Below are 244,155 nucleotides of genomic sequence, written 5' to 3' on the forward strand. Positions count from 1 at the left end.
AAGAGAGAGAGGCAGAGACATAGGCAGAGGGAGAAGCAGGCTCCATGCACCGGAAGCCCGACGTGGGATTCGATCCCGGGTCTCCAGGATCGCGCCCTGGGCCAAAGGCAGGCGCCAAACCGCTGCGCCACCCAGGGATCCCGGCTTTTCTTATTAACAGAGAGTTTCCATGGATCATAAGAAAACTAAGAAAGCTGAACAGCTTCCTGACATAACTTTTGTAACATCCATATTAGCAAACAGAATAAATTATGAAAATTGCATGAATAAATTACAGTAAAAATTCTCACCCAAAATACATACAACAAAAATATTTTTCCTTAATTATCTACATGATCATTTTCCAAAGTCTAGAGGGCATGAGGTCCATAAAACAGAGCTCTAAAAATAGGTTCCACTGTCAAATAAATCTGGGAAATGCTGCATACTAACTTCCCATCTTAGAGATTAACAGCACCATTAGCATAGTTAGAACCTGTTTAAGTTTAACCCACCCCAATTTCTCAAGTTTATCTTAACCATGGAACATTTTTCTTTTTAGATAACTCAAACTGCAAACTAATATTCTGGGGAATATGTGTTCCAAGGAATGTATTTGGGGAAATTCTAACAATTCTCACATGAAATCATTCTCATGGTCTTACTTTGCTAGTGGCTTTTTTTTTTTTTTTTTTTTTTTTTTTACAGAAAAAGTGCCTTTTATTTAAAGATGGGAAAGATCTGGGCATGTTTACTTGTTAGAAACCAAAGGCTATGTGACATTTTGAGAAGGTGAAGATACAGGAGGTGAGCCCTAGGGTAATGGGTTGGAGGGGACCAGACAAATAGGTAAGGTTCTTCAGTCCTCTCAGTAATCGAGAGCAGGAGACAGTACAGAGGTGGAGAGATTTATGGATGGAGGCTTGAACTGATTATAAAGAATTAAGAATTCTTATTCCCAATAAAAAAAAAAAATGTGTTCATTCAACTGTTACCAGGACTAATAGAAGAATATTATCTTCAACAAAGACATTTATCACTTAAAAATAGACTAGAAGGGCAGCCTGGGTGGCTCAGCGGTTTAGCGCCGCCTTCAGCCCAGGGCCCGATCCTGAGGTCCCGGGATGGAGCCTGCTTCTCCCTCTGCCTGTATCTCTGCCTCTCTTTCTGTCTGTGTGCCTCATGAATAAAAAATTAAAAAATTAAATCTTAAAAAAAATAGACTAGAAAAAAATAAAATAGAAAAAAGCATAAATTGCTCATACTAAAGTAGTTGCTTCGTCTGCCTTATTCAGTATTTCAGGTATATATACACACTTATACTGACCTGAATGTAAAATGTATTTCTTAATGTGAGCTATAATTAGAAAGTTTAAGAATGCTACGAGTTCCAAAAATGCTAATGAAAACACTTAGGTCAGGGGCAGCCTGGGTGGCCCAGCGGTTTGGCGCCTGCCTTTGGCCCAGGGCTCGATCCTGGAGACCGGGGATCGAATCCCACATCGGGCTCCCGTTGCATGGAGCTTGCTTCTCCCTCTGCCTGTGTCTCTGCCTGTGTGTGTGTGTGTGTGTCTCTCATGAATAAATAAAATCTTTTTAAAAAAAGATAAAATGGGTTTCAGTATAAAAAAAAAACACTTAGGTCACCAAGTATAAGATTGATTTTCTTTAGGGTTTTTTTTTTTTTTTTTTTTTTTAATGCTAGGCACACACAGAGAGAGAGAGAGAGAGGCAGAGACACAGGCAGAGGGAGAAGCAAGCTCCATGCAACGGGAGCCCGACGTGGGATTCGATCCCCGGTCTCCAGGATCGAGCCCTGGGCCAAAGGCAGGCGCCAAACCGCTGCGCCACCCGGGGATGCCCTTTTGTTTTGTTTTTAGTTTTAAATAAGATAGTGTTCATAAAGCATTTAGTCCTGTGTCTGGCATGTAATAAACTTTCAACATATGAAAGATGTCTATTATTATCAGAAAAACATTATTACAGCCCCAGTAGTTATGAAACCCATAGTCAAAGCTAAAGAAACTAAAAACGCTATGCTGCCACCCAGTGGGCATTATTATACAGAAAGTGATAACCAGGTTTCTTCCGGATACTATGGTATGAAGCAGTATAAAAATTAAAACAGGGATCCCTGGGTGGCGCAGCGGTTTGGCGCCTGCCTTTGGCCCAGGGCGCGATCCTGTAGACCCGGGATCGAATCCCACGTCGGGCTCCCGGTGCATGGAGCCTGCTTCTCCCTCTCCCTCTGCCTCTGCCTGTGTCTCTGCCTCTCTCTCTCTGTGTCTGTCATGAATAAATAAAATCTTAAAAAAAAAAAACAAACCATATGCTCTAGAAAAAAAAATTAAAACACTCAATAATTCTTATGAATTCAAGACCTACTGGGGCGCCTGGGTGGCGCAATCAGTTGAGCATGGGACTCACGATTTCATCTCCGGTCATCATTTCAGGGTCCAGGGATCAAGCCCCCCTTAGGGCTCTGCCTGAGTGAACAGTCAGCTTAAGATTCTCTCTCCCCCTCCGTCCCCGCCCCCACCCCCGCTTGCACTCACGTTCTCTCTCAAGTAGATAGATAATTTAAAACAAAAAGAAAAGGAAAAAGTGGAATTGAAAAACTACTTCAGGGATCCCTGGGTGGCGCAGCGGTTTGGCGCCTGCCTTTGGCCCAGGGCGCGATCCTGTAGACCCGGGATCGAATCCCACGTCGGGCTCCCGGTGCATGGAGCCTGCTTCTCCCTCTGCCTATGTCTGTGCCTCTCTCTCTCTCTCTATCATAAATAAATTAAAAAAAAAAAAATTAAATCACTCGGGCAGCCCCCGGTGGCCCAGCCCTCAGCCCCGAGTGTGATCCTGGAGACCCAGGATCGAGTCCCACATCAGGCTCCCTGCATGGAGCCTGCTTCTCCCTCTGCCTCTGCCTGTGTCTCTGCCTCTCTCTCTCTGTGTCTGTCATGAATAAATAAAATCTTAAAAAAAAAAAAAAAAAAAAACCATATGCTCTAGAAAAAAAAATTAAAACACTCAATAATTCTTATGAATTCAAGACCTACTGGGGCGCCTGGGTGGCGTAATTCTTATGAATTCAAGACCTACTGGGGCGCCTGGGTGGCGCAATCAGTTGAGCATGGGACTCACGATTTCATCTCCGGTCATCATTTCAGGGTCCAGGGATCAAGCCCCTCTTAGGGCTCTGCCTGAGTGAACAGTCAGCTTAAGATTCTCTCTCTCCCCCTCCGTCCCTGCCCCCACCCCCGCTTGCACTCGCGTTCTCTCTCAAGTAGATAGATAATTTAAAAAAAAAAAAAAAAAAAAGTGGAATTGAAAAACTACTTCAAGTCAACCCTGAAACCAGGGTGAGTGATGAACGCAAAAATTGGTTTTCGAAAAGACAATTGTGGAGGACTGTAGAATAAATTCCACCCAAATAATGTTTGCTGATTTTCAGGTTGTAGTATCTCGTAAGGGTTTTTCCTTCGAGGTTCAAAACAAAGAGCCATTGGCATTTATCACAACTAAGGCAAAACAGCAAATAACCAAAAGTAAAGGGATCTCATTAGTCTAAGTGGAAGATGCTTAATGGAACCTTCACGTATCCTTTCTTTTTTCTTTTCTTTCCTTTTTTTTTTTTTTTTTTTTTTTTGAGATTTTATTTATTTATTCATGAGAGATACAGAGAGAGAGGCAGAGACACAGGCAGAGGGAAAAGCAAGGTCCCTGCGGGGAGCCCGATGTGGGACTCAATCCCGGGACCCCGGGGTCACACCCTGAGCCGAAGGCAGATGCTCAACCGCTGAGCCCCCCAGGCGCCCCCCACATATACTTTCTAAATGAGTGTACTGATTGTAAACGTTCCCATAAATGCCTTGAGAGTTGTCACTACTTCCAAAAGCAAAGGTAATTGGAAGATAAAACAATGCCATGAATAATGTAAATCTATAATTCAGCACCAGGGAGACTGGCAAGCCATTTTATTCCCAGGGCAATTCCACTTCAGTTTGCTTGTGCAAGGCGCTTCAGAAAGAACAACATCACTCTGCGGATAAAGGACACCGGAGAAATTTCCCTTGGAGATTTACACACTTCGGCAACTGCTTAGTACTGGCGGAACTTGGCACCACGCTTCAAACTTTCTGCAAAGTGACATCCACCGAAGAAAGTCGAGATTCACTGCTAACGGGTTGAAAACGCTGCAAACCGTGAGCCCCAGGCTTGTCTGAAATTTTTTCACCAACCTTATTTATTCATAACGCAAACATGAGGTTTAAAACCAAATAAACAGGGGATCCCTGGGGGGCCCGGCGGTTTAGCGCAGCCTTTGACCCAGGGTGTGACCTTGGAGACCCCGGATCGAGTCCCACGTCCGGCTCCCTGGATGGGGCCTGCTTCTCCCTCTGCCTGTGTCTCTGCCTCTCTCTCTGCGTCTCTCATGAATAAATAAATATTTTTTAAAAATAAGCAAAACCTAAAGCATACGTATAGGATGCTCCCGCGCGTCTCTATAGGAGCAGACAAGACTCATTACTAACCGGCAGCCTTGACGCCGCTTCAGGAAATGCCATGAGAAGCCCAAGAAGCAAAGACAGCGAGGCCCAGGGGTGAAGGCCTCTCCCCGGTCGGCGTGAGTGTCGAAGATTCCAGACACCGCCGACGCCAAGTCAGGAGACTTCCGGGGAAGTCAACCCCTGGATGGCCGGGCAGAAGAAGGAAAGGTCAGGCGGCCAGAAATACAGGCCAACCCCTTAATCGGACGGCTGGACGGAAAGATCAGAGCGGCCTCCGAAAGCCCACTTGCAAGCTAGACGCCGCGGCAAGTTACCTCAGCGGTGCGCGCGGCGGAGGCTCACTCCCCCAGCTTCCGGTTCACCTGCCCACCCCGCCCACCCCGCCCGGCGGAACTTCCGGTCTCCAGACCGGCTAAACGGGCCCCTGGGGCCAAGTGGCATTGACTGAAAACACAAAACAAAAAAACCACAACGACAGAAAAACTAGCTCCCGGAAAGTTTCTCTGATTGTTCGAGCTTTTTCTCTGTGGGCTCTAAGTAAACTACTTATTGGGGGATCCCTGGGTGGCTCAGCGGTTGAGCCCCTGCCCTTGGCCCAGGGCGTGATCCTGGAGACCCGGGATCGAATCCCACATCAGGCTCCCTGCACGGAGCCTGCTTCTCCCTCTGCCTGTGTCTCTGCCTCTCTGTGTGTCTCTCATGAATAAATAAATAAGATCTTTAAAAAAAAAAAAAACTACTTATTGGTTTATCTATTGTATTGAAAAATATATTTTTTTTCTTTTAAATGATAGTCACAGAGACAGGCAGAGAGAGAAGCAGGCTCCATGCACCGGGAGCCCGACATGGGATTCGATCCCAGGTCTCCAGGATCGCGCCCTGGGCCAAAGGCAGGCGCCAAACCGCTGTGCCACCCGGGGATCCCAAAAAAATAGATTTGTAAAGATGAAGAAAAATCGAACGTTTTACCTGTTAGGAGCAAGAGGAGGCGTGTGGGTGGGGATGGGAAAGACAGGAAGAAGACCTCACTGAACACACTTTTTCTATACTTTCTTATGTTGAATCATATGAAAGCGTTATGGCACAAAAAAATTAAGTGTTGATTTTTTTTTTGAAGTGAAAAAATTAAGAGAAAAACTATAGTTCTGAGCATACTGAGGATCAAAATAAATAAACACACATGCTGATGATTACACCTACACCAGCACCTAATACAGAATGGAATATATTTCAGGCCTCCTGCATAGTTTTTGGTGTGCTATCAAAATCTGAAAGAAATGATCGCTGCCCTCAAAATTTTAACCATATATCCAAGTACATTTCTGTCTGGATTCTTTTTCTTGGCTCCCTTCCTTCCGGTCTTTGCCCAGATGTCACCCTATTAGAATTCCCCTTGAGTACTCTCTAGAAAGAAGTAACACCCATGCAACATACTTGACCCTCGCCTTGCTGTATTCTCTGTAGCACAATCACCATCTAACACAGTATCTGTTTATCTGTTTTCTAGAACATAAGCTCCATGAAAATAGAAACTACTTTTTTTCATTTTTGCATGCAAAATCCTAGCACAAGGTGGCGTAATAAATGCCAATAAATATAACCTTTCAATTTGGCGTATGCTAACTATAACAGCTATACTCTAACAATGACAAATATTTACTATTTACTGTGTCAGACAGTGAGCTAAATGATTTACATATATTATCTCCTTTTAGTATCTACAACAACCCTATTATATTATCATATTGTATACAATATTATTATTATATTTTATTATTATACTTTTTGCACATTAGGCAACAGTGGTGTAGAATTTAACGACCTCTGATCCCCTTCTAATTCTATGCAAATTTTCCAATGACTGGTAAGTATAAAATATAACTTGTTCCTAGAAGAGAAATTGAAAATAATTTTTAGAATTTTTTTGTTATATCTCTTTTACTAAAATATTCATTATAGACATGTCTGGCTCAATGGAAAATATCCTGGTTTCAACTAACGTGCCTATTTTAAAATAAGAATTTCGTTAATCATGTAAAAATAACCTCATCATTATGTTAACAAGAACAATAATACTAAATGTATCTTTTGACCCAGTAATCCCACTTTGGAGATAACATTCCAAGAGAAATAATCAACTAGAGATGGGAGAAGGAAGAATAACAATTTTTACAAAGGTGTTTGTAACTGAGCTATTTATAGTAGTGAAATTTTTGAAATAATTCTGAAATAGCTAGATATTTTTAGAAGCTACATGGTATATCAATACATTCAGATCCTTCATAATCTATAAAAAAAATAGATTTCAATGCACAAAAATGTGAGAAAACTCAAATATAAAAGGCAGAACCCAGCAATAGGTAGCATGATTAAAGCTACAAATCTTTATATCTCTATCTATCTGTGAATTCTGAGAAGGATCAGAGAAGACATTTGTACAACGTAACTCATCATTTAAATTCATGATTTTTTTTTAATTGTTAAAGTACTTAACAAAACTTGATAAATTCTAAAGCCTTATTATTTCAAGTTACAACTATGTAGACTTGTTTTAACCTGTAGTAGAAATTTTCTTTTACACACAGTGATAGAAACGATGAAATGGGATCCCTGGGTGGCTCAGCGGTTTAGCGCTGCCTTCAGCCCAGGGCGTGATCCTAGAGTCTCTGGATGGAGTCCTGCGTCAGGCTCCCTGCATGGAGCCTGCTTCTTCCTCTGCCTGTGTCTCTGCCTCTCTCTCTCTCTCTGTCTCTCTGTCTCTCATGAATAAATAAATAAATAATCTTCAAAAAAAAAAAAAATAAAGGAAAAGAAACAATGAAATGATCACCCTGTGGTTCCTCAAAGAATTTCAAGTCAAAATAAATGAGATATTAATTTACTTCTATTATATTAGCAATTTTTATTGTTACTAAATCATAATACCCATTGGTGAAATATGTGATTAAATTGGTCACTTATATTTTTTGGTGTCTATAAATGTCACAATCTTTTTGGAAAGCAAATGGTCTCTCCTAACAAGAAGAGTTAGGGAAAAAAAAATTTTTTTCTCTCACGCCTAGGAATTTATTTAAGAAAATAACATGGGGAAAAATATGTGTGCAAAGATATTTATTATGACATTATCTATAACAGACTGAAATTGAAAATAACCTAAATATCAAAATAAAAGAATGATTGAGTAAATTACAGTGCACTGAAATAGTATTTCAAAGATTACACAAAATAAGAAAATTATTGTGAAGGAACAGAACCCCTTTTTATTGTGATCATAACATTGTTATTATATAGAATTTTTATTTATCATATGATTATCATGATTTTTTTAAATTGCATTATTATCATATGATTACTTAATGGACTCATAGAACAATGCTACCTACCCCTTAGTATCTGCCAATGATCTAATTCATGGGTTAAGTCAATTATGTGGGGAAAAGGAGAGTCTAAAGACTAAAAGAGAAAAATCCTAAAGGAGGGCTCTACTCTACCCATCTGACCCTACCCCAGGATTCTTTATGAAAGGGCCTATAAAATTTAGAAGAGCCAAGTGAGAACTCCTTTTAAGCTAGACACCCTTCCCAAGTAGAGATTTTCTCTCATATATCTCAAAGATAGAAGCCTTAAGATGTCATTCTGTAATATATGTTGCTGACCTTGCTTTTTCCTCCCTGAACACTAGAATTTTCATTCTGGTAGCCAGATAGTAACTACCTGGTCCAAATATCTTTGTCAAAATACCTAAAAGGTATTTTAATAGAATATATTTTAATATAATATAAAATGGAAACTATGGGCTTTTTTATTTTTTTTTAAAGATTTTATTTATTTATGAGAGACACAGAGAGAGAGAGAGAGAGGCAGAGACACAGGCAGAGGGAGAAGCAGGCTCCATGCAGGGAGCCCAACATGGGACTCGATCCCGGGCCTCCAGGATCATGCCCTGGGCTGAAGGCAGCGCTAAACCGCTGAGCCACCCAGGCTGCCCTATGGGATTTTTTAATGTCTGTGTATACAATGCCCTAAAAGTGATATCCACAGAGGGAAAATAATGGTTGGGTAGATCCTTTAAATTTAAATTTTTTTTAAGTTGTTATATTTTATGGATCCCTGGGTGGCTCAGTCGATTGAGCATCTGACTTGGTTTCAACTCAGGTCATAATCTCAGAGTTGTGGGATCGAGCCCCAGGTTGGGCTCTGCACACAATATGGAATCTGCTTGAGATTCTCTCTCTCTCCCTTTACCCCCCTCCTCTCTGTCTCCCTAAAATAAATAAATAAATAAACAAACAAACAAACAAAATTTTAAGTTGTTATATTTTATAGCAAATTCCATTTAATGAATAGGTTATTTTGTCTTTGAATAAGTTGCTAAAAGAGACATGCTCTCTGAAAGTTAGCAAACATATTAAAAATGTTTAAAATTCCACATACTTCTGCCACTTGCCTGGTATATTCTTGTAGTCCTCCTCCTGGCTCTCCCTACCCACTACCTCACCACACCCTGAAGTTCCCTTGGTGTTTGCACATGCTGCTCCCTCTCCCTTTCAATCACTCTCCCTGCCTAAAAATACCTTATTCCTTAAATCCTAGCTCACAAGTTCCTCTTTGAAATTTCCTCAACTCTCCACTCCCATCTAAGCAGAATTAATCATCCTCTCCTTGGTATAATTACTGTACTCTATATATCTTTATTGTAGTATTTATCACACTGCACTGCAATTATTTGCACTTTCTTTCTCCTGACAGACTGTGAACTCCTCGAGGACAGGGACTCTGATTATATTTACTTATAAATCTCTTACAGGCTAGCACAGTGAATGGCACATACATAGTGGTTAAGAAGAACAAATGGCTTGATACAAATCCTGACTCTGCTGTTTACTGCTCATGACTTTGGGCAAGGCACTTAATCTCTCTGTGCCTCAAAATCCACATCAGTCAAATGGGGATAAGGATAGTACCTATCCCTAAGGTGTAAATGTGATAGATAAGGTGCATAAAGTGCATCATACTGTGTCTCGCAAGTAGTAAGTATTTGACAAGTGTTGACTGTTATCATTATCATTTTTATTATTACTGTTATTATCATGACTACTGTTTCTAAGAACCCAGTAAATATTGATTGAATGAACTAATGAATAAGTGAGCTGTATTTTAGGTGACTATCAGGCATCTAAATCCAAGCCCAGTCAGTGGTAAGATCTTCCTCTTTCTTCTGCACTTTCCTATTTTTGCCTTTTATTTTTAAAAAAAATTTTTTTTGAGAAAGATCGGAGGAGGTGGAAAGGGGTGAGGGGCAGAGAGACAAGGAGAGAGAATCCTAAGCAGTCTCCACACCCAGCACAGAGGCCGTCGCAGAGCTCAATGCAGGGCTCAATCCCATGACCCTGAAATCACAACCTAAACCAAAAATCAAAAGTTGGCTGCTTAACTGACTGAGCCACCCAGGTACCCCCCTGAGGATTTCCTCCTCAGTCAATCTGATATAACTTTAACATATATGAAAAAGTAAAACCTTTCCTCACTACAAAGTCTGTGTTCTTTTTTATAATGTAGAATAATTTTTACACTTGACGTAGATTAAGGCTTCTAATCCGACCCTAACCATAATTGTCAGAGAGTGAATGTATGTCATTTTTACCTAATGCAGCAAAGGGAGTGAGCATATTTACATGTCTCCCAAACTAGGTTCTCTATAATCAGAGTTTTCATATCTTATATTAATAGGCCTGGAGCTACTTAGAACCTGTCATGAATAAGCACAATGACTCCCTTGGAGAATAATAGAAGATAATATCTGCATCAAAGAATAATGTTATATGCACAGAGTAAATGAACAGATTTCTACAGCCTATGGTAGTAAACGTTATAGTGAAAACAAGTGCTTATAACTTGTTACAGCTACAACATTTAACACATTTCATTATAGTTATTTGTTTCCATGGTTGTGGGAAAGGATTGTATCTTATTTGTCTTTGTATCTTGCAACCTGAGCACAGTGCTTGGCCCATGATATACATATAATAAATGTTTGTGGATACATACTAAAATTTAAAGTCAAAGTTGCATATACCTCAAAGAATTTCAAGTAATGGTTGGTAGTGCCACAGATTGTAATAGAAATCTCTCTAAATTTGCTGGATATGATTTTTCACTTTGACAATATGTAAGACTGTAACATATCCATCAATTGTTGAATTTTAGGTGTCAATATCAGGATGATGGATTAATCAACCACAAGATGTATTACATATATTACATATGCTGTGGAAGAAGTTTATTCTGGGCTTCTGATTTGTTTTTATTTAACTTTATTTTATATATGCACTACATAGAAGAAAAATAAGTCATTTATATTCAAAAACTTGCATTTTCTACTTAAACATATTCTCCCCAAGACTTTTTTTTCTAATAAACTAAGTTTTGTTTTTGTTGTTTTTTTTTTAAAGATTTTATTTATGTATTCATAAGACACAGAGAGAGAGAGAGGCAGAGACACAGGCAGAGGGAAAAGCAGGCTCCATCACGGAGCCTGATGTGGGACTCAATCCCAGATCTCCAGGATCACACCCTGGGCCAAAGGCAGCACTAAACCGCTGAGCCACCAGGGCTGCCCTATACTAGGTTTTTCTTCTAACTGCTAATTCAAATTGTAATCAAAAGCAACGAAACAAAGTCAGCAAGTTTATGAAATTTATCCTGTCTGCCCTCCGAACCAGATCCTCTTCCTGACCCCTTTACTTATATCATGCTGTTATCATTGCACCATTCTCCCAGTTAATTAGGATAGAAACTTCAGAATAGGGCAGCCCGAGTGGCTCAGCGGTGTAGCTCCGCCTGCAACCCCGGGGTGTGATCCTGGAGACCCGGGATCGAGTCCCATGTTGGGCTCCCTGCATGGAACCTGCTTCTCCTGAACCTGCCTGTGTCTCTGCCTCTTTCTCTCTGTGTCTTTCATGAATAAATAAGTAAAATGTTAAAGAAGAAGAAGAAGAAGAAGAAGAAGAAGAAGAAGAAGAAGAAGAAGAAGAAGAAGTATTCTAACCTTTCCCTCTTACTCCTCCAAGTTTCAGTACTTACTGATGGATTTTGGGTGAAGTAAGTGAAGGGAAGTAAAATCATGAATCCTGGAGTTTTCACTTGAGCTACTAGATAGATCATGTGGCCATTAAAACTTCATCTCCAATTGAGTTAATTAACAGATATCAGGAAGTTAATCTCAGATAACAGGAAGTCAAGAGGAAGACTTCAAATTCGGGGTTTTAAATTTTTTTGATTGTATTTATTTATTTGAGAGAGAGAGCACAAGCAGGGGAAGGGGCAGAAGGAGAGGGAGACTGAGCAGGGAGCCTGATGTGGGGTTCAATCTCAGGACCCCGAGATCATGACCTGAATCGAAGGGAGACTCTTAACGGACTGAGCCACCCAGGCACCCCAGGACTCTAGATTTGATTTGTTAAGTCTTCTGCTCTACTTTTCAGTGGTTCTCTTTGCTATGCTTACCTCTGGTATTGGCTCCATTCTCACAGTGGTAACAAGATAGCTTTCAGTTCTTATCATCATATCCAGAGGACAACAATATAAGGAGGAAGAAAAGAGACATATATGGTCTAGTAACTTCTTGGAAGGGAGAAAAATCCTGCCAGCAGACATCTCTCATTAGCTCAAACTCACATGTCTTAAACCTATCACTGATGTGAGAAATGAGATCATCATGACTGGCTTAGATCAATTAAGATCTACTTCTAGAATGGGAAACAGGATCGTTTTCCCCTGAGCCACATGCTGAGGAGGGGTATAGAACACCCAACAAAATCAAGACTCTGACAGTAAGATAAAAGGAGGAAAGAGAGTTGAATAGGCAACCAAAAGCATTGGCTACAAAAACCAATGATTGTTTCTGCAAAAATTAAGTTTAAGATATCTGTGAGACATCTAAGTGAAAAATCAAGAAGACATCTGGAAACCTGAGTCAGAAGCTCAGATAAAAATCCCATTTGGTGATATAAATTTTGGAATCAACAGCAAAAAAGTGTTTTAACCTGGGGAATATAGATTGGATCACCCAAAGTATAGAGAAAAGGGTCTTAATTTGGTCATATTTAAAGCATAGGAAAAAAATAAATAAAGCATAGATAATAACATTACCTATCTTTTTGGATGATTATGAGAGTCAACCCAGACAATAAGCATAAAGCACTGGATGCATAGCAAACACCCAGTATCTTTAATCATATGTTAACCAGTATCTCTGATGACACATTTAAACCACAGAAAAACACAATGGAAAGTTATTTTCTATTAGGCAGGACTCCCAAACATCAGTTCATGGATGATTGCCTACTGTACTAACATTTATTATTCTCTCTTTCTCTGGTGTGATTGCTATGTGGAATATCTACCTATTTCAATATTCTGTTTATAAAGAGTGACTAATATCATAAACGCCCAGCCAGTTTTCAAGCACAGTAAAATGTGCTTAATATCAAGACACATCAATCATAATTTAACCTGAATGACTCAAAATGTTACTGCTGTAATAATTACTCTTGTGCCTATCATAGCTTCAGATCATTCCCCTTTTTCTGCAGCTTTATTTGCCATAACAACTTCTGATCCTAGTTTGTCTCCACTGGTAGATTAATACACTAAATCACACGAATATCTTATTGAATATTAATGATCACTTATTAAGTTGGTTCATATAATTCAATCTTTTAGTCAGATCAATTTCATGAGAGAACAGATAAAACTGAATTTTTGCACCTTTAACTTAAGAACTAAACATTGAACTTTGCATGTTGCCTTTATATTACAGCTATCCTGTGTTGCCATGACCCAAATAGTATCCATTAATCGATTCTCCTAGATATTATAATATGACATAATGCTATAGATTTATCCTTATATTTGTAGATTAGCTTCTAGTTATGACTGACTCTCTTTAATTCAAGTACAACCTGAAAGTCCATTATGTGACCATTTAATGGGTAATTCACTAGATATGGTATTTTTGTCAAATTAAAGATCTCATTTCTGCTATCTCTTCATGGTCATAAATTCACTAACTAGAGCTGCTTAAAATTCCAGAAAGGAGCAGAGGATTTGAATCAGTTTCATGTTCACCTTGATAATCAACTAACCCAGAGTGGAGTTACTTTTTGCCTAGGACTTTTGTAAGCCAAGTATTTTCCCAGAAATGGTGTAGAGAGTTTCTCAGCCTTCCACACTTTCTTCCCTCTTCTTTCATGCTGTGGTTAAAATTTTAATCCATAACCTCAAAACAAAGGTTTACTTAAGACCCATCTGTGTTAAATACCTTTGATGTATGAAGTACGGATATTCCTCACTGAGTATTTACATTGAGATAAAAAAGAGACCCCCCCCCACTTTTGCTAAATAATAGTATGGAATGTTTATCTCTGCCCACTCCTTTCTTCCTCCAGAACTAGTTGTAGAATATAGATAAAACATCTACCCATTTTTCCCTGACTCAAACTGTGAGATAAAGGAATGGATGCAGAAACAAACTATCTTAAGAGGATAGGAAAAAAAATTTTTAACCAGGAAAAAGTAGTTCTGGTCTTGCAACCCTGTATATACCAACTCAAACTTAAAGAAACTTTTTTCTGAGAGAAGGCATTTCTATTACCCAACCTGAATAGCAAGCTTCTCTTAATACTCTGTCCCAAATTTAAAATGAAACAATGAAGTGGCTACCCAGATAATTAATTCAATTTTTCCTTCAATTCTCTTCAGTTGCTAATGTAGACATATCTTCAACATCTTACTTTATTCTGTTCATTTAATGCTATTTAAACTTTTATATGATGTTCATAAATAAGTAATACCATTTATATGCCTATAGACTGCTTACAAACTTTTCAAGGACACAGACTTCCTTCATTTCAATCACAGTAATACTTCATGACATTAATAGGAATTCCACACATGTAGGAAAAGGATGAAAGGCTCTTAAAATGAATACTGCTATAAAATATATTAATATGCTTATTGGGCCCCTTTATTCATAGACCTCAATAAGTCAATCAAGTGTATGAAACTGTATCCAAAACACAGATCTGTGTCAAATAACAAAATAAGACACAAGGCCAACTGGAAGTAAGTTTCTGAAGAAAATTCTTCACACAAAATTTATCTAACATAAAAATTTGTGCTCTAGCCAAATGTGGCTTGAAACATCCTTATCAAATCAGGTAGGAACAATTTCACAAGACCTAGCAAGAGAGACTTGGACTAGTCTTGGGGGAAAAATTGTGCTATTTTCCAGTTAATTTCTATGTCTTTACCCCTCTACCTCCCCCACCCCACCACCCCACTTGTGAGTAGCCCTGTAAGTCACTGCAGGCAGTGCTGTAGAGACTCACAGGGAGCTGACCACTATTACAGGCTCTAGGACTGCTCAAGAGTACCATTAAAGAATTTTTTGGCCAGAAAGAAAGAAAATTCTCAATTTCAATTATAATTCTGATGGTAAGGCCAGGAAATTCAATTACTTTTCCCAAAGTCAAATAAGCTAATACTAATTCCAAATCTGTGGGTCATTCTTATGGCCTACTTAGGGCCTAAGATTCATTTTTGGAAAATCTTCTTTTCTTGTTACAAAATAGTAAACTAATTTGACCCAAGATAATAATAATGTTTAATTGCCCTTTGTGAACTTCCCAATATGCATATATTTTATGTTGTGAACATAAAACCAGGTAAAGTTTAAAAATTCAAGTTTATTTCAGTTACTGATCGTAGTTATTTATATCAAGCCAAAACAGCATAAAATAACATTTTAATTCCTATCGGTCTGTGTTAACAAAGAGGTGAAATCAGCAAAGGCATGGAGAAAAAAAGATAGTAGACTTTAAGAAAAGTTTGGGGGGGGGGCACCTGGGTGGCTCAGTGATTAAGCATCTGCCTTTGGCTCAGGTCGTGATCCGGGGGTCCTGGGATCTAGTCCTGCATCAAGCTCCCCACAGAAGGCATGCTTCTCCCTCTGCCTATGTCTCTGCCTCTCTCTCTCTCTGTGTGTGTCTCTCATGAATAAATAAATAAAATTTTTTAAAAAAAGAAAGAAAGAAAAGTTTAGTAGACTTTTTCTAAGCAAGAGATTTCACATATCCCCATTCTCCAGGTTCAGATCACAGAGCTGTCCATACAGGCAGAATGGTGAGGGCCTCTTCAGGATGGTATGAACAGTAGATCCAGAGCAGTGTGAGGAAGAAAGACGGCGCAACACAGACACTGATTCTGTAGATCTGATGTGGGGCTGAGAGCTGGAAAAATTTGAAAAGCTCCTTTCCCTATTTGATTCTGGTACAAACCCTTTGTTTACAATATTATTGATATCCAAATAAAAAATCTCTGGACCTATAAAAACATTATGAAATTCAAAAATAAGAAACCACCTAGAAAAGGGATTCAACTTTTCCCACAAAGGACCATATAATAAATAACTTAGATTTTCCAAGCTATAGTCTGTGGCAACAAGACAGAGTCACATTGTAGCAGGAAAGGAGCCACTGTAGCCTATATATTGCAAAAGCAGCCAGAGATGCTATGTAAATGAAAGAGTGTGGCTATATTACAATAACATTTTATTTACTAAAACAATCCCCTGAGAGCTGTAGTTTGCCCACCCTTGACCTAGAATAATCAGGGAAATGGCTCCCTCTAAAGTAAATTCGCCTCAAAAACCAAAGTTTAGAATATTTTCTATTTCTTATTCCCTAGCAGGTCAAGAATAAATTGTGTTTAAGGTATCAAAATAGGCATTCTGAAAAATGAAACAATTTGAGAATAGAAAAGATTGGATTTAAAACATGATCACCAAATTTAAAATTGCACTGAAAGCTGTACACAACAAAAGTTAGAAGCAGAATTTGAAAAGTAGGAAGCAAACTTAGAAATTTAACCAAAATGGGGACGCCTGGGTGGCTCAGTGGTTGAGCATCTGCCTTGAGGCTCAGGGCGTGATCCTGGGGTCTTGGGATAGAGTCCCACATCAGGCTCTTTGCAGGGAGCCTGCTTCTCCCTCTGCCTGTGTCTCTGTCTCTCTCTGTGTGTCTCTCTTGAATAAATAAGTAAAATCCTTAAAAAAAAAAAAAAAAAAGAAAAGAAAAATGCTCAACAAACTTGGTAGATTCCCCTTACACATTTCTACTTTCTCTGCAGTTCTGGGCAAGGATTCTTATCTCTCCAACCCTTGTCCATACAGCACTAGCTTTGCTTCCCCTCTTCTTCCCTCTTTTACCATTCAAACTTATTTCTTCTGCTTTGACTTTAGTCTCAAAGCCTGTTCTGAGTTAGGTTATTTTTTGAAAAGCTGGTTTCTATTGGGAAAAAAAATTGTTATAAATATCTGTGGAGGGTATAAAAATTTAAATTACTCACAAGTTACACAAAACACTGGGAACACATATGTTAAAAAAGGGGGGGGGGGATTTGTTAAATCATGGTACAACTCATACTTATTGAGCACTCTTTACAGGTATTTCTTTCCTACGTGATTGTGTTCACTTCCATGGTTTTAAATATTGCTTATGTGCTGACAACCTTCCGATTTATACCTCTAGCACAAATCTTTCTTTTGTGCTCTAGATACATATTATCTTACTCCAGACTGATATCTATACTTGATATCTCCACTTGATGTCTCATACACAGCTCAAGTTTACCATGTTTTATTTTGTTTTGTTTTTTAAGATTTTATTTATTTATTTATGCAAGACACAGAGAGAGAGAGAGAGGCAGAAACACAGGCAGAGGGAGAAGTAGGCTCCCTGTGGGAGCCCAATGCAGGACTTGATCCCAGGATCCCAGGACCATGACCTGAGCTGAAGGCAGACACTTAACCAACTGAGCCACCCAGGTGCCCCAACAAGTCTGTTTAGAATTGCCTTCAAAATATAGTCATCAACTCCTCTTCATATTCATTGTTACCCCTACTCCAGAATGAATTTCCGCACAGAGAGCACATGATGTGGCCCAGAGATCTAAGAAAGCTGGATTGTCCAAGAAAACTACAGATGTATCAGGGTGGTAGGTCTATCTGTTTTTAAGAAGATGAGGTGGTGGAGAAGGATACTTTTCTTTCTATGTTTGTAGGATAAGAACTCTTTTTTCCTATTTTTGTAAATTTTCATAAGAAACAATTTTTAAGTAATTATAGGTTTTTCATAATTATGATAAATACATGTTAAATTTTTAATTGTCAAAATAAAGCACAAAGAAGCACTCTAACCTATCATCCCACTACCCAGATGTTACCCCATCAATATTTTCATTGTCCATCCCTTTATTACCTTTTTTTACCCAGATGTATGTTTATAAAATTAAGATCATCTTATACATACTGCTTTGTTTCTTGCCTCTCCTTCCTTGATACAATAAAAATACGTTCAATCTATTATTCCATTTTAATTTTTTAATTTTATCGATTAGTCCAGTAGAAAAATATGTGTTTGGCATTATTTTAAAGGCCATACACACAGATTTTTTTTTTAAGATTGATTGATTGATTGATTGATTGATTGATGATAGACATAGAGAGAGAGAGAGACAGAGACAGAGACAGAGACAGAGACACAGGAGGAGGGAGAAGCAGGCTCCATACCGGGAGCCCAACGGGGGACTCGATCCCGGTACTCCAGGATCGTGCCCTGCCTGGGCCAAAGGCAGGCGCCAAACCGCTGAGCCCCCCAGGGATCCCCCACACAGAATTTTTTTGATTTCACAGTCAAGCTTCAATTAATATGGTAGAAAAAATTTTAATACAAAACTTAAACATCTTTAGTATATAGGACAACTCAATGATTAAAATAAAGTGTCTTGGGCAGGCCGGGTGGCTCAGCGGTTTAGCGCCGCCTTCTGACCAGGGCCTGATCCTGGAGTCCCAGGATTGAGTCCCATGTCGGGCTCCCTGCATGGAGCCTGCTTCTCCCTCTGCCTGTGCCTCTGCCTCTCTCTCTCTCTCTCTCTCTGTCTCTCATGAATAAATAAATTAAATCTTTAAAAAAAAATAAAATAAAGTGTCTTGAATTGAAGTAAGACTAAGAAAATCTATGTTCTCCCAGGCAAGCAATTGAAATCAAGTATGGCTAACTTAAGCAGAAAAGGAATTTGTGGAAGGGGATTGAGCAGCTCACAAAATCAATGAGAAGCCTGGAGGAGACTGGAAAAAGTGGCAGAAGCCAAGGAAGACCAAACAGCAGGAGCCACAACCCAGAGAAAACCAGAGGAGCAGGTTACTTAAGACGCTGAGAAGAGTCACACCACAGGACCCAGCTGACATCAGACACTTAACACCATTGTAGACTCTTGCTGTCTTTGCTATTACAAGTAATTCCTAAATTGTTTCTGCATCTGTGTGTTACTCCCTCAGGATTCAAAACTTTGAGCTGGAGTGCCAAATTCTGGACCCTAAAGTGCCCTTACCCTGGCTGCCCCAAGCTTGGGGAAAGAGAAGGTTATTCCTCTTTGGTTTTAGTAGTAGAAGGCAGGCCCTTGCATCCCACTAAGTTTACACACAATAGGGAACTGCCCCTCAATAGGAAGTGGATGGGGGAGGAATATATATGAGAGAGAGAGAGAATATAATATATGTATATAATATATGAAATATTGTGTGTGTGTGTGTGTATATATATATAGAGAGAGACAGAGAGAGAGAGATCTAGCCTTAAAATTCCTCACCAAAAAATGGCTATATGGTCATGACCTACTCTTTGACTTTTAATATTCTCCTCTAAATTATGAGAGTAATATTGATCCTACTACTTCATTAATATGTTGTAAAGATAAATGATTTAATATCTGCTAACTACCCTGAACACCTTAGGAAAAGAATGCATTATAGATACAAGTGATTTTAATTAGCAAAACTATAATTAGTAGAGTTCATAATATCTGATGTGCTTCAGACTTAGACAACACTCAATAAATGGTAGAAAGTCAAAGATACTGGAAACTGCAGGCATTTTGCTCTAACTACGTTACTATATATAAACTAAGTTAAAACTGCACTAATTTTTAGTTAACTTTTTAAACTTTGTTTATATAAAATACAGTTCTAGGGTTTAGAATTGGAGAGGAGAAGAAAGATGCATAGACTGTTCAGTTGGCTGGATCTGTTACATTAATTTCACAATCTGTGAAGGAGTGGATTGCCCCTTGAATGGTAATGGAAAATTAGTTTCTTTATTTCTTCATTAAGACTGTGGGAGGAAAATTAATACTCTCTTCAGCTTTTCCAAATTAATAGAATATATCTTTATTAAAATGATGAATGTACATGCCCACTTTCTTTTTGGTTGAGAGGCTCTCTAACTCATAGAGACTGAATGTAAAGCACAGCCTTAGAAATCATCTTGTTAAGCAAACGGAAATCCAGTGAGACTAAATTAGTAACCCAAGGTCACACAATTAATTAGGAACAGGGCAAAACTAGAAACTTCGGTCTCTGACTCCTATCCGGTGCGCTTTCAAATTCATCAAGCCCTTTAAAGGAAGAGAAAAGAAAATTCTTTTATTATGCTTTTTCATATTGTTAGTGTGTGTAATGTTTTCAGTTCCCATGCCCTCAAGAGGTAGAAATCTCCTGTGCAAAATAACAAAAGAAAATTTGTACATTTTCCCAATTTTCTTTTTGTGAGGTTCAGGTGGAAAGAAATATAATTACATTTGAAGAGGCCAACCTTTGGCAAAACTCTGAAGTCAAGGCTTTCTTTGATCCCTCCCTTCCTGTCTGATATCTCCTTCCACATTTGATACTCCTACCAGGTTCCCAATTAAGTCTTTCCCCTCCCCTCTGTCCTTCATGAAAACTCCTCTGAGATTTTATTTCACTATTTCATACATAAACAGTGTGTTTGACACACACACATGCACACACACACACACACACACACACATCCGGGTGTACCTACTTCTTATTTTAGGAAATAAAACATACCATTGGTATATCACCACTTCTTGATCCTTCCTGAAATTCATCTTCTCTCTCATGCACAGAAGTTAACCAACCACTCTCCCATCATTTCTTCTTTTTCTATCATTTCTTTGGTTTTCTTTACAGTTTTACTAATACGTGAATGTACCCCCATTTAATATATTGTCTAGTTTGTGCATGCTTTTAAACCTTATGTAAGTTGCATAAACATAAATATATTCCTGTAACTTTCTTTTTTTATTCAACATTTCCTTTGTTGAAAACTGTTTTATGTTACCTTAATGTTCAGCTGACCTTGAACTGTGTTGGTCCTCTTATATGTAGATTTTTTCTTTTTTATTTCTTTTAAAGATTGTATTTGTTTAAGAGAGAGAGCATGTGGGCAGCCCTGGTGGCACAGCAGTGTAGCACCGCCTGCAGCCTAGGGCATGATCCTGGAGACCCTGGATGGAGTCCCACATCAGGCTCTCTGCATGGTGCCTGCTTCTCCCTCTGCCTGTGTCTCTGCCTCTCTCTCTCTGTGTGCGTGTGTGTGTGTGTGTGTGTGTGTGTGTGTGTATCTATGGATAAATAAATAAATAATCTTTTAAAAAAAAAAGAGAGAGAGAGAGAGAGAGCATGTGCACGAGCACAAACAGGGGGTTGGGGTGGTGGGGAGGGCGAAAGGGAGAGGCAGGCTCTCCCGGGACTCCTGGATCATGACCTGAGCAGAAGTCAGGCACTTAACCAACTGAGCTACCCAGGCACCCCTATGTAGATTTTTTTTCGATAAATATAGTACACTACTATAAATGTATTTTCTTTTGTGATTTTCTAACTAACATTTTTCTTTTCTCTAGCTTACTTTATGTATGTAATGCATAGAACATACAAAATATGTATTGTTTATGTATTGGTAGGGTTTCTTCTGGTCAATAATAAAAGCTATTAGTAGTTAAGTTTTTGAAGAGTTGAAAGTTATATGCGGATTTTTGACTGCAGGGGGGATGTAACCCCAAATCTTGTGTTGTTCAAGGGTCAACTGTATTTGTTTTCAGTGCTGTATTGGATGGCATTAGATGAATATACCAAAATGTATTTATCCATTCTTCTGTGAATGATCAACTCAATTTTTTTTTACTATTACAAACAAATTGCCAAGAATATTCTTTGTACCTCTATTTTGTTGCATGGGGATAAAAGTACTTCAATAGTGGAATCACTGAGTGGTAAGGTTATATGCATCTTTAAATTTGAGATATAATGCCAAATTGTCTTCTGGAGTTCTTTTTACGAATTTCACTCTACCAAACGATGATATGAGTTCCCATTGATCTATATCCTTGCTAACACTTGGAAATGTAAGATTTTTTTATATCTTTCAATTATGTGGTAGTTTTATTTTACATTTCTCTGATTAATAATGATATTGAGCATGTTGTCATATATTTATTGGCTATTCCAACCCCCTATGAACCTTTTTTTTTGGTTGTCCTTATCTTATTGATTTGAAAAAAATTATTAAAATACCAATTGTTTATCAATTATCTATTTTGAAAATACCTCTTATGAGTTATCTCTTCAACTTTTTTTCATTATATCTTTTGCTGAAAACATTATTTCATTTATCAATATTCTTCTCTGAGGATGTGTTTTTTATGTCTTCCTTAAGAAATCCTTCATTTCCAGGACACCTGGGTGGCTCAGTGATTCAGCATCTACCTTTGGCTCAGGTAGTGATTCTTGAATTCTAAATAAAATAAAATAAAATAAAATAAAATAAAATAAAATAAAAAGAAATCCTTTCCTTCCTTGATGTGATTGATGATGATATGTTCCTCGATATTCTTCTACATAATTTCTCAATGTTTTAAATTCTGGTTTTTATTTGTAAATCTTCAAACAGCCTAAAATTTATTTTCATGTATCATATGAGAAGTGAATTTTTTCCTCATATGAATAACAAATTGCCCCAATACCACTTATTGAAGAGTCCTTTTTATCCTTATGATTTGCAATGACATATCTATTTGTATATTAAGTCATAAATTTCCCATGTTTCTGTTACTGGCCTCTAGATTCTGTTCCACTGATCTATTAGTTTAATATCACACTATCTGAATCACTATAGCTTTGCAAGTCATGTGATAATCTGGTAGGGGAACTCTCCTTCTACCATATTCTCCCCGAGGTGTGTCTTGGTTATTTTGGGGCCTCTGCTTTTCCAAATTAATTTCTAAAAAAAAAATTTTAAGACTTTATTTATTTATTCATGAGACACACAGAGAGGCAGAGACATAGGCAGGGGGAGAAGCAGGCTTTCTGCAGGGAGTCTGATGTGGGACTGCATCCCAGGACCCCAGGTTAATGACTTGAGCCAAAAGCAGATGCTCAACTACCCAGCCACCCAGGCGCCCCCTCAAATCAATTTTAGAATTATTCTGACAAGTATCCATAAATAATCCTGTTGAAATTCTTATTGTATTGTACTGAATTAGATTTTATTAGGGAGAACTGAATCATTGTAACCTTGAATATATTATTTCTCTTCATTTATTTAGGCCTTCTTTGATGTCTCTCAAAAACATTTAAAAATTTTCCTCATAGGGCAGCCCGGGTGGCTCAGCGGTTTAGTGCCGCCTTCAGCCCAGGGTCTGATCCTGGAGACCTGGGATCAAGTCCCATGTCGGGCTCCTTGCATGGGGCCTGCTTCTCCCTCTGCCTGTGCCTCTTCCACATGCTCTCTTTCTCTCTGTGTCTCTCATGAATAAATAAAATCTTTAAAAGATAAAATAAAATAAAATAAAATTTTCCTCATAAAGTTTATGTACCTCTTTAGTTAGATTTGTTTCTAAATCTACTTCTGTATGGAATACATTATATTTTGCTCTGAAAGTCAACATTCAAAATTAAGTTATGCCAAATGACTTTAACCAGGACCTGCAAATTCAATTGTCTATGGAGCCAGATTTAAAAAAAAAAAAAAAAAAAAAACAATGTGGAAACCAGACCAAAATGTAAGACAGTAGAAAATGATGATCACAAGGCCCCTACTCCACTATGGCCAGTTGTTGCCCAATATTGCCAAACTTTCAAATATTCCAGGCTTCTTGCTAGAAATTTTCTGATCTTTAAAATATTGTGTGGGCTACCAGTTTCAATCATATTCAGATGACTTAAAGATAAGTGAATATCATTTTTCAGCCAACAAGTGAGAGCAGAAAGGAAAGCAAGCCATGATAGTGGCTATAATATAAAAAGACAGACAATAACAAGTGTTAGCAAAAATGTGCAAAATCTGGAATCCATTGCTAGTAAGAATATAAAATGGTTGCCACTTTGAATACACTTTGGTAGTTCCACAAAAAGTTAAACACATAGTATGAATAATACTATTGCATTGTAATTATCAAACTCAATAAGACAATAGATCTTGGTTATTCCTACCTCAAAAAAGAAGTGATAAAAAAAAAGAAGTGATAATTATGTGATGTGGGAGAGGTGCTAACTATTGCTACAGTGGTAATCATATTACAATCCATAAATGTATCAAATCAAAATGTTATACACCTTCAATTTACATAATGTTATACATCAAACACAATTCAATTTTAAAAAAAAGAAAGCTGGAGGAAAAAAGTTAAACAGAGTTACCATATCACTCAGCAAATCCACTTCTAGATATATGCCCTAGAAAAGTGGGAACACAGTCCACACAAAAATTTGTAAACAAATATTTATTGCAACATTATTCCCCAAAGTTAAAAAAGTGGAAACCACCCAAATGCCTAGGATGGAAATATCCATAAAGAGTGTTCAAGAAGTATGAGTTGTACCATAATTTGTTTAACAAATCCCCTTTCTTTTTTTTTAACATATGTGTTCCCAGTGTTTTGTGTAACTTGTGAGTAATTTTTATACCCTCCACAGATATTTATAACAATTTTTTTCCAATAGAAACCAAGTTTTCAAAAAAGAAGCTAACTCAGAACAGGCTTTGAGACCCAAAGTCAAAGCAGAAGAAAAAAGTCTGAACGGTAAAAGAGGGAAGAAGAGGGGAAGCAAAGCTAGTGCTGTATGGATAAGGGTTGGAGAGATGAGAATCCTTGCCCAGCACTGCAGAGAAAGTAGAAATGTGTAAGGGGAATCTACCAAGTTTGCAGAACATTTTTTCAATTAAAAAAAAAAAAAACCTGTCTTCCAACTTGCCTATGTAATCTTTAGTAAATCCAACATTGCTAACTCACTGCAGTGAGTTCTCTATAGTGAATTAAATGCCGAGTCTTGACACAGGTGGGATGGCTTTGAGAGGAGAAACTGTACAGCCAGTATCTGGGCTACATTTGTTTTTTTTGTTTGTTAGTTGTGGGTTTTTTCTTTTAGCTTTTATTTATTTATTCATGAGAGACACAGAAAGAGAGAGAGGCAGAGACACAGGCAAAGGGAGAAGCAGGCTCCTTGCAAAGAGCCTGATGTGGGTCTCGATCCCAGACCCCCGGGATCATGCCCTGAGCCAAAGGCAGACGTTCAACCACTGAGCCACCCAGGAGTCCCTACATTTGTTTTTTAAAATGGCATTGCAATGAACACCTTTAGAACTATATCTTTGCATATACTCAGGATGACTTTTTTAGCACAAATTTCTAGATCCTGTATCAAAAAGAATAGACCACATTTTAAGGCTTATTTTTTAAGGCTTTTTATAGATGTTGCCAAATTGCCCCCCAGAGAAGTTGAACTAATGTATCACCAACATAATTTTAGAATGTTCATTCCCTCTCACCTACATTTTAATCGTTATCAAATTAATCAGAAAAAGTGGTAGATCCTTGTTTTAATATGGCATCATCCTTACCCATTAAATTTTTTAATATGACCCTGAATGGTCTCCTTGTTTCTAATTTTTTTCCATGTCAATTCATTCTGTATGCCACTCCAAATGATTCTTCTTCTTCTTCTTCTTCTTCTTCTTCTTCTTCTTCTTCTTCTTCTTCTTTTTAAGATTTTATTTATTTATTTGAGAGAGAGCAGGAGTAGAGTGAGTGACAGTGGAAGAAGCAGACTCCCTGCTGAGCAGGAAGCCTGATGTGGGGCTCCATCCCAAGACCCTGGAATCATGACGTGAGCTGAAGGCAGACGCTTAACAGACTGAGCCTCCCAGAAGCCCCCAGATTAATTTTCTTATAGGATTCCTATGACACGATTTCCTGTTCAAAAATCTTTTTTTTTCCTGTTCAAAAATCTTCAATGATTCCTGATTATCTACTGAATTAGGCATAAACTCTCCAGTCTGTCATTTAAGACATCCTGCAATATGGCTTCATCACATATTTCCAATCTTGTTTTATCCTCCACTTTCTAAAGGTGTTCATCCCCTCCAATCCAGTTAAAATCATATGGTAGTCATTGTTTTCCAGAACATGACCCATAATTTCTCATCTCCATGTCGTAATAGTCCAGTGATGAACACTCATATCACGAGTGCTTCAAATCTCTCCTCCCCTGCCTTTAGGAGATACTGCTAATTAATCATCATACTCTTTCCCACTGAGGTGGGACACAATGTCTCAGCACAGTGCTATAGACAATCACTACCAGTGACCAGGAATTGGCAGGTGAAATGCAAGTAACCTGCCATCTCTGTAATGGTACTTTCACCTAGTTGGCCCTCACCCCAGTTCTTCTTGAATTGGTTGTCATACATTAAAGTTCATTTCAAATGTTTCCTCTCCTAGAAAACCTTACCTGGTTCCACTCTCACCTCCATTTAATTCTCTAAGCACATTACATGGCTTTTGCATGTCTTCATTTCACCTTGTTTTCTTACTTGTGGGCTGTTTTCTACCCTATTTGAACCATACATGTCTTAAGACAATAAGGAAAGAGTTCCAGCTTCAGGAGCCACACTGTCTTAGTGCAAATCCTGGATCTGTCCCAACCACCTTGAACACTGAAACAAGTTGTTTCATATCTTTAAGTTGCAGTGCCCTCATCTGTAAAATGGACATAATACTTGGACCTGCTGAAGATAGCTATGAGAATTCAACAAGACGGTATAAGTCAAGTGCTTTGTGAAGGGGCACACCATATGAAGCTTTCAGAAATATTATATACTTCTCAAAAATTTAAACATAGAGTTACCATATAACTTAGCAATTCTACTCCTAGATATAAACCCAAAAGAATTGGAAATGTGTTCACACATGAACATGGGTACATGAATGTTCAAAGAGGCATTATTCACCAGTCAAAAAATGGAAACAACCAAATGTCCATCGACTGATGAATAAACAAAATGTGGTATATCTGCATAATGGGATATTACTCAGCCATAAAAAGGAGTGAAGTGCTGATACATGAAAACATAACGCTACATGAAAAGTCAGTCACTAAATATCATACATTGGGCATCCAACCGTTGGTTTCCGCTCAGGTTGTGATCTCAGAGTCATTAGATGGAGCCCTGAGTTGGGCTCTGCACTCAGCATGGAGTCTGCTTGAGATTCTCTCTCCCTCCTCCATTGCCTCTGCCCTGCACCCAGCATGCATGCACTTTCTCTTTCTCTCTCAAATAAATAATTTTTAAAAGACCATATATTGTGTGGTTCCATTTATATTATTTTTTAAGATTTTATTTATTTATTCATGAGAGGCACACAGAGAGAAGCAGAAATATAGGCAGAGGGAGAAGCAGGCTCCCTGTGGGGAGCCCAATGCGGGACTCCATCCCAGGATTCTGGGATCATCCCCTGAGCTAAAGGCAGACGCTCAGTCACTGAGGCACCCAGGTGCCCCTGGTTCAATTTGTATTAAATGTACAGAAGAGGCAAATCTATAAAGACAGAAGTAGATTAGTGGTTGCCAGAGGTGAGGAGAAAGGGAAATAGGGAGTAACTGCTAGTGGGCATAAGGCTGCATAGGAATGATGAAAATGGTCTAGAATTAGTGATGAGGGTTTGTTTGCACAATATTATAAATATACGAAAACCCATTGAATTGTACATTTTTAAATGTTTAAAATGATTCATTTTTGTGTAAATTTTAAAATTTTATTTACTCTGTGAATTTTATCTCATTAAAAAAATGTTATTTGGGGCAGCCCGGGTGGCTCAGTGGTTTAGCACCTGCCTTCGACCCAGGGCCTGATCCTGGAGTCCCAGGATCAAGTCCCACATCAGGCTCTCTGCATGGAGCCTGCTTCTCCCTCTGCCTGTGTCTGCCTCTCTCTCTCTGTGTGTCTCTCATGAGTAAATAAAATCTTTAAAAAAAATGTTATTTATATTACTACTCATCTTTGTATCCTCTACAGTGCCTAAGGAGGAATCATTAAGAAAGTGATTTTCTAAAAGGAAAAGATATTTAATATGGCCCTAAATGCAAAGGTGAAATGATATAAGTAACTTCTATAAATTATAATGATTGCAATTTCAATACAAAACAAACCGTAAGTAAATGGTAATTTATTGCTCTGTGAGAAAATTCAATAGACTAGGTCCAACTAAAACAAAACAGTTCTAACAATCTTGGGACTACACTTGGCTAAAATATAATCTAACAAAAAATATTAATAGGGAACTCAAAAAAGAACTGTAAAAATTTATTGAGTATGGGTTTTTTTTTTAAGTTAATTAAAATGAGGCTATTTTAAACCACTTTCTAAATGTTAAGATCTACCATCCACAATGGGAACTTATGGTCTGGCTTGTCATTTCCCATTATATGTAGATAAACATATACATTTATAACCGTTTCTAGAGTTAATTTGACAACATGTTTAATACAGACATATATTTACGGCTAATAAAAGACCTGGAATGATGACTCCAAGTGCTACATTGGAAATAGAATTAAACACTTTCCCCCCCCTTGTCCTTATCCCCTACATTCTTTTTTTTTTTAAGATTTTATTTATTTATTCATGAAAGACACAGAGAGAGAGGCAGAGACACAGGCAGAGGGAGAAGGGAGTCTCCAGGCAGGGAGCCTAATGTGGGACTCAATTCCAGGACCCCAGGATCACGCCCTGAGCCAAAGACAGATGCTCAACCACTGAGCCACCCAGGTGTCCCTAACCTCCTATATTCTTCTACAATAAACGTAAATATGCTCTTATAATAGTAAATAGTACAAGCATTTCTTAACCGGTTTGCTTTGTTGAAGCCAGCTTAATTTTTTAAACACTTTTATGAATAAACTAGAACTTTAATGAACTTGTGATATATCTAGAAAACAATAAATATAAAATATGGAAACACTGAGGAGATATTAGACCTGCAATTAGAGAATGATTCATGAGACATTATCTTTACAAATCAGAAATGCAAAAGTGCAATAGTTAGGTCGATGAAAATGGATGAGTCAATAATCTCTTGTAATGTTTAAGGACAGAATCTCTACCCTTATTGAAATGAGTTGCTAACTTGCCTTCTAAAACGGTTATTCCACTAGTGAGCAGAGAATGGCCTTCTTACCACACCCTTCTCAGTACTGATGCAACCAGAAAAAAAAAAAAAGTCTCATTTTACTTCCCATCTCTTTGATCGTTAGTGAAACTGAATATTTTCTAAGGTTTATTTACCAGCGGTTCATATTTCTGCTTTGAGATGTTGTCTGTTCATGTGCTGCATGTTTATTAAGTAATTTTTTCCTTGTTAATTTGTTATGACATTTTTTTAAAGATTTTATTTATTTATTCATGAGAGACACAGAGACAGAGACAGAGAGAGACAGAGAGACAGAGAGGCAGAGACACAGGCAGAGGAAGAAGCAGGCTCCATGGAAGGAGGCCGACTTGGGATTTGATCCCAGGTCTCCAGGATCACACCCCAGGCTGAAGGCAGCACCAATTTTAATGGTGTCTTATAACATGTAACAATATTTGATTTTTATGAGGTAAAATATATTAATTTTTTCTTTGTTATTTTTGCTTTGCTTTTATTCTTAGAGTCCTTCTCAACTTTAGAGGTAGATATAATCCACCTACCTGTTCTTCTAATTCTTCTATGGGTCATTTTTTTTTTTTTCATTTAATTCTTAAAGCCATTTGGGGTTTATTTGGGAGTAAGACATAAGAGAGCCAACTAACTCTTAAAAACACATTTTTTTAAAGATTTTATTTATTTCTTCATAAGACACAGAGAGAGAGAGAGAGAGAGACATAGGCAGAGAGTGAAGCAGGCTCCCCGCAGGGAGCCTGATGCAGGACTCAATCCCAGGACCCCAGGATTATGACCTGAGCCAAAGGCAGAGACACTCAACTGCTGAGCCACCCAGATGTCCCAAAACCAAAATTTCTTGTGACATAAGCACTTAAACAGTTCTTCAGAGTTATTTTAAGAAGACTAAATTCAGTGTGCCCAATGGCTCTGTTGGTTAAGCATCTGGTAGATAGATGATCAGGGTCATGGGATTGCTCCCTGTTCAGTGGAGGGTCTGCTTCTCCCTCCATCTGCCTCTTCCTCTGCCTGTGTTCTCTCTCAAATAAATAAAATCTTTTTTTAAAAAAGTAAAAAGGACTAGGTTCTATTGAAACTTATTTTAATAGTGTTCTTTTGGAAAAGGACTCTTTATTAACTAACTTCTATATTATTTGGATGTTTTACAAAGGGTATGTATTTCTTTGCTGTCAAAAAATTGGAAATTTATTTTTTAAAAAAGAAACAAAAAGTATGCTCTTCATTACATGAGAGGCTGATGCCATATGTCAGAGTCAGATCTTGAACTTCACCTTTTTGTGACTAGAAGAACAAAAGATTCATGATTCATAGGGCGTGAATCATAAGTGCTAGGTGATTAAGTGAAATTCTAATACCAGTGGGGTGAAGTGGAAATCCTACTGGGGAGAAACCAGAAATCCTAGTTTCAATGCTCCCCCTGATTCACTTACTAAATTTCTTTAGACAAATTTCTTAAAATTTCTATACTTGTTTGTCAATACATTAAACAAAGATCTTAGTTGTTAGAGAAGATGAGCTTATGAGTTAACATAGCAGAGTACTAAAGGCAACTTGAATAAAAATCTTCACTGACAGTGTTAGCAATTCTAGTCATCCAGGAACTCAGGAAACCTAAAATGTTTCCTTAATTAATAAGCCCTCTCCTAAGGGCTCAGCTGTTATTTCAGTGTTCATAAATTCTCAGAGGCCCATTGAAGGGGATGAATTATCAGAGGTGAATGTTTTGGGAATAACAGACATTTCATGTCTGTTCATTACTGCTGATGAGATTGAAATAATATTGTGTTTTTAAAAACCTACTTTAATTTCTGTTTTCAATTTCTGCTACTTCTCTTTTAACATATTTCAGCCAATTGCATGTATATATTTGTAAACACAAATGCTTATAAATACATGTGTAATCCATAAATTTATGTTTACTAACAATCGCACATATTTTTATATGATAATAGTGATGTGGGTAACCACATGCTTGCTCATAAGCATATCTTCTGGTTTATCTCTAGCACACTGATGAGAAAAAAACTAATAAAATCAGGCAATAAACGAATCTGGTAAGATGTTTAAAAACTAAGTCCACAATTGGTACAGAAGCTCTCTGTCTACTGTTATCTAGGCCCTTAGAAAAAGGAGGATTTATTTATTAATTCATTCAACAAATATGAATTGAGCATCTGTCCTGCACTGTGCTAGGCACTGAGGAAAACTATTAAGTTGAACCACATGAAATCCCTGATAAGCATATTTTTTTCACAGCAATGGTAATTTCATATGGTTCAACCTAAGAAAGTTACAGAGATTCCTAAGAGAGGGGAGAAATAAGAAAGAGTTGAAAACTATGAGAAAAACACATTTTTTCCAAATTAACAACTCAGATGAAATAAGAGAGAATGAAAGGAAACAGATATCACTGGGGAATGGAAAAAGGGAACATATAAACAAAAATAGAAGAAAATGGTAAAAACATACAACAATAAAAACTAATATAAGTTATTTTTTTATTTTTTTACTGAGGTATAATTGACATGCAACATTACGTTAGTGTCAGGGGTACACACAATGATTTAGTATTTGTATACATTGTGAAATAACCACCACAATAAGTCTAGTTAACATCCATCATGATATATAGTTACAAAAAAATTTTTTTCTTCTGATGAGGACTTCTAAGACCTATTCTCTTAGCAACTGTCAAATATGCAATACAGTATTCACTATAGTCACTGTGCTATACTTCACTATACTTCATGATGTAATGAAGATGTTTGTAGTTTTTGACCCCCCTTTTCCCATTCTACCCACCTCTCACCCCTTGCCTCTGCCAACTAACAATCTGTTCTATCTATTAGTTTGAGGAGTTTTGTCCGTTTGAAAAATGAATATATTCTTAATAATTAAATTAATTCATCCAGTGTGTACTGAGCATCCAACACTACATAGCTAATTTCATGAAAGGCACCATATGTGCCTCAAAAAAAAAAAAAAGAAAGAAAGAAAATATGGTTCTCCTTAACAAGGAAAGATAAACCAAAGTGCCCCATGTTTTTAAATCCTAAATTCTGGGGAAAAAAAATTTTATAATATTGAGGTGGTAGGAGAACTATAATGGAAGAAACTGCAGTAGAAATATAAAATTATATATAAATTCAATACAAATCTGATAAAAAGGTAGTAAAGTTGAAAAGAAATAAAACAGGAGTTCAGCAGCAATGTCACCTGATAACACAAAAATGAAAACTATAAATCAAGTTATCAGACTAGAGATAAGTCTAGAAATGGTTTAGTATCTCTTTTGCCACATAGAAAAATATATTAATTTCCCATTTTGTATAATTATGGGTTAACAAATTATAAAATACATAATTTGTGTATACAGCCAAATTCTAACATTTATTAATGTGATTACTTTCCTTTTAAGTAACATAAGTTATATAAAAGCAAATCATCCAAGACTATCTATAACAGGAAAGAATAATTAGAAAATTACTTAAATAGAGGCACATAGCTGGCTCAGTCAGCAGAGCATGCAACTCTTGATCTTAGGGTTATGAGTTCGAGCACCACATTGGGTGTAGAGATTACTTAAAAATAATTTTTTGAAAAAAATTACTTAAAGCCCCCTTTACCCTTCTATTATTAAAGATGTTCAAAGAACCATAGGATTTTAGCATAGGAAGAAATCTTAGAGTTCATTCAGGCTAAAACTTCAGTGTCTCAGAAGAGACAGATTGTTCAGAGAAGCGATTTGTTCAAAGGAATATAGTGAGAGAAGAATTCTTTCATTTACTCAGCAGTCAGAAAAGCCTGCTATGTGTCAGGTGAGGTACAGAGATTAGTGAATTTTGTTCCTGGATCCCAAGGACCTGTCAGAGTGGCAATGGTCAAAGTAGATAAAGGAGAGTCATAAGCTTTACTAAAGCCATTAGTGTACATCAGTAAAAGAAATAATACTTTAATATTCACATTTTGTATGTCAAAACTCAGCTATTGAGAACTCTTATTTGAACATTTCAAGCCAGGGTGGTCTATAAAATAACAGAGGAGGAGACACCTGGGTGGTTCAGTGGTTGAGGGTCTGCCTTGGGTTCAGGTCTTGATCCCGGGGGCCTGGGATCAAGTTCTACATCAGGCTCCCTGGAAGGAGCCTTCCTCTCACCCTGCCTATGTCTCTGCCTCTCTCTCTGTGTCTCTCGTGAATAAATAAATACAATATTAAAAAAATAAAATAAAATAACCAGAGGAGAATCCTTCACCAAAGAAGGATAAATAGGATCCTGGTTTCTAGATTTCCTAACGTGTGTTTTTCATCTCTACCAGCAACATCAACACTGTGTTATTGATCCTTCTTTGAAGCAGAATAAATGAAAAATACTTAAACATCATCAATTGTATAGCTAAAAATGAATGATTTGTTTGAATTCCCTTTTCACACATGTGCACGGAAAGTATGGTTTTGCAATTGATGTCACCTAATGTTGTGTGTTTACTTAGAACATCATGATTATCTGAACATGGGTTTACAAAAGAAGAAGAAAAAAAAAATTGTGTTATCAGTCAGAAAGAAAAATTATGATGATGAACTGAGTCTGACGAGTGACAGAACTATAATTGTAAAAATGCTGAAGTCTGAACAAAGAGTGAGAGTTTTGTGACCAACTGTGACACAAGTCCCTGTCACAGGCCCCTGAGGGCAGCTTGGAAACACACTGATTCAAGTTTGAATGTGCCCTGTTAGGACTTTAAGGATTACAATTTTTTTAAAGCATGACATATAGCTCTTATTACTACCCACAGCATGACGCAGAACCAGATGACCATGAAATTGGATTACCTTTCACACCGTTCTTGATGTGATTTAATTTTGTTATTAATCATTGTTCTTAAATGATAGAGTTATATATGAGCTGTAGTCAAAAGTTCCTGTAGAGGGTTTTAAGTAAATATTTAAAATTAAATCTTTAGTCCCTTTGCCTATTTGTTGAATCCAAACATACCTGCTCTCGGATATAGATAATCAACTTTGAACAGGAGGAGTCTTACATTTTCCACCTACTGATTTTACTGGGATAAATTAAAACAGCAAACAATTGCTGTTGAAATGTCAAGGCTAAAATGTCACAGAAACATCAAGTTTAGTAAAGTTGCATCTCCTGCTCCAAGTAGGCTAATGACACAGTCATCGATGTGTCTTTAAGGATGTGGATGCGACCTTACATTGCAAAGCTTCATGGCTGCAGCCTTCACAATTCCTGTCACAGTCCTTGAGTCAATCCTCATGCCCACACAGTAAAGTGAGTTTCCATTTCATTCTTGAGTTCACACAGGTAAATAGGTAGGTATATGCTCAAACTCAGAGAGATTCATTATCACATTAACCCAAGTCCGTTCATCTCATGGCTCTGTTTTTTTCTTACTTCTTTTGAAATCAAATAATGCTTTACCTACTGCCCTCCATTGCTTGTTAGTAACTCAAAAAAGCACTGGGTAGAGTCAAAAGCCAGGTGACTACTTGGCCAATGACTATTCAAGACCCTTCACTTCTTCATGCTTCAGTATCCCTCTTTGCAAAATGAGAATCATAATATCTGGCCCAATTCCACAGGTGGCCAAAATAAAAGTACTTAAAATTTTTGGAAGAAAAGCATAGGAATACCACGACTTTAAAAAGGAAATGGCACAAAATAAGAAAATGAACACAGCAAGTAAATAACCGAAATCGGCAGTCATGGACAATGTTATTACTTATATATTAATGTTATTACTTATATTCTCTTTTCTTTCTTTGTTATCTAATCTCAAAATCTCTTGCAATTCTATAGTGGCTGAAGTTTGTATGCATACTGCCAAATGCTATAATATTCTTTAGGATCCAATATTACAGGGAAACATGCAGGGATGTAATTCACCACTGAGAAACACTTTCATTTCTGTATGTGACTCCCCTCTCAGACTATAAACTCTGATATTTGATGAAAGCACAAAGCCTCATTTGTTTTGGTCCAAATATCCAGATATGTGGGTGGATGCATTCTACCAAAGAATGTCACCAAAGTTCACATCTGCTTATTCCACAGCATGAGGCATCTGACCATTTGCCTCTCCCAATATAGTGTGAAGCACTTTTCCCACATGAAAATAAACTGCTTCCATCCAAAAAAAAAAAAATGTATTGAGCATGAACAACATAAAAGGCGCTCTGCTGGGTACCATGGAGGATATAAAGATGAATAAATCAGTTCTTGCCTTTATGAGAACTTTACAGACCCACATTCTTAGATATAGATTTAGATTAAATTCTTCTCCAAAACAGACACTGTGGTATTTATCTTTGTATCCTCCGGGCTTAGTGATGTAGTTTGGCTAAATGAATAAGTAGAAGAATGGGTGCTCTAATAAAGATCTTTCCTGTTCTGGGATGTCAAACACAAGAAATCATTTCTTGTCTCTTCTCCTTCTGATTCCAGCTGCTAAAAAACAACAAAAGGATTGAAAGAGAGAAAGATCTATCATGGAAACAAGTTAGAGACAAGGTGGACAAATGGAAATCAAAGAGGAAGAGATTAGGAGAAAGGAAAAGAAAGAACAGTATGTTGAAGGAATCCTTGAAGACAGAAATCTCTGCAGAAAACTTAGGAAGAATTCACTTAATTCCAAATAATTAGAATAAAACAGGCAATAGCCTTTGTGAAGAGGAAAAAGAATCGGGTGGAAGCCGAATTAAAAACTAGAAGGGGGTTGGGAATCCATGGATGGCTCAGCAGTTTAGTGCCTGCCTTCTGCCCAGGGTGTGGTCCTGGAGTCCCGGGATGGAGTCCCACATCCAGCTCCCTGCATGGAGACTGCTTCTCCCTCTGCCTCTGTTTCTGCCTCTCTCTTTGTGTCTCTCATGAATAAATAAATAAAATCTTTAAAATAAAAAAAAATTTTAATTAAAAAAAGAACTAGAAAGGGGAAAAAAATGCTTCCTCTGATTTCCAGCAAGTGTCAAGCCACTTAGGGTCAAAGCACAGAATCTTAAATTATGTTCCAAAGAATTGTTAACAAGTCATTTGGACAAGGAAGGACGTGAATATTACTTGGCATGGATCCTCTGTCCACAGGCTGCCTTCATTACTTGAGGCAACAATTACCAAACTCTTAGGTCTCAGGACCTCTTTACACTCTTTAAGGCTATCCAGGGCCCCAAAGAGCCTTTACTAAGGTGAAGTCTATCTAATGGTATTTATCATATTACATATTAAAACTGGTTTCAAAATATAATCTCCAATCAAGTCAGTAAAGTGTACTTTTTTGTTCCGTGTCCACATAAACTCAAAGTTCAAGATTTCAAGATAATTATTTGAAAATAATAAGGTCATGGTTATTCTGGCAGGAATGATCAAAGGCAGCTAATTACAAAAGTTCTGAGAACATATAAATTTTATTAATCTCTATAAAAATGTACATAGTGAGGGCAGCCCAGATGGCTTAGAGGTTTAGCGCCGCCTTCAGCCCAGAGCCTGTTCCTGGAGACCTGGGATGGAGTCCCACCTCAGGCTCCTGCATGGAGCCTGCTTCTCCCTCTGCCTGTGTCTCTGCCTCTCTCTCTCTCTCTCTCTCTCATGAATAAATAAAATATTTTTTAAAATGCACATAGTGCTATTTAAGCCCGCTACCATAGAGCATACTAGAAAACACAAGAATGCCGGTTCTACTAGCAGAGTGATGACATCATTCACGTCAAATGGGCCTGGAAATTTCCACTGTACAGTCATGAGACGATGAAAGCGAAAAAAAAAAAAAAAAAAGGCAAATCATGACTTATTACCCCACTGGAAATAGTTTTGACCTAGGGGACCCCTTCAGAGGACCTTGGAGACATCCCAAGACCTGGCGGGTCACAGTTTGGGAACCAAATGGAATCGATTGATTCTAAAGTCACCTCCCATTTCTTAGGACTCATGAAGCGTGTGTGTTCTCGGATGACTGTCCCGTCCACATCCCCAAACCGCCCTTTGAGAACCGCCTGACCTAAGGTAACCTCTTAGGTAACCCCTGAGCCCAGTGAAACCCAGAGCGAAAAGCCCGCGGGGTGCGCCGGGGGCCTCCTCCTCGCCCTGACCCCTGAAAATACCCCCCAGCCCCAACTCTCCAGCCACCCGGGGTGGAGAGAGTCCAAACCCTGCCTCCCGCGCCGAGGCGGGGCCAGAACTGGCGGCGGGACCCGCCCGAGGCCGGGGCGCGGGAAGCACCTGCCGCCCGCCGCCCGCCGCCCGCCGCGCGCCGCAGGTAGGCCGGGCCCCGGGGGAGGAGCGCGCCCAGGTGCTCGGCGGGGCCTGCGGGACCCGGGCTGCATCTTCCGCGCGCGCCCTCGGGGGGCCCAGGCGCCGGTCCGCGGACCCCGGGCGCTTCCCCAGCAGCTCCCGGGACCGTCGCCGCGACTCGGGGGGCCCGGCGGCCGCAGGGACAGCCAACGCCGGGGCTGCGGCCGGGAGCTGCTGCAGCATAGGCGCCCGGAGCCGCAGGTGCGGGGCCCGCGGCCGGTGGGGCGGGTTCCTGGGGAGGGGGAGGGCGTCTGCCCCGGCCCCGCCGGATGGGAGGGCGGAGGGGGCCGCCCGCAGGTGCCCGCAGGTGCCCGCTCGGCCGGCGGCGGGGCCCGGGGCGCGGCTCTCGTGCCCCGGCGCTCCCGGGCTCTCCGGGCCGGGCCGGGCGACCGAAACCCGCGAGCCGGGGCGCAGGCGGGCGGTTGTTTGGGGCGCAGCAGGCAGGTCGGTGACTCAGGCCGCTCCGGAACTCAGAGCGCTGAGCCAGGGGCTTTCTTGACCTTTTTTTTTGTTGCTATTTTGTTTTGTTTTAGGTGGTTTGACAGTTACCAGACTATGTTTACCCTGCTGGTTCTGCTCAGCCAACTGCCCCCAGCCAGCTTTGCGTTTCCTCATTGCACAAGAAGTCCCAAGGAGTCCAGGCATGCGGGAGAAGAAGGTGAGCACGCCCGGCTCGGGTTCCCGGGCTCCCCCCCGCCCCCCGCCCCAACCTGGAAACCTGAGCCACCTGCGGCAGAAGTCCAACCAGAAAGTGTAGGCTCTGCAATCGCACGCCCCCCATCCATCGCAGAAGCCTTGAGATACACTTTAGTTGAATTTGTGGTCTTATTTGGCAATGCTGTGGTTATGTTAGGTACAATTTATACAAATCTATTGCTGTGAGTTACTTTTGATGAGCATGTATTTTAAGACCTGGTTTGTGGTTCACTGAATGGAAAACCCATTTCAACTTCTGAAAATCAGTGAGTGCCGTTTTTCTGGATGAGGCTGTGTGGGAATGATAATGATCATAATTACTTGTTTTTCCTGGAAAGATGGACGGGGAGTTCCAGGATCCAGTCTGGACTTGCTAGGAGACACCCCCCCCCCCCCGTTAAGTTACTTAACCCCTTTCTGCTTGAATTTCTTCCCCTATAGAAATGATGGGGGTGGGGAGTAGATTGATCCCTGAGGTCCTTTTGGACAACGAATTTTCTGGTTATTTGGATAAAGTCAGATGGTTATGGAAGATTAGGTTTGGGGCTTGCTAACCTAGAATTTCATACTTTGTGGGTTCCAAGTCATAAACAGACTGGTTCCTGCCTACCTTAAAAAAAAAAAGTCTAACCTAAAAAAAAAGTCTAACCCAGAAAATAGAACCAGAAAAGAAAAAAAAAAAATTGGCTTTGGCTTCAGCATCCCTCTCCTTGCCTAGTCATTGTGCTTCTCTATCCCCACACATTCCTGTCTCTTAATCCTTTTTATCAGATCTACTCTCAGCTCATTCTCACCTGGGAAGGATCTGTTACACTAATACTCCTGGACAACTTATTAATGATTAATACAGCTTGGTGTATTAAACCTTACAGGAGGGTGTGCATATGTGTGTTTTAAAACAGAGATCTTAACCCAAAGGAATAGGTATCTGAACCAAAGGAATCAAACCGTGATAGCAGAATTCTAGGCAGTTGGATAAGCTAGCTAATGAGAATAGGGAGAGATTTTAGAAGGAGATCCTTTGGGGCACCTGGGTGGCTCAGTGGTTGAGCATCTGCCTTTGGTTTGGGTCGTGATCCCCGGGTCCTGGGATTGAGTCCCACATGGGGCTCCCCATGGAGAGCCTGCTTCTGTCTCTGCCTCTGTCTCTGTGTCTCTCATGAATAAATCAATAAAATCTTTAAAAAAAAAAAAAAAGAAGGAGATCCTTCTGGTGACCTCCCAAATTACATCACACGTGTAAGTCCACTTATATATAAGATTGAAAGTCCATACTCAGTGGGACCAGATGCTGATCCCCAGAATGCTGGTGAGTGTATTCGTTCACATAATGTAGACAGAAAAGGCATTCTTTCTCTCTCTCTCTTTTAAATAGTTTATTTATTTATTTATTTATTTATTTATTTATTTATTTGAGAGAGAAAGAGGGAGAAGCAGACTCCTTGCTGAGCAGGGAATCCAATGTGGGGCTGGATCCAAGGCCCCAAGATCATGACCTGAGCTAAGGCAAACACAGCTGACTGAGCCACCCAGGTGCGCCATAAAAGAGATTCTCAAGGACCTCATGGTCCTTGGAAGGAATTCAGGGATCATACTTGAGTGCAGAAGGCTGGAAATATCTATGGGAAATGTAAATGAGGAATCCTATATATTTTAAAAGCTGATTTGTTCGGTTTGTAATCATTTTATTAATACATACTATGTGCAAGGCCCTAATCTAAATACTGGAGGTATAACAATGAAAGACTGTAATCCCTGCCCTGGAGGACCTCTTCATCTGATGAAGGGGTGAAGTGTAAAGAATTAATTTCCGTAAGCTCTGGGACGGAGGTAGAAGTAGAGAGCTCAAGAACAGAGTAGCAGTAACTCTATTTCCAAAGAGTTGTATGGCACAGAAGCCCATAATAAGTGGAGATAAGAAAAGTAACTAGGAAAATAAGGGACCTTCAACTAAATTCTGATAAACCTCAAGGGTAGAGTTCAAGTGACTCAAAAGGAACTTATTTAGAAAATGTGGAGGTCCATCTGGGTGGCTCCGTGGTCTGCCTTTGGCTCAGGTCATGATTCTGGGGTCCTGGGATCCAGTCCTGCATCAGGCTCCCCACAGGGAGCCTGCTTCTCCCTCTGCCTATGTCTCTGCCTCTCTCTGTGTGTCCATCATGAATAAATAAATAAAACCTTAAAAAAAAAAAAAAAGAAACATGGAGGGTCAGGAAAAATTAAGAGAATGGAATATCTGGGTTGGTGGGTTTGAAATAGTGAAATGTACAGCCTCTTAGGATGGCCTAAAATGGGAGAAATAGAAATGGGAGGAGAACCTGAGGCAAATGCTAAAGTACTAAGAACAGTGCATCCTCCAGCAGTGGCCAGGGGAGAAGTTCAGGATGCTCCAGGACAAGGAGGTTTGCCTCTTTGGATAACAAACAAATTACTTAGGATCCCAGGAGCAAAGGACAGTATAGAAATAAAGAGATAATCTAAGATCAAAAGGGAGACAGGCAAAAGTTTAACAAAGCACTGAAGGTCTAACGTCAACCACTGACTGAATCAGAACCTTCACAGTCAGGCAAGTGGCAAACAGCAGCCCCTGGAGGGCACATTTAATTCAGGAGTGAAGACTTTTACTGGCATAATTATTTCAGGAACAGTAAAAATGATGATGATTCTCTCTTTGAGAGTAGTTGAAAGTTGAAAGTAGTTCTATTGGACAGAGTATTTTTATAACTCAAATAACCTATTTGAAGGGAAGACCAACAATGAGAAATTTGGCACTGCTTTCTTAGCCGATAAAATGTAAAGATCTTGCGTGATGGAGACATAGCAAAACAGAAGCAGATTTCTAATTCTCCATTCTGAAATTAGATTTCACATAGTAAGTATAGCTAAGTGAGGCAGGCCATGAGTTACTTCAGCACTAGTTTAGTATTTTAAACCTACAACAAGGGATCCCTGGCTGGCTCAGCAGTTTAGCGACTGCCTTTGGCCTGGGGCACGATCCTGGGACTCCAGGATTGAGTCCCATGTCTGGCTCCTGGCATGGAGCCTGCTTCTTCCTCTTCCTGTATTGTGTCTCTGCCTCTCTCTTTCTCTCTCATAAATAAATAACTAAGAAAAAAAGAAAACCTACAACAGGGCGCCTGGGTGGCTCAGTAGTTAAGCATCTGCTTTTGGATTAGGTCGTGATCCCGGGGTCCTGGGATCAAGTCCCGCATCAGGGAGCCTGCCTCTCCCTCTGCCTGTGTCTCTGCCTCTCTCTCTGTGTGTGTCTCTCATGAATAAATAAATAATCTAAAAACAAATAAAAATAAACCTACAACAAACTAATACCAGACTCTACCTATGAATTGCTCTAACCAGTAGAATTTAGGTCCAAGAGTTTCTTCCCAATGTAGAAAAGTTGAGTTCATTCATTCATTCAGTAAATAGTTTTTTGAGCACCTCGTATGTGTCAGGCACCACATGCCGTCTTTAATGGAACTTTTTCTTCCAGTAAGGGGAACAGAGTGGTGACAAGTGGTAACATGGGTGGAACACCAGATGGTGGCAAGTGTGATGGAGAAAAACCAAGTATAGTAGGGGACAGGGAGTGCCAGAGGTGGGTCGGGGCTGGGGGGATGAGGTTTTAAGGTAACGTTGAACAAAAGAACTAAAGAAGGTGAAAAAGCAAACTGAAAGAAGAAAGTTCTATTCAGGGGAAATGGCAAATACAAAACCGGGAGAGAACCAGGTGCGTTGGAAGCCAGTGTAGCTAGAATACCGTGTTAAGAACAGAGTATAGGGGAGCAAGGTGACCACTTAGAGGGCCATTATGTGAATCCTAATGATAATGGTGACTTGGGAATTTTTTCATTTTGTCTCCATTTGGTGGTAGCATAAAATCTACATGACAAGGGAGAAGAAAGAATAGAAAGATTTTATCACACTGGTTCATTGCACTGTTCTTAAAACAGCTATCACCAGGGATCACATTCTAGCTTCCCCCTTGATTCAAATAGCTCATATATGTTATTTATAACATAGAAATGTATATGCTGGGATAGTGGAGGCTGATAGAAATATAATGTAAACCTCATAAATAGTTTTAAAATTTCCAACAGCCACATTAAAAAAGTAAAAAGAGGAGCACTTGGGTGGTGCAGTTCGTTGAGCATCTGACTCTTGGTTTCAGCTCAGGTCTTGATTTCAGGATCATGGCATCAAGGCCCACATCTGGCTCACCCTCAGCATAGAGTCTGCTTGAGACTATCTCTCCCTCTCTCTCTGTCCTACCCCCTGTGCTCTCTCTCTCTCTCTCAAAATAATTCTTTTAAAAAGGTAAAAAGAATTGGTAAAATTATATATATACTATTTAATATTTAATATTAATAACCATATTTAATCTAACCCATTATATCCAAAATATCATTTCCAAATATAAGCAATACATTGAGATAATCTTTTTATTAAGTCTTTCAAATCAGTGTATATTTTACATTTATAGCACATCTCAATTCAAACTAGCCATAGTTCAAGTGCTCAATAGCCATATGAGCCTAGTGGCTACTGTTTTGAACAAAACAGCTCTATGAGATTCAGACCTGTTTGGAAAGGTGATTGACTAGTGGAAAAAAATATCTTGGACAAGATGTGACTGTTCTCAAGGGGCTAAGTATAAATGGCCAAGCTAAGGTCATTCCCAAATCAGAATTAATCTTCCAGGCCATGCTCTCTCATCAGTCCTGAGCTGTCTTTCAGTTACCTACTTTAGTATATTCTTCCTTTATTTTTTTTTTTTTAACTTTTATTTATTTATGATAGTCACACACACACAGAGAGAGAGAGAGAGAGAGAGAGAGAGAGGCAGAGACACAGGCAGAGGGAGAAGCAGGCTCCATGCACTGGGAGCCCGACGTGGGATTCAATCCCGGGTCTCCAGGATCGCGCCCTGGGCTAAAGGCAGGCGCCAAACCGCTGCGCCACCCAGGGATCCCATATTCTTCCTTTATAGTACAGGTTAGCAGTGTGACATACCAAATTCTTTTAAGCATTTGTTGTAGTTTTCAGAGAGCTTCTGAATTCCAGTCTCGGTAATGTGACCTGGAACAAGATTTCTTAAGCATTCTTTGTGTGCAACTCGAATGAGTTTAAAGTTTGTGGGTTTTGAAAATACTGCCATGGTGGGATATTTTGGTTTTGTGTTAACCTGTGTGTAACTCTATCGTGCTTACCATTTACGTTCCTGGAAAAGATAGAGGGTGTCTTATAAAGCATTGTAGACACCTATGCAGGGGTTGAGTAGAGAAGGAAAGTTATTTCTTTAGGAGGGGCTGAATGTCTCTTAATTAACCTTATAATTACCTTATAATTTTGCAAACTTAGAAGTTTAAAATTTTAGAAATTTTTAGGATAAACTTGCTCTAAAATTTTTAACATAAATGTATTAATTAACAATTTTAAAACATAAGGAGATCTTAGTAATTGTTTATTTTCTAATTTTACAAATGAGGAAATGGCAACACAGAAATGTTAGTGATTTATCACAGATGAACAACTGAGAGCTAAGTCAAATCACAACCAAGGATCTCTGTCTTCTCTTAGTACAATAATCTGTCCATTACACCAGACTGATTTTTCTCAGTCGAGATAATAGAGAGCCAACCCTTTATTATTATTATTTTTTAGATTTTCTTTTTTTATTTGAGGGAGAGAAAGAGCAGAGCATGAGGAGTGCCAGAGGGAGAAGCAGACTACCCGCTGAGCAGGGAGCCCAGTATAGGGCTTGATCCCAGGACCCCAGGCTCATGACCTGAGCCAAAGGCAGACACTTAACTGACTGAGCCACCCAGGTGCCCCAAGAGCCAACGCTTTGAAGTAGAAGAGTCTAGGGAAAAGTGATATTTAAATAATTTTCATTTATGCTAATAATTTTGGACATAACCAGGACAAGTATTTTATGGACTTATGCTAATATTTGTATTTCATATTTAGCAGACATTGCTTTTACTGATGACATTTCTTTTTTTTTTTTTTTTTACTGATGACATTTCTTATCATCAGAATTTAAAATCATACAAGGGCACCTGGGTGGCTCAGTCAGTTAAGCAGCTGCCTTCAGCTCAGGTCCTGATCTCAGGGTCCTGGCTCCCTGCTCAGCAAGGAGTCAGCTTCTCCCTCTGCCCCTCCCTCTTCTTGTGCTCTTTCTCTCTCTCTCAAATAAATAAAATATTTTTAAAAAGAATTTAAAAGCATACAAAAAATTTTGGTATAATTTTATATCAATTTTACATTCACTTTTTCCATAATTAAAACAGAAGTGTTCTCTATTTTATCAGCCTTTGAAACCTGTTTCTTTATTAGTCTTCACAGCAAAAGAAGAAGCAAACCTTTTCATACATAGACACCTGCTATATAATAGATTTGATTTGGAGCTCTTCACGCCCGGTGACCTAGAAAGAGAGTGCGAAGAAGAACTTTGCAATTATGAAGAAGCCAGAGAGATTTTTGTGGATGAAGATAAAACGGTAATTTGGTTGACAATGTCAATTGGCTGGAAATTTATTAAATCATACTTAAGAAAATGGCACTTTCAGTCATCAGAGATTTTATGCTTTAAATAAAATCGAGATTTTATACCTGTTATCCCTTTCTACTTCCTTAAAATGCTTATTAACCTATTTATACTTGGCTTTATATTTAATTAAATGGACTTAGAGTAGTTAGCAGATTATCGACTGTGTTGTGATTTTGTGTGTGTGATGTTAATTGTATTTAAGAACAATCAAGTACTAGAGCGAATTAAATTTTAGGATATTATTTGAGTTAGTCCTCGAGTCAAGCTTCAATCATTCTAGACTCAGTGCAATTTTTCCTACCAGTGACTTTATCTTTTCTGACTACTGTATTTATTCTCAATCTACTATGTGCCAAGTGCTCTGCCAGAGACTGAAGATACAAAATATCTAGTCTCTGCATCCAGTTTATTGTTTGATATATCTGTGTAATTGCAGGGAGAAACTTTTAGAAGTTCTCCTTTGAAATGTAATTGAATCCTGTCTACCAATCTTGAGACAGTACAAAACAAACGAACAGCACAGTTCCTATTATAGTCTAGCATATTCTTAGAGAATGTTAAGTGACCCAACTTCTTTACTTTTGTAAATTAAATTAGCAGAGCTCCTTTTTTCTCTTTCTTAGGTGTTCCACTTTACTCTTTGATCAATAAGAACAGGGAACTCTAGGTATCCTTCAAGTGCAGGTATTAATGGGGTTAGTGTTTTTTTCTCCCCAAATTGTGCCCAGCCTCTCATTCCCTGCTGACAGCTGTCACATTGGCTAGAGAAGGAAAACAAAGTCTAGATTTGTAGTTGTGCCTGTTGAAATCTTATCCTGTTTTTTGCAAACCCTTTATATAATTGTATTGTAGTTCCTTCCCATCTGCTTCATTCTCTCAAGTAACATTGAACTTGAAGAGTCTTAGGGATGTCTTTTCCCCAGATCAATCCCTTTCAATAAAATCTTCTAGCAAACTGAGGGTCCACTTTGCGTAGAAAAATTCAGGCTCCTTTTCAAACTTGGTAATGGGTCTACTGCTTCCGCACCTTTGGTGCTGTCACTGACTCTCTAATGCAAGAGTCTTGTCTGATACCTGAGCAGATACCCTGAGCAGGTGAAGAGAATGGCAGCGTACAGTAGCAGAGAGCTGGAGCTGGCAATAATCCCCTGACCAGTTCCTGAGAAACAGTGATGGGTGGTAATGCTTTAATTAGAGTGAGTCAAGTCCTCCAGCTTGAATAAACTAGTATACTACCTGTGGCACATGCCAAGAATTTACCATCCCAGTCCGGGTCATTGGGATCAAATGATGATAAAACAGTGAAATAGGGATGCCTGGGTGGCTCAATGGTTGAACATCTGCCTTTGGCTCAGGAAGTGATCCCAGAGTCCTGGGATCAAGTCCCGCATTGGGCTCCCCACAGGGAGCCTGCTTCTCCCTCTACCTGTGTCTCTGCCTCTTTGTCTCTCATGGATAAATAAATAAAATCTTTCAAAACAATGAAATAAACCTGAAAAATGTACCTTTCTCTTAGATGGCATTCTGGCAGAAATATTCCATCAAAGGACCAACCACAAAATCAGGTAAGGCAAGAATTGATGAAATTGAATGTTTTTCCTGCCCTCTCTCTCTCTATTATAATACATTTTAGTTTTATTATTTGAGTTTGGCTATTGCTCAACATACATGCCTTGTAAATCCAGGGATGATTTCTCAATTATACACTGGGCTATCTAAGACAGAGGAAGCCACATTCATCTTTATACACTGAAAATCAAGTTTGGTGAGATACTAGGGAAATGAGATAATAGGCTTAAAGGTGTTTTAAACAACTCAGCTAAGTCAAGACTTGCACAGAATAAAAGTAGGACTCCTTTGGTTCCAAGTAGTAAGGTATTTTAATTTTTTTTTACCATTACCAGTAAATGGAATACTTCTGCTACTAAGTAAATGAAGAGTGTTAGAATTAGATACGTTCTATAGAGGGCAGAACCTTTATATTATCTGTATTATCATCTCTAGCTGCTTTTTCAGTCAGATCTTTTTTGCCAGCTCTTCCTTCATTCCCCTCAGATACAGCCCCAGCTAGAGGAGACTTTATCACCTTGCTATGCTAGTGTTGCTTAGTATGTTTATCTGTGTGTTTAATACCAAATGTGCCTAGTTGAACAAAGAATATGTATAGTCTTTTTTTTTTTTTTTTTTTAGTATCTCTACACCCAACATGGGGCTCAAACTCATGATCCTGAGGTCAGAATTGTGTGCCTTTCTGACTAAGCCAACCAGGACCCCAGAATATGTTTAGTCTTGAATGCTATCCATTTAATATGACCTATTTATAGTAAATAAAACCATAACCAGAGCTTTTAGAAAGTGTTATTTACAAATTTTGGCTGCTAGCAGAAAGACTTTGTAAAGAAATCAATATTAGGGGATCCCTGGGTGGCTCACGGTTTGGCGCCTGCCTTTGGCCGGGGGTGCGATCCTGGAGTCCCAGGATCGAGTCCCACGTTGGGCTCCTGGCATGGAGCCTGCTTCTCCCTCCTCCTGTCTCTCTCTCTCTCTCTCTATGTCTATCAAAAAATAAATAAATAGGGATCCCTGGGTGGCGCAGTGGTTTGGTGCCTGCCTTTGGCCCAGGGCGTGATCCTGGAGACCCGGGATTGAATCCCACATCGGGCTCCCGGTGCATGGAGCCTGCTTCTCCCTCTGCCTGTGTCTCTGCCTCTCTCTCTCTCTCTCTGTGACTATCATAAATAAATAAAGAAAAAAAAATAAAATAAATAAATATATTTTTAAAAATCAATATTATTATATTTTTAATAGTATGCTTAGATCAAGTGTTAAATTTATTGAAATCAGAGGCATCGAGGTGGCTCAGTTAGTTGAGCATCTGCCTTTGGCTCAGGTCATGATCCTGGGATCCTGGGATCAATCCCCACGTCAGGTTCCTGCCCAGTGGGGAGTCTCCTTCTCCCTCTGTGCCTCTCCCAGTTCCTGATTCCTTCTCTCTCAAATAAAATAAATAAAATCTTTAAATAAATAAATCTATTTAAATCATAGGCAGTGCTTTTCAGTTGATATAGTTACGTTATTTTGTTGATTTCTCTTAAGATGCCAACAGAGAGAAAATTGATGTCATGGGCCTTCTGACTGGATTAATTGCTGCCGGAGTATTTTTGGTTATTTTTGGATTACTTGGTTACTATCTTTGTATCACCAAGTGTAACAGGCAACAATATCCCAGGTAAGTACCAAGTAAAAATATTTATTTTACTATTGTACATTCTATATTGTTATATTTAAATGGATAAAAATGACTGCCTATTTTTAAAAATAAACATTTTATTTTGAAATAATTTTGGATATACAGGAAGGTACAAAGATCACACAGAGAGTTCCCATCCTTCACCCATTTTTCTCTCCTTGTTAATATCTCATATATCATAGTACATTCGTAAAACAAACCAACTAACACTGGCACGTTACTTTTTTTTTTTTTTTTTTTTTGGTACGTTACTATTAACTAAACCATTAAGATTTCACCAATTTTGCCATTCGTGTCTTTCTTCTGCTCCAGGACCCACTTAAGATACCACATGGCATTTAGTTGTCATTGTCTCTCCAGGCTCTGCTGGTCTGTGACAGTTGTTTGATTGCCCGATTTAACACATAAACAACAAAATGATGCAATTCCTAAAATCCTTCAAAAGAATACAAGAGGATTCACAAGCGTCAGCTTGATTTTTTTAATACTCCTTTCTAAGCAGAGAGTAGATGCCAGTGTCCCTACTTTGTTTCCAGAGGCAGAAAGTCCCATCATTTACTCTGAGTCACAGTCTTAGCAGATCTAGCCATGTAGCTACCCAAATAGAAACAATGTAACTGGCTTTTAAATTCAACTATTTTGGGATCCCTGGGTGGCTCAGTGGTTTAGCGCCTGCCTTTGGCCCAGGGCATGATCCTGGAGTCCTGGGATCAAGTCCCACATCGGGCTTCAGGCACGGGGCCTGCTTCTCCCTCTGCCTGTGTCTCTGCCTCTCTCTGTGTGTCTCTCATTAATAAATCAATAAAATCTTAAATATATATATTTAATAAATAAATAAATAAATAAATAAATAAATAATAATTGTGTTCAAGGTCTGTGATAGCACAGCCATTATTCAGTGTCCTCCTGCATGGTATTTTCTTCTCTCTTCTCTTCATTTTTCTGCCTCTCTCTCTCTCTCTGTGTCTTTCATGAATGAATGAATAAATAAATAAAATCTTAAAAAAAGACAGTTTTAAAAAAATGAAATAAATTCAACCATTTTTATTGGTACTTTAAATTAAATAAAATGAATGAAATAAAAATGGTTGCCACTTAAAGATAATAGCACATTAATAAAGCTTGATTAAGATTCATAAAAGCCATATTATTTGGACAATAGAACCTCAACATCCTCATTAAAACAAAAAGTTATTCTCTATTATCTCTATTATCTTCTCAGTAAGTGCAGATGAGTAAGTGTAAAAGTAACCTTATTCAAAAAAAGTGCCAGGTGCTAAACAGTATTCGAAATTGATGCTTACATATCTCTATTCACACTTTCAAATCAATCATGAGAAAAGCTCATGATGGTGACCAAGTGACAAAAGGATTATGGAAATAGTGGTGATGATTGCACAACATTGTGAATAGAATTAATACCACTGAGTCATATACTTAAAAATAGTTAAAATGGCAAATTTTATGTTATATGTATTTTACCACTACAGAATTTTTCTTTATTGTAAGTTGAGAGTTTAGGGCAACAGATGTGGAATTAGGATTCATCTATTGGAGGATAAAACTAAATCCATGGGTACCATGAAGCCATGAGAGTAGGCAAGTTCTCTGAGGGTGATGTAAGGACAGATGGAAAAGGACAGAGTATTAACAGCAAGGTGCAGAAAGAAGACATGCCAGAAAGAGGGCAGAGGACAGGGGCAACATAAATTGTAATTCTATACCCAAGCTAGAATTCCTGAACAGCTTCCTGAGGCATTAACATGACCTGTGGGCATAGACAAAGGAGTTTGTCAGAGACCTCTGTAAATCCTGCAAAAATCTGAGAAATGGTGGGGATCCCTGTGTGGCTCAGCAGTTTGGCGCCTGCCTTCGGTCCAGGCATGATCCTGGAGTCCCCGGATCGAGTCCCACATCGGGCTCCCTGCATGGAGCCTGCTTCTGTCTCTGCCCCTCTCTCTCTCTCTGTGTCTATCACGAATAAATAAATAAAGTCTTTTTAAAAGAAAAATCTGAGAAATGAGAGAAAGTAAGGAAGAACTTGCTTAATTTTTCATAAGCCACCATCTTTTAAGCTGAGACACTTTTATTAACTTCCCTTATTGAAAAAAATAAAAAATAAAAAATAAAAACAACTTCCCTTATTGAACAGATAGGAAATGAGCAAGGTCTTTCTATTTTTCTAGGACTTTTTTTTTCTAGGACTTTTGACTAAAATTTTATTCAGTGTGGCTTTCTCTACAAGTAGGGAAAGAAGTCCTGGAAACTCCCAGACTAATGAAATTCTAGGCAAAATTTGTCTTTGGAGACTCTTCTTGCCTTTTATCTTTCTTTTCCTCCCCATTTATAATGTCTTCCCAAAAAAGTTCATGTATACTCTCATGTTTAAGAATTGTACTCAAGTGACACCTGGTTGGCTCAGTGGTTGAGCATCTGCCTTTGGCTCAGGTCATGATCCTGGGGTCCTAGGATCGAGTCCTGCATCAGGCTCCCTGCAGGGAGCCTGCTTCTCCCTCTGCCTGTGTCTCTGCCTCTCTCTGTGTGTCTCTCATTAATAAATCAATAAAATCTTAAATATATATATTTAATAAATAAATAAATAAATAATAATTGTGCTCAAGGTCTGTGATAGCACAGCCATTATTCAGGGTCCTCCTGCATGGTATTTTCTTCTCTCTTCTCTTCATTTTTCTGCATTTTTCTACTTTTCTGCACCACTACATCTCCTTACCTTAGGCCTTTTTTGTCTGAAAACTTCTAGCTTCTTTCCTGCTAAAGGTTAGAAGCAGAATTCAAAGGTACAGGGAGCAAAATAGTTTTATTACATATATTTTCTGTGTATGTTACTGTAAAATTTTAAAACTCTGGATTTCTCTTATTTTATTCTAAGATTTTATTTATTTATTTTGGAGAGAGAAGAGAGCAGGGGGAGGGGTAGAAGGAGAGGGAGAGAGAGAATCCTAAGCAGACTCCAGGCTGAGTGCAGAGCCTACCTGTGGGGTTGATCTCACAACCTCAATATCATGACCTGAGCTGAAGCCTACAGTGGGCTGCTTAACCTCCTGAGCCACCCAGGCATCCATGAATATCTCTTATTTTAAAAGCAAGATTAGTGATACTTACTTAATGTCAGTACAGTATAATACTGTACAGATCACAGATCATTTTTACATCCATCATCTAACTTTGATCCTCAGAGCAACCCTTTGATTTTAGAGAACATTGAACACTAGGTTTATAAGACATTCTCTTATTTTGGGATTAACTTTTAAACAAATACTAGAGTACTTTTCATCTATTATCCCAAGAAATTCTTCTAGCAGAGTTATTTGTCCACTTTCTACATTTTGCACGTCTGAAAATGGGGGAAGGGTGAGGAAATATTTGAGAAAGAAAAGAGTAAAAAATAAGATCATTTTCTGTCTCATTCCTCTGTCAAAACAAGCCAAGAAATGGGAAACAAGATCTTTTCATTTCTTGGTTCCTATATTTTATGGAAGAAAATAGGCATAGTATGATGTTAGTTTATTTGAGTTGTTTTTGGTGCCTACTTTCTGATATCAATCATTTAAGATGTATGTAAGAAATCACCATGTAGATTATTTAATAACTTTAATGCAATTATAATATTGTTTCTGATCTGAAATTTGGAAGTCAACACGGAAAAGTTTATTTGTTCAAATAAAACATCTGTCTCTCCTGTTCTCTATAAACAAACAAACAGAACTTTTCATCATAAACTAATGAACGTGGCAAGTGATTAGCCTACCAGAAACCCACTCCAGATTTCTGACAGAGGAGGAATTGTGTTGAGTCCTCTAAGTAAACTTGTGATGGATGCTCTCCATCACCCCTCAGCTATTGAAGGGCTGACTGTCCAGTTCCTAGATTTACACAGATCTTCACTTCTCTCTGCAGTCATCCTCTTTCCTTTCCTCCAGTTTCATATCTCATGATTGCCTCCAAGGAAAAGGTGTACTAAGGTGCAAAGTGACTGCCTTAGTTTGGAAAAGTTTACAGTATTTTGAGTCTGCCTGTCTCTTGTCGGGAAGAATATTGTAAATATTGACGAGAAGTTGGAGATTACTTATGAATTTTAATTACCTTATTAGCCATAGTTCTAGGAGCTTAACTTATGCATAAGTGCTTCATAGACAGCCAACTTTAGAGTCCAAACAGATCAATTTACTAATGTTTAAATTATAATTCATAATTCAATAATGAGAAGGGAAAACACAGGCTCAAAACACCAGACCCAATGTTGCATTTCAATTTTCATTGGCTAATATAGCTGACAGAGTTTTGTGAAAATGGTGGAACTTGAACTAGGCCATATATTTTTTTAATTATTGGCCTTAGGTCAATGGAGTGGGGAAAAGCCAATAATCTGAGAAAGCAAACAACAGCAGTGAAAGCACAGAGGCAGGACACAGAATTCCTTGCACATATAGAGAAGTGTAGGGAGGCTACCTTGCAAGACCAGAGAGCTGTGAAAAATAAGGAGAGGCCAGAATAAGGGAGGCTTTTAAAAGGAGTTATGGGAGTTGACTTAGTGGAAAGTAGGCTGCAGGTTAGACTTTTGCAGAGACGAGGGACATGATAGAGGTGCTATTTAGGAGAGAAGGCCCAGGCAGCAGGACTGCAGGGGAAACAGAGATGAGAGACACACCTCAATATCATGACCTGAGCTGAAGCCTACAGCTTCGTGATTATCTCTGTGACATCAGTCTCCTTGGCTTGGAGTAACGCTACCTTTTGACAAGAAAGGATTTGGTTTCACACCATATTTTGAGAAAGTTCTCATTCAGAAGTGGGAGAAAAAGGGAATTAGCATGTTCTGAGTATTTGTCATAGTGTTCCAGACACTGCTTAGGTACTTGACATACAAAATCTTTCTGCTACACACAAAACAACTCTTTTGAGGTAGCTATTATTGACGTCATTTTACTGTAAAGGAAACAAATAACTTGCCTTTGGCCACACAGCTATGGAACAAGAAGATCCAGTTTCATATCCATGTCTGACCCCCAAGCTCTTGACCTTTCCACCATACTAAGACTTTTTCAGAGTCTATGGGTAAAATAAAAATGTTGTTATATTAATAAACTGGGTTCAACTTTTATCAAAAGTCAGCTGGGTTTTTTTTTTAATATTGCCATTTTAGCCTTAAAATGCTGCCTTTCTAGACCTAAATGCTGTGTCTCCATTTAGTTCTTCAGCTACCTATGTAAGAAGGCACACTCCCTCCATCATTTTCAGAAGACCTGAGGAGGCTGCCTTGAATCCATCACCACTTTCAGTGGAGGACACGGGATTACCTTCCTATGAACAGGCAATGGCACTCACCAGAAAACACAATGTTTCCCCACCACCACCATACCCTGGGCCAGCAAAAGAGTTTAGGGTGTTTAAAAAGTCTATGTCACTCCCATCTCACTAGGCCCGCCATGGTGGTATGGGAGATTCATGTTATTTGAATGGTTCATTTTTCCATGAACCACAGAGACATGTCATTTCAGCCCTTAATGACAAACTGCAAGGAGTGAAGAAAGAATAAACACCACAGCAGTTCTGTTGGTATCTTGGACCTGAACTTGATCATTATCAGCTTGATAAGAAACTTTACCCTTGCAGTAAAGAAGAGAGCACTTTTTTGTTTATTTTAATGGTGCAGAAAATCTGTGTTACAGATGCCATAGATAGAACTGGTGCACTATCTTTTGTACAAATAAAGGTTGCAGATTTCTCGTGTTGGATATAAAAAAAGAATTTCTGATCATCAGATTATCCAAAGTGAGGATAGTGGACCCACTCTTTATTTCTTTTTGGTTGGAAATACTTCACAAAATAGGACATTTCAATATAAACTGGTGGCCTTAATATAATCACTTGGTTTTACATTTTAAATTATTGCATAGCATTCACCACGTTTTGTAGGTTTTAGTTGTTAACAATTACTATCACTCATGTTTTGTTATGGAGTGGAGTAAGTAATTTTTAAAAATCACTTGATGCAGAGTTAGGTCTTCAGAAGGTACAGAGTTGCAATGGCAAGGATTTGCAAGGGTTGTTATACTATCAAATACATAGTCTTCAAATCTAGGAGTGACTAGAACTTGATAAAGTTGCCCATGCTACTGATGAGTAGACACATCCTTTTCATTGCTAAATTATCTATATATCACTACATGTAATTCTTTATCTTGAAACTCTGTTGATGTTTATAAATAATAGTTCAAGAACCTAGAAAAAAATTAGTTTACTTTTCTGCTATTAAAATAATACTAACTAAAGTTATCAGCCAACCCCTTGTACCTGCTAGCATCTGGACACAAAACACCATAAGTAATAATTTTAACTTATACTTTGTCTCTTCTTCTAATTGTACATATGACCAGTCTTCCTTAACAATGTAATAGAATATAAGCTATAAACCTCTGAAGTGAGTATGTTTGCACACATTTATGTGAATGGGTGTGGATGTAGATGTGGATTTGTTTTCTCTTTGCAGGAACTCAAGAAATAACATATGCCTGAGAAATAAGAGAAAATTCTGTTCTTTTTGTTTTGCTAGGCATTATATTTTCCTATTATTTAAGACCATTTGTAAAATTGTATTTTCTTTTATAATTTTTATGGAAGTGAGACTAAAACCCACACATATTTGGTAATTCTTTCCAATTAAATGTTTAGAAAGCATAATCATTACATGTGTGTTTCTGTCTCTTAAGACAACATGATCTTAAGGCAGATATAAGCAAGACCTTACTCATTACAGACTGCCAAACACTTTATCCTTCTAGATTTTGGGGTCTCTTCAGTTGCTTGTCACAAAGAAATTATCTAGCAACATTTAGATATAATTAGGGAAAGTGGTCTTTTAATTTTATTATTTTATTTTTTTAAAGATTTTTTAAACATGAAGCTTGAACTCACAACCCGGGATCAAGAGTCACACATTCCACTGACTGAGCCAGCCAGGCACCCCAGCAAAAGTAGGCTTTTTAAAGCCACCTATAGGACCTATAAAAATTTTACCACTATGGGGCTGGCTCAGTAGGTAGCGTATACAACTCTTGATCTTGAGGCCATGAGTTCAAGCCCCACTTTGGGTGTAGAGATTACTTAAAAAAAATTTACCATTAGTCATACCTTGATTTTACATAAGGACTATTTTCTCATATAACTTTGCACTTTGCCCTTATTTTCATTCTCTCCAAAAGGTCAGAGGCAAACCCTCCTTTGTTCACTTTGTAGCAATCAAACTAAGGCATAGAAGGATAATTTGCCCTAAATCTAACATATTGGTGAGAGCTAGGTATAGAAGGAGCAAACACGAGCACCTCGGTGGCTCAGTGGTTGAGCATCTGCCTTCAGCTCAGGTTGTGATCCCAGGGTCCTGGGATCGAGTCCTGCATCAGGCTTCCCGTAGGGAGCCTGCTTCTCCCTCTGCCCATGTCTCTGCCTTTCTCTGTGTGTCTCTCATGGATTAAAAAAAAGGGGGGGGGGAGCAAACACACCTTTCTTTTCTTTTTTTTTTTTTTGGTGGTTTTATAAAAGCACAGGGACAGGACCTATGGCAGTAAGAACTGCCCAGACACACCTTTCTAAGCCCATCTCTTACCCACAGAATTATGCTAATTCAAATTATAACAAGGATCTTATTACTTAATTCTAGCTCTGTATGAGAAAGTTATGTCCATCTAACATACATACATAAATATATATAGGTTCATATATTACATATATGTATATGTATTCTCACACCCGTATATTTCTTAAGATAAATAGAAATATAAAACAGGAGCACCTGGCCAGCTCAGTTGGAGGAATATACTATTCGATCTCGGGGTCATAAATTCAAGCCCACATTGGGTGTACAGATTACCTAAATACACTTTTTTTAAAAAGGGAAAGAAAGAAATATAAGACAGAATGTATCTCTTATTGAATAATTATTTGAAATATTCCTTGAACTTGTTTACTACCACTGACTCATAAGAATCTAATTGCAAAACTCACTTCAGAACTGTGACTACCCCTTTCTCCCAGCAATAGCCTAGATTTGTTATATGCCATCATTTAGTGTAAAACTGTTGCTTTCACTCGAATTTTTCTAGAATTCATCATTAAGATTGTGAAATCACTGGTATTTGTAAAACATCCAATGTTGAGATCATAATACTTTATATAAAGTAAAATGTGATACAGGATTACACCAAAATATATTTTTTTAAGATTTTATTTATTCATTCATAAGAGATGCAGAGAGGCAGAGACATAGGCAGAGGGAGAAGCAGGCTCCATGCAGGAAGCCTGATGGGATTACACCAAAATAAGCTGCTACACAGCAAAGGAAACCATCAACAAAATGAAAAGACAACCTACTGAAAGGGAAATGTTTGCAAATGCTATAACCAATAAGGAGTCAATATCCAAAATATGTAAACAGCTTACACAATGCAACACTGAACAATCGAATTTAAAAATGGGCAGAGGAGTTGAATAGACATTTTCCCAAAGGACATCCAGATGGCCAACAGACACATGAAAAGATGCTCAGTATCACTAATCATCAGGGAAATGCAAGTCAAAACACAATAAGATACCACCTTATATTTGTCATAATGACTAGTATCAGAAAGATAAGAAATAACAAGTGTTAGCAAGGATGTGGAGTAATAGGAACCTTGTCCACTGTTGATGGGGAATGTAAATTAGTGCAGCTACTATGGAAAAGAGTATGGAGATTCCTCAAAAAATTAAAAATAGAAAAGCCAGATGATCCAGTAATTCCATTACTATTTACCCAAAGAGAAGGAAAACACTAATTTAAAAAAATACATGCACCCCTGTATTTATTGCAGCATTATTTTTAATAGCCAAGACATAGAAGCAATGTAAGTGTCCATTGACAGATGGATAAAGAAGACGTGGCATATATATAACGGAATATCACTCATCCATTGAAAATAAGATCTTGCCATTTTTGACAATATGGATGGACCTACAAAGTATTATGCTTAGTGAAATAAGTGAGACAGAGAAAGACAAAGACCATAAGATTTTACTGACAGGCAGGGACGCAGGGGTCGCTCAGCGGTTGGGTGTTTGCCTTTGGCTCAGGACCTCATCCTGGATTCCTGGGATCGAGTCCCATATCGGGCTCCTGCATGGAGCCTGCTTCTCCTCCCTCTGCCTGTATCTCTGCCTCTCTTTCTGTGTCTCTCATAAATAAATGAGTAAAATCTCAAAAAAAAAAAAAAAAAGATTTTACTTATGAGCAGAATCTAAAAAAAAAAAAGACTCTTAAATGCAGAAAACAAATTGATGGTTATCAGAGGGGAGGTGGATGGGGGGTATGGGTGAAATAAATAAAAAAGATTCAAATGGATAAACTTTTAGTTATAAAACAAGTCACAGGATGAAAAGTACAATAAAGGAAATACAGTTAATAATACATAGTAACGTTCTTTGGCGAGAGATGCACTGAGGAATATATATAATTGTTGAATCAACGTTATACACTTGAAAATAATATAACACTGTATGCTAATTTCATACCTGGTAAATGCTTATAATGACTGAAATGAAAATATCTTAATATAAAATTATTGACATATATTTCAGTCTCATTCACCATTTTATATTCCTATTGTACTTTTGGTAGTGTATTTTCTTTGTTTGATCTGTTTTGCTTGTGCTTCTTCCCCAAGCAACTGATTAGTGTTTAACCATTAAATCTATTTTGACATAAACTTGTATTTAATTAGATTGTTACAGTCCCTCCATTACAATCAGGAAGGAATAGAATATGGGTATAAATAGGGAATCAAACTAGGAAAAAAGACAAATACATATTTATAAGGTTATACCTTATATAATTCTACCCAGAATATTCTCTTTTTCAAAACGAAAAAAAAGCATAAACTGTGTCAAAGTTTTGCATCTGTTAATAATGTGCCCTCTGAGTGAGTATAGAGTGGGGTAAAAATTCTTGGAACCATTAAAAACTAGAGCAACAGTGTCTTCTGTATCTTCAGTTTCTCCCTGACCTGTAAAATTCTAACCAATTTTTTCTACTTCTCAGATAATTTATGTGTGTGTATACTTTTCCATTATGTAGAAGAAAATTTTTTGATAAAAAAATTTTGTTAGTGCTACTCAAAAATTCAATTTCATAGGGATCCCTGGGTGGCGCAGCGGTTTGGCGCCTGCCTTTGGCCCAGGGCGCGATCCTGGAGACCCGGGATCGAATCCCACATCAGGCTCCCGGTGCATGGAGCCTGCTTCTCCCTCTGCCTGTGTCTCTGCGCCTCTCTCTCTCTCTCTCTGTGACTATCATAAATAAATAAAAATTTTAAAAAAAAATTCAATTTCATATTATTCAAATTGGTTTTGTTCTATTTGAATGTGAATTACATTTTTATTAGTTGTTAATTTCCTTGAAATACTATGTATAGCATTTATTCTCTTAGAGGAGTGTCTGGAATTTCTGTACTTTTTTAAAACTAGAGTCTTTTGTAGATATGCCTATGTGGGATTTAAGAACATATATAACATATATTGATGCCTTCAATCTTCTGTACTGTGTTTCCTCTGACTTTTTTTGTTGTTTAAAAATGTTTACCTAACAGTTTAAGAATTTAAGGCAATCCAATACAAATATGCCAGTATTTTCATTATCTGGAAAAAGCAACCTTTTTTTTTTGAATGCACATTTTTCCAACACCCTTGATTAAATTTTGGTTTAATGGATTTCCTATTACAGGCACTTTTATACATACAAATAAACTTTATACTAAATAACTATCTGTTGCTTGTTTCAATTAAACATTCTTCCTACATAATGACATATAATTATATGAATTAAATGCAAACAGTACATTGCATGTTTTCAAAACAATGTTCACAGCATGGTGTTGCTGAGTATATCTTCTATTTAAGTGGGACTAGCTTTCTATTTATTTATTTTTTAAAAAGATTTATTTATTTATCCATGATAGACATAGAGTGAGAGAGAGAGGCAGAGACACAGGCAGAGGGAGAAGCAGGCTCCATGCAGGGAGCCTGACGTGGGACTCGATCCAGGCAGGGTCTCCAGGATCACACCCCGGGCTGCAGGCGGCGATAAAACCGCTGCGCCGCTGGGGCTGCCCTAACTTTCTATTTAAACAGTTTAGTTGCACTCGTGAAAGCGCTATTTTCTTTAACACAGTTTTAATATTTAATATATTGTTCAGGGATCCCGGGGTGGCTCAGCGGTTTAGTGCCACTTTCAGCCCAGGGCATGATCCTGGAGACCCTGGATTGAGTCCCACATCGGGCTCTCTGCAGGGAGCCTGCTTCTCCCTCTGCCTGTGTCTCTGCCTCTCTCTCTCTCTCATGTATAAATAAATAAAATCTTTAAAAAATAATAATAATATATTGTTCAAAGCAAATTTATAACATATTACTCTTTAAGACCGAATTTATTTCTGTGTCCTATATCTATACATAATTTAAAATCAGAAGAAAATAGTGATGTTATACTAAATTATAGGAATAATAGTACTTCCAACTTAAGAGAGACACATTAAGTAATACTAAGCATTGGGGCATCTGGCTGGCTCAGTTGGTAGAGCATCCCACTCTTGATCTCAAGGTCCTGAGCTGAAGCCCCACTTTAGGTGTAGAGATTAGTTACAAATAAAATATTTTTTAAAGAAAGTAATACTGGGGCAGCCAGGGTGGCTCGGCGGTTTAGCGCCCCCAAGGCCTGATCCTGGAGACCCAGGATCCAGTCCCACATCGGGCTCCCTGCATGGAGCCTGCTTCTCCCTCTGCCTGTGTCTCTGCCTCTCTCTTTCTGTGTGTCTCTGATGAATAAATAAAATCTTAAAAAAAAAAAAAGTAATACTAAGTATCACATGCATAAATAAACTCTGTTTTTTTTTAAGACTTATTTATTTATTCATGAGAGAGAGAGAGAGGCAGAGACACAGGCAGAGGGAGAAGCAGGCTCCATGCTGGGAGCCCGACACGGGACTCGATCCCAGGACTCCAGGATCACACCCTGGGCCAAAGGCAGGCACCAAACCGCTGAGCCACCCAGGGATCCTGTGTTTTTGTTTTTGTTTTTTTAAGATTTTATTTATTCATTCATGAGAGACACAGAGAGGAGAGAGGCAGAGGCACAGACACAGGGAGAAGCAGGCCCCTTGCAGGAGTCCAATGTGGGACTCGGATCCCCAGACCCGGGATCACATCCTGAGCCAAAAGCAGATGCTCAAATTGCTGAGCCCCCAGGCGTCCCTAAACTATGGTTATTATTAAATATTACTTCATGCTAAACATTTAAACCACCTTAATTTTTTTAATTCAATTGAGTTTTACACAAATGTTAATATTTATACTCCTTAAAATTACTTTAATCAGAGGAATGAGAAGACAAGCTATTTACTAGGAGAAAATACTTGCAAAAGACACATCTGGGGGCTCCTGAGGGGCTCAGTCAGTTAAGGGTCTGCCTTCAGCTCTGATCATGATCCCAAGGTCCCTGAATTGAGTCCCACATTGGCCTCCCTGCTCAGCAGGTACCCTACTTCTCCCTCTACCCCCTCCTCTGCTCCTGATCTCTATCTCTCCATGCTCTTTCTCTCTCCCAAAATAAATAAAACCTTAAAAAAACCCTCACACATCTGATAAAGGACTGTTGTCCAGGAGCCTCTGGGTGGCTCAGTCAGTTAAGTGTCTGACTCTTGATTTTGACTCAAGTCATGATCTCAAAGTCATGGGATCAAGCCCCTCCTCAGGCTCCATGCTCAGAGCGGAGTCTGCTTGTCTTTCTCCCTCTGCTCCTCCCTCCCCTTTCTCTCTCTCAAATAAACAAACAAATAAATTCTTAAAAAAAAAAAAGATATTGTCCAAATTACACGAAGAATTCTCAAAATTCAACAACAAGAAAACTGACAGATTTCAAAAATACAAAAGACCTGAACACACACCTCACCGAAGAAGATGTATGGATGATCAGTAAAGAGGTCAACATCGTATGTCATTAGAGAATTGCAAATGAAATTAACAGTTACCACTACACATCTATTACAATGGTCAAAATGTATAACAAACACCAAATGTTGTCGTGGATGTAGAGCAGCAGGAACTCTCATTTATTGCTGGTTGAAGTACAAAATGGTACATTTTCTGGGCAGCCCCGGTGGCACAGCAGTTTAGCACCGCCTGCAGCCTGAGGTGTGATCCTGGAGACCCGGGATCGAGTCCCACCTCGGGCTCCCTGCATGGAGCCTGCTTCTCCCTCTGCCTGTGTCTCTCTCAATAAATAAATAAATCTTAAAAAAATAATAATAATAAAAAATAGTCCCTTCCACCAGTTTTCTATCATGGTGCACTCCCTGGCCCTACAAAAAAAAAAAAGGTACACTTTCAGGGGTGCCTGGGTGGCTCAGTTGGTTAAGCATCTGCCTCTGGCTCAGGTCATGACCCCGGTGTCCCGGGATTGACCCCCACATTGGGCTCTCTGCTCAGCAGGCAGCCTGCTTCTCCCTCTTGCTCTACCTGCCACTTCCCCTGTTTGTGCTCTGTCAAATAAATAAAGAAAATCTTTAAAAAATAAAAATAAAAAAAGGTACACTTTCAATGATAGTGTGGCATTTTCTTACTAAACTAAATATTACCATTTGATCCAGCAATCATGCTCCTTGGTATTTACCCAAAAGAGTTGAAAATTTATATTCACACAAAAGCCTGCACATAGATGTTTATAGTAGCTTTACTTATAATTGCCAAAACTTGGAAGCAGCAAAGATGTCCTTCAGTAGGTGAAGAAACCATGGTACATTAAGATAATAGAATATTATTCAATGCTAAAAAAAAAAAAAAAAAGAGCTATCAAGCCATAAAAAGACATGATGGAACCTCACCTGCATGTTACTAAGTGAAAGAAGCCAATCTGAAAAGTCTACATACTGTATGATTCCAATTATACGGCATTCTGGAAAGGCAAAACTATGGGAATAGTAAAAAGATCAGTGGTTGTCAGGGATGGGGGGGGTGATTATTTGTAGCAGAGAGGATTTTTTTAAGTCAGTGAAATTACTCTATAGGATACTATAATGGTGAATATATTTCATTACATGTTTGTCCAAATCCATAAATTGCACAACACCGAGAGTGAGCTGTAATGTAAACTATGGACTTTGGATGATAATGATGTGTCCATGTAGGTTCATCTATTAAAACAAACGTACTACTGTGGTATGGGATGTTGATAGTGGGGGATGTCATTCGTGGGAGGAGGACAAAGGGTATTGGGAACTCTCTCTACTTTCTAATCAATTTTGCTCTGAACCTAAAACTACTCTAAAAAGTAAAGTTTATTAATAGAAAGAAGTGATTTTAAGACAAAAAGTTTTCTTAGGGCCAATTACAAGATTTTCTTTCAATTACAAGATTTTAAAAAAATATTTATTTATATGCTATTTAAGATTAAGAAAAAAAGAATGAATTGGTTTAGTAATTTATTTTGTGTAATTTTACTAGGGAAAGTCTATAAGTGAAATTTCAAGGGGATATATATATATATATATATATATATATATATATATATATATATCCTAGATCTTGATTACTGTGAAAAGATTATAAAAGAAACACAGATACAAACTTTTAAAAACTACTTGGAATAGCCACATCATCTAAAGGAAGAACCTGTCTTACAGTTCAGTGAATATGTTTCCAACATCAATTTGGAGAAGACAGGAGAAGACAGAGAACACTGGGGACTAAATTCATAAAGATTTAGGAGGTAGGGTTGATTAGAGACACCCTGACAAAGTTAGTGCAGTATTATCTAGAATCCACTGCTGACTCTAAGTATATTTTTCTCACTCAGGGCCTGGAAGAAATGATGTAAGAGTCACTGTTAAATTGGTTAGGAGGCAGGTCTGAAAGATTGAAGCCTGGGAGCGCCTGGGTGGCTCAGTCCATTAAGTGTCTGACTTTGCCTGAAGTCAGGATCCCAGGGTCCTGGGATAGAGCCCTGTGTTGGGCTCCCTGTTCAACGGGGAGGCTGCTTCTCCCTCTCCCTCTGTCCCTCCTCCACTCATGTACTCTCATGCTCTCTCCCTCTTTCTCAAATAAATAAATGCAATCTTTAAAAGCTAGAAACCTGAACTCTAGTAGAAAGTCACAGAAACTTGGGGTGCCTGGCTGGCTTAGTCAGTAGAGCATGTGACGCTGGATCTTGAGGTTGTGAGTTCAAGCCCCATGTTGGGTGCAGAGTTTACTTGAAAAAAAAAAAAAGGGAAAAGAAAGTCACAAAAACTTGATTCAAACTGGCCTACAAAACTGAGAAGTCCCACACTGGAAATTCTCAGGGACTTGATATCTCAAGTTCTTCCAAACTGGGCTTGTTTGTGTTAACCCTTTCCTATTGCACACAGACTTTCTCCATGTCGAGGGAGGGGGGTACGGCCACAGGCTTACACCATACTTGCTTAGTGACTGCAGAGGAGAGAGTTTTCTCTGACCCAAAGCCAACATATTAAAACCAATATTCAAGGGGATCCCTGGGTGGCTCAGCGGTTTAGTGCCTGCCTTCTGCCCGGAGTGATCCTGGAGTCCCGGGATCGAGTTCCAGGATTAAGTCCCACATTGGGCTCCCTGCATGGAGCCTGCTTCTCCCTCTGCCTGTGTCTCTGCCTCTCTCTTTCTGTGTGTCTCTCATGAATAAATAAATAAAATCTAAAAAAAAAAATTCAATAAATAAACAAATTAAATAAATAAATAAAACCAAGATTCACTGAGTATTATATGTTGGCAAATTGAATTTATTTATTTATTATTTTTAAAAGATTTTATTTATATATTTATGGCACAGAGAGAGGTAGAGACATAGGCAGAGGGAGAAGCCCAATGTGGGACTCAACCCTGGGACCCCAGGATCACGACCTGAGCCAAAGACAGATTCTCAACCACTGAGCCACCTAGGTGTCCCACCAAATTGAATTTAAATTAAAAAAAAAATTAAATAATAAAACCAAGATTCTAACTGGCCAAGTGCAGGTCATAGGACCTTACCTGGTCCACTTTGTGAGGAGGCCTGGTTCATGTGCCCATCTCATATCCAGAATGTAGCATGTTATTCCTGGAAGTTGGGGAGAGACAGTTCCCCAAAATAAGTTGATGTTATTACTAAATCAGGGCCAAAAATGTTGAGCAGAAAAACCAGCAGCTCTCTACTTCAGACATTGAAAATCATCCTAAGAGAAGTGGCAAGACCAATCAGAACTTCTTGTACCAACCCAGATAAGGTTGAGCAGGGGCTAAACAGTCCAGAATCAAGAGGATGGTCAAGAAAAAAAAAAAAAAGGCTAGGGCACCTGGGTGTCTCAGTGGTTGAGCATCTGCCTTGGGCTCAGGTCATGATCCCGGGGTCCCGGGATCAAGGGCCACATCGGGCTCGGGCTCCCTGCATGGAGCCTGCTTCTCCCTCTATGTCTCTACCTCTCTCTCTCTCTTTGTCTGTCATGAATAAATAAATAAACTCTTTTTTTTTTTATTTTTTTTTTATTTATGATAGTCACAGAGAGAGAGAGAGAGGCAGAGACACGGGCAGAGGGAGAAGCAGGCTCCATGCACCAGGAGCCCGATGTGGGATTCGATCCCGGGTCTCCAGGATCGCGCCCTGGGCCAAAGGCAGGCGCCAAACCGCTGCGCCACCCAGGGGTCCCTAAATAACTCTTTAAAAATAATAATAATAATATTGAGAACAATTTTGGGAAATTGATCCTATTCCTTAGCTAGCCAAGGCACACCCAAAAGAAAAGGAAGTAGAAAAGAGTGGGTCAAACCCTAGTCCTTGCATGCCTCTGAATGTCTTCTTTACTTTCATATTTTATTTATAATTAGGCTGTGTGCAGTGTTCTAGGTTAAATAAAAATCATTTTCCTTAGCATATTGCAGATATTGCTCTAATACCTTCTAGCATGTAATTGCCATTAAGAATTCTAATAGCATTCTTGGGGTGTCTGACTAGCTCAATTAGTGGAACATGCAACTCTTGATCTCAGGGTTTTAAGTTTGAGCCCCATGTTGGGTACAGAGATTACTTAAAAGTAAAACAAAAGGAAAGAAAGAAAGAAAGAAAGAAAGAAAGAAAGAAAGAAAGAAAGAAAGAAAGAAAGAAAGAAAGAATTCTAATAGCATTCTGATTGAATTCTTTTACATATGACCTTTTATTTCCAATAGAACCTTCTTTTTCCCCCTACACAATGAAAATTTATTTTCTTACAAGTCTGGAAGCTAGAAGCCTTGAGAACAAGATCAGCAAGGTTGACTTCTTCTGAGCCCTCTCTACTTGGCTTGTAGATGGCCCTCTTCTCTCTATGTATTTATATGGCTCTCCCTTGGTGTATGTCTGGGTCCTAATCTCCTCTTCTTAGAAGGACACTAGTCATATTGGATTAGGGTAGGCTCTAATCCAAATCTAGAAATGTTTCAAGTATAATTTTTGGCAACTTTCTTCTACTTATTTCTTCCATTTTTGGTGTGATTCCTAATAGTTGAAAATTGGATTCTGTGGTCATTTTTAAAATTAGCTTGTTTATCTTACTTTTGAGTTAAAGGGTTCTTTGTAATATTCCGGATATAAGTCCTTTATCAGGTATGTGCTTAGCAAACATTTCCTCCTAGGTCATGCCTTGCCGTTTCATTTTCCTTCTTTCTTTCTTTCTTTCTTTCTTTCTTTCTTTCTTTCTTTCTTTCTTTCTTTCTTTCTTTTTCTTTCTTTCTTTCTTTCTTTCTTTCTTTCTTTCTTTCTTTCTTTCATTTTTAGATTTTATTTATTTATTGGAGAAAGAGAGAAAGAGCATGGGGAGAGGGAAAGCAGGCTCCCCATTTAGCAGGGAGCCCAACATGGGGCTTGGCCCTAGGACTCTGGGACCATGACCTGAGTTGAAGGCAGATGCTTAACCTACTGAACCACTCAGGAGCCCCACTTTTTCATTTTCACTTTTTTTTTTAATCTTACTCATTTATTCATGAGAGACACACACACACACAGAGGCAGAGACATAGGCAGAGGGAGAAGGGGGACTCCCTTCAGGGAGCCCGATGTGGGACTTGATCTGGGGACTCCAGGGTCACACCCTGGGTCGAAGGCAGGCGCTAAACTGCTGAGCCACCTAGGGATCCCCTCATTTTCTTAAGTGTCTTTCAAAGACCAGAAGAGTCCAATGATCAGCTTTTTTTTTTAATGTTCATTGGTTTTTTTGTGCGTCTTGCCAAGAAGTTATCATGTGCCCCATGGTTGTAAAGATGTCCTTCTATGTTTTCTTCTAGACATTTTATAGTTTTAGCTTTTACATGTAAGTCTAATTTTTGTGTGTATATGAAGTTAGGATCAAGATTCTTTTTCCATCTTCATTGAACCATGCAGTTATTTAGCAAGATTTACTTAAAAGGTTATCTTTTTGGGGTGCCTGAGCCTTCAGCTCAGGTCATGAGCCTGGGATTGACTCCTGCATCAGGCTCCCTGCTCAACGGGGTCAACTTACTGACCTTGCATCCTGTCATCTTGCTAAATTCAATTATGAGCTCTACTTTTTACAGGAAAACCCCTAGGATTCTCTATGACAAAATCATGACATTTCCAAAGAGAATTTTACTTTTTTATTTATATGTTCCTCACCTCATTGCACTGACTAAACCTCTAGTGCAATGTAAAATAAAATGGTATACAAAAGCAAGAGAGATTGGAAGAAAATGTGGCAAATATTGACATTTATGAAATGTTAATGAACAATATAAAGTTATTCTCTGTACCATTCTTTGACCTTCTTTATGTCAAAATAAAAATTTGAAGAAAACAAAACCCCCAAATTATGTGCCAAGCACTGTTCTAAACATAGATGAAATTATTTTATCCTCTCAACACTTCTGTGAAGCAGTTATTAATACTCAGTTTTACAAAAGAGGAAACTGAGAAACAGAAAGATTAAGTAGCTTATCCAAGGTCACACAGTAAGAAGCTGAAGCAGTATTTTCATCAAAGCAGCCTGACTCCAGAGTCTATGCTCTTAATCTCTATGCTATTCTTTCTCTCCAAAGCATACATCTTTAGCTTTTGTTTCTAAGGATAGTCATAGGTACTATCATAATGTCATCCCCTCTTATGTCCTTTCTATTAGGCTAAGTTTCTCAACTGGAATACCTCTTTACCTAAGGTTTTCATTTTGTTTGTTCATTCATTATAAATTGGAACAGCTGGAGAAGAACCACTAGACTTTACTGACTTTGGTAGATAAGTGTCTGAAAAAAATTGGTAATTAAATTAAAGCTGTCGCTTTAATCAAGGTGGCACAGAAGATAAGGACACTCAGGTCACAAGGATGGCTCAGACAGGACTTGGGGAAAAGGGACTTAGGTCTAACACTAACTGTAAAGAGAAAAGGGACCAGTTGTGATTCTAAACTACCCAATACTATAAAGGAAATAGCACAAGTGTGGCTGCTGTGACCTTGTTTTCAACAAGGTAAGTCTAATTTTTTATTTATTTATGATAGTCACACACACACACACAGAGAGAGAGAGAGAGAGAGAGAGAGAGAGGTAGAGGGAGAAGCAGGCTCCATGCACCGGGAGTCTGATGTGGGATTCGATCCCGGGTCTCCAGGATCGCGCCCTGGGCCAAAGGCAGGCACTAAACGGCTGCGCCACCCAGGGATCCTCAACAAGGTAAATCTAAAAGTATCCATGCATTCATGCTGACGTGGGTACACTCAACATGGTACGGGGGAAGACAAATTGATGCACCTTTTCTGGAAAATAATTTAATAGTATGGATCAAGGACATGAAAGAGCACTGAGGAGCACTTGTGTTCCATGACAAAGAAAGGCCACTTCTAGGAATGTATCTTAAAGAATCAAAGGAATTACATATTTTTGGAAAGTTGCTCATTGAAGTGTAAAAACTAAAAAACTGGAAATGAATGTCCAACATCAGATGAAGAGTTAATTGAATTATGGCATTCCAATATGATATGTTTTTTTTTTCACAAGAAGTATACAAGAGGTTTATTAGAAAACCATGGCAAGATACAAAATGATTAACACTGAGAACAACCATATTCTATCAGCCACGTGCCACTTAGTACTATGACACTATCCCACAGGACATTTCTGAGTTCACATCTCCTAACATGCTACTCAAAGAAATTAATCCCCTCAAGTCAAGACTCAAACACAAAAGGATTCCAGAGACCACTGGGGAGAAGACTGGCTTAGAAAGCTCTTCCTTACCCATGTGAAGAAGAAAACTTGTCAGGACAATTTGAATTTCCAAATTTAGTAAAGAGGGAAACAAATGTGCAAGGCAGGGTCTCCTGGGGCTGGGGCAGAAAATAGGGCAGTGGGAGACAGGAGAGGCAAAAACGGCAGTGGCTGAGATCTAACAGCAGCTATGATATAGCTATCAGAATTTTAACAAAATTAGAACACTATTATAGATAACATTTTAGCACCAAGAATTAAACAGCCACCTTTCCATTTCCTGAATATCAGCAACTCTTATTTTTGGGTCCTGTTTTTGCTTTCTGCCTGGGCTCTAGCTACTTGTCCAGCACCATAGTTTTGAAATCATCTTCATAAAGGTCATGGAGTTTTATAAGGTGTGTTGAGCATGGGGAGCTAAGGAGAGAGCCAGCAAGATTCAGGATTCCACTTTTATCATACCAAGAGGGCATGTAAGCTTTTGTTTGGAAACCCTATAGTGTTTTGTTTGGTTTGGTTTGGTTTTTTAAAAATGTTTAAGTTTTAAAAACTTAAAAGAAAAAAAATAAAAATAAAAACTTCAAAGACTTAAGTTCAATTGTTCCACACTTTATATTGATAACTTCAGATTGTTTGTCCCAGTTCTGACGTCTTGAAGATATTTTTAGAATGCAGCTTTTAGCACTTTTAGCAACACTCCTTCACTCTACTTTGTCCCCTAAGCCAATCCATATCTGACAGGAGAAATTTCAATAATTACTTTGAGTTGGGGACGGACACTTATGAAAAGACATACATAAAAATTTAAAGCACTAAAATTAAGTAGTCATATCAAATAATAGGATAAAACATGTTTCCCCAAAAGCAGAACCTGAAACAATGATTTGAACGCAAGTAGTTAATTGGGAGGCATCAGGAATGACAGAGCAGGGAGAGACACTGGGCAAGAGGATAAGCCAAAGTGCATTACTATCAAAGTTGTTGTTAGCAACAAGAGCTCCCTTCCATGAGGACCACTGGGAAGGGCACAAAATGCCTCCCATTGCAGCCCATCCAGAAGCCGGGTCGCTGACTCATCCATTGACTTCCATTCTCCATTGATTGAGGTTTTCTCCTATTGTGGAGATACAAACCTCCCTACACTCCAGAGAGCTCCTGTGTTGTCATAAAAAGAATATAGAAAGACAGATGACAGGGTCTTAGAATAGGATGCTGTGAGAGTGAGGTAAGTCAGAACTGTCTCAGAGGTGAGCCAGGGGATGGGACGAGGGCACCAGAGGGGTCTGCTACAACATGTCATGAGCAATGCTTCCTCTGAGTTTTTAAAGTTGTAAGCAAGCAGCCATATTACATGAGAAGCAGAAAAATGAGTACACACACATAAATATAAAACTGGTATAATGAATAGTCCAGCACTTACTTTGTTACTTTCATAAACGTTCTCTATGAGTGGATTTGCATGTGTGTGTGCATATGTATGCACATGCACTTGCACATACATGCTTATGTAACTCTATGAAGAGACGGTATTTCAGTTTCTACCTTGAACAGAACAATCACTCAATGGAAGCAAGAGAAACTTGGAGGGCATGTTGAGCAAGAGACTCAAGTTTCCAGAATTTGCATAAATTTGGGAGAGGCTTTGGATTTCCACAAGATATTTGAGCCTACTATATCTGAATTTTAAGTAACTGAGACATTCCATGTGACAAAATTAAATCTGATACCAAGTAATGAGATTTTAGTAGTATCTTATATACTAACATTAATATGCATGATAATTAGGTGAAGTATAGACCACTCCCAATAAACTTCCTTTACCATCACCATATTTAGGGCTTTGGGACAAAGGGAACAGAGAAGTAAAAAGAGAAGGGAGAGGGTATAAAGCAGCTTTGCAGATGGCTTTCTGCTCAGACAGAGTGTGCTTTAGTGTCTAATGCTTACGCTGTATTTGCAAACAACTAGGACAACAGGAATATAGTAGGACTATCCTAAGTAATGAAATATTTTTTCTTTTCTTCTCGTTGGTGGTGGGAATGGTCGTATGTGAATGCATGTGAATCTATGAAGGGACTTTGCTTCTTGTATTGGTATGCCAATGTTCCATCTAGCCTGAAGATGTTGACTAGAGTGTGATGTTAGGAATGGCAAGGGAGTATTTTCCATGGTTTTAATCATGTCATTACCAGCTTAAAAGGTTCTCATTGCTCCTAATGTGAGGAAATATACTAAAGTAATTAAATGTTTGGGTATAGGGCCAAATATGGGATTATTTGAACCTAAAAATAAATATGGTAATGGATTCTCATCCTGTGTTCAAAGACCCCCAAGACCACACTTGCATGCAAAATAAGTATGGTAAGAGATTATAAATCCTGTGTTTAAAAATAAATAAATATCAGAATAGACTATGACCTCCCCAAGAATGCCCTCATGTTTAATGATTTATGGAGTTCAAGAAATCAAAAATCAGAGAAGTTGTACTGATGGTTAGAGCCTATTAAAGTGAAAGGATACAGATTAAAATGGCAAAAGGCACATAGTGCAGAGTATAAGGGAGACCAGTGCAAGCTTGCAGTATCCTGCCCAGTAGAGTCCTGTGAGCATTAATCACTGAAGTATTGCTAACTGGGGAAGCTCATCTGAGCCTTGGTGTGAGGGGTGTTTATTGAGAATAGGTTACACAGACATGGCTGATTGCCCTGGTGGCTGACCTTAATTTCCCAGTCCTTCCAGAGGCCAAGCTGATACTGTGTGGTCCAAAGACCCCACCATAAGTCACATCATTAGCATATCTGGTATGGTCCAAGGCCTCAGGTAAACGAAGATACTCTTAACTGGCAGGATATTCAAGTGCTTAGAAGTTACTGCTCTGGAGCTTGGCAAGGGCCTAATCTTTCTTTGCAATGGACAGAATTTGGACAACCTGGACCTGCTTAGTTAATCCTTTACTGCACAAATCCATTGAATAAAATAAGAATCCATGAGTCTGTACTGAAATAAATAGAGGGATCGGTGGGTGGATGGGTGGATGGATAGGTGGATGGATAAAGAAAAGTCCTTCCTGTAGAAGAGTGGTAACTAATGATTAGAGGATGAATGATGGAGTTAGAAAAATAACTATTTGGTAGCCATAATAATAGTTGTTTCTTTTTTCTCTTTTAGAATTTATCGATTTGAGAGAGAGAGAAAGCGAAAGAGAAAGAGCACGAGTGGTGGGGAGAAGCAGAGGGAGAGGGAGAAGCAGATTCCTTGCTGAGCAGGGAACCAGACCCATGGCTCAATCCCAGGACTTAGCTGAGCCCAAGGCAGACACTTAACTGACTGAGCCACCCAGGCACCCCAATAAGAGTTATTTAAAACAAATATCAGGGATCCCTGGGTGGCGCAGCGGTTTGGCGCCTGCCTTTGGCCCGGGGCGCGATCCTGGAGACCCGGGATCGAATCCCACATCGGCTCCCGGTGCATGGAGCCTGCTTCTCCCTCTGCCTGTGTCTTTGCTTCTCTCTCTCTCACTGTGTGCCTATCATAAATAAATAAAATTAAAATTAAAATAAAAAATAAAAAATAAAAAAAAAATAAAACAAATATCATTAATGGATGCTGCAGTGAGTTGACTGGTGGGCCCCCATAAGATGTGTCCATGTCCTAATCCTCAGAACATGTGAACGTGATCTTATTTGGTAAAAGGGTCTTTACAGATGTAATTAAATTAAGGATCTTGAAATGAGATCATCCTGGATTACCCAAGTGGGCCCCCAAACCAATGACAAATCTTTTTATAAAAGACATAAGAGAAGTGGTGCCTGGTTGGCTCAGTCAGAAGAGCCTGAGACTCTTGATCTCTGAGTCATGAGTTTGAGCCCCATAGTGGATGTAGAGATTAATAAAAAGACAAAAACAAAACCCAAAAACATAAAAGAAGACAGATGTACAGAGGAGAAGTCTTATAAAGGCTGAGGCAGAGATTTGAGTGCTGTGGCCACAAATCAAGGAACGCCACCAGCAGCTGGAAAAAGAAGGGAAGGACTCTCCCCTAGAGCTTTCACAGAGAGCACATGACCCTGTAGACATCTTGATTTCAGACTTCAGAATTTAGAGGGAATAAATTTGTTGTTTTAAGCCACTTAGTTTGTGATAATTTGTTGCAGCAGCCACAGGAAACTAATACAGATGCTAAAACCAGTGGTGAAAGAATGATGCTTCAGGAATTTACATAGTCTTAAAGTACCCACAAAATATGCATTAATTATAAAGGAAAATATGGTTAACTCTTCAGTGGAGAAACGTGGCAGGAGCTCTTTAACCAAGCTTATTGAGTTTTAGAGCCAAACATAGCTGGCCTTCACTTGCACCATCATCAATTTGTGTGAGCTTGCATGGTTTGGAGACTTACTTAACTTCATTACACCTCAATTTCCTGTAAAATGGGAAAAATAAAAACCCACGCCCACATCTTAAGGATATTTTGAGAGGATTAAATGAGGCCATCCATGTAAAGCCCAAAGCACAGAACCTAGCACGTATATATTCTATATTTGTGGGTTATTTTTTTAAAGATATTATTTAAAAAGAAACGGTTTTTAAAATATTTATTTGAGAGAGAGAGAGGGCATGAGCAGGGGGGAGGGCGGGGGGCGTGGCAGGGGGAGAGAGAAAGAGAGAGAGAAAGAGAAGCAGACTCCCTGTTGAGCAAGGAGCCAAATGTAGGGCTTGATGCCAGGACCCTGAGATCATGATCTGAGCCAAAGGCAGCCGCTTAACCAACTCAGCCACCCACCCACCCCTAAGATTTTATTTTCAAGTAATCTCTACACCCAACATGGGGCTCAAATTCACAACCCTCAGATCAAGAGTGGCATGCTCCACTGACTGAGCCAGCCAGGCACCCCCATCAGTTCATTATATCTTTTTTTTTTCTAATATCTTTTTTTTTCTATCCAATGTGGGGCTCAAATGCACAACTCCGAGATCAAGAGTAATATGCTCTACAAAATCAGCCAGGCAGGTGCCCCTATTTATTGATTATTCTGATGAGAATAGCTATCATCTACAGAATGGGGTTTAAATTTTCTGTAATCTATTCAAGGAGATAAAAGATACACTCAATGGAAGACTTCATGATCAGGCCACACCACTGTTTCTTCATCCCCAGACCTCCTGGTCTCCAGTCATTCAACCTTCATTCCAGAACCCTTTCAGAACCCTGATCTGCTAAGCCATTCACCGGAGCCTGAGTCCATCCATATCCATAGCTCAGACCACTTCCTATACATACAAAATTGATGATCAATATGCTTCTTGAAGTTCTGCTCACTGGGAGGAATATGCCTCATCATTGTCTTTTGGTGACACCTCTGAGTGAGGCTGTGGCTTCCAAAGAAGCAGGCTCTTCAGATTCTATTGCTGTCTCCCTGGGGGGGTATGACAGGCAATAGGGAGCAAAGTGTTAGGGTCAAGCTCCTGAGGCAAAGAAAATGATAGTGGGACTTACTGTGTTTTAATTTCTGATGCTGACCTAAGGGCAGAAATCAGGGCTTATAGTTTTCCTCAATGCCAGAAGAGAAAGGGAAAATGGAAAACTAAGCCCCTTCCCCTCACGAACCTACTTCCCACAAAAATACTCCTGATATTCTCGGTAAAAACCACAAACTTGACTTTCTTGAATCTTTCCAATTAATAGGTAGTCTATTTATAACACCGGAATCTATGAACTTAGTGACTACGTTTCTAGTCGGGCAAGTCCAAATTCTGTCTTTCCCAAACAAACTAATAAACAGAGCTGCCTCAGTGGAGACAGGGTTTCACTGTTCCCTCCTCCAGCTGATTGCCTCCATCAACTTAAAGCAAGTTGCCAAACGCTGGGCCTCCGTTTTCTCAACAAAGTATTGTGTTTAACTACTCAGTCTAACTTCCAAGCTTCCTACCAGTTGAAATACTTGGGTGATTTTCTAATGGGATGGCAGGAAAGCCGGGAAATCAGAGGATACTGTTCGTAGATATAGTCTCAGGCATTACTAACTCCTAGACAATAAACTCAGAAGGAAGTGAAGATGGAGGTGGGGATGAGGAAAGACTTCTTCTTAAGTGTAAGATTTCGATTCATCTTGCAACCAAACTGCCTATGATGTCACTAGTTTTCAAAACTTGTCCCCCAATGTTAGAATTGAGATAGAAAGGGTGGGCAAAGGAACATCATATATGGTGACAGAGTAGTATTATTTTTTAAACACTCACCCAAAATTTCCCTTAATATCTTTCCTGATTTATGTGACCTAAATAAACTCCATTACAGTGTGAGGGACTATAAAGGTTTTATTGCCACTTGTTTGCTATTGCCTGCATAACTCACTCTGAGTACCAGTTGTGGGTATCTCAAACTAAGTGCCATAAAACATTTATAGCCTACCAGTCCACTTCCTACACTTTCCGTAAAGACAAAACTTCAGTGCTCACAAAAATACTTAGAAGTGTAACAGCTAGTAGTGAGAACTTTCCCCCTTTATTTAGATTACAGGTCTCCAGTCTGCAGTAAGAAAAATAAATGTGGTAAGGAAGATTTATGTTACTTCTCTGCAGGATCTCAAATTATCTGGCAAATTCCTTCCCCAAGGAAAACTTCTTTTCAAAGATATCCTGGGTAAATGCATACTGAAATTAGCATAAAATTGGCAGGATTCACTTGTGTCTACCTGTTTGAATTCATTTGTAAATAACCACTACTCACTTCCTTGCCTCCCCACCCCAGGATCAGACTCTTAAGCGTCATAGGTGCCGAAAAGACTTACAAAAAGGAATAGGAACAAAAGGATGTTGGCGCCAGGAGGAAAACAGAATCTCCCAAGAACAAAAATAACCTCAGAAGGAATAGCAAATTCAGTATCAGGTATTACCGAAATTTAAACTGGCTTTTAAAATGGTGATCAGTGATAGTGTATCAAATTTATTAGGTCTTCTGCTATGCTTGTCTGGTTTGTTTAAACCTTTAGGCTTATCTTGAGGGGCAGATTTCTGTGCTGAGCACGTAAGAGGTGTTAAACCAGTATTGATTTTTTTAAGGGTGATGGTCAATAAGCATAAACTTTACGTCTTTTACTTTATGCCTTAAGGACCAAACGATGATTTCCATGAGCCCCAAGTTTCACTACTCATAATCATAGAAGAAACAGCTCTGGGGCAGCCCGGGTGGCTCAGCGGCTTAGCACCGCCTTCAGTCCAGGGGCCTGATCCTGGGGATCCAGGATGGAGTCCCACATCGGGCTCCCTGCCTGGAGCCTGCTTCTCCCACTGCCTGTGTCTCTGCCTCTGTGTGTGTCTCATGAATAAATAAATAAATAAAGTCTTAAAAAAAAAAAAAAAAAAAAGAAACACGGCTCTGATTTACAACAGAAGATAACCCAAAATAACCATTAAATCAACCCCCGTCAAACAGCATGGAGGTCACACAGGAAAATGTTTGGGTCGAGTCCTGCTGAAGTCTCAAGTCTGAAACAAAAAAAGTGAGCACAGTGACTTTAAATGTAATTAAAGTCATCCAGATGGCAGTTGGATTAATCAATGAAGAGGCAGTATTTACCTTGGGAGAGAAGATTCTGAAATCCAGAAAGAAAAATCCCCAAGGTGGGGGTGGGGACAGCTAATAAGAGCCCCTGGGAAAGGTCCTTTCAACGAGGATTGGAAAATAATACGTTTGAATTTGAATCTCTTTGAATATAAATCTCCCCTAACAGCAGGAAGAGGGTCCTGGAGCCCAGCAAGCTTTGTGCAGGGAGTAAAGGGAACTGTGAACCAGCCCGCTCCGCGCTCTCGGGTTCGGGACCCGGCTCCGAGAGGGAAAGAAATCGCGATGTGGGAGCCGAGTACGGGAGACACTCAGGGGTTACTCGAGGGGTCAAGTCACCACCTCCCGGCAACGCTGGCAAGCCTGCGCCTCTGCGGCGGCAGCGACCCGGGCTTCTGCACCCCCCACCCCCCACCCCCCGCCCCGCGCAGGGCGAGCTGCAGGCGGCCCCTCCTCGGCAGGGCGAGCTGCAGGCGGACCCCCAACCCCCACCACCCGGCAGGGTGAGCTGCAGGCAGGCCCCCCCCCAACGCGCAGGGCGAGCTGCAGGCGCGATTCCCCCCCCAGCGGGGCGAGCTGCTGGCGGGCCCCCCCCCACGCGCAGGGGGAGCTGCAGGCGGGCCCCCCCCACGCGCAGGACGAGCTGCAGGGGCGGCTCCCCCCCTCGGCAGGGCGAACTGCAGGCGGCCCCCCCGTGGGCAGGGCGACCTGCAGGGGCGGCCCCCCCGTGGGCAGGGCGAGCTGCAGGCGGCCCCCCCGTGGGCAGGGCGAGCTGCAGGCGGGTACCCCCCTCCGGCAGGGCGAGCTGCAGGCGGCCCCCCCAAGCACAGGGCGAGCTGCAGGCGGGCCCCCCCCACGCGCAGGACGAGCTGCAGGGGCGGCTCCCCCCCTCGGCAGGGCGAACTGCAGGCGGCCCCCCCGTGGGCAGGGCGAGCTGCAGGGGCGGCCCCCCCTTGGCAGGGCGAGCTGCAGGCGGCCCCCCCGTGGGCAGGGCGAGCTGCAGGCGGGTACCCCCCTCCGGCACGGCGAGCTGCAGGCGGCCCCCCCGTGGGCAGGGCGAGCTGCAGGCGGGTACCCCCCTCCGGCAGGGCGAGCTGCAGGCGGCCCCCCCAAGCGCAGGGCGAGCTGCAGGCGGGCCCCCCCCACGCGCAGGACGAGCTGCAGGGGCGGCCCCCCCCCTCGGCAGGGCGAGCTGCAGGGGCGGCCCCCCCGTGGGCAGGGCGAGCTGCAGGCGGGTACCCCCCTCCGGCAGGGCGAGCTGCAGGCGGCCCCCCTCTCTCTCGGCAGGGCGAGCTGCAGGCGGCCCCCCCAAGCGCAGGGCGAGCTGCAGGCGGCCCCCCTCTCTCTCGGCAGGGCGAGCTGCAGGCGGGTTCCCCCCCTCCCCCCGGCAGGGCGAGCTGCAGGCGCGGCCCCCTCCCCCGCGCGGCGCGGCTGGCTCCCCTCGCAGCAGCCGGCGGCGGAGAGCCCGCGGCGCCCCGGGGCCCCGGAGCCAGCCGCAGCCGCAGGCCCCAGCCAGGCGGCCGGGGCGGCGGAGGCCGCGGGGCCCGCGAGCCGCGAGCGCGGGGCGCCGAGGGGAGGCGGGGCGAGGCCGCGGGGCGGAGGGGGCGGGAGGTGCATCCTGGGAAATCCACCAACATGGGGCGAAGCGGCCGCCGCCGCTGCCGCCGCCGCCGCCGCCGCCGCCGTCGCGAGTCCCGGCCGCGGACGCCGCCGCCGCCGCTGCCCTGACGCGCCCCTGGGGCCTCGCCGCGGCCCGCTGCCCCCGGCCCCCCGGCCCCCCGGCCCGCGCGCCCTCCGCCGCGCGCCCGCCGGGGCCATGTGAGGGGGCAGCTCCCTCCGCCGCCGCCGCCTCCTCCTCTTCCTCCCCCGCCCCTCCCGCCCCTCCCGCCCCCCGTACGCGGGGCCCTGCAGGAGCCCCCGCTGCCGCCCGCCCGCCGCCCGCCCGCCGCCGCCCCCGCGATGGACAGGAACTACGCGACCTCCGGCTTCGCCGACCCGCCGCCGCCGCCGCCCGCGCCCCCCGCCGCCCCCGCCAGCGCCGGCGCCGCCGCGCCCCCCCCCCGCCCCCGCCTGGGCCTACGAACCCCGAGCCGCGGCCGCGGCCGCCAGCAGCTGCAGCAGCGGCAGCAGCCCCAGCCTCAAGGCCAGGTAGGGAGGGTGGGCGGCGGGGTCGTCGCGGGCCAGGAAAGGCCGGGGATGCGTCGGGGCCTGCGTCCGCGGTGCCGCGCCGCCGGGGGGCCGGGCCGGGCGGGCAGCCCCGCGCTCCTCTCGCCGCCCCTGCCCGCGCCGGGAGAGGCGGCCGACGGCTCGGGGGGGCCGTGGGGCTGGGGGGGCGCCCGGGGCAGGATCCGCGCCCAGGGCGGGGGCGGGCTGGGAGTGAGCGGGACCCGGGCTGGGCGGGAGCCGCGGGTCCCGTCACCTCGCGGGTCCCGGGCGCTCTCACATGGTGAAGTTCGGGTTGGTGCCTCAACTCGGCGAGCTGGGAGAGCCGGGGCCGCCGCGGGGGGGCCGCGGGGCGCCCCGAGGAGACCCGGGCAGTGACATTCCATTGTATCGGAGCGGACAATGTGGTGTCGGGGACCCCGGCGGTGTGCGGGTGGGGGAGGCGCGGGAGGAAGAGGCGCCAGGCTGCGTCCCTGACACGGGGGGACCCGGGAGGGCTGGGCTGCGGGAGAGCCCCGGGGCGGGGGGCCCGGAGTGGGGGGGCCCGGGGGGGGCTGGGCTGCGGGAGAGCCCCGGGGCGGGGGGCCCGGAGTGGGGGGGCCCGGGGGGACTGGGCTACGGGAGAGCCCCGGGGCGGGGGGCCCGGAGTGGGGGGGCCCGGGGGGGAGGCTGGGCTGCGGGAGAGCCCCGGGGCGGGGGGCCCGGGGGGGCTGGGCTGCGGGAGAGCCCCGGGGCGAGGGGCCGGGAGTGGGGGGGGCCCGGGGGGGCTGGGCTGCGGGAGAGCCCCGGGGCGGGGGGCCCGGAGTGGGGGGGCCCGGGGGGACTGGGCTGCGGGAGAGCCCCGGGGCGGGGGGCCCGGAGTGGGGGGGCCCGGGGGGGCTGGGCTGCGGGAGAGCCCCGGGGCGGGGGGCCCGGAGTGGGGGGGCCCGGGGGGACTGGGCTGCGGGAGAGCCCCGGGGCGGGGGGCCCGGAGTGGGGGGGCCCGGGGGGGCTGGGCTGCGGGAGAGCCCCGGGGCGGGGGGCCCGGAGTGGGGGGGCCCGGGGGCCTGGGCTGCGGGAGAGCCCTGGGGCGGGGGGCCCGGGGGGGCTCGCAAGCTGCGATGGGGCTGGGTGACATATGTTTGCAGTGGTGGCCAAGATTAAGCTATTTCTCTTCCACGCGTTCAAAGTTACTCTTGGGTTTCCTCCCCTTTTAGCAACAGCAGGAAGTAAGGAGTCTTTTTTTTTTTTTTTTTTTTTTTTGCCTCGTGTCTTGGGGTGACTGAGAGTTGGGAAGAAATTGGACCGGGGCGTGGGGGTGGGGGGTGGTCAGTGAAGGCCATAAAGGTTTTGAAGAACCGAAGCATGCAGGCTTCTCCATCTGGGCTTCTGAACGTAGCGCGGGGTTCAAGAGTTCATCTTTGCTCCATCATGACCAAGGGAATCTAAAATGTTGACTCTTACTAGATATTTAAGCTCTCGGGAAATGGGTAGTAGTGGCACACTGTGAAATGGTCCATTCGAATGATCACTGGAAGGCGTGGTCTGCTTTGGACGATTCGGGAGCGGGGTGTTTTAAAGCCACCTCTGCCAAACAATGCAGAATCTGGTAGGTGCAGCCTCTGATTACAAGGACCAGGGAATCCTGGGTTGCTAATGACTTCATCCTCAGCTACCAACAGGAAGCTTCGTGGCTTTATGATCTCATCAGATTTCTTCACTATTGTCACGACACAAGTGAACTTTTTTTTTTTTTTTTGCTTTATATATTATGGTGTTCTAGGTTATCTCCTTTGTTTTTATCAAAGTTCCACCTTCGCGATTTGGAAAACCATGTGTGAAGAGTAGCTGGTCTTTGTCTTAAATAGTACCGTGGGATGATTGAGAGAGGAGGAGAAAAATTTGATTCAAGAAAAGGGAAACAAGCTTTCTCAGAAAATTTTAGGTCCTTTGTTTAAAAAGAGCTGGGTTTTAAAAAAGAATAATAGTGTGATGTGCCAATCTGGAGCTAAATAATTGCTGAAACTTTTCAGATATAGTCATAACTTTGTATTATATGCAATTAAGACATTTGAAGGAGTTTTATGAAAGATGCTTGGCACTTTTCCTATTTTTTTTTTTTTTTTTTTTTGGTGCTAAGAAAAAAAATTTTTTTGATGCTAATTCGACTGTTGTTTTTCAAGTAGCTCTTGCATTGAGTGTGATGATTTACAATTTAAAACTACTTTCTCTTCCGTGAACAATAATGATAGGTATTTGTGCAGCATTTTTTATGTTATAAATTAAAAGTGTTTTATTAGGTAAATGGAACAAATTCTACTTAGTTATTTCTGTTATTTCTTTTAGCAGAATACTTCTGAGGCAAGAAACTAAAATCTACTTGTCATATTTTCCAAATGTTATTTATCAAAGTAACAAAGAATGACTTCCCAAACACATTTGAAAACAGTAAGTAGATTCATTTGGAACACATACTCTAAAAGAGATTTATTTTCTGTTTTTGGAAGTTATTGATTCTTAAATGCTAAGCCCCCCCTAAAAAAAAAATATGTATTTGGGGGTGGAGTCAGCCAAATTTTAGCATAGAAAATGCAGGCTTTCCCCCTCCCCCACCAACTTGCTTTGTTAACATCTTGTGTTAGGATCAGGCCATCTGTACAGGACTACACACTTCTTAATTGTACCTCATTTTATTCTTCAAATTGTGCGATGTCCTCTTTCATTTCAGTTATATAGAAAATACTGAATCTGAAATATGGCCTGTCTTTAAGTATTATTCTGCATTTTCAGAAGCTTATTCATATTTTTTATAATATTTTAAAAAGCTTTTTCATAATTCATATATCAGTTGAATGTTTTTGTTCCCCTTTGTGGCAGTTTCTTCTTGAAGGTGCAAATGAGTACTAGTTGTGATGATGTGATATGGATACTTATCCATAAAGAATTAGCTTGTCTGTCACCTTGTTTCCAGTAACCTATTCAGAAGCTAACAGATGGTAATGACATTCAGTTGTTACTGACGTGTCCCTACTTTGTGTCTTTGCTTGATCCTGAAATGGAGTGTTTTCACTAGTTCATGGGGAAAGAACATGGTAAACAATTTCTTATTACCCTGAAATAATACTTTTTTTTGTATAACAGCTCCAACACGTATTAGGTATTTCTGTTGTTTTAACAATTAAAAAACAAACTGCTACAGGGAAACCCCAACATTTTACCTTAGGGCATACAGAGAGTTTTCCAAATATTTCTGAACTAGTACTTGCTAAGTCACTGGGAAATTTGAGGATAAAAATTGGTCTCACAAGTCTCCATTTATTTGTGTTCTTAGTTTTAGGGACCAAATGAGCATACCTTTGCCTATCGTGATGCAGTTGGAAATACTTTTTGTGGAGCTTAGAGCCTAGTAATACCTTTGCATATTTTTGATAATAAGATGATCCTCTGGAAGCTGCAGATCTGCTTCCGTTTCTCTACCTGTGAATGTGTATCTTGCACAGAACATCTAGAGGCTGTTTCATTATTTAATGATAAATATGCTTGTATTCAAATATGCACTAGAAAGTGACGAAATAAAGACACTTTGTTTGAAATAGACTTTTTTTTTTGTAACTTTGTTATTTGAAACAGCCTGGTTTTTTTTGCTATTAGTTTTTTAAATGTCCAAATATATAAGTTCTTTCTCATCACAGCATGAATGTGTAATGAGGGGGATAGGTATCCCTCCAAAAACCAAAACGAAACAAAATGATTAGCTTCTCTAAAACTGGTCAGCTGCTGGGGCACCCGGGTGGCTCAGTCAGTTAGGCATCCCACTCTTAATTTCACCTCAGGTCATGATCCTTGGGGTCGTGAGATGGCACTCTTAGTTGGGCTCCATGCTGGACATCAATCCTGCTTAAGAACCTATCTCCCTCTGCCCTCCCCATCCCACCCCACCCCACACTTGCTTTCTCTCTCTAAAACAAAACAAAACAACCCAGAAAACCCCTGGTCAGCTACCATATTAAGGACATTTTGAGTAAATTTTAAATCTAGAGTTCCCCTCAAGGCTTTTGGAAAAAGACCTTGTAAGATCACAATTTATGGGGAGCAGGGACAGTCCCAAATTAGTGAAAGGTTATTTCAAACAAACTTCTTTTGTTCGGAAAGTATTTTCCCATAGGAACGATGTTGTGAGTAATAATAGCTATCATTTACTGAACTGATTTGTACTGCCACTATTTTAAGTGATGAGCATATACGTATACATACACACACTTAGTGTTAACAGTTCTTTTAGATGGGTATTATTTTTACCTTCCTTTGTGAATGAGGAAACTAAGGCACAGAGACATTAAATATATACTAAGTGAAAGTGGAATTAAGTATAATATACTTACAGCTGCTTAGCTAGTTAAGTAGGGGAGCTAGGATTTAAACCTAGACCTTGTGGATCTGGAGCCTGCATGTTTAATTATGCTGCACTGCTTCATAGTAAGATAGTCTAACAATGCAGTCTGACTACCTTATGGATTGAATGAGCTTTTATGGTTGACTGAGTATCATTAGTGTCTTTATTTTAGTGTTCATGTCACAATTTACTATGTTTGTCCTGATGGAAATGTGCTTTCTTTCACTTCCATAGGATTGTGCTTTGCTGGTTTCCTTGTACCTTTCTGACCCACTGCTTTTCCCTGTTGTCCACTAATTCTTACTCTTCTGATATCTACACATTGTTATTTTTTCAGTGCTTTGGTTTGATAGAATTTCTTGTGCTTCCTCTTGAGGATAATTACATCCATGCCTGTGACTTTAAATATCATCTCTGGTGGTGCCTACGTATATGTCTAAGGTCCAAACTGTTCTCATCACCTAATTACATAACTAGCTATCTACCTCTCTGAGCCTTTACTTGGGTATATGACAGCCATTTAGTGATGAGCTCATGCTCTCTGCACCTACTACTCCACCTCTACTTCTCTAGGGAGGCCTGTAAGTCACACCTTTGTACATCTTGTTGCTCAGGTCAGGACCTGGGGGTTATGTGTGCTCAGTCACCAAGCCCTATTGGCATTTTTCTCTCTTAAATGTATCTTGCAGTTGTCTACTTCTTTTGCTTCCACTGTTCTACTCTGATCCAAGCCACCATTTTTTTTTTTTTTTACAATAACTGCAGTAGCCTCCAAACTAAATAATCATGAACCTTTTCTTTCCTTCCCTCAGTTTTTCTATGAGAAACATCTCATAGAATTCAGACTGATTTTTTTTTAAACATAAATTTACTAGTTTGATCATGTTGCTCCTTTGCTTAGTGTGGCTACTTCTGCATCTTAGGGTCAAGTTTTTTAAAATTTGTGATATGACGTACATGGCCCTGCATTTACTCGCCCATTTTAAATTCTTTGGGCCATTCTAAATTCCTTTCCTTCCTTCCTTAAAACTCTGATACATGCTGTTACCTCCACCTAGATAACTCCCCCTTTTCCCACCTCTTAACCTGACTTGTAAGGTATCTCATGTCAGAAACCTACTGCCTTTCAAGCTCTGTCCCATGTTGTTTTGTGCAATGGTATGGATGTTTTCATGGTACATTTTACTGTACTTTTTAAATTCAATTTTATACCTATGTGCTATTTATATAATATATACCTTCCTCTTAGGATAAGTGCTTTGAGGGACATTGTTTTGCTTACTGCTGTATACCTGGTACTTACTCTGATACCTGACATACAGTTGGTGCTTAATACATATTTTTGACATGAAGGCCTGAACTCTTGAGTTAGTGTGGGAATTGGAATCCCTTTTCTTGATGCCGCAGCCTTTACTGCCATTTCCTCCATCTCCCCACTCTAATCTGTAATGGGAACCAAGATGAAGGGTTTAGGGATTATTTGTGATTATGATTGGTTAGAAGTGTGAAGATGGAGGCTGCTGCTTGCTTTCTCCCTTTCCTTGCTGTGCTCTCTGGAACGATGAATACTAAAATGTATCTAGCAAAACCTAGTCTAATTTTTTCATTCATTAAACAAATACTTGAGTGCCCACAATATATGAGATGCTGTTGCCTTTACCTCAGGTATTATATTTCTGCAGTGAAAGCCTGAGAAATCAAATGACATTTATTCATTAGAATATACTGAGCATCTTTGAGTTTCTGTTAGTGAGCTAACTTTTCTGTGGGGCACCAAAAAATGAAAAAGACACAATCTTGTGTTTCAAAGAACTTGTGATCCAGAGGGGTGACTTGGTGCCTCTTTACTTGGCTTTTATTTGTTTTTTTTCTTAAAGATTTTATTTATTCATTAGAGACACACACACAGGCAGAGACATAGGCAGAGGGAGAAGCAGGCTTCATGCAGGGAGCCTGACTTGGGATTCGACCCCAGGACCACCCCCTGAGCCGAAGGCAGACACTCAACTGCTGAGCCACCCAAGCGTCCTTCTACTTGGCTTCTAAATGTTGAAGTGCCCAAGGGCTTGGAGTTCCATCCTTTTTCCTTCTCTCCTCATTCTAGATGAATTTGCTGTGTATATCAAACAATTTTCAAATTGATATCTCTATAATCATACCTAGCTAGCTGCCTCCCTATCATCTCCACTTGGGTATTGAGTAGATATTTCAAACATATTATGTCCCAAACATAATTATCACATTAACCCTTCAACCTGGTCCACCTTTAACCTTTCCTGACTTCAGTTAATAATACCACTATTTGCTTAGTAGTGCAGACCCAAAAGATTGGAGCCATCTGTGATTCGTTTCTTTCCTCCCATATTCATTGCCTCAGTAAATCCTGGTGGTTTGATCTCCATATCCATAATTTCCCACATGGACTATGGCATTTGCTTCCTGTTGGTTCCCTTGCTTCCATCTTAGCCCTTCTAGAGTTTATTAATTGTTAACAGCCAGGTAACATTGCAAAATATAAATCAGGTAATGTTGTTACCCAGCTTAAAACTTTCCAGTGTTGGGCTCTTGGGTGGCTCAGTGGTTGATCATCTGCCTCTGGCTTAGGTCGTGATCGATCCTGGGGTCCTGGGATCAAATCCCTTATCAGTCTCTCCACAGGAAGCCTGCTTCTCCCTCTGCCTGTGTCTCTGCTTCTCTCTGTATCTCTCATGAATAAATAAATAACATTTTTAAAAACAAAAGCAAACCAAAAAAACCTTCTGATGTTACTCAGGGAAATCCAAAGTCTGTATCATGGCCTACAAAGCACTATGTGATCTGAACCTCAGCTAATTCTCAGCCTCATCATTCTACTTCCTCTACCTACCATCCTTCAACTACACTGACTTTATTATGTCTGTTCCTGAAACATGCTAAGATTAAAATGATTTGTATCCTAGGAATTTTGCATGGGCTGTTCTCTTTATTTGGTATTCTCTTCACAAGTCTTGCTCTGCCACTTCTTCTGGACATCCACGTCTTCTCCTGGGTGTTACCACCTCACAAAGGCCTTCTCTGGCTCCCCCATCTAAAGTAACTAAAGTAACTTCTCATCACTGCATCATATCATAGAGCATTATTTTCTTCGTAGCATTATCACTCTCTGAGGTAATTTTGTAGATTTATACATACCCTTTATAACTACTCTTTCCTCTTCCCACTACCATGAATAGAATGCATGTTCCATGAGAACAGAAATCTTGTCTGTCTTGTTCACATGTGTAGAAGGCAGTCTAGATAGCATAAACTTTGAAGTCGGAATTTGGGGGGTTATATTTTGACTCCACTTGCAGTATGATGTTAAAAATGTTTCTTATTCATTTTGTGCCTGAGGTTCCTTGTATTAAATGAGGATACTTTTTAGAGTTCTTGAGAATTAAATGAGGTAACCAGAAAAGTGTTTAGAATGATATCCACGTCTGTAGTATATAGAATAGCATATAGAATATTAGCCTTATTGTCACACTTAGAGCAATGTCTGGCACATTGTAAGTACCTGTTTAATTATTCAGCAAATGAATTAAATGATGGTACTACTAGGGAGAATATTTGTTTCTTTTTAAGAGTTACAAAAATACTTGGAAGACTTAGAAGGAAAAATTAGGTAAAGTTCAAGGAGATCATGGAAGCCTTTGTCAGATGTATTGCATACAACTGATCTGAATTATTGTTCACACTGCATGAGTGGAATAGAGGATTAGCATGAAGAGGGGGCTTCCAAGAGCAAGTGTTACAAGGAGGGAGGGAGTGACCCCTGCTAGGCCAGTTAAGGGCTGATCTTTGAACTGGCATGGCCTCTCTTCTGCCATAGGCTGCTACTGGTCAAAGCAGTCCTGAGACCAGTGCAGAGTTATGGGGGAGAGACCGTACAAAGGTGTGTTTCATTGGGGAGGTCACCAGGGTAACACTCTACCACAGTGTGTTCATGCTAGGTTTTAGAGGACTTTGATGACAGGCCTTTGGATATAGCCTCTACATCTGAATAGGAAGCTTTGAAAGGCTTTGGGGAAAGATAATGATGATAATGATTATGAGCAAAAATGTGTTATAATAAGATTATTTTCCTAAGGCCTGAGAACCAGGGCAATCTATGATACAAATCTGAGGGCAGGAGAAAAATGAGATGAGGTGTCCCAGCTCAAACAGTAAGGCAGGAAACAGGGCAGATTCCTTCTGGGGAAAAGGAGTCAGAACAGTGCTTAATCTGGGTATCCTGTGGCCAGTGAAAGTGACAAATAAAATGAACCATCAGACACATCCACCCTTTATTAACTTTATACCTGTAGGCATCTCTTTATTTAAAAAAAAAAAGTATTTATTTTAGGGAGATGGTGGAGGGAAGGGCAGAGGGAGAGAGAGCCTTAAGCAGACTCTGCTGAGCATGGAGCCCCATGCTGAGTTCTATCTCACAACCCTAATATTCATGACCTGAGCCAAAACCAAATGTTGGTTCTCAACTGACTGTACCACCTAGGTGCCCTTATACCTATGGGAATCACTTTAAACTGTACTTAATCTCCAAATAAAGATAACAAGATCATAATTTCTTCTAACATGATATAACTATCTGTGTACAACTGAAAACATGCTAATCCCTTCCCCGGGAGAGCAGATTAAGGCCTTGGATGATGTTTACTCTTCCTAATTTCCATAACTTAGATACTATGATGTAAAATTAGAGATACTATACTATATTATAATAGAAAATTAGTTACACCTTATATGATAAGGAAATCAGAGGAAAGATATACACACACAGATGCACAAAAACATAAGAAAAATAAGGAGGAAATACTCATGACAGTTGCAGTCCTTGTTTCTTTAACTGGTTACATGCTCATAGCTGGTATTAAAACAGCCTCTTCCACTACCCATTCTCTCTGTCTTCAGTAAGTATCTCAGCTGGTTGTGGTTCTTTATCTGGTGGGATGACCCATCCATCCTTCACTTCTAAAGGTCTGTACCATTACTAGTCCTGCTTGGATTTAGTTGTGGTTTTCCATTGACTTTAATGATAGGGCATGGTAATACTGGAGCGTCTCCTTAAGGGACCTCCTGTATTTTAGACATACTCATCATTATTTCCATTGTGGAGTATTTCAGTTTCCTCTTGATAGGATCATTCACCCCATCCAACACTGTAACTCCTTTCTTTACCTGTTGGTTCAGTACCATGAGCAGCTCACAGTGGCCAAATGGAAATCTTAACTTACCGTCCAATAGAATCATTATTGGATCTTCTGATGAAGCCTTCCTCCTGCTAGACATCAGACCTCTAGGCCAGCAGAGCATAAAGTCACTGAAACAGGAAGTAAAAATTTGGCTAGTGGTTCACTAGGGATGTTAATGAGTGGTGACACTCCCAGTCTACCCCTTGACTCCTGTGCCCATGAATCCTAGGTATCAGAGAAAGAGTACTAGGCAACAGGATGCTGATTCAGAGCATATACAGCCTTCTGGAGAACCTTGCCCCAGTTCTTAAGGTATTGCCACCTAGCTGGTACTAAAGAAGTCTTCAAAGGGCTATTCCACCATTCTGTGAAGCCAGCTGCTTCAGTTGATGGGGAACATGGTAAGACCAGTGAACTTCATAAGAATGGGCTCACTGTTGCACTACTTTTGCTGTGAAGTGAATTTCTTAATCAGAAGCAATGCTGTGGTAGGAATACCATAATGGTGGATCAGGTATTGGCATTCCCTAAGTCCGCAGATAATAGTTTTGGCAGAATCACTGAAAACAGAAAAGAAAATCCATATCCAGAGTATCTATTCAAGTAGGAACAAAGTGTTGCTCCTTCCATGATGGAAGTTGTTCAGTGTAGTCAGTCTATTACCAGGTAGTTGTCTGATCACCCTGGAAAATGGTGCCATCCCAGGGGCTCCGTGTTGGTATCTTTTGCTGGCAGTTTGGGTACTTAGAAGTGGCCATAACCACATCAGCCTTCGAGCCTCTGCATGACATCCATCCCTGCCACCATGGCCACTTTGTTCATTAGGGGTAGCTGGGAAAGGAGGCTCTCTGGTATCCACAGACCAGGTCATTCTATCCACTTGATTAAAATTCTCCTCTGCTGAGGTCACCCTTTGGTAAGCATTCACATAGAAAACAAATACCTTCAGTTTTTTTTTGCCCATTCAGGCATATATCCATATAGCATTCTTTGTCACCCATTTTCCAATTATGTTCCTTCCAAGCCCCTGGCCATCCAGCCACACCATTGGCCACAGCACATGAATCAGTATATAATTGCTCATCTGGCCATTTCTCTTTTCAAGCAAAATGGATATCCAGGTATGTCGTTTTCTGCCCATGGGGAGGATTTCCCATTACCACTGTTCTTCAGAGATATCCCAGAGAGGGACTGTAACTACTGTAGCTGTCTACCTTAGGTGGTGCTTAAATATCTTGGACTACTTAAAACTGGGCCCAGTTTATAAGTGACAGACTTTTCTTCCTCTGTCAACTAATTGTAAGGGTACTTAACAAAGGTACAGCCTGGGAGAAAGAAGGCCGTAGGGCAGGAATGGGGACCGTGGGCATATAGGACACTTTTTAAAAAGATTTTATTTTATTTTATTTTATTTTTTAAAGATTTTATTTATTCATGAGACAGAGAGGCAGAGACACAGGCAGAGGGAGAAGCAGGCTCCATGCAGGGAGCCCGACGTGGGACTTGATCCCAGGTCTCCAGGATCACACCCTGGGCTGAAGGCGGTGCTAAACTGCTGAGCCACCCAGGCTGCCCAAGGTTTTATTTTTAAGTAATCTCTACACACAACGTGGGGTTTGAACCTACAATCCTGAGATCAAGAGTAGCATGGTTTACACACTGACCTAGCCAGGCACCCCTGGGCCATTTCTTAATGTAACTTGTGCCTTCGAGGCCCCCTTGGGTCCAGTCATGTATATGCCACTTCCATTTGATGACGGAGTTTGCTGTGCATGCCCAGCATGGCTTGGTGGATCAGAGAATACCCCAGTTCATGATGGGTATCTTGGGTCCTGTGATTACTTGGGGGCGGGGCCCATGGTTAAACGTTCGGTTTCAATGAGGCCTAGTAACAGGTCAAGAGTGGTTTTTCAAAAAGAGTGTAGTTATCTGTAGATGATAGCAGGGTCTTGCTCCAAATCCTAAAGGTCTGTGGTTGTAGTTCACCTACAGAGGCCAGCCAAAAGCTCTGAACAGCATCCCTATCTGTTACTGACAATTTTTTTTTAAGATTGTATTTATTCATTCATGAGAGACACACAGAGGCAGAGACGCAGGCAGAGAGAGAAGCAGGTTCCCTGTGTGTCCCTTGTCTAGCAGAAGCAGCCTGATGAGAGACTGGATCCCAGGACCCCAGGATCACAGCCTGAACCAAAGGCAGGTGCTCAACCACCGAGCCACCCAGGCACCCCTGTTACTGACACCTTAATGACCGATGGGTCTGTTGGATCATTATGGCCCAAATGGCAGAATAACTGGCACAGCAGCTGGACCTGTTATACAGCCTTTGTTTTTTTTTTTTGTTTTGTTTTTAATTTAATTTTTAAAAGATTTTGTTTATTTATTTGACAGAGAAAGAACAAGCACAAGCAGGAGGCAAGGCAGGCAAAGGGAGAAGGAGAAGCAGGCCTCCCCATAGGGCAGGGAGCCTGATGTGGGGCTACAGCCTTTATTGTCACTCAAAACTAACAGTTTTGGGTCACTCAGTAAATGGGCCAGAGTAATACACCCAAGTAGAGAATATGTTGCCTCCAGACTCCAAAAGATGCGTCTTATGCATCTTTCTTGATTGTATGAAGGCCAGAGATAACAATCTACCTATCCCTCACTTTAGTAAGGATATCCTAACATATTGTATACCACTGGACCCCTAGAATTTCAGTGAAGTAGAATGTCCCTTAATTTTAGTCTGATTTATTTCCCATGCTGTGATATGCAAATGTCCTACCAGTAAGTCTGGAGTAGGTACTACTTCTTGCTCATTATGTCCAAGCAGCATTAATATAATTGGTGTAATAGGCCAGTGTGATACCCTGTGGAAGAGAAGGGTGATCAAGATCTCTGAACTCAATTATGACATAGGGGTAGAGAGTTAACACAACCCTGAGGTAAGACAGTAAGGTGTATCGCTGGCGTTGCCTGCTGAAAGCAAAGTGTTTATGGGCAGGTATGGAGAAAAAGGAATTTGCCAGATCTATAGCTATAGCTACATACCAGGTACTAGGGAATGTGTTTTAATTTGTTCAAGCAGTGAAGCCACATCTGCTATAGAAGCTACAGTTGGATTCGCCACCTGGTTAAATATTCAGTAATCTGCGGTCATTTTCCAAGACCCTTCCATCTTCTGCATAAGCCAAATAGAGATGAGTGGCAAGGACCAATCTCTGCAGTCCCTCTAGGGATTTGGTATTGCTTTGGGCTTAATATATTTTGAGGTAGAGGAAGTTCTAATGATGTCCACTTGGGCTTACCTTCCACAAAAACCCTCACTCCACAGGTCAGGGAATTAGCATAGGGATTCTCTGAGCTGCTATTTTTGTCATTCCAATTATGCCTTCTCAAACTAGGGAGATAACCATAAAATAGGTTCAAGGACCTGCTGGGTCCACCATGAGATGGACTTGAGCCTAACCTCCATAAGCCCCTACTCTTGACTAGTGGGCTACAGTGATCTTTTGGATCTCCTGAAATTAGTGTCAGATTATAGCCCACATCCAGGAGTTCCTGAAAGGTCTGACGTTATTTCCTTTTCTGTGATGTACAGTTACCTTGGTAAAGGGCCATATACATAGGTCCCTTTGGGGAACGTGGGGAGAAGGAATAACAGTGTACATTTTCAGTAATGTACTGTGGTTCTCCCTCAAGGAGATCTGGCCTCCCCTTTATTCAAAGGGTACTGAGTTTGCAGTCTGACCCATGTCTGGGAATTGACTTACGGGCTGTTTTTATTATTTGAATTAGGCTTTTGTTCACTTGACCTAGAAATTTTGTACTTCTACAGATTAAGAATTTGGTAGTCTTTCTATCTCACTTTCAAGAACACCGTAATCAAAAATATAGGTCTACAGGATTCAGACTGTTCTGATTTCTGCTTTGACTCTGCTTTCCATTACAGTAACCATGTCTACCTTGCCTTTGGTGATTGAGTAACTTTTGGCCCCAGCCATCCTGGAGTCTAATTATTCTCATGTATTTAGGTTTCCCAATTAATTGGTGCAGTTTTTGTGATGAGATTTGGTCCTCAGAGAAGGGTGGTCATAGAGCTCTTCAAAGATAATAGGACTCCCTTCACAAATTTATTTACTCCTCACAGTATTGGTGAAAGGCATGTGTTCTGGACCTTCCCAGCAGTACATCTTGACAAATCTACTGGAACATTCTAATCTCCATAAGCCTTTGAAGCCCTTCCTCTGCATTAAACCAAGGCATACTGGCATTTCCAGTTCGCTTATGGTGGCCACTTTTTAGTCCATTTTTCTTTTCTTTTTTTTTTTTTTAAAGATTTTATTTATTTATTCATGAGAGACACACAGAGAGAGAGGCAGAGACACAGGCAAAGGGAGACGCAGGCTCCCTGCAGGGAGCCCGATGTGGGACTCGATCCCGGGTCTCCAGGATCACGCCCTGGGCCAACGGCAGACACACTCAACCACTGAGCCACCCAGGCATCCCTTAGTCCATTTTTCAACTAGCCAACCAAACTGCCAGAGCCTTTTCTAACCTCCTAAATTGCAGCATTAAATAAATGCAGAACCTCTGCTTAGCGAGCCCATGTCAATAAATTTGGCCTGATCAAACTATGTTTCTTCCACCATCAGATACACACACACACACCCATTCCCACATTCATGGTCCTCAGATTTATGTCTGTATAAAATAGAAATTCAGGTAGTTCTTTTTGACTGTAACACGCTTTGTCATAGACCTAACACCTTGTACCTCACCTTTAGGGGCTGCTGGGACTTGAGCCTAGTGATAGGTCTAGAAGATATAAGTGGGTCCTAGCGAAAATCAGCATTGTCTTTACATAGCTTGTGCCTCAGAGGGAAGCCATCACTCTTTCATCAGGCATTGCAGGGCTAATTATTTCATATGGAGGTAGAAGGGATGCTTCCACTGGGGGTGGGGAAACCTCTTCCATTAGTAAAGAAGACTGGGTAGCTCAGCAGTTCAGTGTCTGCCTTTGGCTCAGGGCATAATCCCGGGGTCCTGGGGGGTCCTGGGATCAAGCCCCGCATCAGGCTCCCCATAGGGGAGTCTCTCATATGTCTCTCATAAATAAATAAAATCTTAAAAAAAAAAAAAAAGACTATTTTTGGGTGAGATCTGCTTTTGAATCAGTGGACTCAGTAAAGTAGGTGGCCCTTCCCAATGTGAATGGACATCATCTAATCCATCGAGAGCCTAAATACCATAAAAGGTGAGAGAAGGAGGAATTTGTGCCTATTTCCCTACCTCACCTGCTTGAGCTGGGACATTCATTTCTTCCTGCCCCTGAAGTGAGATTTACACCATGGGCTCCCCTGGTTCCCAGGCCTCATGACTCAGACTGAATTATACCACCAGTTTTCCTGGCTCTTCAGACTGCAAACAGCAGATCATAAGGCTTCTCAGCCTCCATAACTGCACGAACAAATTCCTCACGATAAACTTCCATTATATATATCTAAAATTCCATTTATATGTGTGTTTGTATACACGCACATATATGGAAGACAGATGGTTCCATTTCTCTGGAGAACACTGACCAATACAAATTTTGGTATCAAGAGTGGTTCCATAGGAGCAGAATTTTAAGGATGAGTTTTCTGAAATGGTCCTGGGGTTTCTGCAACTGGTTCTGTAATTTGATTAGATTTAAATATGTGATGACTCCAGAAATAAAGAGAGCACTGATAGTCCATGGCGTGAACTTATAGAGGTATGCAAAACATCTGCACTGGATACTCCTTGTCATCCCCTTATAAGCAGCAAAAAGCTAAATGACTATATACGATACTTTCAAACATTTTTGGAAAACTAATGAGTATTATGACGTTGGTTGTTCCTAATGTTGCTGGACAAAGTGGTGAAAAAAAGGGATGAGCTCAGGGATTTGAATTCCCAGGTCTAGGGCAGAGTAAATGATCTCAGAGCTTCTAGGTAGTCCCGAAGGAGAGCCTTACCTCCTGTAGCCACTGGGCTGAAACTGCTGAAAATCAGTGCAGAACCTCATCCTATGACTGGCTGAATTATAACGCAAGCTGAACACTCTGCCTCACGGTGTCTACTGCTAAAGTGAGGGCATTGAGATCCTGTAAATTGGGATGAGGAGGTGTGGGAAGATAGATGAAGCTGGGGACCCTGGGCCTCTAAATTCTCACCAGTCTTTTTTTTTTTTTTCTTAATTCAGAGAAAGAGACACAGGCAGAGGGAGAAGCAGGCTCCCCATAGGGAGCCTGATGTGGAACTTGATCCCAGACCTCCAGGATCATGCCCTGAGCCAAAGGCAGACTCTCAACTACTGACCCACCCAGGTGTCCCTCATGAAAAGTTTTTGAAGAAATTTGGATATATGAGTTTATATCAGATTGGATGGTTGCCATAGGTATGGGAATTTCAGAGATGTTTACCAAGCACTTCTCATATATTAAATATTTGGGAGCTTGGGATACATCAGTGAACAAAACCAAAATCCCTGTCCTGTAATTTATGCTGAGGTATGTGGAATGGGACAGATAACAAATCATAAACATAACTAAATTATCTAGTATATTTGGAGGTGATAGGAGAAAAAGAAAACAGGGTAAGGAGGAATGGAAGGTGGATTGGGGGATAGTGCAGATTAAATAATTTGGACTAGGCAGGCTAATCAAAATAGTGATATGTGAACAAAGACTTGAAGGCGGTTATCTTTTGAAAAGAAGAAATATTTCACAGTGAGAAACAGGTACTCCAATAAAAGAGTTTTTGTTTTGTTTTGTTTTTCGGCCACTAACTCAAATGAGACTACAGATTTTGTTCTTAAAGAATTACCTACTTTGCTAAATTTGCTTACCAAAAAATCTTATTTCTTTGTTACATGTTTATCCTTTGTTGTTACTTCTGCTGTTTTCAATTTTAGCACCATGCTAGATGACTTTGCTTTAGGGGCTGCTATGGTCAGTTTCCTAATTTTTACTCAGGCCTGTCTAGGTAGGCCTTTCCAGTCCAGGCCTTGGCAATTGCAATCAATTCTCTTTTCGTTTGGTCAATAGTAAGCATTAGTCGATGTGCTAGCTCTATGCTAATATGTGTGGACATATTGCATAATATGAAGAGTAAATGGGAGGACACGGCTTGTTTTCCTTTCATTTTTTTTTGTAGATCATGACCACAGATTCTCCCTTGGCCACAGTCTCTTTTATCTCTGAATGACACACACATTTTTCATTGTTCCTTGAACAGCCACCGAAGGAATGCTATTATCTTGGGGTCTTTGGGCTATTTCCTCTGCTAGGGACCACTCTTCCCTCTGATAATCTGCATGGCTTTCTCTGTCACTTAATTCAGTTTAAAATGTTGCATTGTTAGAGAGGTCCTTCCTTACTATCCTTAATGGAGTATGCACCTCCCCCATCACTGTGTAGCCTAATGCTCTTCTTTTTTTTTTTTTTTTTTAAAGATTTTATTTATTCATTCATGAGAGACAGAGACAGAGGGAGAGGCAGAGACACAGGCAGAGGCAGGCAGAGGGAGAAGCAGGCTCCCTGCAGGGAGCCTGACATGAGACTCCATCCCAGGTCTCCAGGATCAGGCCCCGGGCGGAAGGCAGGCCCTAAACCGCTGGGCCACCCGGGCTGCCCTGCCTAATGCTCTTCTTGAGGTTTCTTCATAGCACTTATCCATACTTGATATTAAACATTTCTCTGGGGGATCCCTGGGTGGCGCAGCGGTTTGGCGCCTGCCTTTGGCCCAGGGCGCGATCCTGGAGACCTGGGACCGAATCCCACGTCGGGCTCCCGGTGCATGGAGCCTGCTTCTCCCTCTGCGTGTGTCTCTGCCTCTCTCTCTCACTGTGTGCCTATCATAAATAAATAAAAATTTAAAAAAAAATAAGAATCTTTAAAAAAAATAAACATTTCTCTGTTCTTGTTTATTGTTGGTCCATCTTCATTAACTTGGCTGTTTCTTGACAGTCTACCTTGAGCAGGTGGATTTTTTTTCTGCCATGTACCGATCATATAATAACTTCAATAAATAATGATTTTCTAAAGAATATTTGACTCTGGGGCACCTGAATGGCTTAGTTAGTTAACTTTCCAACTCTTGGTTTTCAGCTCAGGTCCTGAGATCCAGCCCTATGTAGGGCTCTGTGTTCAGTAGGGAGACTGCTTGAAGAGTCTCTCCCTCCCTCTGCTCCTCCTCCCACTTGTGCACACACGCACTCTCCCTCTAAAATCAATAAATCTTTTTTAAAACAAATATAATTAATGCTGACATCTATTTTGCTTTGACTTGTTAGCTCCTCTTCAGAATTTAAATTTGGCCTCCATAAGTTTAAGGTCCCTTAGGGATCCTGACCATGTAGCTTGTCCTATGTTGGTAGGCCTGTAGGCCCTTATGGGGTATAACTAAGCATAAAATAATGAAATTTTCATATGACTTCATCATTCTCATCACTATGTGATCACCGATCCTATTTAAATAACTTGAGACCAGATTTGTCTGACCCAGTGAAGCATGACAAATACAAAAATGTAGATAAGCCTAAAATACTTTTGCTTGGGTCTGCTTAAATTAGATGGCTTAACATTTTAAAACATCTCTCATATTGAGCAAACTGGAAAATGAGTATTACTGGTGATATTCTCACTTTTACAGACATTAGACTAAGTCAAAGTTTGATTTGCCCAGAGCCACAAAGAGTCTAGTGGAATAATCCCAAAATAAAAGTGTGAATGATTTGGAAGGATAGGATTTAAGTAGAACTGTGGCTATAGGGGATCCCTGGGTGGCTCAGCGGTTTAGCGCCTGCTTTAGGCCCAGGGCATGATCCTGGAGTCTCGGGATCGAGTTCTGCGTCGGGCTCCCTGCACGGAGCCTGCTTCTCCCTAGCCTGTGTCTCTGCCTCTCTCTCTCTCTCTATCATGAATAAATAAATAAAATCTTAAAAAAAAAAAAACTGTGGCTATACAAAAAACAAAACCAGCAATGATGTTTTGTCATTGGTTAATATCTTTGTGGGTTTTTTTTAAAAAATATTTTATTTATTCATGAGACAGAGAGAGAGAGAGAGAGAGAGAGGCAGGCTCCATGCAGGAAGCCCAATGTGGGACTCGATCCAGGGACTCCAGGATCATGCCCTGGGCTGAAGGCAGGCGCTAAACCACTGAGCCACCCAGGAATCCCTGTGTTTTTTTAAACAAGAACAAGTTTGGTTTCAATCTGATCCTTCCTAACACGCTAATGTTAGTTGCTTCTAAAACTTACAAATTGTTTTGATATAGCATAGGACATGATGGTTTCAGACTTGCTATTAAAACCTAATCTGGTATATCAGCTAATTAACCCTGATCTATTGTACACCTTATTATGCTTATCTTAACATCATCCTCATAAAGTGTACTTTGGAGTGAGTATGAATGTTATTCATACTTAACAGGCATGTTTATAAAAAACTAAGATAGTAAGCTTGTAAGTTATAAAATTGTTTTTACCTATTGTTTCAAACTATTGTGTATACCTTTCTTTTAATGTTCATTATAATTTTTTCATTTGCATTAATAATTGTTGTGAACCAGAAATCCAGCCACTTGGAGCTTTATTTTCTCTATTACAGACAATAACATTTTTATTAAGGAAAATTTCCAAACACATTTAGAGAGAATGCTACAATGAACCCCTACTTATTCATTAGTCAGCTTTAAAAACTTCAACACTCACAAAAACAAAGGAAAAAACTTCAACACGTTATCAGTCTTATTCATATATATACCTCCACTAATTTCCCTACTTTGTATTTATTTTGTATTATTTCAAAGCAAATTTAAGGCTACTTATGTATCTTTTTCAACCATAGTATGAGGTTGAAAACAGACTTAAAACATTTTTTAACATAACTATAATATGTAGAATATTTTAAGGCAGTCTACCTGCTTTGGTATATAAGTCAGTTTTGTGATGGTATAAATAATGTAATTCAATTACAATGTAATAATAGTGGTTTTATGTCTTTGGTTAATGGGCTTACAAGTTGGAGCACCTGAATGGTTCAGTGGCTGAGTATCTGCCTTTGGCTCAGGTCGTGATCCCAGGGTCCTGGGATTGAGTCCCACAGTGAGCTCTCCCCGCAGGGAGCCTGCTTCTCCCTCTGCCTGTGTCTCTGTGTCTGTCATGAATAAATAAATAAAATCTTTTTTTTTTTAATGGACTTACAAATTTCTGGAAACATCCTTAAGAAAACAAGTAGCAAACCTTTTGAGCTTATAGGAAATTTTTGGTTAATGTTTATTAAAATTTGTGGAGAAGGAAAAAACAGCACATTGAGTATCAAATATACAGAATATTATAACTTTGGGTTTTGATTTACCTGAAAATCTTTTTCTCTACTCTGTAAAATGTTATTAGGTTCTTATATTAAATCAAAGGCATATAAATGTCTAGATATCAGCACATAAATGTGAATTGTGATAAACGTGTATCTTTAGACATACTTGACTTACCTAATGCCTAGAAATCCTAGACCATGTTAATAGTGAACAAAATTCTGATACAGTAAAAATTCAGCTGTAATAGTTTCTCATAAGAGGAAGAAATTCAGTTGTTAAGGGAACTAGGCCACAAACAATAAGATAAAATGAAGAAGCTAAAATAAAAAACATTTTGTGATACCTATACATTTGAATCCTGGGAGTTTTTTTTTTTTTTTTAAGATTTTATTTATTTCTTCATGAGAGACACAGAAAGAGAGGCAGAGACACAGACAGAGGGAGAAAGGCTCCATGCAGGAAGCCTCATGCAGGACTCAATCCCAGGACCCCAAGATCACAAACTGAGCCAAAGGCAGATGCTCAACCACTGAGCCACCCAGGTGTCCCTGAATCCTGGAAATTTGAACTATGTTATGTGTTGTGAGAAATAACCAGTTGTATATTAGTTCATTTTTAATAATTCCTTCAGAGCCTAAAATGATAGACAACCATCCAGGGCTCACATGACCATCTTTGTCTACTTCTTTTTTTTTTTTTTTTTTAAGATTTTATTTATTTATTCATGAGAGACACAGAGAGAGACAGAGACAGAGGCGAAGGGAGAAGCAGGCTCCATGCCGGGAGCCGGATGTGGAACTCCATCCTGGGTCTCCAGGATCAGGCCCTGGGCTGAAGGTGGCGCTAAACCGCTGAGCCCCTCTGGGCTGCCCATTTTTGTCTACTTCTTAAATGAATATGTTAATGTTGACCTTACAGGAGTTAATACATTGCAACAGTTTGAATCACAATGTAATTTGCTTTGATAGATGTATTTGGGGTTTCTTTCCCCCTGGTTTTCTTTTTCTTTTTTTTAAAGATTCCATTTATTTGTGAGAGAGGCATGCGTGCACCAGTAGGAAGAGGGGCAGATGGTGTTGGAGAAGCAGACCCCCATCCTGCCGAGCAAGGAGCCCAATGTGGGGCTCAATCCCAGGATTCTGGGATCATGACCTGAACTGAAGGCAGATGCTTAACTGAGCCACCCAGGTGCCCCCTGGTTTTCTTTTTAAACATTTTTAAATTGAAGTATAGTTGACATACAATATTATATGAGTTTCAGACCTGCAAGATAGTGATCTGACAATTAAATACATTATGAAATGCTTACTGTGATAAGTGTAGTTACCATCTGTCCCTGTACAAAGTTATTGCAGTATATATCCTATTTTGCATTATATTCTATATTGACTATATTCCCTATGCTGTTCTGGTCATCCCTGTGACTTATTTATTTTATATATATATATATCTATATATATATATATACACACACACACACATATATATATATGTGTGTGTGTGTGTGTGTGTATATATATACTTTTTTTTGAGAGAGAGAGTGAGAGTGGAGGTGGGGGGAAGCAGAGGGAGAGAAAGAATCTCAAACAGGCTCCATGCCCAGCACAGAGCCCAACTTGAGCCTTGATCTCATGACTGGGCTAAAATCAAGAATCAGACGCTCAACTGACTGAGCCACCTAAGTACCCTGTGACTTATTTATTTATAAGTATTTATAACTGGAAATTTGTTTTTTTTGTTTTTGAGAGAGAGTGCCAGTGAGGGTGTGGGGGTGGACGGGCAGAGCTGTAGTAGCGGGAGAGAAAATCCCAAGCAAGCTCCACACCCAACACAGAACCTGTCTTGGGGCTCAATGCAAAGAACCTGAGACCATGACCTGAGCCAAAATCAAGAGTCCAATACCTAACCAACTGAGCCACCGAGGTGCCCCTGGAAGTTTGTACTTCTTAATCCTGTTCACCTGTTTTGCCCTTTCTCCAATCCCCTCCCCTTTGGCAGCTACCAGTTCTCTGTATTTATGAGCCTATTTCTGTTTTTTGTTTTTAGATGCCGCATATAAGTAAAATATGATATTTGTCTTTCTCTGAGTTATTTCACTTAGCATAATATCTTCTTGGTCCATCCATGTTGTTGCAAATGGGGAAATTTCATTTTTATGGCTGAATATTTTATTGTGTATATATACACCACATCTTTTTCCATTCATCTATGGGTGGACATTTTGGTTACTTCTGTATCTTGGCTTTTGTAAATAATGCTGCAGTAAACATAGGGGTGAATATATTTTGAATTCGTGTTTTAGTTTTCTTTGGGGTAAATATCGAGAAGGAAAATTACCATATTGTATGATATTTCTTGTCATTATCATTATTAGACTAGACTAGCAATTGTCATTATTAGGTTGTATGATATTTTTAATTTCTTGAGGAACCTCCCTACTGTTTTCCATAGTCGCTGTACCAGTTTACATTCCTACCAATTGTGCATGAGGGTTCCCTTTTCTCCACATGCTTGCCAACATTGCTTATTTCTTGTCCTTTTTTAGCCATTCTGATATGTGTGAGGTGATAATCTCATTGTGATTTTGGTATGCATTTCCCTGGTGATTAGTGATATTGAGCATCTTTTCATGGGTCTGTGACCATTTATATGTTTTCTTTAGGAAAATGTCTTTTCCGGTCCTCTGTTCATTTTTTAACTGGATTATTTGTGTTTTGCTTTAACTGGATTATTTGTGTTTTGGGTGAGTTGTATGAGTTCTTTATATATTTCGGGTATTAACCCCATATTGGATATATCATTTGCAGATATCTTCTAGTCAGTAGGTTGCCCTTTTGTTTTATTGATGGTTTTCTTTGCTATGCAAAAGCTTACTAGTTTGATATAGTTCCAGTTGTTTATTTTTGGTTTTGTTTCCCTGTTCTGAGGATATAGATCCAGAAATATACTGCTAAGGTTGATGTCCAGAAATTTACTGCCTATGTTTTCTTGCAGGAGTTCTATGGTTTCACATCTTAATATTTAGATCTTTAATATATTTGATTTATTTTTATGTATAGCCAAAGAAAGTGGTCCAGTTTCATTCTTTTGCATGTAGCTGTACAGATGTATTTCTCCTAAAAGAAAAGTGTTCCAGAAAATATTGGAGATGAGAAAAGTTGGATCTGAAAATTTTGTCTTTGTTCAAAGGAAAGGTCAGTAATACAGGTGATGACAAATAAAAAAGGAAGATGATGAAATGGAATTTTGGAATTGTGTCCAACCCAACCCAAGCCTTGGTGTCTCTTATTATGAATATAGCCAAGCATATGCCACATCACCATCACATTTCATTTATTTCCTGACAGAACAACAGACGGAAACTCCTCATAGCCTTGACTTTGGCATCGTTTTTCTTGGGCATCTGTTACAAATGCCAAAATCTGTCTCTCTTTGTGTGGATAATGTTTGGAACTGATAGACTGATTTTTTTTAATATGCCCTACCACACCACTAGGCAGGAAATACCATACTAGTCTTTATTTCACCTTCTTAGCAAAAAGGAAAACATCTGTTTAACCCATTTAGTGTATCATTTATATAAAATGAAATATAATTGTTTTGGTAAAGATCATTAAAGATGTATGTAACTGTTAAAGCGAATTTACTTATCTCAAGAAATCATACTTGTTTTAATAATTTGTTGGTACAAAGTACCAATTGCCCTTCCTTTACACTAATTATCAGTTAAGGATGCTACCTGAAACATAATTTCATTCCTTTGATTCATTTGATTTGTGTTAATGAGGGGCTCAGTCTTATAGTTGAGGAGGCAAGGTTAAGGGAACCAAAAAAGGATGGGACTTTGAATGAGTTGTAGCAGTGTGAAGCCATTTCTAGGCCAGTGGCGCCAGGTAACAAGTTATTGGAGCCCAAAAGGAGCTATAGTTGTAGAGGGATGTGGCTTGGCTGAAAACATGGTTGTGGTGGAGACAACGGACGAATAATATTTAGGTTCTTCTTTTCTGCCTTCTAATGTTTTGCAAAACCCACTTCTAATGGCCCCTAAAGAGTCTGGGTGATAGAGTGAGTGAATAGGAGTTACTTGTGCTCTGATGTAGTCTTCAGATGAGAAATTGAAGGCCTAAAGAAGCAGCCATTTGGTTCTTTCAAAGAAATCAATTTTTTAAAATTAAGTTTTATTGAGATTTAATTTATCACACCGTAAAATCCTCCTATATTAAGTGTACTGTGATTTTTAGTATATTTATATCACCACAGTGTCATCACAATCTAATCTTCAAACCTTTTCATTACCCCTAAAAAGAAACTTTGTGCCCATTTATAATCATTCCTCATTCTCACCCCTAATTCTAGGCGACCATTTATCCATTTTCTGTCTCTTTAGATTTGCCTTTTCTGGGCATTTCATATAAATGGAATAATAAAATACATGTTCTTTTGTGTTTGTATTCCTTGACTAAGCATAATGTTTTAGAAATTCATCCATGTGGTTAGCATAGTACTGTAAGTACTTTTAGCAGAATAATATTCCGTTGCATAGATGTAGCTTATTTTGTTTATCCGTTCACTAGTTGATGTATATTTGGTTGTTTTCACTGTTTGGCTTTACAAATAATGCTCTTGTGAATATTTGCATAAAAGTATTTGAACATATGTTTCGTTTTCCTTGGGTTAGATACCTAGTAGTGGAATTGTTGGGGTTTTATGGTAATTCTGTGTTTAACATTATGAAGAACTGCTAGATTATTTTCCAAAGTAGCTGCAGCATTTTATTTTCCCACTAGCAATGTATAAGGGTTCTAGTTTTTCCACATCCTTGTCCCCCCCCGCCCCCCACCATGTACACATATGTTTCTTTCTTTTCAAAGAAAAAAAGACCTGAGCTGAGATTGAGTTGAATGCCTAACCGTCTGAGCCACCAAGGGGTTGGGGTTGATTATTCTTTTTCTTTTTTTTAAAGATTTTATTTATTTATTCATGACACACACACACACACACACACACACACACACACAGAGGCAGAGACACAAGCAGAGGGAGAAGCAGGCTCCATGCAGGGAGCCTGATATGGGACTTGATCCCAGCACTCCAGGATCATGCCCTTAGCCAAAGGCAGATGCTCAACTGCTGAGCCACCCAGGCATCCCAAGGCTGATTATTCTTATACTTCAGGTTTTTGTTACTAATTCTCAGAGTATGATTAGCTAAAATAAAATAAAGTATTTATAAAATAACTTGACATTTAAGTGTGAGTGGGACAGACACATTAGAGTTCCACACACAAAGTTAATTACATGAATTCCATGTAATTTATCTCTGTACTCAATTTTGAAGACAGATTTTGTACTAAATACTGTATGATAGATGAAGTAAAAATATCTAGCTTGACTCAGAATATGAGGTAATACAAAGAGCATTAGGCTTTATAAATAGGAAAATGAAGGCTCTACAAGATTACGTTTTGCTGAAAGTCTTCTAGCATGTTATTTGAAGAATCAGGACTGGAATCTGGGGCTCCTTCTAATCCAGGGTCTTTTTTTTTCTTGGCTATGAAAAGTTGATATATCTAAGACTAAAATCATATTTTCAAAGCTTAAAGAGAATTTTGTTTTTATTATACCAGAATATCTGTATTTTCGGTGGCCAATTTCTTTAACACAGAGAAGAAAGTAATAGGGCTACTTAAGGTGGGGTGCCTGGGTGGTGTAGTCCATTGAGTGTCTTACTCCTGATTTGGCTCAGGTCATAATCTCAGGGTCATGGGATTGAGCACTGTGTTGGGCACCCCACTCAGTGCAGGTTTTGCTTGACTCTCTCCCCTTCTTGCTCTGCTCCTTTCTGCCACACTTTCTTTAAAATAAATAAATCTTTAAAAAATAGATAGGTCTAGGGCTGCCCGGGGGGCTCAGCGGTTTAGCGCTGCCTTCAGCCCAGGGCCTGATCCTGGAGACCCGGGATCGAGTCCCACGTCGGGCTCCCTGCATGGAGCCTGTTTCTCCCTCTCTCTCTCTCTGTGTCTCTCATGAATAAATAAATAAAATCTTAAAAAATAAAAATAAAAAATAGGTCTACATAAGGCAAAATCATTCATTCAGTGCTTAAGTAACTTTTACTTGTGTGCAAGTACTGGCTTGTTTCCCTGGGATTTAACATATTTCATAGAACTTTTGCTAATTGATTTTATTTATTTACTTTTATTTTTTTTATTTTTTGCTAATTGATTTTAAAACTTGGAATGTGTTTATTTCTTAACTACTGTGGACATAAGAGTATGTTACCCAAGGGGTAGATTTGTATGTTCTTACAAACTGGATAGAAACTGTAAGATAGCTTATTCTCGGTAGTATGTTTTAAAACATTTTTTTCATATGATTATATACCATTACTACATGAATTATCATTTAGATGAGATTTTTTTCCTGTGGTTTCTTATCTGCCTTAAAACTTAATTTTCTTTGCTGAACATATTAGATTAAAATTAAGAAGTTTGGGACATCTGGGTGGCTCAGTCAGTTAAGCATCTGACCCTTGAATTTGGCTCAGGTCATCAGCTCAGGATTGTGAGATGGAGGCCTGCATGGGGCTTGGTGCCTTGCATGGAGCCTGTTTGGGATTCTCTCCTATTCCTTTCTCCCTTCTTTCCCCTCCCTCTCTCTAGTTCTCCCTTTCTCCTCATCTCAAAAAAAAAAAAAAAAAAAATTAAGGTTAGGGAAAGAATGTTCAGACTTAAAATAGTGGGTAGTAACTGAATAATTAATCTTTTGGTTTTATTTTGTAGCAAAATGTCAATTTTTTAGTTTGGCATTTAAATGACAGCAACTGAAGGAAGATGATAACTTCCCCCTGCAAAATTCTGGTTCTTCTTATCTTCAACATTGAATCTACCTTATTTTGAGTGGGTGGAGAGGGGATGGAAGATTGAAGTTTTATGCTAGGCTGGGAATATGAAGATTAATATTCTCCTTATTCTTCTCTAGGTCTTCTCTCCTGTAATTTTGGAGTATATATGGGGATAGTTTAAGTTCTCTTTCTCCCTACTACCCATTCAGGCCTTGGGAGCTAGGAAGAACTATCTATATTAGAGCAGGTTCTATATTAAATAATGTATATTTATTCAAAGAGATCTTACATGGGTTCAAATATGTGAATTCGTTGACCATGTTTTGAGATATTTTTTTTCCAGGATAATTTTTTTTAATTTGTCTTTTGGGGCTCCTGGCTGGCTGAATCAGCAGACCTTGTGACTCTTGATCTTGGAGTCATGAATTGGAGCCCCACATTGGGCATAGAGATTACTTAAAAATAAAAATCTTAAAAAAAAATTTTTAAAAACTTTAAAAATCTGACTTTTGTTTAAAAAAATAAACAATGCCATGGTGCCTGTCTGACTCAGTTGGAAGAACATGTGACTCTTTCTTTTTTTTTAAGATTTATTTATTCGTTTTTTAGAGAGAGATAGTTCGAGCATGAGTGAGGAGAGGAGCAGAGGGAGAGAATCAAGTGGACTCCCAGCCTCTGAGACACAGCCTGCCATGAGGAGTCTTCATTTGTAGGCTCTGTCACCTGACAGAACAAGGAAATGTATATGTGTAGACTGTTTTATTTTTTTAATTTCCTAAAAATTTTTACTTATTTATTTCAGATAGAGAGAGGGAGAAGCGGACTCCCCACGGAGCAGGGAACCCGACACAGGACTGGCTGGATCCCAGGACCTCAAGATCCTGACCTGAGTTGAAGGCAGAAGCTTAACCAACTGAGCCACCCAGGCGCCTCCTAGATTGTTTTAATATAAAGCATGATTGCTATGATAATCTGAAAAGCAGATAAAATGGTAGGAATATTTTGAAAATAACAGCTGGTATTTGGTATTTTATTATTAAAGAATTTCAAATTATATTCAGAATGAGTAACAAAAGAATAAAGTTAGATTACTACCTAACACTATGTACAAAAATTAATTCAAAATGGGGGTGTCTGGGTGGCTCATTGGATTAACTATCTGACTGTTGATTTCAGCTCAGGTTGTGATCTCAGGGTTGTGGGATCAGCTCCAAGTTGGGCTCCCCACTCAGCAGGGGCCTGCTTGAGGATTCTCTTCTGTTATCATTCAAGTGACACACTCTATCTCTCTCTCAAATAAATAAATAATTTTTAAAATAAAAGATGTTCAACATCATTAGGTAAATGCAAATCAAAGCTACAATGAGATACTATTTCACACCTACAAATATGACTATTATAATAAAAACACAGGCCATGGGCAGCCCAGGTGGCTCAGCGGTTTAGCGCCGCCTTCAGCTCAGGGCCTGATCCTAGAGACCCAGGATCGAGTCCCATGTCGGGCTCCCTGCGTGGAGCCTGCTTCTCCCTCTGCCTGTGTCTCTGCCTCTCTCTCTCTCTCTCTCTCTCTGCATCTCTATGAATAAATAAATAATATCTTAAAAAAATAAAGTGGCTGACTCTTAGTTTCCGCTCAGGTCGTGGTCTCAGGGTTGTGGGATCAAGCACTGTGTTGGGCTCCAGCCTGATCACAGTCTGCTTGAGAGTCTCCCTCTCTCTGCCCCTCCCACTCGTGCTGTCTCTCACCCTCTCTCTCACTCTCTAAATCTTTTTAAAAAAGGAAGACTGAAAACATCATGTCATGACAAGGATGTAAAGTAAAAGTGGAATGTTGATTCGTTACTGATGGTAATGTAAAATGCACCTATTTTATGACCCTGTAATTCCACTCCTAGATATTTAAGAGAAATGAAAACGTATGTCCATGAAAGACTTGTATACAAATGTTCCTAGCAGGGAATATGGTCAATAATATTGTAATAATGTTGTATGGTGACAGATGGTAACTACATGTGTCATGGTAAGCATTTCATAATGTGTATAATTGTTGAATCACTGTCTTGTACACCTGAAACTAATATATGTCAACTGTACTTAAATTTTTAAAAGTCTACAGTGATATTTTTTAAGTGTAAGATATGTGCATTTTAGAAAAACATTAAACAAGTGCGTGTGTGTGTGTATATATGTATATATATGTGTGTCATGTACATGAGAGGGAAAAAGGGCTCATTTTTATTTTGTAAATACTGCCTAAAAGAATGATGTAATTAGAAAACTACCATTTCCAATCTCCAGTGTGATAATTGAATTAAAAGTCATTAGTGGATGGTGTCTGAAACCTTTGGCTGTTGGGCGTAAGATTTTTACACTGTCTATAACACCTCACAGTTGCATTTCTTTTTTTTTTTAATATATGTATTTTATTTACTCATGGGAGACACAGAGAGAAAGGCAGAGACACAGGCAGAGAGAGAAGCTGGCTTCTCTCAGGAAACCCGAGCTGGGACTCGATCCCGGAACTCCAGGATCACACTCTAAGCCAAAGGCAGATGCTCAGCCGCTGAGCCACCCAGGCGTCCTACACAACCGCATTTCAAAGGAGAAAAAACAACTACAGGTGTACATCTGACACCTGTACAAATAGAGGAAACATTAATGAATTAAAAAGCATTCCTTATTTTTTTAACTAATATTTGCACATTTTCTGACAGGTGTACATAACCACTTCAAGTTTAGCATCACCAGTAGTGAGACAGGCTGGCGTGCATCTTCATCTGATACAATAAGAAGTACAGACTATATCATTTATGTACTTCTCAGGAGGAATTGATTAGACAGAGCCAGAATTTGGGATAGTCTCCATTCAACTGACTTGGATTACTCAACAACAACAAGCGTGTCATGAAATCAAAACAAAAGGGATCTGGGATCAGAGGCAGGATAAAGGCACTGTTATCAATTCAAAGAGACATAATCAAATACAGTTCTTAAATTTTGATTGGATTCTACATAGAGCTTTAAAATCCCAAACATTTTGGCAACAATTGGGAAATTGGAATATGATCTCTGTTATTACATACCACTATTGACAATGTTAAATTTCTTCAAGTCTAATAATGTTAATTGACTATATAAAAGAATGCTCAATTTCTAGGAGATGCAACTGAAATATTTAAAGATGCAGCATCATGTCTGCAAGTTATATTCAAATAGTTTAAAGTGTATGTGTGTTTATATCTGCATAAAGAAAAATGAAGGTAACGAAAAGTTGATGAATTTTAAGGAACGGATGTAAGTTTTTCATTGGACTAGTTCAATTTTTCAATGAGTTTAAAATATTCAAAGTAAAAATCAAGGGGAGAAAAATCTCTTGTTCTGTGTTGCCCTCAAAATATACAAGTTTGAAATTTTCTAGGTATTATTTTAATTATCAGTTTATTCGAATTATCTGATATTCCATAGAAAGTTAGAATTAAAAAAAAAAAAAAAGAAAGAATTAGAGGGACTTTAGAGATTATCTTGTCTAGTCCTTTATTCATACGGATGAGGAATTTAGTCTGAGATTCATTAAGTTCCTTATTGAAATCCTTATTGAAATCTAAGCCAGCAGTAGAGCTTGGACAATGAACCTCAGCTGTCCTGTTTTCCAGGCTCTTGCTCTCCCCACCATACCATGTCTCTTCTCTCCCGGTAAAAGAAAGTAAAGTTAAATTAAGGAAAATACTATGCATCATTTTTCTTCATGGGGTATCTTCAAAATACTTACCCCATTTTGACAGTGTTGTGAGACTGTGTTTGATCTATTGGTGTGTAGGTCAGGAATTGGAGGTTTCTGCTACTTTTGATAATTGTTCTCCTAGAAATGTTTTGGTACTATGATTTGAGCTCTGTGTTTTTGGTCACTTCTTTTTTTATTATTCTTTAGTTTGAGCTATGAAGAAGGACATCCCTCACATTCTGAAACCGATCTCCTTCAGAGACAGACCTTTGCAGCCTCTCATCAGCTTCCTGGATATGCTACCACACCTCAGCCAACTGGTAAAAATGCTCTTCTAGAATGAATCTGGCTACATGTAGTGAACGAGAAGAAAAATCAGTTTTCACATATTGGGTTATGCATGGGGACAGGACAAAATGGAGCCTTGGGAAAAGTGAAAATGAAATCAAAAGCTTTGTCTTTCACTGATAGAGAATACCTATGTAATTAGTTGGGAGATCTTTTTTCATAGATCTTTGTGGATTTTAAATTCTAACTACACTTGGTCAAATTAATATTTGTTTGCTGTTTCAGAATAAAATCGTTGAGGGTTGTAGATCTTTTGGCCTCAGATTTCAGAGATTCCTTTTAAAAATAAGAACAGAAATATAATTTTATACTCATAAATATTTACCTTGTGATATATCCTATATCTTCAAATGTAGGTCTTTCTGGAATATTTGATACTAGTGTGAACAGTGCCAGCACTAACACTAAAGAATCTTCAGTGATGAACTTTCTCTCTGCTGTTGAATCCCGAACTGCTCAGGCTGCTTCTTCAGGAACTACTCTTTTACCACAATTCAGGGCTCCATCCTGGCAGACAGGTGATTGATTCTTTGTTTTCAGAAATTTTAAGTCCAGAAAAAATACTGATAAAAAAGAAACTTTTCATGGCCTTGTCACTCTGTAGTGTGGCTGAGAGTAATTATTGACTTCCCAGTCAACTTTAAAACCTGGAATTTTTCACAATTTTACATTAGAAGTCACTCTGATTAAAACGAATAAGTTGAAGAAGATAATTATTAAAAAATAAACCTTAGATATAAAGTTCTTACCTAACAATTTAAGTAGTTACTTGTCTACTTAATAGAAGCAAACATTCAGTTTCTTTTATTTTTCCATTTCAGCTTTATTGAGGTATAATTGCTATAAAATTGTTAGATGTTTGAAATGTGCTTTGTGATTTTAAGAGTACCCCCCACCCCAAGTCTGGTTAATTAACACATCCATCACCTGCCATATTTATCATTTTTGGCTTTTTTGGTGAACAATTAAATTCATTTATCTTAGTGACTTCAGGCTGAGTAGGTAGTATAGTAAAATACAGTCTTGGGACTGATTTCATCATTAGAATGTAAAGTTATCCAGAATTGAACAGATTATGTCACTATTTAGTAATTATAGGCTGATATTATTGTATTTCCCCTATTTATATATACTATTTTAAACAAATTTTAAATGTTATTTTTTTCAAGTGTAACTATATTTTTTGTCTTCATAGTAATAATACTTTTTGACATTTAACAGTAAGAAGAAGGTTTTTTGAAAGGGCCAGAGAATCTTTTTTCCTTTTTTTTCTTTTTTCTTCTATTTTTCTAAATCAACAAAAAAAAAATGTTAATGGCAGTCACTAAAAAACATGTAAACAATAAACAATAAAAAGGTCTACAAAAGGGAAGGGGATAGTTCCTTACTACAGTCCCACTTTGGTAGAGAAGAGTTAAGTCTTATATTTACTCTTCTTTGGTAGAGTAAGTATCGGTAAATATCTTTGTATATCAAAACATATATATCTACTTAATCAGTGTTTATAGCAATAGTATTAATAGGATATGCCATAATTATTTGATCAGTCCTATGATGATGGACATATGTGTGGTTCCTACTTATTAGCACACACAATAACTATAAGAAGTTTCTTGTACAAATATCTTTGTGTCCACTTACTTCCACAGAATAAATTTCTAGAAGTAGAACTTTTGGGTCATAAAGATATACGGTAACTTTTAGCTAGAATGCTTTCCTGAAATGTGAATAATCTCTTCTTGACAATACTTTATTAATTTCTGGTCAGCCTTTTATGATAAGCATGCACCTATTATCATTGGAATTTGTTCATAGGAAGCCAAAACATTTTAAAATGTGTATATATATTTTTTTTCTTAAGTTTTATTTATTAGAGAGGGGTGCACAGGGTGGCAGGGGAGGCAGAGGGAGAGGGAGAGAGAGAACCTCCAGCAGACTTTCCCAAGTGAGGAGCTGATTTGGATCTTGATCCCATGACCCTGAGATCATGACCTGAGCCCAAATCAAAAGTCGGACACCTAACAGAGTGAGCCACCTAGATGCCCCCAAAATGTATATATTTTGATAAAAGAAACTTTGCAGTGTTAATCTCATTGTATATTTTTAGATTCATTTATCATATTAAACATAGGCAGTTTGGGTTTAATTTTAATGTTATGGATATTATATCCTGTCGCAATTGCATTGAGATTTCAGGATAAATTAATCACTGGAGATTACATATATTTTTATTGCTTTCTTAATTTTCAGATGACCTTATCGAACATATATAAACTCATTTATATAACAATTATAAATAGGAATTACAAATACCTTTGTAACTTTGTTTTTGCTTTAAGAAAGCTAGCTGTTTGAGGTGCCTGGGTGGCTCAGTCAGTTAAGTGACCGACCCTTGATTTCAGCTCAGGCTGTAATCTCAGGATCATGAGATCGAGTGCCACATTGTGCTCCATGCTTAGCACTCTGTCTTCTTGGGACTTTCTCTTCCTCTCCATCTACACCTCTCCCCTGTGTGTGCGTACACATGCCTCTAAAATAAATAAGTAGGGTACGCCTGGGTAGCTGGGATGCCTGGGTGGCTCAGCGGTTGACCGCCTGCCTTCACCTCGGGGCATGATCCTGGAGACATGGAATCGAGTCCCGTGTCAGGCTCCCTATGTGGAGCCTGCTTCTCCCTCTGCCTGTGTCTCTGCTTCTCTCTCTCTCTCTCTCTCTGTCTCTAATGAATAAATTAAATATATATATATTTATATATAAAATTAAATAAATCTTGAAAAAAGATTCTCACCCTCTGCCCCTCTTCATTGGCGCTCACACTTTAAAGACTTAGAAAAGAGAAAACTAGCTGGTTTTGAAACGTAATTTTCAATTTACATGCAGAAATAATTTGTCAGGCATTTTCAGTCTTTTTTTTTTTTTTAATTTTTATTTATTTATGATAGTCACACAGAGAGAGAGAGAGAGAGAGGCAGAGACACAGGCAGAGGGAGAAGCAGGCTCCATGCACCGGGAACCCGATGTGGGATTCGATCCCGGGTCTCCAGGATCCACCCTGGGCCAAAGGCAGGCGCCAAACCGCTGCGCCACCCAGGGATCCCCGGCATTTTCAGTCTTACAGAGATTTTAATGGATTAGAGATTGTGTAAGTCTCTACTGTGAAGACGTGTGTGTGTCTGTGTGTGTGTGTATAATAGTATTTATGCTGAATTGTTTTAAGTTTTTTATGTTTTCTCTTCCTAGGTATGCATTCCTCAGCAGCAACTGAGCTGTTCGTTACTGGACCTTTGCCAACCACTGGAACTCTTCCACCCTCTGCCCTCTCTGCTTATCAGCATCCCACCACCTTCAGCAATAGAAACTTTGCTACCACCTCACCTTTGGTGCTTCAGGATTCATCTTTTAACACTACATCAAATGGAATTTTAAATCCTCATGACCCTTTGCTACAAATCAAAACTTCCCAGGGAACTGTTCCAACTGCTTTGGCATTTGAGCGCCTGGGCACTTCTGCATTAAGTAACAGCATACCACCTCAGTCTTCAACATATCGCTCAGCTCAAGAGTCTGCACCCCATCTTTTACAACCTCAGTTTAGTTTGTTGCCTTCAGCACTTGGGGGAGCCCAGCAAACTCCTCAAGCCTACAGTTCAACTCTCTTTACTAGTTCTACTGCTTCCATTGAAAGAGCTCTTCTTCGAGAATGTAGTGTTATTAAACACCATCAGCGGCCTTCAGGTACCCAGTCTATTCAGGCACAACTGACTGGTTCACAGCATTCCTTACATAGCTATCTATCAAATGCAAGTGTAGTTAATTTTCAGGAAACAAGCAGGCAGTCATCTTTATCCTGTAGCCCAATTGGAGATTCTACTCAGGTGAGCAATGGAGGATTACAACAGAAGACCTCCCAGGTGTCAGTGGAACTTGCTCAGTCTTACTCATCTGCAATTCCATCATCAGGGTTTCCTCCTACTACAAAAGTAAAAAGCTGTTCTACGAAACAACCACTAACGTCAACTAAGACCCCCAAACCTCAAAGTATAATTCCTCCTGTGCAAACATTAAGCTATTCTAAACCTTTACATAATCAGAGTTCTGTAATATCAGGCCAAGCACAAATTTATTCTACAGCGCAGCTACCAAGCCTTTTATCTGTTAGCCAGTCCCAAAATTATGGCTTAGTACAGCCACATAACGTGCCATCTATTGTTCATTCACAGGTTTATAGATCCAACAAAGTTGAGAAGTTACCATCCTTATATAAAACATTGACTTTTTCTGGATCATCTCAGACTCTAACTTCTGAAAATCAGACACTTAATTATTCTCCTAATCAACAAGAAGTGTTATCTTCAGTTACAAATGAGAACTACCCTGCTCAAACAAGAGATCTATCTTCAGTTAGTCAGTCTCAAAGTTATTCATCTAGTCATTCTCAGGGTTTATCACCAGTTAGCCAGACACAGGTTAGTTATTCATCTCAGTCACAAGTATTGTCTGCAGTCAGTCCTTCAGAAAGCTATGCTTCAGGGCAGTCCCTGACATTGACAGCCCCTTCTCTTTCCTATTCTTCTGCCTCTCGGGCTCAGAATTTGTCAGATTCTAGCCCAACCCAGAATTATATTTCTATGCATTCTTCCCAAAATGCTCAGACTCAAGGGTCATCCTCTCCCCAGTCCCAGAAGTTTTTGCCTGCTGTCCAGTCATCATCTTTTGCATCCTCTACTCACTGTCAGACATTACAGAACAGCATACCTTCCCCTGATCCAAAGTCTTATGCTGAAAGAAAACTTGACTCAAATGTGTATACATCTTCAAAGCAAGAGGAGGATTTTCCAATGCAAGAGTTACAGGTATTACAGCCACAAGTATCTCTTGAGTCATCGACCCAAAGGCTATCTGATGGAGAAATTAATGTTCAAGAATCAGCTTATAAGGTGTCAAAAGCAGAGGACAGATATTCTCAGAGTGTGATCAGAAGTAATTCTCGTCTTGAGGATCAGGTTGTTGGGATTGCTCTACCAGGGTCAAAAAAAGAAGAAAGCATGGTTGGTTCAGTGACACAACTTACCCAACAAATTGGCCAAGTCAGTGCAGCAACCCTTGATATTAAGAAGGCAACTAATTTAATGCCAACCCCACAGATAAGATTGAATACTAAAGACCTCAACCAGCAGCATGCTCTTATACACAAGGTACATGAAGCCAAGGTCCAGGAGCAACATGATCAAATAATTAATGCCTCATCTCAGATTCAAATTCCAAATCATTCTTTAGGGCATGGCCATCAGGCATCTCTTCCTAATACACAGGTTCTTTTAGATTCTGCATGTGACCTACAGATTCTTCAGCAGTCAATACTGCAGGCAGGTTTAGGACCAGTAAAGGCATCTTTACAAGTACAGCGTGTTCAGAGTCCTCAACAAATAGTACATCCTTTCCTTCAAATGGATGGCCATATTATTCAGAGCAATGGTGATCATTCTCAGCAGCAACTCCATCCTCAAACTTCTGAAATTATGAAAATGGACCTCTCCGAGTCTTCAAAACCATTACAACAACATCTAACAACAAAGGGCCATTTTAGTGAAACAAATCAGCATGATTCAAAGAATCATTTTGTTTCTCTTGGATCAATATGTTTCCCAGAGGCAATGCTTCTCAGTGATGAGAGAAATATTTTATCAAATGTAGATGATATCTTAGCAGCTACAGCAGCAGCCTGTGGGGTTACTCCTTCTGACTTTTCCAAGTCAACTTCAAATGAAACCATTCCAGCAGTTGAAGATGGTGATTCTAAATCTCATTTTCAACAGTCATTAGATGTTGCTCATGTGACTTCTGATTTTAACTCCATAACAGCTGCAGTAGGAAAGCCCCAGAATATAAATGACATTTCCTTAAATGGAAATCAAGTTGCTGTAAACCTTTCACCTGTACCTAACCTCCAGTCAAAAATGACTCTCGATCAACAGCATATTGAAAATGGTCAAAATAAAGCACCTAAAGTAATTTCACCAGTGGTTGGACCAAGTCATGAAGCCCAGGAGCAGAGTTCTGGCTCATTCAAGAAACAGTCTGCTACCAATCATGAGTCTGAAGAGGATAGTGAAGTTCCTATCGATAATACATTAAATAACAGCAGAAACCAAGAGTTTGTTTCTAGTAGAAGTGTAAGTGGAGAGAATGCTGCATCAGAGAGTGAGCTCACCTTGGGGGGTGATGACAACAGTGTGTCGGTGAACCCAACCAGAAGTGCACTTGCACTGCTGGCCATGGCCCAGCCCGGGGAGGCCACTGGTGTCAAAATTGAAGAAGAAAATCAAGATTTAATGCATTTTAACCTTCAGAAGAAAAAATCTGGGAAGGGGCAAATGAAAGAGGAAGACAACAGTAATCAGAAACAGCCAAAAAGACCTGCCCAGGGCAAACGCCAGAATTCAAGGGGAACAGATGTGTATTTGCCATACACTCCTCCTTCCTCAGAAAGCTGCCACGATGGTTATCAGCATCAAGAAAAAATGAGACAGAAGATCAAAGAAGTGGAGGAAAAACAGCCAGAAGTCAAGACAGGATTTATTGCCTCTTTCTTAGATTTTCTGAAATCGGGGCCCAAGCAGCAGTTTTCTACTCTTGCCGTCCGAATGCCCAACAGGACTAGACGACCAGGGACCCAGACTGTTCGTACATTTTGTCCCCCGCCACTTCCAAAGACAACTTCTACGACACCCGCACCTTTAGTGTCTGAAACTGGGGGTAACAGTCCATCAGAAAAAGTTGATAATGAACTTAAAAACTTGGACCATTTATCTTCATTTTCTTCTGATGAAGAAGATCCTGGAGTATGCAGTCATGATATTTATAAAAGCGCCTCTATTACCTTAACTACTTCAGATGCTACTTCTGATAAAAAGAAGAAAACAGGTAAAGTTTTAAATTTTAGATTCATAATTATGGCTTTCCACTATTATTTGTATGGTGATAGGCTGGGCTTTAAGCTTTTTTAGCTTGAAGCAGGTCTGTAAATAAATTTTCAGGGCAAAATGCATTGGTGGGTATTTTACATACTTACTCTTTTGCATATGCTCCTTCCCTGTAGGAAAGTTTTGGGTTTTAGGTTGAGAACTTGGTGGGTTTTTTTACTTTCTCCCACGTGACACGTGACACATGGTATGTATCCAGACTTCTCTAATCTGAGACATCTTGAGGTGGTTTACAGGTATGAGGCATTGTGCTGTACAGTTCTAGTATAAACTGTCATATTTTCTTGGTATGTCAGTTTTTACCTGAAGATTAACGTTTTAGTGTTAAATATAGTTACGTGTATTATGTACACGAATATAATTAAGATAACATTTAAAAAATTTGTGTTGGCTCCAGACTGTGTCGCCAAGTCTTTGGGTATGTGTTTCACTTTACTCTGTAGTTAAGGGAACATTTAGAGGAACTGTTTTAAGAAGCACTGCCTCATGTCAACTATTTAAGGAACACGCTAAGGGAGAATATATGTAACAATAATAGCCATCACCTCTGTGCTGGGAACTAGTAGCAATGTTATGAGATATGCATTGTTACCTCCAATATATAGATGGTATAACCAAGAGTAAATGAATTGTGTGGGTCCATACAACTAGTAACTGACAGAGCCGGAGTCTGCACTCAGGTTTGTTTGGTTGTAGAGCCTGTATTCCTGCCTAGCTCTTTTGTATAAGTAAAATGGTGCTTTAAAAGTTTAAACTCTGTTGTGTGATGTACTCTTAGCTTCTCTCTGAACTCAAGACTACCTTTAACTACTGGAGTGATCTGGAACAACTGGTATCCCAAATAATCTGTTAGCATAAACATCTGCTAACACATTTTCTAAAGAATTCTCACTTTGTTATACAGGGAAATTAGTATAATGGAAAGTCAATGTTAGAATCAAAGACGTTATGGACGTGGCTAATCTAATCGTAGTAACGTTTTAGACTCCCAAATTCAGACTGCTTTGCAATTACTTTTATATTCCCTCTTCCATTCATAAAACAAAGCTTTTGTAATTTCTGTTCTAAAATAGGAATCTAAGACTGGTTTCTTCCAGACAGGTATTATTGCCTCATTTGTAGTTGAAATCCTCATCACCAACCCAGTTCTTCCTGTTAGGTATTCGAAGTTCTCTCCATGCCATCCCCACTGCTTCCTCCTGTGCAAGAGCTCATCTCTTGCTTCTTGGTAGAATCCTTCACACCAGTAAGATACTTCTCAGTGCTTCTAGGGGAAAACATTAAAATAATATGTAAAAACTCTTCCTTCCCATATTTTACTTTCTGGTTCCATTCTTTCCATTTATCCTCTTCTGTAACAGCCGAACTTCTCATTGTTCCTGAGACCCATAAGCCGCACTTTCACAATTGTCTTTGAACAGGTTTTTCTCTAACCAGAATTGCCCTCTTTGAAGTTTTCAGCCCAGCAGACATTTTGTCGTCTCTGAAGACCATCTTCAAAGTCACTTTGTGGAAGTTACTCCAGGGAGAATTCATGCTCATATCTTCTAAATTCACACAGCTTTCAAGTATTTCTGAAGGGCAAATTTAAATTTAAATTGCAATGAGGTCTAATTTACCCGTTTCTTTCCTTTTATGATTTGTGCTTGTGTCCTAAGAAATCATTGCAAACATGTTCTGTTTTCTTCTAGAAGTTTTTAACTTTTGCATTTTACCTTTAGGTCTATGACCCCCGTCCCCCCTTTTTAAAGATTTTGTCTATTCATGAGAGACACAGAAAGAGATGCAGAGACACAGGCAGAGGGAGAAGCAGGCTTCTTGCAGGGAGTCCAATGCAGGACTCGGTCCCAGGACCCCGGGATCATGACCTGAGCCAAAGGCAGACACTCAAACACTGAGCCACCCAGGCGTCCCATGTGGTTTTCTTACGCAGTCTTTCAGTGGTGAACTACACTGACTAATTTTCAAATATATTCATGGCCTTGCATTCATTCCTAGGATAAACTCCAACAACTGTGAAGTATTGGTTTTTTTTTTTAATACATTGATGAGTTCAGTTTTCTAATTTTTTTGCATCCATGTTTGCAGTGGATATTGGTCTGTAGTTTTCCTTTTGTAATGCTTTTGTCAGGTTTTGGTATCTGGTTATTGCTGACCATATAAATGAATTTGGGACTATCCCCTTCTTTTCTTTTTTCTGCAAGAAATGGAGTAGTAGGGGATCCCTGGGTGGTGCAGCGGTTTGGCGCCTGCCTTTGGCCCAGGGCACGATCCTAGAGACCCGGGATCGAATCCCACATCGGGCTCCCAGTGCATGGAGCCTGCTTCTCCCTCTGCCTATGTCTCTGCGCCTCTCTCTGTGACTATCATAAATAAATAAATTGTTTAAAAAAAAAAAAGAAATGGAGTAGTACTGTTTCTTCCACAAATGGTTGTTCGAATTTGTTAGTGCAACCATCTGGACCTGGAGTTCTTTTTGTCAGAAAGGGGGTTTTTTTTGTTTTTTTGTTTTGTTTTGTTTTGTTTTTGTCAGAAAGTTTTTTGCTGTGAATTCAGTTTCTTTGATATGGAACTAATTCACCTTGTCTATTTCTTCCTGACTGTGTTTTGATAGTTTGTATCTTTGAAGGAAATGACCTATTTTTATCTGAGTTGTCAAATTTATGGGTATAAAGTTGTTGGTAGCATTTCTTCATATTGGTAATTTGTATCTTCTTTGTTGTGGTCAGTCTGGATAGAAGTTTACTGGTTTTATTGACTCTTTTTCTCCTTTGTTGGCAATTTCATTGATTTTTTGGTGTTCTCATTATTTCCTTTTTCCTGCTTGACTTAGATTTATTTTCTAGTTTTCTGATTTCTTATGGTAGAAGCCTTAATTGTTCATTTGAGACCCCTCGTCTTTTCTACTATAAGCATTTAATATTACAAACCTCTCACTGCCCCCTGCTTTAGCTGTATCCCACAATTTTATTTTTATTATTTTTATTTTCTTTCAGCACTCTTTAATGCTTCTTCTTTGATACATGAGTTATTTAATTTTCAAATATTTGAGTGTTTTCCAGACACCTTTTCTTTATTGATTTCTACTTTGTATAATTTTAGTTCTCTTAAATTTGTTAAGGTTTGCTTTATGGCCCAAAATATGCTTGGTCTTTTTTTTTTTTTTTAAGATTTTATTTATTCATAAGAGACACAGAGAGAGAGAGGCAGAGACACAGGCAGAGGAAGAAGCAGGCTCCCTGTGAGGAGCCCAATGTGAGACTCAATCCTGGCACTCTGGGATCATGTCCCGAGCTAAAGGCTCAACTGCTGAGGCACCCAGGCATCCCAAAATGTGCTTGATCTTGATTAATGTTCCATGTGTACTTTCAATTAATGTATATTCTGCTGGTGTTGTTGGATTGTTCTGTAAATGTTGATTAGGTCAACTTGGTTGTTAGTGTTATTTAGGTTTTCTAGGTCCTTGCTGATTATTTGTTCCTTGTTCTGCCATTACTGAGAGTGGAGTTTTGAAGTCTCAAAGTATTTCTGTAGATTTTTCTATTTCTCCTTTCATTTCTGTCAGTCAGTTATTGCTCTGTGTATTTTGAGTTCTGTTTTAGATGCATGCACCTTTAAGATTGTTAAGTTCTTGTGAATTGACCTTATCATTGTATAATGTGCATCTTTAATACTGGTATAATCTTAGTTGAAGTCTACTTTGTCTGATCTGTGACATTATATTTAATGTGGGTATTTTGTAGATAGTATATATTTTAGTTTTGTCTTTTATTTAAGCTTTAATCTCATAATCTCTGTCTTTGAATTGGTATGTTTAGACAGTTTACATTTAATTTAATTGTTGATATAGCTAGATCTTCCATTTTATTGTTTTCTGGTTTCCCCCTTTTTTGTTTCCTCTTTCCTAGCTTTTAAAAACACATTATTTGAACTTTTGGTATTTTATTTTTAAATTTATTTCTGTTTTTTCCAGCAGTTATCTTTTTGTATTCTTCTAATGGTTGACCTAGTGATTAGCATCCATTTAAAATTAATATGTTTATGATTTCAAGTAAAATGTTGAAGCCTAACAACCATACAAGTCCCTTTACCTTTGCACCCGTATGTTCACATATTTGTCCTATATATTACATCTATTTACATATATTGAAAACCATAATAAAGGAATAATTTTTGCTTTCAAGTCCAATATATTTTAAATTACTTAAGAGGAGGAAAAAAAGCCTATTGTGTTTACCTAGACATACATATTTTCTATTGCAGTTGCTTTATTCCTGATATTCCAGGTTTCTCTCTGGTATCATTTCCCATCAGCCCAAAGAACTTTTCCTTTTCCAAGACTTTTTCTTTTTCTTTGGTTTTCAGCAGTCTAATTGTTTATCCGGGTAGGGTTTATCCTATTTGGAGTTCACTAAGCTTCTTGAATCTGTAAATTATGTTTTTAACCAAATTTGAGAAATTTGGAGACATTTTTTTTCTGCACCAATCTCTTTCTCTACTTATGGGATTCTGGTGACACAAATGTATAACTTTTTGATACTGTTTCTGAGCTTCTTTTCTTTTTTTTTTTTAAGTTTTTATTTATTTATTCATGATAGACATAGAGAAAGAGAGAGGCAGAGACACAGGCAGAGGGAGAAGCAGGCTCCATGCCAGAAGCCCAACCTGGGACTCAATCCCAGGACTCCAGGATCGCGCCCTGGGCCAAAGGCAGGCTCTAAACCGCTGAGCCACCCAGGGATCCCCTCTGTTCATTTTTTTCAATCCTTTCCCCCCCCGCCCCGTTCTTCAAATTGTATAATTTTTATTGGCCCATCTTAAATTTTATTGATTTTTCAGCCTTCTCAATTCTGTTCCTGATCCCATCCAGTGAATTTTTTATTTCAGATATTTTTAAATTATAAAATTTGTCTTTGATTTTTGTTTCCTGTTTCTCTTTTTCTACTGAGAATTTACATACTTCTATTCATTTTAAAAGTATGCTACCTTACTTCCTGGGGCATGGTATAACAGCTGCCTTCAAGACTTTGATAATTCCAACATCTAAGTCATGTTAAAAGTGGCATCTAATTTCCCTTTGAGAATGGTCACTTTTTTCTAGTTCTTTGTATATTGAGCAATTTTGGATTTTATCCTGGACATTTTGAGTACTATACTGTAAGACTCTGGGTTCTATTAAAATTCTCTGGAGAATATTGATTTGTGTTGTTTTAGCAGGCAGTCAGACTACAAAATTCCATTTCATCTTTGAGTGGTGGTTCCAGTGTTGGTTCAGTTTTACAAAGCCTTTGCTCTACTGCTTTGGATCTCAGTGGTTAATCCAGAACTTGGGTGATGAGTAGACTTTGTTATAGTTTATATCTCAAAGCCTTCATTATGCTAGTTTGAATCTACTCTGCATAAGTGCAATTTAGCGTGAAACGGATTGTATGTGTTCATATGTAGAATTAGCGGATACCATTCTGCAGCTGTTTCCTCTCTGGGAATTTCCCATACTACCCAGCTCCCTGCGTTCCTTTTCCTTAGGCATTTGTGTAGAAAGCTGGAATTTTTCTTGGAGCTTTAGCTGCTGATGCGTTGACACAGTTATCTGCATGTGGGGGTTAAGGTGATACAACAAGACCAAAAATAGGGAATTCCCCTAGGCTTCCTCCCTCAGCTTTATTGAAATATAATTGACTATATAAGTATATATATATAATTATATATGTCCTGAAACATTCCCTACATTCTTCATGCCATGATGGCCCTGTTTCCAGTTTCCTCTAGAATGCCAAAAAGACAGGCATTCTGTCAGGGTTTAAGATGTCTGGTTCACCACCTTAGCATTGCAGCTTTGTTATTTTGTTTGTTTTGTTTTTTTAAAGATTTATTTATTTATTTATGAGAGACACACAGAGAGAAGGAGAGACACAGGCAGAGGGAGAAGCAGGCTCTTCACAGGAGCCCAATGCAGGACTTAATTCCAGATCCTGGGATCATGACCTGAGCCAAAGGCAGCCACCCAACCGCTGAACCACCCAGGCGTCCCTTGCATTGCAGCTTTGTGACTTGGGTTGCCCTCAGGGCAGGTCTGGGAGAGAGAAAAGAAAAAAAAGAAATGGCATTTGCCCCCCACATTCTTCACCTTGCACAAGGCTCCTCTCTTTTACTCTTCTGTCTAGAAAGACAGATTTTCTTGGAGTTTTTGTTGTCTGTGCCCTTGCAGTTCTGCATGGGGGCGTTACCTCTGGTCAGTGCTATGTGAGATGAGAGGAAAGAAGTAAGAAACATTTCCGTTTATTGTTATTTAAATTTGCCCTTACCTCTCCAGTCTGCCTGCTTTATTAACTTCTCAAAGTCTTCAGGTAGTTACCCTTTATAAATATATATATATGTTTATTTATTTATTTGTTTGTTTGTTTGTTTATTTATTTATTTTAATGAGAGATACAGAGAGAGAGAGAGAGGCAGAGAAGCAGGCTCCATGCCGGGAGCCCGACGTGGAACTTGATCCCGGGTCTCCAGGATCACGCCCTGGGCTGAAGGTGGTGCTAAACCGCTGAGCCACCAGGGCTGCCCGCTACCCTTTATATTTTGTTCAAAGTGTTTATTTGTAATATGGGTGGGGGGGTGATAATAGGCTCTAGTGGGCCTACTTCATGTTGCTTAGCACAAGAAGCCATAAAATTTTTAAAATTCATTGTTTTATTAATTTATAGTCATGATTTCTGATGCTCAACTTATCCTATAATCGGCAAGTAGGAGTTCCTTCAATGTTTTGGTATTTTTATTGTGATTACATTGAATTCATAAATTGATTTTAAGGGAAAATTTATCTTTACAGTTTTCTCATGCACTTTTGGAATATATTATTTATCTGTTCAGATCTTATGTATTTTCATATCATATAATTTTTTTCTACACAGATACTATCGTTTCTGCAATTTTGAACTATAAATTTCCCCACATTGTTTTCTTATTGGTTACTGATGGTATATGACAATTACTTTTATATCTCCATTTTGGTTTTTGCATTTTTATTGAATTTTTATTCTCAATTTCTTGCATTTTTCGATAGTTATGTCTTGTAAAAATAATAGAAGTTTTACCTTTCTCTTTCTCTTTTTTTTTTTGTAATTTAATTTACTGGCTCAGCCTCTGTTTAATAGTAGCAGTGATAGCAATCATGCGGACCTCCTCCTTGGTATTAAATAGAATATGTAGTGTTTGACCATGAAATATATTTGTTAGTTTCTAGTACTGTACACTCTGAAAATTTCCTTCTATTCTGAGATTCTTGTTTTTTTTTTTTTAAATTAACAGTGGGTATTAAATTTTGTCAGATGCCTTTTTGAACCTCTAATCTCCTTTTTTCCCCACATTAACCTGTTACTTGATTTCCTAATTTTGAATTTGTTTTGAGGTTCTTAAAAAATATTTTTAAATTAACAATGGATATTAAATTTTGTCAGATGCTTTTTTGAGCTTCTGATAAATTTTTTCACACATTAATCTATTATTTGATTTTTTTTAAGATTTACCTATTTATTTTAGAGAGAGAGAGCATGTATGCAAGCAGGGGGAGGGGCAAAAGGAGAGAGAGAGAGAGAGAGAGACTCTCAAGCAGACTCCATGTTGAGTGCAGATCCCAACTTAACCCTGAGATCAGGTCCTGAGCCAAAACCAAGAGTCTGTCTTAACCAACTGAGACACCCAGGCACCCCAATCAATTACTTGATTTCTTAATGCTGAACCTTTTTAAGATAACTCTACCATGAACTCTGCTTTGTCATGATTAATTATTTTAATCCATTGCAAGATATAAGTTTCTACTGTTTTATTTGGGATTTTTACACCTAAACTCACAAATGAGATTATTGCTTATAGTGTTTTTTGTCTTAATCTTTTTTTGTTCTTTCTTGCTCTGAATGTGTTTGAATCTTTTTCTTACCATTCTGTGAAAAGTTTGCCTATTTAGTAGTTGTTTTCACAGAACCAGTGTGCTTTTCTTTTTTTACTCTTGTTTTCACTTTTTTTACTCAGTTTTTAAATTTTTCTTTAATCAGTTCTTTTTCCCTATTTTCCCTGGGTTCCACTTACTGTTCTCACTCTGGCTTCTTGAGTTTAATACTCAATTGATTTTTGTATATCCTTGCTTTTTAATGAATAGCATTAAAGTGTAAGTTTTCATTATACCTGGCTTTATTTATGCCTCTGGTTTAATTTGTAATGCTCTCACCATCCTTTTTAAATGGTTTATCATTTCAGTTTTGATTTCCTTTTTAACCCCAGAGTCTGTAAGAAAAAATGGGGTTTTGCCTGTTTCCTAGTAGGTTTCTGTTTTTAGTGGTGGTGGTAGTGGTATTCCTTTATTACTAATTTATGACCCTATTGTATTTTGGTCAAGAGAATGCTTAAATAATGCCTACTTTTGGAAATTTATGAAAATTTTGTTAGTAGTTTGGTCAGTGGTCAATTTTTATAAATATTCCATGAATACCAGTTGCTAGTAGATTGTATTTGGTAATGCTGTTCAAATCCTTTGTATCTTTTTGTGTTTTGTTTAATGTAATCAATGACATTAGATCACATAAGAAAATGTATATGTATATGGTGGAGGAGGTAAATGACAGGTCTAGAATGTGCCTTAAGCCATCCTAGCAAATATAGAAGGGGTTGATGAACATATGAAAGAAGTATACCAAAATGTTCATGGTGGTTATAGCTGCGTCATGGTATTTGAGGATTTGTATTCTCTACTTTTATGTATGTTTGAAATTATTAATAATAAACAGTTTTTTAAATCCTCCCTATCCTTATTTGTTTTTAGATTGCTTGATCTGTTGATTCCTGAAAAAGGTGTGTTAAAGTTTCCAACTATGTTTGTTTTTCTAATACTGTTTACTTGATATGTTTTGAACCCATGTGACTGGGTACATAAAATTTTACTAAGTTTAATTTCCCATATCTGTTTTTAATATTACCATACTAATTTTGTTGCTATTATTTTGGTATATTTTTCCATATCTGTTTTCTTTCTTTCAGAGTATTTTTTCTTGTGAAATAAAACTCACATATGGAAACATAAAACATGTAAGAAAAACATAAAATTTCTATAAATTTGAAAACGCAGACATTACTTAAGCCATATTCTTTGACCATGGTGCAGTCATTTTATAAAATAATAGTTGGAAAAAAGACAAAGAAATAATAATAAGCTTCTATTTTTATAACTTCTAAATAACTTCTCCTAAATAACTCATGGCTTTGAAAGGAAACCAAAACTGAAATGATAAACCACTTAGAAAGGACAGTGGAACATTATATTTCAAAACTGATGGGATGTGCCAAAAGTGTAGAACAAAGAAGATTTATAGTGTTAGAGAACAAGAAAGTACAAAAATAAATTGAGTATTAAATTAAACCCAATTTATAACTTCTAGAACTGACCACTATCTACATTGGGGATAGTAATCACTTCTTTGCTTTTCTTTTATAATTTTACCACCTGTGTGTGTATATACATCCCTAAGCACTATCCTTTTTTTTTTTTTTTTTTGAAGTATAGTTGACATACAATTTTATATTAGTTTCCAGGGTACAACTTATTGATTCAGTAACTCCATATATATATTAATCTTTCACCATAGGACATTGGTGCAATATTATTGACAGTATTCCCTCTCCTGTACTTTTCATTTCTGTTATTTATTTTATTACTGGAATTTGTACCTCTTAATAACCCCTTTGTCAATATTATACTACACTGTATTATACCTGAACACTATACTTTTGTTTGGCTTGTTTTAAACTTCATAAAAAGGGCATTCTATAGTATTGATACATTTTATTCCTCTACTGATTTGAAAGTTATACATTCATTTTTATAAATATATTTCCTGGGATCCCTGGGTGGCGCAGTGGTTTAGCGCCTGCCTTTGGCCCAGGGCGCGATCCTGGAGACCCGGGATCGAATCCCACGTCGGGCTCCCGGTGCATGGAGCCTGCTTCTCCCTCTGCCTATGTCTCTGCCTCTCTCTCTCTTTCTCTCTCTCTCTCTGTGTGTGTGACTATCATAAATTTAAAAAAAAATTTTTTTTAATTTAAATAATATATTTGCTTAGTTTTTTATTATGGAAATTTTCAAATGTAAACAAAAAGATTGGTATAATTAAACCAATTTATATATCACTCAGTTTTTTTTTTAATATATTTATGATAGTCACAGAGAGAGAGAGAGATTTCTGTTCTTTTCCTGCTTATAATAGGAATTACAGTATTTTCAGTGTCTCAAAATCTGTTAATAATCTTTTTTCCTCCTGGATAATAAGACTTCTGAACACAGAGAACAGAACTCTTTCAACAATGTTTATAGTTTTCAGAATATAAGCTTTGCACTTATTTTCTAACATTTTCTTCTTTCTGATGCAATTATAAATGGAATTGTGTTCCTAAATTAATTTTTGGATAGTTCATTGAAAGTATATAGAAATGCAAGTGGAGGCACCTGGCTGGCTCAGTAGATAGAGCATGTGACTCTTGATCTTAGGGTTGTGATTTCAAGCCCCAGGTCGGATGTAGAGCTTACTTAAAAAAAAAAAAAAAGCAATTGATTTTTGTATAGTGATCTTATACCCTGAAAACTTACTGAATTCACTTATTAATTCTAATAGTTTTTTAGGAGATTCCTTAGGATTTTTTGTCTATAAGATCATGTCATCTGCACATAGAGATTGTTTTACTTCTTCAAACATCTTTCCTAGGGGAAAGCATCTATTTTTTTACCCTTAAGTATGTCAGATTTTTTCGTAGATGCCCTTTATCAGATTGCAGTAGTTCCCTTCTATTTTTTAGCTTGTTGAGTCCTTTTTTATCAAAAGTGTTTAAATTCATGATACTGAATTTTGCTAAATGCTTTTGATATACTCATATTTTTGAAGATTTTTGTGTTTATATTAATGAGTGATATTGGTCCTATGGTTTTTACATGGTGTTTTTGTCTGTTTTAGGTATTGGAATACTATTGGCCCAATAAAATGAGTGCTTCTTCCTATTTTATTAAGTTTATTTGGATTGGTATTAATTCTTATTTAACTATTGGTAGAATCTACTTGTGAACAATTTGGGCCTGTGCTTATCCTTGTGGGATGCTTTTTAATTTCTTTAATTCTCTGTACTCGGTCTATTCAGATGTTCTATTACTTCTTGAGTCCTTTTCCGTAGTTTTCATCTTTCTAGGAATTTGTCCATTTCATCTTGTTAGCATACAATTTTTCATATTACCTCATTATTCCCTTTATTTCTTTAGCTCTTGGGGCTTTTTCAAATTATTTTGGTGTGTTGTTTTCCCTTCTTGCATCCAGTTGGCTTTTTTTTAGGGCTTCTTCACAACTTTTGTCAGCTGACCCTTTGTTATCTTGCATCACTTCTGTGTCTCTACTTAAAATATCTTTGTGCTACTTAATGGACTTAGGGGTAAGTGTAGGTTGATGGAGGTTCTCAGTCTGATCGTCATCCAGATGTAATTCCATCGCTTTAATTCTTGGAAATTAACATTCTTTAATTTCTTATTGTAGTATTCATTGTTTCAAACAATTTGATGGTAAAAATAATCAAGTCTTTCTTTTTAAACTGTTCAGACTTTACTCAGAACAAATATTTATTTGTATTACTGATTTGCATTTGCTTGATATAGTTTCAGAAGCCCTACGGATGACAACTACTAGCCCAACTGCCAATACTACTGGTACTGTTACTACTTCCTCTACCACTGTGGGTGCAGTTAAACAAGAACCTCCCTACTCTACTTCATCTGCAGTAAATATCCTGGAAAATGTAAATCCTACAGAACCCTCAAAACCCTGTGAACTTGATGGTCTTCCTTCAGACCAGTTTGCAAAAGGACAGGACACTGTTGCCATAGAAGGTTTTACAGACGAGGAAAACACAGAAAGTGGAGGAGAAGGCCAATACAGAGAGCGTGATGAATTTGTGGTAAAGATAGAAGACATAGAGACTTTTAAGGTGATTTGAATGTTCACAAGTTTTAAAGGTCATAGTTGAGTGGGCATGCCCTATAATAAGCCTTCATAATGACTTTAATAGTATGATCTAACTTGAATTGCAAAAAGTATATTTTGATGATTATTATAAGTCATAATTGTTAAATAATAAAATCAAACTAGCAGATATCAGATATTTTGAAAAAGAAAACAGCTTAAAATAGTTTTGACTTATATCTGAGATTTACATGTTTCTGATTAGTCAATATGCTGCATTTAGGTACTAGTAATTGAGTAGTTTTAAAATGTTCATTTTTTTCAAGGCTCCCAACTAAATTAAATTTAAAAATGATTTTTAAATTTAAATGTTTGGGATCCCTGGGTGGCGCAGCAGTTTAGCGCCTGCCTTTGGCCCAGGGTGCGATCCTGGAGACCCGGGATCGAATCCCACGTTGGGCTCCCTGCATGGAGCCTGCTTCTCCCTCTGCCTATGTCTCTGCCTCTCTCTCTCTCTCTCTCTCTCTCTCTCTCTCTCTCTCTCTCTGTGTGTGTGTGTGTGTGTGTGTGTGTGACTATCATGAATAAATAAATAAAATCTTTTAAAAATAATAAATAAATAAATAAATAAATTTAAATGTTTAAAGAAAACAAGAATATGATGTAAATATAAAATTCATTTATTTTCATAATTGCAAGTTGTGGAACTACAGGTAGAATGTCAAATTTTATACTAAGAAATTTTAGCTGTTTAAAAAAATAGGTTTGGGGGGTGGATTTGTTTCCTTGCTTTTGATTTTTGTAACTGGGGCAGAGAGAAATGGCATTGAAAGTATGTAACCTCAAATTACCTTTATGCCTTCCATTCATAATTCTTTTTTAAGATTTTATTTTATTTATTCATGAGAGGCACAGAGAGAGAGAGATGTAGAAACACAGGCAGAGGGAGAAGCAGACTCCATGCAGGGAGCCCAATGCGGGACTTGATCCCAGGTCTCCAGGATCATACCCTAGGCTGAAGGCGGTGCTAAACCGCTGGGCCACCAGGGCTGCCCAACCTTCCATTCATAATTATGACTATTAATACTTTAGCATATTTGCTTCTGGTCTTTTTGAATATATAAGTGCCCTTGTAAAATTATATCAATAATGTATGACAATATCATTAGAGGAAACTTTACAATAGTTACACAAAAGGATAATGCATGTTGGTGTCCTCCCTATTTCTGGAAGAATTTTAGCAGTGACTTAATAGCCAGCTTATAAGAATTGTTGCAAAAGTTCAGCTAGGTAAAAAACAAAAGTTTAGCCAGATAAGTCTTTAATTTTCCTTTCAGCTCTATGATTCTATAAATCCAGAATTTGTTGTCAGTTTTTTATAAATGTAATTAATTCTATATATTACAGGAGGCTTTAAAAACAGGAAAGGAACCCCCGGCTATTTGGAAAGTACAAAAAGCTTTATTACAGAAGTTTGTTCCTGAAATTCGAGATGGACAAAGAGAATTTGCTGCTACCAATAGTGTAAGTAAAATCTTCTTTACATTAGTCTTCCTTTCTTTTTCTTTCTTTCTTTTTTTTTTTCAAAATAATGATCCTGGGGAAAATACAGAATCATTTAAATGTAATTTATGTTTCTAATATAAAATAGCATAATATTTGATATATGATACTCGTCTGATTTTGTTACAATCAGTATATAAATACCAGCTTCTTAAAATTAAGACACTTTCTACTAGCTTTTTTTTTTTAAAGAATTGTTATTAGACTATGAAAAGTTCATATGGGCTTACAGGTTATATTGTATTGATCATTCTGTCAAACATTTTGATTTACCAAAAAACTTATAGAAATGATTCTTTTGTACTTATATAGTTACTTTTTTTTTTTTTCTTATATAGTTACTTAATAGCATTGAGTAAGTAAGCATTTGGTGATTAGCTGAATAAGATTGCTTCTATGTGTGGGCTTGCAGTTAAGAAGAAGCCTGAGGTCATTTTTATTGAGGGTAAAAAGTAGCCTGGCCAGAGTTGCATTTGAAAAACCTAAAGGATGCAATGTGTAATAGTCAAGCCAACAAATATTTTATGTATAGAATGTATAAGTATATAATTCAGAGTGTTTCCTTCCTTAGTACCTTGGGTATTTTGGAGATGCAAAGAGTAAATACAAAAAGATATATGTAAAGTTCATTGAAAACACAAACAAAAAGGAGTATGTCAGAGTGTGTTCCAAAAAGCCGAGAAGTAAGCCTTCACAAACTATCAGGTATTTACTTTTGTGTGTAATACATTTAAATAGCATTTATTGGAAGACTTGTTTTTGGCAATGTGATTTTTTTTTTTTAAGTTTATTTTTTTTTTTAGTAATCCCTATACCCAATGTGAGGGTCAAACCCATGACCCCAGATCAGGAGTCATACATTCCTCCTTCTGAACCAGCCAGGTACACAGGCTATGTTTTATATAAAGAATGAGATCAGGGCAGCCCCGGTGGCTCAGCAGTTTAGCGCCACCTTCAGCCCAGGGCGTGATCCTGGAGACCCAGGATCAAGTCCCATGTTGGCCTCCCTGCATGGAGCCTGCTTCTCCCTCTGCCTGTGTCTCTGCCTCTCTCTCTCTCTCTCTCTGTGTCTCTCATGAATAAATAAATTGAATCTTAAAAAAAAACAGAATGAGATCAATTGAAGAGCCTGATTATTTTTCATATATGTAAGTCTGAAAATTCATGCCTTTAATAAGTGATTCCTTTTGAAGTAATGAGATAAGAGCTATAAATTACAGCCCATGACTATCTGTGGTGGGATGGATACTCTTTTCCTTCCCAGAGTCCTTTTGGTGTCACCCTAATATAGTGGGGGGGGGGGAGGGATGGATGAGTTTATTTATTTATGATAGACACACACACACACAGAGAGAGAGAAAGAGAGAGGCAGAAACATAGGCAGAGGGAGAAGCAGGTTTCATGCCGGGAGCCTGATGTGGCACTCGATTCTGGGACTCCAGGATTGTGCCCTGGGCCAAAGGCAGGCACCAAACCGCTGAGCCACCCAGGGATCCCAAAACATCAAATTTTTAAATGAAATAAATTTTGAGAAAAAATTGTAAGACCTCTATTACTAAGCAGGTGTACAATAGAATTATCATATTAATTAATGTAATTCTGGATTGTCTGGAACACAAACCTGGAAGACAGCTGACCTAGCCACAATCCTGTGATCTGTATGGGGAAAGGGGTATGACCCTAGATATTCTCAGTCTAGTGCTAGCAAGGTCTAGTTTGGTTAAGATTCCAACTTACCAGAAGCAGTGCACCTTTTTTTCTTATGAGGAAATCTTATCCACTCATATCTCCAGAACTAACACAGCAAATCTTGAGGGGCTCTAGGACAGTTTGGTCTCCACATCAGAACCTGGTTCCACCAGAGCCTATGAGGGTTTCAGATGGTCAGAGCTAGATGTGGCTCTCAAGAATATATTATGCATTATTTCCCAAAGCCTTTGATCACTGGTTGTACAGCCTCATCTGTAGGAAAATGAGTTCATAAAGGGGGAGAAGGAGTGAGAAGAGAGAAATAGAGATTAGATTAATAGTCCTTTAATAGCTGAATATTGAATGTCAGTGGTTAAAGTGTATATGAAGAGTATTTGGGAGAGGACTCATCATTGAAGATATATAAGACTTGGACTTTATTTTTGAGGCATTGGTGATGTAATTAAATACACTTTTCTTCACTACTGGTACTTGCTTTTGGTCTAATTTATTTTAATTTGACAAGATCTCAGTGTGTTAATGAGGTTGTTTGTAACATTGCAGAACTGTTCAGGCCAAGCCAAGTAGTAGCAGTAAAACTTCTGATCCTCCAGCACCAAAAACTACAACAACAAAAGCCCCTTCCGTGAAACCCAAAGTTAAACAGCTGAAAGTAAAGGCTGAGCCACCACCAAAGAAACGGAAGAAATGGAAAGAAGAGTTTTCATCCTCCCAATCTGACTCCTCTCCTGAGATCCATTCTAGTAGTAGTGATGATGAGGGTAAGTTCTCCATGAAATGACTTCCTTGATAACTTTGGATTATCTACATGAACAGAGAGAAGCAATGATGCTCACAATTCAAAATTGTTTTATACATAAAAATAAATACATACATAACAAACACAAAGTCACATTCCCTGACCACTAATAGAAAGCACAGTTTGCCCACACATACAGTCTTGTAAAACAGAAAAAGCAGGGAACTCAAAGAAGACAGTTGGGAGTTCTTTTTTTTTTTTTCCTTAAAGAATTATTTATTTATTTATGATAGACATAGAGAGAGAGAGAGGCAGAGACAACACAGGACGAGGGAGAAGCAGGCTCCATGCCGGGAGCCCGACGCGGGACTCGATCCTGGGACTCCAGGACAGCGCCCTGGGCCAAAGGCAGGCGCCAAACCACTGAGCCACCCAGGGATCCCCGACAGTTGGGAGTTCTAATCATAGTAATGCCAGTTAGCTCATCTCTTTGGGTAGGATGGGGGATTAGATCAGATGACTTATAGTAAGAATCCTGTTGGGGACACCTGAGTGGCTCAGCGGTTGAGCCCTTGGAGTCCCAGGATTGAGTTCCCTGCATGGAGCCTGCTTCTCTCTCTGCCTATGTCCCTGTCTCTCTCTCTCTCTGTCTCTCATGAATAAATATATACCATTTTAAAAAAAGAAAGAATCCTGTTGTTCTAAACTTCCAAGTCCATGCTTATGCTAGAAGAAAAGAGTAAAATGAGCCTAGGAAGCAGCAACTCTGAAACTAGTTAATAATAATATACTGTATACTTCTGTGTATATGGAATATGTTTATTAATTATAATATATCGCATACTGCTGTGTATCTGCCATTAGCCAACCAGCTGTCCTTGACTATGTAGGCACACTAGGAACACTTCTCTGTGCCTTGGTTTTCTTTTTTTTTTTTTTTTTTTAAGATTTTATTTATTTATTTGTGAGAAACACAGAGAGGCAGAGATAAAAGCAGGCTCCCTGCGGGGAAGCCTGATATGGGACTCGATCCCTGAACCCTGGGATCATGATGTGAGCCAAGGCAGACGCTCCACCACTGAGCCGCCCAGGTGCCCCTGTTTTCTCTTATAAAATGAAAAGGTTGAAATATACCAGCAGTTATCAAACTTTTTGACCTCAGAACACTTTTTTATTACTCTTAAAACTGTTGAAGACACCAAAGAGCATTTTTGTAGGCTGAATGTAGATATAGATGTAGATGTAGGTATAGACGTATTTACTTTATTAGAAACTAAACCTGAGATAGTTGTGAAACATAAGAATAGAATACACCCACATACAATCCATTAGACATCAGGCGTGTTGTGTAATACATGCAAGAAACATCAAACAGTTCAATCTAGGGCAAAGGTTTGCAAACTGCGGCCAGTGAGCCCAACCTGATCAGCAGTGGCAGCCTATTCTTATAAATAAGGTTTTAACTGGAACACAGATTCATTTACATATTTTCAAATAGTTGCTGTTCTACCACAGTGGCAGATTTTTGAGTTGTTGCGACAGAGAGCATATGACCATTAAAGCCTTGAATATATGCTACCTGGCCCTTTTCAGAAAAGGTTTGGTGACTCAACTTCTAGAGCATAAAGTTAAAGGAAGACCGAAAAAGATGAAAGGATGATGGACGGCCATGTGTGCCAAGTTAAAGCTAAAAGCCTGGGGGCACCTGGGTGGCTCAAGTAATTAAGTGTCTGCCTTGCGCTCAGGTCATGATTTCAGGGTCCTAGGATTGAGCTTCACAGTGTCTCTGTGTCTCTCATGAATAAATAAATAAAATCTTTCTAAATAAATAAATAAATAAATCTTTTTATTTTTTAAGATTTTATTTATTTATTCATGACAGACAGAGGCAGAGGGAGAAGCAGGCTCCATGCAGGGAGCTTGACATGAGACCCAATACCAGGTCTCCAGGATGATACCCCAAGCCGAAGGCAGCGCTAAACCTCTGAGCCACCTCTGAGCCACCGGGGCTGCCCTGTTTTTAAAAGCTACTTAGAAAGTATGCAAATCAGAATCTATAGAGAAATTAGTGCTTTGAGTATGTGTGGAAGGCAATATAAGTAATCTCTGCAGTTAGCATTCCTGCCTACTGCTTAGAATGGAGTAGTTTGGATTCTGAATTTGCACACAATTATACCGCTTCTTCAAAGGACGTTTAAGATAAAATTTTTCTTTATTGGTATTTTGAGTTGCCACTAGGTGTCACTAGTAGGTAAGCATTTTTAGTTTTTAAAAAGTCAAATATTAATAAACATAGATTTATAGGCTGGTGGTTTTCAAAACTATTTTAAGAGACTTCTTTATAATCTTCAGATTTTTTGAGAATTCCAAAGCACTTGTGTTTTTGTGGGCTTCTTTACCTATTGATATTTACCGAATATCAATTAAAATAAATTTTTAAAAATATTTATTGAAAATAAACCCATTACATGTTAGTATTTCTTTTTTTCTTTTTTTCTTTTTTTAATTTTTTATTTATTTATGATAGTCACACAGAGATAGAGAGGCAGAGACATAGGCAGAGGGAGAAGCAGGCTCCATGCACCGGGAGCCCGACGTGGGACTCGATCCCGGGTCTCCAGGATCACGCCCTGGGCCAAAGGCAGGCGCCAAACCGCTGTGCCACCCAGGGATCCCCATGTTAGTATTTCTTAAACAATAATTGTATTTTCCTAAATTCACAGTAGTTAGAAGAGTAGCATTTTCATATTTGCTTCTACATGTATTATTTCAGCTAAAATATAAAAGGAAACCCAGCCTTGGGGCGCCTGGGTGGCTCAGTCAGTTAAATGTCTGATCCCTGGGGGTTCTGGGATCCAGCCCCGTGGCAGGCTCCCTGCACAGTGGGGGATCTGTTTCTTTCTCTGTGTCCCCTCCCCCCTCCCATGCTTTCTCATTCTCTCTCTCAAATAAATAAAGTGGTTTGTTTTTTGTTTTGTTTTGTTTTGTTTTGTTTAAAGAAAGAAGAAAACCCAGCCTTAGAAAGATTTGTAGTTGGGAAAGGGAAGAATATTTTAATTTTCAAGCAATTATAGATATTTTTATTTGATACTAAGTTTTTATTTTATAAACTTGACAAGTGGTAGTTTCTTCATCTTTTCATGCTTGTTACGTTAAAACCTATTGGTTTGTTTTATCCCTTGAATGTGTCTTTAATTCATGAATGATTTTATAACATTATCCATTAGTCATGTGAAAATATCTGTTAGTTCATTCATGTACATATTTGATTTCGCTTTTTTCCACATTTAAAGCAATTGTGGTAAAATACATAGAACATAAAATTTGCTGTTACAACAATTTTTGAGTTAGAATTCAGTATTATAGAATTATATTCACACTGTTGTGCAACTATCACAACTATTGATTTGCAAACATTTGCATCATACCAAACAGAAACTTTGTAACCATTAAGCAATAATTCCCATTCTCTTTCCCCCAGTTGCTTGTAATCTCAACGCAACTGTTTCCATGATATTGCCTACTCTAAATATCTCATATAAATGTGCCTGTCTTATTTCACTTAACATGGTGTTTTCAAGGTTCATTCATGTTACAGCATGTTTTCACATTTATTGCTTTTTATGGCTGAATGCTATTCCATTATAAGTATATCCATTGCATGTTCACTTTGTTTATCTTTTCATCTATTGATGGACACGAATTGATTCCACCTTTTGGTTATTGTAAATAATGCTGCAATGAACATCAGTGAACATTGGCATACAAATATCTGCCTGCATCCTTTTTTCAGTTCTTTGGATATATACCTAGGAGTAGAATTGCCAAATCATGATAATTATATGTTTAGCTTTTTGAGGCTCTACCAAACTTTTTCTACAGTGGTTGCACCATTTTATATTCCCACCAGCAATGCATGGGGTTCCAATTTCTTCACATCCTCACCAACACTTGTTATTTTTTGGTTTTGGTGTGTTGTTGTTCTTTATTGTAGCCACCCTAATGGGTATAAAGTGGTATCTCATTGAAGTTTTGATTTGTATTTTCCTAACAAATAATGATGTTGAACATCTTTTCAAGTGCTTATTGGCCATTTCCTTATCTTCTTTGGAGAAATGTCTATTCAAATCTTTTGCCCATTTTTTAATTGGATCATTTTTCCTTTTGTTCTTGGGAGTTCTTTGTATAAACTAGATATTAAACCCTTATCAGATACATGATTTGGAAATATTTTATTCTGTTCTGTAGGTTGATATTTCACTTTTGATAATGTCCATTGATGGCACAAAAAGTTGAAATTCTTTTTTTAGTATTTTATTTATTCATGAGAGACACACAGAGAGAGGCAGAGATGTAGGCAGAGGGATAAGCAGGCTCATTGCAAGGAGCCCGATGTGTGACTCAATCCCAGACCCTGGAATCATGCCCTGAGCCGAAGGCAGACACTCAACCACTGAGCCATCCAGGCGACCCAAAAATTTGAAATTCTAATGAAGCCAGATTTATCTATTTTTTCTTCTATTGCTTAGATTTTTTTATAAAGATTTTATTTATTCAGAGAGAGAGAGAGAGAGAGGCAGAGTCATAGGCAGAAGGAGAAGCAGGCTCCATGCAGGGAGCCTGACATGGAACTCGATCCCGGGTCTCCAGGATCACATCCCAGGCTGCAGGCGGCTCTAAACCGCTATGCCACCGGGGCTGCCCTATTGCTTAGACTTTTGGTGTTATATTTAGAATTCATTGCCAAATACAAGGTCATGAAGATTTACCCCTATATTTTCTTCTAAGAGTTTCATGATTTTATTTTATTTTTTAAGATTTTATTTATTCATGAGAGACACACAGAGAGAGAGAGAGAGAGAGGCAGAGACATAGGCAGAGGGAGAAGCAGGCTCCATCCAGGGAGCCCGATGCAGGACTCGATCCCCGGTCTCCAGGTTCAGGCCCTGGGCTGAAGGCAGCGCTAAACTCCTGAGCCACCCAGGCTGCCCAAGTTTCATGATTTTAGCTCTTATATTTAGGACATACATTTTTATAGCATCAAAAAATAACACTTATTAATACTACCACCGATTTCATCAGTGAACTCCTTAAGTTTTGGGATGTTGTCAGGCTTATAGTGGTTGATACATGTTTTTCTGAATTCTCATTTTCATTTGAAACCTCAAATTTATCATTGGCAGCAAATGCTGTCATTTGTTTTTATGAATGACAGGTTTACTTCATTAATTTTTTTAAGAATACCAAGTCTGCGTAGGCATAGTGTGTGTGTCAATCATACTTTTAAATGAAAATGATGTCCCATGGGGAGAATAGCTAGTTCATCTTGTAATTCAAAAAATTGCATGGATGTTCTTTTTAGAGATAACCATCATACCTTCATAATAGAAGTGCTTTATGTATATCTCTCATCACACAGAATATTAAGACATTTACTCAGTAGTAAAGATTTAATAGTTAACAATTTTTACTGCTTTATCAAACAATTCTTTTTTGTTTTTAACTTTTTGATTTTTTTTAAGTAACCACTACCCGACATGGAGCTCAAACTCAAAGCCTCAACCTCAAAAGTTGCCTGTTCCACCAAATGAGCCAGCCAGGTGTCCCAAGGACTATCCTTAAGTGAAACTGGCTTTTTTTCCCCCTTAAAATACGTGGCAGTGAGATGGCAAAGTATATGACTACTAGTATGATTTGGTTTCATGGCCTTGATTGATGCTAAGGTACCAGCAATTTTACCCATCATTTTTATAAAGGTGAACAGAGTAAAAAAGATACATAACATTTAATACTTTTATGAAAATAATTTTGAAATCAGTAAAAGGATTTTAGGGAAACCCCAAAAGATCCTTGGACCATACTTTAAGAACTGCTATTAAAGACTATGATAGGGGGAAGCCTGGTGGCTCCACAGTTTGGCGCCTGCCTTTGGCCCAGGACGTAATCCTGGAGTCCTGGGATCGAGTCCCACATCAGGCTCCCTGTGTGGAGCCTGCTTCTCCCTCTGCCTGTGTCTCTGTGTCTCTCTGTGTGTCTCTCATGAATAAATAAATAAATAAATAAATAAATAAATAAGTCTTTTTTAAAAAAATAAAGACTATGATAATAGTTTGTTAATAAAAAAATGCAACCAAGCAAATTTTAAAGACGTAATTGGCTTTATTATTTGATTCATGGATCAGTCGCATCCCATCTAGCAGGTAGAGGGGAATTCCAAAGGAGAAGCCTGCTTCTCCCTCTGCCTGTGTCTCTGCCTCTCTCTCTCTCTCTTTCTCTCTCTGTGTGTGTCTCTATGAATGAGTAAATAAAATCTTAAAAAAAAAAAATTAAAAAGCTCTCTAGTAACTGTGAGGTACAAACCAGCTTTGAGAATCTCTAACCTGGGGTGTTTATATTTTTTATTTTTTTTATTTTTTATTTATTTATTTTTTTTAACCTGGGGTGTTTTTAAAAACCGAATGGGCAAAACTTGAATTTGAAGAAATTCTGTGTACAACCATTTATATGCTTGTAGGCTCTTGTTATAAACAAAAGTTTTTAAAAGTTACCAGAAAGGATATTTATGTTTTTTTTTTTACTCTCCCAGAATTTGATCCTCCAGCTCCCTTTGTCACTCGTTTTTTGAACACAAGAGCGATGAAGGAAACCTTTAAGAGCTACATGGAATTGCTTGTTAGCATTGCTTTGGACCCTGACACGATGCAAGCCTTAGAGAAGAGCAATGGTACAGTCCACTAAATAGTACTTTCTTGGTAGTACTTTATGGATCTTCTTGATTCTTGTTTGTTGGTTACATGGTTAATATATGAGTTTTGTGATATCTGTACATTGTCAATTCACAAATTCATGCCTTGATTCTATAAAGTAGTCCTGTCATTTCGTGAATTGTCTATACTTGAACAACTCTATATTGAATTATTTTTATTGATTTCTACTCATGGAAAAATTCTGTAACTACCCACAAGTCTTCACTAAATTACATGCAAGGTCCAGATGTCAGTATATTCTGCTTTCTAGTAATTGGAAAGATGAACCAGATAATAATGGTATAAAGATTAAAATCATACATTTGTGTCTAGTAAAAGATACATTACATAATTATTTTCTAATCAACTAATAGTAAAATAATTCATGTATTGTTATTAATATTAACAAAATTAATATTATTCCTTTATTCTCTTCCTTTAGTAACTTTTTTCTTACAGTAAAATAGATGAAATTAATATATGAAATAAATTGGTGATTCATGTATTTAGTGTTGCTCACTAATGTTTACCGCTCAGCTATTATGGCATTCACCAAGCACACCTAAAATAAAGGAATAAAAGGATTAATGAGCAGTTTCCATTACCCTTCTATCAATGAATTGTATGCATGTATGAACAAAAGATAGTAATAAAGAAAAATCACTAACAATACTCTTCAACAGCAGTGCCTCATAGTACATATTTTATTTCTACATACTTGGATATACATTATTCTGTTTTAATCCCAAAACAATTCAGATAGCCATTTTGTAGATGAAGACCCTGAGGCTCATAGAAGATAAGTGACTTGCTTAAGAGCCTACAATTTACAAGTAGCCGAGAAAGGATTCAAATCCAAGGTCTAATTTCTGGTCCATCCTATTTTTGACCATATAATCAGAGACTGTAATCTGTAAGTCAGTCTTATTTTTTTAAAAGATTTTATTTATTTATTCATGAGAGATACAGAGAGAGAGGCAGAGACATAGGCAGAGGGAGAATCAGGCTCCCTGCAGGGATCCTGATGAGGGACTCGATCCTGGGACCCCGGGGTCACAACCTGAGCTGAAGGCAAGATGGTTCAACCACTGAGACACTCAGAGACCCCCATAAAGTCAGTCATTTTAGAATCATTTAGAGCTGGAAGAGACATTAGAGATTACCTACTCTAAAACATTCATTTTGTAGATTAAGGTTCAAAGAGATTAAATGTGTTTCATAGAGTTATAGAACAAGTTAATGGTAGAATAACCACAGTTAAAACCCAATAGTTAATTCCCCACGTCGGCGTTTTTGCCTTTAAATGTTTTTTCAGGGACACCTGCGTGGCTCAGCGGTTTAGCACCACCTTCTGCTCAGGGCATGACCTTGGAGACCCGGGATCGAGTCCCACATCGGGCTCCTTGCATGGAGCCTGCTTCTCCCTCTGCCTGTGTCTCTGCCTCTTTCTCTCTCTCTCTCTCTCTCTCTCTCTCTCTCTCTGTCTCTCATGAATAAATGGATAAAATCTTTTTTAAAAAAAAATACCAGATAATTCTATATTTTGTAACATGATTATTGTTTTTGTTTTTGTTTTTCCAGTAAACTCCCTGGGAAGTTTGATTTCTACAGCGGAGTTTTGTTTTGTTTTAAGATTTTATGTATTTATTCATGAGAGACACAGAGAGAGAGGCAGAGACACAGGCAGAGGGAGAAGCAGGCTCCTCGCAGGGAGCCTGACGTGGGACTCGATCCCAGTTCTCCAGGATCACACCCTGGGCTGAAGGCAGCGCTAAACTGCTGAGCCACCCGGGCTGCCCATGATTATTGTTTAGATGATAAAGAAGTCTAGAGAAATTAGGCATTTTGCTCACTGGTCATTAGCTGTCATCAATCTAGTGGCAGAAAGGGTTAAAACCTAGGACTTCTGATCCTTTCATCCTACTATGCTGTTGCTTTCTTATGTGGCTATCGGCAGACCTATTTTTCAAGTTAGCTTTTGTTCAGAAAGCTGTGTCCAATATTTTAAAAGTAATATTTGTATACACCAATGAATTTAATGTCTTAACTTTGAGGAAAGTTGGATTTTTAACAAGTTTTTGTGTTGGCAGTTTATCCTGTTACAATAAATTTTTATCTTGTTTTAGATGAGCTACTTCTGCCTCATATGAAAAAAATTGATAGCATGCTGAATGATAACCGAAAGAGACTTCTTTTGAATCTTCATTTGGATCAGTCATTCAAGGTATTTCCTTCAGATGATTTATTAGCAGACTTGTTGGCATTCATAGTCTTAAGTGTAATAGGCAGGAGATTTATGTAAGCCATTCTCAGTTTTATAAAATTTTTTCACCCAATGAAAATTTGATTTTTATTCATTATGAGTCTGCTTGTCTTTTTAGTTTATTAAGCCCATCCTTAGTGTTAGTCATTTACTTTCTCTGCTTAAATTTATTTTTAAGGCTTCTATATTCATCTCGAAAGCTTCTACATAATAATTTCCAAATGCTTTCAAAAGTACTTCCTTTAAACTACCAAATTCCAATCTTGTTTTTCTTCTAAACTTTTTCAAATTTTTGCATTTCATCTATAATTAGAATTGGCGTTTCCTTATCAAAACTCCTTTTTCATGCCTGATTTCCTCAGTTTCTGAGGAAAAACTGATCTTAACATAATGGTAGATATATATTGTTATATCTGTTAATGTATCTTGGAACTCTAAATTGGTTTTAGTGTTACCATAAATATAGAACAACAAAAAGCTAATCTACACACAAAAAAACTTATCATAGAAGCTACTTCATAATCCAGAAATTTCTAGCTTTTCTTTATTGAAAGTATAACATAAAACATTTAGAATCATTTGATCATGTTTCCTTTGGGAGAAGTTGTTTATACATTTGTGTGGCTTTTTATTTTTATAAAGAGACTTTATTTTTATGGCAGTCTTAAGTTCACAGCAAAATTGAGGACAAAGTACAGAGAGTGCCCATCTTACCACATAGGAACAACCTCCCCCATTATCAGCATGTCCCAACAGAGTGGTACATTTGTCATAATTGACGAACCTACATTGACACATCCTTCTAACCAGAAGTTCTCAGTCTGCTGGCTCACTCATGATGGTATACATCCTGTCAGTTTGGAGAAAAGTATAATGAAATGTTACCTACTATCAAAGTGTCACACAGAGTAGTTTCACTGCCCGGAAAATCCTCCATATTCTATGCAGCCCTCCCTCCTTCCCCACCTAACCTCTGGCAACCACTGATCTTTTTCTCTGTAGTTTTACCTTTCCCAGAATGTCCTATAGTTGAAAACCATCCCATATGTAGCCTTTGCAGATTGGCTTCGTTCACATACTAATAAGAATTTAATGTTCTAAGGCACCTAGCAGACTCTCATCAATAGAGCCTATGACTCTTGATCTAAGGGTCGTGAGTTCAGGCCCCACATTGGGCATAGAACTTACTTTAAAAAACAAAAAATCAAGATCTACAAAATAACTTGTTTAAAAAAGAAAGAATTTTTTTCTGCCATGTCTCTTTATGGCTTGATAGTTCATTTCTTTTTACCGGGGAATAATACTCTGTTCTCTGAATATATCACATTTTATCTACTTATGTACTGAAGGACATCCTGGTCACTTCCTGATCCTGGCAATTATCAATAAAACTACTATATAAACATTTGTGTGCAGGTTTTTGTGTGGATGTAAGTTTTCAATTCATATGGGTGATTTGTATAGCTTTTTCACATGCCTGTTTTATCTGAACTCCACATAAAAGTGAAAACTGACTTCATTTTATCTAGGAGAAAATTAGTGCTCTGAGACTGTGTTCAAAATTAAATGACACAGAGGTGCCTGGCTGGCTCAGTCAACAGAGCATGTGACTCTTGATCTTGGGATCATGAGTTTGGGCCCCACACTGGGCATAGAGTTTGCTTTTAAAAAAAGATCAAAGATAAACAACACCAAACTACTAATAGTCCTATTCTTATTCTTCACTGGCGTGTACTTGCAGAGAAAAAACAGTCAAAAGGTAGTATGAAGGCAGTATTAAGAATCTGGTCTACCAACTCCTAAATCCAGTATTTTCTGCTTAATTGCTGTCATCAAATGAAATTTGAAAAAATGCCATATTTTGTGCAGAGAAGGGAATGCTATAATATGTGTGTTTTCTAAAAATTTACTAAACCTTTAAAATGACCAATTTGGCTACTTGTTTTATTTTTTTTTTAGATTTTTATTTTTTAAGTAATATCTATACCCAATGTGGGGTTCAGATTTACAACCCCCTGATCAAAGAATTGCATGCTCCACTGACTAAGCCAACCAAGCACCCATTGGCCAACCCTTTAGAAATATTAAACCAGTTCTGTAATAATTTGTATTAAAATAAAACCACCGCTTGAAATTTAATAGATGCACTAGATGTTTAAAACTTATACAATAGTTATGATGAACAACTGAAAAATTAGTTTCCATGTTTTTATTTTCAAAGAAAACACAAAATTTTTAATTTTAAAATTAGTTACTAACTTTGATTATTTTCACTTACAGCAATTTGCGTTTCAAAGACAAAATATATGCACAGTATTACAGTATGTTTTTAAAATAGTAAAATATTACAAATAGTAGATTATAAAAGATTTTCTATTCTTTAGAAATAACTGACACCATTAACCATGATGATCTCAGTAATTTTAGGAATCCTAAAGCCTTTTGAAGTTAATCATGTTCTGTTTTCCTCTGAAATCCATGTGCTTCCAATCATCTTTAGCATCTTGTCACAAAAGGTCTTGGGAACGCAGAGGCTGGAATAAAGTGGCCCTAAAGGTTGTAACTGTTTATAAAACAGTGTAGCTTATCAAATGGGAACTTCATTCTGAATAATAAATATAATGGGAGCAGTTGAACCCTTTTAATGTCAAAATAGTAAATGATAGTGGTTACTCAGTTTAATCTTTTAAAACAACTTTTTTGAAGTAAATTCTGTGCCTGACTGAGCCAGCCAGGTGCCCCTTAAAACAATACTTAAACTAGTTAAATTTAGCTACAAATATCATTCAGTTATTGTTAGTAGCTTTTCATGTCCAAATGATTTGCCAAATAGGTAAGAGCATAAATACACCAGTGACTGTTAAAGAGTGGGCTAGAATTGGTTTGGTCACATGACCACTGAGTTATCAGTGAGTAACTACTGTGTCATGGTGGCCAGAGAATGTATCGAGGTCTGTTTTGGACTCTTCATACAATTGAGGTCAAAAGAAGCAGGGAAGTGGTGAAGCCAGATAAGTATTGTAATGCTGCTTGTTTTCACTCATCCTCATCTGGGAGCAGGTGAATTCTTAATAGCAAGACTGGGCCAAGTGTCAGGGTATTGACAGTGGTTGAATTGGTGGGGCTTTGAAGAAACCTATGTCCCTCTTTCTCCTACTTTGAAGCCACAGAGAGGCCTTTCTAGAACTCCCTGGCTCTCTGAGGAGTCCCTGCAAAGCAGGTGCTAAGGTTCACCCCAATTCACGGATTCCACACCTTGATGGAGGAGCTACAAAGAATTTGTGGCTCTGTTTAATACTCCTGTATATTTCTAAGTTGTATATATTTATCATACTCCATCTATATATGTGTTTGTACTACATGTAAATGTATATACATATCTGTATTTTTTAAAATAAGTTTTGAATAGTTGGAAGTAGTTTGGATTAGTTTTCTTCTGATGTCAGTTATTTTTGCTTTATTTTAAAGACTGCTTTGGAAAGTTTTCCCGAGCTAACAATAATTACTCGAGACTCTAAAGCAAAAAGTGGGGGTTCTACTATTTCTAAAATCAAAATGAACGGCAAAGCTTATAATAAGAAAACTCTAAGGACTTCTAAAACAACCACCAAATCTGCACAAGTAAGTGTTTATGGAGTGATATAATTATACCTTTTTCAGTTAATATAATTCCTCTTTAAAATATTGAAATAAATATTTAACTCTACTGTTATTAAATGTGAAGTGTTTTCAGTTGGAAGTGAACAGCTCCAGCTCAAGGGAACAGAGACTCGGTCTTATTTTGTTTTTCTACATTGTGTAGTATAGTATCTACAGGTAGTTAGTGCTTGCAGATTTTTAAAATAGATGAATAGGCAAGGAATTACCTGATGCCTCTATTTATATTTTCAGTATATTTTTTGTCATTAGGTACAAATGCATATCTGAGGGTGCACATACCCATAAGATTCAGTATTCCAGATTTGTATAGTTATTGAATTGGAATTCACTCATTTTCAAACATAGTGTAAATTATTGCCTTTTTATTTTATTATTTTAAGGATTTTATTTTTATTTATTTCAGGGAGTGTGAAAGAGCACAAGCAGGGGACCCAATGGGATGCAGGGCTCTGTCCCAGGTCCCTGGGATCATGACCCAAGCCAAAGGCAGACGTTTAATCAGTTAAGCCACCCAGGAGCCCCAATTATCAATCACCTTTTTAGAAATCAGGAAACATATCAATTTTACATCAAAAATAAATTCTGTAGAAACATGCATAAAAATATATACCTTTACTTATTGCACAGTTCTTTGTAGGAGCAATCTAGTTATGTATCACTGGTAGACTGGATAAGTAGAGCCATCCAGATAATGTAACACTATGCACTTTTTAAAAAGATACTCATTCATTCTTTCAATTACATTTTGAGTGCCTATCATGTGCCAAATACAGTCCTAAGTTGTGGGAATAGAACTGTGAAAAATGGTCAAAATTCCCTGCCCTCGTATAATTTATAGCAGTAGGTGGGTATATGTAATAAATAGAAGGATATGCCAGTTTTAGTTGGGTTAAAAACAAGTTATGAAAAATAAAATTGCAGAATGGGTGACGGGCACTGAGGGGGACACTTGACGGGATGAGCACTGGGTGTTTTTCTGTATGTTGGTAAATTGAACACCAATAAAAATTAATTTATTTAAAAAAAAGAAAAATAAAATTGCAGAACAATATGTATAGTAGGATTTCATTCCCATTACAAAATTAGTGTCATTAATACATGTTATACACAGGAAAAATATGGAAGAACCTATACCATGCTTTTAACCTTGTTTAACTCTGAAACAAGAGTTTATAGGATTCTTTATAAGTCATCTTACCTGTTTACTGTTTATATTTTTTTAATATTTTTATAAATATTTATATTTACAAAATATAAATATATTTATATTCATGAAAAAGAGTGAAGATTTTATTTTTTTATTATTTTTTTTAAACAGAACTCCTGGGTTCTTTTTTTTTTTTTTTTAAGATTTTATTTATTTATTCATTCATGAGAGATACAGAGAGAGGGAGAGGCAGGCTCTATGCAGGGAGCCCGATATGGGACTCAATCCCAGGTCTCCAGGATCACGCCTCAGGCTGCAGGCGGCGCTAGGCTGCTGCGCCACCGGGGCCACCCAAGAGTGAAGACTTTAAAATACAATTTAAATTCTTATTTTGAATACGCCTCTTGCCCATATTTAAGCTTGTATCTAGCCATATTAGTCATTTATTTTTAAGATTTCCATTAAGACTTGAAAGTTCCATGAAATAAATATACTTGTGAATTCTTTTCTTTTTATAGGAGTTTGCTGTTGATCCAGAGAAAATACAGCTGTATTCTTTGTATCATTCACTCCATCATTATAAATATCATGTTTATCTGATATGTAAAGATGAGGTAATTTTTTTTTCATTTACTTAAATCTGTTTTTCTGAACTTTAAGGAGACTCTCTAAGCTGTGGTATTTTTTTAATGTTTTAAAGTGAATTGTTTTAAAAAATACATGTCTATTATTATGTAAATAATATTCTGAGTCTCTTTATTATGTGTTGTGCTTATATTAAACTGAGGCTCTTACAGAAACTGTAAGTGGTAATGTTTTTAAGCTGTTACGCGTGCTTTATATCGCCATAATAAGTGGTACTTTATTTCATTTTCTTTACTCATAATACATAATGATCCTGCTTTAATTCACTTCAGTCACTGCTTTGATATCCTGCTGTCTTCCCTATCACTAGAATGGCCTTATCCCGCGTAATTGCTGAAAAGGGGGTTTTTGTGCCTTGGCAGAAAGAAATGATAGTTAATCTAAAAAAAAAAAAAAAGAAAAGAAAAGAAAGAAATGATAGTTAAAATTTAATTGTAACTTTTAAGTACCATAATTTAAGTTGCTCAGAAATTATATATGACAAAAATACCACTTTGTGGGGGGGGGGGATGTAAAGATCAATTTCCTCAATGATTAAATGCTTGTAGACTGTAGTATCTTCTGATCAGCACTACTAGTTTTTTATTTAAGAATTAAGTTGAAAAAAAAAAAAAAAAGAATTAAGTTGGATCAAGCCTATACTTGATGTATTTGGTGATAATCAGTGGAAAGATGTTCATAAATCTAATCTCTAGCAAAGGAGAAAATAAAGATGGTCATGCAAAATGTGGTGATTATTTTTACAGTGCTCTGCTCTGAAATGCAGAATTAAACCCAAAATTTGTCATTTAGGTTTTTTTTTTTTTTTAAGATTTTATTTATATTCATGAGAGACAGAGAGAGAGAAGCAGAGACAGAGGCAGAGGGAGAAGCCCGCTCCATGTAGGGAGCCCAATGTGGGACTCGATCCCATGTGGGACTCTATCCCGGGTCTCCAGGATCACGCCCCAGGCTGAAGGTGGCAGTAAACCGCTGAGCCACTGGGGCTGCCCTGTCACTTAGTTTTTAACACGATTGGAAGGAATTCAGAAAGTTTGAACCATTTTTTTCTAGCCTTCCTCTTTGCCCTAATGGAGCTAAAAATTATAGGATTAGACTTCACTCAAATTTATATGAAATAATTATCCTCCATGGATGGAATTTTTTTTAAATCAATATTTGTAGGTATATCCATAAAATCCTTTTCGTTCAAGATACAGCAACAATAAACCCTTATAAAGAGTTAATAAAGTGTCAAGTATGAGCTAATGTGATAATCCTCTTTATTTTAGATTTCTTCTGTGCAGAAAAGAAATGAAGACTTAGGACAGGAAGAAATTGTTCAACTTTGTATGAAAAATGTAAAATGGGTGGAAGACCTATTTGAAAAATTTGGAGAACTTCTAAATCATGTACAGCAGAAATGTTCCTAACATTTCCACAAAAGTTCCGTCTATTTTATAGCACTAATGAACTAGCAGAGAAGGGTGGTCAAAGGGGGGGTGTAAGGCCTCATATAATTGAATGTCAAGCAGTGGTCTGTGGGCATACCTGCTTTGATCATAGAACTTGCATCATAACCTCTGCTGAAGGACAGTGGTGCTGCCAAGGAAGTCAGTCCTTTGGAAATGGACCTAAAATCCCACCACATTTTTATCCTAATGAATGATTTTTCTATTTTGTAAACCATTGGGTAACTGAGTTTTATTTTCAGAAATGTTTTTTGACAAATGATGAAGCATGCACTAAATATAATTTTTCTTTATTGCTAGAGAGATAACACTTAAGTAACTTGATTATTTTTTCCTGACTGACTAAACACCAGAACAAAAGAGAGGTGGCACAAAATGCATATGTTTATATTCGTGTCTGGCCACAAAACAAAGTATTGTACATTATGTAAACAGATCTGGTGTTATGTGACATTTTGTATGAGAATATCCTCAATTTAAAATATGAAATTCAGAAACTGCATTCTGCTTTACGAACTCCTTTTACTCTTATCATGTTCAGGAAACTGGATGTGGAATTGGTGCAATTCTAGGACTGCTTTTTGTGTCAAATTATATTGTAATGAAAAAAAAAAAACAATGACATACTATTTTCCCTATCTCAAAGAAAAGTATTTTCCTTTATACTGTTTTTCCTTTGGAAAAATTTTCAATTGTACATTTTATTTCACTAATAGTTGTATTTTTCACAAGGAAAATGTTGTGGTTATAATTATGTTTGATGTATCTGTACTACACTTTTCATTATTTTCAGTAAATCTTATTTAGTTATATATTGAATTTCTATTGTGAATTCTATCTTGAGGTAACCATTTTTGTCTATATGGTTTTGCTCCAGTGTTATCCAGAATATGCATTCAGTACTAGAATTAGTGTAGCTTTATAAGTGGAGTTGTGTTAGACACTGCAATAATTTTCTAGTTCATGAAAATAAATTCCTGACTAAACTAGTGCTTGATTAATCGATATGTCAAAATCAAAATTAACCACATTATACGTTTGGAAGAATGAAATTTCTAATTAGGCTACGTGCAGTGTTAGACACAGCTCACCTAACTCTTAGAACTGGAAGTAGTAGAACTCTCCTCTTGGTGCCTTTCCAACCTTTATACATGCTGTTGTAGCTTTCTTTAGTTTGATAGCTAGTGTTTCAAGTAGTTTAGCTGAGACAGTGAATGTATTAGGTTCAACATGACCTTTTGTTTTTATTTGTGTTTGCCAACAGGATGCCTTATTTGTTTGAGAAAAAGATTTACTAGTGTCCTTCTAAACGATCTCCTTTTTAGGATTCTAAAGAAGTTGTTAATCATCATACTTTTTGTTTATTTTACCACCATTTAGTGCCTTAAGTCCTATCAAGAAAGCAGTGTTCCTGCTCAATGCCCAAATAAGACGTGCTTATGTGGACATTGCTATCGTCTTGATTTTGAGTTAACAGGCCAACTTCTTTTAAACTTAAAACCTTGGTAAACTGGCAAAGAATTAAAGATAACACGTGACTTGATTTGAGAATAAAACATATTGTAGCATTGGGTAGAAAATGAGTATTTGAGTTAAGCTTACATATTTATTTCTGTTGGTTATCTTATTAAAAGCAATAATCCTTAATCTAACAGTCTTTGTTACCTGCCATTAGACAAGGTAATAATGGAAGTGTCTCTCAATGGTTAAATGTTCTGTTTCTTAAAGTCTTTAAAAAGACCCGTTTAAACAGTTTATTTTGAAAACAAAAGTAACCTATTAGATTCATTTTGCCTAACTCAAATGAGACTTATCAGCAGTGAGAGCATCATAAAATTGATTTTGCAAAGTGGAGAAGAGTAGGAAGCAGCCATATTTCCTTCTGATACTGACTCTGGACAGAATTGGTTTCTTTCATTTCCAAAGTGCAGAGTAGATAATTACATCTCCTAATTAGTGTTATAAGTACATGTCTTCATTCCCCCAGCCTACTTTCCTGAATCATTGATGGTTAAACATTTTTAAAAGCCATTTAGATAACATTTGAAGTACATGTTTGAAATCACTAGCCACATCTTCATGAGACCCATGGAAAACAGGGACATTTCATTAAAGTTGATCTTAGGTTTCCTATAGAAAATAACCCATTTCCTTTCAACTGCAGTTGCTCTCAAAATGTTGGCAGTTGTATTCATTTTAGTAAAACAAGTGTTTTCATAATATCAGAGGCCACGTCTTTGATAATTGCCTGAAGGAAACCCAGTTGTTTTGCACCGTCTTCTCTCATTTGATCATATATCATAGGCAAGGACATAAACTTGGGCCTTATGACATCTATTCATGAGTCCTTTCTTTGTATGAAATTGAATAAATACCTAGCTGGTTAGCCTTCGCATTCCTTGCCAGGGAGTTTGAAATTTATAATATAGAAATAATTTTAGATTGTAGATAGAGTTAAAGAGGTAAAGCACATATTGCCACCAACCAGGAAAACATTTTTAAGAAAGATTGGATTTTCCTCCCTACAGATACACCTGGAAATAATTTAATATAAAAAATCATTTTGTGTTGGTGTGGTTTATTTGTAGTTCAGATTAGTGATTGTAGAAGGGGCTTCCTTGTTCCCATTTTCATGATAACCCAGTTTCTACCTATTTGATCCGCTAATGAAGTCACAAATTTATTATGACTTAGGAATTATCATGGGAAGTAAACAATAGAAACCGTCCATTTTTCTATTATACTATCAAATAGAAAACATTGGTGAAATGGAAAAATCCTAATTTAAAACCACTTAGAAAATGTTCAGATTACCTTTCAGTTTCTAGATTTCTTTAAATTTCTAAAACTTAAAACTGAAAATTATAGGTGTTTCATACCTTATTACTATTTTCAGAGCTTTCCTCACAATTTTAAAAGTCTCACTTTTAATATATATATTTATTTTTGTTGAAACAGCTGTTTTCCAATCTATGATTTTCGGGATATACCCATAAAACCAATATAGCAGCAAGGTTATTGAATCAGCTTTGGGTCCCAAAAGTTGCTTCAGATGTGCAAGTTGTGAATTTTATTGTATTTGTAGAATACAGTTTTTGTTCTAAACTGTAGTTCCATCTGCTTCTCAAAAATGCTTTTCAAATAGATTAAACTGTCCCAGGATAACTGCTTACTGCTTCTATGTGTGTCAATTGCACTTGACACATAACTGCACAAAAAAACAATGTACACCATTGGTTGTGCATTAACTTACATGTACAACTTTTGGCATCTATGTTCACAAATGCATGTTTTCGAAAATCACCTTTATTTATAAGTGACAATAATTGAAGTTAAGGATACAAAGAAACCTGCATTTGTAGCCCAGAGTTTCAAGTGGTCCATAATACAATGTATGGAAATGTGAAAGACAATTTTGTATATTTGTTTGTTACTAACTCAGATCATTAAAATGAAAACAATTTTTTAAACAACAAAATCAGAATGTTATGAGGTTTTTTTTTTTTTTTTAAGAACTGAAAACAGGTATTCTGTTATCCAAAAGCATCATCATGTTACTGATTCTTCACACAACACATATGTTGTAAGGTCCTAAACAAAGTTATTAGGAACAAATCTATATAAACGATTGAATAGGTAAAAACAAGTCTATCCTGATTCCTTAATTTTCAGAATAACAAGATCCTGCCTTTACCTTACTGTTTAAAAACAGTATTTCAAATAAATAAATACTCAGCATATTTGAAGTGTTTTAATTAGTTTTTTTTTTAGAGTAATCTCTACACCCAGCATAGGGCTCAAACTCACAACCCAAGATCAAGGGTTGCACACTCCACGGACTGAGCCAACCAGATGCCCCAATTTGGTTTTTGTTTTTTAAAGATTTTATTTATTTACTCCTGAGAGAGAGAGAGAGGCAGAGACATAGGCAGAGACAAGCAGGCTCCTTGCAGGAAGCCCGATGCAGGACTCTATCCCAGGCCGGGATCACGCCCTGAGTCAAAGGCAGACACTCAACCGCTGAGCCACCCAAGCGTCCATCCCAATTAGTTTTGATTGTAAAAGCACTTTTCATTCCCTGGAGTATTATACATTGTTCAAAACTAAATCTGACGAATGATCTCTATCAAAAAAGTTTTTAAGGGATCCCTGGGTGGCGCAGCAGTTTGGCGCCTGCCTTTGGCCCAGGGCGTGATCCTGGAGACCCGGGATCGAATCCCACGTCGGGCTCCTGGTGCATGGAGCCTGCTTCTCCCTCTGCCTATGTCTCTGCCTCTCTCTCTCTCTCTCTGTGACTATCATAAGTAAATAAAAATTTTTTTAAAAAAAGGTTTTTAAAATTCCGTAACATCCCTGTTTTATTCTCCATTGGTTGCTAAAATCGTGTTCATTTTAGAAAATAGTAATTCCGATATCTTAGAAAATAGTCATTATTAAAATCATCCATGTTGCAAACCTAAAAGATAGCACTTCTACACTGCTTTGTTAATGTCCTGTTACTTTCTAGTTCTTTTTGTTAGTTTTCTCTTTATTTTTTAAAAGATTTTATTTATTTATTCATGAGAGACATATATAGAGAGAGAGGCAGAGAGAGAAGCAGGCTCCATGCAGGGAGCCTGACATGGGACTCCATCTGGGGTCTCCAGGATCACACCCTGGGCTGAAGGCAGTGCTAAACCTCTGAGCCACCTGGGCTGCCCCTATTAGTGTTTTTTAAAATGAATTTTGTATCTCAGAGAAAGCTCTCAAATATTTAACCTGACCTTCTCAAGGAAGATGTGAAAGAGGATACTTCTCTTTGTTTTCCATATGGAATTGTTTTTATTACCAGAAAAATAATAAAGCTACATACTTACTGTTTGGGGGGAAAAAGAAATTCAGAGAATATGAAAGTGTAAAGAAAAAGGCATAAACTACTCTCTCAAGTCTTGACATCAGGGATGCCTGGGTGGCTCAGCGGTTTAGAGCCTGCCTTCAGCCCAGGGCATGATCCTGGAGTCCTGGGATCGAGTCCCACGTCAGGCTCCCTGCATGGAGCCTGCTTCTCCCTCTGCCTGTGTCTCTCTCTCTCTCTCTGTGTCTCTCATGAATAAATAAATAAAATCTTAAAAAAAAAAAAGTCTTGACATCAGCTTAGAACATGGTTTCAATTCCCAATTTGGGATGGATCACAAAATCATTATGGTATTATGAATTGGCCTTGGGTTGTGGCTTTCTTTTTAATTTTATTTTATTTAAATTAAATCAATTAACATATAGTGTATCATTAGTTTCAGAGGTAGAGTTCAGTTATTCAGTTGCATTTAACACCCAGTGCTCATTGCATCAGGCACCCTTCTTAATGCCCACCACACAGTTACCCCAAACGCTCCAGCAATCTGTGGTGTGGCTTTAAGTAAATTACTAGATTTCAGAGATTCTTGTGTTTAAATGAAAATTAAAAGGCACTTTCCAAAGTGAAATAGAAACTATTTGGATTATTGACCATTTTAGGTTATGCATATATATCAGTTCTTCAGTTAGCATGAATAATTTAGAGCTGACTGGTTTCAAATAAAAGGAAGATACAATTACCTATTAGTCTATTGTTAAACCTTATCTATTTTGTGATGTTAATCAGGAGTCAAGAAATTGCTTTGCAAGAGTAACTTATGTTTTACGTGTAATTTACCAGTGATGCATGGAGAAGTGTTTTCACCGAAATCAAATAAAGGTTTTCCTTTAATTTAGCTCCTTTTACAGTATTTAGAGTAAGGCAACAGTGAAAATCACTTAAAACCTAGAATAAAAAATAATGGTAGAAATGTGATTCCTAAATTGCAGTGAGAATGACCTTTCTCTTGTCCTTCTGCTCTTCACAATCTTTCCTAGCTTTTCATTGCCTTAACCCAGACTCTTATCACAGTTTAAAAGCACTTTATGAGATGAAATGGTCCCTCCTTACCTCTCCTGCCCTTTTTTCCCCATTTGTGACCCAGTCTTAAGGAACATCTTTAAATTCCTCCAACGTGTGTTTTTTTTCTTGCCTCTGGTCCTTCACATTCCCTCTGCTGGATTGGTCTTCTTTCATCTCTTTATTCTCCAGATTTCGCTTTTCACTTTCACTTCTGTTGGATGAAACTAGTTTTTAACCCCCTGAACCAGATTGTGTGCCCTGTGATTGCTCTAATGTAGCATTTACTATGCCTTGTTAAGTTTGCTTGATTGGCGGCCTATCTAGGGCTATCCTGTGATGGCACCTATGTGTGTTTTGCTCACCATTGCATTCCCAGCATCTAGTGCAATATCTGATCTCATTAAATATTTAGTGAATAACTGGATTATGAAAGAAAAGTCACAGGGAACATTAAAAAGGTAAAAACACGACAGTATCCCTTGGATTTTACAATAAAGGCATTAATGACCTTAGTGAGCAATAAGTAATTGCAACGTCGGAAGAAAGTGACGATACCAAGAGTTTGTACAATAGAAAAAGTATTGGTACTTTATGAAAAGGTGAAATGTGGCCGATTTTTCACATTTTGTCCTCATCTGCAGGGAGAGCCCAGGAACCATGATTTCACATTCCTCTGTCTGGGCTTGAGGCTCCAGCTGAAATAAGTAGGGAACAAAGTCCCAGTAAAAGTAAATGAATGTTTCTGTTAGAAGTACTCATTGTGAACAAAATACTCTTATAGAGTTTATCTGTTTGGAGAGTGTCAGGCAGGGCTTCATGGGAGTAGTAATGATTAAGCCACGTCTCAAAGGTTGGGAAGAATTTTACACAAAGCTGGTCGAAGAAGAAGGCATAATATTCAGCAGTCAGGAAAATGGTTTCTCCTTGCCACTAAACTAGTTCTGACCCCAAGCATGTCATGTGAATCCTAACCTAGATCTATTTTCTCATCCTGAAGGAGAGGTAAGAAACAAAGTCTTCTAAGGCTATTAATGTTCTCGGATTCCAGAAAGACTGGAATGTTGACAGAAAAGCAAAGTTGTTCAGTGGCAGCACCAAAAGAGAGGTATAGCAGAATGGAAAGAATGATGTTGGTATGTTACTTCCAAGCTTTTACTAACTTCAAAGACTTGGATCAAAAGCATTAAGCAGGTAACGTATATACAACACACCCCCTGGCAGCACCTAGTTTATCTTGTGATAGTACAGGATTAATTAGAACTATGTCTGCCACCACCAATTGTGAAGTACTCAAGGTCCTATCTACATTGTCTTCATCGTTCTAGCTCCAATAGCACAAAGTCTTTTACACAATTAGGCACTTAACAGGTGTGTGTTGAACAGATAAGTGACATATATGTGAGTGTTCATTTGGAATCAGTTTAAAGTGTTTTCAAGCTGGCCTATCAGTTGTTTCAAGCTAACCTATAGTTCAAAATGCCATTATTGTCAGTGATCCATTCCCTGCTTTCTCTTCAAAAGAAAACCTCTCTCAGTTGCCTGGCTGGCTCAGTTGAAAGAGTATGCAACCCTAGATCTCAGGGTTGTGAGTTTGAGCCTACATCGAATGTAGAGATTACTTAAAAAAAAAAAAAAAAAAAAAAAAAAGGTTCAGGGCACCTGGGTGGCTCAGTCCATTAAGCAATTAAGTGTCTGCCTTTGGCTCAGGTCATGATCTTGGGGTCCTGGGATGGAGCGCTGCATCTCAGCAAGAAGTCTGCTTCTCCCTCTCCCTCTGCTCCTCCCCCGTTTGTGCTCAGTCTCTCAAATAAATGAATAAAAGCTTAAAAAAGAAAACACCCATCTCTCATTATACCCATCCTTTTGCATGTCATGTTCTTAGTTCTTACTGTGCTTGCTTCTCAACAGACCAAAGTCCATTCTCTTAATTCTTATATTTAATTTCCATTTAAACTATGGAAGTGAATGGGCTATCATCGGAGAGCAGCTATCTTTAAGCAGTGAAGCAAGAGAATTCAAAACACTAGCAACGGCTTAACTGAAAGAACCAGGCTTCAGAATGAATTTTTTAAATTAGCCTTGTTTACCTACTCTTTTATCAATGACTTAAAAACTGCTAATGGGCCAATCAGGAGAAGGTCTTTTCAATGCCAGTTCTCCATTGAGCTTATTAGAAGATAACGTTATTTGACTTAAGTAGAACTCAGGAAGTTAAGGTTTTTTACAGGTGATGCTAATGCAAATGCATTAACGTTATCACGGGAGTTTGCAAACAATTCACTATCAAAAAGATTATGTATTAAAGCACTATTCACAAAGCATTGCAAAGCAAAAATTCGCTGTTTTAAAAGAATGCCCATGCTCATGAACAAACACTGGGCCATCCAAATAAGAAACACCAGGTCATCACTAACAGGTAGTCGAGTGCCCCTGTGGTAGCTTTCTTGGGCTGTTATCACAAAATCCCACAGACTTAGGTACCTTAAACAACAGAGACTTATTTCCGCAGTTCTGGATAAGTCCCAGATCAAGGTCCAGAAGTCAGTTGATGCTCATTTAGCCCTAATTACCTTTCAACAGCTTCATCTCCAAATACCACCACACTGGAGCAGGGCTTCAACACATGAATTGGAGGCACAGGACAAAAGGCATAACAATCACTGAGGTGTCCACTATGACAGAAAAGTTGAAAGCCTGCCCTGCAAATAGCCATCACTAATTGATTGACTTAAAATTATCCCTGGTCTATCCAGAAGCAAGAACATAGTTTATATACAATCCCTCTCTTCTACTAGGATTTGCAGAGGGTCACAATGAAACTCCCTTAGCATAGAGGTCAAAGACTTGCCACTTAGAACTTCACACAGGCAACAATATACCGTCAGTTCCTAAATAAACCTTACCTTTCCCAACTTCTCTCTTCCCCTGTCATTTTCTTGGTCCCAGAACACCATCAACTGTCAGGATATGGTAACCTATGAATTGCTGTCTCCCCCACTTCCTGCCTGGCTTGCCTTCCATCCATGTTCCTCTAGGCAGTCCGTGATTTTAAACAACTGATCAGGGCAGCCTGGGTGGCCCAGCAGTTTAGCACCGCCTTTGTTCCAGGGCGTGATCCTTGGGGACCCAGGATCGAGTCCCACATCAGGTTCCCTGCATGGAGCCTGCTTTTCCCTCTGCCAGTGTCTCTGCCTCTCTCTGTGCCTCTCATGGATAAATAAATAAAATCTTTAAAAAAAATAACTGATCATGTGCCTCTCCATTAGAAACCCTTCTATTGCTCTTAAAATAAAGACCAAAATTTACACCTGAAACTAATATAACAACTGTACATTAATTATACTGGAGCTTAAAAAAATAAATAAATAAAGGCCAAAATGGCAACTTCCTCTTTCAGACATGGTAAAGTAACAGGAGCTAGATAAAACTTTCTGCCTCAAAAAGGAGGACAAAATTGTGAAAATGATTTTCAAACATTAAACAACAGGCAGCCCAAGACATTAATCCTGAAAGCAGGGAGATGAGCCCCACAATTGTCCTAGCCACTGCCTGGAGAGAGTTCTAAGGCCACAGTACAGGATGAGTGAATCCAAAAAGAGCCTGTAGGGTCTTCTTAAATTAAGGAGGCAAACTTCAGTCTTTGGGGAGGTCTAGGCAGCTGGAATTTGCAGAGAAGAAGACCTGGGAGAAGAGACTTGACGAAGATTGAATTCTGAAGATTTGCAGAGGGTTGCTCTCAAGATTCCAACTAAGTACTGACCAGCTTTCAGGTAGGAGGAAATTTTCCAAGGCCAAAAAAGGACCACCAGAAAGTTGAGTAGAACAATCTGAGCTCAGACAGGGACTAGCAGGCTTCATGTCCCCACCAGTGAGATTGGAAAGATTTCTTAGGGATGCCTGGGTGGCTCAGTGGTTGAGCATCTGCCTTCAGCTCAGGATGTGATCCCAGGGTCCCGGGATTGAGTCCCACATTGGGCTCCTTGCAGGGAGCCTGCTTCTCCCTCTGCCTGTGTCTCTCATGAATAAATAAAATATTAAAAAAAAAAAAAAAGGAAAGACTTTCTAACACAAGACATCAGTAGAGTCCTCAGAAGATTACTATCTCACTAGTGCAACAGAATTGAACCTAGATTAATGGCTGTTCTGCACCAGTATAACAAAGCTTAAAAGCTAACTTGAGAAAGATCAAATTGTTTCCAATTCATTTAATTGCATCCCAGAACAAAGCCCAAAAATATAGAAAGGAATTTTTTTAAAAAATCCAACACCCAACAATGTAAAATCCACACTGTTGCCAAATCAAAAATAACTAGTACTGCAAAAAGCAAGAAAATACAACTTTTTTTTTTTAAGATTTTGTATTTAAAAAAAAGATCTTTAAAAAAAAAAAAAAGGCAGCCCGAGAGGCTCAGCGGTTTAGCACTGCCTTTGGCCCAGGGCGTGATCCTGGAGACCTGGGATCAGGTCCCACGTCGGGCTTCTTGTGTGGAGCCTGCTTCTCCCTCTGTCTGTGTCTCTGCCTCTCTCTCCGTGTCTCTCATGAATAAATAAATAAAATCTTTTTTAAAAAATAAAGATTTTGTATTTTTATTCATGAGAGACACGGAGAGAGAGGCAGAGACACAGGCAGAGGGAGAAGTAGGCTCCATGCAGGGGGACCGGTGTGGGCTCCATCCTAGAATTCCAGGATCATGCCCTGAGCCGTAGGCATCCCAAGAAAATACAACTCTGGTGAAGATTTTTATTTTTTTATTTTATTTTATTTTTTTAAAGATTTATTTATTTATTCATTCAGAGAGAGCGAAGAGAGAGGCAGAGACACAGGCAGAGGGAGAAGCGGACTCCATGCAGGGAGCCCGATGCGGGACTCGATCCCGGGTCCCCAGGATCACACCCTGGGCTGCAGGCAGCGCTAAACCGCTGCGCCACCTGGGCTGCCCTGGTGAAGATTTTTAGAAAACAGAATCCTTGTGCACTGTTGATAACAATGTAAATTGGTACAGCCATTCTGAAAAATACAGAGGTTCCTTAAAAAGCTTAAAATAGGGGTGACTGGGTACCTCAGTTAAGCATCTGCCTTTGCCTCAGGACATGATCCCAGAGTCCTGGGATCAAGCCCTGCATTGGGCTCCTTGTTCAGCAGGGAGTCTGCTTCTCCCTCTCCCTCTGCTGGTAGCTCCCCCTGCTTGTGTTCTCTCTGTCAAATATCAATCAATCTTAAAAAAAAAAAAAAAACCCTAAAAATAGAGGTACCATATGAGCTAGTAATTCTTCTGGGTATCTACCCAAAGAAAACAAAAACACTCATTTGAAAAGATACACGTACTCTTAAGTTTATTGCAGCATTATTTACAATAAGCCAAGATATAAAAGTAACCTAACTATTCATCAATAGATGAATGGATAAAGAACATGTGCTATGTATATGCAATAAAATATTACTCTGCCATTAAAAAAAATGAAATCTTTCCGTTTGTGACAGCATGGATGGATCTAGAAGATATTATGCTAAGTGATATAAATCAGACAGAAAAAAACAAAAAACATATGATTTCACTTAGTGGAATCTAAAAAACAAAGTAAAAGAGCAAACAATGACAAATAGAAACATAATTATAAGTACAGAGAATAAAGTAGTAGTTGCCAGAGAGGAGGTGGGTAAGAGGATGGGTGAAATAGGTGAAGAGGGCGAAATAGGTGAAGAGGATTAAGAGATACTTCCAGGCACATCTGGGTGGCTCAGCAGTTGGGCATCTGCCTTTGGCTCAGGTCCTGATCCCAGGGGCCCAGAATCGGGTCCCTTCTTGGACTCCCTGCATGGAGCTTCTCCCTCTGCCTATGTCTCTGCCTCTCTCTCTGTGTGTCTCTCATGAATAAATAAATAAAATCTTTAAAAAGACTTTACTTATTTTCAGAGAGAGAGAGAGCACACGCACAAACGGGGCTGGGGGAGAGAGACAGATTCCCTGCTGAGCAGGGAGTCTGATGCAAGACTCCATCCCAGGATCCCAGGATCATGATCTGAGAGGAAGGCAAACACTTAACTGACTGAGCCACCCAGGTACCTCCTCCCAAATTTTAAAAAATAAGCTCTTTGCCCAATGTGGGGCTTGAATTCGTGTCCCCAAAATCAAGAGTGATATGCTCTTCCAACTAAGCTAGCCAGGTGCCCTAAGAGTAAAAACAGGACTAGAATGACCTTGCTGAACTTTCTTATTAGTTCTACCAGCTTTATTTTTAATGGATTCCTTGAGATTTTCTATATACAAGATCATGTCATGCACAGATGGAGATCGTTTTGCTTCCTCCTTTACCATCTAGATGCTTTTATTCCATTTTGTTGCCTAGTTGCTCTGATTAGGACACCTAACACAATGTCGGAAAGAAGCAGAGTTCCTTGTCTTGTTTTTGATCTTAGGGGAGAGCATCCAATTTTTCACCATTTAGTATGATGTTAGCTGTGGGTTTTCTGCAGACGTACTTTATTGGATTGGAAAAGTCCTTTCTTTTCCTAGCGTGTTGAGGGGTTTTCATCATGAATGTGCTGTATTACCAAGTGATTTTTTTTCTGCATATATTGAGATTGATCATTTGATTTTTGTTTTATACTCTGTTGTTATGTTTTTTACATTAATTGGTTTTCATATGTTAAACCAACCTTGCATTTCTCAAGTAAATCTTGGTCATGGTGCATAATTCTTTTTTTTTTTTTTAAGATTTTATTTATTTATTCACGAGAGACACAGAAAGAGAGAGAGAGGCAGAGACACCTCTGCAGAGGGAGAAGCAGGCTCCATGCAGGGAGGCTGATGTGGGACTTGATCCCAGGTCTCCAGGATCACACCCTGGGCTGAACCACCTGGGCTGCCCTCCTCCTCCTCCTCCTCCTCCTCCTCCTCCTCGTCCTCCTCCTCCTCCTTCTTCTTCTTCTTCTTCTTTCTTCTTCTTCTTTCTTCTTTCTTCTTCTTCTTTCTTCTTCTTCTTCCTTCTTTCTTCTTCTTTCTTCTTCTTCTTTCTTCTTTCTTCTTCTTCTTCTTCTTCTTCTTCTTCTTCTTCTTCTTTCTTCTTCTTCTTTCTTCTTCTTCTTCTTCTTCTTCTTCTTCTTCTTCTTCTTCCTCCTCCTCCTCCTTCCTACATCTTCCTCCTCCTCCTCCTCTTCCTCCTCCTCCTTCTTCTTCTTCTTCTTCTTCTTCTTCTTCTTCTTCTTCTTCTTCTTCCTACTTCCTCCTCCTCCTCCTCCTCCTCCTTCTTCTTCTTCTCCTTCTCCTTCTTCTTCTTTCTTCTTCTTCTTCTTCTTCCTCTTCCTTCTTCTTCCTCCTCCTCCTTCTTCTTCTTCTTCTTCTTCTTCTTCTTCTTCTTCTTCTTCTTCTTCCTCTTCTCTCTCTCTTTTTTTTAAAGTAGTCTCCACACTGAGCATGGAAACTGATGCCAGGCTTGAACTCACCACCCTGAGATCAAGACCTGACCAAAAAAAAAAAAAAAAAAAGACCTCACCAAGATCAAAAATCAAACACTCAACCACCCAGATGCCCCTGTAAGTCTTTGTTTAGGTTACTGGATTCAGTTTTTTATGGACCTTGTTAAAGATATTTTGCATCTGTATTCCTTTTTTTTTAATTTTTATTTATTTATGATAGTCACACAGAGAGAGAGAGAGGCAGAGACACAGGCAGAGGGAGAAGCAGGCTCCATGCACCGGGACCCTGACATGGGATTCAATCCCGCGTCTCCAGGATCAAGCCCTGGGCCAAAGGCAGGCGCCAAACTGCTGCGCCACCTAGGGATCCCTGCATCTGTATTCCTGAGAGACATTAGTCTGCAGTATGTTTTTTCTTGTTCTTTGTCTAGCTTTGTTATTGTTTTTCAGTAAATTTGAGAATTTTGTCCATTATTTCTTCAAGTTTTTTTTTAAGATTTTATTTATTTATTCATGAGAGACATAAAGAGAGACAGAGACATAGGCAAAGGCAGAAGCAGGCTCCCTGCAGGGAGTCCAAGGCAGGACTCGATATCTGCACCCTAGGATCATGCTATGAGCCGAAGGCAGAAGCTCAACTGCTGAGCCACCTAGGCGTCCCTATTTCTTCAAGTATTTTTTTTCTGCTCTTTTCTCTCTCTCCTTTCTTCTGGTACTCCCAACATGTATGTTGGTGTGTTAATGGTCCCAATTTCTCTGAGACTCATTTCTCCTCACTTTTTGTTCTCTTTGTTCCTCAGTTTGCATCATCTCTATTTTTTTTTTTTTATTTAAAATATTTTCCTTTTGGGGCAGCCCCAGTGGCTCAGCGGTTTAGTGCCACCTACAGCCCAGGGTGAGATCCTGGAGACCTGGGATCGAATCCCATGTCGGGCTCCCTGCATGGAGCCTGCTTCTCCCTCTTCCTGTGTCTCTGCCTCTCTCTATCTGAATAAATAAATAAAATCTTAAAAATAAATAAAATATTTTCCTTTTTGAAGATTTAATTTATTTCACAGAGAGAGGGTGCACACAAGCAGGGGGAGGGAGAGGGAGAAGCAGCTCCCCACCAAGCAGGGAGCTTGACGTGGGGCTGGATCCCAGGACCCTGGGATCATGACCTGAGCTGAAGGCAGATGCTTAACCAACTGAGCCACCCAGGCACCCTGCATCATCTCTATTGACCTATCTCAAAGTTCACTTACTCCTTCTTCTGCCGGTTCAAATATACTATTGAGCCCCTCTCGTGAGTTTTAAAATTTCATTCATTTTACTGTTTTTTAAGATTTTATTTATTTATTTACTCATGAGAAACACACACAGAGAGAGAGAGAGAGAGAGAAAGAGAGGCAGAGACACAGGCAGAGGGAGAAGCAGGCTCCTCACTGGGAGCCCGATGAGGAACTCGACCCCAGGACCCCGGGATCATGACCTGAGCCAAAGGCAGACATGCAACCACTGAGCCACCCAGGTGCCCATCATTTTACTCAACTCCATAGTTTTCACTTGTTTTTTATGATTTCTGTATTTTTATTGCTATTTGAAGGACCATTGTCATTATATACACTTTTATTTTGTTAATTATGGCTTCCTTTATTTCTGTGAACATGTTCATAATAGCCTCTTTGAAGTCTTTTTCTGATAAATCTGATATCCCTGGGATCCCTGGGTGGTGCAGCAGTTTGGCATCTGCCTTTGGCCCAGGGTGTGATCCTGGAGACCCAAGATCGAATCCCACGTCGGGCTCCCGGTGCATGGAGCCTGCTTCTCCCTCTGCCTATCTCTCTGCCTCTCTCTCTCTCTCTCTCTCTCTGTGTGTGTGACTATCATAAATAATAATTTAAAAAATTTTTTTTAAATCTGATATCCCTTAGACAAGTTCTGTTGCTGCTTTTTCTTGGGGTTTGGTCATACTGTTCTGTTTCTTTGCATTTGTTATAGTTTTTGTTGGAAACTGGATGTTTCAGACAATATATTGTAGCTTGTAGTAACTCTTGAGTATTGGTCCCCACCCCTTTCCAGGACTTGTTATGTGCTTATTTATTTAGGGACTGACTGGAAGTCAGTGAAGTCTCCCCTCCTTACTACCCCCTTGCATGGTAGTCGAGCCTCTGGTGTTGCTCCTCAGAAAAAGTGTAGTTTGGGGTATGCCCACAATCACACTGAGATGACAGTGGTTTGGGTAGGGCTGTCTTCCTCTCTTCCTTAACCACACCCAGCTGTTAAACTTCACTAATTTCTAGCTGATTGCTCTATTTTTAACAGTTTATGCCTGGGCCTAAATTGGCCTACAAATTACTCCAATCAAGGCTCACTTGAAGGAAGAGTTTCTGAGTTTAGTGTCTGATATTCATTCTGACCTCAGCTGTCATTTTTAGTTATCTTCCAAATACCAGTCTATAGTTTAGCTTGTGTCATAGATCTACTCCCAACTGCCTTTCACCATAACCTGAATTTTTTTTAAAAGATTTTATTTATTCATGAGAGACACAGAGAGTCAGAGTTACAGGCAGAGGGATAAGCAGGCTCCTCAAGGCAGCCTGATGTGGGACTTGATCCCAGGACTCCAGGATCATGCTGTGAGCCTAAGGCAGATGCTCAACCGCTGAGCCACCCAGGCATCCCTGTATCCAGTTCTTTAAAAGAAAGGTTTTGTCATTGGATTTAGAACTTCTCATACTGAACTTTGAAGGCACAACCTGACATCCCACTCATTGTTTATCTTGCTATGTATGCTATTAGGTCCATGCCCTAAGTGCTCTAATCTTATTTAAAGATTTATTTATTTATGACAGACAGAGAGAGAGAGACAGGAGGAGGGAGAAGCAGGCTCCATGCTGGGAGCCTGACGTGGGACTCGATCCCGGGACTCCAGAATCACACCCTGGGCCAAAGCCAGGCGCTAAACCGCTGAGCTACCCAGGGATTCCCTATGTATTTTATTTAAAAAGCAGATGATTAACTCAGTGGGTGTAATTTACTATTAATTCACTGCCTGTAAAAACATTAGCTCTCAAATCCCATTCATCGTAAAAGATATTTTTTTTTGGCTAACTGGAAAACAATATTTATAATTCATTACCTAGTTTATTAAGCATCCATTCTGTATGAAGTGTTTTGCTTTTGAGATTTACACAGCAATAAAAAATTAAGATAAAGATAAACTAAGATTTATTAACTACTAGTGAAAATAGAAATTATTTCTTCTGGATACTTGGGCCATACATTCTGGGTCTTTTTATTTTTTTATTCCTTATTTTTATAGATTTTTTTTAAAAAGTAATCTCTACACCCAATGTGGAGCTCAAATTCACAACCCTGAGATCAAGAGTATGCAGTGAGTCAGTTTTCTCTTTTTTGTTCTTGTTTTTAAGATTTACTTATTTACTTACTTCTTTATTTAAGAGAAAGAGAGTATGAGCAGAGGGAGGGGCAGAAAGAGAGACTCCACAAGTAGACTCTCCACTAAGCTAGAGCCCAAGGTGGGCTCCATCCCAAGACCCTGAGGTCATGACCTGAGCTGAAACCAAGAGTCAGCTGCTTAACCAGCTGAGCCACCCAGGAGCCCCTCACTTTCAGTTTTGTGTATGTGTGTTTGTGTGTGTGTGTGTGTGTTTAAGATTTTATTTATTTATTTGACAGAGAGAGAGAGACCACAAGCAGGGGAGCAGCAGGCAGAGAGCAGAGGGAGAAGCAAGCTCCCTGCTGAGCAGTGAGCCCTACACAGGATCCTGAGATCATGACCTGAGCTGAAGGCAGATGCTTAACTGACTGAGCCACCCAGGGGCCCCTCTCTTTCTGTTTTTAAGATTCTTTGTCTTTTGACAGTTTGACAAACATGTCTAGGCTTAGATTTCCTTGATTTTATCTTACTTAGAATTTGTTAAGCTTTTTGACTGAGTTGATTCAGATTTTTGCCAAATTTAGGAAGTATTTTGGTCATTAGTCCTTCAAATATTCTTTCTAGCCCTTTCTATCTCTACTCTCTTTCTGGCAATCCCATTATGGGTACGTTCATATGCTTGGATGGTGTACCACAGGTCTCTAAGGTGCTCATTTTCTTCATTTCTTTTTCTTTCTCTTTATGACACGGAATAATTTCAATTAAGCTATCTTGAAGTGTTCCGATTCTCTCTTCTTCCAGCTTGAATATGCTGTTGAGCTCCTCCAGTGAATTTTTCACTTAAGTTATACTTTTCAACTCCATTTTGTAATTTGTCTGTTTATTGATACTGTGTATTTGTTTTTTTTTTTTTAAGATTTTATTTATTTATTCGAGAGAGGAGCAGAGACACAGGCAGAGGGAGAAGCAGGCTCCCTGCAGGGAGCCCGATGCGGGACTTGATCCCAGGACCCCAGGATCACAACCAGAGCCGAAGGCAATGCTCAACCACTGAGTCACACCAGATATTCTGTATTTGATAAGACATTGTTACCATACAGTCCTTTAATTCTCTAAACGTGTTTTATTTTAGTTCTTTGATCGTATTTATAATAGCTGATTTTAAGTTTTTGTCTAGTAAATTGAAAACACTGGATGTCCTCAGGGTCAATTTCTTTCTTTCTTTTTTTAAAGTAAGCCCTACACCCAACATAGGGCTTGAACTCACAACCCGGAGATCAAGAGTCACACACTCTTCCCACTGAGTCAGCCAGGCACCCCGGCTCTTAACTTTTTGTCTGGAATATCGACCTTAATCAAATATTTCAGTTGATATTCCAGACAAATGCAAACTAAAAGCAACATGCATCTAAATGCCACAAAGACTAAATATCAGATAAAGATTTTATTTCTACTTACAAATTTTTTTTAACATTTATTCATTTGTTTGAGAGAGAGTGTGTGCATGCACACAAGAAAGGGAGGGGCAGAGGCAAAGAGAGAGACAGAATCACAAGTAGACCCTCTGAGTTCAGGGCCTGACTCAGGGCTTCATCTCACAACCCATGAGATCGTGACCTGAGATGAAACTAAGAGTCAGACACTCAACTGACTGAGCCACCCAGGTGCCCAAGATAAAGATTTTTTTTAAAAAAAATATTTTATTTATTTATTCATGACAGACAGAGAGAGAGAGAGGCAGAGGGAGAAGCAGGTCCCATGCTTGGAGCCCGACATGGGACTCGATCCCAGGTCTCCAGGATCACACCCTGGGCTGAAGGTGGCGCTAAACCGCTGGGCCACTGGGGCTGCCCCCAAGATACAGATTTTAAAAACTAATTTTAATTAGAAAAAAATTATGAGGGGTGGCAGGGTAGCTCAGTTGGTTAAGGATCTGCCCTCAGCTCAGGTCATGATCCCAGAATTCTGGGATCAAGCCTCGAATTGGGCTCCCTGCTCAGCTCTGCAGTTCCCCCTGCTTGTGCTCTCTCTCTCTCTCTCTCAAATAAATAATTAAAATCTAAAAAAGAGTTATAAGTTTCATAATAAAATGGTGAAGTGAATTTTGGTATATTTATGTGATAAAAGAGTATGTGGTCTATAAAAATGTTTATGAAAGATTCTTAAGGTCTTATTAAGCAAAATATGCAAATACAAAATTTTATACACAGTAAAATATCAAATACATAAAATATATGTTGCTAAATGTTTTTTTAAATGCCTCAAATGTTAACAGTGATTGCTTCTAGATGGTGAGATTTTTTATTTTTTATTTTTTATTTTTTAAATTTTATTTATTTATTCATGAGAATACACAGAGAGGAGAGAGAAGCAGAGACACAGGCAGAGGGAGACGCAGGCTCCATGCAGGGAGCCCGACGTGGGATTTGATCCTGGGTCTCCAGGATCGCGCCCTGGGCCAAAGGCAGGCGCCAAACCGCTGCGCCACCCAGGGATCCCTGGTGAGATTTTTTAAAATATATTTCTTAAGCTGCAAATGTTCTACAGTGTGCAATTACTTCTATCCTATGCCGTGAAAGGTAAACTTTGCTTGAAACACAAGTCTTTCCTCTTCCAACTTGGAATCAAAATACTGGACTTAGCTATTGACTGACAATGGAGAGCCAAGAGTGTTTACCAAGACATTGTGTTAATGGCAGATCCATGACTAGAAACCTTCAAGTCTTCACACTTCATACTTCTCTAGAGGGAGCAGACTTTTGCAGGGGCTTTTTTGTCTGTGTTCATTGGCATATCCAGGTTCCTGGCTTCTTCATCTCTAAGTCTGGAATATCTGAGGCAAAAAGAAAACTCATCACCATGTCATTCTTGGGTTCCAAGGCCCCTAACCACTCTGACTTCTTTTCTACATCCTTCAGGGTCTTCTTGTTAGTATCTAGGGTTTGGGGGTGTACTTACCAGAAGGAATGGGAAAATGTACTTCTAGTCTATCTTCCTGGAATCTGTACCTAATTTTGAATTTATAATTTTATAATATTATCCTCCTACCATTCCCACTCCTTCTCCTCATTCTCTTCCTTCTCCTTTTGTTTTTAAAGTGGGCCCACAGATTTGCAGTAAGTTTCAGGCCTCACAGAAACTGGATCCACCTCAGTTATTGGCACATGACAAGAAATCAATAATTTTTTTAATTTTATTTTTTTAAAGATCTTTATGTATTTATTCATGAGAGACACAAAGACAGAGAAAGAGGCAGAGACACAGGCAGAGGGAGAAACGGGCCCCATGCAGGGAACCCAATGTGGGACTTGATCCCAGGATCTCCAGGATCTCCAGGATCACACTCTGGGCTGAAGGTGGCGTTAAACCGCTGAGCTACCAGGGCTGCCCAATAAAATATTTTTTTTAAATGGATAAATGATTTGATCCCATAGTTAAGACCTAATGAAATTTGGATGCCTGGGTGGTTCAGTGGTTGAGCATCTGCCTTCAGCTCAGGGAATGATCCTGGAGTCCTGGGATCCAGTCCCACATCAGGCTCCCTAGAGGGAGCCTGCTTCTCCCTTTGCCTATGTCTCTGCCTCTCTCTCCATGTCTCTCATGAGTAAATAATAAGTATTTTAAAAAACAAAGTACAGTTGAATCTTGTGACTTAAAAAAGAAGATCTAATGAAAATATGGTACTTGACATTGAATCCTACAAAGAACGGTGCCATTGAAATATTGGAAAATTACAAGAAAAACAAATCTTAAAAAAAAAAAAAAAGAAAAACAAATCTAATTGGAAACACCCTTCAAGCAGTGATGCAAACTGGATATCTTCAGTATCTTAATATTCTGGGGAATGCCTTTTGGTTTTGAAAAAAAGTGAACTGAAACAAAGCAGCTAAGTGGTGACCAATTGCTGCTTAAAGGCTCTTGTATAACTTGTATAACTTGTATAAGCAGCACAAGATTTTACCTTTCATCTAAATCTTAAATAGAGGGCAGCCTGGGTGGGTCAGCAGTTTAGCGCCGCCTTCAGCCCAGGGCGTGATCCTGGAGTCCCAGGATCGAGTCCCACATTGGGCACCCTGCATGGAGCCTGCTTCTCCCTCTGCCTGTGTCTCTGCCTCTTTCTGTGTCTCTCATGAATAAATAAGTAAAAAAAAAAAAAAGAAAAAGAAAAAAAAAGAATACTTTGTAGATCCACTTGAGTAATATGGACATTTAAAAAAATAATAATAAAAAATAAATAAATCCTAAATAGAAGCCTCATGGATCATCTATTCTAGCAGTCCCTAAATCTCGCTGCATCCTGAAATCACTTAGGAAGCTTATTTCCAAGTGCAAAAGAGATGGAACATTTTTGTACACACCCTACTGGTAATTATTAAATTATATACTCTTTGGACTTCCAAGCAGCAATTTATAATTGGCTCCTGGCAAACTGCAACTGAAAAAGCCATAGGAACTTAAAAACAAGGAGAAAATCTGCATCAACAAGTTGATATAATCCCAGCGCTCCAAATTTAGAAAAATTCTGCTAAGCGGAGTATTGAATGGGACGAGATTGCAGAAAAACACCAGAGATGACATTCAACTGTTCTTCCAAACAAAACAGGATGTTGATACAGCGAGTAAATGGAGATCTTGGCAGACTCCAACTATCAACCTCTAATTCAAAGGAATAAAGAAAGAGTGGCAGAAAGGATAAGTCACAAGACTTAAGTGAGGTAGTTCAATCAAAACACTCTCCCCACATTTAAAAGGCCTTCCAAAGCCGCAGGAGTTGGAAAGCCTTAGGGCAAGCACCTCCTCGGTAAACATAGGCAGGTGGTGTGGTATTTCCCCACTAAGAGGAAGTTGCAATAGGAAAGACAGTAAATATAGTCACACCATGTAGATGGAGTGAGAACTTGCCCAGACATTAAGTTAGAAGGCTGGCCCTCCTATAGAGATTTCATCAAACACAAAAAAGAAGCTCTTAGGATGTTGCATTATAGACCTGGCCATGTACATTTACACCCATGAGCTCTCTGTCTAAAGATTGGAGAGAACGTACTTAACAACACAACAGTGTATAATGTGGAGATCCAAGAAGGATCTCTTTTCCCTGTGTTAAAGCAAATGTTAGGCTTGAACAGACCTCTCCTCTTCTAAGAATGAAACAAAACAAAACAAAACAAAACAAAACTGAAAAACCTTGAAATGGGTGTACCTAGGGGGCTTAGTCAGTTGGACTACTGACGCTTGGTTTTGGCTCAGGTCATGATCTCAGGGTCATGGGATGGAGTCCCCTGACAGGCTCCAGCAGAGTGATTCTTTCCCTCTTCCTCTCTCTCCCTTTCTGTCCCTCCCCTGGCTCGTGTGCATGTTATCTCTCTCTCTCTCTCATAAATAAATAAATAATATCTTAAAAAAAAAACTTGAAATGGAGCTTATGGGACAATTCTGCAATGTAAATAAAAGAACCTAATAGCATGGAGGAAAGAGTCTGTTTTTCTTTCTTTTTTTTTTTTTTAAGATTTTATTATTTTATTCATGAGAGACACACAGAGAGAGAGAGAGAAAGGCAGAGACACAGGCAGAGGGAGAAGCAGGCTTCCCTCAAGGAGCCCAATATGGGACTCGATCCCGGATCCCGGTATCACACCCTGAGCCAAAGGCAGCTGCTCAACTGCTGAGCTACCCAGGCATCCCAAGAGTCTATTTTTCAATCCTCAATTCACCAGATATTCACTGAATGCCTACTGGGTGCCAGGCACTCTTCTGGGTGCCCAGTATAAGTCAACGAATTTTGCCTACATGGAGATCACATTGAGGGAGGGGGAGGAAACAGGCAATAAACAACAGATTTTTTTAAAAGTCAGTGTGTGTATTAGAAAGAGATAAGGAATTTGGAAAAGAGACAAAGATCACATTAAGAAAGATGTGGAGGGAACCCTGGGTGGCGCAGCGGTTTAGCGCCTGCCTTTGGCCCAGGGCGCGATCCTGGAGACCCGGGATCGAATCCTACGTCGGGCTCCCGGTGCATGGAGCCTGCTTCTCCCTCTGCCTGTGTCTCTGCCTCTCTCTCTCTGATGACTATCATAAATAAATAAAAATAAAAATAAATGTTAAAAAAAAAAACATTTAAAAAAAAAAAAAAAAAGAAAGATGTGGAGTGTAGAGCCACGTTGTGGAAGAGGAGGTTGTGGCAGTATTTAAATAGAATGGTCAAGGAAGTCCTTGTTGTGAAGGTGACATTTAAGCCAAAACTTGAAGAACAAGAGAGAAACAACCGTGTGTTTATTTGCGGAAAGAACAACAGCAGGCACACTCAGCAGCTGTGCAGGAGTCCTGAGGCAGGAATGCGCCATCCATGGAACAGATGAAAAGCTATTGTGGCTGGAATGGCAAGATGGAAAGGTAGAGTGTGCAGAGGTTTAATCCGTGGCATCTTCAGACTTATGGTTCAAGGACTACTCTAGCAGCCTTGTTAAAACACTGAGAAGGGTGGGGCAAAGAGAAAAGCAAGGTCAATCAGGAAGCCGCTGAAGCAGTCCAGGTAAGAGACAACAGAGACTCAGGCCAGAGTAGTAGGAAGGGAGGGAGTGGGACGTGGTCAGATTCTGGGTATATTTGGAAAATGGAACCAACAGGTTTTCTCATGAATTGGGTGTAGTGGGTGAGAGAAAGAGAGAAATCGAGGAGGATTTCAAGATTTTTGACCTAAGCAACTAGAGAGTTGGTTGGCACTGTCATTAACTGAGCGGGAGAAAGTTGGTGCGGAACAGATGTAGAGGGGGAAAGATCAGGAGTTTGGTCGTGCACATAAGTTTGGGATGTCTGCTGGACAAGCAAGTGGAGAACTAGAGCCAGCAGCAGATATGAGGCTGGAGTTTTAATGAAATGCTTAGAGAAATAATTTTGGAAGTCTTCAACAAGTTTTTAAAAAACATAAGACTAGATAAGGGAGTAATGGAGAAGAGGACAAAGGACTGAGCCCTGGGACACTTGACCCTTAGTAGGCAGGGAGAAGAAGAAATACAGAATATGAATAATAACCAGTGAGACAGGAGGAATATTCAGAGTACTCAGCTTTGTGTTTTATGGCTCTCGGCAAAGGCCATTCTCACCATTTTAGTTTTTGAATTTCTAAGATCATCTGAGGGGCACCTGGGTGGCTCAGTGGTTGAGCATCTGCCTTCAGCTCCTGGGATCGAGTCCCGAATGGGGCTCCCTGCGGAAGCCTGCTTCTCCCTCTGCCTGTGTCTCTGCCCCTCTGTCTGTCTCTATGAATAAATAAAAAAAATCTTTAAAAAATAATAAAATAAAGATCATTTGAAGAGAAGTTTGAGATGCAAAGGCTATTCTTAACTGACGTTGACTCTTGGGTAATATATGAATGGTATCTTGAATTCTTTTTTAATCAGAGAAATTAAAGGTTTATGAATCTTTTAAAAAATATTTTATTTATTTATTTATTTATTTATTTATTTATTTATTTATTTATGAGAGACACAGAGAGAGAAAGAGAAAGAGAGAGAGAGAGAGAGAGGCAAAGACACGGGCAGAGGGAGAAGCAGGCTCCATGTAGGGAGCCTGATGTGGGACTTGATCCTGGGACTCCAGGATCACGCCCTGGGCTGAAGACAGACACTAAACCACTGAGCCACCCAGGGATCCCTATGAATCTTTTTTTAAAAAGATTTTATTTATTTATTCTTGAGAGACAGAGAGAGAGAGAGAGAGGGAGAGACATAGGGAGAGGGAGAAGCAGGCTCCCCACAAGGGCTCCGGATGTGGGACTTGATCCAGCATCCTGGGATCACACCCTGGGCCAAAGGCAGATGCTCAACCTATGAACCACCCAGGCATCCCAAGGTTTATGAATCTAACAAGTTTTGTAGCTTTAAATATCCAGTGGTAGTTTTTTAGACTTTGCACATACTGCTTCAGAAGAAAAATAAAGCTATACACATTTTGTGGAGGGAGAAAAGAAGCACCATTTGTGAAAGAGAAAATGGTTGATCTAAGCCAAATTCTGTCTTAATAAAGTTATGACAATGATGGTCATAGTTTATCTCTATGTATTAGTTTGCCAGCCCAAAGTAGTCACACGACTTTGCTACAGACATTACTGTACCGTAAGTAGTAGTCATGATATACGTTAGATTTTACTTAATTGAAACTTGTAGAGAACAAAAATTAAAACAACTGTTTAATGTAATTCACTGTTCCATGAGAAGGGTCATTGTTGAATTTTATGGTCTATATAAAGAACAAAGGGGGTGGATTGTAGATAACTGGAATATTTCTACAAAATACTTATGGTAAACATAGTTTATTCTAATTCTTTCATAGCATCCACAGCTTTCAACTAATAAGAAAACTTTAAAAGTCCTGTATTAAAAATCACATGAGGGGTAATTCATTATTAATACTAGTTGATTCCTCAATCTTCTAAATTTAAATATCCAAGTAAAATTGTACAGAAGTTTATATTAAAATTTTATGTTTATTTAAAAAAAAAAGGCTTAAGGGTCACCTGGTTGGCTCGGTCAGTGGAGCGTGTGATGCCTGATTTCAGGTTTGTGAGTTCAAGCCCCATGTTGGGCGTAGAGAGTACTTAAAAATAAAATCCTTAAAAAATAATGACAAAAATAAATAAAAAATTTAAAAACTTAGGATACACCATGATATCAAGCATACTTTGTATACAGAAAATTATACACTTGGAATGGAGTTTTTGCTTGATACTACATCTGAGATAGTTTTTCAGGCATTCACAAAAAAATTGTTGAGAGCTAAGTACAAACTACCTTCTGAACTAAGTGCTGAGGATACAGCAGTGAAAAGACAAAAATTTATGCAGTCTTGGAACTCACATTCTATGAAAAAAGTCCTGTCAGGAAAAAGGAAACTTCGAGATTTTAGAGAAGTACTGCTCAAGATGTGGTTCACTGACATCCTGCTTTGTAAGTATCAGTTGTGAATGTTAATGTGAAGATTTGTGTATTTTTACCATAATCTAAAAAAAATAATGGAGATTTTCAGTGACACCACCCCAGAAGCAGGAAATCAAAAAGTGAGATGGGGGCAGGAATCTGCATTTTAAAAAAGTGTATAATGGTAGAAACCATTATCAGTAGAAAATTTAATTTTAGACTGTGATATTTATTTTCTCTCTTTTTTAAGTAAGCTCTCTGCTCAACATGGGCTTTGAACTCACAACCCCAAGATCAAGAGTTGCATGTTAAAAAAAAAAAAAAAAAAAAGAAAGAAAGAAAGAAAGAAAGAAAGAAAGAGTTGCATGTTCTTACAGACTGAGCCAGCCAGGTGCCCCTAGACTATGATTTTTAGAATATTTTTATCTTATTTATTTAATTAAGCAATCTCTACACCTAATGTGAAGCACAAACTTATAACCTTGAGATCAAGAGTCACATGCTCTTCTGACTGAGCCAGCCAGGCATCCCTAGAATATCTTTTTCCCCCCAATTTTTTTTTCAAATTTTTTATTTAAATTCTAGTTCTAGTTAATGTATTGTGTAATATTGGTTTCAGGATCTAGGGTATCTTTTTTTTTTTTTAAGATTTTATTTATGTATTCATGTGAGACAGAGAGAGAGAGAGAGAGGCAGAGACACAGGCAGAGGGAGAAGCAGGCTCCATGCAGGGAGCCCGACATGGGACTCGATCCCGGGTCTCTAAGATCACACCCTGGGCTGCAGGCGGTGCTAAAACGCTGGGCCACCGGGGCTGCCCTAGAGTATCTTTTTTAAAAAGTTATTCACTTATTTTAGAGAGAGCATGCACAATTAGGAGAGGAGGAGAGGGCATAGAGGGAGAGGGAGAGAGGAGAGAGAGAAGCAAACTTCCTGCTGGGTGCAGAGTCCAACTCAGGGCTAGATTTCACAATTCCCAGATAACAACCTGAGCCAAAATCAGGAATCTGACCCTTAACTGACTGAGCCACTCAGGACCCCCCAGGACCTAGAGTATCTTTAAAGTCCTCATAGACCCAAAGTCTTTGGTCTCCTTAAAAAGGCCATTTTATGGATGCCTGAGTGGCTCAGTGGTTGGGTGTCTGCCTTTGACTCAGGTCATGATCTTGGGGCCCTGGGATCGAGTCCTGCATCAGGCTCCCCTTGAGGAGTCTGCTTCTCCGTCTGCCTATGTCTCTGTATCTCTGTGTCTCTCATGAATAAATAAATTACATCTTAAAAAAAAAAATCCCCTCCCCAAAAGACCATTTTAAGGATATGCAAATCTAAATTTTTTTCTTCTAAATTATGAGTGGATGGATTCAAATTTGTTTAAATGAACTCATTCGAACTGACAATCTATACCAAGCAATGCAAAATACCTGTGAGCAAAATCTTCCTAAGTAACAGAAGAGGGTATTTTCAGGTGTATAGTAACTCTTTAAGCTTTAGAAGACTTTGTAATAGCCTACATGAATAAACATTTTATTTGTATGTCTATTTAATTTTCAAATTCTACCAATAAGTGAAATCATATGGTATTTATCTTTCCCTGTCTGACTTTCTGACTTCTTGCACTTAGCGTAATATCCTCTAGTTCCACCTATGTCGTCATGAATGACAAGATCTCATTCTTTTTTTATGGCTGAGTAATATTCCATTATACCACTTCCTATTTATCCATTCATCTATTGAGAGACACTTAGGTTGTAAAGCTGTTATTTTTTTAAAACTCTGTATTTTGATAGAAGGATAATTAATAAATCTATTATATGCCTAACACTAGATACTAAAAGAATCTGAATGGTTAAAATATGCTCTCTGCCCTGGACAGTCTTCCAGTTTTGTTAGGCAATCCACATGTGTGTGCTGAAATAATTAGGTAATATCTGTACAAACTGGGGGAGGGCACACTAAATAGTAATATACTTGGTAAGTGCCACTGGTGGTCAGAGAGGGAATACGTCAGATCACAGGCTATCCCGTGAAGAAGGTGGGATTTGAGTTAGGCCTCCAGGGTGCCTAGAATGTGGTTAGGCAGAGAAGAGGAAGTAGAGCACTTCAGGGGAGATAAATATAGCAGAAACTGGCAAAAATTATTTAAGATGTTACATAAATTGTCCAAATGATCAGTAAAGTCACCTTTTTCAAAAACCCAATACTAGTGTTTGTCAAGGCTTGTTTTCAGAGTTTGGTATGATTTTTTTTTTTCTGTCTCAGGCAGTGAGAATGAACATGTGTTTTTATTTAATTATGCAGCCTGGGACAGACTAAACCTAACTGGTCTGTTGAATGCCTGAAATTGGTCCTAAGCTGTATCTTATCTCTGTGAGCAGGAACCAACTGAGAAATCACAGAGGAAATTCCTTGAACAGAAGTGGGGCCACGTTTTACTACCACCAGGGGGAGAGAGCATATAAAAAAGGACTAACCAGTTGGCATCGTTTTCTAAATCTTCAGAACAGCAGGTATCTGGATCCGAGGCACTAACTAAACTGTGGTTCTAGGGTCACAGTGTCTTAAGTTTGTAGTCTTTGAAACAACCACATGTATTTTCAGTATTGTATTCTTTGAACCACTCGTAGGACCTTCTTCCAACAAGCTAACCAATGAACTTCCACCTAACGTCATCCTAACTTACAACCTAATCACCCCCCAAAAAACCAAAAACCAAAAACCAAAAAAAACCAACCTGATCACCCAGGCATCCTCCTTTTTTTTTTTTTTCTAGGCACCCTCCTTTTTTTTTTTTTTTTTTTAAATTTATGATAGTCACACAGAGAGAGAGAGAGAGGCAGAGGCACAGGCAGAGGGAGAAGCAGGCTCCACGCACCGGGAGCCCGATGTGGGATTCGATCCTGGGTCTCCAGGATCGCGCCCTGGGCCAAAGGCAGGCGCCAAACGGCTGCGCCACCCAGGGATCCCAGGCACCCTCCTTCTAACCAGACATATGTTCCAGAGGTTTAAAATGATTACAAAATTCCTAAATTTGGAAAAAATGGGCAAGTATCTGGCAATTGAATTACTAGTCCCTTACATCATTCATCCTTTCAGAAGCACCCACAGCAGTGAACCTCCGGATTCTCCACCTTCAAATTCCCGTTAACAACCCTCCCTCCTCTTCTCTCCTAACCTTCACTCCCTTTGCATAGCAAACCCTGTCCCTACCCTTCTGACCGGGAGTAACTTTGGAGGTGGCACCAATCTCCTTGGCAGCTAGCCCCATGGCCAGCCAGCTGCCCTCCTAACCATGACCTCTAGACGTTGCTCTCCTGGGCCAGATAAAGATTTGTTTGTTTTTTTACAGGGAGGGATGCTTGAAAAACTCCGTGCATTATGTCATCATGACATAATTTAAAGCAGTAATGTTTCAGAACCAACTACTAATATTCTGAACATGACTTAGCTTATCTAATGAAATAGCTTCATGAAAGAACTTCGCCGGGGACACCCCGGGGGCTCAGGTGGTTGTTTCAGATTCTAGGTTTCTGCTCAGGTCTTAATTTTGGCGTCTGGAATTAGCTCTGCACCTAACCCAGAATCTGCTAGACATTATTTATTTCCCTGTTCCTCTCTCTCCAACAAATACATAAAATCTTAGAAGCAAACAAAACTCCACCACACCAGGAGCTTCTAGGTGGCTCAGGCATTAAGCTTCAGATTCAATCTCAGCTCAGGTCTTGGCCTCAGGACCTCAGCGCTCTTGGGCTCCATGCTGGGCGTGGGACCTACTTAAAAACAAAAACAAAAAACAAAAAACAAAAAAACCCTCCACCCCACAGGTGAGGGCACTGAGACACAGAGCAGTTAAGCCACTTGCGGAGTCCCGGAGCTAAACAACGGTGGCGCACGGTAGGCACCCTGATAAACGAACTGAGCCTGCGGGCACGGTCGGCGCCCACGTGAGCTAAGCCCGCGGGCATGGCCTGCGCCCAGGTGAGCCGGGCTGGCGGGTACGGTCGCCGCCCAGGTGAGCTAAGCCGGCGGGCACGGTCTGAGCCCAGGTGAGCTGGGCTGGCGGGCATGGCCTGCGCCCAGGTGACCTAAGCCGGCGGGCATGGCCTGCGCCCAGGTGAGCCGAGCAGGCGGGCATGGTCAGCGCCCAGGTGAGCTAAGCCGGCGGGCACGGCCTGAGCCCAGGTGAGCTGGGCTGGCGGGCATGGCCTGCGCCCAGGTGAGCTAAGCCGGCGGGCACGGCCTGAGCCCAGGTGAGCCGGGCCGGCAGGCACGGTCGGCGCCCAGGTGAGCTAAGCCGGCGGGCACGGCCTGAGCCCAGGTGAGCCGGGCCGGCAGGCACGGTCGGCGCCCAGGTGAGCTAAGCCGGCGGGCACGGTCTGAGCCCAGGTGAGCCGGGCGGGCGGGGCGCTCACTGCAGCCGGCGCTCGGGAGACGCCGAGCAGCGGCGGGAAGCAGGCGGCGGCGCGGCCCCCCGGCCCGGGCTGACCTGCTCCCCACTTGGCCGCCGCGCGCTGCCCCGCGCACAGCGCAGCCCGGGAGCGCACCTCTTCCGCGCCCGCGGGGCTGCGGGTGACCAGCCGCCCGGGCAGGCACGTGACCCGGGCGGGGCGGGGGCGGGGCGGGGCTCCGGGCAGGCTCCGCCCCGGCCCCGCCCCGTCCCGGGCCAGTTACCGGGCGGCGGAGGCGCGGGCGCCCACTCGGCGGAGCGGCGGTCGGGCGCCGGGGCGATGGCGACGGTGCGGGAGAAGGCGGCGGCGCTGAACCTGTCGGCTCTCCGCAGCCCGGCGCAGAGGCCTCCCGGTAGGTGCTGAGGACCCCGGGCCGGGCGGGGTGGGGGGCGGGCTCAGGCTGCGCCCCGCGCCCCGCGCCCCGCGCCCCGCGCCCCGCAGCCGCTCGCGGGGGCCCGTCTGTCGGCGAGCTGGGTCCTCCTCCCGCGGGGCGCCACCCCCGCCCGCCAGCTCTTGCTTAGTTCCCAGCTCGAACGTCGCCGCCCTTTGCCGGCTGCCCGGTCCCCGGAGCCTGCCGCCCTGGCCGTGGCCGGCTCCCCGCCTCCGCTGCCCCCGCCCGCTGCGCTCCACCGCGCGCCCCTCTCGCCCGCTCTGCCCTCCAGACTCCCTGGGAGTGACGGGCTGTTTCTGTTCCACTTGGCATTAAAAAAAAACAAAACATTCGTTATAATTTTCTGGACGAGCAGCATTTCAGTGAATAGAAGTTTGAACTTTTAAAAAATGGTCCTGTGACATTCAGGGAGAGGTCTGGGTGAACTCTGCCGCCAGCCTGACCCTCTCTTTGGGGACAGTTTGCTTGGCCTTTTTTTTTTTTTGCATCTTTCTTTGAACGTCCAAGCAAATGAACGGTTCTAAAATACTGATCCTAGCACATGTACAACTCAGTAAATAAAGATATTCAGATAACACTTGTCTCTCCGCCCCCCCCCCCCCACCTTTCTAGAGAAGTTACAACCTTTCTTCCTTTCTGTATCTGCTGTGTTGGGGTGTTAACAGGTTCCCTGACAAAAACTTTTCCTCTGGAAAATACCAACCAGTGAAACTGACTCCTTCCTCAAGATGACAGTAGTCAGTGAATTGACTTAGGCCAGTTGGGTGCATCTCAATGGCTCCAGTCTTGTGTTTGATTTATAATTACTAATGCTCCTTTTAATCTTCAAAATACTAATGATAAATGGTGATGGAGAACTACGTGCCTAGGAAGGTTTGTAATATTGATCTTATTCTGCTCCAATTTAAAGAATTTAGAGAAGCATATGGGGACTACATTCAGAATTTCTTTTTGTTTTACATGCTGAAGAGAAGGGATTCAGTCATCACTTGAGAATTCAAAATTGGAAACAGGCTTGGGAAATCTTTAGGCTTACTTTCTGAGTGAAAGAAATTGCCAGCTTTTCCATGATTAGAAACATAGCACCCTGTCTTCTCTGACAGCTGAGATACCAGTTCTGAGCTTTGGGCATTTGTGAACAAGTTCTGAGACAGCATAAGGGAATATGTATTCAAAATTAAATAGACCACTCTCAGAGGGAAGAGCCAAAATGCTGGTTTAGCAGATTTGAACCCAAGGAAAAGACCAGTTTCCTGCACTGCAGGTGCAGGAGGCAGAGGAGGGCCCACTGCCTTTTTTCATCTGTTTTGCTTGTTAAGAGTTGGAACCCTACCTGTTTGCATTTGTTAATCCCTCTTCCACCCTTTAGTGGCTCTGTCACAGTCCCATGGAGCACAGTAATAGGAGCCTGTGCTGCTTCTTGGTCCCTTGCTATTCGCTCTCTGTGTGCTCTGGCGAGCAGCTTTGTCTTCTTCCTTTTCTGCCTATTAGTTACTCTTCCACACCTGTAACAACCAGGGACCTCATTTATGTAGAAGAAATGAATGCTGTAAGCTAACCTTCAGCATGTTATTTTGAAGATATTTGCCTTTTAATACAAACAAGAAAGTGGTACGTTCTCCTGCTATCCCTTTATACTGTAACCTAATTCTTTGAATTCACCTGGTATCACTTTTCCAAGGAGCTCAAAGTACTTCCCATATGCTATCTCATTAATCTCTATGAATTAAAGTAGGGGCCAGTGCCTACTTAGGTGGGTAGTTCTCTGAACCTATTTTAAAAATGTTATTAGAAGATATTTCTTTTACATACTTTACCTACTTGCTGCCTTCTTTTTAGAGGCAGTCTGTCTTTAGCCTGACATCTCTAATAAATGTAAGGGGAAAACAAACTTTGGACTATCAAAACCAGTATGCAATAAAAGCATTGCATCTTGGTATCAGTGTATAGCAAGTTTTCCCCACTCAATCACAGCTGTTTATGTGAATACCCAAAACTCAATTCTCTATATCTATTTTCATAAGGTTTTGGTTAATGTCCAATAGATGTTCTTTTCATTTGTCTTGACAATTCTGTGAGTAATGTTTTAAAACCTCTTGGAAAAAAAAAATTCCTGAAACTCTCTTTAATCCTAAATGACTTAGGCTTTACATACGATTTTCTGATGAAGAGTTTTATCGTCTGGTATGGGGCACCTGGGTGGTTCATTCGGTTAAGATCATGACCTTTGGCTCAGGTCATGATCCCAGGGTCCTGGGATCAAGAGTCCTGAGTTGGGCTCTCTGCTCAGCGGGGAGTCTGCTTCTCCCTCTACTCCTCCCTCCTGCTTGTGCTCTCTCTCTCAAATAAAATCTTAAAAAAAAATTAATTTTAAAAAATCCTCTGGTATGTGACACATCTGTCTTATCTGCTAGCAGTCTTTATTGAATACTGTTTAAAGTTTGACATCATCAGGTGGTATGAATAGTTAAAGGATAAACTCTTTGAGGGTAGGGACTCTATCCCCTTAGTTCAGAAGAAGGAAGAAGAAGAAAGATACCTTCTCGTTTTACTTTTTTAAACCATTTTTATTAAAAGTTTCTTTTTTATTCTTTTTCAGACACTTGTGTCAAGGGCTGACTTTCTTTTTTTTTTTTTTTTTTTTTTAAGGGCTGACTTTCAATAGGTCACAGCGAGAGAGCTGCCCTGCTATGTACCAAATCCAGACCCAGAAGAAGGGTCTTTTATGAATGGTTTAGTTCTTTTTACTTTTTAAATACATTTTTAGACTTTTAGAATAGATTTAGATTTACAAAAAAGTCATGAAGTTGGTAGAGTCCTATATGCCCTTCACTGATTTTCCCTTACCATTAACATCTTACGTTTGTATAGTACCTTTGTCACAATTAATGAACCAATCTTAGCACATAATTATTAACTGAAGCCCATACTTTATTCCAGATTTCCTTAATTTTTGCCTAATGTTCTTTTTCTGTTCCAGGATCCCATGCAGGATATTATATTAAATCGAGTCCTTAGGCTCTTCTAGATTGTGACAGTTTCCCACTTTGTTTTGAGTTACACATCTGATCGTTGCAGAGTACTGATGCTGGCCTCCTGACATATATGATCTCCTGTGATCCTCACAGTGACCGAGAGACCTGGAATTAGCTCTATTTTCAGCACAAAAGTTATGCTGCTTGCCCAAGATTGCATCATTAGTAAACGATAGAACTGAGAATAGAACCCAGGTATCTCGTGCTTCTGTCTGTGTGTATCCATAGAAACCAGCACGGTACCTGCTGCACTAACACAAGTTTTTGTGTCTAAATAGTATTCAGTCAACCCAGTTTTTGAACTTCGGGCACTGCTGACAAATTCTTTGTTGTGGGGACTGGCCTGTATTTAGCAGCGACCCTAGCCCCTCTACTCACTAAATGCCAGCAGCACTTCCCCCTTCTCAGCTTGTGACAGCCAAGAACATCTCCAGACATTGCCAGATATTTAGTTGGGAGTAAAATCATCCACTAAGAACCCCGGCATTAGCCCTCCTAAAAAAATTTTAAAGTAATGTAAATTTTCATCTACAACTAACAAGTATTAAATAACCAAATATATTATGTGAGGCAGTCTATAAGGCAGTTAAATAAGTTGAACTTTTGAAAACTGTAAAGATATTTGGAAAAAGGAAGGCACTAGCTAACTGTTCAAGTTTTGTGGAAAATTGCCTAATGAGCTATCTGAATTCTTTTTTTTTCTGCTGGGGAGGGGGCAATCTAATGCTCAAGAATGAAAAGGAGATTGTTACATGTTCATTTAGAAGTACCTTTTTTTTTTTTCATAGTTCTGTGTGTGTTTACCTTGCATTGGGATCCACTTTTATAATGTGTATATTGATCTAAGGAGGTGAATAATCCTAATTTGAAGTAATTCTAGAATTGTTTTTGACCCTAAATAAGTTTCACCAGCAGGGCCACAGTTGATGTGTTATGCAGATCATGGTTCAAGCTGATTATCCCTTTGTAACTTTGCTTTTTATTTGTAACTTTGAATAAGTGTAATTTGTTGGCATGTCTGCCTTATGACTTGATTTTTAGGGAATTATTGTAATAACTCGATTATTTAATGGGTATTTATAGAAGGAAAGATAACTTAGTATTACACATGTATCAGAGTTCAATTTTTAGAAATTTACCTTTTTTTTATTGTTGGTAAACTCTTTTGGGTAAATTTCAAGTACATGCTACTGGAAAACAAAAAAAGATGAGTTTGCTTGAAAAATGAATGTTGGGATGCCTGGGTGGCTCAGCGGTTTAGCATCTGCCTTTGGCCCAGGGCATGATCCTGGAGTCCTGGGATCAGGTCCCACATCAGTCTCCCAGCATGGAGCCTGCTTCTCTCTCTGCCTGTGTCTCTGCCTGCCTCTCTCTCTCTCCCTGTCTCTCATGAGTAAATAAAATCTTAAAAAAAGAAAAGAAAAATGAATGTTAACCAGCCTAAATTTATATAGTGCTTACAAGCATGTATAGTATGTTATAGATCTAGTTTAAAACAATTTTCTAGGCCATCTTCCAAAAATTGTTTTATCTGATAAGGTCATATTTGTTCCTAAGCCTCATTTCTTACTATATTTTATGTGGTGTTCAATGTCCATATCTAAGTGGACATGGGTAGAATTTCAGTCTCTAAAATCCTATAATCAGCAGTTTAGACCTGAAACCAACCTTAAACACAGTGTTCAGCTCTTGTATCAGTAAGTGAAGAAACCAACCTGTAGAGATTAATTCTCTTATCCAGGGTTATCACAGCTGATCTCTAGACTCTTTGATCCTTCCGTCATGCTTTTAGAACATTCTTGACCAAAAGTAAATAAGGAAGCATCAGGATACAGATAGTAATGAATTTTCTTTCTTTTCTTTCTTTTCTTTTCTTTTTTCTTTTCTTTTCTTTTCTTTTCTTTTCTTTTCTTTTCTTTTCTTTTCTTATCTTTTCTTTTCTTTTCTTTCTTTCCTTCCTTCCTTCCTTCCTTCCTTCCTTCCTTCCTTCCTTCCTTCCTTCCCTTTCTTTCCTTCCCTTTATTTCCTTCCTTTCTTTCTTTCAAGATTTTATTTATTTATTAATTCATGAGAGACACACAGAGAGAGGCAGAGATACAGGCAGAGGGAGAAACAGGCTCCATGCAGGGAGCCTGATGTGGGACTCAGTCCCGGGACTCCAGGATCACACGCTGAGCCAAAGGGAGATGCTTAACTGCTGAGCCATCTAGGCGTCTCTTATTATATGTATTTCTAAAAAGGTTTTATTCATTTATTTGACACATGGAGAGAGAGCACAAGCAGGGGGGAATAACAGATGGAGAGGGAGAAGCAGGCTCCCTGCTAAGTTGAGGCTCAATCCCAGGACCGTGGGACCATAACCCAAATGGAAGGCAGATGCTTAACCGACCGAGAGACCCAGGCACCCCTCTTTATTTATTTTAGAGAATGGAGAGAGGGGGTAGGGGCAGGAGCAGAGGGAGAGGGGGAGAGTGAATCTCAAGCAGGCTCCAGAGGCCCAGCACAGAGCCCAACATGTGGCTTGATCTCACAATCCTGAGATCATGACCTGAGCTAAAATCAAGAGGGAGGTGGGGTGGGCAGATACCTGGGTGGCTCAGTGTCTGCCTTGGGCTCAGGGGGTGATCCCAGGGTCCCGGGATCGAGTCCCACATCGGGCTCCCTGAAGGGAACCTGCTTCTCCCTCTGCCTGTGTCTCTGCCTCTCTGTGTGTCTCATGAATAAATAAATAAAATCTTAAAAAATGAAATAAAATCAAGAGTGGGATACTTAACCCAGTGAGCTACCCAGGCACCCCAGATAGTGATGAATTGTAAGAAATGTCTAGCTCATATGCAAGTGAGGGTTGGGGACAAGCCGAAGCTGAAATTCTGATGCTGGACTTACAAAGCACTCATTGTCTACTACTGGTTCTTGAATCCTGTTTAGAAGTCACAGTAATTTGTCTTACTGGGCCATGGTCTGCTATATTCATATTCATTTCAGCTCTTAGATGATGATAAATAAGTTTCAAACCAGCATGTGGGATCTGTGTTCAGCTGGTGAAGTCAGCATTAAAAAAAAAACAGGTTATCCTGGCGTGGGTTTTGGCACATGTACTTGTCAAGTGCAGGGTATATTATGTAGTAAAGTATCTGTATGAACATGAGCTAGTTTGGGTCTGTGGGTGGTGATGCTTGAGGGGAAATATCCCAGGATGCAATGTTGGGAATTAATGGTCAGTGAGAACAGAGGGGACCTGAAAGGGCTGAATTGTATCATGCCTGGAGGACTTTGGAAACACTGTGTGGCTCACAGGTGCCTACTGTCCTGCTCTAACCTGTTCTTTAATCTTTTATACTGTGTTATCCAACCTGCAAAACTTCCTGATTTCCCATATTTAAGTAGCAAGTTAATACGGGGAAATTTATTCTTCTTACTTCCCCTCTGAACATTAGCCTTTTCCATGTCGCTGAAGCTGTGTATGCTTTCCCTCCCACTCCCTTCTGTTGTCTTATTGATCTCCAACTAGGAAGTGACTCAGCCTTGATTTTTAGGATTTCTATACTTACCTACTTGTAGTTTAACTGTTATGACTGATGTGTTTCAAATTTAATATCATTACCAGCCCAGAAGTCTGTTTCACTCCTACTTAAAAGGCTCTCTGATCTCTACAAGTTTGGATCTTATTTTCCTCTCCTGTCCTAATCCTGTGTACTATGGCTAGTATATAGTATAGAATTTATGATATCTTACTATATTTTAGGAATAATGACTTTTTGTTTATTGGTTGGTTTATTTAATGACTGCTGTTTTTTAAATAGCTTTGTTAAGGGTTGACAAATATTTTTTCCTTTTCTTCTTTTTTTTTTTTTTTTTTAGGGCTCACAAATCTTTTTTTTTTTTTTAAGATTTTTATTTATTTATTCATGAGAGACACACACACACACACACACACACAGAGGCAGAGACACAGGCAGAGGGAGAAGCAGGCTCCATGCAGGGAGCCTGATGTGGGACTTGATCCCGGGTCTCTAGGATCATGCCCTGGGTGGAAGGCGGCGCTAGACTGCTGAGCCACCCGGGCTGCCCAGGGCTCACAAATCTTAAAGTTGTTTTGTTTCTTCTAATCTTATTGGCTCGCTTAAAGCTCTTTCACTTAATCCAAATCTTCCAGGAAAGGTTGATGCCGAAACTGGTGACTTACTTTTTAATATATTTACATTTGAGTACTAGAGAAAGTATAATTTACTACCTGTGAAACTGGGAGCAAGTTTGTTTAACTCATGAGCCTCGATTTCTTCAAAATAAGATTATTAGTAAGTATTTCAAAGAAGTTTATCAGGATTAAACAACAGAAGGCAGAGCTTGTCCTATTTAAGTACTCAAATATTAGCTCTTATTAATAACAATATGATGAAGATTTGAAAAGAAACTAGAGAGCAGACATTAAGTTCATTTAAATTTCAGCTATAATATCTAGTATTTTAAGAAGTTAATATTAACTGTGAATACTTCTTTTTTTTAGTTATTATGGCAGGAAATAATACAGAGTTCTAGACATCAGGAATGACCTGGACATATTTTGAGATTTCATTAAATGCTCCATTCCAGCTCTATTCAGTAGATATTAAGTACTAAGCCAGTAGTAAATCTAGTTCCAGCTTGGTTTATCTAGTTGATTCTCCATAATTCAGTCCTTAAAACTGCTCACATGATATGTGGATAGCTGGCATCAATTACTACCTTCTCTGTTTAGTACTGGATTATGAAGTATCTTGAATTTTAAAATATAAAGACCGTCTTGCTTATTATCCTAAACTAACATTATAATTGATAGTTAAGTTACCCATCTACGTTTGGTATGGGAAGTATACAAATAAACAAAGGGCTTGTGTGTGTTAGTAATTTTCATGGTGAAGATGTTAAAATTTCTAGTAACTACAAAATGACACTGTAAGTGAATACGTGTAATGGTTCACTATGATTTATTTATTATAATACAAAAGATGAATTCCAAATGACCCACTTAAAATTTATGACCCAAGTACATTAAGTGGAATTTTAATGTCCTTCAGGAACTTATCTTTGCTTTCATCTTGTACTTTCTGTTTTATCTAAAAAGGCAGGAAGATAATTTCAGGTAGCAGTTTCTTTAATGATAGCTCTTCTTATTCCTTACAGTTGTACTGATACATAGTTTTCCTTTTTACATGACCTTAAGGAAGTAAGGTTTTCAACTTCTCTACAGAGTATCCTAAAATTAAAGTAATACACTTAACAAAAATGGGGGCTTAAAAATTAGAACCACTGGGGAAAAAAAATTAGAACCACTGAATATTCAGAGGATCGTTGAAAAGTGTAACACCTAAAAAGGCATACTTTGTATTTATGTAAAAAGGGAGCCAGCCAGCCAACAAGCTGATGATTAGCTAGACTCTGTTCCATCAGTTTATTAAAACCTAAGGTCCATTTTTTTTCCTTTTGTTTCTCCTTTTCTTTGTAGTTTTGCCAAATACCAGTTTATCATAATGAGGGAAAATGTGATAAATGTTTGAAAGCATGTTTTCTTTCTTTTCTGTTTTGCTAAAATCTTGCCCAATTTCTGTGCTTTTCCTATCTCTGTGGTAGCCTGTAAGCTCCTACTGGGCAGGAACCAGTTTTCCCTGTTACAAAATACTTAACTCAGAAGCCTGCAGAATAGGAAGCTTTAAAAATACTAGTTTATTCCAACTAATTGTGTGTATAACTATACATCTATTTATTTACTGATAAATGCTTTAAAATCATATAGACCATGAGCCAAAGGCCAGTACCACCTCTTATAATAGAATGTCTGGAAATTACACTTAACCCCTGTGAATCTATTTTCCATCTCTCAAATAGAGATTATGTCTATCTCATAGGGTTGCTAATGACCCAATACTCTTTCTGTAAGGCACTTAGAGTTCTAGCACATAATTTGCAACTGCCACAAGGTCCTGCTTGATCTGTACTCTCCCACCCCGAAGACCATTTCCCACTCCCTTTTCATCTCACTTCCTAATGTTCTTTCCCCGGTCACCCACTCAGGCCATGCTGGCTTTGTTCCTCCTCTCCTGGCCAAGCACTGTTACTTCTCGGGCCTTTGCTCTTTCTGTTCTCTCTGCCCTTTCCTCAAATATCTGCACAGCTTGCTTCCCAGTTTTACTCAGGCTTCTGCTTAGATATCACCTTGTCAGACCTTTCCTGACATCTCATCTGAATAGCATTCTCCTCCTCACCAGGCTTTATTTTTTTTCTTGGCATTCATCTAACACATACATATTGCCCGTATCTTCCCATAAAGTATAAGTCCATGAGAACAGGGACTGTATTTTGCTCACAGTTGTATCTTAGCACATAGAACAATGTTCAGCATATAGTAGGTACTACATTTTAAATGAGTTGCTACTAATTAAAAGTTCAATAGCAAGCTGACTTCATAATAGTTCCTTATTAATAACTTTAGAAATTGCCGCTTTTTGCTTAAGGATTGCTTAGACCTGATTATAAATGAACAAGGTTACTCTGCGTTTTTTCCATTCCAGGTTTCAGTGTGGCCCAGAAACCATTTGGAGCCACATACGTGTGGAGCAGCATTATAAACACTCTTCAAACGCAGGTGGAGGTGAAAAAGCGAAGACACCACTTAAAAAGACACAATGACTGCTTTGTTGGTTCAGAAGCTGTGGATGTCATTTTTTCTCACCTAATTCAGAATAAATATTTTGGGGATATAGATATTCCTCGGGCCAAAGTGGTGAGAGTGTGTCAAGCACTTATGGACTACAAAGTATTTGAAGCAGTTCCAACCAAAGTCTTTGGAAAAGACAAGAAACCTACATTTGAAGATAGTAGTTGCAGCCTTTATAGATTCACAACCATCCCTAACCAAGACAGTCAATTAGGCAAAGAGAATAAACTATATTCATCTTCCAGGTCAGTATATAATGTTAGATTATCTTGGGGTTGGGACTCCTACGTGGCTCAGTGGTTGAGCGCCTGCATTTATTTTGGCTTAGGTGGTGATCCCGGGATCTGGGATCAAGTCCCACTTCGGGCTCCTGCGAAGAGCCTGCTTCTCCCTCTGCCTATGTCTCTGCCTTTCTCTCTTTCTCTGTGTCTCTCATGAATAAATAAATAAATCTCTAAAAGAAAAAAAGATTATCCTGAGGATATTGGCAGGATTTCATCTACCTTTCAGTGAGAGACTGACTGGCTTTATGTTGTTTTAGAAATTGTCAATTAGGCTAAATTCTGGGTCCATGGGTAAATTTGATAAAACACAGTGAACTTCTGTTTATTTGGTGTCTCCTGGAATTCTTAGTCATATTTTATATTTGACAGAAATATTCAACAAACTGATTTTTCTACTTCAATTTACAATTACAGTGTAAAATATTTATACATAAAGTGGTATGAAAACAGAAAAGGTAGAGGTAGGCAGGTAGGTTATCACTAGAATCCAGGAAATAGTGGATGTGAAGTATGAAAGACATATGGGGCCCAGAACGCAGAGGGTTTCCTATGACATAAGAGTTTGCAATCCGTCATATAGATGTTGGGGAGGCCACAGAAAATGACCTTGTTTCTTAGAAAGGTCATCCTGGCAGCCATGCAGACAGCCTAACAGGGAGAGCTAGGTAGGAATCTCTTGCAATAGTGCATTCTACAGATGAGGGTGAATTAAGCAACTGTAATGAAGAAGGAATCATTTAAAGGGAGACTGGGGGACAGAATTGTAGAACTCTGGGGTGCCTGGGTGGCTCAGCGGTTGAACATCTGCCTTTGGCTCAGGGTGTGATCCCGGAGTTCTAGGATCAAGTCCCACTTCGGGCTCCCTGCATGGAGACTGCTTCTTCTCCCTCTGCCTATGTTTCTGCCACTCTCTGTGTGTCTCGTGAATAAATAAATAAAATCTTAAAAAAAAAATTGTAGAACCCAGTGCTTGAAATGGATGTATGTGATAAGTGCATAATTGGTTATTTGTCATGCAATAAAACGTTTCCCTTTTATTTTCTTCAGCTAAACTGTTGTAGCAGTGACCATGTAACTGAAGCTCTTATAATTCAGATTAACCCAAAGAGTTTTAGTGTTACTTTCAGTTATTTTTAATGTATTGTATATCAAATATTGTGTATTTTTAATGTATCAATTATCTTAATATAATAACTTTCTTTTTTTAATGTAGTAACTTTCAAAAAGATGATAAAATTTACCTTTCTATATAGGGAGGAAATATGAGGGTAAGGCAGGGCCAAATCAGTGCTTTCCAGATGCAGGTCTACATGCTTTATCTGAAACTTTGGGGCCACATGCATTTAGAAATTTGGAATGTTGGGGTTTTTAAAAAGATAATTTTGTACCTAGACCATCTATTAGATAACACTCCTAGAGGAGCCTGGGAGAGCATCTGGGAACCAAATGCATTAGTATTTCTACATTAGTATTTTAAACAAAATACTTCTACCAACTGGGATAAGTAAAGACTAAGTCTCGGGACCAATTTTGTCACCATATGAGTTTTTTTTTTTAAGATTTTATTTATTAATTAGAGACACAGAGAGGCAGAGACATAGAGGGGGAAGTAGGCTCCTCTCAGGGAGCACGATGCAGGACTTGATCCTGGATCCCAGGATCATGCCCAGAGCCAAAGGCAGATGCTCAGCCACTGAGCCATCCAGGCGTCCCACCGTATGAGTTTTGAATGAATTTTAGATTTCTCACAGCTTTTTGGGTTACAGAATTGTGGATAAAGGATTATAGGTCTATATTTGGAAAATGATGAGCACTATCCACCAAAGAATGCCCCAGCAATAGAGATAACTGATAAAGACAGTAAACATAATGAAGTTTGATTATGTTTTAAAATTAGAGATCAAAATTTTAGTCATTGAATTATTTAAATCTAAATATTCAAGGGAAAATTTAGAGTATATTTAGGCTTGAGAAAGAAGGTGGATGTTTTTTGTATTCTACTCTTATAATTTGCATTTGTTGTGTTTTTGCTCTGAAATACATAAACTTTGTAGAAACTCTTAGCTCTCTGATAGTAAAGTATTTCTCTGGGCTTATTAATAAACATTAATTTAAAAATTAAATTCATTTTAGGTATTCAGATGCATTATTTAAGTCCTCTGATATCAAATCAGCAAGTTTAGAGGACCTGTGGGAAAATCTGAGTTTAAAGCCCACTAACTCCCCTCATGTAAATATCTCTGCAACCTTGTCTCCACAAGGTAAGTAAAGATACAAGTGAGAAATAGAAGACTAATTTCAGATAAAATTATTTAAAACTTTTCAATCTTAACCTTTATTAGAATTTAAATATTCAAAGCACAAAGAAAGAGCACACTGTGTATTAAAGCTGTTTATATTAAGTTTTAACAGAGGTCTATTATCTTTAACAAATAGATCAGTGTTGGAATTCTTGAACACTGACTTTTGTCCTATCAGCTGGCGGAGGTTCAAATCTGCAGTGTTTTTTGCTTGTAGATTTTTATTTATTTAAAATATGCCCTCAGATACTTTCTCTAACATTTTATTAGGTTAAGGAAAATTTTGAAAATTATATTCAGACATTACAAAACTTATGTTCTTCTTTGTGGCAATGGAATGTGGATTAATGACCAATTTCTACCTTCCCTCCCCCACCCCAGTTATGGAAACCCAGAGTGGAATAATCTGCAGCCAATAGTTTCAAACCAGTTTTCAGATTGAATAATGAATCATTCTTTCTTCCAAAGTCCTTATTAACATGTTATATGACTTGATCTCTTATCTCTGCCATATTGCTTTTACAGTAAAAAGAATGACAAGAATTCCTGTCGTCCAAAGTCTGTTCTCCTACACTTTAAACAAATCTTGAATTGTTTTACTTTGTCATAAGAACCCACTTCATAAGGTTGCCTTTTTCCCCCTCCTTCTTTTCTTTTTCTTTCCTTTTTTTGGCCACAAATTTGTACCTAAGACTTGCCTAGACAAGTATTGTGGTGAGCTTTTAGTAAATACTGTTACTTTTTACCTTGTCATTTTTCCTGTGTAGTTATTAATGACATATGGCAAGAGGAAACAATTAGACGTCTCCTGCAGCTGGTAGACCTTCCGCTTCTTGACTCCTTGCTCCAACAACGAGAGGTATCCACAGTTCCTCAGCCTAAGAGGCAACCTGACTTGGTCAACAGCAGTAACTATCTGGATCGAGGGATTCTCAAGGCTTACAGTGACTCTCAGTATGTGGAAATACATTTATCTAATAATTTGAGTGTGTTTGTAGGAAGATCATAGGTCATGGTTTTAAGATAATCTTTTGAATTCTTCTGTCCACAGGATCAGATACGTGTTAGTTGGTTGATAATTACCAGGTTTTGGTAATTATCATAATTTGTACATCAAGTGAAGAAAATGGTTTATAGTCCATCTTCTTATCTTTGTTAAAATGTAGGGCTCTCTGGTCTTCAAAAGGACCTGCTACAAAATGAAGAGATTTGGCAAATTCTTTTTTTTTTTTTTTAAGATTTTATTTATTTATAAGAGACACAGAGAGGTAGAGACACAGGCAGAGGAAGAAGCAGGCTCTGCAAGGACCCTAATGTGGGACTCAATCCCAGATCCTGGAATCACGCCCTGAGCCAAAGGCAGACACTCAACTGCTGAGCCACCCAAGGCATCCCACCAATTTGTCAAATTCTTAGACTCATTTGATTACCTATACTTTTATGCTTCTGCAGAATATCTTGAATATGTATTTTTTATTTAACTAGTTTTATTAAGGAAATGAAAGTAACTCTTGCTCTCATATTTGACTATAATTTTTCTGAATATAAATCTTAAGATGGGGGGGAAAATAAATCTTAAGGTGTAAAGGCTTAATTTCAGGTGCTAAGGGAAGTATGATTTTTTTCCGTTAAGAGGAAGTGTTCTATATTCCTTGCAACTTTGAAACTCTTCTAAGTAGAATTATTAAAGGTTAAAATCTTGTATTTTCTAGCTTATTTAATTTTTAATTATTTCGCCTCAGCAGATAGTGTTCAGTAGTTAGGGAGATGGGAATGTTTAAAAGGAATGGAACTTAAATTTTTCAGCTTATTATTCAACAAGAATTTAAATCATTATGATGAGCACTGAGTTTATAAAAAAATAAAATTGAATAAATCACACCTATAATCTCCTTTTTTTTTTTTTTTGAAGAGGGGGAAGTGGCAGAGGGCTAGAGAGAGTCTTAAGCAGGTTCCACCCCCAGCACACAGCCCAAGGTAGGGCTAGATCTCATGACCCTGAGATTGTGACCTGAGCTAAAATCAGGATGCTTACCTGAGTCTCCCAGGTGCTCTACACATCTCTCTATATATATATTTTAAGAATTTAAAGCATATTTCTGTCATCTAGTTTTTTTTCTAAGTTTATTTTTTTTAAGACTTATTTATTTGAGAGAGAGAGCACAAGAGCAGGGAGAGGGAGAAGCAGACTCCGCACTGAGCGGGGAGCCTGACATGGGGCTCAATCCCAGGGCCTCAGGACTCTAGGACCATGACCCAAGCCAAAGGCAGATGCTTAACCAGCTGAGCCAGCCAGATGCCCTTCTAAGAGTTTATTTTTAAATAATCTCTATACCTATCACAAGGCTGAAACTTACAACCCCAAGATCAAGAATTGTATTCTTCACCGACTGAGCCAGCCTGGCGCCCCATATTTCTACAGTTTACCTTACATTTTAAATACAGAGTGAGAAATTGTGCTAGAAGTGACCTTAAAATATCATCTAGCTGCATCTTCCTATGAACTTGATAAAAGTGATGTGCAGAAAGGTGACATGACCTGCCCGATATAATGCATCTGGGTGGCAGCAGAGTTAGTTCGCCTGGGTTCATAGCAGTAGAGCAACATGATTGTTTTTTTATTTTTATTTATTTATTTTTTCCAAAAGATTTTATTTATTTATTCATAGAGACAGAGAGAGAGAGAGAGGGGCAGAGGGAGAAGCAGGCTCCATGCAGGGAGCCCGATGCGGGACTTGATCCCAGGTCTCCAGGATCACACCCCAGGCTGCAGGCGGTGCCAAACCGCTGCGCCACTGGGGCTGCCCTGATTGTTTTTTTAAAACTTTATATAAAATGCATATATTAACAAGTTGAAAATTAAAAGTTACTCATTCTGGGCAACCCGGGTGGCTCAGCAGTTTAGCGCCACTTTCAGCCCAAGGCGTGATCCTGGAGACCTGGGATTGAGTTCCGCAACAGACTCCCTGCATGGAGCCTGCTTCTCCCTCTGCCTCTGCCTCTCTCTTTGTGTCTCTCATGAATAAATAAATAAAATCTTAAAAATAAATAAATAAAGTTATTCATTCTGTTTATTGAAATGTAGCATTTTTTCTGAAGTTACCGGGTTGCATTATGTTGGAAATTAATATGTTATGTTTGAAACCCTACCTTATGGTTCTCTTTTCTCTCCTAGCCAAAGTGAGAGATGATAGATCTATCATACATAAAGCTCTGAAGTATACAACATCATGTTAGAAAAATACTGGCCTAGGGGTCAGATCTGGGATCTAGTCCTGCCTGGGACCTTGAGCAAGGAACTTAATTTAAGAGTTTCTGGGCCTCTGTTGTAAATTTAAGAGTATAGACTGGATTTTGATTGTTTTTTTCAGTTTCTGTTGTAGTGGATAGCTTCTGTTTTCACTTCAAAAAAAAAAAAAAAGACATATGAAGCCAAACTTTTTATCTGTGATAGATACACGATCTAGCTATATGTTAAAAAGAATTACATATATCTATCTCTAAGTATAAAAATTTACCCTCATGGCAAACTTGAAATAGGTAGTAAATTAGGTACTGTGTGTATATATGCTATTCTTTGCTTTATAAAATAATTAAAATATCTTTTAAAAAATAGTTCTTTTTTCCCCCATAGGGAAGATGAATGGCTCTCTGCAGCAACTGACTGCTTAGAATACCTTCCAGACCAGATGGTGGTGGACATAAGCAGAAACTTTCCTGAGCAACCAGATAGGATAGACTTAGTGAAAGAACTTCTGTTTGATGCCATTGGCAAATATTACAGTAGCAGAGAACCTCTGTTAAATCATTTATCTGATGTTCATAATGGCATTGCAGAACTCTTAGGTAAGTAAGATCTTACTAAATACTGGAATTTGTCTTTTGGAGGAAACAGCAAAAAGTTAATTATCCTCAGAATTAACCAAATGGCACTGCTTCAAGCTTGAAATGGATCTGGATTAATCCCTGGAAAGTAAGTTTACTTCAAAACTTCTAGGGCTCATTTGAAAAGAGGCTTTAGTAACCTCTAAAGTTATGCAGGGACTTCTGGTTGGCACAGGAAAATGCTGCCCTCATTCACTGGAAGTTCAATAAGTATAGTGTGGCAGTTCTCTTTTTTAGAAAGCACTACCATTCTTCCCCCTTCATTGTCTTCAAAATGGTAGACACTCTGTCCCTCTACCAATGAGCCAGACTGTTCCACATGGTTTGTTGAAACAAATTGGGGGTTTCAGAGAATTCTTTCTACTTCTCTCAGGTAGAGGTGGATACATCAGTATTTTACACATATTGTACCACCGAAATGTGTTGAATTAATGAAAAGCAGGCTGGGAATTCATTTACGAAGCCAAGAGTTTGATTTAACATCCTAAGTTAGAAATAGAAAAAAAAAAAAATCCTAAGTTAATTATGACAAAGATTTAGGGTATTAGTTGCCAATTTGAGAATAGGCTGCCTTGATGGTTGCTATCGATCATTTATTGTAATTACTAGTCTTTTTGTTCTATTTTGCTTTTGAAAATGGTTTTGAGGGGCACCTGGGTGGCTCAGTTGGTTAAGTCTCTATTTTTAGCTTAGGTCGTGGTCTCGGGGTCCTGGGATCGAGGCCCGTGTTCAGCTCTCTGCTCAGTGGGAAGTCTGCTTCTCTCTGGCCCTCTTCACCGCTCGTGTTCTCTCTCTCAAATAAATAAATAGATAATAGTTTTGAGTAAGTTGAGTGTTTAGCTTAGGCTTTACCTTGAATTTTGTTCCTTTTGAGAGTCGTATTTGGTCAAAATTAAAAGCAGTTTTTTCTTTTGGCTGAAGTGAACGGGAAGACTGAAATAGCATTAGAAGCCACTCAGCTCTTTTTAAAGCTTTTGGATTCCCAAAATAGAGAAGAGTTTAGAAGACTACTGTATTTCATGGCTGTTGCAGCACATCCTTCTGAATTTAAATTACAGAAAGAAGTAAGTCTTTTGTCTAAATGTTAATTGTATTCAGTAGCCTTAATACTTACAGGACCCACATGTCAGATTATCTTACATGGGCAAAGGTATGTTGAAATGAATAATGGCTATTAATATTCAACATTGCCTTTTTTTAAAACTCATTCTTTTAAATATACACTATTGGGTGTGTTTTGTTTTGTTTTTATAGAGTGACAACCGAATGGTTGTGAAAAGGATATTCTCAAAAGCTATTGTTGACAATAAAAATTTATCCAAAGGCAAAACTGATCTTCTGGTACTCTTTTTAATGGATCATCAAAAAGATGTTTTTAAGGTAAAATTCTGAAGGTAGTTAAGTTGAGCTTATGTAATAGATCATTAGATTAAAATGCACTTGAATAAAAAAAAAAATAAAAAAAAAAAATAAAATAAAATAAAATGCACTTGAATAATGTCCTGTCTCTCTTTTTTTTTTTTCCCTTCTTTTTTTAAAGATTCCAGGAACTCTGCATAAAATTGTTAGTGTTAAGCTCATGGCCATTCAGAAAGGAAGAGATCCAAATAGAGACACAGGTAATCAGAGAAATACTATTTTCATGATCTACCAAAGATAAATTCCTAGTGTTTATATGAAAGTGTTTTGCTTTAAGTAGTTGCCCTTTAATTTCAACTAAACTTTAAACTGAGAGTTATCCAGACTTAGTAGAGAGCCTCCTTCTGTCAAAAAGTAACCTGACCAAGGTTAGAAAGTCAGCAGTGCTTAGCATCTTCAATGCATTTTACAAATTGAAAAAATAAAAATAATTGCTTTTTTTTTTAAGTTAAATCTGAGGAATAGATTCATTAACCGAACTTTTTACTTTTATTTATTTATTTATTTATTTATTTATTTATTTATTTATTTATTTATTTACTTTTTACTTTTAAACTTAAAGGATATATATATTGCCAGAGAATTGATCAAAGTGATTATTCTGACCATACACAGAAGACAACCAAGGATGAACTAATGAATTTACTAAAGACTATTGATGAAGATTCAAAACTGTCTGCCAAAGAGAAGAAAAAATTGCTAGGTCAGTTCTATAAGTGTCATCCAGACATCTTTATTGAGTATTTTGGAGACTAATTTTTTTACTGTCTGTATATAATTTATGTATTTTAAGAATAAATTATGTATCCTAAGTATCTAATCACATTTGTAACCTTAGAATTCTAAATATGAAATTGTACTTAATAAAAGTTTTTTTGTATAAAGTTCCGTGTCTGAAACTGAGTATTAGATGGTGTACTGCGGTTAAGTATTGACCTCTTTAGGGTGAGCTGATTTAGAATTCCTGTGCCCAATACTTTATAGAACATCATAGGGATCCCTGGGTGGCGCAGCGGAGGGATCCCTGGGTGGCGCAGCGGTTTGGCGCCTGCCTTTGGCCCAGGGCGCGATCCTGGAGACCCGGGATCGAATCCCACGTCAGGCTCCCGGTGCATGGAGCCTGCTTCTCCCTCTGCCTGTGTCTCTGCCTCTCTCTCTCTCTCACACTGTGTGCCTATCATAAATAAATAAAAATTAAAAAAAAAAAATTAAAAAAAAAAAAAGAACATCATAGAAATTTAATGTTATGACATGGCAGTATTTACATAACAAGGTATTAAATAGTAAGAAAGTCTGTAATTACAAGTTAACAGGAGTGTGGTTTTTACCTTGAGAGGTACTCCTTAAAGATACAAGATAGAAACTCAGGCTATGATAAAGTGAATTTGCTAATTACCATAAACAGTAGACAAGTCAGAAATTGAACTGTCTTATTGATTTTGAAAACTTCAACGTCCTTTAAAGCTTATTATTTATTCAAACATATGTAAAAATGGGAAAGAATAGAATAATAGAGTAACTTCCATGTACTCGCTATCCAGTTTCAGCAATTGGCAACTTATGGACAATCTCATTTAACCTATACCCCCATGTGTTCCTTGCTCCCACCCCAACAAACTTCAGACATCCTATCACTTCATCTATGAAATTTCAGAATGCATGGCTAAAAAAATGACATTAAAAAAAACCCCACAATATCATCATTACATCCACAGAAACCCACAGTTCTTTAATACCATCAAATATGCAGTCAATAATCACATTTTCTGCTCTCAAATGACTTTGACAGTTTATTCATTTTTTTTAAATTTTTTTTTATTATTTATTTATGATAGTCACAGAGAGAGAGAGGCAGAGACACAGGCAGAGGGAGAAGCAGGCTCCATGCACCGGGAGCCCGATGTGGGATTCGATCCCGGGTCTCCAGGATTGCGCCCTGGGCCAAAGGCAGGCGCCAAACCGCTGCGCCACCCAGGGATCCCCATGACAGTTTATTCAAATAGGGTCCCATTAAGGCTCATAAATTGCAGTTGGTTAACGCACTTTGTAAGTCTCTTAACCTATAGGATGTTCTTTTCACTGGTCCTCCTTCCCTCTCTGTCATCAAATAAACCTAACCCAGTCAGTTCTTTAGTTTCCCACAATCTGGATTGTGCTGATTGCAAGCACAATCTCTTATGTTCCTCTCGTATCCTGTATTTCTTTGAACTAGTCATTTGCACTAAGATCTTCAACTTTTCATCCAAGGTTATGATTATTTTGGAACTGCACTATCAAGATATATTTGGTAAATAGACCAGCAATATACTACAATTACAATTTGAAACTTCATCCATACAATAATTAAAAGATTAAAAGGAAACAATTTTTCTACTTCGACCTTTTTTTTAAAGATTTTATTTATTTATCCATGAGAGATACAGAGCAAGAGAGAGGCAGAGATATAGGCAGAGGAAGAAGCAGGCTTCCTGCAAGGAGCCCAATGTGGGACTTGATCCTGGATTAGTACCTGAGCTGAAGGCACACACAACCACTGAGCCATCCAGGCATCCCTACTTTGACTTTTAAAGAGAGGCAGGAAGGGCACTAGGCTGGTTTAGTCATTTGATGTGTGTGACTTGACCTCTGGGTTGTGCTTTTGAACCCTACGCTGGGAATAGAGATTACTTAAAAAGAAAAAATCTTAAAAGAGCGGCAGGGAGAATTCAAATCATGCGCCAATATGCTAGTATGTCAATCTTATTTTCTAACATCTGATACCAACTAGTCTTTGAATAGGTTGAGGACTCTATATCTGTGACTCCTGTTCTAATAAAGCAGGGAATAACTTTGTCAGGTTTCTTGGTTTTGGTTTTCATTGGTAAGGGAAGGCAGTTGTCTTTACTACGTGAAAAAGAGAAGATGGTTCGTGACTTAAGTGTTTAGGAAGTTTTCAGAAATTACTGAAAATGTGATGAGACCACATTCGGGGTGTGGAGGTGGTTCTTGCCTGGCTGAACACTCAGATCACCTGTGAAATTTAACAGTTCTTCCCTCACATCACCCCTGGAGTCTCAGATGATCATTTTAGAACTCCTGCCCCCTAGGAGATTCTCAGGTGTAATCAGGGTTGAGAATGACTAATCGATCTAGCAACTGTACATGAGTGCAGAGCAACTGTGTGTACTATCTGACTTGCAACCTTTACTTTGCACATAATTGAATGATTATTTGGCATACAAAACTAACACCACTTCTTCAGGGGAAGCCAGAACTAACCGCCTAGTTATTACATTCATGTCCCTAGAAGCAGTATCATTCTAATAGAATTATAATTTCACAGAAAACCTAGCAAGACCAGTTTACCTCAAACTTCCTAATAAAGAATAGTTTTTGTTTTTGAGTGAAAACAAGCAAGGGAGGGGGCAGAGGAAAAGGGAGAAGCAAACTTCCTGCTAAGCAGTGAGCCCAATACAGGGCTCGATTCCAAGACCCTAAGATCATGACCTGAGCCGAAGGCAGACACCCAACTGACCAAGCCACCCAGGTGTCCTACAAGAATAAAGTTTTAAGAAAAATTGGCTCTATTTACTGTGAGCATGGTCAGAGTTTTAAGGTGTAGGTCGTGTGCTACCCTGAATGCTGGGGGCAACCATCCCGTATCCCTCGACTGTCAGCTGCTTGCTGTGTGCCCTCATTCACTCATCCATATCCCCTGGGAACCCATCCCCACTTATACACCTCGTGCCTAGGTGACCGTGAGCCTTGCCACCACCTTAGCTGAGTAGACCAGGGCTGAGCACTGATCCAAGGACAACTGCTCTATAGGCATAGGACTGATTTTGCACCAAAGTCAGCTTTGCCAAGGAAATTCTATATAGAAAAAATCCAAAATAGAAGGGAGCAACAACTAAGAAAATAGAGAAACCAGCCTGTGATTCAGAGGAGTGCAGGAGATCGCAGCAAGGAGCAGAGATGTGATGAGAACCATCCTGTGTGTCTTGGGGAGATGACAACAGTACTGATCTCTAGAACAGCTAGCTGCCAGCTTTCTCCTTCCCTACCTAGCCTCGCAGTGAACTCTATTTTGAGGTAATTTGAGTTTCTGGTACTTGCAGCCAAAAAAATTGTGTAAATATGTTCTTAATATTTAAAGGAAACAGTTCCAGATCTATCAGAAGATAAGAAACCATTATAAGTGAAACCAGTGGTTTTGATAGTGTAGCAATGTCACCTCCAGAAGTGAAAACTTTATATTATTCCCTACAAGAAGGTAGTGGACTCTCAGTAGGGATGGGGTGAAGGGAAGAGTGGATCTCTCTAGGGACGTGGTTCTTAACTGGCTGCACGTTGGAATCACCTAGAAAGCTTAGTTTTTCCCTGGCATCACCCCCAGAGTTTCAGATAATCGTTTTAGAATGCTCCCCTACCCCCAGATGATTTTAGGGTATAGTCAGAGTCCAGACTCAGAAGTGAAAACTGAGTATTTTCTTTGGTGAATCTTTATTCCAGTTGAGTATCTTAAGGCTTTTGGCTTTTTTTTTTTCCCCCTTCTCCTAAAGTGAATCCTCATCTGAGGACTTTCATGTGCGTGTGTAAGGAAAAAAAAAAAAAAAACACCTCATGTGGCAGTTGATGAAAGGTTGGAGGGCGTAGTATTGCACTCAGCTTTCAAGACTCCAGGAGTACCTGTCCACGTGTGATCTATTCAGCAGTGTTCTGAGAGCACTAATTTCACTTCATCTTGCTTTTCTAGTTATTTAAATTTAACAAGTTTTATAGGCTACGGGGGTAGGAGACTTATTACCATCATTTTGCTTAATTAAGGCATACGTGACTTATGCTCAGTCTTGCAGCATTTTTACAATTGAACAGTTAAGAATCACAAGCTTTCAACCATTAGAAACGACAGATACCCACCATTTGCTTCGAGGTGGATGGAACTGGAGGGTGTTATGCTGAGTGAAGTCAGTCAATTGGAGAAGGACAAACATTACATGTTCATTAATTCGGGGAGTATAAGAAATTGTGAAAGGGAATAAAGGGGAAAGGAGAGAAAATGAGTGGAAAACATCAGTGAGGGGCAGCCCGGGTGGCTGAGCGGTTTAGCGCCACATTCGGCCCAGGGCTTGATCCTGGAGACCCCAGATCGAGTCCCACGTCGGATTCCTGCATGGAGCCCGCTTCTCCCTCTGCCTGTGTCTCTGCCTCTCTTCTGTGTCTCTCATGAATAAAGAAAATCTTAAAAAGAAAAGAAAAGATCAGTGAGGGTGACAGAACATGAGAGACTCCTAACTCTGGGAAGCGAACAAGGGGTAGTGGAAGGAAGGTGGGGGGGGGGGGGGGTTGGGGTGACGGGGGGGGGGCACTTGAGATGAGCACTGGGGGTTATACTATATGTTGGCATATCAAACCACTAAAAATCATATAAAAGTAAGAATTTTTACAAATGACAAAAAAAAAAAAAAAACCCACATAACTTTTTTTTTTAAGGTTAGCTATAGGGATCCCTGGGTGGCTCAGTGGTTTAGTGCCTGCATTTGGCCCAGGGTGTGATCCTGGAGTCCTGGGATTGAGTCCCACATCGGGCTCCCTGCATGGGGCCTGCTTCTCCCTCTGCCTGTGTCTTTCATGAATAAATAAATAAAATCTTAAAAAAAAAAAAAAAAGCTTAGGTACAAAAACTATTCCTATTCACGCAGTTCGCGATCGAACTGCTAAAAAAGGTGAGAAAAGCCCTTTTTTTTGTTTTTTGTTTTTTTGGAGCAGCCTCCAGTCCAGCGCCAAGATAATCGCGGCCCCCAGTGCCTGTGACGGAGGGAGACGAGGCTCCGGAACAGGCCTGGCTCGGCACGGCGGCTTCCCTTCCAGAGCTCCCAGGTCCTAAAATGCCTGCAAGCGCGCACGCCTTACCGACACCAGGCTGACCGTCACCGGAGCCCTTCGTCCCCTCGCCCCGCGTCTCTGCGGGGCTGAAGTCTCGCTCTTTCTGTCGACAAAGTGTGGCAGCCACTTAGATAGAAGCGATGACCCCCCCGCCCCGCCCCCCGACAGTGACTCTGTGCCACTGAAGGGAGGCTCGGCTACCTGTTTTTTTTCCAAACTGAGGGAATAGTAAACAACGTGCAGCTACGGAAACCCGACGACGGTACTACCGAAGCCTGAAGACCCGGGCGGGGGAGGCTCCGAACGAGCTCACGGATTCGCGGCCGGTCTTCTTTCCCTTGACGGAGTCCGCGCAGCCTCTACCACGTGCTCCGCTCCCGCCTCACACTCCAGCGGCGCCCACGCTTCCGTACGGAAACATGGCGCCGCCCAGCGCGGGGCGGGCGCCTCCCGGCTCGGAGCCACCCGCCCCCTGAGCCCCGCCGGCCGACTCGGAGTCTCCGTACGGAAACATGGCGTCTCCCGGCTCGAGCCCCCGCCCGCTGAGCGCCCTCGGCCCGCACGGAGCCGCGCCCCCCCCAACCCCCCGCCTTTCCGTACGGAAACATGGCGCCGCCCTACGAGGGGCGGGGGCCTCCGGGCTAAAGGGCTGCCTCCTCCTCGCCGACGCTGGAGGGGCGGCCGCGCTGGCCGCTGCCCACCGGAGCCGGGCTGGGAGGACGGCCCGCAGCGCGCCGGGGGATGCGGCCTCGGCAGGGCAGAGGCTGAAGCATCCCGTGCTCGCCGCGCGTCGCTCCGCGCTCCGCCGGCGCCCGCCTCGTTCCCGGCCCGAGCGGCAGGAGGGAGAACGCCGACTCCGCGGCAGGTGAGGGACGCGCACGGAGGCCGGCAGCCCCGCGGGGCCCGCACGGGAGGCGCCAGGTGCAAGTCACAGGCATTTCTTCGGCTCCTCCGGGCAGGTCGGGTCCCGCGCGGTCGGGTGGAGGAGGGAGAGGCAGGGGCCGCGGCGGGTGGCGGCGTAGGGCGGCCTTTGTCCCTCCCCTCGGGGCCGCCTCGCCGCCGCCCGCACGGTTGTTTACATCGGAGCCCGGGGGCGAGGGGCGCGGGCTGCGGGAGGGAGCGGGCCCGGCGTCGGCGGACCGAGCGCCTTGCCTTTGCTGACAGACCCTTCCTGTGAGGAGTCTGTGGTGGCGGCGCGCGCGACGACCTCCTCCCCTCGGGCCCCTTGTCGGGCGGAGCAGGAGCTGCTGGAATGAAGGAGCAGCTGAGAGCCGCGCCCCCGGCAGCCCTGTCCCGGCAGCTGCCGTGCGCGGAAAGCCCGTAGAGGGCGGCCGCCCCGGTGCGCGCCCGTCGTCCCGACCCCCCCACCCCCCCCCCCCATCCAAGGAGTAGGTCGCTGCGTTTGGCAGATGAGGAAACTGAAGTTCCACAGCGAGGGAAGGGTCCGAATTGGAACCCGGGTCCGCCTGAGGCCAACGCCCATGCTTCCCTCCACACGCGCCGACCTCGCGGGGAGGACACAGCTGTCAACAGATGCTCAGTGGGCGTCTGGAAGGCGCGCTTACCACGGACGCAGCATGTGTGGGAAATACGGTTGGTGGGAACGGAGCAGTCAAAAATCTAGGTGAAGAGTTGTGTGGGTTTTTTTCGTTTTCTTCTTCTTTTTTTATTGGAGTTCAATTTGCCAACATGTAGCATAACACCCAGTGCTCATCCCATCCAGCGCCCCCCTCCGTGCCCGTCACCCAGTCATCCCCACCCCCCGCCCGCCTCCCCTTGTTCGTTTCCCAGAGTTAGGAGTCTCTCATGTTCTGTCTCCCTTTCTGATATTTCCCACTCATTTTTTTCTCCTTTCCCCTTTATTCCCTTTCACTATTATTTATATCCCCCAAATGAATGAGAACGTATAATGTTGCCCTTCTCCAATTGACTTATTTCACTCAGCATAATACCCTCCAGTTCCATCCACGTCGAAGCAAATGGTGGGTATTTGTCGTTTCTAATGGCTGAGGAATATTCCATTGTATACATAGACCACATCTTCTTTATCCACTCATCTTTCGATGGACACCGAGGCTCCTTCCACAGTTTGGCTATTGTGGACATTGCTGCTAGAAACATCGGGGTGCAGGTGTCCCGGCGTTTCACTACATCTGTATCTTTGGGGTAAATCCCCAGCAGTGCAATTGCTGGGTCGTAGGGCAGGTCTATTTTTAACTCTTTGAGGAACCTCCACACAGTTTTCCTTTTTTCGGTTTTTGTTTTTTAAATAAAACTAGCCGTTTCACAGGCTCGCCCCAACCCATCTTTCCCTCTTCAGCGTGGGCCACTTGTTCTCATCTTCCTGTGCCTTCATGTGTGCCCTCTGAGTAAAATGCTCCCCTTTTCTTTTCTTTGTTTTTAAGATTTTATTTATTAATGGGAGACACAGGCAGAGGGAGAAGCAGGCTCCGTGGAGGGAGCCCAACGTGGGACTCAATCCGGGGTCTCCAGGATCACACCCTGGGCCGAAGGCAGGCACCAAGCCGCTGAGCCACCCAGGCATCCCAATGTCCCCCTTCTCACCTCCTCTTTCACTCTAGACACTTTTTAATTGGGTGAAATCCTGCTATTTTTATTTTTTTGTTTTTAAAGATTTATTTGTGAGAGACGTAGGCAGGGGGAGAAGCAGGCTCCATTCAGGGAGCTTGACGTGGGACTGGATCCCAGGTCTCCGGATCACGCCCTGAGCCCAAAGCAGATGCTCAACCGCTGAGCCACCCAGGTGTCCCATAAATCCTGCTCATTTTAAAAGAACTGCTCAAATGTCACCTTTTCTGGAAAGCTTATCCCAACCTCCTTCCACATTCATTCACTTCTCCCTGTGCTGTGCTCCCTTACTGGTTTTATCATGTCACCAAGGCTTAAGTTTCACTGTTCACCTATTTTTTTTAAAGGTTATTTATTTATGAGAGAGAGAGAGAGAGAGAGAACGCGCAAGAGAGACCATGAGCAGGGGGAGGGGCAGAGGGAGAAGCAGACTCCCCACTGAGCAGGGAGCCCTGGGTGTGGCTGGGTCCCACGACCCTGAGATCATGACCTGAACCCAAGACAGACACTTAACTGACTGAGCCACCCAAGCATCCCTCTCCAAACCTACTTAAATAAGCATATATATTGAATCAGATCTAAGGCAATGATGCATGCCAGATGTGCAGTAACTGGACCTACGAGAGTTCAGAGAAAGGTGCATACACTGTGGGGAAGGTGTCCTGGGAGAAATAGGACCTGAGCTGCACCTTAAAAGGATGGGGTTAGTTTACTAAACTGAGTGTTAGAGACCAGGAAAGCATGCCTTCCTCCTCACTGTGCAGTAAGAGTTACTTCATCCTTTCTGAGCTCATTCTCAGCATGTGAAGAAGATAAAATTAGAAGTGTGTGTCTGAAAAAAAAAAAAAAAAAAAAGAAGTGTGTGTCTGTGTGTGTGTGTGTGTGTGTGTTTGTCCTTTCTCATAGAATATGCTGGCAGTGTTATCTTTTGGATCTTGGAGCATATCCAGAGCCTAATAGGATTTAGGACAGAGGAGATGGGTGTCTGGAGTGGGATATTGGAAGGTAAGGGGGAACTGCAATAAAGCAACCCTCATATTAATAATACAGGCCTGGAAAAAAAAATACAGGCCTGAAAATGTCAATTCCAGTAACTTCATTCTATTTAATGGAGGGATCTGAAATTTCAGAAAATTAAATAAAGTGATTCTTCTCTAATGTGCAGGAGAGCCTGCCAGACCTTTTGAAAGCAGTCAACATTTCTTTTGATCCCTGCATTGCCCTCCAGGTGTATAATAAAGGCTAATTAGTGTTTATGAAAATGGTTTGTGATCTCCAAGTGCTGATGGTACAAATGCTAATTATTTGCAGAATTATGAATGCAGAAACGTGTCTAGCTTCTCTCTTAATTAGAAATGCCTTAGGAAGAGAGAACTCTAGGAAAGAACTGGGGGGGAGGGTGAGGAAAACTTGACAAAAACTTTTACAGTAAAAAGAGGATACTATTTCAGGCCTTTTTTAACTGGCCCAAACCGATGTATTAAGTATTATTCTTGTTCTAACCAGCAACTTAAAAAAATTAAAACCCCACCCTAACCCGTACATTGTGGTTGTCTGCAGCTTCCTCCTTACCATCTTTTCCTGCTGACTGGCAAGAAGTTAATAAAAATATTTGCCCCACACATTCTTACGTGGTTTATAAGATTCCGCCTTGTGTCATCCCTCGATTTCTTATCCGCACAACAGAATCAGAGAACTAGCTCCTCAGCCCAGTGTATTCAATTGGAAGCCCAAGTTAAAAGCATGATTTTCAGAGACTTTGCCTATCAGCTCTCAGGAATGAAAGTAAAAAATTGAAGAATCACTCTTTGATTAAAATAGAAGCAGGCAGTTGATAGTATTATCTTCCAACAATGTAAGGTCCTGTTTTCTTTTGACGTGGTACTTAGAAGTGAGACAAAAATACTCAAACTTGTTACTCTATATCTGAAGTACAGGTCCATAGATTTGATACATTACAAGCATCATTTTACAAATAATCTGTTAAATCACTGAGGTAGAGTATGATAGCTGGATAAGGTCTCTGCAAGCCGATTCATTTTTACAGGTGAGAAAATTGAAACCCAAAGAGAATAACTTATTTGCCTAGAGTCACACTGCTAGTTAGTAACAGAGCTAGAACGTGTGGTTCACTTTGTCTTTCTTTCCTAGGAAAGTGAATAAACTTAATTGAGAATGTCTGAAAACCCTGACCAGCCCAATATAAATGAAGCAGGAAAATCAAAATCGAATGGTTCTGAGCAAGAACTTGAAGATGCTGTGGAAGGTTCTGATGAAGCTTTACAGAAAACAAAGTCGGGCTCTCCCAGCACCCGAAGAGTGCAAAGACCTCACTGTAAGCAGATTTGACTTTGGTTAGAAGCAATATTACTAAAAAAAAAAAAAAAAAAAAAAAAAAAAGAAGCAATATTACTGTTTTCAGATGATGTTTTGATTAGGCTTCCTTGTGGCCCTGAGCTGGGTTCTAATACTGTGATATCATTGCCAATAACTGGCATTTAAGAATAGCAAGTTTCTCTGCTGGCAGCCTAGTCATTTGTGGGTTTTCAATTGCTTGAGAAATTAAAATTTCAGGATAATGTCCAGAATATTCCTGTCTTCCTGCAGTCTCCATAATATTCCACTTTCTCTGAAGTGCTCTGAGAAAGAGGGTGGAGTGCAAATTGTAGCTTTAATTTAAAAAGCATCTGAAAAGTCTGAGGCAGGTTTCAGCCAGGACTGTGCTTGTGCAGGTTAAAAAAGAAATAGGTTTTGAATGTGAGTGAGGTCACCACACCCTAACTTCAGTGCCTGGGGGCTTAGTTCCCACGAGGTTGAGGGGATTCAGCTTGCTGAGTGTGTGGTGAAGTCATTTCAGATCCCTGGCAGGGAGCAGGCTCGCGGATGAAAGGGTGGTAATTTCCGCAAGTATTCCCAGCAGTCGCCCCAACTCATGTCTTTTATTAAGAATACTTAAGCTTTTTGAAGTGAGTCCAAAAATGAAAGTTTTAAGAGGAAGTGTCATAGTCTAAGAATGTCAGTGCTGATGTTATCTCTTTAAAGTGTAGATGATCAGTAGTTCTTCATATTTGAAAGAAGCATGAACATTTTTGGGTTTGAGGTATGTTTCTTTTAAAATGATTAAAGCCCTTCCCAGGTAACTTATTAGTCCGCACAGTATTCTTTTCTTTTTTCAATGAAGGAAGTTTTACACCCAATGTGGGGCTTGAACTCACGACTCTGAGAGTAAGAGTTGCATGCTTTACTGACTGAGCCAGCCAGGCACCCCTCAACATAGTATTCTTTTTTGATTGTTTGTTTAAGATTTTATTTATTTGAGGGCAGCCCTGGTGGCTCAGCGGTTTAGCGCCACCTTCAGCCCAGGGTATGGTCCTGGAGACGAGTCTCACGTCGGACTCCCTGCATGGAGCCTGCTTCTCCCTCTGCCTGTGTCTCTGCCTCTCTCTGTCTCTGTCTCTCTCTCTGCGTCTCTCATGAATAAACAGATAAAATCTTTAAAAAAAAGATTTTATTTATTTGAGAGAGAAAGAGAGAGAGCATGAGCTGGGGGAGGGGTAGAAGGAGAGGGAGAAGCAGACTGCCCACTGAGCAGGGAGCCCAACATAGGGCTCAATCCCAGGACCATAAGATCATGACCTGAGCTGAAGGCAGACACTGAACTGACTGAGCCACCCAGGCGCCCCTCAACATAGTATTCTTACAGCAAACATGGACCCCATCTTATAATGGTTTAGTATCACATAGATTTTTGATAGATATACCAGTAGGTTCAGGGAAACATGCTGTTAATAACAGTCTATCATGCATATGTTAGGCCTTACAGAAAAAAATTATTTTTGGAGAAAAAAGGCAGGCTCTCCCAGCAAGCAAAGTGTACAAAGACCTCACTGTAAGCAAATATGACCTTGGTCATATTGGTCTCCAATATGTATAGCTAGAAAGCTTCTGCTGTCTCATTTTTATTTATTTATTTTTTACTTTTTATTTCTTAAGATTTTATTTTTACCTCATCGCTATACCCAACATGGGACTCGAACTTACAACTATGAGATTAAGAGTCACATATTCTTTTTTTTTTTTTTTTTTTTTTAACTTTATTTATTTATGATAGAGAGAGAGAGGCAGAGACACAGGCAGAGGGAGAAGCAGGCTCCATGCACCGGGAGCCCGACGTGGGACTCGATCCCGGGTCTCCAGGATCGCGCCCTGGGCCAAAGACAGGCGCTAAACCACTGCGCCACCCAGGGATCCCTTTTTTTTTTTTTTTTTTTTTTTTTTAATTTTTTTTAACTAGAGTCACATATTCTAATGACTGAGCCAGCCAGGTGCCCTGTTTTCTTATTTTTTAAATGAGGAAAATATACTTATCTCTTAGGATGATTGTAAAGATTAAATGAATTCATGTGAAGCATTTAGAATAGTGCTTGGCACCTAATAAATGCTTGATAAATATTAGTTGTTAATACTACTGGCTTGTCATCTGTTGCATTTAAAGATACCAGGACTGATTGCTGTAATTTGGATGTATAGTAATGGGTTTATCCTTTACAGTTTCTGATAAAGGAGGACCTTTGGTTTAGATCTTTAGTCATTCTTTGATTGATGGCTTTGCCTTTGGCATCCTGTCCGTCTAATGGCATGACTCCAAATTAATGTCAAGCCAACACTAGGCTACATTATCTGAGATTGTATACAGTTATGCCTTTAAGCAAGAGTACTTATCCTGGGACCGTGATCGAGTTGATAGGGGGTCATAGGAACAGCCAGAAAAGTATATCAAAATTTGTGTGCATATGCATTTTTTAGGAAAAAGATCATGGAGGATTTCATTAAATTCTCACAGAAGCCTATACCAAAACAAGATATAAAATCAGTGCCCTAAAATATTCCTCTGGCTTCCTGATCTTTCTCCTTATCATAATAGGTAGGCATAGGGCTGTGGGCCTCTGTGGTAAAGCTCAGACCCCATAGTCTGGAGACCACATCAGGAAGCATCACTGATCACATAGAGCATAAATTAAGAATTTATAAAATATGAAACTGTGGACATTTGAGTTTATAGTAACTCTAAAATCACTTCTGGAATTCTATGAATTAAAATGTAATGAGCAAAAAGATAACTTTAGTCTTGAAAATTATAATAGAGTAATATTTTAAGGATAGAATTGCTATTGGCAACTATGATAATGGGATTTATAAAATAAATATATTTAGTGTTTGTCCAGTTTCTGGCGAAGAGCTCCTTTGGAATCTCCTAAATGATGAGCTCTAGAAAGGAGTCTTTTGTTATGTTAACGAGTGACTTTTGGAGAGCACCCAGGTAACCTAAGAAGGGGGGACTGGTTGCCTGGGGACCAAGTCATGTGATCAGACTCTCATCCTCCAACCTCCAGAGTGGTGAGAGGGGGCTGGAAGATGAATCAATTGCCCGTGGCCAGTGACTTTTTTTTTTTTAAGATTAATTTGAGAGCCAGAGAGAGAATGAGAGCATGGGAGCACGTACATGCAAGCACATGAACACAAGCACATGCAGAGGCACACAGTGGGGAGAGGCAAAGAGAGAATCCTTAAGCAGACTCCCCAGGAACCATGGAACTTGATCCCAAGACCCTGAGATCATGACCTGAGCTGAAATCAAGATTTGGCTGCTTAACCAACTGAGACAGCCAATGGCCAGTGATTTAATCAATCGTGCCTATATAATGAAGCCTCCATAAAAACCCAAAAGGACTGTGTTGGGAGAGCTTCTGGGTTGTTGAACACGTGGTGGTGCTGGGAGGGTGGCATGCTCAGAACATGAAAGCTACATGCCCTTTCCCCATACCTTGCCCTACACATCTCTTAATCTGGCTGCTCCTGAGTTTATTTCCTTTTATACTGAACCATGAATGTGGTTAAGTCAGTGTTAGATCTCTGAGTTCTGTGAGCTGCTATAGTAAATTAACAGAACCTGAGGAGGGAGTCATTGGAACCTCAGATCTATAACACAGGTGACCATGTGGACTTGCAGTGGGGGCAAGTACCCCACTATCTCCTAACCTATGGAATCTGACATTGCCTGCAGGTAGATAGTGTCAAAATGGAATTAGACTCAACTGCTGTCTGACAACTGCGTGGTGGTGTGAGACGAAAAACACCTCACCTTGCCCCCCACCAAATACACATTGCAATTTGGGGGCAGAACCTTTAGTAAGTGATACAAAATATTGAAAAAGAAAAAAATGGCTGCCTTGTGAGAACTGGTTGACACTAATCTGTGGTGGTGACTTAATTCCAAAAGATGATCTGTTCTTTAAACATTGAGATCCTCAGGGTAAGGATCAATCAACTGTAACTTAATTGTCTCCTCTGAGATTCTCTACTTCTATATGCTTCTCTGCTCACAAAGCACCTTCTGTTCTGGTGTCTAATCACCTGTTGACCAGTAAAGGATGCTGTATTTTGATGAAAAAAATCGACCGTTTTCCAGTTAATATCTTCCATTTAGCATTTTGGTTTATTAAATCAGGTCTTTGTGAGTTTAATTAGTAGATCTTGGTCATCCTTAGATAAATGGATGACACTGAGTTCTTACATTTTTTTTAAAGATTTTATTTTTTTTTTAATTTGCTTATTTTAGAAAGAGTATACCCATGTGTGGCAGGAGAGATGGGAGCAGAGGCAGAGGGAGAGAGGGTATCAAGCAGACTCCATGCTGAGCACAGAGCCCAGCTCGGGACTCAATCTCACAACCCAGAGATCACAACCTGAGCCAAAACCAAGAGTCAGGTGCTCAACCGACTGTGCCACCCAGCTGCCCCTTTATTTTTAAGTAATCCCTACATCCAACATGGGGCTCAAATTTAACCCTAAGATAAGCATTGCATGCTGTACTGACTTAGCCAGCCAGGCGCCCCTGTGAATTTAATTAGTAGATCCCAGACATCCTTAGATAAATGGTAACACTAAATTCTTACATTTTTTTAAGCTTATTTATTTATTTAAGTAATCTCCAAATCTATCATGGGAACTCACAACCCCGAGAACAAGAGTCATAACACTGTTATGACTAAGCCAGCCAGGCGCCCCCCAAGTTCTTACATTTGTAAAGGTCATGACTAAACTTTGACTGAACAGAGACACCATAATTCAATCAGTCAGTATTTATTAAGTGCATATTGTGTGTCAGGAATCTAACAGGGAGCCAGGCCCACAGTGATCTCTTTGCTTCTGGAGCTTGTGGTCTAGTGAGGAAGACAAAATAACAAGCAGTTGCTACACAGTGCAGTAAGTTCTGTGGATAAACTTTACCCTTGCTGCACTATACTCACTCTATAGTAGTTTGGGATGACATTTGCCATTTGAGAATTCTCAAACACAAAATAATCCCACTTAGAACCCTGTAATTAGTATGCAGTGAACAGTTCCTGTGTGTGTAGATTTGTAACATATCTTGATCATATTTTAGAATTGTAGCTTTTATCTTTTTGGATCAGGTATCCTTCATTAATGAGTTTGATTTTAAGTAGTCGCTAAGTTGGATAGCTCCTGTAAACTGGTGTCTGATGTTCTGTCCAGTTCTCAGCACTTGTTACAAACTGTTTTGTCTCAAGTATGCACAAAACCCTGAGAACACACTTGTGTATAATTTGGAAGATTCTCCTCTTTCATAGAATGTTTCTTCAGTTGTCTTCTTTTTGCATATTAGGAAATAATGGCTCTGGAAGATTTAAAGACTTAGGGGCAAAGGGAGATGGAGAGAGAATCCCAAGCTGACTCAATGCTGAGAGCAGGTTTTGATGCCATAGCCCTGAGATCACAACCGGACCCAAAACCGAGAGACAGACACTTAACTTTCTGAGCTACCCAGGTGCCCCTGGCCCTGGAAGATTTAAATGATTCTCGTTCAAGGTCACATGAAGAGTCTAGAAGGAGCTGGACTTCTTCCTGACTTGCTCTGTCCATTGTTTCATGACTAAGTGACATGCAAACAGTGTTTGTCATTACCCAGATGCCCCAAATTATTGAAAAATGGTAAATTTACTGTGAAAACTTGGTGTGTTTCTGTTAATTTCATACATTTAAGATGATTAGACGTTTGAAGATTTTTGCAAAACCAGGGTTAAAACAAAGCTTGGAAGCCCTGGTGACTATCCTGAATCTCTCTTTAAAAAAAAAAAAAAGATTTTATTTATGAGATACAGGAGAGTGAGAGAGAGAGAGCTCATGCGAGAGAGAGACAGGCAGAGGGAGAAGCAGGCTCCATGCCGGGAGCCTGACATGGGACTTCATCCCCCGTCTCCAGGATCACACCCTGGGCGGAAGGTGGCGCTAAACCGCTGAGCCACCGGGCTGCCCTGAGTCTCTTTTTAAGAGATAAAAATTTGGTGTGCCGGGCTGGCTCAGTTGGTGGAGCATGGCTCTTGATCCCGGGGTTGCAGGTTTGAGCCCCACATTGAGCGTTATGATTACTTAAAAAGTAAAATCTTAAAGAAGATAAGAACTCTATGGAGTCTAATAACTTCTGATGCTTGATGGTGACCTATCACAATGGAAGTTCCATTTTCTGATAAATGGTAACAGAAAATATTAGCTTTAATAATCAGTAGGCATGGGATCCCTGGGTGGTGCAGTGGTTTGGCGCCTGCCTTTGGCCCCGGGGCGCGATCTTGGAGACCCGGGATCGAATCCCACGTCGGGCTCCCTGCGTGGAGCCTGCTTCTCCCTCTGCCTGTGTCTCTGCCTCTCTCTCTCTGTGTGTGTGACTATCATAAATAAATAAATAAAATCTTTAAAAAAAAAATCAGTAGGCATATAGCAAATTCCTGCTCAGTGCCTTTGAATTTTTAATCTGCTTTATTGAGGTATAATTTATATGGAATAAAATTGAATTTTAAGTATGCAATTTGAATTTTGACCAATGCATTTACAATTGTGTCACTACTACCACAATTATAAGCTGCTAGAACATTTTCACCACCTCCCCAAACTTCCATGCCCCTTGGCAGTGACTCTTTCCCACCATTTGATCATAGTGTATAATCCATTTACTCTATTGTTGAATTTGGTTTGCTATATTTTGTCGAGGATCTTTGCATCTGTGCTCATAAGGGATACTGACCTATAATTTTCTTTCCCTATAAGTATCTGGTTTGGGTGTTACGGTAATGCTGACCTCCTTTTTTTTTTTTTTTTTTTTTAGAATTATTTATTCATGAGAAACAGAGAGAGGGAGGGGGGCAGAGACACAGGCAGAGGGAGAAGCAGGCTCCATGCAAGGGGCCTGATGTGGGACTCGATCCCAGGTCTCCAGGATCACACCCTGGGTTGCAGGTGGTGCTAAACCGCTGCGCCACCGGGGCTGCCCTAATGCTGACCTCCTATAATGAGTTCTGGCCTTTGGCAACCACTTCCTTGCTTTCTGTCCTCTAATTTTGCCCTCCTTAGGATTTCAAATAAATAGAATCATACTGTATGTAGTCTTTTGTATCTGACTCTTTAACTTGGGATAGTGCTTTTAAGATTCACCTATGTCTTTGCATGTACCAGTTTATTCCTTTGTTATTGCTGGGTAGCATTCTGTCGTGTGGTTATACTACAATTTGTTTATTCTGCAGTTGATTAACATTTGGATTAGTTCTAGGTTTTGACTGTTATTAAGGATGCTGCTATTAACACTTGAGTACAGTTCTTCATGTGGCCATATGTTTTCAGTTTCCTTGGGTAAAGACCTAGGAGTGGGGTTGCTAGGTCATGTGGTAAGTGTATGTTTTACTTTATAAGAAACCAAGAACCAGTTTTCCAAAGTGGTGGTACCCATTTTTCATGGCCATTATTTAGGGATGAGAGTTCCAGATGCTCCATTCTATGTCAGGACTTGGTATGATTAGCCTCTTTAATTTTGGCCATTCTAGTAGGTGTGCAGTGGTATCTCATTGTGGTCTTAATTTGCATTTCCCTGATTCTAAAAGGAAAAACCTATGGTTTTCCACCTGTGTGGAGCAAAACCCAGTGCTTCCTCCTGGGTATCTTTTACTACTCATGCAAAATGTATAACTTCTAGTACCAAATGTGTGGGTTGTTTTCCCTCCCACCAAGCAATTTTCTGTGACACGGCTAGGTGGCCTACACTTCAACTAAATTCTGACACTATTTACCCAGAGATAACATTGGATCTCTCAGGTAAAGGCCTTAGTCCTATAAGAATACCCCTCCCTCATCCTTCTGCTTTGGACAGTAGTCACAAATCTAGGTCAGAAGACCAATTAACTATAGATTGTAGATTCCAACAGCCCCTCCATGGATTCTATTAATTTGTTAGAGTGGCTCACTGAACTCAGGGTTCCTAGTTTATTAAAGATAAATACAGATGAACAGCTAGATGAAGAGCTACATAGGGTGAGGTTTGGGAGGGTCCTAAGTGTAGGAGCTTCTGTCGCTATGAAGTTGGGGTGTATCACCCTCCCAGTATGGATGTGTTGGCAACCTGGAAGTTCTCTGAACCCCCTGCTATTGAGACTTTATGGAGGCTTCCTCGTGTAGGCATGATCAATTATTAATTCCATGTTCAGCCCTGCTACCCTCTCTAGAGGATAGGGCTGAAAATTCCAGATTTCTAATCATGGGTTGGTCTTTATTGGTCCCCATCCAGAAGCCACCCAGGAGCTCTCATTCAGAGTTACCTCAACAGAACAAAACATGCTGCTTGTGCTTATCACCTAGGATTTAACATGGATTTTAGGAGCCCGATGTCAAGGAAGGGATCAAAAACCAAATATTAAAACAAGATGCTCCCAGCGTTCTTATCACTTAGGAAATTAGAGGGGTTTTAGGAGTTCTGTGCCAGCAACCAGGGGCAGAGACCAATATATATATTTTTCTATTATCTCACACTGATGATTAATGATATTCAGTAGCTGTTCATGGCCTACTGGCCACTTGTATATTTACTTTGGAGAAAGGTCTGTTCAGATCTTTTGCCCATATTTTACTGGTGGTCGTCTATTTTTGCGTTATAAGAGTTCTTTCTGTATTCTGGATACAAGTCCTTTATCACGTGTGTCTTACATATCTTTTCTCCTGTCTGTCATGCTTTTTCATTTTCATGATAGGAATTTTGGTAAAGCACAATTTTTTTTTCTCTTATATGTTGAGTTTTTTGTGTCTTACTCTAAGAAATTTTGCCTAACTCAAGATAAAGATTTCATCTTTTTCTCCTAGGAGTTTTCTAGTTTTAGTTCTTATATTTAGACCTGTGGTCTATTTTGAGTTCCTTTGCACTTAACATGTGAGGGAAAGATTGTGGGTCATTCTTTTATGTACAGATAGCCAATTGTTCAAGCATTGTTTAGTTAAACTAATCTTGCCTCATTGACCACATGTATATGTATGTATGTGTATCAGTCTATTTCTGGGTCCTCTGTTCTGTTCACTTGATCTCTATATAGATCTATCTTCATGCCAGAAACACTGTTTTGATTGTTGTAGCTTTATAGTAACTCTTAAAATTAGTGTAAGTCCTCTAACTTTATCTTTATCATAATAGTTTTCATTTCCCTAGGTCCTGTGCATTTCCCTGTAAATTTTAGGATGATTTTGGCATTTTCTTTTTTTTTTATTATTATTATTTATTTATGATAGTCATACAGAGAGAGAGAGAGAGAGAGGCAGAGACACAGGCAGAGGGAGAAGCAGGCTCCATGCACCGGGAGCCTGACGTGGGATTCGATCCCGGGTCTCCAGGATCGCGCCCTGGGCCAAAGGCAGGCGCCAAACCGCTGCGCCACCCAGGGATCCCCCGATTTTGGCATTTTCAACAAAAATCTTGCTGGGATTTTTACTGGGATTACATTTTATCAGCAGATCATTTGGCAGAAATTGACATCTTAATGAGAATTTCTATCTGGGCTTTGACTTTTGGGTATTCATTTTAATTTACCAATATCCATGAAGCAAATTTTATTTATTTATTTATATAGTGTTTTTACTAATTGTAGAAACACTGGGAAGAATTTTTGTCAAGTATTCCCAGCTTCTCCTTACGTTCCTGAATAAAGATTTTTTTAAAAAATGTATTTTATTTATTCCTGAGAGAGAGAGAGAGAGAGGCAGAGGCACAGGCAGAGGAAGAAGCAAGGGAGCCCTATGTGGGACTCGATCCCAGGGACTCCAGGATCACGCCCTGGCTGAAGGCAGATGCTAAACCGCTGAGCCACCCAAGGATCCCATTTTTGGTCTTTAAAACTATTAAACCCCATACAAACCAGTGACATTATTTATCTCATTTTAAGCCTAGATCTTATCATCCTCACTTAAAAGTAATACAGTTATCCTCCAGGTCAGTGCCTCTCAAATTATTGTTTCAAAACATTCTTAACATCCTATACAGGGTAGTGAGTGGCTTTAGCATTTTTTGAATAGTACCTGGCACCCTAAATTACTTGACAAATTTTTAATTTGGGGAGATTCGTTCCTGGCATGGTATTAGTGGTGGTGCAAAATGTAAACTGCTGATGGGAGCAATTGAGGAAGTCCTAAATCTGGCTTTCCTTTCCTAAATTTAAGATAGACATGTAGGAAAGAGATTGGAAAACAACCCTCCACATATTGGAAAATGTAATAGTCTGTGCCTTAAAAAGTTTGCTTAAGTCTCTGTTTCCTTTAATCATTTTCCACTGACCAGTCTTTTTTTATTTTTTTATTTTTTTTATTTTTTAAAATTTTATTTATTTATTCATAGAGACACACACACAGAGAGAGAGAGAGAGAGAGAGAGAGAGAGAGAGGCAGAGACACAGGCAGAGGGAGAAGCAGGCTCCATGCAGCAAGCCTGATGTGGGACTCGATCCCGGGTCTCCAGGATCACCCCCCGGGCTGCAGGCGGCGCTAAACCGCTGCGCCACCGGGGCTGCCCTCCACTGACCAATCTTAATTTAAAAAACAGATAATTTGAATGTTGGAAGTGGTCTCCGTTTTTAGGATTCTAGGTTAAAAAAAATAATGAAATAGGTGAAATTCTGTTGTTTGAAATGGCCAGAGTATTTTCATAAATAGAGGCATAACCAAAATTATTAGCTGGTACTAGAACCACTGCCTACTCCTTACTTTAATAGAAATTTTAATCTAGAGAAGCAAATCTCTTACACTGGGTTTTGTTACAGCTAGTCCTCCTCGATTTGTGACAGTAGAAGAACTTCTAGAGACAGCGAAAGGAGTCACTAACATGGCTTTAGCCCATGAAATTGTAGTAAATGGAGACTTTCGGATTAAACCGGTTGAATTACCAGAAGACAGGTAAGGCGGTTACTGAGTTACCTTGTTTAGTGGAACTCTACCATTTTCCAGTTATGGAAAGGTCTTCCTCACTTGGTGTCAGTATATTTAGGTGTATTTTTTCCTTTTGTATGTTGCTAAAACAAAACAACCAAGAAAACCCCACCCAACAATACATCTGTACTTGGAATTACTAGTTTTTGGAAATGGATCTCAGGACCACTGATCATAAGTAAAAGGTCTAGGAAATCTGTGGACAGCTTTCATGTCAGCTTCTCCCTACTGCTTAAGACTTAGCTGTCCTATCTTGTGTTTTCATTGTATTGTTTCATTCATTGCTTGTAACTATCACATCGTACTATAAGTGTTGGTTTACTAGTGTTCTTCACCAGATTGTAAACTCTACAAAGACAAGGACTATGCATTATTCTCTAGGTCCATAGCACCTAGCACATATCATATTGAACCTAAAACTCTTGCTTGTAAGGTGTATCTTTTAAAATGTATTGTCATAAGAAAGAAAAGTCATTGCCTGTTATAATTGTAAAAGTCCCATATAAATATTGGGAGTCTGTTAACCAAGGAGGAGGAATGGCTGCTAGGTTGCCAAGCTGTAGTGTTGCCAACATGAATCTTCTATAACTTTACAAATATTTTTTGAAAGATTTTATTTATACATGAGAGACAGAGAGGCAGAGACACAGGCAGAGGGAGAAGGAGGCTCCCTGCAGGGAACCCAACGTGGGACTCTATCCTGGGTCTCCAAGATCACGCTCTGGACTGAAGGTGGCGCTAAACCGCTGAGCCACCCAGGCTGCCCTACAAACAATTTTTATATGTTCTGTAAAGATAGTACTTTTTCACCTTAATAATGAAGAATTCCTTGTTTTGCTTTTACAATATAAAGACTGTGGGTTTTTTTTTAAGATTTTATTTTTAAGTAATCACTATATCCAACATGGGGCTCAAACTCTTAAGTTTGACATCATGCTCTACCACCTGAGCCAGCCAAGCACCCTTAAAGATTGGTTTTAATGAGATGCTATATATTAGCTATTACAGTTTGGTACCTAATTGAGCAATTCCCTCATGTATCACATAGGAATAGGATATTTTCTGTATTTCTATATTTTCTTTTATTTCAAGTCCTTTGGTTTTTGTGCTGAATTGTTATCTTAAACTACCTAATCATAAATATGTTAAACCTGCTGGTATCATGGAAAATTAAGAAAATAGTTCTGAACTATTCGATATGCTTTTTATCATATGGCACTGTTATATACTATTAATTGGCCCAATGTCTTATGTCAAATTAGTTGAAAATTAATTTGTTTTTTTTTTGAAATAAATTGTTTTTTATTTTAAATACCTCACTTAAATTGTGAAGTATTTATTGAAATAAAGCACTAAACTACAAATAAGATATGTGATTGACAAGTATATTTGGGAAATCTTTCTGATGTTCATCCAAATTATTTTAAAAATTTCTCACCCTAAACCCATAGAATTTGTGCTTTTAAAGGTGATTTGAGGCTTAAATATTTTGTTTTTTCTTTTTTCATTTGTTTCCAGCTTGGAGAAGAGAGTAAAGGAGATTGTACATAAAGCTTTTTGGGATTGCTTGAGTGTCCAGCTAAGTGAAGACCCCCCAACATATGACCATGCCATCAAACTTGTTGGAGAAATCAAAGAGGTGAGGCAAAGAGCAAATTGTGGTGCTTTTCTAGTGTGTTATGAGTATTCAAACTCTCTGTGTTATCGTGCCAAAGACTTGAAAGAAATCGAAGGATTGAGAAGTTAAAGTTCTTCCTAAAATGTGGATTAATAACTATTTTTGCCTCTATGCCCTTATTAAAATTTGAAATAACCTATGATAATGTGAAGGCTTTACTTTGTAAATGAAGGTATGTATGTACATGTGTGTGTATTTATATAGATTTATTTAGAGGTGCCTTGGTGACTCAATCAGTCCTGGGATCAAACCCCACGTCTGGCTCCATGCTCAGTGTAGAGTCTGCTTTTCCCTCTGCCCCTCTCCCTGTTCATGCTTGCTTTTATGTGCATGCTCTCTTTCTCTCTCTCTAATAAAATTTATCTTTAAAAAAATTTATTTATTTTGAGAGAGAGTGTGCACACACATGCACAGGGGCAGGGTCAGAAGGAGACGGGGAGGAGAATCTCAAGTAGACTCTGTACTGAGCATGGAGCCGAACATGGGGCTTAGTCTCATGACCCTGAATTCATGACCAGCCAAAACCAAGAGTCGGATGCCATCCAGGCACTGCTGGAGGCTTGTATTTTTTAAGACAGAATTATTTAAAGAAAAAAAATTACTTTACAGTATTGGTGATTTTTTAAATTTTAATAGGTGTGGATATATTCAGTATATAATGGCCAAAAAGTGATTTCGGTCTGTGGGATAGAGAAGGCATTAAGTGGAAGTTAAGATTCTTTTTGCAAATATCTTTAGCAGTAGTATCAAAGAAGAAATGTGTCCATGGCTCAGTCAATAGAGCATGTGATTCTTCATCTCAGAGTTGTGAGTTCGAGCCCCATGTTGGGTGTAGAGTCTACTTTAAAAATAAAGAAATGATTTGTGAACATATTTTCTGTAGATTTGTTAAGTTAGAAGTTAAAATATGTATCACAGTAACAATTGTGTTACAGTAACAATTGATAAGCTCTTATTTGGGTAATTGTAAGTTTCTTTGCATATAATCAAAAGTGATGTCTAAGAAACTTTGATTAAACTTGATTATGCTCTCTTGTAGACACTCTTATCTTTCTTGCTGCCTGGTCACACTAGACTGAGAAACCAGATAACAGAGGTCTTGGATCTGGATCTGATAAAGCAAGAAGCAGAGAATGGGGCCTTAGACATTTCAAAGCTGGCAGAATTCATTATTGGCATGATGGGGACCCTGTGTGCACCTGCTCGAGATGAGGAAGTCAAGAAACTAAAGGACATTAAGGAAATTGTGCCCCTTTTCAGGTATGGGAATTGTGTTAATCACCTTTAGTGTGCTTAAAATACAGAGCCTCTTTTCTTTTTTTTTTTTAGATTTACTTATTCATCTTAGTAGAGGGGGAGAGAGAGAGAGAGAGAGAGAGAGAGAGAGAATCTCAAGCAGACTCCCCACTGAGCACGTATGCAGGGCTCAATCAGAGCCTGTTTTCAAATTTAGACTTCTTCAAGTATAGATATACATGAATTAAAAAAATAAAAAAGCAAACACTTTGTAAAATATAGAAAAGTCAAAAGAAGGAAAAAAATCACCCATAAGTTTACCATCTAAAGGCAAAATCACTGTTAATCATGTTGATTTTGTTATGCTTTCCCCCCTCAACTTTTTTTTTTTTAACTTTTTTTTTTTTTTAAGACACATTTATTCAGCGTCACGATCAGACTATTGCATTTAGCAATCAACAGCATGGGTGCAAAAAAAAAAAAAAAACCTATATTAAAACCCTTGTTGGAATGCTTTACACTTTCCACAAAGCAGAAACTAAAATAACCTGTTATACAATTAGTCACAAATACAGTCCTCGAGTTTTTTGCCCATACACATGAGTATTGTCTAAAACATGCCTTCTTTGTAGCAGCTAGGCCTTGCCACCACTGTGCTTGGCTGAGTTCACAACTCTGTTGTAACCTGTAGCTTCCCTGTCACTTCTCTGGCTCTCCTCTCCTGCTAAACTTTGCTTCTTGGCAGTAATTAAAACCTTCTGCCACTGCCATAGCTGCTGCTGCTGCTGGAACCACCATAGCCACCTTGGTTTCGTAGTTTGACAAAGTATTGGCCTCCACCACCATAGAGGCTAGACCTTCTGCCTCCAAAATTTTCTTCTCTCATGGGTCCAAAATTTGAGGATTGATTGTTAGAATTGCCAAAATCGTTATAGCTTCCGCCACCTCCAAAGTTGCTTCCATCATTACCAAATCTGTTATAGCCATCCCCACTGCCACCGTATCCACCACCACCTCGACTGCCACCGAAACCACCTCAACCACTGAAGTTCCCTCCACGACCAAAGTTATCATTCCCACCAAAACCACCTCCACGACCACTACCAAAGTTTCCAGAACCACTTCAGCCTCTTTGGCTGGATGATGCACTAGCCATCTCTTGCTTTGATAGAGCTTTCCTTTTTTTAAAAAAAATATTTTATTTATTTATTCATGAAAGACACAGAGAGAGAGAGAGAGAGAGAGAGGCAGAGACACAGGCAGAGGGAGAAGCAGGCTCCATGCAAGGAGCCCAACGTGAGACTCAATCCCACAGTCTCCAGGTTCACACCCTGGACCAAAGGCAGGAGCCAAACCGCTGAGCCACCCAGGGATCCCCCTGATAGGGCTTTCCTTACTTCACAGCTGTGGCCATTCACAGTATGGTATTTTTGAATGACAATCTTGTCTACTGAGTCATGGTCATCAAATGTCACAAAAGCGAAACCTCTCTTTTTGCCGCTGCCTTGGTCAGTCATGATCTCAATCACTTCAGTTTTCCCATACTGTTCAAAATAATCTCTTAGATGATGTTCTTCAGTGTCTTCTTTAATGCCACCAACAAAAATCTTTTTCACAGTTAAGTGGGCACCAGGTCTTTGAGAATCTTCTATTGAGACAGCCCTCTTTGGTTCCACACTCTCCATCCACATTGTGTGGCCTTGTATTCATGGCTGTTTCCACCTCCTTCACGGTGGCATTCATGACAAACCCAGAGCCTCTGGAGCGCTTGGTGTTTGGATCTCTCATTACCACATAGTCCCTAAGCATCCCCCATTGCTCAGAATGGCTCCTCAGACTTTCATTAGTTGTTTCAAAGCTCAAACCTCCGGTGAAGAGCTTCCGCAACTGCTCAGGCTCTTTGGGAGACTCTGACTTAGACATGATGGTGATAGGAGGGGAGATTTTAATGATGCTTACTCGGTGGCATCCAGGGGCAGAAAGGCCCCCCTCAGCAACTTATTTAGAAAAATACCAAACTTACAGAAAAGTTGTAAAAAACAGTGCAGTTAATACTCATATATCCTTTACACAGATATATATCCTTTACGCTCATATATTCTTTGTTTTAAGGCTTTATTTATTTGAGAGAGAGAGAGAGCATGGTGGAGGAGGGATAGGAGGGGGAGCGAGACAGAATCTCAAGCAGGCTCCACACTTAGCGCAGAGCCCAACACAGGACTCAATCTCATGACCCTGAGATCGTGACCTAAGCTAAAATTAAGAGTCGGATGCCCAACCAGCAATGCCACCCAGATGCCAACCAACTAATGCCTCCAGACATTGTGACATTTTAACCTTACATGAGCAGGTATCTCTCAAGAATGTGACATTCTTCCATGTAATCAAAAAACAGGGGCACCTGACTGATTCAGTTACTAGAGTGTGTGATCCTTTTTTTTTTTTTTTTAAGATTTTATTTATTCATGAGATACACAGAGAGAGGGAGAGAGAGGCAGAGACACAGGCAGAGGGAGAAGCAGGCTCCATGCAGGGAGCCCGATGTGGGATTCGATCCCGGGACTCCAGAATCATGTCCTGGGCTGAAGGCAGATGCTAAACCACTGAGCCACCCAGGGATCCCCCTAGAGTGTGTGATTCTTGATCTTGGTGGTGAGTTCCAGGCCCACATTGTATGTAAAGATCACTTAAAAATAAAATTGTAAGTGAAACAAAACAAAAACAAAAAAATCAAGACATTGAAGAAATTTAACATGAATATAATCCTATTAATGTATAATTCATATTAACTTCCTTCTGTCTTTTAGCTGTTTATTTTTAAACATAAATAATCGTGATCAAACTTATATGATTTTTTAAAAAGTAGGCTCCACACTTAACATGGGACCCTGAGATCAAGAGTTGCATGTTCTGCATCTGGGTGGCTCAGTTGGTTGGGCATCTGCCTTCAGCCCAGGTCCTGGGATTGAGACCGGCATCTGGCTCTCTGCTTAGTGGGGAACCTGCTTCTCCTTCTCCTGCTCTCCTTGCTTGTGTGTGCTCTCTCTCTCTCTGTCTAATGAATCTTTTTTCTTTTGCCTTTTTAAAAATTTATTTTTATTTATTTAATTAAAGATTTTTAATTTATTTATTCATGAGAGACAGAGAGAGACAGAGACCCAGGCTAGGGAGAAGGAGGTTCCATGCAGGGAGCCTGATGTGGGACTCGATCCTGGGACTCCAGGATTAGGCCCTGAGCTGAAGGCAGATGCCCAACTGCTGAGCCACCCAAGCATCCCACCTTTTTTTTAAAATTTTTTTTTTATTCATGAAAGACACTGAGAGGCAGAGATACAGGCAGAGGGAGAAGCAGGCTCCATGCAGGGAGCCCGACGTGGCTCAATCCCAGGTGTCCAGGATCACGCCCTGGGCTGAAGGTGGCACTAAACCGCTGAGCCACCTGGGCTTCCCTCACATCTTTTTTTTTTTTTTTTTAATTTAAATTCAGTTTGCCAACATATGGTGTAACACCTAGTGTTCATCCCATCAAGTGCCCTCCTTAATGCCTGTTACCCAGTTACCCCATCCCCCACCCACTCAAATAAATAAAATCTTAAAAAAAAAAAGAGTTGTGTGCTTTACAGACTGAGCCAGCCAGGTGCCCCAAATTTGTATAATTTTTATGTTAGTATTATTGACGAAGGATTGACACAACACTGTCTAAGAATTTGACTTTTGGATAACTGCTTAGCTCTGTTTTTCTATAAACAGATAAAGGTGTTATGTATCAAAATGCTACCATACAACATTGCTTATTGGGAAAGTGATCTCTGATTGATAAATTGCATCTGGTCTAAAAGAAATGATAATGAACTATAAATACTGGATAGGACACCATACTTGGATATCCTTTAGGGTAGTAGCTTTTATAACCGGTCATGGCCCTAGTGGAGATACTAGAAGCCATGCCATAGAATTATTACAAAACCTATTAGCATATGAGGCTTGTAAGCCAGGTGGCTCCCACATATCTGTCTGCTCTTGGCTGATATTGTAACATGCTGAAGAGGTATGCTTGATGCTGCCTTGTTGGCCATCTGTGTGAATAGATGATGCCAGACTGTGGCTTATGGTAGTCTCGAGAGCCCAAATGTTCAGTTGAATCTAAGAAGACCTCCTGGTGGGCATGATAGGCCTTTTTCTATAAACATTATACCCTAATCATTTCACTTTTTTTCTAATTGAAAGTGTCATTGAGATAATTGTACATTCATGTGAAGTTTTGAGAAATAATACAGTACACTTTATCCAGTATCCCCTAAAACTAACATTTTGCAAAACTATAGTGTATCACAACTAGAATATTGACCTTGATACAATCCAGTGATCTCACTTAGATTTCCAGTTTCACTTGTATGCATTTGTGTGCATGTATATTAATTTTTATATAACTTCATCCCTTGTGTAAGTTTGTGTATTCACTACTGTATTCAAGATAGTGGACAGTTCCAGCACCACAAGATCCTTTTTATAACCAACTATTTATTTATTTATTTATTTACTTACTTACTTACTTACTTACTTACTTATTTTTAAAGATGTTATTTGTTTATTCAGAGACAGAGAGAGAGAGGCGGAGACACAGGCAGAGAGAGAAGCAGGCTCCATGCAGGGAGCCTGACGTGGGACTCGATCCAGGGTCTCCAGGATCACGCCCTGGGCTGCAGGCGGCTCTAAACCGCTGAGCCACTGGGGCTGCCCCCAACTTATTTTTTAAAACTCCCCATAAGCATTTGCAATGGCTGCAAAACATTAATTTGCATAGATATAGTTGACTATTACTCTATTAAGATGGATAGTTAGAGGACTTATAATTATTTTCCATTTAATCCTGCCATGAACATCTTTGTTCACAAAACTTTTTTCTTTTTTCTTTTTTTTTTTGAAAGATTTATTTTTATTTATTTATGATAGACAGAAAGGCAGAGACACAGGCAGAGGGAGAAATAGGCTCCATGCCAGGAGCCTGATGCAGGACTCGATCCCGGGACTCCAGGATCACGCCCTGGGCCAAAGGCAGGCGCGAAACCGCTGAGCCACCCAGGGATCCCCAACTTTTTTCTATATTTTAGGTTGTTTCATAACTATAAGTTCTTAAATAGTATTACTGTGTCAGAGGATAGGAACAGTTTTAAGACTCTCCTTGCATGTTGCCAAATTGCTTTCCCAAAAGTTCCTTTCAGGTTCAGCTTTCTTGATATTATATAAGGATTTGGTACATCAAAAATGCTCTGCATTGTGAAGTTACCTCAGGGTTTAGAAAGCTTTGAAAGGATCTCCCAAAAAGGGGCACCTGGCTGGCTCAGTCCATAGAGTGTGTGACTCTTAATCTCAGAGTCAGGAGTTCAAGCCCCCTGTTGAGTATGAAGATTACTTAAAAATAAAATCTTAAAAAAAAAAAAACAAAAAGCAAACAACTCCTAAAAATTGATTTATTTATTCAACAAACTCTTATCGAGCATCTGTTATGTGCTAGGCATGGTGCTGGATGTTAGAAATAGTAAGAGCTTCTAATAAGGACACGTGAGGAGTTCCAGGAAGTGAGTCCCCTAGGGAGATGACTTGCCACAAACTCAACCTAAATCAAATTCCTACTAGGAAGAGAAAGGATTGGGAGCCTGGCAAAGTGGGAGTCCACCCACTGTTGAAAGGGATGCAGCTGATTGTGGTCATGATGGAATGTGGGCCCCTGTTGTCAGATCTTTTGATTTTTCAGGAAAGGCTGAAAATGGAGGTTTTTAAAAACACTTTGTGAGCACAAATGTGTTTGTGGGCTACTCCAGTCCTCGGCTGCCAGTTGGCAGTGTCCAACAGTCTCTGGTCTGCAGTAGGTGGATTTGGGGAACTGCTAAGGAACATTCAGAGAGAAGACGCAGAATGTCCCCTGGAGAAGTGGGCTGTCCCATGTATTGGTGACGTGGACAGGATGGCAGGGGAGAGGCCATGAATTGTTCCTCAGACTGTGTATCTTTTCCGTAATAAACTCACTCACACGTATGGTCATTGCATCATACGGTGTTTGGTCAGTCCCAGAGGGTGTCAGGAGACTCAGAGGACGTTTGACCCTGTTCTTCCTTCAGTGTGGGGCCACACCCAAGCCTGTACCTTGGGTTCTCAATCACCTCCTGCAAGTAGGTCACTTAGCAGCTCCCAGCCCCTGGAGAGAGTGGTTATGGTACGTGATGGGCAGGACTGAAGGGATCCTTAGTATCGAGTCAGGTCTGCCCATTGGGTACATTCAGAGTGTGGACTTGTAGTTCACTGCCACATAACTAGAACAGAAAACATGCCCTGAAACAGAGCCTGGGAGAGGAGGAGATGAGAAAAGAGAGTTCATATTCTTTCTTTCCTAGGAGAGTGAATTAACCTGTATGAGAGTAGAGACTGGGTGGCCAGCTCTCTGTCCTCGGCCCAGGGTCCTGGTTGTCCTTCTTTTGTGGCTTCCAGGAGCGCTGACCCAGTGCTGAGGAATGAGTTCCAGCCTAGACAGGCAGTGAGGGAGCTGTGTTTTCTTGGAGGTATGGTGTGGAGGAGTGGGGACAGAAGGCAGCTTAAAAATTTGCAGTCTTTTTAATCCATTATTTAAATTTTTGTGTTTTCTAAATTTTTCTTTTTTTAAAAAAAAGTTATTTGGTATTTATTTTTTGTTAGGTAATCTTTATGCCCAGTGTGGGGCTCATAATCAATGACCCCAGGGTCAAGAGTTGCATGCTCTACCGGCTGATCCAGCCAGGTACCCCTCTAAATTTCTTTTTCTTAGAATTTTCCAATTTGCTGCCCTCTCTGAGATGGAAAGCCTTTCTAAATCTGTTCCCCTCATTCCTCAAAACAGCACTTCCTTTACAAGTGCCCAGTTCTAAATGCTTTTCTCCCCTTTCTCGCAGGGCAATTTTTTCTGTGTTGGACCTAATGAAAGTGGACATGGCGAACTTTGCTGTCACTAGCATTAGGCCGCATCTCATGCAGCAATCAGTTGAATATGAAAGGAAGAAGTTTCAGCAGCTTTTGGAGAAGCAGCCAAGTACGTCTAATGCTTTGTGGTGTCCTGCACTCTGTTTTTCCATTTCAGGGCTGTAGTTTGTTGCACAACTATACCGTTCTCAAAACAAAGCTAAAATTCTGTTTGAGAGTGTTATAATTTCAAGACCAAAAAGCACAAGACTTTGGACTTGACAATGGACAAGCAAGAGAAACAAGTAGAATATAAGAATAGAAATTTAAAAGAACAAAGAGGTCTTAAATGGGTTTTTGATGAAAACCCCAGTTTGGGGTAAATTGTATGCTTGACCTTGATTTTTTAAAACATGACAGACTTCAAAAAAAAAAAAAAAACATGACAGACTTCTTGTGACTGTTTAATTCACTTGCCCCTCTCTCTGAGGTAAATGAGGAATTTTACTTTGCCTCCATTTTATATTGCAGAAAATCCTTCTGGTTTTATACCCAGAAGTCTCATTTTTGTAAGCCTCTCAGCTTCAGGAAAACAGGATCATAGAATCCAAACCTGGGTTGCATTTCTAGGGTGTTTTTAGGGGGGTTCTGCATTGACAGCTGATGTTCTGGGTAAATTACAGTCTCTGATTCCAATTTATTACGAGTTCCACTTAGACTCTAACTTTGGCAACTCCAAGATGAAAATGGCAATCTCTTTTTAGATCCTGTTGCCTGACCAGAATAGCTGTTAATGCTGCACCCAGAGCAGGTGTTCATGCAGCCGCAGACAGAGAAAGCCAAGGTGGTCCAGGAGGGGTCAGGAAAGAGTGGAGTAGAAGAAACAGTACCAGGAGAAGACGGGCTGATGCTGCACACGAGGCATGTGCCAGGGCTACATGTGCATTATCATATGTAACCTCTCACTGGAAGCCTACGAGGGAGACCCTGTCATTTTAACCCCATTTTACAGATGTGGAAATTGATCTTGAGAAAATTTTGACCAGAACTGATTGACCACTGCGTGCACTTTCTCAACCGGTGTTGTCCTGCCTCTGAGGAGGCCTTCAGTCTTGCGATGGAAGAGCCTCAATGGGAGAATCAGGTGCCAGCAGCCCGGGTGCAGCAGAGGACTGCTGCACTCCCCAAGCCGGTTGCTCTCAGACTTCCTCCTCATGTGTAAAAGCAGGTGGACTATGGAGTGTGCTGCCTACAGAAGGCTAAAGGGCCGGTACAGCTGCCCAGCAGGACGTCTGTGCCACCAGTGTGCAGTGTGCAGGCGGAGGTGCGTCCTGCAGCGGTGAAAAGTGGACACCCGCCATGCCATTGGCTGCCCACTTGGTTGGAAGGTGGCCTTCGCCAGCAGAGCTGCAGCACATTCTGGGACCTGTCAGAGGGACCAGTTCTGAGACCTCCCATAATGTGGATAAAAAACCTCATCTTTCTCTTATGCTCCTCAGAATCCATGGTGTGTTTCTCAGCTTAGAAAAGGAGGGAGAGCATGAGGGCAGATGAAAGACACTTGAGCTCCCATTGACAGTGCTCCAGATGCCTCCGAAGACACGTCGTATGGGTGCCAGAGCTCACCCCCATGAGGCTGAAAGCAAACCAGCTTGCTGGGAGGCTAAGATCCAGACAAGGGAAGGGCCTCCTTTTCAGTGTGGAGGATATTTTACACTGGGAAACTGTCACCAGTGTCTCATCCCATCTGTCTCTGGGCAAGAATTTCTGCGTCTCACTGAGCTGGAGTCCTCAGAGCTCCCAGCTTTGTCTCCTGTGGTGGTCCGGGTGGGAGTGAAGAGGGTGGTCTGTTGAACCATCAGGAGAGGGCAAGGCCTGGCTACGTGCTTTGTATTCACTATCTTGTTTAATCCCCAGAACTGCCAGTGAGGTGGTATTGTACATCTCTTTGTTAGGAATCTGATAATCCTTAGCTAGTAATTGGCAATACTGTGATTTAAACTGAGTTTTATTTGATTCCAAAGTCCATACGCTATATATATATTTATATATTTATATATACCACACCTTCAGGATGATCTTCCTTAAAGTCATTCCGAGAAACCTCCCTCCTGAGTGTCATAGTAATGTTCACAGCCTTGTTTTTCACAGATTCCCTGGACTTTGTCACCCAATGGCTGGAAGAAGCCGCAGATGACCTTATGAATCAGAAGTATAAAAATGCTCTGCCAGCTGGGGGAGGGGCCACTAGCTCTGAGGACAGTCCCATGCCAAATCCTGTGGCTGTCCAGAATTATGCCTACCTGAAGCTTCTGAAATGGGACCACCTGCAGAAACCTTTCCCCGAAGTAGGTGCTCCAGAGCAGTCTAACCACTCATTTCTTTTTGTGCTGCAGAACTTTAAAAAAATAATACTTTTGTTACTATACAGCTCTCTTACCAGAAAATCTCCCCTTTTAAATTGAACAATTCAGTGGGTTTTAGTCTATTTACAGTTACAGAGCCATTACCACAATTTAATTTCAAAACATTTTCGTCACACCAAAAAGAAACCCTGTGCCCATTAGCAGTCACTACTCTTTCCTCCCTCCCTTCCCCCTTGGCAACCACTAATCTGCTTCCTGTCTCCGTGGATTTGCCTACTCTGGATGTTTCCTATAAATGGGAGCCTACAATATTGACCTTTTGTGTCTGGCTTCTTTGACTAAGCATCATGTTCATCCATGTTGTAGTATGTATCAGTACTTCATTTATTTTCATTTTTATTTTTTTTTATTAAAAGATTTTATTTACTCATGAGAGACAGAGAGAGAAAGAGAGAGGGAGGCAGAGACACAGGCAGAGGGAGAAGCAGGCTCCATGCTGGGAGCCCGATGTGGGACTCAATCCTGAGTCTCCAGGATCACACCCTGGCCTGAAGGTGGCGCTAAACCGCTGAGCCACCTGGGCTACTCGACTTCATTTTTTTAGTTGTTTTTTTTTTTTTTTTTTTTTACCGTGAAATACACATAATACAAAATTTACCATCCTTTTTTTTTTTTTTTTTTTTTAATTTTTTAAAAGTAGGCTCTACACCTAGCGAGGGGCTCATACTCACAACCCCGAGATCAAGAGTCACATGCTCCACCAGCTGAGCCAGCCGGGTGCCCCCAAATTTACCATCTTTAAATGTACAGTTCAGTGGCATTAAGGCTGTTCTCATGATTGTGCCACCATCACCACTATCCTTCTCCAGAACTTTTCCATCTTCACAAATTCAAAATCTTTAAATACTTAACGCCTTTAAACACACCTCATTCCTCCTTCCCCCACAGCCCCTGGCAACCAGCATTCTACTTTGTGTCTCTGGATCTGACTGCTCTGGGTGCCTCAGAGGCTGGAATCCTACAGCATTTGTCCTTTTGTGTCTGGGTTACATCACTCAGCAGATTGTCTTCAAGGCTCATCCATGTTGTGTGTGTCAGCGTTTTCATTTTAAGGCCGAGCGATATTCCAGAGTATGGCTGTACCACATCTTGTTGATTCATTCTTCAGTTGATGGACGTTTTGGTTTCCACGTTGTGGCTGTTGTGAATTGTGCTGCTCTGAGCATATGTGTGCAGGTGTTTGTGGGGGCATGTGTCTTCAGTTCTCCTGGGTAAATCCCGAGGATGAGAATTACGGGGTCATGTGGTGGCTCTAAGTGTAACACCTGGAAGGGCTGCCAGGCGGTCTCCCCCAGTGGCCCCATCCCATTCCCATCCCCCAGCAGCGTGTGGGGCTTCCGGTTTGTGCTGCTGAGCTGCTGGCCTGTTTTACACATCTCGATTAAAACCATGACAGTGATGTTGCTTTTCAGTTTTATCTAAATAATAGTTTCCCATTCCGCATAGAGCATTAAAAAAAAAAAGTAAAACTTCTTCACAATAAGTACCTCTGACTGCAGTGGTCCGTTAAGCAGATGACTAACAAGGGATTGCGGTCATCTTGTCTGCAGCGTGCTGGCTTGGTGTGTAAACCATCGCCTCAGTTTTGAGGGCACTCAGGCTTTTTATCTCTAGCCTCAGAACCTGCTACTTCTCTGAATCTTTCTCATCTAAGTTCCTGATTTTTCCTTTCAAGACACTATAAGCCTAAGGCTTCCCTCTTGCCCCTGAATTCCCCGTTTTGTGCCAAAGGAGGCTTTAAAGAGGGTGTTGTGTTGAGGGTTGGTGGGGGAGGGAGGATTCCTTTCTGAAGAGTGGCATGTTCTCTCCTGGAGGGCAGTTTGCAGACTGACGTCTCTTAAAATACAGCTGTGGGGGAGATGGTGTTTTCCTTGGACACGGACATCTACCCTCAGGATTGATCGTTGGAAATCTTGTGTATCCTAAACTCCAGTCTTGAGCAAAGCTGGGATGCTGCTGGGTAACAGAGCGGAGTCAAGGGAGAGGCTCAGTCTGCCGCAGCATCTCTGTTGAACAATAGAGGATCCTGAATCTTCAAAGGTAGTTTTTACTCCTGGAGAAGAATTCTGGGCTAAGACCCTGAATTGTTAATGTCTTGCTTTGGTGTGTCAGTCTCTTAGAGCAAGACTGGTCCTTAACATTTATTTGGTTCACCTGTAAAAATTCTGATCAGAAGGCATAACTCCTCAGCTTTTCTAGTGCTCTTTCCCTAATCCCACCCCACCGCCCCTCCACCCGCCACCTATGGGGGTGCTTTGGCCTGGTGGGACCCACAGGTGTCTAGCACTGGGGATGCAGTCGTGGAAGTTCACTCCCTGCTTTCTGGGCGGCTTTGGCTTGTTATCTGTCATTCCTCCTTTTCCTACTTACCATTTCTTTTTCATGTTCTTTATTTACTTACCGCTTCTTAGGGCCTCCTTTGTGCTAGATACTGAGGGGGACACCAAGGTGAATAACTTAGGCTCTCCCTTCAAGCAGCTTCTCCCCTCCTTCCCTCCGGGTGCTCTGGCTGGGGTGACTGGCTGGCTGCTTTGCCCAGGCCTTGGTGGAAGTGTTGCAGGACTCGGGAGTTCCAGTTTTAAAGCCAGCACAGCCCTGGACCAACTGGGATGAGTTGGTCTCTCGGCTCCCTTCCTACCTCATTACTCTTTCCTGTCTAATAATACAACTCCTAGTTATCGAGTATTGGCTCTGCTAGCCCACTTTCTATCCCTGGTCTTCCATCCCAAGGACAACGCCCTGTGAAGCAGGAGTCCTCACTTCGTAGAGGGCTCAGAGGGTTGAAGAAATTTGCACAAGCAGAGACTTCAGTGAGAGTGGGCCTCCTGTCCTTAATGTCTCTATGGAAGTCTGAAGGAAAAAGGGGCTCTGAGGTGGAAGGGTGGTTCACGCAGACTCCCTTAAGCTCTGAAATGACTAGAAAATGCTGAGGGATTCTGAGGAGGCACGTGTGGGAGCTGTGGCCTCACCGCCCTCTGCTGGCCAGCCTGTGCCTCCAGCTCAAGGACCATTTCTGTGTATCCATTACAGACCGTGTTGATGGACCAGGCTCGCTTCCAAGAACTCCAGCTCCAACTGGAGCAGCTGACCATCCTGGGGGCCGTGTTGCTGGTCTCTTTCAGCATGGCAGCCCCAGGAATTTCCAGCCAGGCTGACTTTGCTGAGAAACTCAAGATGATCGTGAAGATTCTGCTAACAGATATGCATCTGCCGTAAGTGGCCGCAAGCTGTGGGGGTGGGGTGGGGTGGGGGTTAGGGGGTGGGGGTGGGGCTGGGAGGGATAGGGGGAGGTGGGAGGCAGCAGTAGCAGAACGCAGACTAGGATGAGGTCTCCCGATGTGGGGAGACTCCGGGGCTGCTCTCCAGGAACTGAGAGAAGCCTTTGCTCCCTGGTTTTCTCGTCCCAGCAGAATTTATTCAGTTTCATACGAATGGCGTTACAGTCGATGCTAGGATTGGCAAGGCTCTAGGAGAGTGGCTTTCACGTGTTTAGGACCAGGACTCACAGGAGGAAATTCCTTTTCCGTTGTGACCTGCTACATACTTCAAAGACACACATGCCTGAAATAGAAACTTCACAAAGTGAAACTTACTCTATGCTTAGTACAGATTCTTAGAACTTTTAAAAAAAAAAAAAACCAGTTGCTACTCACTGAATTGTTCTCACAACCTGCTAACAGCTTGGACCACACAGCCCTAGGGAAAGGTCCTATAAGAAGCAGGTGGCCTTCCCCCCTGAGTCCCCAGGCTGTGGACAGTTTCCTGCCCTCTGCACATTCCTTGTGACCATTCTGTGTTGTGTAGAAGTAGATCAGATTGATCCAGCAGCATGGACCCACACCTGTGCAGGGGCAGCTGCTGGTCTGCTCCTGCAGAGACATCTGGTCAGGTGGTTCATGGGTTCACAGCATGTAGAATGTTTTTTAATGGTTATAAGTAAACACCATATCTGCCAAGGTCCAGATCAGAAGATTCCTCGAGAATGTCCCCAGACACTCTCATTGTCACCAAACGGGAATTCTTTTCTTTCTTTCTTTCTTTCTTTCTTTCTTTCTTTCTTTCTTTCTTTCTTTCTTTCTTTCTTCTCTTTCCTTTCTTTTCTTTTCTTTTCTTTTCTTTTTTCTTTCTTTCTTTCTTTCTTTCTTTCTTTCTTTCTTTCTTTCTTTCTTTCTTCTCTTTCTTTCTTCTCTTTCTTTCTCTTTTTTTAAGATTTTATTTATTTATTCATGAGAGACCCAGAGAGGCAGAGACACAGGCAGAGGGAGAAGCAGGGTCCCTGCAGGGAGCCTGATGCAGGGCTCGATCCCAGGACCTCAGGATCATGCCCTGAGCCAAAGCAGACGCTCAACCACTGAGCCACCCGGGCGTCCCCCAAACAGGAATTTTCTTGCCAAGTTCGCACAAGACATGCACATGCCCAGTGTGATGAGGTGTGTGTGCACATGTGGTGTTAGGCCAGGAGGGGGCTGCTGATCTGAGGCCCTTGCACGGGGCATCCCTGGGCTGTCACCGAGGTCCCCCTACCCCCAGCAGACCTGGTTGTCCACTGCCTAAAGCTACTGATAAGGGGGCCTGTCTGGCACTTCCTTACGAGTCCAGGCCTGCACTGTTGGGTCCACCCTGGCACTTGGGTCGGCAGAGTTGGTACCAGCAGTGAGTCCCAGGGCTCTCACATTTGCTCTCACTGCTTCTACTGTACAAAGGGTCCAGGTCCAGGACAAAGGCCTTAGAGAAAACCCACCAGCAGGAGGGCTCCCCATAGATACCCTAGGAGAGCCCTAGGACTCTGGGAAATCAAGGTGCTAATTTTCTTAACTTTGGGATTTCAATTTTATTTATTCTTTTAAACTAGTTCATACATTCCCATGTTTCAAAAATCAAAAAGGGACAGAAGGGTTTCCAATGAAAACTTCCTCTCCTGCTCCTGTCCCACAGCTCCCAAATTCTGGGTTCAGGCTTCTTGCAGCACGCAGATGCTAGCCAGCAGTTGGGTTTGGGGTTGTTAGTGCTGGGAGAGCCTGAGTCCTCCCCTTCCCGGTGTCCTTTCCAGCAGAGAGAGCAGGAGTCCCCTGAGTCCAGTGTGCACAGCCTGAAAGGGCGGGGGCAGAGAAGAGAGCCCCAGATTTTGTCTTTGAACATGTCATTCTGTGAATGGGTGATGGTGACTCTTCTCAGGGCTTGGGCTCTTATTTGGCTTGAGTGGGGGGAGACGTGCACTTTATCGGCTCTTTCTTCCCTGCCTTCTCCTCTCCCTTCTCAAGCTCCTTCCATCTGAAGGATGCCCTGACTACCATCGGGGAGAAGGTCTGCCTGGAGGTGAGCAGCTGCCTTGCCCTGTGTGGGCTCACTCCCTTCACCGCGGAAAAGGAGGCCGTGCTCAAGGGCCAGATCCAGGCTGTGGCCAATCCCGACGACCCCATCCGCAGGATCATGGGTATGACTGGGGGGAAGATGGGCGGCAGGGATGTGCCCTTGGAGGGGCTGGCAGACTGGCCCCTCTGAAGAAATTTGGAAGGTTTTGATAGGTTGTGAGTGCTGATGAGTGAGGAGAGTGAGTAATTCCCAGCAATGAGAGCGACCCAGAGGTTTGGACAAGTGACCAGGAAGCTGTCATTGTTCTGGGAGCTCTGACTTAGGAATCACAGGCTTTGTTCACAACCCTGCTTCAGCACTATGACGTAATAGAAAATATATGTAGTGGTCACTCCCCCCCCACCCCACCCCCGCCCCCGTTCCTAGCACAGAGCTCCTAAAATTCTTGTAATTTCCTAAGTGATAAGAGCACTAGAAGTATCTTTTGTTCTAAGATTGGTCTTTGACCCGGATCCTGACACACGGGATCCTTTGGAATTTCCTGGGTGATAAGAGTGCCTTTTGTTTTAATGAGAGGACTCTGGATGGGCTCTGAAAGACCAAGCCATGATTAGAAGCTCCGCGTTTTCAGTCGCACTCCCTCTGTGCTCCAAGAGGGGGGATAGGGGCTGGAAATGCTTATGATGAAACCTCTATAAATAACCCAGGAGTACGGGGTTTGGGGAACATATCCATGTAATGGGAGGGTGATGTATCCAACTGCACAAAAGCTCCTGCCCTCGACTTTCCCAGACCTCACCCTATCTTGTTCTGGTTTTCATTTGTATCCAAATTCTTTATTATCTAATAAGCTAGTAAACATACGTGTTTCCCTGAGTTCTGTGAGCTGTTCTAGCCAATAATCAAAATCCAAGGGAGAGGATCATGGGAACCTCCACTTTGTAGCCAAATCAGCAGGAGCTGTGTGTGTCCTGGGGACCTGCTACTCGCAGTTGGCATCTGAAGGTTGCAGGGGGTCAGCCTCGCGGGACTGAGCCCGACGTGTGGGATGTGGTACAATTGTAGGACACCCCACCGGTGTAGCAGAGAATCACTGGGTGTGGGGAGCCCCTGCCCTCGCCCACATCTGGGGCTGGAGTGTTTGGGATGTGGGGTGAGAGTGAAGGAGGAGCAGGGGTTTTCTCCACAAGCACCTGCTGCGTGGCTTGAGCAGGTGACCAGATGCTTGAGGTTCCTCATCTCTACGGGGAATAATAGGGACAACCCTGCATGGTTGCTGGAGGACCACAAGGCGGGAGATGTATAGAGTGCTTATCAGAGTGCCCGCAGCGCATCGCAGGTACTCACTGGAGAGGAGCCGTTATTAAAAAGATTACTGTGTTAGCTGTTACTCTTCATCGTCACAGCTGTAGCACTATGGAAAATTCTGTTCATTGGTTGATCGAGGAATACAGTGATCATCTAATTTTGTGGTGCCCGGCTGGCTCAGTCGGTAGAGCACGTGACTCTTGATCTCAGGTTATGAGTTTGAGCCCTACGTTGGGTATAGAGATTACTTAAACTTTTTTTTTAAATTTTTTTAAATTTTTATTTATTTATGATAGAGAGAGAGAGAGAGAGAGAGGCAGAGACACAGGCAGAGGGAGAAGCAGGCTCCATGCACCAGGAGCCCGATGTGGGATTCGATCCCGGGTCTCCACGATCGCGCCCTGGGCCAAAGGCAGGCGCCAAACTGCTGCACCACCCAGGGATCCCTACTTAAACTTTTTATTTTTATTTATTTTTATTTATTTTTTTTTAATTTTTTTTTAAATTTATTTATGATAGTCACACAGAGAGAGAGAGAGAGGCAGAGACATAGGCAGAGGGAGAAGCAGGCTCCATGCACCGGGAGCCCGACATGGGATTCGATCCCGGGTCTCCAGGATCGCGCCCTGGGCCAAAGGCAGGCGCTAAACTGCTGCGCCACCCAGGGATCCCAGATTGAAGACTTTTTATTTTTTATTTTTTATTTTTTTTTTAATTTATTTATGATAGTCATACAGAGAGAGAGAGAGAGGCAGAGACACAGGCAGAGGGAGAAGCAGGCTCCATGCACCGGGAGCCCGACGTGGGACTCGATCCCGGATCTCCAGGATCGCGCCCTGGGCCAAAGGCAGGCGCCAAACCGCTGCGCCACCCAGGGATCCCGAAGACTTTTTAAAAATTAAATTACTTCATCCCATCCCTGGCTCGGTCACAATGTCATCTGTGGGTCACTCAGGGGGAGCCTGTTGCTGACATAAGGATCATCAAAATTAATATGACTGACCTTGGTAGAGATGCAGAAAAATGCAGTAAACAGACGGATGGCTAAAAGCTGCTCCGTGTCCCACCATGTTGGGTGCTTAGTGACCACTGGTTACTGTCCTGGGGATAAAAACGAGCCCTGGGGTAGGAATGATAGGAGGATCTCTAGTTCTAGGTGAGGCTTCCAGCTCTGAGAACCTCAGAAAACCAAAGTAACTTTGAAACAGGTGATGGACCCATTGGGTCAGCAGTTGCTCTGTCAGTATATCTTGGGGTCCGAAGGGCATAGGTCATTTGCACCTGAGAGGGTCCCACAGGGCAGGTGCAGTTTGAAAGAACCCGATTATATAAATGCCCCTATTGCTTTTCTAATAAAATTTGTGAGAAGCGTGGCTTGCATACTCTTTTTGGTTGACGAGGACAGTGCAAAAGCATCAGAGAGAGCAATGACTTAAAAAGCACCAACTGAAGTTATTCCCAAGAAGTATAAGCTTGCAAATGGCCACAGCTCCATGGCTTCCTGCTGTGGGCATGAAAGAAGGAAGTTCATGCTTCTTACATGTCAGTTTGGTGGGAAAGGCTCACAAACCGACAATGCTGGAATTTTCTTTTTTCTCTTCTCATTTTTGAATTTATAATTCCTGCTTTACTTCCACCCCCCACCCCCCCATTTTTTATGTGCTCTTCGGCAGTGGCTCATGGTGGTCTCCGTGTGTCTTTCTCCTCAGCAGAATCTACTGAAACTGCAGTCTCCTTTTTTTAAAATAATTTTTTTAAAGATTTAATTTATTTGAGAGAGAGACCGAGCACAAGCAGGGGGTAGGGGCAGAGGGAGATGAAACAGGGAGTCCGATGTGGGGCTTGATCCCAGGACCCAGAGATGGTGATCTGAGCTGAGGGCTTAACCGACTGCACCACCCAGGTGCCCCTCTAGTCTCCTTTTATTGATTAACGCATTTGTCCTTCCTTCACAAATGTATTCTGAGCTCTTACTGGGGCCAGGCCTCGTGAGTGTGAGAGGAAACGTCATAAACGGGGTGAATGCTCAGAAGCACTCAGTGCTGTGGGTCCTCGGGCTAGGGGGTGGGCAGGGAAGAACTCTCCCGGAAGGGTGATGGAAAGGGGATGTCGAAGCTAAAAACCAAGCAGCATCAGAGGTTTGCAGAGTCATCCTGAACAAGCAACAACTGACTGCTTTCTTTTGGATCACAGATTCCCGAATCCTGATCTTCTTAGAGAGCTACCTTGCCACAGGTCATCAGAAGCCATTGCCCACGGTACCCGGGGGATTGGGCCCGGTTCAGAGAGAGCTGGAGGAGGTTGCTATTAAATTTGTGCGCCTGGTCAACTACAACAAGCTGGTCTTCAGTCCCTACTACGATGTCATCCTCAGTAAGGTCCTCGTCCCACCCTAGCGCATCCGCGCTCCGTAGCCGCCGCCGCAGTACTAGCCTCCTGGTCCAGTACCTGTTCTCCACCATAATGTTGCTTTGGAAAATGGCTATTTAGTACATCTCTGTGTAACAGCCCTGATTCCAAAAGGAAGATTATCGTGTATCACTGTTGAAAAGAGTTGTTGAAAAGCGCACTGAATTCTGTTTCGAAGGTTTGTATTGATGAGTGCAAGTTTACAAATCAAGAAGCTTCCTGTTATCCTGAGTTTGAGGTAGCTCTGCTACCGCCGTGGTCTGCGCCCGACGCTGTCCTGATTCTAGCTGTCTTGTCTTTCCCAGGGGGCTGGGGCCTCTCTCCTGCCCCCTGGGTCCTTTCTCTTTAGGACACCCGAGAATGAGAGACCGAGCCATGACGGTGTTGAGACTCTTGCCCCTCTCTGGCACACCCCCCACTGTCCCCTCCAGCTATTTTGTGTTAGAAGGGCTATGCATAGTCTTACTGTCCCCCGCCCCCCAGGCTGCCCCCATATAGGGCTTTATCCCCCTGCCTGGCCTAGCCAGAGCTCCGGAGCCCTTTTGCTCTAGAGGAGATTTAATTGATTTTAAAAAGCTTATTCTTTTATACAGAATTATTCCTGAGCCTGGATGACAGCAGTTATGACTTCTGGGATCTAGAAGAAAGGAGATTCTTTGACTTTTAAGCTTTGAAAGTTAAGGAGGAAATATTTTTTTAAACTATATATATGTTGGTGTAATTTAAAAGACAGATGTCTGAAGTTTTTACTGAGAAATTCGCTCTGATACAATACACAGATGTATTGATTGGATTTGAATTTGAGAAATAGATTTCAGTGTTTTCAGATATAACAGTAAGAGTGTAAGCTCACTTGGATAAGGAAGTCATAGAAAATCCCCGGTTGTGAAGCACTATTTTTTGAGAAACTTCAGTGATAGGAATTCCTGACATATCCTGTGACTGAAAGGGTAGTCGAGGTCAGATGGATGACCCTCTATGGTAAAAATATAAGTAAAAGGTGTGCGTGTGTGTGCATGGGTGTGTGTGTGTGTGTATGCGTGGATGTGTGTTTTAGACAGGGACATTATATTAGAAGCAGAGCCATGAAGTCGAGCATGAACTCCAAGTGCTGGAACATTATTTAAGATAATGCAAGGAATCCCTTAAAGCTGGTGAGGGGTTGCGGAGGGGCAGGTCGGCTTGGCAGCCTCCGCGAGAGGAACATTCACTGTGTAGACTCACGGCGAGGGGTACCAAGCTTCAGGAGCAGGAACGGTTATGGCGGGGGGATGTGATTGTTCCAAATACGTGCTACAAACTGTGTTGTAATGGTGTTTTTTACTTGCAGTCAGAAATACGTGCTGTGTTATGTGGTCAGAAATCCTATTGTTAAAGTTTTTACTCAAGGACAAATCTTCCCTGGTTTCATTGGAAGGGAATAAAAGTTCAGTAAGTAGAGCTTTTAAAGAACAAAATCACATCTTTAATAGCGTCTTCAAGTGAGGTCACTTTTGGAAGTGTTTCTGGAGTTCATTGCTCTGTGGCAGCTGTGCTTGTTGGTCATATGGTGTCCTCCCAGGCAGAGAGGCTCTGTGCCCTCTGTGGGGCTTGAACTCATGACCCTGAGGTCACAAGTCGCATGCTCTGCCGACTGAACCGCCAGGGCCTCCCCCCCCCCCCCCCCCCATCCTGCACACTTGCCCGCCTCCACCTCGGTGTTTGTGGTTTTGGCCTTCCTCTGCCAACAATGAAGGAGAGGAGCTTTACCTCCAAGTACGTAGCGGGGTGGGGGGTGGGGGAGTTAGGGCTTCTGTAGTCATTCTTTCTAAATCTTAAAAAGCCTTCTTTTTGCCTTCTTTTATAAGGATTGACTTTTTACAAGGTTTGTTTTTTTCCCCCCTCATGAATTCCTAAATCGACAACATTAAGTTTGGACCATTGGAAATCTTGATGTATATATTACAGCGGACCTGCACAGACCCTCATGCGCCCCCACTACCTCAGTGTCCACTGGTGGAGTTCTCCAAGTGGCAAAGCCAAGAATGAAGGAGGCAAAGTTCGGAATCACAATATTCATATTGAATTGTGTTGTTGTTCTCTGGAGTAGGGGAGCTACTTTCTTCCTGGAATCTCATAGGATTATCACTAAGGGCCAGGAAAATTCATTTAGTTCATTTAGCCACTCAGGAAATGTTTGTTGAACATCTCCCCTCGCCCCCTCTTACAGTGCTCCCTCCAAGATACGTATCAACGATCCTTCAGAATTGAACTGGTTCTGTGTCATGCATTCTGATTGGATTCGACAGGATTTCCTAACAGGTTTGTGGAAACAAGCATCTTTTAGGAAAGTGCGAGGTTTATTTAGCGGTAGTACTTTACTGTGAATAGAACTGAACGCCTTGAGCTCGGTCCATCATAGCTAGTTTGTTCGATTTATCTGATGGTCTCATGGATGAATGTCTAGGCAGGAACTGCTACTTTGTCAGCTCCTGGGTGGGGGGATGGATGGATGGATTTTCAGCATAGATGTTTTTTCAAAGTCTCGTTACATTTAAAGCAAGCTGTACAGTGGGACTGTTTATGTGACCGTATAACCCGACTGTAAATACACTTCCAGTAAGGATGTCTTGCTGATTGAGTGCAGTAGGCAGGTACATAAAAGCTTTTTTTCTCGAAGTTATTAAGAAGCCTGACACAGCAGGCGTATACTGTGCACATGCAGGCTGACGACTAATGGATTACTTAGCAGTTCTGTTTTTGTGGAGGTGCTTATGTTCATTTCTCCAAAACCTTAGGGTTCCTGGGAATAAAGGGCTTGCTGCCACCACCTTTCCTGATGAGTTATGAAGGGAATAGGTGTTTGCTTCTTGATTTCCAGTGGCTTCTGGCACGCTCTGGTTTTTATGGAGAACACTGTATTTCTTTTCATTTTTGAGGCAGGGTGGTAGAGTGGAAAAGGCTAGGAGCTGTCTGGAAACTGGAGTTACGACCCCATTTCTGTTACGTACTAACTGGGCAAATCAGGACCGACCTCCAGCACATTTAAAGTCAAAGGACTAGACTTGATCTTGAAATTGCGTTCAAGTCCTCACATTCTGTGATGTGTCTCATTTGAGTGAGCTAAGCATCCTGCGGTAGGATTGTGCACAGAGCTCCTGATTGAGAGGACGGCGTGGGTTGGAGTCTTCTCTCTGTTGCCTTCTTACTGGTTATGTGATACTGGGCCAGTCATTGTCCCTCGGGCTTCAGCATTTTCATCTGTAAAATGGGAAAATGACTAACTCATACGTCTTGTGAGGATTAAATTGGATACTGGGTATTAGAATGCTCTGTATATGGGAAAGGACTATAAATCGCCTGGTGAACCACCAAGGAGAGCATGTAACCCTCTACCTGTAGGTGTACATGCGTCTGTACACGTGTCTGTGCCCAGCCTCCCTTCAGTCGGTGCGTTCTACAGGCCGGAGGGAAGGTTCCCCTGTCCCACGACTTGTACTTTCTTCTGTATAAAAGCTGCACTCCTCCTTTTCCTCCTCTCCCTACTTCCACCGCCACCCCACCAACTCCTCCCCACCCTCGCCTCAGTATTTGAACTAAATGAATGTGAGTGAACAAATGAAGGATGGCAGATGATGGGCTATGAAATTCCTATTTAAATTGAAAACGTAATCTAAATAAAGAACCACATTGATGTTTGCAATTGCGTATTTATATTGGATTTTGAATTCTTTAACTGTTTTGTTCATAGTGCTCAAAACAACTTTGTGGGATGGAGGAGCACTGTAAGCTCAATAAGCTCTATTAATCTGTCAAATGCTCACTGATCCTGTCTGAAATAGCTAGAGCCCTAGAATAGAAAGTGTCAGAAACCTGAAAGGGCAGAACTGAGTTACACCTGGCCCTAGTGTGGGCTTGTTTATATTGCCTGCAGAACCAAAGAACCAGGACTGATGTGTAGGCTTGGTTTAGGTTTGAAATCAGATGTGTCTAGAGTCAGTAGCACGAGTCACATTTTTCACCACTTTTACATTGTATCTGAACTAAACAGAACCATTTTAAGAGTAAATGGCTGGGTGGATGGATGGATTTACTCTGAAATGGTTCTGACTTAAAAGCAACCCTAGAGGGGGATCCCTGGGTGGCTTAGAGGTTTAGCGCTGCCTTCAGCCCAGGGTGTGATCCTGGAGACCTGGGATCGAGTCCCACATCAGGCTCCCTGCTGTCCCTGCTGTATAGAGCCTGCTTCTCCCTCTGCCTGTGTCTCTGTGTGTCTCTCATGAATGAATAAATAAAATCTTAAAAAAAAAAAAAAAGGCAACCCTAGAACTGAAGAAGCTCCCTCACTTCATTTTCATTCATTCCACCTCTGCTTTCCCAAGTGCCGTCTTTCTCGTGCTCAAAGCATAACTCTGGATAGGGCCTAGGGAAGAAAATTTAGAAAATGGAGGAATTGTTTTTCTTGTCTTTTATTCCCAAAGCTTAGTAAGCTGACCTTTTGTTGAATATGTAAGATTTTACTTAGATCAGGAACATGGTACCTGAGTATTGTTACTTCGTCTAAATGATGTCAGGACTGAAATCTCAAATAGAACTTCACTTAAAAAAAAAAAGAAAAAATATGGGCAGCCCCGGTGGCGTCGCGGTTTAGCACCGCCTGCAGCCCGGGGCTTGATCCTGGAGACCCTGGATCGGGTCCCGTGTCGGGCTCCCTGCATGGAGCCTGCTTCTCCCTCTGCCTGTGTCTCTGCCTCTCTCTCTCTCTCTCTCTATGAATAAATAAAATCTTAAAAAAAATATATAGAACTTCACTTGCTGAATGGCAGGTAAGAGGACTGCTGACATTAATGAAGTTTGCTTTGGGAACTGAAATGTAAAAAAAAATTTATGAACATGCTATTTATGCCTTTACTGTCGTGTAAGTGAACTCTTGGTTTTACATGCTAAGCACAGGCCAGTAGAGGGTTTATAAAATTACCAGAAGAATTCATAATTACTGACCAAGGTTAATATACTGACAAAAGTATATTTTTTTTGTTCTTTCCTAATGGTACAAATTTGGTTCAGTTTTACACTTACTAGGGAGCTACAGCCTCTTACTTTACGAGGTGCGGCAGCATATTGAAATTCAGTGCTAAAGCCTAGAGTTTGATTTTTAAGGACTTAGAGTCCTTCTATCTTACCTGGTCCTAGGATTCTCTAGAAAATGTCATTGCTCTTATAATAAGGGAAACATGGATATCTTTTGGAACTTTCTTCTGGATCTAGTACTTATGGATAGAGGATGGTTCCTGGACATGTGGGACTGGCTGTATGAGCATCTGCACATTACGGTTATTTATTTTTTTTTCCACATTACGGTTCTAAAAGTAAGTTCAAATTTCTAACATCATGCTACTTGATCAACTGTGTCTACGAAAGGAATGATCAAATACTCACAAACATGTTAAAATCTAAAAATTCATATATATTTATACCAGAGCATCAGAAAATAGTTTCTTCTAACAGATAATCCTTTTTGTGTTTAGATCAAATAATAGGGGAGAAACAGCCTAGAAATAAATGCAGCAAGAACAGCTATAACACACCAATGGCTGCTTAGTGGCACTTTTCATCAAGTTAGGCATGTGTGGGTTTTCTCTTTATTACAATGCTAAAAAAAAAAAA

At 40.1% G+C, this 244,155-nt stretch overlaps 5 protein-coding genes and 1 long non-coding RNA gene across 10 annotated transcripts in view; 4 read left to right on the top strand and 2 right to left on the bottom strand.

Annotated features, from left to right (window-relative positions):
- The window catches only part of CCDC73 (coiled-coil domain containing 73), a 142,638-nt gene extending 137,799 nt beyond the window's left edge, over window positions 1-4,839 (bottom strand). For both annotated transcript variants that reach the window (XM_072759072.1, XM_026012774.2), the window contains exon 1: window positions 4,509-4,839. In XM_072759072.1, the coding sequence (XP_072615173.1) occupies window positions 4,509-4,541 (33 nt within the window). In that variant the 5' untranslated portion in view covers window positions 4,542-4,839. The remainder of the gene's footprint in view (window positions 1-4,508) is intronic.
- Window positions 4,840-37,038: 32,199 nt separating this feature from the next.
- On the top strand, window positions 37,039-56,951 carry PRRG4 (proline rich and Gla domain 4). 2 transcript variants are annotated; one of them, XM_072759066.1, is made up of 6 exons: window positions 37,039-37,151; window positions 37,720-37,844; window positions 44,219-44,382; window positions 45,949-45,997; window positions 47,529-47,661; window positions 52,894-56,951. In XM_072759066.1, exons 2-6 carry the CDS (start codon window positions 37,742-37,744, stop codon window positions 53,120-53,122), a joined length of 678 nt encoding a protein of 225 aa, XP_072615167.1. In that variant the 5' UTR covers window positions 37,039-37,151; window positions 37,720-37,741; the 3' UTR covers window positions 53,123-56,951. The 2 variants fall into 2 exon arrangements, with proteins under 2 accessions (XP_072615167.1, XP_072615166.1); XM_072759065.1 differs by lacking the exon at window positions 37,039-37,151 and adding an exon at window positions 37,201-37,387 and having other exon boundaries at window positions 52,894-54,384.
- A 20,431-nt stretch (window positions 56,952-77,382) lies between these two features.
- On the top strand, window positions 77,383-150,868 carry QSER1 (glutamine and serine rich 1). Of its 2 annotated transcripts, XM_072759074.1 has the most exons (14): window positions 78,900-79,268; window positions 80,006-80,107; window positions 108,362-108,474; window positions 108,859-109,020; window positions 111,743-115,426; window positions 127,163-127,491; window positions 128,874-128,990; window positions 129,601-129,734; window positions 131,283-131,500; window positions 138,065-138,202; window positions 140,351-140,448; window positions 143,956-144,108; window positions 145,813-145,908; window positions 147,211-150,868. In XM_072759074.1, exons 4-14 carry the CDS (start codon window positions 108,924-108,926, stop codon window positions 147,349-147,351), a joined length of 5,205 nt encoding a protein of 1,734 aa, XP_072615175.1. In that variant the 5' UTR covers window positions 78,900-79,268; window positions 80,006-80,107; window positions 108,362-108,474; window positions 108,859-108,923; the 3' UTR covers window positions 147,352-150,868. The 2 variants fall into 2 exon arrangements, with proteins under 2 accessions (XP_072615174.1, XP_072615175.1); XM_072759073.1 differs by lacking the exons at window positions 78,900-79,268; window positions 80,006-80,107 and adding an exon at window positions 77,383-77,665.
- A 26,787-nt stretch (window positions 150,869-177,655) lies between these two features.
- Window positions 177,656-196,334, top strand: DEPDC7 (DEP domain containing 7). The gene is made up of 9 exons (XM_072759075.1): window positions 177,656-177,794; window positions 187,417-187,807; window positions 189,980-190,107; window positions 190,914-191,100; window positions 193,781-193,992; window positions 194,953-195,095; window positions 195,286-195,411; window positions 195,572-195,650; window positions 196,013-196,334. Exons 1-9 carry the CDS (start codon window positions 177,722-177,724, stop codon window positions 196,204-196,206), a joined length of 1,533 nt encoding a protein of 510 aa, XP_072615176.1. The 5' UTR covers window positions 177,656-177,721; the 3' UTR covers window positions 196,207-196,334.
- Window positions 196,335-199,902: 3,568 nt separating this feature from the next.
- Window positions 199,903-201,841, bottom strand: LOC140599055 (uncharacterized). The gene is made up of 2 exons (XR_012001734.1): window positions 201,517-201,841; window positions 199,903-200,670 (listed from the first exon to the last, which is right to left on the bottom strand). It is a non-coding gene; the product is annotated as an uncharacterized lncRNA (long non-coding RNA).
- Window positions 201,842-201,903: 62 nt separating this feature from the next.
- On the top strand, window positions 201,904-242,191 carry TCP11L1 (t-complex 11 like 1). 2 transcript variants are annotated; one of them, XM_026012769.2, is made up of 10 exons: window positions 201,904-202,180; window positions 206,056-206,239; window positions 217,044-217,176; window positions 218,728-218,848; window positions 219,927-220,147; window positions 227,047-227,183; window positions 229,205-229,401; window positions 232,510-232,691; window positions 234,741-234,913; window positions 238,294-242,191. In XM_026012769.2, the coding sequence occupies exons 2-10, from the start codon at window positions 206,080-206,082 to the stop codon at window positions 238,494-238,496; spliced, it is 1,527 nt and encodes a 508-aa protein (XP_025868554.1). In that variant the 5' UTR covers window positions 201,904-202,180; window positions 206,056-206,079; the 3' UTR covers window positions 238,497-242,191. The 2 variants fall into 2 exon arrangements, with proteins under 2 accessions (XP_025868554.1, XP_025868555.1); XM_026012770.2 differs by having other exon boundaries at window positions 201,954-202,180; window positions 217,048-217,176.
- The last annotated feature ends 1,964 nt before the right edge of the window (window positions 242,192-244,155 follow it).

This window comes from Vulpes vulpes, chromosome 5, assembly GCF_048418805.1.
Source record: "Vulpes vulpes isolate BD-2025 chromosome 5, VulVul3, whole genome shotgun sequence".
NCBI classification, from domain to species: domain Eukaryota; kingdom Metazoa; phylum Chordata; class Mammalia; order Carnivora; family Canidae; genus Vulpes; species Vulpes vulpes.

Coding starts and splice junctions, on each gene's coding strand:
- TCP11L1 (XM_026012769.2), top strand. CDS start 206,080: ATGTCTGAAAACCCTGACCAGCCCAATATAAATGAAGCAGGAAAATCA. Junction 232,692..234,740: donor CTAACAGATATGCATCTGCC/GTAAGTGGCCGC, acceptor TCCCTTCTCAAG/CTCCTTCCATCTGAAGGATG. Junction 234,914..238,293: donor CCCCATCCGCAGGATCATGG/GTATGACTGGGG, acceptor TTTGGATCACAG/ATTCCCGAATCCTGATCTTC.
- PRRG4 (XM_072759066.1), top strand. CDS start 37,742: ATGTTTACCCTGCTGGTTCTGCTCAGCCAACTGCCCCCAGCCAGCTTT. Junction 37,845..44,218: donor CAGGCATGCGGGAGAAGAAG/GTGAGCACGCCC, acceptor TTTCTTTATTAG/TCTTCACAGCAAAAGAAGAA. Junction 45,998..47,528: donor AGGACCAACCACAAAATCAG/GTAAGGCAAGAA, acceptor ATTTCTCTTAAG/ATGCCAACAGAGAGAAAATT.
- DEPDC7 (XM_072759075.1), top strand. CDS start 177,722: ATGGCGACGGTGCGGGAGAAGGCGGCGGCGCTGAACCTGTCGGCTCTC. Junction 191,101..193,780: donor AAGGCTTACAGTGACTCTCA/GTATGTGGAAAT, acceptor TTTCCCCCATAG/GGAAGATGAATGGCTCTCTG. Junction 195,651..196,012: donor AGATCCAAATAGAGACACAG/GTAATCAGAGAA, acceptor TTAAACTTAAAG/GATATATATATTGCCAGAGA.
- QSER1 (XM_072759073.1), top strand. CDS start 108,924: ATGAACTTTCTCTCTGCTGTTGAATCCCGAACTGCTCAGGCTGCTTCT. Junction 128,991..129,600: donor AATTTGCTGCTACCAATAGT/GTAAGTAAAATC, acceptor TTCCTTCCTTAG/TACCTTGGGTATTTTGGAGA. Junction 145,909..147,210: donor ATCTGATATGTAAAGATGAG/GTAATTTTTTTT, acceptor TCTTTATTTTAG/ATTTCTTCTGTGCAGAAAAG.